Below are 288,358 nucleotides of genomic sequence, written 5' to 3'. Positions count from 1 at the left end.
TCTAGGAAACGATGTTTGTGAAGGTCCAGCTGATTGGACCAACCCTCCCCTAGTTAAAGAAAATTAACCAATAGGAGGCTTTCTTTGTTATAAGCTCCGCCCATATTTGTTTTCTCAAATCATAAGCATTTTTTTTCATCTCAAGTTCATCAAGTATAGAAACCCTACATAAGAAAATTATAAGAGAAACACAAATATGTATCAAAAAAAAAAGTATAAAATTAAATGAAAGAAAATATTTAATATTTATGTGGCCCTGATAAATAAATGTAAAATAAAGTTGTCCTTTAAGGAATATTTTATAATATATTTATTAACTATTAAGAAAATATTTAGAAAAGAAAAGTACTTTTCTACCAGTTTACTTCATAACCTAAGCTTTATAAATCAATAATTGACTATTTTAGCTTCATTTTATGTTGAAATTAACTTAATGAGTTTAACTCAATCACTTTTTTTTTGTAAAATCTGGCTTTTTTTGTGTCTGTTTGGTATTTTATTACATAAATATAAGTACATTTACAACTATATGGACACTACACGGTTCCAGAAAACAATGTTCGTGAAGGTCCAGCTGATTGGACCAACCCTCACCTTGTTAAAGAAGATTAACCAATGGGACGCTTTCTCTGTCATAAGCCCCGCCCACTGTGTTTGAATTTAAAACAGCTGATTTTGCTTTTGAAGGTTTTCCAGGATAATATAATGGAATGTTCTGGTCGTATGAATGCTATTGTGCTCCGACATATAATTACTCATGAAGTCTGAGGATCATATATATAATAAAGCCATTCCCTGCAGCGATATCTGACAAAAATCCCATCATGCACGTGGCTCGTGATGGAACCCACTTGACCTTCATCACAGTTAAACCTTCGCGCCGCCATCACCGTCGTCCATCAAATTCAGAAAAAAAAAAAATCGATTAAACTCACATTCGCTGGAGCGACTTTGTGTTTCCACAGAAACCACATTATGCAACACTTATGGCTTTGGGTTTCGGTGGACGGTTCTTCACCCTCACGAAAGATCAGCCTCGTCTCCTGCTGCAAGACTTCCCATCGTTTCCTCTCTGGACCGACGTGCTCCTGACCTTCCTTTCGCACACAGAGCTTGTTTTGTTTCGTCTGTTTTTCCTTGATCTTTGTGCGTTTGCTCTGGCAGCCTCACCTCACGCCCACGCACTAATGCTCCGTGTGTGTGTCATGCCAGCGCTTTTTTCTGCAACAACTTCACAACTTCAGCACAACAAAGCGTCCGCGAAACGGCGAGTCTGTAGCTCAAGGTATGTTTTACTGGAGAACAATTGATGCTCGGTTTATAATGAATACTTTAATAAAAGCAAGTTTTCTTGGAGATGGAAAGCGTGTCCTTGCAGGAACCTGTGGGTTAATGTGACTCATGTGAACATTACTATCAAGAAAAGACCTTCTTATGATTCACGAGACTCCCTCCGTTCCTGCTAATGAACGACGCGAGCGAAGGAATGAAAGACAAACTGAATCATGAGCCGAGTATTGATCGCAGATGAATACTTCACAAGCATAAACACAAAAGACATGATGATGACGGTTCTGGAGACTATTTTATCATCGGGAATAAGCTACACTAGATTTGTTTTCGTCAATGCAGCAGAAATGCATCGAATCTCACTTCATATGATCACAAACTAAACTTCTACAATATAGAAATAATGATCTACGTCACTTTTATCATGGTCTCATTGTGTTATTGTGTTGTTTCACCACTAGGGGGCCCTGAAGTAAGGTAAGGTAAGGAAGAACTTTATTGATCCTAAGGAGGTCTCCTTCGGGAAATAGTTTTTTGTTATTATGGACAAACTCTGGCCAGTGCGACTCCCTTATAAACTAAATCAAATATATATATATATATATATATATATATATATATATATATATATATATATATTTAGCAGACTCCCCCCCCCCCCAAGAGACTTAAAACAACAATTCCAACACTGATGGGAGTAGGCTGCTACGCAGGTGTCTTGCTTAAGGACAGAACGGCACAATATTATTGCTGGGATTGAACACGCAACTTTTTAAGCCACGATCCGACCACTTTACCCACTTTATCGTCTATGAATGTTATTGTGTCCTTTCACCACTAGGGGGCCCCACGAGTTGGGACAGAATCTGGCGTCAAACGCTGAATGAAAAACTGAAGCAGCATCTGTGATGTCACTCGTCTGCTACTAAACAAAAATTTCAAAGTCATCTCGAAAATGCAGTATTCAGGTTAAGAGGCAAAGCTCGGGAAGTCTGAACAATGATTGGCTGATATAAGACATTTATTCAAGGCTACGGTTGGTGAGTAGGTAAGTTAGGTTACTATGCGGATTCACAGAAACTGACGACCGGGAATATGATCTAAAAGAAAAGATTCTTCACTGTACAGAATGAAATTAATGTTTAGTTCCCAAGACTTGATTTAAAACCAGGATGGATACATGTTATTAAGACCATCAATCTAAGGTTTATTCGCTCTGTGTTAGCAACTTTCCATCTTTCTGCCACCAGCCTCAAGTGGACACTTGATGAACTGCAGCTTTTTGCACTTCCCCATTAGCTTCCCTTTTAAATACCCATGTTGCACTTTGATTTACCTGCATAAATCATTCAGTCTGTGTGGGTCTATAATCAAGTGTGTATTGTTGGTTGCGTCAATAAATTTGATGTGTTTGTTTCAAATTTCTAAAATTGTTTCAATTACAATCAATTCATTATGCAATTTCCCGCCACTTATTTTATGAGCCGTCAAAATATTTCCCAAGTAGCCTTAGCTTTCAGCAAGATCCTTCTTTTTTTTTACGTAAAAATTTACTCCAGTTTCATTTTTTCTTTTATACCCTATATTACATAAAAGTCTTGGTCTATATATGTATTCCAGTCGTTCTGCCACCAGCCTCAAGTGGACACTTTATGAACTGCAGATTTTGCACATAAGTTTTATTTTTTAAACGCTGGATGTTGCACGTTGGTATACTGTTGCTTGTGTGTTTTGTTTTTATACGTTTTTTTCAGAATGTGTACATTTGTTTTAAGTTTCTAAATTTGTTTCAATAATTTCAAATAATGTGGTCAATATCTCAAAGATTGCTTGATCCAAAATAAAAATGATAATATTATTATTTTGTAATTAACTAACATTTCGGTTTCATTTTTCTCAAACTTTTGATACTTTATACGTCATTAAAGTCTGTTTTTAGTTGTTTTTTTTTCTTGGTTTGTACGTGACTTCCTGTCTTTTTGCCACCAGCCTCAAGTGGACACTTGATGAACTGCAGCTTTTTGCAATTCCCCATTAGTTACCCTTTTAAATACCCATGTTGCACTTTGATTTACCTGCATATATCATTCAGTCTGTGTGGGTCTATAATCAAGTGTGTATTGTTGGTTGTGTCAATAAATTTGATGAGTTTGTTTCAAATTTGTAAAATTGTTTCAATCATTTCAAATAATGTGGTCCATATCCCAAAGAGCTTTATGATCCAAAATAAAAAAAATATAATATTATTATTTTATAATTTACTTTAAAATTTCAGTTTAATTTTTTCTCAAACTTTTGATACTATATATGTCATTAAAGTCTGTTTTTAGTTGTTTTTTTAGTTTGTACCCGACTTCCAGGCTTTTTGCCACCAGCCTCAAGTGGACACTAGATGAACTGCAGCTTTTTGCAATTCCCCATTATCTTCCAATTTAAATACCCTCGAACTACCTGCATTCATCCTTCAGTTATAATATATATTTTCAGTTTGTACAGAACAATATTCTATTCCATCACAACATAAAATGCATCTCCTGACGTTATCCATCAATGATAACATGGAGATAACGAAAGCAACACGATTTATTGAGTGTATTAACGTGGGATTTAGTGAACAAGAACTCGAGAAATTGAGTTAACTAACCAAGTCTTGTGACAAAAAAGTCAATTTAATTTCAAAACCCCTCACCCACGTCGCCATTAAACATGAAGAGACAAACTATTTCCAGGCTGAACAGTCAATAAGAAGCTTCAGAGGACGCGCTCAGCATGTGACACTTCACAGGTTCTTGTGCGATAATCAAGCATGTTTGTTTGTGCGTCGGCAACACAATCTCTCCTCCAATGACTCACTACTTTGCATGATTCTTCTTGATCGCGCCGCCGTCTGTCGGAGAACAGGCCCGCGATAATGACGCCGGCGCTGAAGGCTGAAGGGAAGATGTGGAAATGAAATCAGACGTCTATTCTTGAGCAACAATGCCCTGATGGGGAAAGACAGAGGGAAGAGGAGGGCGAGAGTTGAAGACTGAAGGAGGAGAAAGTACAGGGAAATTAGATTTAAAGAGGGGAGAGAGAGAGAGAGAGATAGAGAGAGAGAGGGAGGGCGAGAGAAAGAGAGGATGAGGAAGAACTGGAAATAAATCAAAAGCCTGAAAAAAGAGATGATATAGTGGGGAGTGATGGAGAATAAGAGGGGGAGGCAGGGGGAGAAAGGAGAGAGAGCTCTGGGGAGGAAATCAGCTGCTTTCTAATGGGTGCTGATTACATCTCCTACTAAATGTCAAGTATATTTCCATTTAAAGTGCCTCTGTGCTTAAAACAGGATGAAGACAGACACACCCGGACCGTACACACACACACACAACACACACACACACACACTCACAACACACACTTGTGACCCACAAAAACACACATGTACGAACACGTGCGTCATGCATGTGAAGCAACATCTCTGGTGATTCTGATCCACTGGAAAAATCTAAAAGTTCAGAAGAAATTCTACATCATGTTTACATTTTTATTAAAAGGTGAAAAACGTGTTAAAAACCGGTTGAAGAGTGTGTTTCGTTACACTAGTTAGACTCGGAGTTAACCAACAAAAGATGAGATGAAATTGTTCACCAAAAAAAGGGGAATTAAATGCATTTTTTAAATAAAAAACGTTGACTAATTTACTCAAAAGTATATCTGGGTCGTCTGTGAAAACCAGGCCTTTTGTTTCGACCATTTTATACAGCAGCTGTTTGTAAAGACAAACTTTTGAAACACAATTACAAGTTTTGAAGATTTTTTTAGAATGTTTTCATGATTTTCTGTTTTTTCTTTTTTTTGGGGGGGGGGTTGTACATTCATTTCAAGTTTGTACATGTGTTTCTTAGTTTCTGAATAGGTTTCAAAGATTTGGTGAATTTTTAAAAAGTTTTTTAAAGATTTGTTTCAATAGTTTGTAAATTTGTTTCAATGTTTTGAGAAAAAAATGTTTTTAAGTTTCTACATGTGTTTAAATATTTTCTATATTTGATTCAAGATTTTGTACATTTGTTTTGAGTTTGTAAATGTGCTTAAACAGCTTAAAACTTAGTTTCAAGGTTGTAAATTAGTTTGAAGTTTGTCGATTCAAAACTATTCATTCGTTTTGCTTTTTACCGTCAGCGTCGTTTTCATTTTAAAATCACAATATCCCAACAAAAATTCTATTTCAATTCAATTTTTTTTTACCAAAGTTTTATTTAATACAACATAAAGACATTTAATACTATGCGTTTTATGAAATGTACATAAAGTAAGATATAAATCATAGGGTTTTTTTTAAATGGCTTAAATTACTTTTAGAGACTAAGATTAAAGACTTTCTTTAAGTGACATCTCAGGCAGGAGCCAAGGTCTCAAGCAGGCAAGTTCCAAAAAATCTAGGTCACCGTACTCGCTTGATAACCATGGTAGCTAGATAACCGTGCTCGCTGGATAACAATGCTAGCTAAATAACCTTGCTAGCTAAATAACCGTGCTCGCTAGATAACCGTGCTAGAAAGATAACCTTGCTGGCTAGATAGCCGTGCTAGCTAGATAACCGTGCTAGCTAGATAACCGTGCTAGCTAGATAACCGTGTTAGCTAGATAATCATGCTCGCTAGATAACCGTGCTAGAAAGATAACCTTGTTGGCTAGATAGCCGTGCTAGCTAGATAACCGTGCTAGCTAGATAACCGTGCTAGCTAGATAACCGTGTTAGCTAGATAATCGTGCTCGCTAGATAACCGTGCTAGCAAGATAACCTTGCTGGTTAGATAGCCGTGCTAGCTAGATAACCGTGCTAGCTAGATAACCGTGCTAGCTAGATAATCGTGCTCGCTAGATAACAGTAAACTGCACTGGTCCTGCAACACAGACCATGTATATAAGAAGGTTCAGAGTAGACTGTACTTTCTGAGGAGGCTTGGATCATTTAACATCTGCAAGAAGCTCCTCTGCATGTTCTACCAGTCTGTGGTGGCCAGTGTCCTGTTCTATGCTGTGGTGTGTTGGGGTGGAAATGTGTCCAAGAGGAGTGTCAACAGGTTGGACAGGTTGATCAGGAGGGCTGGCTCTGTGGTTGGAATGAAGCTGGACTCACTGGTGACAGTTGCTGAGAGGAGATCATTGAACAAACTACTGTCCATCATGGATGATGACAGTCATCCTCTCAACACTGTCATCAGTGAGTAGAGAAGCAGAATGAGTGCACGAATGCTCCTCCCATGATGCAACACTAATAGACTCAAGGACTCATTCATTCCTCGGGCTATTAAATTGTGAAGTGAAAGTATCTGGATGTTCTGTTCTATGTTAGTCTTTGTATCCTTTGTCTTTGTTGTTTTTCTTTCATCTGTTGTTCTTTGTCTTTATCTTTAGACTTAGATTGTGTAATTGTGTTCTTTCTCTTTATTTCTCTTGTTCTTATTTTATTTTTGATTTATTTTTTATAAAAAAAATGCTGTATTTTCTGTGGCTATTGGAAACAACAATTTCAATCAATAAAGTTTTACCTTACCTTACCTTACCTTAACCTTGCTGGTAAGATAGCCGTGCTAGCTAGATAGCCATGCTAGTTGGATAACCGTGCCCGCTGCTGTCATTCTGAGTTGACTTTGATGGATAGTGAAAAGAATGAATGACAATGAAGTTTTCTATTTAAGCCAAATGGCAGCTGGATACTCGTTTGTCTTCTGTTGTTTTGCTTCACATACGTGGATAATACAGACGTGCTCGAAGGCTTTTGGGACAAAAAAAATGTGTTTGTTTCTCAAGTCTTGTGCACTTGTGTGGGTGTGTGTTTGTGTGTGTGTGTGTGAACGGTCACATCTGTTTTTCCGCTACGAGTTTTTCTCCATCCATTCTTTGTTGTATGTCCATGAATCAAGCACAAATGACACAAAGCCCACCTCGGGCCCATCAATAACACACACACACACACACACAAACACACATTTATGCTTTATCTCAACCCTCCCTCAAATCTGCTCGGAACCAATGAGGCATGTCCTCCCATCGGGCCCCGGTAATGACTGCCAATCACAATCAGCGAGCCTGTGCCCAGAAGCAAAGTGCAGGAAGATGGATGAGTGGCCCCCGGGGGCCCCGGCTGCAGCCGAACCAACAGAGCTTTGAGAAACATTTTATATGTCACCATAACAGACACACACATATGCTGCGACACAGCCACGCGTACGACTCTCGCTCCTGACTCAGCCAACCACAGCGTCCGAATACGCGTGTGTGTATAGACATGTATGTGTGTAGTGTGTGGTGTATTGTTGACTTGTAGTGTTGTGTGTTTGATGAACATAAGCCATTGTTTTGAACACAAGTGGACTCTGAGCTGTTGAGGACTGGCTGGGAAATGAACTTGTGTTGGCATCTGTGTTTCTGCGATCACCGTCTCACTGCAATCTTTCTTTTATTTGCATATAGTTTGGCCCCGAGACAGGTCGGCCGAAAAGAGTATGTTTTATGAATTTTATTTGGATATTCCGTTGAGATCAAAAACAACCATTTCACAAAAAAAAAAAAAGTCAATATTTCTTAGATAGCAAAAAAAACAACCTATTCAACTACAAGGAACAAACACTATCACTCTAATGCCCTAAAACAAATGTATTTGTGGTATCCCTTATCATCTCTGGGTCAAGGTGACCCAAAGATTTGAAAACGAATGTGTTTGTGGTATCCCTTGTGTAGTCTCTGGGTCAAGTTGACCCGAATGCCCTAAAACAAATGTTTTTGTGGTATCCCTCATGTTGTCTCTGGGTCAAGGTGAGCCGAAGACCCTAAAACAAATTTATTTCTGGTATCCCTTGTTGTCTCTGGCTCAAGGTGACCCGAATGCCCTAAAACAAATGATTGTTTGTGGTATCCCTTATGTTGTCTCAGGGGTCAAGGTGAGCAAGATAACACAGAGATAACACAAGGGATACCACAAACCGATTTGTTTTCAGGACAAGGTGACCCAGACAAAACAAGGGTTAAATGGAAAATCAAATCGTTATTCGTCTGTTCTTTGTCCGACTCAGCATTTCCTGATCAATTTATTGAAAAAAACTTTCATTAATGTGTGTTTTTCTCCCGAAAATCAGACAAGCATAAATAAAACAACATAATAATGAGAGTAATAAACAAATACGGGTAATATTTTATGGTAGAGCTTTTTCAAAAGCCTACCTACAGAAGATTGAATATATAGTTCTGGTTCCCTCTACTGTTCGGAGTGCGCCGTTGCACTGTTGTCGTGAAAAACGTTTCAGCGCTTCTTTTTTTTTCCAAAACATGAGAAAAATGTCAAAATCTTAAAGCAGCTACAGGTAGTTTGAGTACCTTTATATTTTTGTACTAAAATATTTGCATAAAACTTGTGATGAGACATCGACTAAAAACTAGTTGAATGACTCGTATATCGTGACTTGAGGTATTTTATGTGACTTTTATCTTCACTGTAAAAGTTCTTGGGGGATGGTGTGAACATGCTACATATCTACTGGTTGTGGTGGGCGGGGGTGGGGGGGGTGAATTACGGTACAAAAACAAAGTTAAAGTTATGTTATTTACAAAGCCGTCATAACACATATCATATTTCATTATCTACAAGTCTGGAAACAGAAAATTTGTCCCACTGCTACACACTGGGACATGGCAACTTTTGAGACGTTTAGTGAGTGCTCATGGGAAATGTAGTTTCTAAACTAAACACTACCACTTTAGTCCACTGGCGTCGCTCGACTTCAAATCGCATAGAGCTGCTTTAAGTCGTGCTAACCCTTATACCGTAAGTCAACAAAGCAAGCTAGACCAATGCAATGCTAACATGCTAACCGAACACCCGTGCTAATGAGAGCAAACTCGTTTTCATTCTATTATAATGAAAAAATAGAGAAAAAATAAATTCCCTGGCTGATGTTGACAAGCGTTCTCTGGAGTGTTCTTTGCCCAGCATGAACCTAAGGTTGCACGGTCAACTACCACTCTGTGTTCAAGGAACAAAAGAAAAATAATAAAAAAAAGGTCACAGCCAGCAAAAAGGCTTGTTGCTCGAGCTCAAGAAAAGGCGTCCAGATGTGCCAAAGACTAAACTCTGACAAAGAAACTTCCTGCTGAGACGCCGAGGAACCAAGCTTTGAAGAAAAAAACGCACTCAACTTTCTCAATAACATGGTCCGAGCTCAAATGGATGAAAAGAAAAAAAAAAACGCTCGCGTGTCCTGAATCTTTTTTTATTTTTTTTTTATTATTTTGGCTGCGGCGTCTCCGCCGTGGATCGGCGCCAGAGCAAACCTCGGGAGAGCGAGATAATGCAGGGAATGAGAACAGAAAGAACTGAAGCTCTGAACTAGATGGATAAGCTGCGAGAGCATTGGGGAACTAATGAGAGCGACTTTCTTCTTTAGGCTCGGCTTGTTAAGAAATACTTTGGATTCTTTGTGCTGCGATACTTTCAGCCGGTGCTGCCGTTGTCGTCTGTGACATTTGTTATCTTTTCTTAAAGAAACAATGATGAGGTTCGAGGTTCAAAAAACACCACCTCATGTCACCCCCTGGTGTTAATGAGCAGCGTTTTTTTTTTAACTGATCGAATCCGTGATTATTCTCGTCGGGATTTTAAAGGACGTCGGATCCGATTTTTCTCGTCCTCGACGTCAGAACGTGTAACACTGGCCTCCAGTCAGACGCACACCGAGGACCATTTCATCAGGTAACAAACACAATCTTCATAAATATTTAAGTTCACAGCCGCCGGCACTAAAAAAGTTCCTTGAACAACAGAAGCTCTAAAATTGTTAACATCGCTCGGTGAATATTTTCCTTTGTGCTGCTCTTAGAAAAACAGTTGAGATGTGACTTTTTTTTTGTTTGACCAGAAGATCTTCTATCATCTTGATTTGATTGATTTGAGATCTGGTTCTGGTATCGAGGAGGGAGGATGAGTCCAGCATGGGTTGCAGGTAGGCGGGCGAGCGCTGCAGTCGGCGCTGCGGAGGTGTTGTGTAGAAGATTCTGTGGCAGGTTGTGGATCAGCTGAGCGTCTGCATTCATGATGAGCTGATGACAGGAGGGAGTCAGGAGGGAGTCGCAGGAGAGGCAGAGATGACAAGATCATGCATCAGAACCTGAGGTTCCTTTTGGGGGGTTTGGGAATAGACAAGAAGGTCCAATAGTACCAAGTGAAGTGACTTCACCAGTTGTCTAATGAACCTTCACAATCCCCTGGTTTTACCAAAAAACATCGTTTTTTTTTGGTTTGTTTGTTTGTTTGTCCAACCATTCTGACAATGAAAGGTGGTCCGTGAAGGTTCTCATTCATCCTGGTCATGGTTCTTCAAGAAGTTCAGAAGTGAGTCAACTATAGACGTTATGTTCCTCATCCAAGGGACTACTTCTGTTCCAAATGAGCCTTTTTTTTGTTCTTATCTCCTTGTAGTTGATCCATCAAAGTCCACTTAAAACTATTATTTCCACTTTTGCTTTGCTTTCAGTTTTTGACAAAATATTTTAAATTATAAAGTTATCTATCGTAATGTTAGATTAAAATGATTATACACTATACGTATACGCCATACTTAAGTTAATGCTAAAAGATAATCAAAATATAAAGTATAAATTACTCGCTTGATCTAAGAACGGGAACGTTTGACTACACAAAAATCTCAAAATCAACATTCCACTCAGACTGATTCACACTGGTTCAAGGCAAGCTTGGATCAGAATCAGAGATACGACATCGGTCATTTAAAACATCCGTTTATCTGCAAATCACGCGTTAAATTGTAGATCAAAGAACGAAGCAAGACACACCCGGGAAAGGGGGGCTAAAAGAAGGAAGAGAAGATAACCCCTGTCCAAGAACATTTGAATGATTAGATTACAAGAAAACAAATTAGGATGTCTCTCAATGGGGGATCAGGACACGGGGAACTTGAAAGGACCATTTGGCCGGAAAGAGAAGACGGGAAATATAGCGATGTTTCTACAGATCGGGAAATTTTCTCCCGGGACTATTGAGCTGTACAGTCGACGGGACAAAGCGACAGAAGCGACTCTGTGTTTTGATCGTTTTAGTAACAAGGGCAAACTTCACCACGCCAAGGTCATCCGAACCCCCTATGCTTCAAAACATAGACTTTTTGTTGTATTCATATATGTGAATTATTTTAAAACACGTTTCAGTTTCAATTCTTTTTGTATTTTTAATATTTCAGATGGTTGTGAGATCTTTTAGCAGCAGGATCATGGTGTTCTGCTCTCTTTGTACGAGCTAGCTACTGAGTAAACAGCCATCTTGACACACGATATGACATCTTCACAGGTGCCTAAATCGGAAACTTGACAATCCGAAAAAATAAAAATCACGGTAGTTTGCGAGTGTTCAATGAAAATGGTTTAGAAATCTAGATCATAGTTACTTCCTTTCTTCTCTTTTCGACAAAAATCTCATAGGCCCCTCTAGCGCCACCTGGCGTCCCCACTTTAAAAAATCCATCCACTATCGAACCTTATAAATATGTCTTCTTGTACTCAGTATAACACCTTCACCTTTTCCCTCCTCTGTGACTTCTTCTTCTTCAAGGGGAACCTTGTGTTCCATCACATCCCAAAAGTTCTGTGCAGATCATTAGACTGTTCAGAGCTGTCAGTGCTCAAGTAAATAAGTAGGTTGGGGTCACACGTGTCAAACTTAAAACCAGGGGTTAAATCGGGGTCCACAGAGAAGAGATTTGAAGTTGGTGAAATAATCACTGTGTTGATATTGTAAGCCACAGAGATCACGGTGTTCAAGGATATTTTACAGCAAACATCTTAACGACCAAAATCCATCTGAAAACTAAACTAAAAATAAAAACTAAATGGAAGGTAAGTCGGGGATAAAAACGTCAGACTCGCTCGGATCATCTTCGTGAAACAGGTTGTCAGATTTCTACTGAGCCAACATCTCACGTCATGAAAACAAACAGCAGCTACAGCAGCATGTTGTCACCAGACTAGACAAAGTAACAAGAATTCCTCCTAAAATCATTGAAACTAGTTGGTTGATGACGATAGAAAAAAAACTTTAGTCTTTTAATAATGATTGATGTATGATTCACTTATTATATTAGACTATTTTAACAGTTTGTTTTCATGTCTAAATAACAAGGATCTGTCTCTCCTGGATTTAATACAAAACTCTGCAGCGAGAATTTTGACCCACTCTAGTAGAAGAACTCACATTTCTCCGATCCTTAAAACTCTTCACTGCCAGTTTCTTTCAGGATCAACTTTAAAATTCTGGTTCTTGCTTTCAGATCTATTCATGGTCTCCTTCAAGAAACATCTTAAGACATTCTTATTTGTGCTTTTCCCTGATTTACTGGGACTCTTGTTTGTATTATGTGTCTTGGCATTTAATAGTAAATAGTTTTAACTTTGTATTGCTTTTGATTGTTTAAGCGCTTTGTGACCCTGGTCTAGAAATGTGCTTTACAAATAAAAATGTATTACTCACTTACTTACATATTTGATTTAAATAATTCTAAAATATATTCCACAATACCACAAAAACACAGAAATAATCTGTGTTACAATACTGTCAATACACAATCATATCCTGATCTGAAGTTGAAATCTGACGCATTATTTTAACGTTAAAACATATAAAATAAATGCTGGTTATTTATGGTTATACATGGTCTAAACAAGATTTGTGAAAAGGTTGATGAGGATGGAAAAAAATCTTACATTTTCTTTCATGAACACTTCAGTGATTACATTTTTATACGCCCACTTTAATGTACAAGTCACTTATTGTATCGTTTTTTTAATCATCATTAAATTGTTATTTAAACTCGTTTCATTCATTAGCTTGTAGCAACATAGCTCCAAAAATGAACTATTTCATAGTTCCTTTTTTCTATATGAACTTTTTGAAAGTAATGAAGTATGAAATATATGTGTCAATAATTATATATCTTAAGTATAATTCAGATAACATGCTACACATCAGTTAGAGCAGACCTGGGGGCCACTTGCGGCCCATTGACTGTATTCATGTGGCCCTCAAGAAGGTCAAAGATCATGTATAAATAATTGTATTAATTTCTATGATTCATTACTAGTCTCTAAGTTTGAATATACAGTTTTTGTTGTAATCATTAAGTGAGTTTTTATTGCCCATTACAAAATGTACGTAAACATTTAGGATTAGGATTTAGGATATATATTATAATATTCACATATTTAGCTTCATTTTATGATTGGATTTTATACTTTTCACTTGTTTATTTTTGCTTGATGGCCCCTTATGGAGAAACATTTCTTTCTTTATTATTCAATAAAAAATGAAAGTGACTATAACTAAAAAAGTAAAGACTTCAAATCCAAAAAACTAAAATACTTAAAATAAAAATAAATAAAAAATACACACACATAATGTGGCCGTGCAACAAAAAAGAAAACTTTCTATTAAAGAAAACAGTTGTTTTAATTAAAGAAACTTTTTTTTATAGACCTTTTTTTTATTGAATAATAAATAAACAAATCTACTTCCATGGCCCCTCACTACAGCCACTGTATCAAATGTGGCCCTTGAGGCAAATGAATGGTCCACCACTGCGTCAGAAAAGAGACTCTTCAATTAAATGTACTGTTGCTTGTTTACAAGTTTCGAGGACAAACAAAGGGTCACCTTTTCTCAAGACCCCTGAGAACTACATCAAGACCAACAATGGTCCGCACCGCTTCCACAACTCGATAAAGAGTTCAGCCTTGACTCTGATTCTAACCCCGTCTGGTTCTTCACGCCGTCTGTAAATGAAAAGCCGGCGTCAGGTCTGCCCTTGTCAGCACCGGCCGACCCCTCGCATCGATCGCTCTCCTCTACTGTACATCTCTTTTAATTAAAGACACGCCGTAATCTGGCTTTCCATCAGAGCGCATTAACCAACGCGCCGCTGTCACTTCCACCCCGCGAGTCCGGCCCCAGATAGAGCCTCGCATTTGCATGTATCGACGAGAGGTCCATTGATTTGAAGACTTTGATCTGTGATGGGTTTTTTGTCAACAATCAAAAATTGACAAGGTGCATTTTTTGAAGGTTTTATTGATGATGGAGTTTTACAATCACAAGGACACTCGTTTTCGTTAATGAACTGATGTCAATAAAGATTTAACTTTTTAGAAACTTATGTTTGGCTAAAGGGCCGACATCTTATCAACCTCGATAATCTGGTTAACAATTTGATTTAAACCTGGATTTTTCTGATTTTTCTGGTTGGTTTACATCTGCAGCAGCTTCTGGTACATGTTGATAAACATTCAATTATGTTTTTGAAACATTATGTTTCATTATCGGGGAATGTAAATCAATTATACTTTTGCTATAGGCGGCGCTTGAAAACATCAATTAAACAGCACTGAAACAGTGCATACCTCTGCCAATGGCTTCAATATCACCTGGGCAAAGTATATATAAATATATATATATATTTATAAAGCTTTTTTTCACACACACACACACACAACCCATGTTTAAACGGGGTGCACATGTATTAGGAATTATTTTGAACATATAATTTATTTGCAAATGTTCCATTTCCAATCTGCAAAAACTTGAATTCTTGTTGGATTTAAGCATTTCAGTTTACATCTGCAGCAACTTCTGGTACATGTTGATAAACATTCAATGTTGTGTTTGAAATATTATGTTTTATTATCAGGGAATGTAAATCAATTATACAATTGCTATAGGCGGGGCTTGAAAACATTAATTAAACGGCAGGGAAACAGTGCATACCTCTGCCAAGGGCTTCAATTTCACTTGGGCAAAGTATATATATATATATATACAGTATATATATATATATATATATATATATATATATATATATATATATATACTGTATATTTATAAAACTTTTTTTCCAGAATCACAATTGGCAACCCATGTTTAAACAGGGTGCACATTAATTAGGGATTATTTTGAACATATCATTTATTTGCAAAATTTCCATTTACAATCTGCAAAAACTTGAATTCTTGTTGGATTTTAAGCATTTCAGTTTACATCTGCAGCAACTTCTGGTACATGTTGATAAACATTCAATGTTGTGTTTGAAATATTATCTTTTATTATCGGGGAATGTAAATCAATTATACAATTGCTATAGGCGGGGCTTGAAAACATTAATTAAACGGCACAGAAACAGTGCATACCTCTGCCAAGGGCTTCATTTTCACTTGGGCAAAGTATAAATATATATATATATACTGTATATTTATAAAGCTTTTTTTCCAGAATCACAATTGGCAACCCATGTTTAAACGGTGAGCACATTTATTAGGGATTATTTTGAACATATAATTTATTTGCAAAATTTCCATTTACAATCTGCAAAAACTTGAATTCTTGTCGGATTTTAAGCATTTCAGGCCAAGAATAGACGAGTTTGTGGCCTAAGAAGACCAACACACTATTAAGCAGCTTCTTTAACAATTAAGAAAATGGATCAAAAACAGAGATAAAGCATAATCTGAATTTAATTATTATTAGTTTTTCACATTTGCAGCAGTCCACACGACCTTGTGTATTCACATGTTGTTGTTCAGCTCCTGGACTCGAGGGAGGCGAGTTGAAGGAGGGTAGGCGTGACACACATCAGCTTCTGGCAGATTTTCGAAAGCCTACGAAAATAAGTTTTGGACATACTCGATAAAACTTTTTTTTTATTATTATTATTTTTTTGTGAACTTTCTGCCATCGACCACCATCAGGAACGCTAACAAACTTGGTTGTGGCTTCGGTCCGACTAGGATGGAGCTCATGAAATACATGCGTCAACTTGTCGGGAAGAAGTTAATATGATCGACACGTAGAGACGTCGTACATCATAAGATGATGCTTCAGCGTTTGTTGGTCGTCCTTGTTGAAAACACACGTCTGTTTTTAACCGTGTAAAGCGATAATGCTAATCTGCTTATGTAAGTAAGTAATTAGTATTTATATAGAGCTTTTCCAGACCAGGTAGTTTTGGAACTCCTTCACAAATGACCCTTTAGGTCATAAGTTCTGATTATTAGGTGATTATTAGTAAGTAATTCGACTGAAATCTTTGACATTTAGACTTTCTTTTATTGTCATTGCACAGAAAACACAGCCGTGAAACTGGCAACAAAGTTTCGTTGCTTGGCAACCGTTAAACACAGCAGACTGAATGTATATATAAAAATTATAAATATTAATATTAATAAGTTAAAAATAGTGCAATGTAGTATAATCAGTAATAAATAAATAACGTTTTAAATATTGCATATCATAATTAATGGATATAAAAGTATAAATATAAATAAGTTAAAAAATAGTGCAATATGTTATAAAACAGAATAAATACATAATATTTTAAATAGTGTATAGCTCAAGTCATAGTTCATTCAGTCTGATGGCCAGAGGAAAGAAGCTGTTTTTGTTTTTATTCGTGCAGGCTTTTCCATGATTCTCTGAGACTCCTGTGTTGTTCTCAGTGTTATCTTGACCTTTAAAGTATATATTTTATTGAGTATTGTTTTGATTGTTTAAGCGCTTTGTGACCCTGGTCTGGAAAAGCGCTATATAAATACAAACATTACTTACTTTGTATCCTTTTCTTTGCGTCATTTCCTTTGATAAATGTTCTTTATAGTTGCACTTCGTCATCCCTTGCACTTTGTTCTTTTATTTGCACTTTGTTCTTGTTCTTATGAAACTATCGTCTTCTGGAAACCTAATTTCTCCAGAGGTATCAATAAAGTCCATCTAATCTAATATAATTTATAGGTTTGGGAATTAAATAAACACCAAAGTAGCTCAACGGTGTTAGCCACGTTGCTCTCCAGCTAAACCTCAACTCCAACAGAACTAAATTGAGGTTTACTTTCCATGTTAATGGTTGATTATCGCGGAAACAAAAAAGGGCGTAGAGCAAGTTAGCCGACAGTGAGCGATGAGTTCAATGAGCTAATGCGCGGACAGTGAATCTTCTGCCTAAGATTTGCAGAGCTAATAAGCAAAGTAGCTAAAATGTACTTTTAAATGTCTGCTCGGCGAGACTCCAGGGGACAGTAAATTAGGACAGACCACTATCCTTCTTTAACACAAGGCAACAGTCAGTGACGACACCGAACAGACCAGACCAGGGAGGGGTGGGTGGGTGGGGGGGCGGCGAGGACCTATCGGGGCGTAGATCACTTTTATGTCCCCGAGTCTGTTTGCATATTTTTAGGCCTATAAACAACACAAAAGATGTGTCGTGTAATGCACCATAATCAAGATTTACTCAGGGGGAGGGGGGTGATGGGGGGGAGTAGGGGGTCCGGGGCGATCCCGGGACCAGGATGTGTGCGACGTGATTTATTTGATTTAATTAGATCGCCGATGTAAAACAGCTCGCAGGGAGGAGAAAAAGGTAGACGAGTGCCAGGGGGAGCATAAATAACGCAGGATTTTCACCTCTTTTTCTTTTAGAGGTTTTTTTTTGGGGGGCTCATTGTCCATTTTCTCCTCAACGTTATTCTTCTTCACCTTAAATTGTCAGCAGATCCTTCATGGCAATTAGGTAGCAAATTATTTATGATACCATTCTCCCCTTTTGCTTGTTCCTGGCCCGACCGTCTGCCCCCCTGAACAGCCCCCCAGCTGAATAATGACGGGGGGTAAACACCTCATTAGGCTAAAAGGCCTGAAGGAACATCAGAGCGACATGGACGTCTGTCCGGGCGGTAACTCTCTGTGTGTGTGTGTGTGTGTGTGTGTGTGTGTGTGTGTGTGTGTGTGTGTGTGTGTGTGTGTGTGTGTGTGTGTGTGTGTGTGTGTGTGTGTGTGTGTGTGTGTGTGTGTGTGTGTGTGTGTGTGTGTGTGTGTGTGTGTGTGTGTGTGTGTGTGTGTGTGTGTGTGTGTGTGTGTGTGTGTGTGTGTGTGTGTGTGTGTGTGTGTGTGTGTGTGTGTGTGTGTGTGTGTGTGTAAAGAGCATTTACAGTAAAGAGGGAAAATCTTTGGCGTAAATTAATTAAGAGTCGCTAGCTCTGACGGCTGACACACACACACACACACACACACACACACACAAGACCAATCCTCTGATCAATACGTCCATTTATCTTCATTTAAATGCTTCGCTCAAAAACAAACCTTCGAATGCAAAACGAGCATTTTGAACAGGCACGTCCAAAGTCATCGATAATTCTTAACCACCAAATACACACAGTTCCTTCATCGGGGAAATTCAAATTTAACTTCTACAAAGTTGTGCGAAACTTTTTTTGTACAATTTTGTTGTACGATCTTTCAATTCTATCAGTCCTTGTATATTCCTTGTATATTGTCAAATTATACTTGGTTAATACACTTGTTAACTATTCTGAAAATGACGTCATAATCCAAAAGTTAAATTTGAATAAGAGTTAAAAGTATCGTTTTTTAATATATATGTACATTTAATATCCACTTCCCTTTGAGAGTTTTCCGTAGAAATTCCTAAAAGAAAAACTTGTCAAACTCAATCACACAATGGGCCAAAAACAATACGTATGTTCACCAAAACTGTCTACACAACTTTTCGATGTAACACAAAGTTATCTCTGGTGAAATTTCAAGTAAACAGAAAGTTTGTTTAAAGGAGAAATAAGATTATATTATATTATATATATATTATATAGCGATGATAGAAGGTTTGATGGAAACACAAAGCAGGTACTATGAACACACTAGTATACATGTTTCATTTATTTAAAACTATTTTATTGGTTGGTCTCGCAGAGAAAGTTATGAAGGACAACATTATGTTCTGGTCTCCACTGGTTCAAATGTTGCTACTGACCTTGAGACTCAACGTCCATTTTCTTCATGTCAGAAAAGCAGTTTAAATGATCATTTCAAGAGAATGTTTTATAGGAATACAAGTATTAATCAGTCAAATGTGAGATTGTTACGCTGTTCAAAACTGGTCAAGGAACCTTGAAAGAATGTAAAGAAGTCGCTGCGAATATGTTTTGTTTGCAGTTGTTGTGATATTTTTTTCTTTCAGCTTTAGAAAGTGTCGGCTCTCGTCTAGAGTTTTTCAATGAAAGCAACATTTATTCTGAACATAACTATAGAAAGTGAGTGTATTTGATGAAGAAGAATTTATCCTTTAAATAAGAAGAAAACACATTTGTTCCATAGGTTTAAATACTGTTAACAACCAGACTTAAACTCTTTAAAAACAATTCAAAGTCATTTTTTCTTAAATGCTACATAAAATACAGGAGAAGATTTTTTTCTATTGTCGTTCCATTGTTGCATTTTTGTCACGAGCCAACGAAATAAAAACAATTGAACTTTCAAAATGTCTTTGTAAATATAAATCCACACTTTCAAGTATTTATTTTTTACAAAGTAACTGGACTCGCACAAAATTCACATTCAAAATTATAATATTAAACATTTTCTTACATTCGTTTCATTATCCAAATGAACGCTTTAATTTAATAAAAGTAAAAGAAAACATGAGTCACGACCAAACCTCTGTTTTACGCATCACCCCGTAACACTTACATGTGGGTACAACAAAGAGTGTGTATAACAGAAAGCAGATTATCTTATCTAACTAAAGGTGGGGTTTTGCAGGAGCCAAGGTCTCCAGCAGGACGTTTCAGCACATTTTCCGAAGTTTTTTTTGAGGTGGGAAGATTAGTAGAGATGAAACTTTCCACCACGTAACACACAAGAAAGGGAAACTTAAACATGCGTTGTTTTATTGTTGTTGTTTTTTTAATTGCAATGTAAAGTAAATTTTGAACAGCAATTGAATGGTGTACTTGCTAGCTTAGCTAGTCTGTAACTGTGCTAGCTGCCTTCTTGAATTCAACACCCCATAACATATGAGATCAGGAAACTTTAAAGTGTGTTGTCGCGATCCGTTTTTTAAATAAATAAAACTTTACGTAAAATAAAAGGAAATTATTAATCAAAACTGAATACGATACTTGCTAGCTTAGCTAGTTCGTTACAGTACTAACTTAGCTATTTCGTTACTGTGGTTAACTTTACCACCCCGTAACACACAAGATCGTGAAAAGTAAAAATGCGTTGTTGCATTGTTATTTTAATTTCTTCAAATGGAAAGTAAATTTGGACAGAAATTGTGCTAGCTTAGCTATTCGATAACAGTGTTAGCTGCATTTAATCTGAAGTAAATGTTTAACGCCCCTTTACAATAAAGATAAGGAAACCTAAAAAAAGGGAACTAAAAGGAAATTGGTGACCAGGAATTAAATGCTATAACTGTTAGCTTAGCTAGTTCGCTACAGAGCTAACACTTTATACAACTGTAATTTGTGGAAATAAATAGATAATATCAGTATATACGTATAAGAAATATTGATAGAAAAGGTTTATTTTATTATTCTTAGCAGGAATTAAGTCATTTTAGAATTTAAACAACAACTAGTACAACAAGCTTGCAGGACAGACAAATTAAATGAGCCATTTTAAGTAGTTTGAGTCCAGCTTTGACTGCGACACGAACACTTTATTCATTTGGTTAATGCACATAATCCAATGCAGTTATTCAATCATCTATAATACATTCATCATAAACGTCCGTCACCATCAATATTCATGAAAATGATTCCTTCCGCTCCATTAGAATCGAAAACGTGACGACCTTCAACGTCGACCTCTCAACTCACCTCTAATCCCCGACCGCCTCTAGGAGGCGCTGCCGGCGGCGTCGGGATCGCCGGGAGCGACGGGGAAAATCACCCCGTGTCCCGTCCGCGAGCGAGGCGGACGCAGGGGGTCGTGGAAGGTCACGTTGAAGGTGCCCTTGAGCACGGTGTTCATCATCCCGGGACTCAACTGTGGGGAACAAAAACACAGAGACGTGGGATTCAGTGACGACGTTTGAGTAAAAGATCTAATAATGTGAATTATTTCTTCAATTAAAAAAACCTTCTTCTGGCTCCACCATAAATGGGTTTTTAACCGACCAACCCCGTGTTCTCATTTACTTTAGCTTTCTCACCTACAGCCTGAGGAATTCACCTTTTTTTCTTTTTCAAAGGGCACTTTTTTTCTTTCAACACACTCGCCCGTGCACGAGGCAGTAGACACACCCGCCTCCCCTCTCCCTGCATGAGCCGTTTTTTTATTCTTTATTTTATTCCCTCACTAACCCGCGGCGCCGCAGACGCCGCATCAGTATGCCGAGGATGCCGGTGCGAGGATTTAGCCACACTGGCAGGGGTCGCTTAGATCTCACCACTGATCCTGAAGGGAGAGAGGTTGCGGGTTCAACTCCGGGTCACCCTCAGGGTTGCCCGGAGGAAGGCGGGGCGAGAACGAGGGGAAGAGCCCTTGGAAGTGACAGCATCAGCGGCATGGCAATGATGAGAGGGGGGGGGGGATTATGGGATGTTCAGTGGGTCAAAGAGGAGGGAGAAAGGGAACGATGGAGGGTTGAAGCGGTGATTACCGTACTCGCTCGGTACACACAAGACAGGATGCTACGTCTTTTCCCACGACGCACATACATGTGCAGAACAAGCAGCATGAAAGGAAGACGGGTTCACTCACGGGGTTCAAACCTCAGTGCAATCGTCGGGATGCGAGGATGTCGGAGTTATTTTACGTTTCCCCGCCAGAAAGTAGATTAATGTTGACATCCTGACCTACGAATGTGCTGCAGTGTTTAAGATAAGATAAGATATTATGGATGATGGATGGAGTTTCATTAACAGTAAAACTAATGTTGAAGAAAAGGAGTTTAATGGGAATGTGATTATTCTTGAAAGACAGTTTGGTTAAAAAAAAAAAAAAAGAAAGTTTGGCTCGAGACCAAAAGTGCTAAAAGATTTTCACCCCTTGTGTGATTGAGTTTTACGGGCAATTTCCAAAGGGGTCTCATTATATTACTTTCTTGTAAGGGACCGTCAAACTAGTGATGAGCTGATGAAGCTTCGATAAAACAGTGTCATGTAGTTAAGAGGTCCGTAGGTGGCGCCATCAGTTTAAAAAACGACGTCATTTTGGAGTAGAACAGTTGTTCGAAACAAAGGAAAATAGTGCAGAAGCCGCCATCTAGTGGACTTTTAAAATAATGACACTGCTTCATGAAGCTTCATCAGACCTTCAGTACAACAACCTTTTTTTTAAATACTATAGAGTTTTTTACTTTAAAATTATTTTTAGGAAAGTTAAATAAACACAAAAAGGAAAAATAAAGAGGAAAAATGGTGTAACACAAAAAAAGAGTCGTTTTCCTAATTCATTTTTAAACGAAGAATAAAATATTAATCAAAAACCTTAATTGTTCTTTAACATTCAGATGAGTTTCTACAGAATCATACTTCATTAGGGGCTCCAGGGCCACACTTTGCCAGCTCAGGTATAAAGTCATTGATGAGCATTTTTTTTAAAAAGAACATGTATTAAAAAAACAACGTTTGAATCCATTAGAGAGAAAAGCTGCTGCCACAAGCAAACCTCTTCCTCTATGTCTGAAGGTTTTTTTTCAACATATTAAAAATTTAAAAAGACAATATTTACATAAGAGCATCTCAAAAGGTTTTCTTTTATTAATATTTATAAAGATATTTTGAATAAATGTAAAACTGGTTGAGGTTGAAGGATATGAATTTTAATGGGAATGTGATCGTACTTCATAATCGTAGATCGTAAGGGACCGTCAAACCCATAATGAAAAGAAAATAAACAAAGGGGACATTTTTTTTTTTTACATTTTACAACAAAATTTTTTTTTTTTAAAACATGAATTATTTTCTAAATATTTCTTCAATTTACTTCAAAATTATTTTGAGGAAAATGAAATAACCAGTAAAATGACAAATAAATAACAAGAAAAAAAACTATATAACACAAAAAAAAACATCTATGAATTTAAAATTAATTAATTGACAAAATAAAATTGTTAAGTTTTTTCTACATGATCACAATCTGAGCTCATTAATGGCCCCAGGGCCACACTTTGATCAGCATATCAAGAAATTAAAGTCATTTTTAAAGTAAGTAAAAGTTTGAATCCATCAGACAGAAAATCTGCACAAACAAAGAAAACCTCTCCCTGTATGTCTGACAGCGTTTAACCTATTAAAAGTGAAAAAAGAATAGAAAACATTTATAAAAGATCATCTGAAAATGTTTTTTTTCTTCAGGGAGCTTTTAGAAGAATAAGTCAGAACCTTTTCTGAAGCATTAACTCGGCGAATAGATGGTGAATTACAGAAAATAAAGTTAATTTCAATCAAGACTTTGAGTTGATTCACGGATTCTTACATGAGTTCGCCGAAGGTCAACTCATGGGAGACGATTCGCCGACTCGGCTGTCGTCCCCATTTCTATATGAGAGCAAAGTCTCAACTCCAACTGAAGCGATCAAAACATCAGAGGTCAAAGGGCGGGAAGCGAAGAAGAAATCCAAAATTTTGTTTTGTCAGAAAAACAGCAAAAGGAGCCGTGAACCGAGTGGGAGTGCCGGGTTCAAAAACAGCACAGGGATATTCTAAACCGACATCAGGAATTTAACCTCGTCCGTCAACAAGAAGAAGAAGAAGAAGAAGAAAAAAAAGAAGAAGGATAGCAAGGCCACGATCAGAATGGTTCCGACTGTGGCTGCTTTTCTCATTATGAGAAGCCGAGCGAGAGAAAAACGCCGTCAGGAACACGTTCGGAGACAGAAACAGCCCACGGGCTCCATGAAATGTCAGCGGTGTTAAGGACACCTTCTGTTCCGACTCATCGTGGAAATCTGATCTTTTAAAGTTTGGCACAAGTTTCTCTGAGGAGTGTTTGTTTTTGTTACACAACTTTTACTTTCATCTGCCGAATGTTTAATTACCAGAGCCATCGAGAGCGAGGATGGAAGAGCAGCTAACGAGGAAAATATCTTCGCTGGAAAAAATAATGACCGTTGGACGAGCGCGGCTCAAGTGCCGAGCATTACTGTATCTCACACTCGTGCACGGACGGATGAACATGCACTCGGATAATAATGCTGTTGAAGGTGCTGTTCACGTGCGCTACCATCTGCCGAACACTTCAGCTGTTGAATTGAACCATCCTCTAATGCGTCTACTTTTCTCGCTCTCCTGCACGTTCTGCCTTTTTTTTTTTAAAACCACATTAGCCGAACGTACTTTTCTACCTCTCTTATTGCCGTCATTTGTCTCTCGGCATGTTCTCTTTCTCGACTCCTTCGCGTCTGCAACACTTCTCGCTGTGTTACGCTATTTATAACTATAGATTTGTAGCCGACGATCAGGTGAGGAAGCAGAAAAAGGGAAAATTTGGGAAAAGCTGCGAAGCTAAAGCCGACTTTGAGGAGCGACTAACGCGGCTCGACGGGCGACGAGGCGTCATTCAGGAAATTATTCTTGTTAAAAAATGTAGTCGTAGATTTATATTGAGAATGACGTTGAAACATTTAGCATTTTTGATTTAACACTTGTGCTGTGTCTAAAATCGCATACTAGCGTACTAAAAGTTAGTATTTTTAGTACGTTAGTGTGTCTCAATTCTTAGTATGCGAAATTTAGTGCGCCATGCATACTAAATTGGCGTACTAACACGCCCACAAAACTGAGCATGGTTCGATGGACACTAACCACACTTAACAGCCGCCATTTTAGTGACGTTTTAAACGGAAGTTACGTCATATATAAATGCATATATATTCATATACTTAAATGTGTATTTTCAGCAGCAGTAGGAGGATAAACACGTCTTCGCTGCTGATACCAGCTTAAATATCTCGCGATTATTTAGATTCTCATATTTTTTCTTTATTTCTTTTTCCAAAGTTGCAAGACGTGCTGCCAGCAGGTGGCGATAGCGTTCAAACAGCTTCTTGAAACATCGTTAAATAGAAGTAGAAGAAGAAGCTGTCATGTGATTTCCGGTTAATGTGTAGCTTCAGGGTTTGATTTGAGACATACTATCTGTGGAGAATTTGCGTACTAGTTAGTATGTACACTAAACTGATGCATACTAACTTCTAGCATACTAAGATTAGTATGCGATTTGAGACATAGCACTGGAGTTTTGACACATCGGGAAATTTATGAAGGTACATTTCAGTCGGTTGCTTCCATTAAAGAAAATATTTCAGATCCAAAAAAGAGGCTGCTTTAGTAAGAGAAGAAATGTGTTCAATCAGAAAAAAAAACCTTCACTTCAATCAAAAGGACTTTAAAACGTTTAATTCATTATGAAAAAAAAAAAAGTAAATCAATTAAAATCAATTATATTATTCAAGCATTGGCCTAAATACAACCAAATAAACAGTTTAAACAAAATAAAAAGATAGAAAACCTTTAATAAAAAAATCACTAAAAAATTAAAATAAATCATGTATATTTTAAAATAAATAACATTTAATCTGATTAAAAAAGGGCTTGAATAAATATATATTTATCCCGAGTCTCAATCTTTTTGCATAAAAAAACGTTATTCTTTGAATGAAAAGCGTTTTGGATGGAAAATGTATCTTTATTGAAGAAAGTTTTTTTTATTGAATAAAGACTCAAATCCACCTCCACAGAAATGGACCTGAAACCAAAGTCCCAGGTTGTTGCTGGATTTGCATCATTTCATCTTTTTTTTTTTTATATTGTCTCTGGGTCAAGGTGACCCGAAGGCCCGGAAGCAATAGTGTTTGACCAGAGACAACACAAGGGATATCACAAAAACATTTGTTTCCTGGCCTTCGGGTCACCTGGACCCAGAGACAACACAAGGGATACTACAAACACATTTGCTTCCGGGCCTCTGGGTCACCTTGACCCAGAGACAACACAAGGAATACAAAAAAGATGAAATGGTGCAAATCCTGTAACAACCTGGGACTTTTGTTTCAGCTCCATGTTTTCGGGACTCCGGGTCACCTTGACCCAGAGACAACACAGGGGATTCCACAACCACAATTGTTTTCGGGCCACCTTGACCCTGAGACAACAAAGGGGATACCATAAACACATTTATGTTCAGGCATCCGGGTCACCTGGACCCAGAGACAACACAAGGGATACTACAAACACATTTGTTTCCGGGCCTCCGGGTCCTCTTGACCCAGCGACAACACAAGGGATACCACAAACCGAATTGTTTTCGGGCCTTCGGGTCACCTTGACCCAGAGACAACACAAGGGATACCACAAACACATTTGTTTTCAGGCATCCGGGTCACTTTGACCCAGAGACAACACAAGGGATACCACAAACGCTTTGGTTTTCAGGTCTCCGGGTCCTCTTGACCCAGAGACAACAAAGGGGATACCACAAACACATTTGTTTTCAGGCATCCGGGTCACTTTGACCCAGAGACAACACAAGGGATACCACAAACGCTTTGGTTTTCAGGCCTCCGGGTCCTCTTGACCCAGAGACAACACAAGGGATACATCGAACACCTTTGTTTCCGGGCCTCCGGGTCCTCTTGACCCAGAGACAACACAAGGGATAACACAAACACATTTGTTTCCGGGCCTCCGGGTCCTCTTGACCCAGCGACAACACAAGGGATACCACAAACCCAATTGTTTTCGGGCCTTCGGGTCACATTGACCCAGAGACAACACAAGGGATACCACAAACACATTTGTTTTCAGGCATCCGGGTCACTTTGACCCAGAGACAACACAAGGGAAACCACAAACGCTTTGGTTTTCAGGTCTCCGGGTCCTCTTGACCCAGAGACAACAAAGGGGATACCACAAACACATTTGTTTTCAGGCATCCGGGTCACTTTGACCCAGAGACAACACAAGGGATACCACAAACGCTTTGGTTTTCAGGCCTCCGGGTCCTCTTGACCCAGAGACAACACAAGGGATACATCGAACACATTTGTTTCCGGGCCTCCGGGTCCTCTTGACCCAGAGACAACACAAGGGATACCACAAACCCATTTGTTTCCGGGCCTTCGGGTCACCATGACCCAGAGACAACACAAGGGATACTACGATGTTCCTCTCTCTTTGCGCTTGATGGATCTACTGACTCCTTTAAGAAACACCTTAAGACGTTTCTATTTGTTCAGGCTTTTCCTTGAATTTCTGGAACTCCTGTGTTGTTCTCAGTATTATCTTGATCTTTAAAGTATGTACTTTATTGAGTATTGTTTTGATTGTCTAAGCGCATTGTGACCCTGGTCTCGAAAAGCGCTATATAAATAAATATTACTTACTTACCTACTTACTTACTTACAAACACATTTGTTTTCAGGCCTCCGGGTCACCTTGACCCAGAGACAACACAAGGGATACTACAAACACATTTGTTTTCAGGCCTCCGGGTCACCTTGACCCAGAGACAACACAAGGGATACCACAAACACATTTGTTTCCGGGCCTAGGCTAGCTAGGAGGAGGTCATAGGGCAAGAGAGCCAAACTAGTTTGACAAAGAGAGACTTGTCACAGAAATAAACGACATATAAATCCAACGGTGGAGCTGAACTCTGAGAGCTGAGAGCAGATGGAGGAGCAGCTCCTCGGTCACAGTCCAGCGAGAGCGTGACCTCCTGCTGAAAACAGCTCCTCACCTCCCGGACGAGATGGAAAGATCCATGAAAGTGTTTCGGCTTCATCAGCAACATTTGTCCTCCGTCACGACGAGACACCTGCACCGTCAGAGTGATATTGACCACAAGAGATCTTTTTTTTCTTCTACCGTCTGACGGTGGAAAGATATATTTATATTCTTCTGCTCCGTTCTAACTTCTTTTTCAGAAACAGATGCCGGACAAACCCTGGCATTGTTCATTGTGATGAAAACGGTCACCATGGGAATTTAACTCGTCAATTTGTTGGTCCAGCAGCTCGAGGAAAACATGTTTTTATTTCACATCAACAATAGTCCAGCCTTGACTGCCCTCATAACTCTCAGAAACTTTTGTATCCACGCCGACCATGATTCTCTCATAAATGGCGAGACCTGCGTCAGCCTATTTATGTATATGAGCAAAACATGGCAGCAGCGTTTATGAGGCTGACATCTTGTTCTCCATCACTAGCAGGAATCCCCCGAGTCGTCTCCTCTCACCTCGACACTTCCTCCAGTCCAGTATGTTCACTTCATCCTCTCTTGCCATCCCTGAATAAAACAACCACCAACACAGCCTGAGGGAGAGAAAGGTTTCTGTGTGTGTGTCACTGCCTGTGACCATCGACAGCTGTTGTCGGAGTTAAATGTATGAACATTTTTATTCGTTTCAAGGTGAATAAATGTCACTTAAACGGCCAGAGTCTAGCAAATATATTGTAGCTAATGTTCTCATTTACATCTGATCGTTCAGAGCACGATTGAGTCATGTTTCTAAAGATTCTTGGTGTAAAGAGGCGCCCCCTAGTGGCCAAATTCTGAGAGATTTTCAAAATGTCTGATTGTTTTTTTGGGGTGACTCAAATGTGTTTGTGGTATCCCTTGTGTTTCCTCAGTTCACTTTGACCCAGAGAAAACATAAGGGATTCCACAAACACATTTGTTTTTGGGCCTTCTGGTCACCTTGACCCAGAGACAACAAAAGGGATACCACAAACACATTTGTTTTTGGGCCTTCTGGTTACCTTGACCCAGAGACAACACAAGGGATACCACAAACTAATTTGTTTTCGAGCCACCGGATCACCTTGAGCCAGAGACAACACAAGGGATACCACAAACTCATTTGTTTGAGCCAACGGATCACCTTGACCGAGAGACAACACAAGGGATACCACAAACTCTTTTTTTTTTTTTCGAGCCACCGGATCACCTTGACCCAAAGACAACACAAGGGATACCACAAACTCATTTGTTTTCGAGCCACCGGATCACCTTGACCGAGAGACAACACAAGGGATACCACAAACTCATTTGTTCTCGAGCCACCGGATCACCTTGACCCAGAGACAACACAAGGGATACCAGAAACTCATTTGTTTTCGAGCCACCGGATCACCTTGAGCCAGAGACAACACAAGGGATACCACAAACACATTTGTTTTTGGGCCTTCTGGTCACCTTGACCCAGAGACAACACAAGGGATACCACAAACACGTTTGTTTTTGGGCCTTCTGGTCACCTTGACCCAGAGACAACACAAGGGATACCACAAACACATTTGTTTTTGGGCCTTCTGGTCACCTTGACCCAGAGACAACACAAGGGATACCACAAACACATTTGTTTTTGGGCCTTCTGGTCACCTTGAACCAGAGACAACACAAGGGATACCACAAACTCATTTGTTTTCAAGCCACCGGATCACCTTGACCCAGAGACAACACAAGGGATACCACAAACACATTTTTAAACAACCAGTTTTTAAAATTCAGTATAAACTCAAACCAAACTTATCTTGAAAACTGAAACGTCCCCACTACTAATTTGAATCCACCTCTTGACGAGCAGGGTTTTAAAAACAACAGAACACAGACCAGGAGCGTCAGTGTCGTCACCCAAGTGTTGACATTATTTTATTGTGTTGCTTCTCTCTCTGCACTAGACCTCGCCGTGTAGACGAACAATCCTCACCTGCACAGGTGATCCAGCGAGCAGCTCTTCCTCTACCTGCATGTAAAGAAACCGAACCCCTCTGCTGCCCCCTAGTGGTACCTACAATAAACTAATCCATCGATCTGAGCAACAATCCCATGAAAATGTATCCGAATGAAAAGATAAATCACCTCAATTTTTTGTTAGATGTCACCAATGGTGCGTTCAGGAACATCGTAAATGCTTGGGGAATGTTCAAATAAATAAAAGTGGATTTAAAGTTTGAAATTAGGAGGTTTTCAAAAGTCACAAATTATTATTGATAAGAATTATAACCTAGTTTATAAGGGCCATGATTAAAAAAAAGTATTGACAGAGCAAATTACATTAAATATATTAAAAATAAAAGGCAATTTTTATGTGTTTCATATACAGGAAGTGTAGAAAATGTTATAAGAAATCGATAATATCTTTAAATATATTGCTTTATGTATCCTTTGTTTCCATGGTAATTAAAATGACATTAAATGAGATTAAAATAATGATATTTAATCGTGATTAATCACAATAAATCCACAGTAAAGACTGATTTTTTGATTCTCTATCCAAGTTTAAAATCCATCATTTGAAATACTTTTTTTTTTTTTTTTAGTTATTCCGGAAATGAAAATGAATTAAAAAATAATGGGAATTCTCTCGTGCACGAGGAAGTACGGGATCAGAACGCGCTCTTCTTGGAAGTGAGCAAGACTTGGCAACAGAACTATATATAAACTGTGCGGTGAAGCTGGAGTGGACTCCTGCTGAGTCGAGCTTTGTGTTTCCTCAGTGTTCAGCACTGAAAACTGCTCAATTTTTTCTAGTTGCTCCCGAGACTTTTTCTCAACCACATTTTTTTCCTGGATGGTCCTGCAAGAACCAACAACTGCTGAGATTCAACCGCAGACAGAAGCTTCTTTTGTCACGTTGTTCAAATGATCTGCTCCAAGAAAAGTGTTAAAAAAAAAGAGCAGAGATGATGAATCCTCACTTAAACAGACAGAAGAATAATAAGTTCACTCTCATGGTATTACACAACGATGAAGTTTTGTCTTTGATGTTCGCGACTGAAAGTCAGCAGAGGCTGCGAGGAACATAAGCTCTCTCAATAATCTCACTCACACACACACACACACACACACACACACACACACACACACACACACACACTCCAGCAACAGTAACCCAAAGCTGCAATTTCTATTAAAACATTGTGAAGTGGAGCAGAGACAGATTAAAGTCCTGGTTTGGATTCTTTGCGAGCGTTTTGACAAGAAGGTTCATTTGTCAAGACGTGTCGATCACGGTCGTCAAACACACACCGGTTCAGTGAGATTTTAAAATCAGCGGACGGATCGAGCTGAATACAACTTTATTTTTCTACGCTCATCTGCTGAGGTCTTGACACTTTTTCGTACCTTTTCAACCGGTTCTTCTGAAAGGTTCTCCCACTGATAGATGGATAGTAATAAAAAATACTTGGTATTTTTTCAATCAAAGTATGTGATTGACATTTATAGCATTGATCAAAATGTTAGTCATGCCTTCAATTTGTTACAATTTAAACTGATCATCATTTCACGTGTAACACATGGAAGAATACACGAGAGATATTTGGAACATTTATTCAGGTTTTATCTCCAATAGAGAGGGACTTAAAACAGAAACCAAGCATCGGTTTGCTCATGTAGATGAAGTGCAGTCAGTAAAAAAACATAAATAGGCTCTGGAGCTTATAATCCATGCGTTTGTTTCTTCTTGTTTAGACTATTGTAACAGTTTATTTTCTCAACAAGAAGGATCTGTCTCGCCTGTAGTTTATACAAAACTCTGCAGCGAGAATTCTGACCTGCTCTAGTAGAAGAACTCACATTTCTCCGATCCTTAAAACTCTTTCAGGATCAACTTTAAAATGTTGGTTCTTACTCTCAGATCTATTCATGGTCAGACTCCTCCTTACATCAGTGATCTGATCCAGCCTCACACCCCAGCTCGGGCTCTGAGGTCTGTGGATCAGAATCTACTGATGGTTCCTGAACACGGTTCAGGACCAGAGGAGAGAAATCCTTCCAGACTGTTGCTCCTAAGCTTTGGAACGATCTTCCTCTGTGTTTGATGATCTACTGACTCCTTCAAGAAACATCTTAAGACACTTTTATTCGTGCTTTTCGCTGGTTTTCTGAGATTATTGTGTTTGTCTTATGTTTCTTGACCTTTTAGAGTTTTTAGATTTGTAGGTATTTTTTAACATGTATTGCATTTGATTGTTGAAGCGCTTTGTGACCCTGGTCTAGAAAGACACTTTACAAATAACTGTTACTTACTTACTTACTTACTTACTTACATCTTACCTGATAAGAACCAGGTCCAGGGTTGGGGTTCCCAGAACTCTTGAAGCGATCTTCTCTGGAGCACATCAGAGACAGTTGAGGAACAAACTTCACCAGAGGGTTGTACTTTCCAGGCCCTGGATCACAGACGCAACACAAAAATAGTTGATAAATATGAGTCATTAATGATGTATATTCCATAAATTCTAGAGTTAACAGACGTGTTCACTGAGGAGGACATCGTGACAATCGTGGTCTCAAGTAGGAGTGTTAAATAATCGTGATTAATTGTAATTAATTAATTCTTTATAAGTCAATATAAGTGATTTAATCCCATTGATCTCCTTTTTAATTTCTAACTTTATTGTCTATGTTTTAAGTTTTGGTAATTAATATTCTTGTGCTTGGGTTGTCGGTGTAAAAACGATAATCAGTGGACATTGATGGATCCTGTGAACCTTTAAAACCTTTTTTTATGTGTTCATTTACAGCACTTTATGTAAACCTGATGTTGTCTAATGACTTAGACAGCAAGGTTTTCCCCTGCTGGTGATACTAAAGATTGCACGCAACACATGGAAATGACGTGTTCGAAACAATTATGTATTTTATGAAGACACTTTTTTCTTATATCTCAATCTATTGTTCTGCCAAAAATATCCATTTAAATAAAGAAAAACAGTCACAGCTAAGCAGAGGTGAGATTAAAACATATATTAATTAATCATAGATCATAATTAATTAATCTCATAATGTTTTGACTCATTTAAAGTTCTAAAGTTAAAGATATTGAACTTGTTTTTTATTGCAGTTTTCATACACAAACCTTTACAAATGTTATTCGACATTCATTATTTTGGAGGGCTGTGATCGATCCCAGCTACTTAGGGTGAGAGGCAGAGTGGAAAGGCTCTCTAAAAAATAGTAGTATAAAATTTATAAAAAGGAACAATGATGTCGAATCATTCATTTGACTGTGCAAACATTCGGGGTCCCCAACATTAATTGTTTCAATTGAGTTTAAAAAATGTTTTTTGGTTGTTTTGTTTTTTTTATAGGAGTGAAAAATGATTCTCAATATTCCTTACAATTTGCTTTTAAACATCAAAATATACATTTGTTTTAAATAAATACATAGAGGTTTATCCTTGTGTTGACTATAAAAAAGATTTTGAATTATTATTGAATCATGAAAATATGGTACAATGCGTGAGAGTGTGTGTGTGTGTGTGTGTGTTGAGGTGGGGGGGGGGTCCAAAGTAGAAACACTCCTGCAAACAGTCCAAATCTATTTATATGCAAATGAGGTGTTGGTGAAATGGTTGGAGGGCCCTCCCGGGAGTCACCGATGAAACAGGGAACGTCATAAATTATCCAAGTAAGTCATGAATCCATCAATTGGAAACAACATTCCTCAATGGAAGTGTAATTGAGGTAAATATTAGGAGAGAAGCCCAGAGAGATGGAACTAATTGAACCGAAAGGTGGAGCAGAGACTTTTTCTCTGTCGCCGGAGATTCCTCTTCAAACAATGATACGGGATACTTGGTGTGTGTGTAGGTGTGTGTGTGTGTGTGTGTGTGTGTGTGTGTGTAGGGGTGTGTGTGTGTCAGGATGTGATACCTGGGGAGCCGGAGTCACGCGGCAGGAAGAAATTATCTCTGGCCGCAGCCGACAGGAAGCAGCTCTGCCTGATCCTGGCTTCGTCATTCTTGGGTTCGGCGAACGAGCGACTCTTTGTGTCGTCGAGAGCTCGGCCGACGTCGTAACTGTTGGGCGGAGGAGAATCCTGGAGATGGAGGAGAAACACAAGACGGAGGAGAATATTTCATCAAGATAACACTCTTGTCCAGACACTGGCAACAGAACTATAGGCAGAAACCTTGAAAGAACTGGACTGAGAATGAAGAAGCTTTTCAATATCTAGCAGTTACTCAACATTACTGCAGTATAAATGAAAAAAAAATGTTTTAAACTTAATAGCATCAGAAGAACTATTAATAACAGGTGTGTATTGACAATTATCTGGCGATACGAACAAGTATATATGTGTAGTATTGTCGAGTACTTGACTCTGGTGTTGCAGGATTTACAGACCACATGACGCTTAATAAAGTCGTAACCGCTTTAATTTGTTTTCAAACCAAAATATATGCAAACATCAGCTTTAAAAGCTGCTGGAGTCGACTGTATCCTCTTGTCCTCAGTCATTGCCACATTTCATTGTTCCTTGAGCTGCGGAGGACGTAAAGACAGTTGCCACCTAGTGGCCGAAAGAAAAACATGAACAAACGACGTGAACATTTGCATTATTATTGCTCATAAAGAAAATAGATACAATGCTGTTGAATATCAATACAGTATCGTGAAAATAATATTACGATATTTAAATGTTACGATAAGTCTAATGTTACGATGTTCTCCCTTTGCTTGAAGAAAACCTGAAACCAATACTGGGACCTTTTCATACATGGTTTTGAGTAAAGAAAAAAAAAAATCACTGACCAAGTAAAAGCAAAAACAAGTCTCGCATTTCTTTATCTCATCCCCTCTCAGTAAACTCATCACTGTAGCTGCGTGAACAAGTCATCAGTGAATGCTTTTAAATGACAGAGAAGTAACTGTTGATATTCGTTCAGGTGACTCTGGTCTGTGTTTATGTGTTTGTTCTGCAGAACCAGGGTCAACGAGACCCGATTGTAAGCTTTCACACGGCGTCCGACTTTCTCTTAACAGGACAAACCTTCAGCGAGTGTGAAGCGTTGAATCCTCGGCCGTAGAAAAATAAGCCAGTGAGTCGTAAAAACATTTCCAAAAGTCAAGGATGAATATGCTGATCACAGGCGGTGTAGCTGTCGTGTCGACACACAACTCTTCACACATGCAGGACACACACCGTCGTGCCCAAAGATAAACAGGGGGAGGGAAGAAAAAAAAGTAGCTCGCGGCCATTTCTGACAACTTGAACCTTTTGTGGGCAGATTTAACCTTGAAGCTCTGCGTTCACTGGAGAGTGTACCGCCCCCTCTGGTCATTTGTGTGAAGTGCAGGCATGTGTGGCAACAGAGCAGTTTGTGGGGTTTGTTTGGTAAAATGTTAAAATCTGGATTCACAAGCTTTCTCCACGATGCGTGTTGGTTCGAGGACGTTGATGAAGGGAAATCAAGCTTCAAAATAAAAGCCTTTATATCATCCAGATATCAGAGAAACTACTTCCCAAACAAAAACAATTTTTAGTATTTAGGAATTAGCATCGACACTTACCAGTTTCCCTTTTTCATCTTTTTTAATTAATAATATTAATATTAATTTTTGTGTAGCATTTAAAATGTTTGAATTTTACAAATAGAAATGTTGTGTAGTTATATAGTTTTATAACAGAAATGGCAAAAAGTAAAAGAACATTAAATAAAAAATGTTAGAAATAAAAGCAACTGAAAAAAACAACTAAATATACTATCAAATAAAATCTTAAAATAAAAATAAAGAGAGATTATTAAGAAGTGTTTGATTAAATTATTATCTATTTATTAATTAAAGGCCTGATCCAAAGTATTTAAAATAGTGTTTCTGGTGCCCCCTCTTGACCAAATAGTGTATCTGCAATGTAGTAAATCCACAGTTGATGCCAATTTTGTTTTTCTTTATTTTCTTTAAAAGCAAAATAAAGGCTCTTCTTTTGTCAGTTTCTCATTTTATCTTCCTGGCGACTTCAAAAAGTCTCTCAGTACTTCCTCCTTCTTCCTTTCAGTGTAGAGCATCGTTGAAATGATCAAATGAAGAAGTAACAATGTAGCGTTAGCATGAATTTCTAGAAATAATTGAATCTTTTTCATCGTCCTCATCCAGACAACTATCATGAAAGTGACATCGCTTAAGTAAATCACCGCTCGGTCGTTTGTTGCACGGTTTTCAAGTCTTTTTTTCCAAAACACAACGTGCACAAATTGTCACACATCTGCCGTGTATCAGTAAAAAGCAATTATCGTCACAGCAGCGCAACACAAACACCGGCGGAGAGTCACGACAAAGTGTAATTATATCCGATTGTGGAGCATAGCATCGGTTGTTACCTGCTGGCAGCGACAAGGATCAGAGTTATTACATCAACACACACCGACTCTCACACACACTTGCTAAATATCTACAATATGTTCAAACAAATGTATAAAGCGAGGAGAAATCTAACTACAACAATTAAACACATGGTGAGGTCAGAACAAAACAATTTATTTATAAGTTGAAAAAAAAGTTTTTCACTTATCACTTATGTCGTCAAAAGTTTAGAGATGGTTTAGAAGAACTCCTAACAGGGGCAACAATACTATATATTGCAACATATTGCAATACTGTAAGAACAAGGATATATTTTTAATATTGTCGAGTACTTGACTCTGGAGTACTTGACTCAGAATTTTCAGACCACATGACTCTTTACGAAGTTGTAACGGATTTCATTTGTTTTGAAACAAAAAAAATGTCCAAACATCAGCTTTAGAAGCTGCTGGAGTCGATTGTATCCTCTTGTCCTCAGTCATCGCCGGAATCCTGCAGGATTTCATTGTTCTTTTAGCTGCAAAGGACGTGAAGACTGCTACCATCTAGTGGCCGAAAGTTACATTTCAACACAAACATGAGCAAACGCTGTGAATATTTGCATTATTATTGCCAATTTAAAAAAAACAGATACAATGCTGTTAATCGATACAGTATTCTTCAAATAATACTACGATAAAAAAAATTGTGTAAAGCAAAAAAAAGTTTATAACAGCAAACAAATGACTATTTTAACTGCTATATTTTTATTTTTATTTAATTCAATCCCTCAATACATTTTATATTTTTTTAACATTAGTTTTATTTTGTCTTTTTTATTTGAGCATTTCATGGATGTAATAATTATATTAAAAAAAATGAAATTTTAAATTATATGTCACAATGTTCATACTTATTATGTTTATATATATATATATATATATATATATATATATATTTAATCATCATTATTTCGTTTATTTAGCTTGACGGTCCTTCCAACAACAGTCCTAACACACAATATGATTTTTTAGGAATTTGAATGACCCGACCCTGACCTTTAACCTGGTCCTTTAACACTTGTGTCATCTAAGGGTCACGTTGACGCAAAGGCCTGAAAACAAATGCGTTTGTAGTATCCCTTGTGCTGTCTCTGGGTCAAGATGAACGACCTCCGCCACTGCATATGTATTTATTTAAGCCAGGGAGGTCGTTGACCTTGACCCAGAAACCGAAAAAATGTCCTCTTCTTCACGCATCAGTTCTGATGACGATTGTGTGGAAAAATCCGTCCAAACAGCAGTAATTTGCTTGTTTTCCTCCAAGGATAAACTGCTTAGTCATTTTGTGGGAGCAGCACAGCTGGTGTCTCATCATGGAGGTTGATAACCATCTGCCGGCTCTTGCTGAAGGAGGTACGGCTGGTCTCATAAGGCCCTAATGAGGTTTTATGCAGGTCTTCACTATAGATGGGACGACAAAGAAAAACCATATGGAGCCATTTGTTCCTCGTTTTATAGTTTTATTGGCAACACTTAGTCGTACGATTTGCTGACGACTGAAACACAGTGTTCCTCCCTATATTTACTTCTCGTTCGTGTTCCTTTTCGTGTTTTTCGTGTTGCATTTTGGGAAGTTCTGAAGCATTTTTGTTTTAGATGTTTTTGTAACGCAGGCTTTTGTTCAAGGGTTACATAAGACGTCACATATATAGGTTATGAGTGAGAATCGACCCCAAGAACATCGAGACCAAGTTTAATGATCACAAGAGACATTCATTTCTAATTCTACTTGGAAAAAAACAAAACAATAATTGACATTTTCAAATTGTTAATTCTTCTTACAATATTTTGCATCCTTTCATTTTTTGTATTTTATTTTGTCTACAGATCTTAACGGCTTAATTTAAATGTTTTTTCTCCACCAAAAATGAATTTTAAAAATCTCCAGTAACTCTTTCCATAAAGGTCTACCGTGTATGGCTTTTTAAAAAAACATTTATAAGACATAATAATGCATGTGTTATAGAAGAAGTTATGATGGTTTATAATCACGTTTAATAACTTATAACAATCTTAATAGTAGTACAAGTGGTGGAATTAATGCATTGTAAATTGTGCGTGTTATTGAAACATCAGTTCAGAATTAAATCTTATGTTATTTGTAATTGCATTGCTGACACTTAAAGCTCTTAAATACTATCACTTTTAATACTTTATTAAACTTGTAATACGCGTCATTACGTCTTCTTTAAAGCCTTACAAATGCATTATAATGTCCCATAATGCATTATTTCCAAGACCTTCAGAGAAAGTGTTACCGAGTCTGAAATGATTCTGTCTTTTGGTTTGATGGCAGTTACAGTGAGTAGTGTTGCTTCTACAGAAATGGATCTTCCCTCGTCGATAAAGAAAGCTTGAACAACTCAATGTGTGTTTGGATTCCATTTAGAATTCATTGAGTGAAGGAAAATATTCAATATATGCCAGTGAACAGATCGTTGCTCAAAAACTACTACTTTGAAAGTGGAAAATTCAAGCAGGAGTCTAAAAACATGTTTTTTATTTAATGTTATACTGTCGATTTATTTGAAGAACTATCAGCACAAAAAAATGTTATTCCAAAGAAATAAAAATCTTCTTTTTGTGGTCAATTCCACTTGATTGTAGCTTCGTGTTAAAGTGATAGTTCACCAAAAATTCAAACTTCACTCATTTTCTTCTCACCCTCATGTCGACTAAGAATCCAGTCCTTTTATAGCTAAAGGCAAAAATCCATATTGACAGTTGTGAATGGGCGCCATTTTCTTTGTCCCAAAAAAAGACAAGAAGAACCAGTAAAGTAGTCTGTGTAGCATGTTAGCCTTTTAGCTCCTGCTACAAACAAGCTTAAAATATAGACTTGTTGAATGTTTCTCTCGTCGAGATATCAAGAGACGAGCAGTACGGAGGTATTTGCATGTATGGATTTTGGGTTTACTATTTGTTTTAGGTTGATGGCACGTCATTATCAATGTCATCATCATTCAATACAAGTTTATTTAAAGAAGAGGAAAAGGGTCCCAGAAAATCCTGATGAGTGATGCTATTACCAGGCAGAAACCTCAAACAGAACCAGACACACTCTGCTGTGACCCCCTGGGATTATCAGGAAAGATACTGAACTAGTTACTAGGAAAAAGGCAAGTGTTGGATTCAGGTTCAGAAGTTTTTTTAGCTCAACACACAAGTGTCAATCTCATGGATGGTTGCATAAAACCAAAGTATGTTAATGTTCAAGTTGATATACTGACCTATACAGATGTCAGAGTTTAAGATAAGATAAGGGCAGAGATGATGGATGTCAAAAATAAGAGTAAAACCGTCGAAGGAAAGGAATTTGTTTGGTAAAGAAGGACAAACTCGATAGAGATATTGAAGATAATTTGAGCCTCAAAGAGTTAAAATAGAATATCAGACTCTTAACTCCTGTTTTCGTTCAGCCCGCGACTTAAACTGCGAGAAGATCTTTACTCCTTGCGGGATTGAGTTTGATTCCCTCGTCTTGGAGCAGCCGATACCAGCCGAGAACCCGTGAAACTCACTTCCATTAGAGAGAGACGGGGGTCTGGATGTAACTAAAAAAAAAAAGAGAGCGAGATAATTCCATGTGTTCAAAAACCAAACCCCCCTCGTGGCGACAGCGGGTACATGGACACAAGCTGCTACGATATCAAAAGTATTCCTGCGATCATGTCCAGTAATTAGGAAATCACGCCAGTTGCCAGGGTTTGATGCCCCACAGCTGGGCCCCTCATGAACCAGAAGCCCCCCCCCCCCCCCACCACCACCACCACCATGGTGTCGCTAAGCAAACACACACCAGCCTGGCTTCGCTTACGTCTTATTAGGACTCGGCGCTCCCTGCTTAGCTTCGCTAAAATCCTCACCTGCCACAGAACATCTGCGTGCGACAAAACACCCCACATCTGCTGTATATCGTGGAGCCGTGAGTGTTCTCGCGTGCACGGGAACAAACAAGTCGTGCATCTGCCGTACCCCAGCTGGCGCCCCCTGCTGTGAGCGTGTGGTGGCGAGAGTGCCGGACGCCGCAGGTGACCACGAGAGCCCATTACACACAAGAGGCGGCCGGCTGGAGTTTCATAAAAAGGCTTGATTGGAAAAACAAACGTGGACAAAAGTGTGTGACGTTAAAGGGGGATAATGGGAAGAAAACGATTTTATGATTCATTGATTGAACAACGGTCGAGTTATAGGCCACGTCCGGCGTTAAAATCATCTTTGATTGACTTCAGCTGGAGTCAAACACGGGCTCGAGGACGGCATGAGAAAATTATGAAACACGAACCAGACCTGAAGCTGTTTATCTACATTTATGGATCAAATCCTGTTCAATGAATCTCAAACTAGCCGTTGACCTGAGAGGTAAGTACATCATATTGAAATTGGCCAAGTAGGAAAAAGCACTTTAGAGGAACATATCTATGCCAAACAGCTCTCGTCACATATATGTAAAAATGCAGAAGGAAAATAATAACATTTCCATGATTTAAGAGTAATGTTTGCTCATGGCAAGATTAGTTTTGTCATGTTTTGATTCAAACCGACAATACATTGGGTGGTTATAGAGATAGAAAAGATAGCATCAAAGTATGTTTATGATGTCGAACTAAAGCGATATTATCTTGAAGCCCTGAAAAATCAACACAACTACATGAAAGTCGATTTATTTCAGGGATTCTGTCGAAGGCTGTCAAGTTTTCAATTTTTTTGGACAGTTTCTTTTCCTTAAAAATGTCTTTCAACCACTTTTTTTTCTGTTATTTTATTTACCGACAGAATGAAAGATAAAGGTAGACATACTTGATTTTAAAAACTTGTGCAACCCTTTCATGGATCGGTCTGGTGACTTAATAACTACATAAAAGCAAAGAAAATGTGAGCCTAAAATGTGATGGGAAACAAAAACAACAGTCCCTACTTATTAATATTTAAATCAGCTTTAAAACAGGATCCTTAAAACAGGTTTTCTTGACTTCTTTCTGGGATGTGACCCCATTTGTTTCACCTGCTGCTAGGGGGAAAAGGAAAGTAGTGACAAAAAAAAAGGATTGGCCTGTAAGAGAACAGGTTCTATATACCACAATGACACCAGTAACAGTAACTGTTACATTATGTCCCATTTTAAGTTTTGTTTTTCCAATTTTATTTCTCTAAAAAACAGACATAAAATAAAATATAGCTGTGACAATGATCAGCAGCCCAGACTCTCTCCCTCCATTTAGCCACAAAATTATACTGACAGAACAAAGCTCAGGCAAAGTGGGTTAATATGGTAAAACAAGTTATTTGTATCATTCCAGAGCTTTATTGAAATTTGAATTCTAAATGACATACAATAATACATTTCAATACATCTCCCCAATTTAAAGCACTATATTATGCTATTACACTATACTTGTGAAAAAGAATACTAACCACGGACACCAATTTGTGATGATGGTCTCTGTCACACCAAATAAGCTGTTTTGATTGACAGATAGCAGATCCAATAAACTCTTTAAGCCCTCCAACTCAACTGCCGGTCCTTTTGACAAAGAAAACAACAATGTTTCAGTGACCAAGTAGTGTCAATAGGGTTGTAAATGTACTAGTATAACACAATAAAAAATTAAACAGACAAGAAATGCGATATTTCTGCTACAAAATAGAACCTCAACTAATACAACCTTTGAGCTACAATTATCTTTGCATGTTTTAAGGTAAGGTAAGGTAAGGTAAAAGGTAAGGTAAAACTTTATTGAAATTGTTTTTTTTCCAATAGCCAGCAATTTTTTATAAACAATAAAAAATAATACATAAAAAATAATAAAATTAAAAATTAAAAATTAAAAATTAAAAATTAAAAATTAAAAATTAAAAATTAAAAATTAAAAATTAAAATTAAAATTAAAATTAAAAAAATAAAAATAAATAAAAAACGGTTTTGTTGCCAGAGTGCCAGGGAGTTCCCAGGTAGAACTGATCATGAGCCGACACTAGTCTGCAGAAAATCCAGCGTAAAAGTAGTGGTGTGTCCATTTGTTGTTATGAATTGAAGAAATAATAATTCAAGAAAAAAAAATTAAAAACCCTTGTATATTTTTATCTCTTTTGGGGTTCTTATGCACTGTTTCGACCTTGAGAAACGACCTCACACCACGTTCACAATCATCCCGACAGGAGAAAAAAAAATCACATCTCCGACCCCTATATTTTTGTCCCTTTTGATTCCCTCTCATTCCTCGACCTCTCAGTATCTGCAGCGTGACACGTCATTAACTGGCGGCAGATAAACATCACGAGAATCATCGTGACAACCAGACAAGTCGTCAATATCTGACAAACGTTACATTTCTGTGTACTCTCCAAATACTCGGCAATGCCACGACACATTCTCCGACTGACTTTTATTGAATTACTTTGATCTTTTTCTCTCTTAGGGGTAAAACGTCTGTATATAAATTAATTCTGGCTTATTTATAAACACCGCAAACCCATCAGTCTGCATCACAATTACTTCCACCAGTAAATATCACTCTTTCCATGGCTCCGAAGACGAGGAAAAGACATGCGATGGCGTTCCGTTCTTGAATTTGATAAATGCATGTTTAGCAAACACTAATTAGCTCAAGCGCAGCTAATAGGACGGATAATTACACATTATGCAAGAGACGCTCTCTTTTGCATTCTGTCACTTCTTATTCCTCCTCTTCATCCACCTTTTCAAAAAACATGCGGTTCTGACCATTTTTCTCCCAGTTTAACGTGTCCTTCCAACTCGTCATCGAATAGACGTTAAAAAAAATCTGCATGTTCGTCGAAGGTCGAGCTGAGGAGGTTTGTTTGTGACTCGCAGCAACTATAGTGTCCTTGAAGGACAATATCACGGCGGTGATGGACAGATGGACAGTTGATGAGGTCGCGATGAAGAGAGAGAGGTAGAAAAAAATGTTTGAATAATAAGAAGAATCCAGGAAAGAAAAACAAGGAACGGATGAGTTCAAAATGGGCTATGAATCATTAGGAGGTGAAGAGGAGAAGGCAGTCGTGCTGGAGTGCGTGGAATTAATGAAGAAGAGTAGAAGCTGGTGGAGGAGTGGAAAAATACATATTATAAAAGTAAATTAGAAAAAGAAGTGATTACACAATAAGATTTTCTGGGGGGAAAAAAAGTATGAAAGGAAAAAATATAAACAAATATAGTTAATACATTGTTTAAAATGGTTTATTATTTCATTTTATATAGTTTTTATTCAGAGTTGGAGTTTCATATGTCGTTGTTTCATTATAAATTTAACAGATTTTTTTTCAATGTTTTTGAAGGAAAAAGTAAACAAAATTAAGCGATCACTGAAACAAAATTGTCTTTTTTTTATTTCATCATTAAAAAAAAAAAAATTTTTTTCCTCCATAACTACTGAAGTTCCAGATAAAAACGAAGGGGTAATGAGGAATAAAAAAAATAATTAAAAGCAGCGAGGTACAAGTATAATAATATTTAATTTCTTAAAAAAGGAAATAGAATCACGGAAAGAAAAATTAGTTAATCTATTATTATATACAAAATATCGTCAAAGTCTTATTTTATTTAAAGAGACTCAGTAAAAGGGTGACGATGTTCAAATTGTTTATATATTTGACAGAATAAAAGGAAAATTCAAAATGTAAAGGCATAAACGCATTGACAAATTTTATTTGTTGAAAAAGAGGCTCTTTTTTTTAAAAACTTTTGAATAATAAGTTGTGAAAAAATGTCAATATGTCTATAAATGTTCAATGTAAAGGAAAATAAATCTCCCATGAATGTAGACGAGTCACAGTCTCTCTCCGAACTAATGAGGGCCACATGACTCCAGGCAAAGGTCCACAAGTGGCCCCCAGGCCACACTTGACTCAGGCCTTGGTTACAGTGAAAAGTGAGTTTCACAGGCCAGCGATGACGACTGCCACCATGAAGGTTTCACTGCCGGCTTTTAAATCACCCCACAAAATTGATTTCTCTACAAAACGGATCGAGAGCGTCGTAGGAATCAGAAGGTGAATTTACAAGAACGTGATAAAAGTCGTCCCTCCACTTAATCCCAGCACTCCGGGGACCACGGGCCGGTCGGCGGTGATGAGAATGAAAAACGTTTAAGAGCTATAAAACACAACTGAACACCTCGCGGTGCCTTGTTGTCATGGCACCTGCAAAAGCGAAAAGGAAGAAATGTGAGTCACTCTCTTCCATTTCTTTTCATTATTGCTTATGCTGCGTGAGGCTGTATCATCCCTTCCCTCTCACTGCCGGGGCTGAAGTAATAAAATCAATGTTTCAATATTGTCTCTTCCATTCCATTTATCTCTGCAGCAGACAGGGGTCACGCCAACTGAGACTTTTATCTCTGCAGCAGATACAAGTGCATTTTTAAAAGTTTTTCATTCAACATTTGACTAGAATATGTTTTTATATTTGGGACATCAACCTAAGGATGTATTTATTTTACAAACGTGTCTCAGTTTATCTACAAAAATGAAGTTTAAATTATACTCACTTTGACCTTAACTTATCTTATCTTCTACCTCTGAGTAAGAATAAAACTGATGATGATGTAGAAAAGATTAATTCTGACACCTATTTGCAGTTTGTAACATTAACTTTTAACAATTTTAATCCATTTCAAATCAAAATATGATTTTGTTCTTTCCTTCCCTTATTGTGCATTTTTTGTCCCTCTCCATTTCAAGTTGAATTAGACTTTCCACAAGTTTTTTATGTTGATATTTTTGTGATTTTTTTTCTTCTCAAAATGCTATAAAAAACAACAACTAATACACTCATTTGTGCATTATATTATTTTCAAATGCTTTGCCAGTATTCTTCTTTTTTCAAGTTGATAATCATGCGACAAAACATAAAATAAGATAAAGCCAAACCACAAATTTTGGTTGCATGTTGTAGAAATTGTGATATGATTTTCTCATTTCTTTAGTACTTTTCAAAGTTTTTTACCATAATTATGAGAGTTTTTGTCTTTCTTTCAAGAAACATCTTTAGACGTTTTTATTTGTTCAGGCTTTTCCTTGATTCTCTGGAACTTCTGTTGTGTTCTCAGTTTTATCTTGATCTTTAAAGTATATACTTTATTGAATATTGTTTTGATTGTTTAAGCGCTTTGTGACCCTGGTCTGGAAAAGCGCTATACAAATAAAAATTACTTATTTACTTACTTTTGACTTGACAACACAACCGTATTGTTTTATGTTGATATTTTTGTGAATTTTTTTTTCTCAAAATGCTATAAAAAAAACAAGTAATAAATTAATTTGTGCATTATGTTATTTTCAAATGCTGTATTCTTCTTTTTTCAAGTTGATAATAATGCGAAAAAACATAAAATAAGATAAAGCAAAACGACAAATTGTGCTTGAATGTTGTAGAAATTGTGATATTTTGTGTATATTTTCTAATTTCTTGACTACTTTTCAAAATATTTACTATCATTATGATAGTTTTTTTCTTTCTTTCCAACTGCCTTTTGACCTGACAACACAACTGTATATAATGTGGCCCCTGATGAAATTAAATTGCACAAAATTGCCCTCATTTTCGTGGCTCTCAAACACCTTTGATGGTTGTGGTTATGCTTCTTGTGTGAACCCTTGTCTTCGACAGAAAAAACTTTTGTTATTTGGACGATTCAATAAAAAGTAAACGGATAAAAAAAAGTCAGTGAAAAAGACAGTTTGGTTTTGAGCTTTAACAGACTCTACATTTGACCATTGAAGACTCTTCTAAATTGAACTGAGCTCAACACTATTAGGTCAAAATCTATCGAAGCAGATCAGATGACAGTTCAGTCAAACCTCCTCCTGTAGCTCGCAGAGACTCGCCAGTGTTCTATAATCTATAGACGAGGATAACTCCACTGGCCAGAGTGTAACACGGGTCCAAATCAAATTACTGCTGTTTTCTCCCCCAGCTTTGCCTCGGGCTAGCCTTAGAAAGGCTATTATCGGGAGGGCTTGAACGGCAGAAAAGATGAGAAGCAGAAGTGTAAGAAAAGCAAATGTTGAAAATTGCTAAGGAGTAAAGAGGGCAGGAACAACCTTGTGGAGAGAAGCAAGCGATCGATGGAAGACTTCAATAACAAGTTAGTGGCTCAAGACGGAGCTGAAAGTGTTAGCGTTGAGGGGGACAGTAAGGACTCTTGAGTTTTGAGATTTTAACCCTTGTGAAATATTTAGTTATTCAGTTAAATTCCATTGAAATCACTTTTCTTTCTTGTCGGCCTGTTTGCAAAATAAAACTCCAAAACAGATGAGCACAGCCAAACTCATACGCTAGGTTTTCTGAGTACAAGCGTCGGCTCCAGATCAGTTCTACCTGGTAACTCCAAGACACTTTCTTGTCCCGCCTGTTTGTTGCTGTACCTTTTTAGTTGTTTAGTATTTTTTAGACCTTTTTCTTGCCCTTTAAAGTATATACTTTATTGAGAATTGTTTTGATATTTTAAGCGCTTTGTGACCCTGGTCTGGAAAAGCGCTATACAAATAAAAATTACTTACTTACTTACTTTTACATTAATTCTATTGTATGTTTTTTGAAAAAAGACACGTGTTATTAGCTCATTGGCATCGGTACACAATGTTTCAGTGCTTTTCAAGATTTAAATTATGAGAAGTATTTGCCACGATGTATAATTATCAAATACACAAATCTTAAGTCTGACATCCTGACATTGAAGATTTGTTTCCGTTTGTTATTCTATATTCTGAGAGAATATTCTGCGATTAATCTCTATTAAATCTGACCATTAAAAAGTATCAAACAAGGTACAAAAGTACGAAAGAGCTATAATGTTCTAAGTAAATCCTGACATTTATCGGGAAGGTGTGCCTACAAACTAGAGTGGGAAACAGATTAAATGCGTTTTGCCTTTTTTTGCTTTCGCAATTATCAAGACTAGTTTGTTGATTATGAAACTTTTCACATTCCATGAAGTCAAAGCTGTTGTCAAGGAAACAGCTTTGACTGCAGTGCAGCATATGGCTAAACACGACAGCAAAGATGCCCGAAAGCAATCTTTTTTTATTGAACTGTCCTCGCAGAACTTCTTGCTCTAAGATAATTGTTATTGTTTATTGACTGTGGAGTGATCAGAATATGTTCAAACATCTGCGTGTTACAGCCAAACTACATGTTTAACTTGTTTTTCAAAACCATTTGTAGAAAGAAAAAAAAAATCTATCAAAACAAGCTATTAACCATACGATTATAAATGTATAACTTTGTCACCGTGTTTTTCAGGTGACAACAATCTCAATCACAATATTATTTATTCGGAGGATGTTTGGGAAATGAATCAGGACAGATATGAATGGGCCGCACCATCAATCAGAAACGTATCAACTTCACAAAACCATTGACTTGAATTATGTCTCACGGCGACGGAGACATCTGGGCGACTATTACAGAGAGTATCGTGTCAGAAGCTTCTCACTCTCCGGCTCGTCAGAGTCGAGACGGTTGATTTGTGCAGAGCGGTAAATTATCCGGAAAATTAGTGTTTCCAAAACTTCACTGACATGACAAGTTTAGGCTGTGAAAGCACTCTTGTTTTCATCTTGCTACATTAATCACAGACACAACTGTGTTTGCATCTTGAGTGTATGTACTTGACCCTCACATAGAAATACTTATGTTCAAGCCCAACTTAAAATAGAAAAGGTTTCCTTCAATTTCCCTTCACACGCAAATGCGTATGATGTCGATTTTTACTCAACATGGCCGTCAAAGAAAGAGAATAGAGGCTGTTGTATGAACCTGACATCAATGTATTGATGGTGAGACGTTGGATACGGCAGCGTAAAGAACTGACTCGGTACAAGAAGTATTGTAAGTGGGTGGCCTGAACTTGACTTTGACCAGGTTTTTCAGAATGATCGTTCTTAAGGACTTAAGAAGGTGTTAAGAAAAGGGTGTTTCCCAGTTGCGTTCTTAACTGCCTCCTAGGACAACCAAAGAAGCTGAAACTGAATAATCTATGCTGTTGTTTTTTAATGTGTAGTGAAGAGAAATTGATGAGATAATTTCGTTTGAGTTTGCCGCCCAATCAGAGCCCGGAAAAGTTAATATACATTCTGTTATTCTCAGAATCAGAATCAGAAAACCTTTATTAGTCCCGCGAGGGGAAATTCGGTTTAACAACAGCAAGAGAAATAAAAACACCCAGAAATAAAAACGAGAAAGAAAATCTAAATGGAATAAAAGATAAATCTGAGCACTTGGACACTATCTTGCATTTCCTTCTTTCAAACACATTCTTCTAAATAGTACTTCAAAGAAGATCATAGCACTAAAGGTCCATTTGCCAATCTGTTCTAAAAAACATCTAGTTGTTTTACTGCTGTGTTACAAACAATATTCAGAGTAAAAAAGGTTTTATTTATTCTCTTTTTTTGTTTCTCTGTACTGTACTTGTCTGTAAATGTGTTACAATATATTAACTCCTGCTGCTTATACACAACTGTGGCATTTTTATATATACTTTTCTTTTTATATTTTTAATTAAAGTTGGTTTGGGTTATGTTAAGGCAAGTTCTATAGACGGGAAATAACAGAGGTCACATAAAAATTGGTAAGAAAAACCTAGTTTGAAAAAATAGTGAAATCAAGTGTGTATATCGTGTGACGGACAGAAAAGAAAAGATGAAATATCTAAAAGCATTGTATTTGTCAGAACAATGTCAGAGATACTGATGTAAGAACTTAATTGGTTTTGGGAAACCATCGGAAATACCAAGATAGTAGTTATTTTTAATTAAACTCTTGTGATTCATTTTGTTATTCTTATCTTATTTGCATTTTCCTGTGATGAAATTTCACCAAAACTCCATATGAATGCAGTTAAACTACAAGGGAAAAAAAGATGGCATCATCGCGTCTAGATTGTCTGCTGACTCTTCTGACTACTAGTATTTCTCTCCGACCCTCTCTGAGCTATATGTATCTGAATCCTTTCATTTCCTAAAATGTTTTTCTTTATTTTGACAACTAAAGACTTATTTAGAATCAAGAATTAACCATGGGTGGTCTATACTATTGTAATAAACTATCCACCTGGTCATTTAGCCAAAAGAACTGAATGGATGTTTAAGATAAATCCCTGAAAATCCATCATTAGAAAGGAAACAGACACGTGATTAAATAAAAAAAAGATAAATAGTTTCAATGGTGTGGCTTCGCTATGATAAAATATTCTCCCAAAAATATCTGTCGAAAGTTTTCCTTCATCAGAAAAGCGTTCTTCCACTGCCAGCCCTCCACCATGCACTTGCCAATTGGACTTGGAATATTCAGGGCAGTGAAAAATGTGCTACTTTTGTGTGGAATAAGGAACTGACTTAATAACATGTTCGACCTTTCAGGCACGTTTTTACCTAATGAAAGCAAACAACAAGGTCTGCCAGAAGGACACTTGGAAATGAATGTGTTCCTTGAATATTAAACTATTGCTGCACCTGACTTGTCGGCGCTGGAATAATTATCAGAAGTCAATCATCCCGCAGGTGTAATCTGGAGGAAGTTTTTCTTTTTAAGCCGGTGTTATGTTGTGTGTCACATAAACTTTAGGCTTTAATGACTTTATTATGGTCGAGGACGTCATTGATATTCTAGGTGGTACTTGCACTTTCTGACCGGAGAGAAAAGTAGGGATTTCGTGTAACGTTGTTTACACTTGTAGAATGGCCATTAAATAGTTCTTAATCTATTGACTTTATTACCTAAAATATGTTTTAAACATCTATTGGAATTATTCCATGTAAAAACATTAAATAAAACCTGTGGTATGAACAGTTCTTTAAAAATAAAATGTAAAAAAGGCTCCAATCAATCATCAATCAAACTAAACTGTTGTCTATCTCCACCTTTTTATTGTGTGGAAAATATTCAGTTTCATTACAACCTTATGAAGATTATCTACCCCACATTGAAGAAGGTCAAACGAAAAGTTGATTTAAAAATGTATGTTTCAACGTTTCTGTTGTTTGTGTTTAGCCACTTTTTTATGGTAATTACATTTTTATGAATCAAACGTTTCCTGTAAAATCTTAAACAAACAGTCAACAACATTGATGGGAAAATACTCAGCTAGTGTGTCGAGTGTCATCACATTTGATGAACCAAAGGTATAAGTTATAAGTTAATCGTTTTGTGTGTCAAAGCATTGCTTTGTTTTTATCTTGCTTCGGAATGTCCGAGGAAGTTGCATAAGGACACGTTACAGGTTTAATCAGTGAAGAAGACTGGAAGAATACTAATCTTTTTTTCTTTTAACTTTAATCTCGTCTCTCGAATAATAAATCACTTACACTTGAGTATAAAGATGCAACTGAAACAGCTCTCACTTCAGACATTCTATGAGAAGGTTCTGTATTAAACTCTCCTTGCAAGTAAATTGTCGTGACTTCTGACATTTCTTCTTTGTCACAAGTTCACAGCCAGAAGTCAGATTCCTAACCTGACAAACATTCACCTACTTAAGGAACTCTTTCATTTAGATAATTTTTGGCCAATTTTACACTGGCACCGTAGCTCAACACTGCTAAATCATGAGCCAACCATCTTCATACCTGGTTATTTTTCAAGTTACCGTCAATCATCAAATCCTACTGACAAACTTCTCGTCTTATACTTCTGAACACTACACTTCATCTCAGACACTTTTTTAATTAACAGATCATTTACGAGACTTAAATTTAGCCCGTCTATCACTTCCTTGACAAGCATGACAAGCACGTGAAAATTACAGTCTCAACACCTCAAATAACACAACATAGAGAGAGAGTAAAGGAACAGAAGTAGTTGCTGAGATTTGTGACCCGTTTTGAAAACAAGGCGCTCACTAAAAGAGTGGCTAACTCTGCAGTGTCCCATTTATGCTCACAAGAATCTTGGCATTTCCCAGTGCATCGTATGCTCTTTTATTAAGTAGGTTTACACAGATTCTCAGCCAAAGACTCGAGACATTCCAACACGTGGCGAGGAAGATGAAAGGGAACTTACTTTAGCCACGAGAGCTAACGAAAGACATGCCGTCGTCGATTTGAACGGGGATGTGTTCGTCTCCTTGTAGCTCTCCTCCGTCCTCTTCTCGATCTGGAACACAAATCATTTATCGTCACATTTCAAGATGAAAAGGTTTATTTGTGGCCGAAGAGAGCGAGATGTGAGAATATGTGTCACCTGGTACTGTCCCGGACCTGGACCCTCCACGGATTCCTTGCTGAAGAATCTGCAGCTTCGCCGTGCGCTCGAGCCAAATCCTCCCTTTTGATTCCTCTCCAGAAACGCCTTCTTCAAACTCTCTCGAGCCAGACCATCGTGGAAGATGTTATAGGAGCCGGGGCCTACAGCGGGGAGAGGCCGTTTTTTCGAAAATGTGCTCTTCTCATGTGTTTGTCTAAAACATTTAGCTGCTTATGAAAAGAGAACAGAAGTGAATCATGGGAACAATCAACAGATTGAGAATATTAGCAGCGTGGGTGTGACGTTGGCAGAGCTTGCTTTTACACAATAGTGCTATTCATGGGTAATGTCAGCGCTTTCAAATAACAAGAGCCCGAAAATATCTGTTGTTATTTTCAGTATGTTCGCTTGGATCGAGTACATCGATGTAATGCCCAGGCTCTACACCTCGTACAAGAAGATACTAAACAACTCTATGTGTTTAACTACCAGGACATAATAATAATTCTATTTATAAAGCACCTTTCACACTTCCTTTAGTCGAGGTGCTTTACATAAAAGCAGAAAGAAGGTTCATTTAAAAAACGACACGGGCCATTGAGTAGAAAGTAAACATGGATATGAAAGAAGACAAGATAAATTGAGTTAGTTAAACACATTTATATATAACACAGTTAAGATTTAAAATAGATAAAAGACGACAACACAAACAAGCTAGTTTATAAAAAAGTGTTTTTGTAAAATATATATTTTTTAAGTATTTGAAACTTTAGTTTTTTAATCCTTTGAGATACACAATAAAGAATTGAACACAACTATCAATATTACCACAAATACACTATTAAACTTAGGAAAAGAGCATTAGACGCAAATCTTTTGAAGATCTTTTGCAGATTGTAGCTAAAAAAAAAGCACTGACAAGGCACATACCACTGCCAAGGGGGTCTTTATTTTATCCAGCAACCCTAAAACAATGTTTAATAAATAACACTCTGTTAAGACGGTAAAATACAGTAGAAGTTAATTCATTTTGGTGATGTGTTTTAATTCTGTGATTTAAAGTTTATTTTCTAAATGAAACGGCAGTAGCAGCAGTTAGAGGCCATACAAGTGGAAAATGATTTTTTTTAATACCTTGATAAATCTGAAAAATCAAAACAACTGCAAAATGTGGGCATTTTGTTTCTTTTCCCAACTATCATAATAATTAAATATGTTTAGGACAATGTGACCTCCTTGGCAGATGTAAATATGAAGTAATTGTAGGACACAGTGGTGAATAGTTTTGCCTTTTAATGATTTCTCAAGAACTTCCATGCGTCTTGCTCAAGGACACATCCTGAGCTAAAATAAGATAAGATTTTCCTTTGTTTGTCCCACAGTTGGGAGATTGTATGTCGCCGTAGAAAAAGTAAAGATGAATGAAAAAATGGATTAAACATAGATACAAATTTGATTAAACATGCAGTGCAGGTATTAAGGAATAACCAAAAAATATGATTATATTAATAATAAACTTTTACAACAATGTATAGTACTATTGATAACCTGAGTTATATTTTTACACCAGGAGAATCTTTTTTTTATAGTTTTTTCATTTGCTTTCACAATATTTGATCTTAAGTGAGTCTAGCACGAGTCCATCTGGAGCTAAAGCTATAAAACAGACAGAAGGATTGACCATAAAAATATGATGTTCAGTCAGAACGAGTCGCCAACATTCCACGATTGTTCCACGCGTTCATCCGAAGCAGAAACATGCGCTGACCTGGTGTGGCGCCGTGTTTGCGCTCGTGAACGAAGCGCGCCGCGGTGATGCCAAATGGGCTCCTCTTGGCTCCTGTGGGCCGCGGTACCTGCTCCGGGCCCCGACGCGGGTCATTATACCAGCCAACAGGAGGCGCCACCTCCTTCACAGGGTGAAACCTCTAATGGATTGAGAGCAAAAGAAAGCACAGCGGATAAAAGCTGTGAGTGGGATGTTAAAAGACAAGAGTGAAAACATCTCAGACATAAAAGGATGTTGAAAAAAATAGACGTTTGAGGGAGGAATCAGGAAATAATAGTCGTTTTATTTCAGAAAATCGCAAGAAAAACTGATGGTGTCAAGATGATTTTAATGTTTCACTCAAGATTCTTTCAAAACACACTTTGATTTCAGCTTCATATTGTCGCCACACTTACTTACTTACTTACACTCGCATGGTGTCGGATTGTATGTCTTTGTAAATGTAAATCCCATAAACTAAAGGTTAATCTTAACTCCTGGAGACACAGTGCAGTCAGGAAATAGACTCACGAACAAAGACTGGCAGCATTCCCGCTCCTGTCAATCAAGACTTCCTCCAAATATCAACCAGTGCCTTTGGCCGGATGAAAAGCAGATGAACGCTCATGTTGATATTTTGACCTATAACAACATCCGTTTGAAGACGAGACAAGCAACTGAAATGATCTAAATGTAGCCGATGTTGAAGGAAAAGAGGTTTGATGGAGAAACAACAAGATAATTAAATTAAAAATGAGGTTCTTCCTGTTTAGAATCTCATTTTAAAGACGAAACACTGGAGGAACTTCTTCGACTTTGCCAAATTTTCTGGCAAAAAAAAAAAAAGAAGAAATGAAACATTGTGGCGAGAAGTAAAAAAATATGTCACAGTAGAAGAGCGAGAAGTGAAGGTTAAGTTCAGCTTTTGATTCTTCCTCATCTTTGTAGTGTTTAAAACACAAATGTCGAGCCCATTGTACTTCCACATGGCCGACCAGATGGTTGGCTAAAGAATAGAATAGAATAATGTTCATGTTGAAACTATTAAGATGTTGTTGTTTTTTTTGTATGAAATACACATAGACTTCCTAAGATAGTTAAACTAATATTGGAAAAAACTTGAATTTGATGGGAATGTTTAGTTAAATAGAACAAAAAAAGAGATAATACTTCGTTCTGCCTGTGGACTTGACTTCTAATAAACTGTGGCTCCTTGGTGGACCTACTGTATAAACGTGATTGACAAAATGTGAATTGTAAAAAGTCACTGTCAGTGAAATATTCTTCTCACAAACAATCCTTTTTCTGTGCAAAATGGATGGAAAAAATACGACTTTATACGTACGAGTGTTTACTAAAAGCAGCTTAAATATGCCTACAATCATGAAAGGAACTTTATTCAAGCGGCCCCTGCAGGATATACATCATTAGTACGAGGCGACGCAGAATTGTTGTTCTCAACATGAAAAACGCCAGAGTTGTGTTCGTGTGAAACGTTTCGGAAGCAACCGCAACACAAGTTTGTCTCCAGTGGTGAGAGAACAAATGAGACCAGAGTGTCGCTCTCTTAAAAAGAAACTTAAGAAGAAGAAGTGGAACATTGTGCTACTTGAAGTGAACAGAAGGTTAGAGGCTTATTTTTCTGTTCTGAAAAAGAAAAATACATTAAAACAAAAATCACCGCTAATGGGCGAGCTCTGGAGAGACAACAAGAGTGAAGAAAAGTGTTTTCTCTTTGCGAAGTTATGCACCGATGCTTTTGATATGGCAACATTAGGAGGGAGGCGTAGCTGAAGACATTTCCAGCTAACTCCTTCTTATCATTCCCTCCCGCCATCCTTCGACTCCCTCGCTCCTTCATTTTCCCGCCATCCCGCCACGGGATAACGGTGTCAGACGGTGCCGGAGTCGCAGAGGAGACAAAGATCTGAGGCGAGTGTCGTCCTCAGTTCTGCTTTAGGAAGGAAATTGACACATGCGCACACACTTTCGGAGACTTTCCCTGTGGGTGTCGGTGACGACATCACAGGCTCCGCCGTTCAGACACAGCATGCGGCGAAAAAAAAAGCACGTTTGGAAATTGGGTCACGGCGAAGTGCAACAAGCGCACTCGCATATGCTCGCGGTAAATGGAAAAATAGCTTCCCCCAAAATCTCACGTGAGAAACTTTAAGATGAAAAGTATCTCAGGAAAGGTCTCCAGGTATGTCTGAGGATGGACTGCTTTTATTATAGGGGGTGTAGTTGCAGTGCTCAGCCACTACAACACAGGTAATGTATTAGAACAACTAGAAAGAGTGCATTTCCGGAAGAAAATGCAGTGTGAATGCTGAGCTGTGGAAGTAGTAGCTGAAGTACAGTAGAAGCAGTAGAACAGTAACAGTAAGTTATTAGAAAAAGTAATAGTAGTAGTAACAAAGGTAGTAGTGGAAGTATTAGTGGAATAAGTAGTTAAATTAGAAGAAGTAGAAAATTAAAAGTAGTAGTAGAATTAGTTGTAAAATTAGAAGTAGTAGTAGTATTAGTAGTAGTGGAAGTAGCAGCAGTAGAACCGTAACAGTAGTAGTAGAATCATTAGTAGAATTAATAGTAGTAGTAGCATAAGTAGTAGAAGTAGTAGTGGAATAAGTAGTTAAAGTAGAAGAAGTAGAAAATTAAAATTAGTAGTATAATTATTTGAAAAAATAGAAGTATTAGTAGTAGAAGTAGTAGTTGAAGTAGTAGTGGAAGTAGTAGTAAAAGTAGAAGTAGTAGTAGTATTAGTAGTAGAAGTAGTATTGGAAATCGAAGTAAAAGTAGAAGTAGTAGGTCAAAGTGGAAGGAGTCGAAACATATATTGAAGATTTTCCCCATTGAAATAAATGGGGTAGAAAAAGAGGAATAAAAGAAAGAGTGGAAGAGATAAAAGAAAGATAGAACTTAGCCCGCATTTCAGAAACGGGCTGAATTGATAAAAGTTTGAACGGTTCAAATCCGATAAAATTTGTGGGAGTAGAAGCGGAACAAAGTTTAGGTCAGAAGAAAACAGGATCTCAATTGTGTGAATGCTTCCCAGCATTCACACAATAACAAAAGTAGCTTAGATGCTATTAGCATTGCAACAAAATTGATATTGTATTTGTGTTCTGACTTTTTTTTCACTGTTCAACCCAATAAAAATGTACTTTTAAGGCCTTTATTTAACAGATAAAAATGATAAGATGATGATGAACATTTAGTTGAAAAAAGACTGGTCCAAGAAAAACTTCTTTACTTTTTACGTCAGTACCTTCGTTTTAGAGAGGAAGGAAGATCCACCGCTGGGATTTGTTGGCATTTCAAATTGACTCTGGATATGATAGTGTCCAGGTCCAGGGACCCCCTGTGGAGAAAGATAAACACACTTAGATTTTGAACGCAAGACTATGCATTTCAGTTTTAAAGAACTTTAACACCCAGTGCTTTTTCTGGCAAACAACATGATTTTAATAATGTTTCAATATAAATGTCAAAATTAGGGATACAATTGAATTTGACTCTTTCTTATATGCTTGTTTGTTTCAGGGGAGGTGAAGAGGAAAGTGCAGCGGGGGTGGAAGAAGACAACAGAGTGAAATTGTAGCGTCATATATTTAATGAACGCTTTTAATGGATGGGATTTAAGTGAAGTTTCAAACTACAATTAATAAATGTGAAAATATAAATGTAAAAACATCAGATAAATATACAGATAAATACAGTACATGAACTTTCATTTTTAGTTTAATTTTTCCACATTTATTTCTATAATGTCTGGGATTCAATAGTCATGATTTATTAGTTATCCCGGAATGACAGTAAGGACTAGAAGTAGAATTTGAAGGCGGAGTTGAAGATGCTCATGTGTTCATCGTTACTAGATCAATAGACCAGGAACGACTGTATCAGAGGGAAAAAAGGAGACACAGAGGGCGACTAAGAAGGATTTCCTACGGTGGAGGACGATTACTTTTTGCAGCATTTATGCTGGAAAAGCCAAAATATAAACATGCAAAATATGTTTACTAAAAAGAATGAAGTAGAAGTTTGTTATTATAAGAGTTCAACTCAAGTCATACCTATTCAAACTGGCTTATTCTGTGTAATATTTTTAATGTATTTTTATTATGCTGCTTTTATCCTCTTTGAGGCGTCCTTGGGTGTCTTGATAATAAATTAAATTATTATTATCATTATTATTATGAATAAAGTATGGTAGACATTTAGAGAAGATACATAACTACAAGATGAATAAGCTTCTTCAATTTTCAAATTACAGCAGCACTAAGTAAGATTGACTGTTTCCTGGATCCACCCTGGTGTCGGAAAAGTGTAACTACAATATCATGAACCTCTGTTAAGGTAAGGTAAGGTAAGGTAAAACTTTATTGATCCCTCAGGAGGTCGTTTCAACAGTATCGACAAAACATTCTTGCAGGCTCCGTTATCCTAACGGTAAGTTGATCACAGTTCTGAAAGTAATACTTTACATCACTAATCTGATCCAGCCTTACACCCCAGCTCGGGCTCTGAGGTCTGTGGATCAGAATCTACTTATGGTTCCAGACACACGGCTCAGGACCAGAGGAGAGAAATCTTTTCAGACTGTTGCTCCTAAGCTTTGGAACGATCTTCCTCTCTTTTTGCGCTTGATGGATCTACTGACTCCTTTAAGAAACATCTTAAGACGTTTCTATTTGTTCAGGCTTTTCCTTAAATTTCTCGAACTCCTGTGTTGTTCTCAGTATTATCTTGATCTTTAAAGTATGTACTTTTTTGAGTATTGTTTTGATTGTTTAAGCGCTTTGTGACCCTGGTCTCGAAAAGCGCTATATAAATAAATATTACTTACTTACTTACTTACTTTCCCTGATCCACGGCTGTCACACGGCAAACATGTATTCAGTTAGGAGGTCACACGTGTGTCATGAGCTCTACAGGTGTTGGACAGTTGTGCAACCCAGTGACAACGTAACTGGAGTTATGAGGATGTAACCAAGACTGACATAACCTTAATGACGACGCTTTCTCAGGGAAAAGCTACTCTTATCACAGTGGAGGAGGTTCCTGTGGCCAGAGCCAGAGATAATGAATCACGCGGGTGAGATTAACTCCCACCAGAGCAGTACAAGGCCTTCAAAAAAGAGACTTACGACAGCTTTTTCTGCACTTTCCTATGGGAAGGTAAACTCCCCTCATCATGGAGCCAAATAATCCATCATTAGGAAGGGAAAGAAATTATCTCTGCGACCAGACTTTATCCTTAACATAGATGATGCATATTGTAATAGTAGCATCATTTATGATTGACATATGCCAAATGTATAATCCATTCAAAGCATCACCAGCAGGTTTGCTGTTGTTATTATGGCATAAATCATGTCACAGTGCGAGACTTGAAAAAAAAAAAAAAAAAGGAAATTAAATCGCTATGGTGTAGATAATCATATATTTGAAATTAAAGACTTGTTTAAAGGTTAAGAAGGGCCCAGGGTGGGTTTAAATCTCCAAGAAATGTAATTGAAAGACAGTCAATCTAACGTCTGAAGCAACACGGTTGATGAGGATTAGCGTTAGAAGGGAGCAGGGGTTATAGAAAATGCTCTTCTGCCCTCTAGTGGCGAATAGAATAACAGTCGTCGTGGAAGAGCAAGTGTGAAGTTAAGATGTCAGCAAACCTTCTTCTCCTCGTCTCTGGGCACCTGCTCATGATAGCGAGGGATGAACAGCTCCGCTCTCTTCTGCTGACCGTCCATATAATGTGCTTCTGGACTCCTGAGATGAAGCAGTGAGACTCTTCATTGACGTCAGTGAAGACAAAGAAACAAATGTGAGAGGCAGCACGAGGACTGGAATCTTACGAAAGGTATTGATTAACTTTTAAAATGATAGGGAGGAAACGGATAAAATCAGCAGGTGAAGTTATTTCATGACAATAAAATATGAGTTTATTTGATGAACTCACATCTCAGGGTGATATTGTCCTGGACCGGGACCATCCTCTCCTACAGGACCACGATCTCTTCGCCCGGTCATGTTTCCAAAATGGACGCCTTTGTACCTGTTTTCAAACAGACTCTCCAACTGAAACGAGAACAGATAGAAAAACCTTCACTTCGAGGAGGGATGGCACTAGTCGGATTATAAACTTTCCAATTACATTTATATTTTCAAAATATTACTACAAAAAATAAACACCGAAAGAATTATCCCAAAACTTACAATCAAATTACTCAGATAAAAAGAGAATGTTATTGATATATACAGTGTGTATATATATATATATAGAATATATATATATTATATACTTAAAGCACCGCAAACTAAAAAGTGAAGAAAAAAAAACACTATAAGGGTTGAAAACACAACGCCTCACATATGAACTTGTCCGTTGGCTCTTTTTAAAAAGTGTCACTTAATAATGTATAAAGGTACATTGATAAAAAAACAATACCAAGCCATTATTTAACATTTTTAAAAGAGTAAACAGTGAAAAATAAAATAGCCATTTACTTGAATGAACAAGTTTTATGTTTAATCTACTGACTGATTCACATCCTAATCTTTGTTATTGTGCTTTGTTCTTGTTATTATGAATCTATTGCTGTGTTGCTGTGTGCTGGAAAAACTATTTCCCGAAGGAGACCTCCAGAGGGATCAATAAAGTCGGTCTATCCATCCATCCAATCTAATCTAATCTAATCTAATCTAATCTAATCTAATCTAGGTGCCACACAGCCTGAGGATTAACTTGATGATCAAAAATAAGCATGAGTGGAATATCACAATCATACATTTACACAGTTTTTAGACGTAGTCAACTTTACTTCCTTACGGGCTGAAGGTCGTAGAAGGCTGGCCCAAGGGTGGCGTCCCTGGGTGGAGGGCTCTGCTTGTGGAGAAAACCACTTCTGTCCAGCTCATAGCCGAAGGCCTGGCCCGGGGAGGGAATGGACGGAGGATCTTCGCGGCGAGCCAGACGGAGTCTTTTGGCCTGCGGCAACAGAACCCTTTAAATGAAATAGCCACGAGCACAATGGAGCAGAGGGGACTGAGCGGTGTGATGGGGAGGATCACACCGGAGCAGAAAATATATCAGGATTCAGATGAAAATACAACTTAACATATTAAAAAAATTGTTTACACAGAGTAGTTTTTAAACGCACCGACTTGAGCATTGCAAGTTCCGCAGCTCTGTCCATCTTCAGGACTTCCCGAGCGTTTGTTGGTGATTCCAGAAGATCTTCTGGAGCAGGAACATCAGGGACGACCTCCTTGAAACGCTTGGCAGTGTTTTGAAGACTGCGTCCACCATGGATGTTCCTCTGTAGACAAAGGAATTTGAATCAAGTAAATGAATAAATCATTTGAATAAAAGCTAGAAAATGACAGCCTGACGAGTGAGAATATGACCAACAATGTGTTCAATTCATTTTCTATTCAGGAGGAATCTTAAGAGTCTATTTACCTGCACAGGTGAGGGGTCATAATCTCCAGGACCCGGGGTGTCGTCATTGGACTCGGTCAGTCTCTTGGCCAGGGACAAGAATGGTGCATAACCACCTGAAAGACAACATAACCCATTTTTACCTCTAATATTTACTATAATATTGAAACCTTTAGAATGTCATTTTGAATAAATAAAACCGTTTAAGTAATTTATAATTAAGTCTAATAAAATAGACCAGCAGATGGCGCTCTAACTTAACACAAAACACGCAAAATGCTTCATTTTTAAAAGTATTATCATTTCTTCTCACCTAATAATTTGGAATCATCTCGTAGAATCTCATAAGAACCGGGTCCGACCGCGGGAGGAGTTCCACCTGTCGCCAGGTGAGTGACCCTTGGAGCTCGTCCGTACATTTGCCGTCAACTTGTTAACTATTATTAACCTATAGTTGACACCGATCTACGTAATAATGTAAACGGTTAGAAAGAGATTTTTTTTTAACTAAATAAAGACTCGTTTATCTGTTGCCTTCGTCTGGATGTCACCTCGTTGTTTTATCGTCGTTGCCATGGATACTCAACGCCTTCATTTCCCGTTTGTTAAGAAGAAGATTTTTATTTATTTATTTGACTCAACAATTAAAAAAATGTATATTAAAAAAAGATTGTTGTATTTATCGTTCAGTGTGTTTTTTAGTGTATTTTGCTGAGGACTTGGGTACACAATACAATTATTTGTATGTTTTTTTTAATTATTAATTAAAATGCTTGCCAACAAATACCAATGCAGATAAATTATATTTATAAAAAAACATTAAAAATTAATTGTAATACCTTAACTCGTAGGTAAAAATGTAAATTCAAATGAAGGAATTTCCGAGGCGACCTGAACGTCTCACCGGAAGTCTCGTCACCAGCAAAGCTACTTCCTGTTGTGAGCACTGACGTGTGTAGCGCTGACAGCTAAACCTTCTCGTTCCGCTTTCAACGTTTCTAACCTTTTTATAAACTCTGAAGACTTCCAGCCATGAAGGGACTGCGGTGCTTGGTTCTGGTCGTGGTGCTCGGCGCCTGCTTGCTCTCCTCGAGCGAGGCGGCCAGGAGCCGAACCAGCAACCAGAACAGCTTCCGGCGAGCGGCTAACGGTGTTTACCAGACCCTGAGCAACGTTTTCGGGGAAGACAACATCCGGGGCATGTACAAGGTTCGTGCGTGTGTTCAAACACGACAGCTGTTATCATTTGTGTTTGGTTTGCATGTTACCGTGAGTCATTTGGAGTCAGGTGTAGCGTGCATGGTTGTTTTTGTTTCTTTAGCTCCAGGTTCGGGCCTGCGCACTGGACGGATGCCATCATATGGAGTCACATGACACCTGAATCGATACGACGATATATCTCGAAATTATCTCACGATACTGCGTCGATATTCATCAGCAATGCATGGATTATTCTTCCTTCCATCATGAATAAATTTGTATTTTAATTTTCAAATGATATTTTAGCTATTTATCATACTATTATTTATATTTCGAATTATTTTTAATTAACATGCAAATATTCATCACATATTTGTGTTGCAATTCCAATTCCAGTCAGGCAGTATCTCGACTGCAGCTAAAGAAATATGTAAATCCTGCTAGATCCCAACAATGACTGGGGACGAGAGGATACAGTCGACTACAGCAGCCTTTTAAAGCTGATGTTTTGGACATATTTTGGTTTCAGAACAAATAGGAGCAGGTACGACTTTGAACAGTCATGTGGTCTGTGAATTCTGCAACACCGGCGCAATCTTTGTATCCTTTGTCATTGATCTTTAGACTTAGATTGTAAATAAGTAAGCAAGTAATTTTTATTTTTATAGCGCTTTTTCCAGACCAGGGTCATAAAGCGCTTAAAAAATCAAAACAATACTCAATAAAGTATATACTTTAAAGGTCAAGATAAAACCGATAACAAAACAGGAGTTCAAGGAAATCAAGGAAAAGCCTGAACAAATAAAAACGTCTTAAGATGTTTCTTACTTTGTTCTTTATGGAGTCAAATGGTGGAATAGTTCTCAGCATTGTGACGATTGTCGCGTAACAAAGTTGCCTTTGATTTACTTTTGTTGACGTCTTTGGTGACAAATTGAAGTTCCTCCTACTGTTCCTTCAGTTCTTCTCCAAAACGACAGAGCGCTTCGTTCACGGCGTGGACTCGTTCGTGGACACCATCTGGAAGGTCTGGTCCGATCTCCTGGACGTGATGGGCATTGACTGTAAGTCAAGAGATTGATTTCAAGTTATGGACTCGTTTCTACAAATCCGTGTTTTTCTCTCGTCTACAGCCTCGAACCTGACCCACTACTTCAGCCCCACCTCCCTCACCAACTCGCCGTCCCGCGCCCTGCTCCTGGTCGGCGCCGTGCTCCTGGCGTACTGGTTCCTCTCCCTGTTCCTGGGCGGGTTCTTCTACCTGCTCCACGCCGTCTTCGGGCGGTTCTTCTGGCTGGCCCGCGTCATCCTCTTCGCCCTCTCCTGCCTGTACATCCTGCAGAAGTTCGAGGGCGACCCGGAGCGAGCGGTGCTGCCCCTCTGCTTCATCATGGCCGTGTACTTCATGACGGGGCCCGTGGGGGCCTACTGGCGGAGGGGGGGCGGCGCAGGCTCCCTGGAGGAGAAGATCGACCACCTGGACACTCAGATCCGACTGCTCAACATCAGGCTCAGTCGGGTCATCGACGGTCTCGAACGTAACGGGGAGTAGAAGATCCTTAATTCCTCTGATCTGTGAATGCACTTACTTACTGGAAATGTCACTGGTTACCTGTCGGAACAAGTTTTACTGCTTGAATACATCGTTTTGAAGTCAATTAAACAAACAAGAGGGTTTTTTTTTAATGGGAACTGTTTTCTGTGTGAACCTCGAAGGAGACACTCAAGTACGTGCAAACATAACCGCTTGTGCTTCAAGAATATGCATATTTAATGTGAATAACCCTCGCAGAGAAACCCTTTTTTTCAAGTCTTAATATTCCAAAAATACTAATTTAAGTGAAGATTAAAAGTGAATCCTCCACACATTGAAAACCTTCCATCCAAACAGGAAGCACTCCCATTCCTTTCTTATACAAACTTGAAAAATTGCTACTGTCTTCTTAAAAAAAAAGTCAACTTTTTCACGCTGGAGACATTAGAAAAAGGGTTTTTGATGTCAAGGACCAACTTTAAAAAAAAAAAAAAGATATTTGTACATTATAAAAACATATTTAATCCAGCTTTGCATCCAAGCTGGTAGATGTAGTTCACGTCATTTAATCATCTCCTAGTTACTGTAGTTGGATCATGAACCCGTGTGTGCGTGTGTGTGTGTGTGTGTGTGTGTGTAGTTTTGGCCGCATGATTTACTTGAATAGTGAAGGAGGGGAAAAAAACGTCGGCGACATATTTAAACACGAGTCGTCATTTAAACCGAAGGTTCTTGTGTCGGGTAGTTAGAAACTCAGGGACCTCAAGTGTGTTTGTGATTGAAGGGAGGATTTTCCACTGGCTCGTAACTGATAACACAATTGGAAGTTAATGGATTAAATTATGTCATCAAATATAACATTTAAGACAGATTTTTAGCAACAAACATTATTAAATAGAAATGTAAACCGAATCTATCGATAATGTTTTTTTTCTTTTTTTGAAAACGATGTGTCTTTAATTTCTGTTATACAAGTTGCAATCAAAGTGGTTTTATGTTGGTGACATGATGTGTCTTTACTTGAGAATCGCAATTCAAAATCTCAGACGCCAAAGAGCCGCTGTTGTTTTTAAACACCGTGTCTGACACACTGCCGTTTTCTTTCTCCATTTCCTTTTTTTATCTTTACCACTGTGCAACATACGGAGACATAGAGCAGCTGTTGACTGTTTAGAAACGCTTCCCTCGTTACAAATGACTTCCTCGTTCAGCAGAGAATAAACCCAACGCTTTGCACGTCTGCCAACAATGATTGTCGGGATATGAATGTTAGTTGTTCCACCTTCCCATCCATCCAACCGTTTGGAGCATTTTAAACACATCTTGAATATGCAGAGATCTTAAATATTGGTCAAAGAAGACAAACTGATGAGCTTCATTTTGGAGCCCAGTAGAACGTTCCCCTCCTTATCTTAGATCACAACTTGTGGATATTTACTAATAACAGCATGTTTTATATATGAAAGTGTAAAGTTAAGTCATTATTTCCAATGATAAATATTGATGAAGGGTTAAATATTACTGGATCACGTTTATAAAATAGAAAAAGAAATTTAAATCCTTTGCTATTTTTAGAACGCTCGCACTGATGATTCCTCTCAACCCTGAACTATGATTTGCCATTTAGACTCTTAGGATGTAATGTGTCGTCACTGTATTTAATGTTATCTGCTTATTTATGTGCCAATGATTCTTTTGTACTCGATCATCCGGAGCTTCGACCGTCCACTCCACGATGTTTTTAAATTTGTTTCTAGTGATGTGAGAAATGATAAAACAAGCTGTACTTTCTTGTGTTTTGACTTATGTTTGGTTTTGTTCTTTTGTAAGCGTGCGTGTGGGTCCAAGTGAAAAATGAGGGTAGAACTTTACTTATTTTTTTCAGGTCATTATCCTTGTGTAACTCTTGAACAGTTATGTTAAATGTGTAAAACTAAATAAACTTTTGGAAATTGAACCCTTTGCACGTCTGTGAATATTCAATCGTTTCGAGATGACGTGCGTGAAGATAAATTCCAATAGAAAACACAGTATTCTTGAACTTCATCAAAAATGTTTTATATAATTTGTTTTTGCATCATTAGTTGTTTTGTTTCACAAACAATCATTGGCTGATTTTGCTTGGAAAAATAGATGCAGTTAGAAAGTATATTTACCTTCATCTTAGAGAAAAAAACATCCATCATCTTGTTATTTCATTAGTTTTGACAAGTAAGTTTTTCCAACTAATGCACTTTTTACTCCAGCGATCCACAGACCAGGTTTATGTCAATCATTTCACAGGGCCGGCTTTTAAGATGCGGCAGATACATACAAAATGTATAGAATTTAAAACGAAACACAAAAAAGTTGTGGTATTTTGTAAATATAATAATAAAAATGATTCAACTGTATATTAAAGACAGATTTAACAGAGCAAATTCAGGCATTTACCAAAATAAAAAAAAATCAAAGATATTAAATAAAACTAAAATAATGTTAGTTATTTATTCTGTGCGGCCCAGTGCCAAACAACTCATTGGTCGAGGATCGCTGTTAAACTACCTTTTAAAACAATCCAGAACTACTTTCACCACCTTTAAAAGCACAAAAAACACTCTAGTGATCTTGTTTGAAAGTGAATATGAATAAGACTAAATAAAAAAATGTGCATTTTGCTGCTCACATCAAAGAAGGGAAGAGTTTTCCTGATCATAGGACATGAGACCCTCATCAATCCATGTTAAAAAAAACAGATTCAGTGTCTAGAAGATAGAGGAGCATTAGAAACCTGGTTATTTGAAAAAGATTTTGGTGTAAAAGTGCATAGAAATGATCTTAGATGTGATATCGAGTCACAAAACTCTGAAAAGAATACATTCAAATGTGCCAAAATTGCTGATACAATCTCCCACGAGACAATAGGACATCCAAGTGGCCCAACAAGAGAAAGGGTTCCATGAACGCAGCGTTCAAGAAGTCTCCAGCTCTTAACGCTCCACATCATCAGCACCATTAGCCAGGCTTGACGTTCAAAGAACATCTTCCATTTCAATCTCCATCAGAGCCGACGTAGATTTTCAGAAACGTGAAACAACCCTCATGTCCAAGCCTTCAGATCCATCCGGACCCGCCCCAACACTTTGGTTCGGACCCAGCTGTACATGATGGATCCCCGTGTTAAAGCTGGCACACAGTAGATTAGAGGAATCACTGGGAGCCAAAGAAACCAGAGGACCCGCCCCGTCCAGAGGTAAAGTCCCCAGACAGACTGAAAAGAGATCGAAGGAAGTGTGAAGAGAAGCCGAGGAGATGGCGACGTTTTAAATGGTGTACCTGCCGTGTTCTGGTCCCAGACTTTGACGGAACTGTCGTGTGAAGACGTTACTACCCGAGGAGATCCACCTGGAGATGTCGGCAGGAACACACAACAAGCTGTGGTCTGGAGATGACCCCTGTATTCCACCAGCTTGCAGCCAGGCTGACGCAGGTCCCACAGCTAAAGGAAAATAATTGTGTAAGTTTATTTTAGCTTTGATTTATGAAATTAATAAAAGTATATATTCTTACTGTGGCCTCACAGCCTTGGCCTCCAAATCCATTGCTACTTGACAACAAGTAGTTCCCATTTGCCGAGACATCGCAGTATGTCTGGATGTACTGCTTAGCTGGGAAGGTGTTGGTGACCTGCCACACCCGGCTGTCCCACACTCTGAAAACACACATTATTATTATTCATGAGAAAATTACACAACGAAATAAAAGATTATTTTGAATCTTTCTCCACCATCTATACCTGATGGTCTTATCTTCAGAGGTCTGTACCAAGGAAGAGCTGCAGGGAACCCAACAGACGTGAGTCACCTGTTAAAGAAAATATAGTTTTTCATTTAGATTCCTCACATACGAACCAAATAGTATTTAAAAAAAATTTTTTTTTTTAAATGGAGGGTTTCAATTATTCTTACCAGGTTTCTGGAAATATTGTGTCTCTGCTCACATTTTGAAGACTCAATATCCCACAGACACATCCAGTTGTCTCTGGACCCGGTGCAAAGTTTTCTGCCGTCTGAAGAGAAATGGAAGTTTATTGAAGAGATCTTTAGTCAACAACTTAAGCGGGAGCTGTAGTCAACAACTTAAAATTCAATTCTACCGTTTGAGACCATATAAAGAAAATTATTCAACATTTGGATGAAAAAAAGAGGATTCAAAATGTTTATATAACAACAAATAAAATCAAAATTTATTTACCTGGACTAACGGCGATTCCATTGACCACCAACTCGTGCCCACAGAAGTCCTGTATGGGTTCATCCCCCTGGTTAATGTCCCACATCAAGACAGTCTTGTCCCGTGAGGCACTGAAAATCCATGCACTGCCTGGATAACACAACACCTAGGAGGTGGAAATAAGCAGTGATTGATACAATAGTGGCGGCTGAAGGTAGCAGGTCAGCATCCGGTCAGTTACCTTGGTAACTTCTCGGTTGTGACTCTGGAAGTACTGACACAGTCGACCCTGTTTCCAGTCGTACACGACCACCGCCTGAGAAAAACACATTTCAACAGATGTGAACACGGGTCGAAATGTAAAGGATAACATTTTTATGAGTGTATTTTAAACATCTAGAGATTGATTTACCTGATCAGAACCTCCGGACACACACAGATCTGGGCTGAGAATGGTGACAGAGTTGACTGATCCCTGATGGGCGGGTTCATACTGAATGACCTGGCTGTCGAAGGTATTGTCGCCCTTACTTCCCTGAGAAGCCCTGATGATAAAAATAAAAATTGTATTACAGGAAAAATAAATATCCATTTCAGTTACAAGAAATAAATACATTTTTAAAAATTTCAGCTACATTGAATGTCCTTGTCTGTCACTTTTTAATCAGATGAGATTTTAAAACATACAAATTAAAAATATTATATTTAGAATAATATTAGAATAATTCTAAATTCACACAAATAACTTGGTAATAATGAGAATTTTGATCAATTTCTATGTTGATGAAAATAAACAATAATTATGAACAAATAAACATGTTTTTAATGCTGACACCATTAAAAAAAATAGGTTGTTTGTTAAGTGCTTTCTTACACTTAAGTTCATCACAAGTTCAAAACAGATTTACTGCTGTAACAGTCAAATGCACAGAGTCTGGTTCTGCTTGAGGTTTCTGCCTGTGAAAATTAAGTGTTTCCTCATCGCTCTAGTTCATTGAGATTTGGTGGGACCTTTTTCTTCTCTTATATAGAGTTATTCTAATTTACTCGACAAACTTTGTAGTATTTTTACATTTTAAATCCTATTGACTTGGAATATTAACAGTAACCGTCTCACCTGTAGAGCTCAGACCTCTTGCGAAACTTGCTCTGGAGTTTCCCCATGACTTCCTACCTGGACAAACTGAAATGGTCAATAAAGTTATTTTTCCATCCGTTACCAAAGTTCGACCACATGCAAACCATAGAACATTTTTAAACAAGCTGTAAAATGATAAAGCAATTGTACTTAAAATGTATAAAATGCAAAGGAAATATCAAATATTTATTTAATTTTTGCTTCATGTCTGTGGAGGCACTTAAATACAAAAGCATAAGTTGTAAATATTGAAGTTTAAAAAGAGAAAAACATCTCAAATCCATTTAAAATCCAACTCTTGACGTCATGAACTTGCATAAGAGGAGGAGATTAAAACAAGTTACTTTCTCATCTCAAACAAGTGGCAGGAAGTGAGACTTGAAATCCTATTAGCGGCGCATCGTTAGTGTCGCCAGGTATTAGCGTGAAACACCTGCTGTAGATTCTTACACAACAACTCAAAAAACACACACTTCACAGAACGACATGAAATAAAAGATAAACAGCTTCTTCTTCCAGGGGATGGACTCACATGTCACTGGCAGGTTGTTGCTCAGCAGGTTAGCTTGTTGCTAGCATGCTAATTAATCTTTTCGCCGTCACGCCATGAGGGGCCAAAGGCACAGAAAAGTGCAATAACACACTAAACAAGTGGCCATGTTGTCGCTCGAAACGACCCCGGAGATTGTTTTGCTAAATGCCATCGCGAAAATGCTGGTTTTAAAAGAAGAGAGAAACAAAGTCTTCCAGAGATGAATCGCAGCGGATCTTCTCCGCCTCTTAGCGACGCACGAGACGCTGTCCGTATCCAGGCTGGTCACGTGACCAGCGGGAGGGAAAACGCGTCGAATTATTTCAAAATAAGAGCACGTAGTTTTTCTCGACTGTTTCAAAATAATGAAGGGATGATTAAACAATGTTGTATGAAGAGGAAACTTTTACATTAGATAAGGAAAATATATATTTGATTGTACGTTATTTCATCGTAGAAGATTAGAAATATTGAACGATTCAGTTTAAAGTAAAAAAAAAAAAGAAAAAGAAAACGGTATATTTCATACATTTTACGATTTCAAATAAAGTACATAAATGCGAAAAATAGTGTTATGACAGAAAATGAATTGAAAAATACTTTTCATTAACAGAATTAAAAAGGAAATTAACACAATACAAAAAAAAAAGGAAAAATAAAAACGGTAGAAAAGAAGAGAGGAAAAGGTCTTGTAGTAATGTATTAATAAAATTGTCGGATAGCCATCAGAAGCATTTCTATTTATTATATACTATATATATATATATACAGTATAAATATATATATATATATATATATATATATATATATATATATATATATATATATATATATATAGTATTATTATTATTATTATTACTATTATTATTATTATTATTATTATTATTGAGCAGATGGAGTGCACGAATGCTCCTCCCATGATGCAACACTAATAGACTCAGGGACTCATTCATTCCTCGTGCTATTAGATTGTTTAATTCTGAGTTTGGGGGCAGGAGTGGAAGGAAAAGATGATATTCCGTGTTAATCTTTGTATCCTTTGTCTTTGTTATTTTTAGCCTTAGATTGTGTCATCTTGCGCTTTCTTTTTATAGAAACTTTGTTCTTGTTCTTGTTTTTTATGAATCTACCGTCTGTGTTGCTGTGTGCTGACTGGAAAAACAATTTCCCGAAGGAGACCTTCAGAGGGATCAATAAAGTTTTATCTATCTATCTATTTATCTATAGATGATCAATGATGGAGTTACAGATTTGCTACGGGGAAAATAAATATAATAAATAAATAAGGTAAGGTAAGGTAAAACTTTATTGATTGATTGATTGAAATTGTTCTTTTCCAATAGCCAGCAATTTTTCATAAACAATAAAAAATAATAAATAAAAAATAAAATAAGAAGAAGAACATAAAGAGAAAGAACAAGATGACACAATCTAAGTCTAAAGATAAAGAACATAGATCAAAGAAAAACAACAAAGACAAAGGATACAAAGACTAACATAGAACAGAACATCCAGATACTTTCACTCCACTCCTGCCCCCGAACTCAGAATTGTACAATTTATTAGCCCGAGGAATGAATGAGTCCTTGAGTCTATTAGTGTTGCACCTGGGTAGGAGCATTAAATAGGGATCTTGCTTAAAACTGAATCATCTCAATGTATTAATAATAATAATGTTTGTATTCTAACAAAAATGTATTATAATCTTCCATGAGTTGGAGATGGAGATTGTACTTTAGAAAAAAATGATCTTGAGAAACTTGTGACCTGTTAAAAATCTCACTGACCTGTAGGCAGCTGCAGCTCTGGAGGCCTTCATTACAAGATAGTGCTGCTCCCTGAGCTACAGATCTGGTACCAGACGGATCCCATTTAGCTAGAAAATTAATTCTCCTCGATCCTGTTAACAGATTTTTTTGTGTGTTGTTCCACTGACACAGTCAGAAAGAGCACATGGGGATCAGCTTTAAGTACATTAAATGCAATTACGTTTGGCGTGACCCGATTTAAACCCTCTAATTTAAATCCAACAACAAAGTCATTTATGTGGTCCGCCGGATGGTTTGCTAAAAATTAAAGTAGATGGAAAAAAGGAATTTGATGTCAAGTTGATATCCACTGTTTAAAGTTAGTTCAATGTAAACTGAGTTAAATGGAAAGTTAGTGAGTGCTAAAATATTTGCTCCACTTGTGTAATTGAGTTTGACACCTCTGGTCTAAATCTAATTTATCAGTTGGTATATTTCAATTCAAGACAATATTGTTTTAAAATTGTATTGTACTTTATAAACGATGTCTTAGTTGGTGGTAAAAGCTTTAAAGGAGCACATGCTAAAGTAAATGCACGAATCTAGTTTGTAAACCTAACCCTTGTAACGGATAACACAACCTTCTCGAATTATTCACCTTTTAAAACAAATTCCACTTATTTTCTGATCATAACAACCAAGCATTCTATAATATTTAGAACAAATAACCCAATAAGTGCAAGCATGAACATTGTAAGTGGAAGTATTTTCAATACATGGAACGCAAAGTACTTTATAAACATTTGCAGTTATATTTTGATTTAACTTTGAGGCATCTATTCTGCCTGAAGTGACCCTCTGTGAACAGGGCGGAACCATAAACAAGCAGCTGTTTAAGGGTGGTCACTTGTCAGGGGGGACCACCACTCTCATTACGATGCATTCTGCTTCAAGATGAATGTTGAAACTTACAGTTGGAAACCATTATACACCAATTTATACCCATTCCAGGCTTCATACTAGTTGGTCAAGTCTGAAATAAATAAATAGAAAGCAGAAGTATGGAATGAACAGATGCTCTTATAATTTGCATGTAGTAAATCAATGGAACACACAGTAAAACTATAGAATACAGTATATCATTACTTAAGATAAAACAGATGTATTTAAAAGTCAACTTGTGGTCTTCAAACAGTATTAGTTGAACGCTAAATTGTAAGTAAAGTTGTGTAACGACAAAACAACTTTCTGATCTACAAGAAGAAGAGGAATAATACTCTGTTCATCTGCTGACAGGACAGTGCAGCTGTTTAGGGACCAGCTGTTGTTTTTTACAACAAAGAGACAAGATGCAGAAGGCTGGAGAATTCACCTCTTGGTTCATGTGTGTGTCGAGCTCAAGGTTCCGTGGTTCAAATCCATCCCATCGAGTCAATGAACGTGGCTTGTAAGATCCTAAAATGTGTACAATGTGCTCAAAAATCACAATCAATGCTAATTTAAAAACTGAATAAGATCGAGTGAATATGAAGACATATAGTATTTCCAGGACAAAGCCACGTCCAGTGTTTATCAGAGGCGACGAGGTGGAGATAGTTGACAACTATAAGTAACTCGGTGTGTGGCGGGACAGTAAACTGGGCCTACAACACAGACCATGTATATAAGAAGGTTCAGAGTAGACTGTACTTTCTGAGGAGGCTTCGATCATTTAACATCTGCAGGAAACTCCTCTGCATGTTCTGAGTGTCAACAGGTTGATCAGGAGGACTGGCTCTGTGGTTGGAATGAAGCTGGACTCACTGGTGACAGTTGCTGAGAGGAGATCACTGGACAAACTACTGTCCATCATGGATGATGACAGTCATCCCCTCAACACTGTCATCAGTGAGCAGAGAAGCAGATAGAGCATGAATGCTCCTCCCATGATGCAACACTAATAGACTCAGGGACTAATGCATTCCTTGTGCTATCAATAAAGTTATCTATCTATCTATCTATCTATCTATTAGACTGTTTAATTCTGAGTTTCTTAACAATGTTAATCTTTGTATTCTTTGTCTTTGTTATCTTTTCTCTGATCTTTAACTTTAGACTTAGATTGTGTCATCTTGTTCTTTCTTTTTATAGAAACTTTGATCTTGTTCTTGTTCTGTATTTCTGTGTGCTGGCTGGAAAAACAATTTCAAGGAGGAGACCTCCTCCATTTTTATATAGGCGACACAGAATGGCTGCCTTGATGCTTGGTTCTGTTCTTATACTGCCTGTTATCTTATTTCATTCTTTTATTACTGTTTCCGATCCTGATTCTAAATGCATTACATCTTAAAGTTCAACTTCAACATGTTGATTCAAGTGTACCTTAAATAGATGTTGGACTCTATTGTATCATCAGTGTTTGTTTGTTTGTACAAAAGTCTCTTTTCATTAAAATATTCACAATAGAAAATGTTTAGACTTTAGACTTTCTTTTATTGTCATTGCACAGAAAACACAGCAGTGAAACTGGCAACGAAATCTCGTTGCTTGGCAACCGTTAAAAAACACAGAAGAGTGAATGTATATATAAAAAGTACAAATATAAATATTAATAAGTTAAAAATAGTGCAATATAGTATTAACAGAATAAATAAATAACATTATAAATATGGCATATCATAATTAATGTATACAAAGTATAAATACAAATAAATAGAGATTATTATTATTATTATTATTATTAAATAAGTAAACAATAGTGCTAATATGTTATAAATCTTATAACATAATATCTTTATCTTTAGACTTAGATTGCATCACCTTGTTCTTTCTCTTTATTTCTCTTTGTTCTTGTTCTTATTTTTATTTTTTACTTTTACTTTTATGAATAATTGTATTGCTGTGTTTTTCCCGAAGGAGACCTTCTGAGGGATCATTAAAGTTCTACCTAAACTAACCTAATATGTTATAAATAGAATAAATACGTTATATTTTTATTTTATATTTTTCAAGGGACACCAAAAAGACGTTTGTTTTCGACCCAGAGATAACACAAGGGTTACAGCAAAAATGATGCTAAAGAATGAAAGATAATTGTTGCATTCTATTTGAAATAAAGTGCCTCTATTGTCAGTTTGCTTTATGAAAAGTTACATCCGGGTCACAATATTAATTGATAACATCTACATGAGCTTTTTTAGTTGTGTTTTTAAAAGTGGTTCCACAACAAGGGACCAGTGAGTAACACCCGTGGGTTCGATCTTTCTTGCGTGCGTCTATCTTGAAAATAAACTAAAAAAAAAATCATCTCTTGACTATGACGTCATCGCCCCATTCATGTTTCTGTGTTCCACGGGCTGTGACGTGACACTCCCCCCCCCCACCCACCCACCCACCCACCCCGGGTGTGACGTCATCGCAGCCCGCGGAGGAGTGGATGTTTCCTCGCTCATAAAAACACGGGAGGACAAGACTTCGGCGCGACGACACCATTCACGCGCACACACCCTCTCCCTCTCTTCCTCGTGGACGCACACGCGGGATGTTCTTCTCTCGTGGCTCCGGCGTGGACGCCTCGCCCCCCCAGCGCGCAACCGTGTGAAAGTCCGCCATATTCCGCCTCCACCACGCCCGGGGATCCAGAGGAAAACACGCGCCTCGTGAGATCCAGGATGTCTTAGAAGGATCTGCTGGGATTTAAACGTTTTTTTTAAAGGGTCGTGGGTTCGAATTTTTTCCCATTTTTTTCCTGCGGGTTGGAATGAGGTTGTTTAGCATCCACGGGCCTCCGCGGCGGTGAGGGTCCACAGGGGGGTGAAGAAAGTGTGAGGGATTCTAAGAGGACATGACCCTGGAGTCCATCATGGCGTGTTGCCTCAGCGAGGAGGCGAAGGAAGCGAGGAGGATCAACGACGAGATCGAGAGGCAGCTGCGCCGAGACAAGAGGGACTCGCGCCGGGAGCTCAAGCTGCTGCTGCTCGGTGAGCCTGGAGGGGGGAGAGAGGGGAGATAAAGGGGGTGTCGTCCCACCTTTTTTGGGGGGGGGGCGGGGGGGTTCTATCGGGGAGTCCAAGGCAGAGATTTTTGTTTTCTTTCCGCACCTGGTTTAGTGTCCAGGAAACATGGATCACATACACACATGTCATGAAGGCCCTGGAGGGGCCAAAGTCCAGCAGGACCAGGAACAGAATTGTCTCTCTTGACTCTAATGTTGTTTCTAGTTTTTAAATAATGTAGTATATCAGTGGTTATTACCTCTGACTTGAAGTGTTTTTAGTGGATCACAATCCAACTGATACACTTAGATATTGGCAGATGAATCCAAAGACTGATCCAGATTCAAGGCTCGACGACAAACAACAGTAACGCTTGTTAAGTTACAAAGATTTATGATTCAATGACTGAGATCTGTAGAAGGTTCTGGTCATTGTACTAAAATACTCTATTATTTTACTTTTACTTGTATGATCAACTTTCAAAAATCACCAAAACATACGTCCTCATAATGTTATTTTATGTAATGACACGTACAATTTTAAACTATATAATTGGGAATTGTTTAATAATCAGGTTATTTAAACTAGAATTTTTGGATGTGTTTTTGTAAGTTTAAAGTCAGAATCACATTTTTTTTCAATACTCTAAACACAACACATGTTTTTTTTGTGGTGTTGACAGTATAGATAACAATGAAAGAGTAAAATAAATATAAATAAATGCATAAAAATAAATTAATAAAATGAGGGGCCTTTTAAAAGAAATAAGAAGGGAGTCGTCTCAGTGCTACTGTTTAGACATAAGGAAAATTATTCCAATAAAAATGGCTAAAAAGTGTAGATTTAATTTATTGAAACAAGCATTTGGTCATTTCCAAAACTTGGATCAATAGCTTTGATCCTAAGAAATACTTATTTACTTTCACCGAGAGCTCACGAAATGACTGCGACATTGACTGTTTCATCGAATGAACCATAAAGATTGATCACAAATACTAGTTTAGAATCACTGACTTCATCAGATCAGTAACACAACCTTATCTTCTTTGTTGCGTCGTTATCTTGTTGCTGCTCAATCGGATGTTGTTTACCTTGAATTGGAAGTTTTTTTTACAAATGTTGCAGCTTTACATGCAGCTCAAAAGTTTCACTTGTTGAAGGAGTATTTTATCATTTACTTGTGAAGCGATAAACGCAAAAGTTGAAAGAAGATTTTAACCAAAAAATACTTGCTTCAATGTAGCGAAATACATTTTCTCTATCCTTGCTACTTTTAAAAGATTAAGAACATCAATATGTCTTTGGACCGTGGGAGGAAATCGGTGTGAATGCGTGGAACCGAACGTTGGTTATCGTGAGGAAAATGATCTAAAATTTACATTTTTGCGGTCATACTTTGAATAAATGTACATTTTTATTCAAAGTATGACCGCAGTAGACTCTAAGCCACAATGACATTATTGACAAAAGTCTCTCCAGTAGTAAGTCATTAAGAAACTATTTTTATTTTATTTGTATAGCGCTTTTCCAGACCAGGGTCACAAAGCACTTAAACAATCAAAACAATATTCAATAAAATATATACTTTAACGATCAAGAAAACACTGAGAACAACACAGGAGTTCCAGAAAATCAAGGTAAAGCCCGCAAGTATAAAAAGTGTCTTAAGATGTTTCTTGAAGGAGTGAGTAGATCATCAAACACATAGAGAGGGGAAGATCGTTCCATAGTATTTCTTTTGAGTATTGTATAGTCCAGGTAGTACTCCCCCAAGTACTACCGCAAACATGTCTGTATTTTCCCTGGTTCTGTTCCCACTGGCTGACAAAAACCCCATGAAGAGTTTTGGTCAAACGTCAACTCGAAATGCAAACAGTCCTACATAAAGAAACTTGACACTTTTTTTTTTAAACTGCAATTAGAGGCCAACGAAATGATATAATTCAGGCGCCCGACTTGGGGTTTGCGGCTTCTGAGGCAGATGAATCAGCAGAAGTTTCATACGCTCACAACTCGGTCGAGGCGTGCTTCGGTCTGTAGTTCAACTGTTCAAACTGTAGACGTTTGATTCTTGGGCCACTTGAGGATCCACTGGTTGTGACTCATGTTTGGCACCTGAAGATGTTGATTCATTTAAGCCGCAGATGGTGAGAATTTCTAATGATTTCTGCCTCTGGAAGGATGCAGCTGTCACTTTTTTTTTTAAATTTAAATGAATGGCATGGATGTGCGTACTTGTGACTTTGTTCGGCGGCGAACTGTGAAAGTGGCTCGCACATCTGTGGAGAAGCATTAGTCAGAAGACGGGTTGAATATTCTGCTAAAAGCCTGTGATATGATGAGAGGGAGGATGTGACTCGAGGAGTTGATGGATCAGAGGAAATGCATGTCCGCAGATATGAGTCCGAAAACTACTGCGGTCTAGTTAAACGCATCCGGATGAGAACTTTCATGACACGATTAGATGGATTTTTAACAACCAGAAACAATTGATATCGCTTTTATTATTTCCACATTTGGGTTTAAACCTTTCAAATATCACTTAAAAGTTCTAACTATTTGTTTTTTAGTCATATTGGGAAGATTTAAGGATGTTTTACCCGATTATTAAATGATTTACTATTTACTTTGAAGAATGTCACGATAAGTGAACTCCACAAATATTAAGTAGAATTGTTAAGAATAATCTTAATAACTTATGTTCTAAACCCGGCCCGCACAGGTGTCAAACTGGTCCAGAAAAGGGCCGAGACGGTGCAGGTTTTAGATCCAACCCGTCAAGTACATATAGTTAAACCAATCAAGTGTCTGGATACAGTAATCAATTGATTGTCAGCCCGTGTTGCTTGTTTAAGCCGACACCTGATTGGTTAACTCATGTGGGCTTGACTGGTTGGAACAAAAACCTGCACCATCTCGGCCCTTTTCTGGACCAGTTTGACGCCCCGGTTTGTCATTTAAGATGCCGTTTGACAAGACTAGCACTAGGTTTTCTCGTCAGTTTTTTTTTTTATAATGTGGAATCAAATAGAAAGATCCTCATCTGTTTTTATTTTTAAATCCTTCTCGGCTTTTCCTGTGATCCCGGCTTGTAAACCGGCAAAAAACCCTCTAGTGATGTTCGACTGCTTCTCCTGAGGTCTTATCTTCCTCTGGTTAATGGGAGTGTCAGTGTATGATGTGGTGTTTGGTCGAGGAGAACAAAGTCCACACTAACTTTTAACAAGCTGTTAACGAAAACACAGCTTTATTAAAGACAGGAAGCAAATGAAAAAGTTTTATTTTTTTCCAATTCCTGATGAAAGGCAAACTTGGTCTCACAAGTGAAGAGTTTTCGTTAAAGAAAAACTGCTTCGTTTCCTCACAAGTGGAACTAAAAACTCTGCAAGGAGGCGAAATCTGCTTTCGGAAAAGTGCTGACTGCGCAATCTCGTGGGTTCACGTCTCTGGTCTGGGTTCTCCCTGACGGGTTGCTGGCTCGGGGCCTCGGCTCCTGCCAGGGAGTCGAACCAAAGCCAAGAAAGTATTTTTCTAAAGGCTTACGCTGTTTAGTTTTTAAGCAGCGAAAACAATGGAGCTCGTCTGCTCTGCCCTGAAGTCGATCCCCTCGTTTGAAGGAAGTTTAAAATCTCTCGCTTCATTAAATGTCGGGGGGCTGCAGTTTTTCTTTCTTTGATTCCTCAGAATGTTCAGTGTTCGGTTTCAGCCGTTGCCGGTGGCAACTGTCGGCGGCTGCCGTCTGAATGAATTTAGGAGGAATTGGCATCGTTTGCTTTGGAAACAGGACATTATTACCAGACTCAATATTTTAGAAATAAAATTAGGCTTATTAAAGCAAAATTGATCAGTCTGTGTCTTTTTCCACAAAATATACCAAAACTATATCTCAGCCTCATTTTAAACGTGACTACATTGTGATAGTTACTTTTGGAATTGACCTCATAGTATGTCAACATACCTTGTCACATACAAATACTCAGATTGACTGGGTCAGAATATATCTATCTATCTATCTATCTATCTATCTATCTCCCAATAATGAATCTTGTGGAAAAGACTTGTCCATATTTAATCTGATAAAGGGCCCAAAGCCAGACTTTGGACATACCTGTGTTACACAATAACAATATAAATGTTCCGATGGCCTTTGGACTTGGATAGTGCGGCTATATTAGGTGTGTGTAGTGGCAAGAATCTTGTGATACAATGCGTATCACGATAGATAGGCAAAGTTGGGAGTATTTTCATACTGTGGTAACCAGGATGTATTTGTAGTATTGTCGAGTACTTGACTCTGGTGTTGCAGAATTTACAGACCACATGACTCTTGACGAAGTTGTAACTGCTTTCATTTGTTGCGAAACCAAAATATATCCAAACCTCAGCTGTATCCTCTCATCCTCAGTCATCGCTGTGATCTCATTCGTCACTGTTTCTTAAGCTTCCATCAAGCGGTTGGAATTGGAATGGCAACAAAAATGAAAACGGCCTGAATATTAGTATGTTAATTGATAGAGAAAACAAAAAACGAGTACTACCATATCGATGTTTTCTAGTTACCACCCTTGTGTGTATTATATATTGCCTTCATAAAATATCAATATTGTTCCACTGTTACTTTGAAAATAACTCCAAATTAAATTTTCAGATTAAAAAAAAAAACTCCCCAATGCTGGATTAAAAAACTATAAATGATAGCAAAATCCAAACAACACAAAAGGGAATACGATGGTTGGTAATGTTGGAAGAGGCCGACCTGTCGTGGGAAATGCCAAAAGACAAAAGATGTAACAACAACAACAAGCTCATTGAATGTGTTTACTACGAGTACTAATTACAGAACGCAACCGTGCTTTATTTAAGTTAGTTGTTTACGTCTTTAACTCCGGCCCTATTCCGGGAAACTAAACCAACCAACTTCAAACACAAACAATTCTCCTCTTGGAAGAAAGTTTGGACGGTATTTTCCCGAACTCTAATTTGCCTTGAAACTCCGCCGTCTATTATGGAGGCAGGCGTTTCTTATCCAGACGGCTGGACTGCATGTCAGACAGGAAGTTTCCACGCTCGCCTGAGCTGCTGACATGTTAAAAGATACGCACCCACACAGTAATAGCGTTAGTTTGGAGATGAAGCCTTCAGTCGCTGCCAAGAGCCTCCATGACTCAGAGGAACTTCACCCTCGACTCAGCAGAGAAACTTTAAACGCCGTCTATTTCCATGCATCTCGTCCACATCCATTGGTGGACTTGCATTACACTGTCATCATGGTGTGACCGTGGACATGGAGACTAACTACTCATTAACTACTCGTCTAAGTTTCTGTTCTCAAGAATTGCAAAGATCGGGAAAGTGCTACCAGAGCATTTACCTGTGCCAAGGTCGTCTCTTGTCGTTACTAGTGATCATCAAACTGTTGAAACCAACTTCATGAAACTTTTGTATTCGTGCTCAGATACGTCAGTTTACTCCAGGGGCAAAAGAGTTTTATGTATCATGATATTTTTCAACGATACTGTATCGATACTCTATAGCACTGCATAGGGCTGTGTCTCAAATCGCGCACTTCTCCAAGTGCACTGTAGTGTTAGTGTACGTACTTGCCAACATTTTCGACACTGTAGTACTGTCTCAAATCAAGCCTCGCCGCTACATACTTACTGGAAATGACTCGACAGCTTCTTCTACTACTTTTTAACGCTGTTTGCAACCGGCTGTTGGAACACTAAGGCCAAAACTTGACACGTCATCCGTGACATAGCTACCGTTTAGCATCATCTACGTCACTAAGATGGCAGCCGTGGTAGGTGGAAAGTGTCCATCTCTCCACACTGGCCGTTTGAGTGCTCACAACGCACTACATTTTCACACGCTGCTCATTGGGACGCACAGTATTATCTTGATCTTTAAAGTATGTACTTTTTTGAGTATTGTTTTGATTGTTTAAGCGCTTTGTGACCCTGGTCTCGAAAAGCGCTATATAAATAAATATTACTTACTTACTTACTTGTGAACTCAGAATATTAAAAAAAAATAGCAAGTGCGTGATTTGGGACACACCCCATATTTCTTTTTCACTTTTTGTTAGCTTAAAGTTGTATTACATTTTTGTAGTTTCATAGTTCTCTACAGATTAATATTTCAATAAATTGTGTATGAATAACTAAATGTATTTTTCTTCCAAAATTTACAATAAACGTGAAAATATTTGCTTATTTTATTTATTTTTGTGTGAAATAATGTGGCAAAATGAAAACCCTTTGATGACTGAGGACGAGAGGATACAGTGATGTTTGGGCACATTTTGGTTTCAAAACCAACAATAGCAGTTACGACTTCATCAAGAGGCATGCAGTCTATACATTCTGCAACACCAGAGTCAAGTACTCGCCAATACTACTAATGTATCACCCTTGTATCGTGATGTGTATCGTATCGCCATATCTTGCCAATACAAACCCCTCCTGGGCAACAACAACAACATTAACCAAAAAGTCGGACATGCTTCAAACCTGCTTATAATCTAATTTGACTCTGAAAACAAAGTTGACGACAAAATATGGAAACCAATCATACGGTCGTTGTTTTATTATTATTTATTATATTTGGTTTTATGAAGTCGTGCTTGACATTTTTATTTGCTGTAAAAGGGGGAGGGGGGGGTGATCCATGAACAGAAATCTTTAAGTCTGTGACACAATCTTTCTCATTAAGCCTAGTAAACTTAACATTCATGAAAGTTTAATTTATATACTATATATGTATTTGAATGGATACATTTCCAATATCGTAAAAACTATAATGACGGTACAAAGAAAAGGGGGTGTAAGAAAATGTTGATACACTCAAATATTGCAGTGTTCATGATATAGTATCGATGTTTAACAGCACTGTATAATTTTTTAAATCATCAATATACAAATCTTCATGGTGGTCAAAAACCTTGACTTATTTTTAATTTATATTATAAAAAAAAAATCCTGCAAATGCTTGTATTTCTCCTCCTATGTAATACTTAAAGATCTGTTGTTTTCTTCATTGTGTGTTGACTATGATAATTAAATTCTTTCTCGTCCTCCAGTATCACAATATATTGTATTGTATGTCTACAAAGTAACACATTTGTTTCACCACCACACTAAAGCCTTTGTTCCAAAATAAGAGCAACACTATGTTGACTGATGTCGATGTACGGACGACGTCATGAAGCTTTCTACTGTGTCGCGGCAGGAACTGGCGAGAGCGGGAAAAGCACCTTCATCAAACAGATGAGGATCATCCACGGCACCGGTTACTCCGACGAGGACAAGCGAGGCTTCACCAAGCTGGTCTACCAGAACATCTACACTTCCATGCAGTCCATGATCCGAGCCATGGAGACGCTGAGGATCCCCTACAAGTACGAACACAACAAGGTAACGCGGCGTTCTCTCTCCTCCCTCGTCCACATCGAGTCAAATAAGGTCACGATCCGAGTGCTTTTGTGTGTTTGAAGAAAGCTGCTTATCTAACACGGAGCAGCTTCTTCACTATCATTTCCTGTCTTTTTGTTCCTTTCCTGCACATCCTAGCCTCCTCTCATGCTGGGGTGGATATTTTAACTCGCATATACACAGTAGATCAGAGGCAGAAAAACTTAATGAGCACAAGGGGCAGAAGTCTTTTAGTCGTGCTAGTCGTGCGCCAATAAAATGTATATTTACTAAACAGGAAGTGTGATTACGAAGTTGTCTTTCTTGGGGTCTCACTTTATCCTGATTTTATCTTTGTTTGTCTTCCATTAAAAATACATCTAATTTATTTATTGCAGCCTCAGTTTTACTCTCATTCACAATCTCGTTCTTGAGCCAAAAATCACTGTCATTTTTGTAGGTAACCATATCAAAATAGACATTAATCTACTGTGAATTTAAACCAACCGTCTTGTGACCTTGGCTCTGTCCAGGTTTGGTTAAGTTTGAAAAACATGTGCAGTAGAGCATCAAAACAAACAAAGAGCACACGCTCAAAGAACAGACGCTCAATAATAAAGAAAGTAATTGAAGTAAAAATCGTTGATGAATCCGTCATGGACTCAAACGATGTCTTTAATAAGAATGTAAGATCTTGAGGAAAAGTCTGGATGGTAGAGAAACTTACTGGAGCGAATACATTAAAAAGTATCTTTAGCTCAACTCTGCGACTCAAAGAAGATTACCGCTATCTACGCCTCAAACCTCGGGCTCAGTTCTGAAAAAGGCTTTCAAAGGGATTGTGGGAGTTCATATGATGCCATTCATGCATTGACCACATCCATTTCCTCGCGTTGATCAGACATGGATTTTATGTGCCATTTCTACTGGACTCATTTCCTGTTTCCTCTCCAAACAAACAACCATAACAAGTATTTTTTTCAACATTAAAGTAGAAATAAAAGTTTTCAAAGACCACTTAACCCGAACCGACAGGAAGATTCAGTCATCAGCGGATGTTTAGAAGACATTTGTGGACCAGAATAATGCAATTAATCCAACACTATTACTTCCAGCAAGTCGCCACAGCAGGGTAATGTACTTCTTGAGAAACTAGATGATGGTTTCCAATTAAAACGCGTAGGTCTTTGGTCTAAGAGGAGCCACAGGCTATTAAAAAGCTGGTTTTCAGGTCAATCTTTCAATTTATCCAAACCAATATCTCCTGTTTTCCATTATTTGTTATATTTTGAAAAATCAATACGACTCCAGCATCTGTCCAAGAGTCTAACACTTGTCGTCCTCCTCCAGGGAAACGCCAATATTGTGCGAGAAGTGGACGTGGAGAAGGTCTACATGCTGGAGAATCCATACGTCGACGCGATCAAGAGCTTATGGAACGACCCGGGCATCCAGGAGTCGTACGACCGGAGGAGAGAGTACCAGCTCTCCGACTCCACCAAATAGTGAGTCAAAGCTTTTTCTTATTGAAGACGAAGGTTCTGTTTCTATAACTGGATGTTTGATCCACAAGGAACAAGTTTACATCGTTTGGAATTACTTAAGATGGGCTGAGGGTGTGCACTACCTCCCCCTGCTGGCCAATATCGAGAATTGTTTTTATGACAAATTAACAATGAGGGGAAACAAAACCTTACTTGGTTATTTGGTACGTTTGTCTACTGTGTTACAAAGCAAATACTAATGAATCTCCTATTTGCTACCGAGATAGTTTTGTTTGATGATTTATAAAGTTAAAGATGCATTAAAAAAAATCCTTGACATTTTAAAAAAGGAGAAAAAAAATGTTATAGGAAAACTCTGAATGAAATATTTGTATTAATGATTGTGTCTAATAAAAAAATGTTTTTTATTTATTTTCCATTTAATTTCAGGGTCAAGCTATACTGATTTAAAAAATTAACATTTCAAAACAAAGACGTGCAAAAATACCACTTCGACGACAAGGAACTGAGGACCGAGTTACACTAAGTTATAAAATACTTGTAATACATTTTTTTCAAAGGACAAAATCAATGTATAAGTTGTACCTTAACCCCACAGTGGCTGCTTCAGTACAGTCAAGGGGCAGATGTCATGGCTGACCATATAACACCATGTTAACCAAACGAACTTTGTCTCCACAGTTATCTGAATGCATTGGATAGGATTTCCCAAACATCGTATCTTCCCACGCAGCAGGACGTGTTAAGGGTTCGAGTCCCAACCACCGGCATCATTGAATATCCATTTGACCTTCAGAGTGTCATTTTCAGGTAAATAAACCTGCCATTAAATGATTTGTTTTCTCGGTATAGAAGTCATTATTGTCAATAACGGGTTGATATTTAGTTAATTTCTGTCTGTAAGTGTCAAATTCTGACTCTCTCTTCAGAATGGTGGATGTTGGAGGTCAGAGGTCAGAGAGGAGGAAGTGGATCCACTGCTTCGAGAACGTCACATCTATCATGTTCCTGGTGGCTCTGAGCGAGTACGACCAAGTGTTGGTGGAGTCTGACAATGAGGTAAAGGACTGACGTTTATCCGAGTTTGTTGGATATTAAAAAACTTTGCCGGACGCGTCACAAGCTAAATATCTTGCGTCTGGAAACGACTTGCCTCGGAAGACGACCCGGTGTAGATCCCGGTGTAGGTCGAGGAAGAAGAGCAGCAATTATAAAAGGAAATCTGGTAACGAGTCACTTCATATATTGGCCTGTAAAATATCTAGAAGAATACAGTAATTGTGTTAATTAAAGCAGAAAGTGTTGAAAATCTAAGACTTGTACTTATTCTTGTCCCTGCAGAACCGGATGGAAGAGAGTAAAGCTCTGTTCAGGACCATAATCACTTATCCCTGGTTCCAAAACTCTTCGGTCATTTTGTTCCTCAACAAGAAGGACCTGCTGGAGGAGAAGATCATGTATTCTCATCTGGTCGATTACTTTCCCGAGTATGATGGTGAGTTGAAGATGCAAAAAGTATTGATGCACTTAAATATCACTGTATATATTTTTCCATGATACTGTATTATTACTGTTATTCAACTGCACTATATAGATTAAAACACTTTATTAATCATTTTCTTTATTTTATTTTGCCTTCAAAATCAAATTTGATTTTTTTATCATAGTTGCTTCATGGTTTATATTTCAATTAAGTGTGTATAAGATAATTCGATTTTACAATTGAAATTCAAATATTCAAAGTATTTGTTCATTTTTGTATTTCAATTAAACTTCCGCCACTAGATGGCAGCACTTAGTCCACTGCAGATAAAGAAGGAATAAAATCTTGCAAGATTTCTTCTATGACTGAGGACGAGAGGATACAGTTGACTCCAGCAGATGTTTGGACACATTTTGGTTTCAAAACAGATTAAAGCTATTATGACTTCTTCAAGAGTCAAGTGGTCTGTTAATTAAGTTAAACACCAAAGTCAAGTACTCGAAAATACTAAAATTATGTTTTTTTCCCAAAGTATCGCAATATATTGTATCATTACTCATGTATCGTGATGCGTATCGTATCAACAGATTCTTGCGAACACACAGCTCTAGTACAGTGTTCAAAGCTAACCACCTAGACATTTTAGAAATGTTGCTTTGATCTGAAAAGAAAAAAATAATACTTAAAATAATACTAGCAGGAAGTAGCTAATGCTCTCCTACGATAGTCTACATGTTGTCTCAAGAGCTTTGCCATCGCTGAGCTCTGCTCACCAACCGTGTCGTCCTCCGGTCCGCAGGTCCTCAGCGGGACGCTCAGGCCGGCCGAGAGTTCATCCTCAAGATGTTCGTGGACCTGAACCCGGACAGCGACAAGATCATCTACTCTCACTTCACCTGTGCCACCGACACGGAGAACATCCGCTTCGTCTTCGCCGCCGTCAAGGACACCATCCTGCAGCTCAACCTGAAGGAGTACAACCTGGTGTGACTGTTCGCAGCCGGTTCTGGGAAAAGAAAATCCATATAAAAAAAAAAAGAATGGTTATATGATATTAATTTATTTGCCATTTGTCCGACCTCTTGCTCCCCCAAGAGGTGAGTAAATGTGTTCTTGCTATTTAAGAAGATGTCGAGGGGTCGGAGGTGAAGGGGGGCGGGCAGGGGGCGCTCTCTCCTGGACGTGTACAGCGGCGATCCTCATTTTTAAGACTTTGCCAATTGTGAATTTCTGTTCTTCTTTCGGAGCGAAAAGATGGAAAAGACTTTGTGTTTTTGGGGTTCAGGACCTTGTTTGACATCGGACTGATGAAGGTTTTTATTCCTCCGCGTTTCCAACTTCATGTGGTTGAAGCTTCCGAGTGCCACGCCTCCCTGTCCGACAGGAAATGACATCACAATTGAACGATGCCTTCATTAGCAGGTTTACTTGATTCTTTTTTCTTTTTTCTTCCCCCAATCATTTCAATCAGCATCTTGTCGATGAAAAACAAACAAGGAAACGGTCAAGTTATAAAATTGCCATCAGAGATACTAGACCTTTAGACACTGAAGGTATTGATGTATGTCGACTGCGCCACTTTAGCATCTTCACTATGGTAATCTGTATATTTTGCCAAACGCGTAAAAAAAAATGTCGTGCTGTTTTGACGCTTGAATGAAACTTGGTAAGAACAGAGCGAAGTATTCGATGTGTATTCGCCTCCCTATGCACCAGAGAGAGACCAGGACCGAGACGCTCCGTCCATCGCGTCACCAGAATCGTCCAATCACAGCCCGGCTGCCTCGACTGTTGTTCTTCAAGAATCTAATCTGGCTCCAAGTCATGCCAGAGGTTGAGGAGAAAAAAACAACGTGTCGATGTTGAGTCGTACCAAAGTGAAGCTCTTCTTCTCCACCAGATTCTCAGAGTAATGTTTAAGTATTAAGCCTGTACTTTTACATTTATCGAGGCATCGTGCAATTTACGAATATAATCATTGTACATACGTCTCTCACTCTATGTACGGCAGCATCTTTGTTAACTTTGTAATCATGACTCTTTTTTTTTGGGCAGATTGAATGTGCAGAATCAACAATATGTATCTATGTCATTGTATTGTATGTCTAATGGCTAATTCATTTTCAAAGAAAAAAATGTTATTTACAAATTTGTTTCTTTCTTTTTTTCATAAAGACAATATTGACTTCAATTGAACTCACCGAATCAGTTAACCATTACTAGAATTGATCACTCACACTATATTATTTATTGTTATTTATCAAACTATACGGACTAATACATTTAATCAATTTACCTTTTCAATAAATGGTTTTATTTCCAAGTTAATTTTCATTTTCAAGTTTCATTAGACTAGTAGCTCTATGTTTTCTCTTCATCCCTGGGCGAGAAACACTGGTGTGACATTAAAAATAAGAATTTAAATCTGTGTGGTGAAGTGTTATCTTACATGATAGAAGAGGAAATGTAGCCTTAACTGTTTGTTTTTTTTATAAGGCTAAGTACTTGCTAACTTGTTGTTTAACTTTGTTTATCTATTGATTTTGTGGAACCTGTCCCAGCTACTTAGGGTAAGAGCATACAGTACATAAATGTAGATTTTGAGTCAAACCAGAAGTTTTTCTTTAAAGAACCAATACTAGTAGCTAAAGTATGGAAGTAAATGTGTGCCTTTGGACTTAGAATATTTGTTTCTAACATTCAATTATAGCAGCATCAAAACCAACCTTTCAACTTGAAAAAACATACAATTTCAAGCTCAAATCTTGTTTCTTTTTTTTTTCAATGCATGGATAAATTCAGTGTAAAATTCACTGCGTAAAAAAAATCCCTTGTGATAAAATATTCAGTGTAAATATTTAAATTAAAAAAAAATGTATAAAGATTAAATAAAAAATTAAATGAATACAATTTTATTGATGAATAAAAATTGAACGAGAATTGAGATTGAATCTTAAACAATTCAGTGTCAGAAATTTGATGTGAAAAAAAAAATGCAGTGTTAACATCCGGGTCTGATTTTGACGCTGAGAAAATTCAGTGTTAAAAATTCATATTCTGATGGCACACATACTAAAAGAGTTTTTTTTAATAATAAATCTCTTCACTAAAAAACACCCAAGCTGAGTTCTTCTTTCAAATAACCTTTAATTCTCCTTTAAATCGAATAAATCGATTTCTTATCACCACTGATGCTCCTTCATCACATTCTCGCAGCAGGTTTCCTGTGATTTACTTAGAGTTTGCAAACGAGCTCCTCCCGTCCGACCCGACGCTTCAACAACTTCCAAATGTTTCTCCTCCACTTACGTTGTCTAGAAGTCGTCTGGACTCGACCTTTAGACGAGCGCGACCGGTCAGAGTGACAGCTGGATCCAGGTGGACGATGGCGGGATGCTGCCTGTCCGGGGACGACCGAGAGAACCAGAGGATCAACGAGGAGATCGAGAAGCAGCTCCGGAAAGATAAGAAGGATTCTCGGCGGGAGCTCAAGCTGCTGCTGCTGGGTGAGAGTTGAAAAAAAATAAAAATGTCTAAAAGTTACTTTAATCAGAACACTGAGTTTAAATAGTTTAGTATTAGCATGTTTGAATAGTAATTTTTAAAGTTGTCATTAATGTATTTTATTTTTGGTGTCATCAGTTTAAAGTATATTAAGTGTATTTTAAGTTAGTGATCAAGTCAAACAATTTATTTGATGAAAATATTTCTCAAGTTAGTCAAAAATACTAAAGATTTAAGTTGAAATATTGCGATAAAAATATAGATGTATTTTTAGAAAACAAAATAACTAAAACCCATTAATAATTTTTCAATTGTTATCCCATTAAATATAAGGAACGTTATGCATCATCTCGTTTATGAAAAGCTTTGCGAGATAAATAACCATGTATTTTAAAAAGAATTAAGTTAATATATATTTTAATTATACAGTAGATATGATACAGACGATATATTCAGTCTCAACTTCAATACATCGGTTTACGGTATAAATATTTATGCTTTAAACCATCTTACACTTCATTCACAATTGTGAAAGTTTATTTTTTTGGTCAGGAATAAAGGAGCAGAGAAAGAACCTTTATTATTATTATTATTATTTCTTCCTTTTTATTCATGTATTTCGCTGAACAGAATATTTACTTACATTCATGTAATATTTTCCTTATTATTGATGTTACAGGATGATAACTTTGTCCATCGCCTTTGTTTTGTTTTTATTTAAACTTTATATTACTTAAGTTTATTGTACTAATTTGATGTTTCAGCTCATAGTAAATTCCCTTTAGACCAATCTTAAAATGCATTTTATCTTTTGACTTTTACAAACTCATGGTCTTTGAAGTAAATAATTCTTCATCCATCAATCACTGGAAAGTCTTTAACACTTTATTTTTATTATTTATTTGAATGATTGAGATGATTTACCTGCGTATCACTCTGTGGAGTCCATTAGGTCATAGTTGGAGTCTTTAGCTGAAAGATAAAGATCAACAAAACATTAGGAAAAACATCACAAAAGTATGAACATGTTTATTTATTTAAATGGATGTTTAGACTTGCCTGTGGTTTCTTTGACCATTGACTGTAACACAGCTTCTTGATTTGTTAACTCCATTTGTTATTAGAATTCTATAAAATGAACATCATCATTTATAATAAAAAGAAAGTTATGATGGATTAACTGACAATGGAAGTGAACACGAAGGAGAAATGATTCACAACAGGTAGCAGAGCTAATGCTAGCTTAGCTACATGCTTTAATCCTAAAAAAAAAAGAAGGTAAATTATACCTAAATTCAAATAATTATATAATAAGTAAATCGAGTCTCAGCAATCATTCATACAAACTTTATTCTCATAACATTTATTTTTCTTTCACTTTGTTTATTTAAGTGTTACAAAGTTAGCTAACTAGCTTTTAAAAAAACAACTAGCTAGCAGAAGAAGCTAGCTATCTTCTCAGCGCCATCATAGATTGTTTTATTTAAAATACAAGACATTTAACTACAAATACAGGTTTAGTGTATGTAGAGCTTTGATACACGATTAAAACTCGACATAAATGTTGGGTAAATAGTAATATATGAAACATACTTAAGTTTGACAGAGCAGACATGCAGATGTTTCATTTGCATTAACTCTCAACTCTTCTCGTGTGACTTGAAGAAACTTGACTTGTAAACGCAGATCATTCAAATTCACAAGATTTGTCTGAACTCGTGTTTTAAAGACGTACTTGAAGTTCTCATGATGCAAAACACCTGCGAAAACATTTGTTAAACAAATACACGCAGCATCAGGTCGAAGGTTGTTTTTCTACTACTTTTGTGACACTTTAACCTCCGATGACGTCACTGCTCGTGTTAAATACATGAATATATTTTAGTTATTATAGTGTTAAATACATTTATATATTGAGTTATTATAGTGTTAAATACATGAATATATTTAAGTTATTATAGTGTTAAATACATTTATATATTTGAGTTATTATAGTGTTAAATACATGCATATATTTGAGTTATTATAGTGTTAAATACATTTATATATTGAGTTATTATAGTGTTAAATACATGAATATATTTAAGTTATTATAGTGTTAAATACATTTATATATTTGAGTTATTATAGTGTTAAATACATGCATATATTTGAGTTATTATAGTGTTAAATACATTTATATATTGAGTTATTATAGTGTTAAATACATGAATATATTTAAGTTATTATAGTGTTAAATACATTTATATATTTGAGTTATTATAGTGTTAAATACATGCATATATTTGAGTTATTATAGTGTTAAATACATTTATATATTGAGTTATTATAGTGTTAAATACATGAATATATTTAAGTTATTATAGTGTTAAATACATTTATATATTTGAGTTATTATAGTGTTAAATACATGAATATATTTGAGTTATTATAGTGTTAAATACATTTATATATTGAGTTATTATAGTGTTAAATACATGTATATATTTAAGTTATTATAGTGTTAAATACATTTATATATTTGAGTTATTATAGTGTTAAATACATGTATATATTTGAGTTATTATAGTGTTAAATACATTTATATATTTGAGTTATTATAGTGTTAAATACATTTATATTTATATTTGAGTTATTATAGTGTTAAATACATGTATATATTGAGTTATTATAGTGTTAAATTCATTTATATTTATATTTGAGTTATTATTGTGTTAAATACATGTATATATTTGAGTTATTATAGTGTTAAATACATTTATATATTTGAGTTATTATAGTGTTAAATACATTTATATTTATATTTGAGTTATTATAGTGTTAAATACATTTATATATTTGAGTTATTATAGTGTTAAATACATGTACAGTATATATTTGAGTTATTATAGTGTTAAATACATGTATATATTTGAGTTATTATAGTGTTAAATACATGTATATATTTGAGTTATTATAGTGTTAAATACATTTATATATTTGAGTTATTATAGTGTTAAATACATTTATATTTATATTTGAGTTATTATAGTGTTAAATACATGTATATATTGAGTTATTATAGTGTTAAATTCATTTATATTTATATTTGAGTTATTATTGTGTTAAATACATGTATATATTTGAGTTATTATAGTGTTAAATACATTTATATATTTGAGTTATTATAGTGTTAAATACATTTATATTTATATTTGAGTTATTATAGTGTTAAATACATTTATATATTTGAGTTATTATAGTGTTAAATACATGTACAGTATATATTTGAGTTATTATAGTGTTAAATACATGTATATATTTGAGTTATTATAGTGTTAAATACATTTATATTTATATTCGAGTTATCATAGTGTTAAATACATGTATGTATTTGAGTTATTATAGTGTTAAATACATGTATGTATTTGAGTTATTATAGTGTTAAATACATTTATATATGTGAGTTATTATAGTGTTAAATACATTTATATTTATATTTGAGTTATTATAGTGTTAAATACATTTATATTTATATTTGAGTTATTATAGTGTTAAATACATGTATATATTGAGTTATTATAGTGTTAAATACATTTATATTTATATTTGAGTTATCATAGTGTTAAATACATGTATATATTGAGTTAGTATAGTGTTAAATACATGTATGTATTTGAGTTATTATAGTGTTAAATACATTTATATATTTGAGTTATTATAGTGTTAAATACATGTATATATTGAGTTAGTATAGTGTTAAATACATGTATGTATTTGAGTTATTATAGTGTTAAATACATGTATATATTTGAGTTATTATAGTGTTAAATACATGTATATATTTGAGTTATTATAACATGTGTCCAGGTACCGGAGAAAGCGGGAAAAGCACGTTCATCAAACAGATGAGGATCATCCATGGAGGAGGCTACAGTGACGAGGAGAAGAGAAGTTACGCCAAACTGGTCTTCCAGAACATCTACACGTCCATGCAGACCATGATCCGAGCCATGGAAACCCTCGGCGTCTACTTCTCCGATCCTCAGAACCAGGTTCGTCTCTGACTCCTGCTGGATTTGTTTTTAATGGTCATTAACGTTAGTGTATTATTATTAGTATTATTTATCGCCTATAAATGAAATGGCGGAGAATGTCGCCACCTGCCGGTGATGTAGTGTCAGATCAATAACGGAACTATAAACCAAAAAGGCAATTACTTTAAAAACCCAACTCTCCTGACTCACTCACATGTTTCAAATGTTCAAGTCTTCCTCTCCAAGATGCAGTAAGTCCTTCATCATGACCATGTTTTGAACTTTATAAAGTTCTCCCCCGTCTGAAATCTCAGCGAACGAGAGGTTACAAGAGCAAAGTCCATTGTGACGTAATAATGGCTTCACTCATCCTCCAGCCAGCTGTAATCACGCCCCGCTTTGTATATACAACGAGTCCGATGGAGTTGGAGACTTCCAGGTTTGATGACGCGTGGTGACAAACCTCAATGTTTCACTAATCACAGCAAAGTGGGCTTGGTTATGGTGAAAAGGATTTCTATATCATGATTTCTATGTCTATGAGAAGGTTTTTTTTTTTAAATAATTGATTGACACCCCTGTGTTTTATCTCTGGGTCAAGGTGACCCGAAGGCCTGGAAAAAAAGTTTTTGGGGGAGTTTGACCCAGAGATAACATAAGGGTTAAAAAATGTATTTAAATATTTTTTACAATATTGTTGTGTGACATTCTAATGTCTAATAATTGAAAAATACATTTTCAAAATCCAATATTTCTATTTTTAACCTTTTAAATATTGTCTGGTGGCACTTTTACAACAATCGTATATGAATGGAAATACAATTTGAATTTAGAAAGATGTTTATTAATTAATGTTATTATTTAATTACATTATGAAACTCTATGTGGAAAATAACAATTGTTTATTTGAAAATATCCTTAAAATACTAAATATTTTAAATTAAAATAATAATAATAATAAACAATGAAATTTAATTATTACAATAATTAAATACTTAAAAACAGAAAAATTCAAAGTTACAAAAATTGAAATGAAACAATACAATACTGATAAAACTGCGACACAAAAACGTATCAAAACTATAAAAAATGTTGTTATACTTTGAAACATTTGTTTAAACTGCATCTTCTCAGGCTCCTGCGAACTCACTCCTGGAAGTGGAGGTTGATAAGATCGAGGAGTTGAACCCAGATCACGCCGTTTCCATTGGAAACCTATGGCAGGACGCCGGGATCCAAGAATGTTACGACCGTCGTCGCGAGTATCAACTCTCTGACTCCACTAAATAGTGAGTTGGAAACACCCCGTGGACCAACATCTTCTCCTCTCACCTTCTCCTCGCTCTCCTCAGCTACCTGAGCGAGCTGGACCGGATCTCTCTGCCCACTTACCTTCCCGACCTCCAGGACATCCTGAGAGTCCGGGTGCCCACCACCGGGATCATCGAGTACCCCTTCGACATGGAGAACGTCATCTTCAGGTAACTTTTGAGCTCGGGTCGAGACGTTTACCTGCAACGACGTCGGTCTCCTTGACGACAGGATGGTGGACGTGGGAGGTCAGAGGTCGGAGCGGAGGAAGTGGATCCACTGCTTCGAGAACGTCACGTCCATCATCTTCCTGGTGGCCCTGAGCGAGTACGACCAGGTCCTGGCCGAGTGCGACAACGAGGTGAGACTCCAGAGTTGAAAAAAAAAATGTTCTGGGGTTTCATGGAGTCTGCTTTGGTGGTCTCAGAACCGGATGGAGGAGAGCATGGCCTTGTTCAAGACCATCATCACCTACTCCTGGTTCCAGCGCTCCTCTGTCATCCTGTTCCTCAACAAGACCGACATCCTGCAGGAGAAGATCATGTTCTCGCACGTCGCCGACTACTTCCCCGAGTTCACAGGTGAGCTTCAGGAGCGCGGCTGTATGGCCGCGCCTCGCTGCCGTGTATATGTTCACATATCTCACGTCTCTGGACGCAGGTCCTCGTCAGGATACCAACGCCGCTCAGGAGTTCATCCTCAAGATGTACCAGGACCAGAACCCGGACAAGGAGAAGACCATGTACCCGCACTTCACCTGCGCCACCGACACGGAGAACATCCGCTTCGTCTTCGTGGCGGTGAAGGACACCATCCTGAAACAGAACCTGAAGGAGTTCAACCTGGTGTGAAGGACGTCTGATCCGTCCTCGTTCCTCCTGATGATTTCTGACCACAGAGCTTGTCTAATAAATCCAATAAATATTATTCTCTTCTCTCCGACGATGTCATTGAACTCTTTCTCTATTGACTTTTTAAGTAAATTATAATGTACTGACAAAGTTTGATGAATTTCAATTTATAGCAAAAGTTTCCAAACTTCTTTTTAAAAGACAAACTAGTTTCTCACACATTCCCACTTAAAAAATCGGATATTTTTTCACCCTTAAAATGAGCAATTTAATAAAGATATAATAAGTGACTTCCAGCATATGTTTTTTCTACAAAAAGGTAAAATGAATTATTTATTATTTTATTTTATAAGAATATTTATATAAAAACAGGCACAAAGTTACAAACACTTGACCCACAGAAGAAGGTTTTAGTATTTAGCCGTTTGTGTCAACATTATTGTAGCATTTCCACTCTAGAACTACTTCTACTTCCATTATAGATTATTATACATTATTATTGACCATCAATTATCGAATATGTCCTTATTTACTGGTGATAATCAGATATAAATGTGATGTGCAGTGAGTATTGGGAGGTTGGAAATAGTCGTGTTAAACAAGATGATGTTATTAACTACTTTATATAATTATTACATTGATAATATGCTGCTAATAAACATGTGTATGATTCGGTTATTCATGGTTTAATGCGTGACCTGATATCTTCACAAAAGTAAGAGATGCACATTCACAGTCCTGACTCAAGACATGTGTAATGAACCTTCTCTAGATGAAAGTGCAGGTGAGACTCAGAGACAACATCTACAAAGAGATGATGGTCCACCTGGAAGTCCATGAAAGGCCACAATTGGTCCGACTTTGGATTTGCCACAATATTTTTTCTTTAACTTCTTTTGTGCTCGTCCTGAACGTGATTCTAATCACAGATGTTGTCAAAAACAATCCTGTTCACACGTTGGCATAGGAGCACTAGATGAGGATCAGCACCTCTAATTCAGACTTGAGGTTGAAGAGGTTTGACAATAACAAGAAGGAAAGTTATATAATATGTCAGACTTTGGCTTGAAGATAATGGAGGAAGAGGAAGAAAAGGAGGAGAAGGATCATGAGGTTGATGAAAAAGAGGGTGACGATAAAGGGAAGGATCAGATGAGAAAGAGGAGTATGATGAAAATAAGCATGAGGAAAAAAAAGGAGAATGAGGATAAGATAAACGGGAGGATGAGGATAAGAGAAGGAGAAGAAGGATGAAAATGAGGATGAATAGAAGGAAAGAAAGATAAGAGAAAGAGGATGAGGATAAGAATAAACTAAATAAAAACTATTTCCCGAATGAGACCTCCTGAGGGATCAATAAAGTTCTACCCTAAGAGCAGAAGGATGATGAAAATGAGGATGAAGAAGAAGAGAAGGATAAGAATAGGATGATGAGAATAAGAGCAGGAAAAGAAGGATGATGAAAATGAGGATGAATAGAAGGATGATGATAAGAGCAGGAGAAGGATGATGAAAATGAGGATGAGGAAGAAGAGAAGGGTAAGAAGAGAAAATGGAGGAGGAGGGGCTGATAAGAAGGATGAAGAGGAGGATGATGATGAGGATAAGAAGAAGAACAGGATGAGGATTAAATCCAGAATGAAGATAAAGATGATGATGGAGGGGAGGATGTGAATAAAAAGGAGGACAAGGATAAGAGGAGGAAGAGCATAAAGATGAAGGGAAGATACATACTGTAAAAAAGGAGGAGGAAGATAAAGAATAAAAATGATGGAGAAGAAAAGCTTCACATTAGAAAGATTTTATTTTCTTACACAGCGTGAAAACAACATTTCTCAGCATCTCTTAGTAACTTTTCCCTCAGAAGTAAGAATTCATATATTATTATCGTAGCGTAAACATTATTCAGCTTGTTTTCTTCTTCTCTTGCATAAACGTGGTATAAAAACATGACGCCATGACGGTTCTTCTTCTACAGGAAATATAAAAATAGCATGCGTCTCTGAGCTCAAGCGTCTCTGAGCTCAAGCGTCTCTGAGCTCAAGCGTCTCTGAGCTCAAGCGTCTCTGAGCTCAAGCGTCTTCTGGCACCAACGTCTCCGAAGAGAAAGTAAAAAAAAAAAAAAAAAAAAGGCACGTGAAGACTTGGACATTCACGACTCAACGTTCTCGGCGTCAGTGTCGTTAAAAAAAACAACTTAAAATCCAGTGTGTGTGTGTTTGTGTGTGTGTGTTGTAAACATGTTAGCATGCAGACGTACAAACCTCCGACACACACACACACAAGGCACTGATGCACACGAGGGTGTGTAGCTTGGGTCAGTATTTGGGTAACGTGTCCCTGGCGTCCTGCAGCTTGGACAGAACCCACTGCAAGAAAACACCCGTGAGCTGGAGACTCTGTCAGCAGGAGGTCCTTCACTCACCTTCGCGATCTCTGGACTCCTGAAGTTGATGATCTTCCCGAACTCTTTGGCATGAAAGACCGACTTCACTCGTTCCTGTTCGTCGCACACGGAGCCGTTACATTATGACCACCAGCGAGGAGATCAGTATCATCAGAACGTTTTAATGTAAGAATTAAAATCTTTATTTTACACACGTATATGTGTTTATTATATACTGAATATTTTCTTTAATGATTGAATGCAAGGGTTGAATTTGTTTTTATTGAATACAAAAATGTAATCATTTACATATTGAAAGTAAGCAAAATAAGGTTGTATTTGTGTTCATAGAATACTTTTATTCAATAATTTCCATATTATAAAGGTTGAATTTGTGTTTTTATTGAATATTTAAATCTAAAAATTTCTATATTAAAAGATTGAATTTGTGTTTATTGAACACTTAAATATAACTATTTCTATTTTGAAAGGTTGAATGTGTGTTTATTGCATATTTAAATCTAATAATTTCAATATTAAAAGGTTGAATTTGCGTTTTTATTTCATATTTAAATCTAATAATTTATATATTAAAATATTGAATTTGTGTTTTTATTGAATATTTAAATCTAATAATTTCTATATTAAAAGGTTGAATTTATGTTTATTGAACACTTAAATATAATTGTTTCTATTTTGAAAGGTTGAATATCTTTTTAACTTTTATATTGAATAAAAGTTAAAAAGATTTTCATATAAAAAAGTTGAATTTCCGTTTATTGAATACTTAAATCTTATCATTTCTAAAAAATATATATATATTTATTTTTTACTTTTATTAAAACATTTCCACATTAAAAATATTGGATTTTTATTTATTGAATATTTAAATCTAATGATTTAAATTTTGAAAGGTTGAATTTGTGTTTATTGAATGTTCTTTTAATATAGAAATGATTTAATTTAATTAAATCATTTGAATTCGTTTTTGTAATTATTTAAAGGAAATATTTGTTACGAAATGTTTCTTCCTTTTTAACACATACAGTTTGATGTTCTAATTCGAATTATCTAAAAAAAATATTTTAAAATTATATTTTATATATTTTATATTTTTTTCGTAGTCTTTTAAATTCAATATAAAAAGTTGGTATAATAGTGACAACAGTCAATACCCAAAGAGTAAAGAGTTAGTAGATCAAACTTTCAGCCAATCAAGTGGCTCACAGATGATCATGTGACTCTTCGCCCGGGTTGATGTTTGCTGTCAATATTACACTGACTTTTTTATTTTGCGTTTAAAAGGCTCTGGATAAAAATATATTGAAATTAAAACATTAATTTTTCAAGTATTGGAATAAAAATATAAAAACCGTGTCTTTTTGTATATATTTGTTTTTTATCAATTAAACTATGGAAACTTTTTTTTATTTTAAAAAACAACCTTTCAAAAAGAAAAATTGAATAAAATTATATATATTTTTAAATGCAATAAACATTTGAATAAGAAAGTTTTAACATTTGAATAAAAAAGTTTTAACATTTGAAATGTAGAAATCAACCATACAACATTCTGATGGCACTGAAATACTGTGTACATAATACTGAATACAACACAAAACGTCTACAGAATACTTTTTTTTTTAAAGCTTATAACATTTAATTGTATCTTCTCTGGGAAACTCCTGGAAGTGGATCAAATTCAAAGAATAACAAATGAATAGTGGGATATAATAATAAATAAGTATATTACCATGTATATATACAGGTAGATATATGTATATATATATATATATGCACACAGGTAACCTTAACGTTTATACTGGACTAGGGAGTCGTACCTTGGCTTCGATGCGCAGGCGTCTGTCCTCCACGATGGTCGGATCCTTGGTGAACTCTTCAAACAAATACTGCCACTCGCAGGTCAGCTGACCAAACGTCCCTTTTGTCACAAAGAATATTCCTCTAGAGACAGAAAATATGACATAGAATTTGTTGGTTTTCGTTGAATCGAGACGGGCTCTGTGAGAAACACTGACCTCTTGGTAATCATTAGGAAGTCCGACTCGTTGACTTTAGCGTGAGCGAAATAGCGGTACTTAGCAAAGCGTCCGTTCTCAATCTTCTGCAAGGAGAAGCACGCAACATTTTAAACAGACCGGCGTTAGCTCGGACTTCAAAACAACAGATTGATGACCAGCTGTGATTCTTCCTGTGTTGACTCACTGAGATCATCTACAAACAAAACTTTTGCTCCGGAAACACAAAGACGATGACAAACAAAACTATTGCTCCGGAAACACAAAGACGATGACAAACAAAACTATTGCTCCGGAAACACAAAGACGATGACAAACAAAACTATTGCTCCGGAAACACAAAGACGATGACAAACAAAACTATTGCTCCGGAAACACAAAGACGATGACAAACAAAACTATTGCTCCGGAAACACAAAGACGATGACAAACAAAACTATTGCTCCGGAAACACAAAGACGATGAGGGGATGAAGAAACAAATGACTTCAAACAAAGATGAACATGGGATGGTTTTATTGAAATGAGACAAAACAAAAATGACGAAAATAAAAAAGGAGCAGTTAGCATGATGACGTAGCCACGAAGCTAACTCTCTGCCTCTGCTTCTACTTCTACACTGGTGAGTACTAGAGTACTAGCTGCTCTCCTCATCCTCTGAGTCCCTTCTACTCCTCTGACTGAGGGCCAAACACCTCTGTGGACATGATGAGAGAGAAAGTCCGGGTCAGATGCAGACAAACGTTCTAGCTGACGGTGAAGACAAGCACGGAATCTGCTGTTGACTGACTGGAGGTATTACTATAACTACGACAGACATACTTTCTATTATAAATCTGGCAGGAACAAAAGAAAAAGTAGGTTTTGCATACCTGAAGCATTTGACTGCCGAGGCCCTCCCTCTCCTTGTACGGTCGTATGACTCCGTCCTCGTGGATGAAGCGAGGTGGACGCAAAGATCTAATATCCTGGGAAGTTTCCGCTGCCCTGGAAACCCATTTTAACAGACGTTTTATTCAGTCTTCCAACAAACGTTTTTGATTCTTCGAGGGGAAACCACTCAAGGTACTCACCTCTTGATGCCTTGGAAGGTGCTGCTGGCCATGTCTATGATTCCTCCCGTGGGTCTGGCGACCGCACCGACCAGACCTTTTCCAACACCTTTGAAAAATCCCGCTGCTCCCTCCTTTTGTGCTCCTGCAACACAGATGTTTAAAATGACTGAACCGTGTTGCTAGCATGGAACGTAATCCATGAGACACATTTTTTTTCTGTCAATTGTTCATAGATTAGTTTAAATAAAGTTGGTGAAGGATTCAGATTTCTCGCAGGCGAGCAAAAGATACCTTTTATGGGTTTGGTGACGATCCCTGTAATTCCACTGAGGAACCCCTGAAGAATAAAAAAAGCCCATCAGTTCCAGACTCGTGATTCAAAGAGTTCTCGACACGTACAGAGACGAGTCCTTTCCCTCCTCGGGCGAGGCCTTCCTTCAGGCCGCTGGGCTGTTTGTTCATGGTTTCTCGCCGCTTCTGCTGGTACTCCTCGTCCATGGTGATGGCGGCCACGCCCTTCGCCATGGCGCCGGTGATCCTGGAGGCCGCTCCCGCTATACCACCTGGAAGATAAAGGCAAGACTTTTTACCTGCCGAGACCAGCTGTGGAATGAACCTTTCATCACTAGCTTGACTCTTCAGCGAGAAGAAATGATTCCTTAATCTGCTCCGAGATTAAATAAAATAAATCATATTTTAATAATGAATTAAAGAGAGATACTGTCGCTCCTTCATGTCCACTAGTGTAAGGGTATATAATAAAATAAACAATATTTTAATCAGTGTTTATACTTCACAACTGTTTATTGTTGTATTTGTACTGTTGTGTTTTTTTGTACTCCTACTAATGATTGTCATATTCAAATTGTTAATTATGTTTAATATTTATTATAAGATTTCCTTTTATTGTTTTTTGGTAATTTTTTTTAATTATTACTTATAATTTATTTGAACATATGAACTGTATGTTTATTCTAATATTTTTCAACTGTGAATTTTCTGTGACGACGATCCTTGTATACATAGTGGGGGGAATTGAACTTAGCGTTAGCATTAGCAGTAGCGGTAGCACTAGCATACATATTTAAATAATATCATCTAGATTGGGATTTTTTAATGTTTTACTCCTACTTCAGATGATTTTCAGGCTGATTTATTTACTTGTTCTTAAGTAAAATGCCATCAGAGTAACAGTACAACAACAAATATATTTTAGTTTATTCATACCAAGTTATCCTCTTATACATTTGATCATTTTGGGAGGAAACCAGAGGGCCTAACTAGTGAGTAACTAGTGCCTAACTAGTACACAACCATGCTTCATAAACTCACCAACGGCTCCACCAACCAAGGCCTTCACGCCGAGAGCCATACCCTCGACAAACTCTTCTGGTCCCTGGATCGCTCCCTAGACAAACACAAATAAACCCTTAAATCAACATTTAAAAATTAAACAGATCGGTAATCTCAGATTAGACAGTTCATGAAGTTTTTATTCAAGCCAGAAGATTGTTTTAACCATAACTTTACGTTAAACTGGCTAAAAATGGAAACAGGAAATCATTATTAACTCATCAGGGACTATTTACAGGAGACTATGAGGAAAACTGAACATTTTTATTTGCAGCCATAATGCAAAAAAACATGGTTTAGGGACATATTTATCAGAATTAAATTGCATTTTACCACGTTTTATTTCTGCAATACCTGGTACGGCTCATAGAAAAAAGCCTCCACTCCCTCAGAAAGTCCTCGGATGAGTCCGAAGGGGTTTCCAAGTACGTCCAGGCCCAACACCAGCACGTACATCTGTTTAATGGCCTACAAAATAAAAGGTTCAACTATGAGAAAAACAGAATAAGTTACACATATTGTTGTGATCATAAAATACTGCACCTGTTTGGAGTAATGTCCGATGACTTCCCACTGCAGCTGCTGCGTGGTACAAAACTGGAAGGTCATCTCGAAAAAGGCGAGCCTACAAAACAACAGCTACTTTGAAGGACAGATTTCAAATGACAGGCTTTTATTTTGCAGGGATACGTACTTGAAGACCACGTCCTGCACGTCGGTGAGCGTCGCGCCGATGCTCTTCAGCAGCAGATTCAAGGACTGGACTGGAATGAGCTCCGTATCCCGTTTCTTCTTCATGCCGTCTTCACCCCCGGAGCTCAGAGAGAAACTGAGGTGAAGCTGCAAATACATCCAAGACGATTGTTTAGATTCCTCAGATCAACTGACTTAACACACCTTTTTGACAAAACTTTGAATTTTAATCATGTAATAAATGTAAATAATGTTGTTGTATATATAATATACACAATTATTATCTTGTAATAAAATAAAAAATTATCTGTAATGTAATATATATGACTTTAATCTCATAATAAATGTACATATTACATTTACATTTAATTACTTAACTTAAATCTCATAGTAAATGTAAATAATCTTTTATAAATGTAATATATATATAACTTTATCTCGTAATAAATGTAAATAAATGTGTTGTAAATATAATATATACAATAATTATCTTGTAATAAAATAAAACAAATCTTGTTGTAAATGTAATATGTACAACTCTTATCTTGTAATAAATGTAATAGTCTTTTGATTTATTAAATGTATGCGAGTTTAATATTCTAATGAATGTAAATAACCTTGAAAAATAATTACAAAAAGAATCTTGTAGTCAACATATCAACTTTAATATCGTAATAAACAGAAATATATACAACATCTCAAAATAAATGTAAATATTATCATAATTAACGTAATACATCTTAATAATCTATTTCATTTATCTTAGAAAAAATACTAACAATGTTGCATTAAGTGATTTAATTAAGGCTTTATCTCGCAATGTATGTAAAATATACGACTATAATATTGTAATAAATGTATTATATACAACTTTAATCACGTAATGTTAAAAAAAAAAGAAGCCTTTGAGAAGCCCTTTTAATATGTGTATTTCCAATTGATGTAACATAAAATCTTAATTTACACTCTTTTAATCCTAGCTCTATGAAAGAATATTCTTCTGGTTTTAATGGAGACATATTTTTCATTAAAGTGAGGCAATATTTCATCGTAAAAAAACATTTAAAAAAGTAGTGAAATACCTTGATGGGGGAAATGTGGAAGTATTCATAAAGGCTTATTGGAGAAGTGTCAGCAGCAGAGAACTGGTTAATCTCTGTCTTTATATACTCAATGTCCTTTTCAAACAGTTCCACCTGAAACAAGAAGGATCAATGTTTAAAGACATGAGTGAAATATAAAAATCCACAAATAGAGTCAAGAGTCGACCTCTTGCTCCGAGGTGACGATGCTGCCGTTCTCTTGAGCGATCAGGTCCAAGAGGGCGTAGAGGAAACCCAGGTCAAGCTTAAGATCCATTTCTTGAATCAGAACTTTGAAGTACCTGTCAGAAGAAAGTCATTTGTATCAGCAAACGTTAAGATTTAACCTCAAACATTCTTAAAATAATGGAGAATGTGTACTTGATGCGGGAGATGTCCGAGTGTCCGGCTGTCCTCGTCACGATGCAGATATCCGTCAGAGGCTTCGGTTCTGCAAGGAAAACATAAATAGAGGTTAAATAAAAGAAACACTATAAAGGCGGATACTGCTATGGTTTGGGAAGATACCAGAGTCCATGGCGATCGACTTTGGCAGCTTCACAGGGTAGAAAACGTAGGGAAAGATGGCGCCTGGCAGCTGGTTCTGGATCTGAACGAGGGACCGAGAGTTTAGAGAAAGCACTTTGGCGACTGAGGGTGTGTTCTCACCTGTATGCGATGGATCTGGACACGATAGGAGTGTTGCCGTGGCGACACACTGTACTCCACCTTCACACCGGGGATGAAATGTCGTCGTAGAGGAGCGTCCACCGGCTGGAACATCCGCATGTCACAACCGTTTGGCGTGAAGGACACCTGAAGAAGGGAAGGAATAAGATCACAATCCAGACAGAAAACACTAGAAAGGACTCACGGAGCGAAGACCCCTGTTAAGCAGCTCATTTACACTCACATTACCAAAGTAGATTAATGTTAATGTTAATCAAGATGTCAGTGTTTAAGATAAGATAAGGAAAAGAGTATGGACGTCAACAAGTATCAAAAGTAAAAGTGATGATGAAGGAGTTAGATTGTAAAGTTTGAAGAAGATTGACACAACACAGAGTAAATTAAGAAAAATCAAAAAATTGAAAGACAATATTGCGATCGGACTCTTACTTCATGTTTGAGACAGTTTTGTAAATAAAGACTTTGTTTGACCTCAACTGAAACTCTGGTTATTGCGCCTGATGATGAAATCCAGGGTTGAGTTAGAACTAAATTGACTTAAATTAGATTAGATGGACCTTATTAATCCCTCTGGAGATCTCCTTCAGCAGTCTGTCAAACTGAGCCTGAGAAACCTGGGTGTTGTATTTGATAAAGACATGTCTCTAGTTCAACACTGCAGGAAACTGACCAAAGTCTATTTCCTTCAACTGAGGAAAATCTCTAAACTCAGGAAAATGGTGTCACACGATTTATGCGTTTGTGTTTTCTTGTGACAGATTATTTTGGTGTCTTAACAAGAAGGAGCTGTCTCGCCTGCAGTAAGAATTATGACCCGCTCTAGTAGAAGAACTCACATTTCTCCGATACTTAAATCTCTTCACTGGCTGCCAATTTCTTTCAGGATCAACTTTAAAATTCTGGTTCTTATCTATTCATGGTCAGACTCCTCCTTACATCACTGATCTGATCCAGCCTTACACCCCAGCTCGGGCTCTGAGGTCTGTGGATCAGAATCTACTGATGGTTCCTGAACACGGTTCAGGACCAGAGGAGAGAAATCCTTCCAGACTGTTGCTCCTAAGCTTTGGAACAATCTCTGTGTTTGATGATCTACTGACTCCTTCAAGAAACATCTTAAGAGCTTTTTATTTGAGCAGGCTTTTTCTTAATTATCTTGGGGCAGTTGTGTTTGTTACTCTGTTGTCTTGGCATTTTAAATTTGTTTTAAATTTGTATGTATTTTTGTGTATTGTTTTGTTTTGTTTTTTAAGAGCTTTGTGACCATGGCCTGAGAAAAGGCACATTACAAATATAAATGTCTTACTTACACTCCTGGTCTACATGTTAAAGTATATTTTAATTTTAAACCAGTTTTTAGGACTTTAATAACAAAGAGCCTCCTTGGTTGAAGTGTAACAGAGAGGATTCATTCTGACCTGGAAGTGGTTTTCCAGGTTTTTAACCTCATTATCGGCAGGTCCGGTGCTGATGTAGTCTTGGTAGCTGTTTTCCAGCATTTCAGCCTCACTGATCGTGACAGCTTTCCAGCGGTTCTTCTTCTTCGGCTTATACTCCCAGACCACGTCAGAGCTGTGACACGACAACCACAGGGAAGAGCAAAATAACACGTTTCTATCGGTGTCTTTGAGAGACTTTAGAGCTGGAATGACAATTTATAATTACAAACCTTGTGATCCCAATGAAGGAGACCTCCTGCCCGGTGGAGTTGTTGACCAGTGACACGCCGACGTTCTGCAGCGACACGATATATTCCTGGTCGGCCAGCTGAGCCTTCTCACTCTCACACAACACCTTATACATGTCCAGCTGCTCGGTGAACAACACAACACGCTGCAGACCTGAACACAGACAAGACCGCTTGAAATGTTGGGAGACAAACATGTGATTTCTTAAATATGATTTTGTCTCAACAATACTTATTGAAACAGATGCACTGATGGATGTGACAAAGTTATTCACGTTTGAAAATATGTTGTATTACCTTCAAAAAAGGAGATTACAAACAATTTCCCCTCATTGCTTATATCTTGTCGTTGGTCCTAGAAGTGTAAAAAGAGAAACATTAATTATACTTATTATACGAGTAATACATGGAGCCACATTGAGAACACAGGCCTCAATATGGGGGGAAAACTGCAAAAGATCATCTAAAACAATAAGATATACAAGAGAATATTTGATAACACATAACTCTAAATAAATGTTTATAAATACACTTATATTAAGATTATATGGTACAGGTTATTTTTTAGATAAGAAAATAAATAAATAAAAACTACAATTAAAAATGTAAAAAGAAAATGTAAGGGGTAAGAAATGTTTCTGTTTAATTAAGCGTATATTATAACAATGTGTGTAAGATAGAAAACAGGCATAAAATGTGAAAGAAAATTGTAAACAGTTAGAATAAGTTGTATACACAATTTAAACAGCTTTAAAGAATCTCTAAAAAGGAACAAAATAAAACAGGAAACTCGAAAATAAGTTTGTTTTTGGTTTAAAGAAGAAGGTGTTGTTACACTATGACCAGATAAACACAAGCAAAAGGCCATTGGTTTAGATTAAATATTATTGTCCTTTATTTATTGAATGGATTTCTCTCAATAAAATCTTAATTAAATCACCTCCCTGAAATGTCAATGAGTCTCTGATTATAAACATGATGAAGCTTAAATTCAATTGTCACAACTCAAGAGTCTGGCAGATGACAGGACTACTCATAATCTAAGACACTCCTTGACCTTAAAGCAGAGAAAGGGTTTTGATCCAGTACCTCTTCACAGGTCAGCTTCCCGCTGTATTTTCCCCATTTCCAGTAAAGTTCTCGTGACCCGGTCGGTTCAGCCCAGGTGTAGTAAACAGCTTTTCCAGCCTCCAGCTCTTCGTGCTCCACCTCCTTCTGAGAGCTACAGCAGAATTAAACAAAACATGTTTAGAAACACTGAACAAAAAGGGTTAAAAAAAAGGAAGGGGTCCCAACCACCATCTTCTACCATAGAAACCTCAAAACACGGACGGAAATAGAAAAGGAACGAGCAGCGCCAAAGCACCTGGACGGCCGAGAACACGCTTGGACGAATAAAGTTAGACATTGTTCTTGTAAGGTTAAAAAAAACAACAGAAAGCGGACAAAGACAGCGAAGGATGCGACTCGGAGGAGAAGCTTTCGGCTACAGACGGATGAGGATGGAGAAATAGAAACACAGGTCAATGAAGAACAGGAAGCAGCAGCAGGTGTGACTCTTGTCGGGAGATTTCCCAACCAGCCAACCGAGAACCAGCACATCTACGAGGAGAGACGATTCCACACTTGACAGGAAACCACAGGATCAGGGAAACAGTGTCATAGTTGGAAATGTCTAATCTGCTCCTTTCTTTTTATTTATATTATCTTCTACCCATCGTGTTTTATATGACCCTCCCTTCATATTGACCTGTATACATGGACCGTCTGCCCTGAAGTAAGTAAGTAAGTAAGGGTTATTTGTAAAGCACCTTTCCATACCAGGGTCACAAAGCGCTTTAACAATCAAAAAAACAATACACAGTTAATATATATATAATTTTCTCTCACTAAATCCTCCCCTACCGTTTTCTCCATCCATCTGTCTACCTTCTATCCACCCTCCCAGCCTGTCACAGCAGGAGGCTGTCAACACTGAACTTAATGATATGAAACTTGAAATAAAATTGAATATATACTGTATATCTGTATCTATATATGTATATATAGAGAGATATATCTCTCTATATATATATATATTCATGTGTGTGTGTGTATACGGTGGTTACAGGAGCAGATTACACAAAGACAAAAAAGAACAAAATGTGAAGCGATCACTTACTAACTTTAAAAACCTGAACTATTTTTCCGATCACACTCTGAAATCTGGTGTTAGTCCTTTAATTGCCAATTAAGACGAAAATGTTAAGGTGGCAAAACAAAACAAAAAATCTTCCACTAGATGGCAGTAGATCAATTTTCAAGAATCGTTTTTTTTGTTAATTGTATATAATTAATTAATAATAATTTTCTCTAGGAGTTCAGGGTGCGTCGGAAGAGTTCCCCCTCATTTGTACGTTTCTACCTGTCCTCCTCCTCTGAGAAGGAGAGGTCGAGCAGCTCGTCGGGAACCCAATTGGACTCTGTCCGTGCGCTGCATGAGCCACAACACAAAGACACAAGGGCTGTCATCAGCAAAACAAAAACAAAAACAAAAACAAGGCTCACATCCTGGCAGCTGCTTGATCTTGGAAACAAAGACATGTTAATACATCTCATGCACACACACACACATAATGTTAAAAGTTAACATTGCATTGACATTTTCAGATTAATCTTAAAGGACTTAAAATAATTCTAATGAAACTTATAATTTAAAAAAAATCTATATGATAAACTAGTAACTATGTGTTCAGATTAACCAGATCAACCAGCGTGACCTGCAAATTGTTTGACGATCGTCCGAAAAAACAGTTTTTTACCCATAATTCTCGGATTAAAAACATGTTATTGTGATTATGTGAGGTCCTGTTTCTGCTTCAGACCATCTTAGATCCTGAGATCTTTCCTCACCTCTGATGGAACAGCAAGGTCTGGCTCTCGGTGTGGTTGATGAGAAGGAAAGGAGCGGCGCCGTCGATGTACTCGGAGAAGCGTATGGTGGCGGAATGTTCCGACAGGTTGACGTGCACGTTGATGCCGACGAGCTACCATGGAGAAAGAGACGCAGGTGAGATGTTACCGACTCTCTAATCACTTGAATGATAAGAACTTACCGAGTTGTCCAAGTGCAACAACAAGCAGTTCTCCGGACGAGTGAAGTCAATAGTGCGAGGTGGAGACAAACATCCTTCCACTTTGATTTGTACGAGCTTGGTGTCGTTTTCCGGCCAGAAAGGAATGGCCAGCTGAAGACATGAACAAAAATCCAAACTTTAATCAAAGATTCTTTTCTTTCTTGAAACAAAAACTAACAAACGTTCAGACATGTGACCTGTTCTGGTTGAGCCTCGGTCCAGTTCTCTTGTCCTTTCTCGCAGACGAAGACGGTGTGTTTGGTTTTGTTGACCAGCATGTAGAACGGCACGAAGGTGACGATGCGGGTCAAACTGAAGCTGCTGGCGTCGATCTTCACGCCGACCTTGACAAGAGAACAGAGACGGTCAGCGATTGACGACAGCAACGAGGACTCGTGCTCACCTTGTAGTCTTTGTATCGGCCTTTACATTTCACATCCCCGTGACTGCCCACCGTGTCCAGAGAGAAGTCGTCCGAGAGTTCACTGTCCGAGATCATGAGTCGGACCTGGGGAAGGAGACGGATTGTTATTAACCATGAAACAAATCAAAGCTTTCAAGAAAACCAGTACAAAATTAATTCTTTTTTTATTATTAGGGCTGGGAAAGTTAACAATTCTTGGGGGAGTTAACGCATTAAACATTAGAAATTTATTTAATGGCGAAATAAAACTAGTAGCTCAAATGCGAAATTGTATCTTCCAAGAGAAAAATGCCCAATTTTATTTAGATACTAAATCATAAAAGGATTTTTTTTTTTACAATTACACTAAATATGTAGTATTGACCAGTGCGGATGTTAAATGTGTTTATTGCCAATGTTGTAAACACATCATAGGATTGTTTTAACGTCAGTACAGAATAATAGAATGACATAAAATAACACACAGAATAAACAATAGAAAAACAGAACCAAGCACCAAGGCAGCCAACATTTTCCCAAAAGTGCACTTTAAGCTAATTTTGAAATAATTTTACTTGGCTTATACAATGCCATTAATTGTGATTAATCAAGGAAATTATGTGATTAATCACAATTAAAAGATATACGAATATGAAAACAATATAAATATATATATATATATATATATATATATATATATATATATATATATTTACACATTTGTTTTTTTCATCCTTTCCTGAGAAGTCTAAATACAGTATGTTACATGACATATATTTTGTTATTAGTTTCTTATTTAAAGAATCATATTTAAGTATTGTGACAACAGGCTATGTTATATGACATTACATTACATGCATCATATAACATGACACAAAATAAGACGCATGTTTTGCTCCTCCTTGTGGTTGTACATTACATTTTTAATTGTTCACAATGACTATGAATATATACTAGTTTTGTCTTTTTTTTATCAATTATTTAAAAGTTTAAGTTTGAGCCAGGGGTGTAAATCTAGCAGTCTAAGTCGCAGACGAACAAGATGTTTATTTACCTGACACAACGTAGAATTTTGATATTTTCTTTTAATTTTTTAAGACTCAATTTACCCTAATATCTTTAATAATTTTTTTCTTCTTTCACCAAACAAATTCCAGTTTTACCTGTATTGTTTGCATCTATAATCTCAGTGCCTTATCTAATCTTTAAAGATCGCCATAGCAACATGAATATTCATTTACGTTACGTACATAAAATGACCTGGCCGGCCTTATTTGGGCCTTGGGTCATTGATGCATTCAATATACGTGCCACTGAAATATTTCACGATTTCACTAATACAGATAAAGTTGATGATCTTCAGGTCCTATTGTTGCATGTACTGTAGAGTAAATTAAAATAAAATCAAAGTTGTTTAAAAAAAAAAACAGTAGTCCGATCATTAAAAACGGGAATCAATAAATGCTATGAAAGAGACCACTATTTTTTTTTTTTTTTTTTAAGTCTATAGGCTAATTACAACCACCCTTTAAAGAATTTGATCTTCTATTCAATAATAATAATATCAATAAATTGCATTTAAAGGCAGCTTTCTAAAACACTCGGGTCTTGTCGTACCTTGTTGTTCCTGAAGAAGTAGCGAGGTTTGAAGGAGAAGAGCAGAGGCATGTCGTAGTCTGGAGGATGCTTGCGATGGATGTCGTCTGCCTTGTACTGGAGCAGACGGTTGGTCTTGTTCACCATCCAGTACGGCGAGTGAAAGGCAACAACGGTTTGTCCCTGGTCGTATTTCACGTGCACCGCGATGTCCAGCTCTGCCTTTTTCCTTTCCGTCCCTTCCATGTCCTCCTCTTCTGCCTCCCGGAGCGACTGGAAGACGATGAAGGTGATCTCCTCCTGGTCGCTGCGGAGACTGATATGGAAAGGATGCGTTTATTTCATGGGAAATATCTTCATCACATCCGGAAAATAAAAATCTAGCAACACATTTTAAAAAAAAATAAAGCTCAAAAGGTAAGAGACCTGTAGTTAGAAGACCAATCCTGGGCCAGGTAGTTAAGTAGGAGCAGGTTGAGACTTGACTGGTTGATGACGGCTGTGTGGAACTGAGCCGAGTGTCCCGGATCTAAAGTGGCCTCGGGCACCGCCGCCCCGCTGTCCTGTTGATCAGGGGAGCAAGAAACAGCTGATTCATCACTTTTTTAAGAACTTCTTGTATTACTGTGGAGAGAAATCTTTGTCCACACGATCACAAACCCATCGTAAATGCAATACAATGCAACCACAAAAAGGTTCATTAATCATAGATTAGATTAATTAATATTAAATTGAGATTAATGTTAAAAAATCACTCATACCTTTATCTCGCAGACGATTGGATAAGGCAGCAGGTTGCGCAGCAGGATAGAAGGCCACAAGTGCAACACGAATGGAACGTCAAAGTTCTCGCCGACACCTCCCGTGTCTTTGAACGTGACGGCGTCCTTCACGGGCACCATGTTGATGGTCATGACGCCACCCGCCTCCTCGCCGTGGTAGCGACACTTCTGCTGGAGACGCGTCTCTGACGGCAGGCTGTTGATGTCTTCGTAACTGAAGCCCTCGGAGCAGTCGTACAGCGGCTCGTCGGCGCCGTCACCGAATACAGGCTGGAGGCTGAGCTCCGACCTGGTGGACAAGAAGAGAGACGTTAGAGTGGATGAGGAGTTGCAGGATTGTTTCTGGTTTGTTTTAAGAATAATAAATCAAATAATAAATTAACTCAAACTAACATTTTGTCTTGATTTCTCTGAGAGAAAACCTGAGCAGTAAACCCCAAACTAATTCGAAACTCAAATGTTAATTTGATTTTCTGGAACTCCTGTGTTGTTCTCAGTATTATCTTGATCTTTAAAGTATATACTTTTTTGAGTATTGTTTTGATTGTTTAAGCGCTTTGTGACCCTGGTCTCGAAAAGCGCTATATAAATAAATATTACTTACTTACTTACTTACTTTGAGCACATGTATGTGATATTACATGGTGATAGAATTACATTTTAAAAAGTAGAAAAACATACATCAACTCTACAGTAGGTGGCAGCAGAAACAAAAGTGTACAGAGACAGAACCTTTCATTGTGTTTTTTTTTGCTGCTTTACTTGTGTTAAATGTGCATAAATCTGGTTACATACTGCATTAGTGTAGCCATTCTTATTCAGATTTTTGCAGTAATTTGTGTGATATTCATTATACAGTTCAAAAACATAGGAAAGGTTGATTGGGGTACGAGTGTTTTTTTGAATTGTTGTGGGTCTTTGTGTGTCCTGCGACAGACTGGCATCCTGTTCAGGGTGTCCCCCGCCTCTTGCCCAAAGAAACTTGGATAGAATGCAGCCCCCTCCAACCCCCATGAGAGATAAAGCGTCACAGAATGAATGAGTGCTGTATTTTCTAAGTCTGTTGTTCATTGATGTTTTAATAAAGTTTTTTTTTTTTTAATTTAGATGTTTTTTATCTATTGACAACTGACAAACAGCAATATTCACAGTGTGTACATTTTTGTGTTGCAATTTCAATTGTATACAATTTGATTTTTAAATTAACAATTAACATAATTGATGGGGTTTGTTCATTTTTGTGTTGCAATTAAACTTCCGGCCACTAGATGGCAGCCGTTATTACGTCCTCCACAGCTAAAGAAACAATCAAATCCATCGAGATCCTAAAAATGACTGAGGACGAGAGGATACAGTTGGCTCCAGCAGCTTTTAAAGCTGATGTTTGGACATATTTTGGTTTCAAAACAAATTGAAGTAGTTACGACTTCATCAAAAGTCATGTGTTCTGTAAATTACACAACGCCAGAGTCAAGTATTCGACAATACTACATATATACGTTTCTATAGTATGACAACATAACATATTGTTGATCCTTTATCATGATTTAGTATGGTATCACCAGATTCTTACCAATACACAACTCTTCTATACAATGACTTACCACAACTGTTACCAACAAAATTTCAACTGAATCGCAATATAGGTAAAAGAGTTTTCTCTCCAGAGAGAAGTTATATTTGTTGACTCCCTCACATTGCCAGTGAAATTAAGTTAAGAATTGAAACATTAGTCATTATTCAAAAGACAAAGGCAACAAACTCATACCACAAGACAGACAGTCCACTCAAAATAAAAGTATATTATTGTCCATCTATATAGATGTCAGTTTAAGATAAGAGTAAAACTGCATTTGTTCCAGAGATAGACTCCTATATTCCTTAAGGTAAACTTTGTTTGGCCCGTGACTTTGAATTATATAAAAGATTTTGGCCCCTTGTGTGATTGAGTTTTACATAGTTAGTAAGAAAGACTAAATGAATGCTGAGAAAGTGTTGTTATAAAGGTGGTCTCACCTGTAGGAGTCCAGAGGAACACAAAACTCCTCTGTGGGAAGAGCTGTCCCCAAACACGTTGAGCCTTCAAAGACTTTGAATGGGATTGTGAAATGATTGATGATCTATATATAAAAAAAATCAGAAGAAAACATATACAATCAAACTCTTTATTGGGAGTAAAGTTGACATGATTGAAGCCTGTGACGTACCTGGAACGGAGAGCGAATCTTGACGTACTTGCTTCCCTCCACAGAGTAAATTTGACAGACAAGGAAGCGAGTGACGCCGGAGTCCTTGTGCGTAACGCTGTACATGCCTCGGCCCACTTTGATCAGCGGTATGATGCTGGTTGAGGTGTGGCCGGCCGGAGCTGAAGCAACAAACAAATCAGCAACTACAACTAAAATCACTTTTAAATATTTGTGGAAGTTCTAGAGATGTCGTGAGAGTCTCGCCTGGTTGGATGTAGTAGTCTTTCCCACTCAAGGAGATCATAGCTGAGAACTGATCGGCGTCTGTCGCGGTGAAATAATCCATGCCGAGGGTTTGGCCGTCCTGCAATTCCACCGTGTGGTCGTTGCTCTGCCGCACCATGGGTCGAAACAGCTCGCTGTGGCGGACGAACACAGGCAGACCCAGACGGTTCTTCACCACGAAGGGAGCTTCATCCGTCTGAAAGTCTTCTGATGTTTGTTTGGCAGCTTCAGCAAACGCCTAGAGAGAGGATGAGTTTGTCTTCACGGATGATGTCGCCTCCAGTAGGACATCTTTTTTTCTTACCGTTCCTAAATTACTCAGCATGGCCAGCCCACATTTGGAGAGCGTGATGTTCAGCTGGTCTTTACTGCTGATGACCATGACCGTCTTGTAGTCCGGGACGTGATAGTCGATCTCATCTGTGCCGCCGGTGTACTTCACTGGCTTCTTCTTCATCTGGTTGCAAGTAATGAGAACTTTAAATACAAGTTGAAAAAATGATGACTGAGCATTTGTTTTTACGTTTAACGCCAAACTCCAGGGTCTAAATCCATCTCGCGTCTCGTCTTCCAACGGCTCCAGCAGCGGCTCCCAAACTCCCATCACCTCATTGTAATAGTGGACCTGAACCAGACGGACTTATTAAGATGAAAAGAGCAAACAGATGCGACACGACGGCGATGGTTTTCCACACTATATACCTCCAAGCTAAGCTCGCTGTGCAAGTTAATGAGAGTGGACCAGTCTTTGACGTTCCCTTGGAAGCAAGACTTTGCCAGGAGCATGGGAACTGTACGGTGTCCGACTCCAGCCTCCAGAGTCACGCAGATGGACTTGATACTCAGCTGTTAAACAGAAGGACACCTTTATTACACAGGGTTTCAGCAGGTATCAACACACATTTTTAAAATTTTACTTTTTAAAAATATTTTGACAAAAAACATCTGACAAAAACCTGCCTTAATTTACAACTTGTGACTCATGTGATTTCACCGCATTGACGCATATTGTTACATGTTTCAAGCTCTTTCTGCAGATGCTGCAAAATGCCTCTGTGTGTTTGCCGTCTACAGACTTTTACCAGGTCCTGAATCACTCATCCTTCAACCACTTCTGCTGAAACTTGTGTTTCCCCAATTTTCTGGGCCACAGGGTCACAACACGTTACATTTAAAACATCCAGTGACGTGACTTTGTGCACCGACTGTTAAATAAAAAGACAGTTTGGTTCATCCTTTCTAACTTTACTATTTAATTCTGATTCAAATTTGATTTAGATGTTTGTATAATCAAAATCTATCATGAAAAAAAAGGTTTTTGTTCCATCAAGCTTACATAGTTAATCCACGTTTTTCTTTTAAATCAATATAATTACTTTTTAATAACCTACAGAAACAAGGGTTTTGTTGCACAGATGCAAGACGACCAGAAGTCAAATACCTGTAACGACTCCCCTTGAGGGATCAGAGGGGTCAACGACCCCGTGTCTTCATCCCTGGCCTCTTCCAAGAACCACAATTTGAGATCCTTCCAGCTGCGTTTCTCCCACAGATTGACTGGAACGGGGCTGTCAGGCTCCTCCTGAGTTTCTGCTGTGGGGGTCAGCACCGACTGGATGGTGATGACTGTGTTGATGATGATCGGCGACACCTGGACGAAGATGATCGGATGAGACGCGGAAATATTTTACCCTTACATGCTTAAATTATGGAAAGAAAACGTTTTATTAATACGCGTTATAATCTTTAATATAAAGCACTGACAGGTGAAGCTTACCATTGGTCAGTAGACACACCAGTGTCCACTCTAATGCATGAAAGGGTTAAACCACACGTGTCAAACTCAAGGCAACGCTGACTACGGTTGACTTGAACTCAAAGTAGATTAATGTCTGTGTTGATATTGTGATCTATAAATAGTGTCAGTGTTTAAGATAAGATAAGGAACAAAGACTAAAGATGTCAACAATTATACCAGCGGTGTGCAAACCTGTTTGGAGGAGGGAACACATTTGATAAAGAGAAATAAAGTGGGGACCAAATGTGAACAGGGACGAGAGTTGTCTCAGTGAATAATTCTAATTAAAAGCTTCAATATCATCAACCTTGTCAACACAATATTGTCAAATAATTCATAAGATTATTATATTTGACTCATGGTAGCTTCTGTGGAGTTTGAAAGTTTCGTTTTTTCACAAACATGTGTTTGAAAAATACAGTTTATAACAGACCTTGCGAAACAAAATCTGCTTAAGGGCGCAAATGATCCCTGTGGCCCTAATTGGATATGAACCTGAACTATGGGGAGACTTGCAATTAAAGTAAAACTGATCTTGGAGAGAAGGAATTTGGTGAAGAAGTAAAAAACAAAGAGATGATTAAGAAAGATTGAGACCCAAGAATGAGCAGACAAAATGGTAAATATAAATTTTGAAAAAAAAAAACTGCTCAAATATTTCACCCCCTTTATTGATTGAGTTAGACAACCCTGGGTTAACAAAAATCATTGGACTGGAAGTCATTAAGCATTTTTAACCCATGTCACAGCTGATACTAGATCATTTATATGGGAATAAATGCTTATATATACGGTGAATATACAATATAATAAATAATGTGTGTGATTCATGCGTGTACTTTGAACACCCACCTTCAGTGTCAGAGCATTGATGGACACCTCCATAGCCTGGGCAGAGGTGGGCGTCTGAGAGCTCTGGAAAAACACCTGGCACGGCTGAAGAATGGTGGTCAGGTTGTTCGCTCTCTTCTCTCTCAGGAAAGGACACGCGACGACCTGAAACACCAAAGACACACCGTTCCAATCGTTGTTTGGCGGAGTTGATGGTCCCGTTCATCTAGTATCAACCTTCAGGTCTTTGATGGCGGCCGTCATCTGTGAAGCCTCCGGGTCGGTCTTCATGACCAGCTCACACTGGGTGGTCATCACCAAGGCCGGGGCGTCGGCACGAGTCAGGTCGGCCACGAACACGATCTCGGGGTTCCGCACCACGACGTTGATTTCCGTTTTGGAAACAACAGCCGGAGCAGCTGGAGAGAAGATAGGAATAAACACAGGCGACATTAAATATTAAGCGTTCCCTCGCTAATCATGGTTTCACAGATTCCATTTTTTGCGCAGTTTTACACATTAAAATATATTGTATCAAGCTACAGTCAACACTCATTCTTTGATCAGACTTATACACGGATGATTTGCTTGAACAGCAGAAAAAACTTCAACACAACCACAGAATTTATGCACTCTAATCTAATTACCTCGACAATCTTAATTATGGTTCAACAAAAATGTTATGATGCCTTTTCTAGACATGCCTTATTTACTGAAGGCTGATTGGTCGCTACAATACAATATTTAAATTCTACATCCCTGTTGATATGTTAATAGTGATCGCCCTCCATGACTGGTTGGCTGGGCGGCAAAGCATTGTGTGAGCTGTTCACATCACTGTTACTGAGAGGGATGGATGCCTCATATGCAATGTTGGTGTTGCTAGTTCAAATAAATATAATCTATAAAGTAAAAAACTAAATTATTACTTTTCATTTAATGCAGGAGTTTTAAGACCATAACCCTCAACAATTGGACAATTGCATTTCAATAAAAGCCAAACGAATCCAGATTATATAAGAGATTATAAAAGAGTTCCACTGTGCAGTTTTTAAAACTTGCTTATTTAACTCACTCGTTTCTTTAGAAGCGGTCGAGGAGTTGAGGTTCTTCTTCTCTCCTGAGCCACTGTTGCTCTTGGGCTGAGGGGAGAAGCCCTGCTGTAAGGCCTTCATGAAGATGTCAGCCACCGTCAGCAGGAACTCCATGCTGGCGCACAGATACACGTCCTGCACCACCATGTCCAGAGTTGTGCCATCGAACCCCTGTCGGTAGTTCACCTCCACCATCATGTTCTGCTCTGCACCCGGGCGCATCGCCATCATCCTGCAAAGCACAGCAACACAGTCTTTCATTGACCTTCTCTATCATCAAATCAAAAATATGGAGATTGCTTTTTTTAAGGATTTTATGCAGGAAATTATAGATTATATTTTAAAAATGATTAGTACCGTGGTGTGACCATCTTTATCTGGGGTCTCTGATCCTCTAGTAGACATTCCGCCAGTCGGACTGAGGCCTTCATGGAGCTGTCGGAATACATGTGGACGGAGGTGGAGATGGTGCCGAGTGTAAACTCTGCCAGCTTCAGTGTCTCATCGTGAGAATCCATGTGCTCCAACTGAAATACAAGTACAATGATTGTCCTCTTGACACGTTTCTTTTGATATTTGAGTAACTTGAGTAACTAAAAAATGTCGAAAATAAACAAACTTTGTTCACTTTTATCAAGGGGAGAAATTTATTTATTTTAAAACAAAAAAAACATTTTTTACTTCATAAATCATAAATATATTTTTATAGAAAACAACGGGGGAGTGGGTTTAATTAGATTTTTGCATTTGAGTGAAAACAGTGTTCAAAAGAAATATATTTTAATGTTGACCAGTTTTCTTTAATATATAAAGATGAAAAATATCCAAGGTTCAAACATAAAAACATATTTAAGATCTTAACTGCTGAGAATCTGGTTTAAATGAGAGAATATGTCAAAGATCTTCTTTTAACACGAAGGAGAACCGACTTAAACCGGACGATCCTCAAATATGTCTTTTCCAACTTAAAACTTAATATGATTGTCTTATACATAACATAACGGTTTACACAATTAAATGAAAACATTATTTATTACTTTTTAATTCACTTATTAACTCTAGGAAAAATATAAACTCAAAGACATGCCATTAATATTAATGAATAATGGTGTAAATCATTGAACTATTAGAGTATTAGTATTAGTTGTGATTGTTGCACTTTCCTCCCCAAACACTAGTCTCATATTTATTCTAATTTAATAAAAAGCGGGGGTCAAAGAATCCTTACCTCATGCCCAGGGGTAAACAAAACCACAGACATGGAGTCGAACTTGAATTCTAACTTCAGAGTGCTCTTCAACTTGATGTTCTTCTGGTTCTCCACAACCGCTGCTATCACCACAGTGTTGCCTACGATCAAGTTAAAAACTTTGGTGACTCAGGCCTCAAATACATGGAAGTCATTTGCTGGACTAGTCTTACTGCTGGAAGGTCCGGTGGTTCCAGAGCCCTGGGATCCCTTGTTGGACATAGAATCCGATGGGTCGACATCGGGTTTAGGCGACACTGGCACGAGATCGTCGGACTTCTCTGACAAGTTTTCGCTCAGAGTCCTCAGAACCACAGTCAGGTCAGCCTGGCTGAGGAGCAGCTGTTGAGAGACACAACATGTTGTTCGTCTCAACTTCAAGCATCAGTGAAGGAACCACTGGTTACTCACAGTCATGGGCTTCAGGTGAGCAGTGATCTCGATGTCGGGTATAGAATGATACCAGTTGGCCGAAAGGTTTCTTTGAACTTCCAAGTCCAGACTGACGGGTTTCAACAGCTGCGTTTCGCCCACGAACCTCCCATCAACGAACGTTGTTCTGGAGATGACAACATAGAATGCATCCGTTATTGATTCAGTGACGGGTTTTATTATGAAGGCAGATTTGCTATATTATTTATCTATATTATTCAATCAAGTGCAACACAAATAATAAAAATACAATGGCAGGTGTTGGATCCAAACTCCCTTCCTCGAGATAAAGTGGTGTGATTTAGCACCTTTTAGCACATTATCTGGGCTCTTTGTTTTTCTTGAGGGATTAAATAAATAAGACATAAATATCCTATAACATGGCATAGACACAAGTAAAAAACTTCACTAAAAACTGGTTGAATAGATAAATGAATAATAATCTTTTTTCACTGTTATCAACAAAAAAACAACATCAAAAAAGTTTTCACTTCAATCAATAACAAACTAATTTAAATTGTTTTTCAATTCAATTAAAACTTTTTTCACTTTAGTTAAAAAAAATGTTTTTTTTCCAAATCAACAATAATATTTTAAGAAAAAACAGATTTTTCTAGTTGGAAAAAAACATATCTACTTTCATAATGAATTTCGTGGCTGACCTGTACATCTTGAGGTCCGTCAGCCGCACGACCATGATGTCAACAACGGGTGGGATGGTTGAGTCACTCTTGGAAGGCTGCTTGGCAAAGTGGTTTTTCACAGACAGCAGCCCAAGATCGGCGACGATGACGTTGGTCGAGGATGACGACTGCGGGAGGAAGATGACGGGAGCATTGAAGTGGACGTTCAGAGCGATTCTTGTGCTTCTCTCGGCCAACTCCTTCACGCCTGACGCCGCCTTCTCTGCAGCCTGAACAGTTACTTCAGCCAGAGCTTCTTTGGCCTCCTGGAAGTTGTTCACAAATGCCTTTGACACAAAAGAGAAATAAGAGGTGAGCATTAGGAACAAAATTAGTATAAAAACATATACAATTCTTAAACTCAATTGGCCAGAGGTCACCAGAGGTCAGATTTTGAGGAGACTAGGAACAGGCTGGGGATGTTTCAGCAGTCTTCTTTTCATGAAAGTATTTTATGGAGTTTTGTGTAGAATCTGGGACATTTTTATCATTTTCTTTTCAGTTATCTTAAGGTTAGGTTAGGTATAACTTTATTGATCCCTCAGGAGGTCTCCTTCGGGAAACTGTTTTTTTCCAAATTATCCACAGCAAATACAGCATTTTTTCATAAAAAATAATCAAAATAAGAACAAGAACAAAGAGAGATAAAGAGAAAGAACAAGATGATACAATCTAAGTCTAAAGATAAAGATAAAGAACAAGTTAGAAATCTGTTCCATCTTAACTATATAATCAAAGCTATAGAAATTATAATATTTGTGATATTTGTTCCTTAACCATCTGATGTTGAACAGAACAAAAAGGCACAATTTTATGTCAAAGGCTGCTCTAAATAATTGGAAAAATTATACATGCAACAATTTTAAGAAATATCCAAGACATTTTCAACTCTAAATGACAAACAGAAATTGTCAAAAAGAAAATGTGCCAATTAATTTGTCTCAATAAAAAAACATTAGTTTGTCAATCAATGATTTCCTTTTAATATTCTTCTGAAATGTGTTATTTTAAAATAAAAATGGTAAAAGACAATGCATTTTAACCAGCATCATGATAATAACATGTAAAGCTTTAAGATAAATAATATATAGAATGACGTTAGAAAAATCATTTTAAAAAGTTCAATATCGAGTGAAAACTCTTACCAGAATGGAGGAGAGGAACTTGTTGAGGAAGATGACCTGAATACAGCCAACATTCAGTTTAACGAAGGTATCGACGTTGGACATGTCCAGATAAGCGTCTCCCTCTGTGGCGTCGGTATAGTTCACCATTTGGAAGGCGAATACTTCCCTGTCATCGATCGACACGGCCTAAACCCACGACAGACAAGGTTTGACATTTAGATGAACAAATCATTATTATAATAGTGTTTTTATAATGGGAGTGTTTGGCTGCACCTTCTTGTATAAGGCGTCTTTATCACAGTCGAAGATGACAATGTTCTTCAAGTTTGCCAGAACTTTCATTTCTTTCTTCCTGAATAGAACTTCGGACACGAGACCTGGATGGACAAAACATTAAATATTTGTCAAATCTTAATATTTAGAAAAAAAAGATGCATTTAATTGGTGATGATTAATAATCGACCAAATAGTCACCTTCAATTCTTGTCTCTGAGATCCTGGCCTTCTCTCCACGGATGAAGATCTTCAGGCAGCGGAGATCAGCTCTGATGTGCATGTTCACCACGTCTGTCGTCTTCGAACCCTTGGATGCTATGAGACAAGGAAACCAGAGACACCAAATCAAATAAACGCATCGACCCACACCACAAAATCTGCACCACAAGATCCTCTTACACTTTTTCTTTGCAACTGCGGTTTCCTCTTTCTTTCCTCCCTTCTCTGCCTCGGACTCATCCTCCTCTTGAATGGTGGGGAGCTCCTCTGGGGCAGAATCTTTCTTGTCGGATGGCGGCAGGAGGTTGTTCAGAAAGTTCATGGTGTTCAGAAGAGCCTCGGTGTGCAGATGCACGTCCAGAGAGGAGAAGGTCACCTGAAAGAAAATCAATGCATGTTATACTTAGATGTCATTGCATTTCATTTGGCTTGCCACTGACCGCTGCAAGAGGGGGCGGCACATATAACAGCTGACTTTGATAGACATGTCAACATCCAATCATTTGATGTGTTGGTTAAAAGTTTTTTTTACAATTCTGTTTTTTCCAGACTTTAATAGACAAATGATTAGAAGACGCATTAAATGGTATAGCTTCGTAGTTTTACTCTAGTTTGTATGACTACGTGGTGCAGCTTCAAAGATTACCAAGCGTTTTGACATTTTTTTTGGAACACAATGTACAACATAAAATCAGTTCAAGGACAGTAGGCACAACCTCAAATAATACACAAGGTGCACGGGTTATAAGACGTTGATTTATGAGAGAATATAAGGATTTTCAGCGTGCCTTATAGTCCAAAATATACGGTAAACAGGGCTCAAAGATCGGCATCAAATCTGGTTCTGTGTGAGGTTAAAATAACTATTTTTGTCTTGCCTTGTTTTGATTGTAAGGATTAAATGGGACCTAGTTTTATTTCTTTTATATAGAGTTCTTAAAACGGTTACCATTCTAAAGATAACTAAATAACCTTAACTTACTTACTTATGATTTGACACTTTCATATCATTTAATTTAATGGACTCCATCTTAAATGTTTCTCTTCCTCACCTTGATCAGCTGCTCTGTACTGTTGTGGACAGACTTGAACTCTGGACCCGTTTTGTCCGCCTGGAAACAATAATTACAATTTGTGACCCAAAAATAAAGGGAAATACAATAAAAAAAATTAAAAAATCATTACCTTGACGTACTCCAGGGTGAGAAGATCAACCTCTACGTTGTCTAAAGTGGTGATCAGCTGAACCTGCTGATCTTCAGAATCTACATTGGAAAAGGAATCAGAAAAGTGCGTCAATGATTTAGAAAAATGACGGCACATCAACCCTGACACTGACCCATGTACTCGGGACACTTGAGACAGATCTCTCTCAGGTACGTATTCGACGTCATGTCGAACGTGCACAGTTTCAGTTCGGTGCCCAAACCTTCGATGTCCAAGTGCAGCACTGGGATCTCAATATCCTCTGAGAGACGACAGAGCTGGACGGAAAACTGGTCGAAAAAGAAAAGGGACAATAAATGCAAAGATAAATGTTTATGATTGGAATATGGATATGAACTCCTTCACGTACCTCACTAATTTCAAATGTCAAGATCAGGTCAGTCATGTTCTTTTGAGCGTCTTCTTTCAAACTTTTACTTCTGTGCAAGTCGGCGTATCGAAGAGGCATGGGATTGTCTGGGAAAAATGGCCGGTCACCGACGGGAGAACTGGGAGCATCGAAGAACAGGTCCTCCTCAGAACCTGACGGGCACGAAACACAGCAACAGTTTTTGCATCATTGAACACCAACACGTTAGCTACACATATAGTTGCGTTTACTTACCCAGAGACGTGATGCTGAGGGTCTCACAGGATTCGAAAATCATAGACGAGCGCTGGTCAATGGCTGCTGGTCTCCTGGGCGTGAGTTGTGGGGTGAACGACTGCTTATGCTGCAGATCAAAAATATACAAGTCGAGTCACATCTATCAAGTCTCTGACTATCATCTCAGGTTTACCTTCAGACCCGAGGGGCGAGCTGCAGCTTGGCTCTCTGGGAGAGGGATGCTCTCGACCAGCTCAAGAACACTTCGCAGCTTCACGTCAGATATACGAAGGGAGAGCAGAGGCAGCTCTCCGGAAATCTTGTGCCTGGTGACATCCGGCAATAAGTGACTCAGAAATTATCCTTAAACATGTACAAGTGATGGGAACTGGAATTAGCTGAACTGAAAGAGAAACATTGTGGCTCATGTAAAGAGAAGTCGCTACCAGAAAAGACTATTCAAATAGAGAGAACTTCTTATAACGAAATGTTTGAACTACGCTGAGAGAGAAAAACAAAACAAAAACAACATCAATAGGTGAAACTCAGTCACTGTGTCATTAAGACATATGTCCTATCATATAAGGAACATAGCAAAGCATTGTCAACAAGTATAAAGAGGCTTCTAACAGCAAAAGTTACGTTGAAGGAATGAAGTCAAGTTAATAGTGTCATAGAGGAGGAAAAACACCAAGAAAATGAAGATATATTGAGCCTTCAAGAAAAATAAAATAAAATCAGACGCGTATTTAGTTTTCGGAAATTACATTTTTTGTTTGGCCTGTGACTTGACAGCTCGAGAATTTATTCCCATTGTGTGATTGAGTTTGAAACCCCTGAGCTATGATCTGCCATGAAAAACATGACTTCAGTTAAGTGAAGGATTGTTAAACATGTATCTGAACCTCAAATATACAAACCAAGTTAGGACTTTTAGGACCAGTTTAACAATCAACTGAGCAAATTCCACTAGAGAAACACACGTATATACTCTTATATGATATAATTAGGATGGAAAAGACGAATACATTTCCCGATGTGTATGTAGCAGATGCTTTAATCTAAAGTGACTTACATCAAATACTAAGTCTTTTATTAACGCATTCACATAGTCAATCACATGTTGATGGGAGTAGACTGCGAGGCCAGCTCACCATCAGCATCAATCAGGGTTAAGTAAGTAAGTAGGTAAGTAGCTAAGTAAGTAAAGGGTTACTTGTAAAGCGGAAAAGGTGGATTAAAGCGGATTTGTAGGTGTCAGGAACACAACAACTGAATTTTATCCGATGCTGGAATTAAACTCACAACTTCTTAGACCACTTTATATCCCCCAAAAATTATTTATTGAAATTAACTTGTAGTTTTATTTGAAATGCCCAAAACTCCTTTACTTTTTCAGTTAAGCGATTGTAAAAAACCTTGTTTCATTAACACAGAAATATTGTCTTACTTTGCCATGCGAGAGTCTTTGACGACCATAGCCCTCCTGAAGACAACTTTTAAATCCACGGGCTCCAAGATATGAAGAGGAGATTGTTTCTGTTTCCTCGCCATTTTCCAGTTGCCATCTGTTAACGGTTTGACAAAAATGTCAATATTAAGACCTCATTTCCAACATCAATGCATATGAATAATATATCAGTATCTATGATACTAGCTACACAAAAAAATGGAGATATTCTCTACCTGGTTTGCTGTAGAGGAACTGTAGGTTGGTCAGCTGAACATCGAAGCTGTCATACGCTCTGGACATGATGTCTTCGATGTTGCTGGAACATGCCGAGAGCTGTGGCAGATGCTTCCTGCTTTGACTGGACATCTAGGAAAGATCATTATTTCACCATGAATATTTGTAAAAGTAAACTGATTGTATTTCGATTTCAATAAAAACTATCTGACCTTGAAGTGTCCAAGATCTAGCAGCAGGATGTTTTGAGTGCAATCATAGTAGCCGGTCTGTGGAATGATGACGTACGAGGCCATCAAGTTCACCTTCACGTCCATAGTTTTCTGTGTCTCGATCACATACATCAGTCCTAAAAAAGAGGAAATACATTTTACTTCAACAAAAGTGGAGTCACTGCTAAAAGGTTAACTATTTTATTCTGATTCTGAATATTAAATATTACATCCCATTGGATTATTTTTTGTGGATTTATTTATTCATTTATCTAATAATTTTATCCCTGTAATTTTGTTAGATTATTGTGCATAAAATTAAAATAATAAAATGTACCAAACAAAACAGCAATTAACCCTTTCTTAATTAAAAATAATTATTTATTTCAAACGTACAATTTTATATCTTCCCTGAAATTGTATTATTAACAATGTGAATTATTATTAACAGCTGAAACTGCAATGTTGTAATATTTGCAGTATCTTGTTTCATATTTTGAGCTTTTCTATAGTAATTTATTATTATAATGTGACATATCTACATTATGCCAAGTGGGACAGCCTTATTTACGGGTCAGAAGGAGTTTTCTACATTAAACTTTTACAATACACCTCCTATGAGAAAGTAAATACAGAAAAATGTATCATCTCAATTGTACAGCAACAGTAGTTGGATTCAAGATAAATAGTCTTGATTATAAAAAAAAAAGAATTGAGGGAGGATTACAAGGGAGGAATCCAATACACAATCGATGTCCCTAAAAATAGATAAACTATCAAATATCTGGCCAAAGATGTCTTGGTCAGGAAAGCAAACAGTGAAACCAGAAGAAATATCCTCGTCAGCTTCTTTGACTCACCAGTGGACGTGCGATCTCGAAACTGCTCCAGTTTCATCAGTGTGGCGTTCGTGAGCTCATCCAGCTGCAGATCATTGGGAGGCATGAAGAACGCAGACAAGCTGTTCACTGTGACCTGAAGGAACATTAAAAAAAAAATGAATACATGAGTTTGAATTGACAGTGACGGACAACTCACAGCATCGTAGATGATCTCCAGTGGCTGCGACTCCACGTGAAGCCGCTGATTGGCACATTCATCCAAGGGGTTGGTCTCGAACAGAAAACTCAGAAGATGGGTTCCAACATTTGTCGCAGCTTTTCGTGACGACAGGAGTGTGGGAGCGGGATGCTGGTTGGCCTTACCGGTCACCTCGAACAAAGTGAGTTCAGCGGTGACTCTGAAATGATGAAAAAGAAAAATTTGTTTGTCAAAATCCTAATTGAACCATAAATATATAGTCTTAATACGAGACTTTTTATCTTCAAAATAAGTACTTGAGAGCTTGTGCTCCTGGTCTCTGTGTGAGGGTGGATGTCAGTTCTCCTACGATCAACTTTATGATCTCATTTATGTCCTTGCTGTCCTTGATGGACACGGTCAGTTTCTCCATGTGGAAGTTCACCTTCATGTCTTCAAACTTAAAATAAAAAAAAGCAACATTTCAATAATAACATTTTTCTGCAATGAGAAAAAAATACATTTTAAATATTTTAACGTCTGAAAATGGCTCACATCCTTAGGCAGGTTGGGGTTGACAGCCGTGTCACTGTATCCAATGGCAGTGTAGAGTTTGGCTTTTTCAGCGGGAGTTAAAAACTCGTCGAAACCTTAGTGAGACAGAAACAACAAATGACAAACTTGCTTGGATGCATATTAATACTATAATATTCATAGACAATATCAAATCATTGTAAACAATCTTTCTGTCCATCGATAAAAAAACAAAGAATATAATGACATCACTTTTAAAAAAGTTCATTAATATTTAATTATTTCAAGGGCTCGAGGGGGTTTCCTTTTACTATACTATGACAGTTTCCCTGCAATTAATCTTTTTAAAACCCAATATATCCTACAGTATCGCAATACATAGCAACACACACCCCTAACAATTACTACTTGGACACTACAACCAAGTTGGTATTATTACTTCATTTATTTAAATGGATTTCTCGTGAATTAATTCAACAGCCTCACTGAAGCAAAGACATGCAGATATTAAAACATGAATGTTTTTCAGAAATACAACCTCCTGATTTGACATCTGTTGTTTGTGCTTCAGCCTCTCCTCCCCAGTTCCACATCCAGTTTATCCAACCCTGAGACTTCTCTTCCTCCATCTTCAGTCCTGGGCGGTAAATACGCAGACCTGCTTTGCTTGCCTGGAAAATAAAATAAAATAGTTAGGACCTAAAATCTTAATCGAAACATAGTATAATTATACATACAATTTACAGTACATACATATAACAGTAGTTTAAAATAACTGAGAAGTAAACTCCTTTACCGACTGTACTCTAATCCACATAATAAACGGCAACAACGAGTGATGTGAAAATACATTTAAATAGAGCAATATTTCTTATCAAGATATTGTACCGATATTCAAAAACACTGTATCTTCTTTTCATTGGACTACAAATGTGTTGATTTAAGTGCGTCTCAAATTGGTCAAGGATCTCTATTGTATGATCAGTATGTGTCTGTTTGTACAAATCTCTCTTTTAACTGAAATGATGTTAAGCCTTCGCCCACAGAAGTCTCATCCTCCAAGGAACTCGTTGTATAAACAAAGCGAGGTGTGATTACAGCTGCAGGCTGGAGGAGGAGCGAAGCCATTATTACGTCATAATTGACTCTTCTCTCGTAACCTCTCTTTCGCCGAGATCTCAGACGGGAGAGGAGTTTATAAAGTACTAAGTTCAAAACATGGTCATGATGAGAGACTCTCTGCATCTTGGAGAGAAAGACTTAAACATTTGAAACATGTGAGTGAGTCAGAACAATTTAAAATCAAAAGAATATATTTAATTGGTTCCGCTTGCATTTCTTCTCTTGTGAAATACAAATATAGATCCCTATGTTTGAATTAAGTAAGATAATGTGAAGCATGTAACATAATTGTGTGTTTTCTATTCTAAAACAGGTTTTCCTGCAAAATTTCTCAAATATCCAGATATTAATGTCAACTTACCTCCACCTCTGACTGCTGTCTGGCCAGAGTGATGTTAAAAATGTCTAGGTTTCTCTCGGTTTCCTGGAAACACAACAAGGAAAATAAAAAAATGATTTATAATTTGTAGAAAAGAAGAAAGAAAAGATATTTCAAAACAATATTTCTCAAAAGGTACAGTTCTACAAGACGACAACAAGGATGGGAAACAACAAACATTTGTGTTAATAAGGACAAATATTTTAGTTTCAAATAAGAGTTCTGTCACGAAACAAACAGTTGCTCTTAACAAGCTGACACATCCACCGCTTAAAAGAAAACAAGAGAAAAAACAAACAATGACTCATTCAATCTTTCAACCAAATGATTCCACTTTCCCTTCTGCACTCATCCATCCTCATTTCCTGTCATCAGACTCACGTCATACCATTTAAATGCGCTTTATGAACATAGGTTTTACATAGAGAGGATTGCGTCATTGCAAATATGGCCTTGAAGATTGTGTAACATTAAACCAATCCTTAGAGCCATAGAGTTGTATATAATGTCATAGTAAGTGATTATTAATCTTAAATTAGATGAAAATAAGTCAAAACAAGTATTAGTAGATACTGTTTGTACCTATCAGCAAATACTATGCATCTTCAGTCTCACCTGTAGCTCCTTCAGAAGCTCCTCGGCGGGTTTTTTCGAGGTGATCTTGATCTTGTAGAGCTCCCTGTACAGTTTCACCATCTGCCTGTGACGACGGATGTGATGCCACGACCACATGTGAAGTCGAGGCTTCACGTCAACCTCCATTATGCCCGTGATGACGTACCTCCACCTGGACAACGATCACAGGACCAAAATGAGGACAAAAAACAAAACCATGTACACACAAATTTACATATCCTAAATATACTGGACCACACGCTGTCAAACATGCTTCAAACTTGTGGTCCGGGGGCCAAATCAAGTTTTTCTATGTGGCCCCCCCGGGATGGTTGCCTTAATATCAAAGTAGGTTAATATTAACGATAAGTAACTGATAATACTACAACCGAGAGGAACTGGAATTAAATTGTTTGCGGAAGAAGGACAAACATAAAGATAATTAAGATTAATTGAACTGAAAAGACAAATCTCAAAATCAGACTTCATGTTAAGTGAATACATTTTGTATTTTCCGAGACAGAGAATGCAAAAAAGATTTTGGCTCCTTGTGGGACCGAGTTTTACATCCTGTTATAGACAAACACATAATTTTTTCTGCTTTGTTGTTACTTTTATATTTTAATGTAATCATTAAATAAAGTGAACATAAATTCACATTTGTTATAAATGTAGAAAATCCAATATTTCACATAATTAAAGAGCAAATTGGAGAACATGTAAGAAGAGTAAAACTCATTAAACCTTGAAAAAACTTGACAATTTTAATAAATTGGATTTTTGTTCGGATGAGATGATTATATTTTTCAAAGCACTAATTAAATATTACCTCTGAAAACACTGTAGAAACTTTTCATAGCTGATAATCCCAAACAACTGTGCATATAAAATTTGGAAGGACATGCTCACCATATGAAGGCATTTCTGTGAACTTGAACCACGGGTCTGTACTTCCTGTACGGCAGGTTACGTGACATCATATCCACTGAACCCAGCAGCTCCAGGATGCTGATGTACTGAGGAGGCACATTTAATGGATGTTAAAAGGTCACATCAAATTCCTCTCGTACCAATCAAAACAAAAGATATCTTACCTGAGGCCTGTTGAGCTCTATGGCCACCTCGCTCAGATTGACCATGAGATCCACTTTCGGCGAGGAGAAGTCCACGTCAGACCTCGGGTTCATGCGCAGTTTGGCGTCGGCCGAGATGGGCCGAAGGACTGTGTGGAAAATATTAAAGTATTTTTAAATTTGGTTTACTATACTATATATACTACTATATACTGTAGCATCATTCATTTTTATACTCACTGAAATCGTGGCTGATGGGACCAAAGCTCTGAGGATCCATGCTTCCTTTGAGTAATTGCTATGAAATATAAACAGTGACAGGATTTTTAGGAGTGTAATTTCTCTTCGAGTATTATATATTTTCCACAATAGTAAATAGAAAGTCCCTGCATTATTCAAGTTATCCACCAGCCTTACATACAAAAGCACATAAAGGCCTCTGAGAGTAAATGAGTTCTAAAATGGATTCCTGGAGATGAGAGGAAACAACATGATGATAACAACTCACCAAGGCCTCGTCTGCGCTGTTATTGGAGAAGAGTACGGAGTTGACATTCCAGTAGGCGTACAAGTTGTCTAATTGAACCAACTGAGAGGAAGGAAACCACACAGCAATTAGGGCTTTGGATGCGCTCGCACAAAAAGCCTTTGCTAGACCGAGACACTCAACAACATACAGTAGATTGACACTACATTGGGGGGAAATGTATATTATGTTGAAATCAAAACCATTTGTAAATATTATGACCAGAGAACTATTTTGTATCACTTCAGAATTAAAAAAAAAATGTATCAAAATGTAATCTGAGACGAAGGCAAATTGAAGTACTACACAATTATCCCCAAATTAAATTAATTGGACAAAACCTGAGATCATTTTTTACTGTTATCTTGGATAAACAAATGGAAATGGTTCTACTGTTTACTTAAATTAAAATAAACTGAGTTAATAAAGATATTTTTCATAGCATGTAAAACAAAAAAAAGTTGTATTAAATATATATAGAAATAAAATAAAAGTTTTTTACCTTGAAAAACAACTTTGCATTCTCATCCAAGAGACTCGGGTTCCAGTTCTTATCCGACGTCTGAAAGAAAAAATCATCGATATTTAGATCCTCATTTCTGCACAATAGCTGACATCGTGTTTTACCTGAAGGCTGAGATTTTTAAGAGACACTCCGAATGACAAAGGGCAGTTTGGGTTTGTGACCTATGGCAGAGTAAAGTCAAACAATTGACAAATATAAAGACATATTTGCTGGATAAAAATCACTTTATTCAGGCATAATATACTTAGAAGCAAACGTTCGACTCACATCATCTTCATAGCGGACGTGAATGTCGGAGATCTTCACTTGGAGATTTTTGATGACCTGAGTGACAAGTTTTTCCACGAAAGTGTCCTGTTTTTCAATCTTCGGGTTTTCTATCAAATTAAAAACATTAAGTTGAATTAGACTTCAAACTATTGCTTCACCGAATCATGCAAACAAAATAAAAAATATATATATATCTTGCCTTGAAATACATTTCATTGTGATCTTGACACATTTATCAATATTTTTTAACTGGTAGATGTTTGAAAAAGTCTGTAAACGGTTTGTTGAATCTACAAAGGCGAGACCAGTGTGAATGTTTATGAGTGTAAATAATTCAATATTCTTAGAAACAGAGCATCAGGTTTTTTCATCAACTTGTTTGTTCCAGAAATTCACTTCCTTCAATATTTACCCTGCACTCAAATCATGCAGGATATAAAAAAAAAGAGAAATGAGAATGACTTTTATAGCACAAATGTTGCAATAGAAGCAAATGCATCAAAAACAAATACTTGTGATTGAACACACAGCTACTGTAAGAATCCAACCTTGCTCATAGGCCTTCAGCTTCGTGTCCTCTATCCGCTGAAGTTCTCTCTGTCGAGCCTCCTGAAACTGCCTCTCTTCCTTGTCCGCATCGTACTTGATACCTGGAAAGAACAATGTTTGAAGTTATTATTTATAATTACAGTTTAAAGCACATTAATACATTTGAAATGCGTGTTTGTTTGACCGACATGCACTTAGGCATCATGAATAAGTGAAGAGACGTCCATTACCAGAAGTAGAAATTCTCATGGATGCTGCCAAAATCCATTTACATGTTACTCAAAACAATTATTCATGAGTGAAGATATGAGAATAATTGTTTGGTGGTGGTGGAGGCAATAACTTGTTGCTGCTCAGTTCACAGCCATTGCATACAAGTAAATGATCTTTATATAAGAGATATGTAAGAGAATGGATTATGAAAATGTTTTTTTATTTTAATTAGAAGTTAAATAAGTGGTGGATATTTGTATTTATGTGTAAAAACAAATGGACTTCGCAAGAGTATTATCACAAGTTATTTTGTGTTTTTAACAGCAATACAGTAATAATTATAATCTTTTATTATTATACAGTTTCAGTAGTTAAAATACGAGTATTCGCTTTAGTTCATAATCATAATTACTGTGCAAGAGGTTGGATGAACCAATTTTGAGATTAATCTCTGCTAAATTTTAACAACGAAAGGTCTAGCTTTTACTTTAAAATCTTAAACATGATTTTCATTTACAAATCAGCAACATTATTCATAAACATAAATATATAAATTATTTAAAATGTTGTGACAGACTTTAATGATAACCCTTGAATCCCCATAACTTAAGGTGATAAACAATCCAAACAACTCTTCTTACTTGCTGTCGGGACGATGAGCAGATAGACGCCCTCTAGCGTCGCCTCCACTGATTGAGTGTAAAGATATTTCCATGGAATCTTTAACTCCAGTCGACCTGTTTCAACAAACACACATAGTTAAGAACAGTCTCTGCAAACAATCTTTGGTCAAATAAACTGGGAGCGTAGGCTTGTACCTATATGTCCAGCTTTGACTTTAAAAGGGATGTCAAGCTGACTCTGCAAAAAGAAAATATATAGATATAAAACATATAATAAAATCAATGCTTGTTGACATTATAGGTCATCAAAACTTACCAAAGCGTTCTCTTTTATTTCAAGGTTTCTCAGAATAGCATCACCTGTGGCGAGGTAAAAACACATTTTCATTATCATTTATTGCCCAAAACAGTCACATCTCTCCCTGATAAAGGTCAAATACCTCCTCACAGAGGACATGACCAATAATGATGATATTGTATCCATTTTTTTTCTCATTCTTATAGTTATGCGTTACCATATATATATTATAGTTTATAGATTAATAATGTGTGTGTAAAATGACAATGTAAAATTAACATGTATATATTCACAGCGTTTGTTTATTTTTGAGGCTCCAATGAACTTCTCTGCAGCTGAATTTACATTTAAATCCTGCGGGTTCCCGGCGATGACTGGGGACGAGAGGATACAGTCGACTCCCAGCAGCTTTTAAAGCCGATATTTGGAACGTATGTTGGTTTCAAAACAAATGACAGCAGTTGTGTGGTCATGTGGTCTATAAATTCTGCAACACCAGAGTCAAGTACTCGACAATACTTCACATATATCCTTGTTACTACAGCATCAAAATATATCATGTCATTGCTTCTGCATCCTGCTTTCATATCATAACGCCATCTTTATGCCACTGCACACCCCTTTTTTATTCAGTTTGATCCACTTTAACTGTAGATCTTCCTCTCTCTTTGCGCTTAATGGATCTACTGACTCCTTCAAGAAACATCTTAAGACTTTTTTCTTTGTGCAGGCTTTTCCTTGATTTTCTGGAACTCCTGTGTTGTTCTCAGTATTATCTTGATCTTTTAAGTATATATTTTTATTAAGTATTGTTTCGATTGTTTAAGCGCTTTGTGACCCTGGTCTGGAAAAGCGCTGTATAAATACAAATTACTTACTTACTTACACTTGTCCAGTTGTATCTTTTTTTTTTTATAGTACTTTTTTATATCATTCTTAGTAGGTCTTTTAGCTAAGTTCTTTTACTGTAAGTGTTGTTGTGTCCCTGAGTCTAAACTAAAAATACATACGTCATATATGTGTGTATATAATCATCTCAAAACAGTAGCTCAAAACTAAACAACCACACATTTAAAGTAATACATTTTAAGTCAGTGTCAGATGTGTGTCAAAAACAATACACCCAAGTCAAGACGTGACACAAATCTGAGGATAATCCTGTGAATAAACACTAGAAGCGACATCTTTCTAGTCACCTGAACTCAGGTGAGTAACAGTGAACAGGGAGTGACGTGTAGCTGCAGGTACGTCCTCACAAAAACTCACAATGTAGGACAAGAAAAAGCTTTTGCAATGACTTTTGCGACAAATTCGTGCGGGTGACTTGAAAGGTCCTGCCACTGACCACATCCTCCCTGGTCCACGTCAAAGTGACACTGACAGCTGAGGGTCTCACGCTGCGGCTAAACCCGCCACTGACGCCGTGCGGCTAAGCTAACAAGCTAACACGTTACACACTCAAGTTCACCGACCTCCCCATATTCCGAGGTTCAGCTGCGAGCTGTCGAGGTTCACGACGTAGTCCCCCAGGAACCTGTTGAGGACGTCGACCACCACGCTCTCGAAGACCATTTTTTGACGTTTCCTCGTCTATCCGTTCATGTTTACATCTGAGGGGCGAGTTCTCTTCAGGCGAGAGATTAGGACGTCCTGGCGAAAGGGGCGGTGACGTGACGTCATCCGAAACGTTGTCACAGTCCGGAAGTTGTTGTTTTTATTATATTATTTATTAAATATATTTAAATATTTATTATAAGACTTAATGGTGTATTATAAACACCAATATAAAAATAATTAGTATTGTCTAAATATTTTAATGATCCGCCGCAAATTGTAGTTTTAAATTGATTAAAACTACAAAGGCATTTTATTTACGTGATTTACTTACGGAGTCGTGCGTAAACTTAAAATATTTGCTTTGCTTTTTTTTTCCTGTGGATTTGTTCAGCTGTTGTTGTTGGACAATTATTTTCAGTTTCAGTTCAGTTTGTTTTATTATTTATCTCCCTATTTTTATGTGTATTTACCTTTGATCACGTAGTTATTTTATGGATTTGGTGTGTGCACATTTGTATAGGACTGATGTATCCATGTCTGCAATCAATCTTGAATAAAATAAAGAAAATGCTTTATTATTATGTAATAAATATGATTTCAGTAAAACTTCTAATACATTATGGCTGAACTATTTACAAGGCAGGTTTTGTGGCTGTTATTTGTTTTGAGCTGGAGGAACAGGTAGAAAATTAACTCATTTGAGAACACATTCCTACAAAAATATGAAATATCTTATTATTTAAAATGTACTTTTATGTATGTGGTGCAAATAATACATCCAAACTATATACTTGTAGTTAATAACAAAGTAATCAGTGGTTTAAAAAAATGTAATAAAAGTTACCTGATCAAAACACTATTACGACAGATTAACAACAAATAATAATAGTACATGTAAAACCATTAGTTTAAAGTAAAATATACCTTTCAAACAGTGAACACCCAGAATACACTCAATTAGTGACATGATATACGAATATATTCCAAGTCATTACATCTAAAAGGTCCTGCTAGCAAGTATTGATTATTATAGAATCTAGTTTAGAATTTTTTATTTTTTTTAAACACAGATAATCTCCAATCCTTAGTGTTAATAAACCAAAGCAAGCTTCCAAAATTAGAAAATAAATTAAAACATTTTGTGGGAATTTGAATTCTTCCTCGGCTCTTATAAGGGTTTGAGAGATTGTATCTGCTGTCAGAGATCAGAGTCTTTTCTAATAACCAGAGCAACCAAAACATTAGGAGGAATTAATTGAGAGGAATTATAGTTTTATTTAAAATCAACAACAACAATCATGCCATTAATTTAAAAAAAAAGTTTAAAAAAAGTAGGTGCTGATTTTGCGTAGGAATTTCCAAAACAGGGGAACAGTGAAAAGGAGTAAAATATTTCAAATACTTTAACATTCTTTAAACAGCTTGTCAAATTAACAAGATACAAAAAGCACCCATTTAATATTGAGCAAGAGGATTCCTACGGGTTTCCCCAGCCAACACTCAACTAGGGGTGAGTATTCGCAAGAATCTGTCGACATGAAACGTATGACGATACAGAAGCAACGATACGTTATATTTTTATACTGTACAAACAAAGATATATTTGTAGTATTGTCCAGTACTTGACTCTGGTGTTGCAGTATTTACAGACCACATGACTCTTGATGAAGTCGTAACTGCTTTCATTTATTTTGAAACTAAAATATGTCCAAACATCAGCTTTAAAAGCTGCTGGAGTCAACTGTATCCTCTTGTCCTCAGTCATCTTCTTTTACCTGTGAAAGATACAATGCCATCAAGCGGCCAGATGTTTAATTGCTACAAAAAAATACCAAAAGAAATGTGAAAATGTGCATGTTAATTGTAAATAAAATAAAATAAAAATGGAATTATTTAAAAAATAAAATACTTTATTGAAATATAAACCATAAACAAACGATTATAAAAAGTAAAACATTATAAGAAAACGTCAGTACAATTTATTTTTTTATCGAGAAATGCTGTTGAATATCTACACAGTATAGTGGTAAAATAAAATCAAACAATAATTAAGTGTATTAATATTTTCTCACACTTCTACCCCTATTCTGGGAAGACAAGGTGAACATTAGGGTCCATAAGAACAAACACACAGCAGACTTTCATTTTTTTTCTATTCTTTTCTGAGGGTGAGCAGATGACAGAGCGGTTTGCTGACGACCCCGATCACCGTCGCCCTCCTGAGTGCCCCGGCCGGGGGCTTGTCCATCACCTTCACCCTCAGCTCCAGCTCCAGCAGGTCCTCCCGACTCAGCCCGGTGAAGAAGAAGTCCTCGTTGAAGACGGGACGACGGCAGTTCCTGACCACGGCGCTCCACTGCCGCTGCAGCTTCCCCGGCGTCAGACACACGCTCACGCTGCAGTCCAGAGGCCGAGGGCTGCCCTCGTCTCGCAGGTCCTCCAGGGACACCAGCCGGATCCTGACGGTGCAGCAGGACTCGGAGACCAATCGCTCCGCCGAGAGACAAACCTGACCACGGCCGTGTAGAGGAAGCACATGTTCCTTCTGCCATCTCTCCTGGCACTGGAGGACCAGAGGAGGAACTGGTGACCCATTCTGTCGTCCAACTTTACCTTCTATGAGAGAGGGACAAGATGTTTCCTCTTTCAGATGAGTGACAGATGTGTTGGAGGCAAACTTTTCTGATTTCCCTGATGGAAGCAACAGGTGATAAAAGCTCCTCTGGTGCCGAGTCGTCACGTCTCTCCTTGACGGCGTATCTTCATCCAAAATGTACTTCGTGCATCTGATGTGGAACAAAGACTCTTTCCTCCGAGTGTTGGGACTCTCCCGGATCCCGGCCAAGCCGTAGGCCTCGGCGGAAAATGGCAGAGGTTTCTTCGGGATGTTCTCCTTGTTCTCCATCATCTCCTGTGAGGAGAGATCGGTGGTCCAGATGTCTTCTTCTCTGCTCCTCTTGTGGAGCCTGGGCGGGAGCGAGAACTCTGGGATCCTCTCCGGGGTGATGATGTTGTCGTGTAGTTTGTCCCTCCTGAAGGTTTCTCCCGAGGTCCACCCCATGTAATGATTCAGCTCCAGAGGAACGCTCTCCATGCTGCTCCTTATCTTCTCCAGAACCCACATTGTCACACTGAAGTTACATAAAATAACATTTTAAATATAAACATCTGTTGAGAAGAGGAGATTTGAAACTCACCCGGGTGGAGATGTTGAGTCGAAACCAGGCTGTGCATGTGTGTGATGGATGCGACCGGGGCAGGGTTTTTGAAGAGGTCAGGCTGCATCACTGCTCTGCCCCCCCCCCCCCCCCACGTGCGTCAGAACAACAGGCTGTGCACGTACACACACACAGGTCTGCTGTGATGGGATGTGGGCTTCACAGAAAACACATCATCGCTGACATCTGTGATGACGTGAAAAGGTCTGCCCTTGATTTTGAATACGATATCATTTTTAAATTAAGACAAATTTGTTGTTAAAGTCTAATAAAAAAGACTGCTTTTATGGTTAAAAATACAACTCTACTGCTGTTGACCTCTGACTCAAAGAGGTCCCATGGGTCACTACCTCAAACGCTGACCTTTAAAACGCATGTTGTCCGAACCGTCGGCCACTGCAGGGTGAGTCATGTGCAGCTGAGATAAAAGCCTGGTGTGAAGTCGAGCGTCAATATTAAGTTGAGATAATACGGTTCATTGAGTGATACAACTTTTGATTCCTGCTTTTGGAGAAACTGGTTCATCGGTTTATTAAAACAAATCATAACATGGATTCACGTGGCCCTGATGATGTCAGAGTAAAACTACACAACTGGTTTTACACAAAATGCTTTTAATCTTATTGATAAGTTTAGGGTAGTTTTCTTATCATTTATACTGAGTCTATTTAATTAGAAATGCCATCTAGTTTGATCCTTTTGTAAGTTTTTATGTCATAATAATCTTTTAATTCGTCATTTTGTTAGTTTGACTCTTTCGAACTCCTGTGTTGTTCTCAGTATTATCTTGATCTTTAAAGTATGTACTTTTTTGAGTATTGTTTTGATTGTTTAAGCACTTTGTGACCCTGGTCTCGAAAAGCGCTATATAAATAAATATTACTTACTTACTTACTTACTTACTTTTTCATTATCAACTCTCTCTTTGTTGTTGATGTGTTTGTGGTTTGTGATTTATTGAGATTTGGACTTTGATTCTGGTCTCTAAGTAAAATAAATAGTTTATTTAATCATTTTACCATTGCAAGTAAATTGTATTTTGCTGTAAATGGTTATTCTTTGTTTACATTTCATACATTAAGTAAGTAAGTAAGTATTTGTATAGCGCTTTTCTAGACCAGGGGTCACGAAGCGGTTAAACAATCAAAACAATACTCAATAAAGTATATACTTCAAAGGTCAAGATAATACTGATAACAACACAGGAGTTCTAGAAAATCAAGGAAAAAGCTGCATTGGAAGCCAGTGAAGAGTTTTAAGGATCGGAGAAATGTGAGTTCTTCTACTTGAATAAGAACATATTAAATACATTTTATTATGGTAAACTTAAAGCAAACCTTTGCCAAACTTGTGATACGGAATTTGATACGAAGATTTAGACATATTTGTTGACAATATTTGAGAGAAAATGGAATTTTATATATATATATATATAGAGAGAGAGAGAGAGAGAGAGAGAGAGATGTTTTAGATCAGCTCATAAAAAAATCGATCAAAAACAAATACAAGTACTTTTGCTCATTATTGATCAAAACTTATTGTTGTGTATGTTTATAGCTTATTTTATTTGTGTGTCAAATTAAAAAGCATTTTTAGCTTCTAGCCGAAAACAGAAATAGTGACATGGCTCCCTCTAGAGGTGGATAAAGGAAGCAACTCTCCTAAACGTTTATTAAAACACAAAGAGCTTTGTTTTTTAACCATTAAAGGAGAAAAACGAGTTGAAAGTTGTCAGTCTGTAATTCATCTGTCTGTGATGTTCTGAGTGTTAATAGGTGGAGTAATAACTGTGAAAGTCAAGGTCCTGCTCCGCCTCTCACTCGTTCATCTCTCCATTACAGAAAGCACTCTGGGTTTTTATGAGGCAATAAAGTCGACACTCACTGCAGCAAAAAGCGTCCAGTGGTCAAAAGGCGAGTGAAGTAACACAAAACTAGATTAAAAACGTAACCTCACACGCAATAATGAAACTATTCAGCAGATGAGAAGTGAAACTGCAACTTTTCAAAGGCATTAAAAGTTTGGAAATAGAAATAGAAATGAAAAAAAAATAGCTTAATCTACAACTCGATCTCAATTGTTGCAGTAATTAATCATAAATATATATATTTATTTCTAGTAAAATCTTTGAATATAATCTGGAAAATCAGAACACTTTGGTAAACACAACAAGGGACTATAAAAACGAAATAATATAAATAATTAAAATGAATAAAAATATACAATGCATTACATTGAATTAAACAATATTCATGATAACAACAGCAGACAGATAAAAATAATCTATATAAAAGAATATTAGTCTTTCTCTATAATATTCTTTCAATAAGTTACTTTTTTTTACTTTATTTACTTTACTTTGTTATAATTTATTTGTTCAATCTTTGGCAGAGGAGTCAAACTCAAACTAAAAACAAAACAATGGCAGCCAAACAAAATGTATATTTACAAAACCTTCGGAAATCAGAAGTAGGATCCATCCGTCCGTCCGTCCGTCCATCCATCCATCCATCCATCCATCCATCCATCCATCCATCCATCCATCCATCCATCCATCCGTCTGTCCATCCGTCCATCCATCATCCATCCATCCATCCATCCATCCATCCATCCATCCATCCATCCACCATCCATCCGTCCGTCCGTCCGTCCGTCCGTCCGTCCGTCCATCCATCCATCCATCCATCCATCCATCCATCATCCATCCATCATCCATCATCCATCATCCATCATCCATCATCCATCATCCATCATCCATCATCCATCATCCATCATCCATCATCCATCATCCATCATCCATCATCCAACATCCATCATCCATCATCCATCCATCCACCCATCCATCCATCATCCATCATCCATCATCCATCATCCATCATCCATCATCCATCATCCATCATCCATCATCCATCATCCATCATCCATCATCCATCATCCATCATCCATCATCCATCATCCATCATCCATCATCCATCATCCATCATCCATCATCCATCATCCATCATCCATCATCCATCATCCATCATCCATCATCCAACATCCATCATCCATCATCCATCCATCCACCCATCCATCCATCATCCATCATCCATCATCCATCATCCATCATCCATCATCCATCATCCATCATCCATCATCCATCATCCATCATCCATCATCCATCATCCATCATCCATCCGTCCATCCGTCCATCCATCCATCATCCATCCATCCATCCATCCGTCCGTCCGTCCGTCCATCCATCCATCCATCCATCCATCCATCTATCATCCATCATCCATCATCCATCATCCATCATCCATCATCCATCATCCATCCATCATCCATCCATCATCCGTCCGTCCGTCCGTCCGTCCATCATCACATCATCCATCATCCATCATCCATCATCCATCATCCATCATCCATCATCCATCATCCATCATCCATCATCCATCATCCATCATCCATCATCCATCATCCATCATCCATCATCCATCATCCATCATCCATCATCCATCATCCATCATCCATCATCCATCATCCATCATCCATCATCCATCATCCATCATCCATCATCCATCATCCATCATCCATCATCCATCATCCATCCATCCGTGAGTTTGAAGCTGTGTTATGCATTTGTTTTTATCTTGGTTTTACATTTAAGGTTTCCTTTTTTTATTTTAATCTAAAGTCCAACATAATTTGCCGTGATATGGTCAGTTTAAAGAAACTAAATGTGAACTTTAAGCAGCAGCTGATGTAGCACAAGTTCAGACTCCATTTCACTTTAATCTCTATTATTGAGAGTCGAAGACACTTAATGGCTGCTTGAGCCAAAACACTTAACCTCTGAAAAAAATCCAAGAGTTTTGGCTGCAGACCTTTGTGTCTTCATTTCTTAAGGTAGGAGAGTCAGAGGAGAGACATCGGGACGGAGGCCAGAGTGGCTGAACCGCCGTGGATTGATGATTAAATTTAATAATGGTTAATACGGTGGAATAATGTGGCTCAATAAAGATGACAGACGAGAGAAGCTGCTGCTGGCGACCTTAGAGGGAGGAAATATGAGACAATACATTTCATTTAGAAGGTCAAAGGTCACGTCTGATACTCAATCAGTGAATCACTTTTTAATTGTCATGGAAAGTTTTTTTTTTTTTACGAGGATCTGATTGTGTGTGTGTGTGTGTGAGTGTGTGTGCAGGTGTGTTTGTGTGTATGTGTGTGTGTGTTCATCACTGCATACATGTTGTTGTTTTTCTAAATAAGGTTTTGATATTACTATTATTATTTATGTTTGACTATTACTATTTTAATAGATTTAATCACTTTTGTCAAAGTCACTTTGACTTAGCGACCACTAGGGGTCGACACTCAATTTGATGACTAAACAAAAGCCTGTGATGAAGAGAGGTTTTGTTCGTGTCAATTTTTAATTATAGAAAAAAGTATAGAAACAATTGGTTATATGGATTTGCTTATTTCTAAATACTCGGTGGACCCACGCACACTTTGCACTTTAAAACATATCGTAGTATTGTAGTAGCTACAGTGATGAACTTTAAAGCTCTTATCTTATTGTTGAAGCCGCTTAAAACAGGTACAGCATCCTAAACAAAATGGTCTAGCATCCTAAACAAAATGGTTTAGCATCCTAAACAAAATGGTTTAGGATGCTAAACCATTTTGAACTTTCTATCATTGTTTTATTTAGTGACGGCTGATCGGTCGCTACTATATTGAATTTAAAGTCTACGTCTGCGTTACCATGTCAAAAGCGATCTACAGCTGCGATTGGTTGGCTGGGCGGCAAAGCATTATCTGTTCAGGTCGATGTTACTGAGAGGCTTGTTGAAAGGGACGGAACCTCATGTGCAAGATGCAAGTTCGAACAAATGTTAAATAATGTCTTGCAAAATTTAATGGTCAGTATTTGGCAGATTTTGTTTTAGGCAAAACACCATTTCCCTTAAATATAAATCAGTTTAATCTTATTTTAAATGTCAAACCATAACAAAGTTTTGACGCTTTAAAGTGTAAATCCGAGAGAGAAAAGGAAAACAAGTCATAGCGAATCCTAAAGAGTAAGAGTGTCGAGATAAAACTTAAACTAGGATCCACTGTATTTACAAAATACTTCAACAAATGATTTGCTATAACTGCATGTGGCCTTGACTTAGACATTGTAGAAACTTAAAAGCAATTATTAATTGTGGTATATTGTTCCAGAATGGTATATTATATGGATTTTTTCAAACATTTATGTAACTTTAATTAAAAAAAAGTTAATATTTTATTGTCCTCTTCCGGCAGAATTCAGGTAGAAAGTTTAAAAATAATTTTTAAAACGCTTTAGGGATTTGAGGAAAATGAATGAAAGTCTCAACCGTCATGTCCAATAAGGAGTCAGGAAGAGTCTGGGCCTCTTTGCCTTCAGCTGCTGCCCCCACGACTCAACCATAGCAAGGCCATTACAGATGTAAACGCAATAATTTGTGTCAAAATAACGAAAGGACTCGTCAAAATGTCTGCTTTAATCATATTAAGAATGAAAAAGAAAACATGTTCTGTAATTACAAGTTCAATTCGTCAAACATTTATCCTACGAGCTTCCAAGAGTGTTGACCGTGAGCGAGTGTCAGCGTGTCGAGAGTGTGACCAACTAATCCGATCAATAAATTAAGCTGCTCATTATGATGGCCTGCTCCTGCTGGTCATTAAAAGAATGCATGTAGAATCTGCCACCCTGGCCTCTGTGAAGTGTGGCTAATCACCGCTAATGTATCATTGTGGAGTCAAGACGCCGCCGTCACTCGTCCGCCCGCCGACCGTAAAACACCTCTGACCCAGATGTTTTATTCATCCTCCAGGACTTCTATTACTCATTTAAAACTCGTATCTCACTCGACGAAAGGAGTTTAACGGCAAATTAGGGAATATTTCATGATCACGTTCGCCTCGTCTCCAGGAACCAAAACAAGCCGATGATCTTTTTGACCCAAACTAATGACTCCGTCCTCGTCGTTGATCATCAATATTTTCAATGTTTCTAATTACTGCCTTGTTTTTGTGCAGGTTCCAGGTTTTTAATGGTAATTGAAAGCTACTGAAGTCATCATAGAGTAGATTCAAATGTGTTAATATGTGAGGAAGTGAAGGGAAATCTTGGCAAGATTTATCTCATTTTCTGACACTGAACATGATAAATGAGAATATTGAAACTATTGACTAGTGACTTTAACTGCTGCAGTGCATTATGGGATTTGTAGTACGACTAGTGCTGTGCTATGAAACCCATTTTAGTCTAGTTTTTATATGAAATAATGTTTCAAATATGGCCTTCATTTTAATTCACCTGTTACTTAGACAATTCCTGATGTTGAAATCAACTCTTAAAGTAAAAAATGTTGATTTAATATTGCACTTAATTTAATTTTTCGATTTAAACTTAGCTTAATTATATTCATTTAGAATCAAAATTGGAAACAGAATCAGAACCGGAATCGGAATCGGAACCAGAACCGAAACATTTTCGTCATAACATCATAACACATGCTGTGCTTTAAAACAAAAACATAATAGATACATTTCTTACAATTAAATAATTTGTGGTAAATATAACATTTTAAAGTAGGATTAAAGAAACTAAAATGAGTTCTTAACCTTAAAAAACTATTTATGATATCGATCGACATATATTCTCTTAAATTAAATCAAATATGTATTCTACAAAAAAAAAGCGTTTAATTAATAATGTAGATTAAAATGTAATTTTGACTCTTAAACGACAAGAAAGAAGTACTTTCTAACACGTCACCTTTTTTTTCTTCTTCGCCTACTTTGCCTTTGAGTTGCAAGCGAAACACACTGTTTTCACACAACATTGACTTCTATGCACACACATTCACACGCACACACACACACAAACACTGGAAGCACAATTCCAGGACGTCATGTGACATTATGATTCCAGAAGCATCCGACTTGGGTGTTGTGATGATCACGAGGGTAATAATAGCCGCATTATTACTCCTCTTATTGTGTCTTAATTAGTGGCATTTAATTATGCACTAATGCAGTGAGGGCTATTAGAGACACAGGGGCCTGCTGATCAGGGAATTGAACCTGCGACACACACACACACACACACACAGAGACACACTGTTATTACAGTTTTATTGTGCCATAAAAAAAAATCTTTGCTGCCTTTAACTAGAAATTACAACTTCAAGTAATGTGTGTGTGTGTGCGTGTGTGTGTGTGTGTGTGTGTGTGTGTGTGTGTGTGTGTGTGTGTGTGTGTGTGTGTGTGTGTGTGTGTGTGTGTGTGTGTGTGTGTCACAGTCGATACATAAGCCTCGACGAGGCGTCTTCAACTCTCTCCATCTGTTGCAATGTCACCCAGCGATTGGATTAAACCGTCTAATAAATAAACACGATGGTTTTGAGGGAGGGAGGTCATCGCTTTAATGTTAAACCAACTCATTAGCAAAAAAAGAAGGCGCTCACATGTGTCTCTCCTCGACGCCTCCAAAGTGCATCTCAATTATTTGTTCAGAGGCTGGAGTGACAATGCCGTCGTCCGCCGGAGCCTTTGGGATGCTAAACAGACGGACTGGGAGGCTGGAGTGACTTCCAGGGGGAACGTCATGGAGAGGGTCCGTGAACACAGGCTTCAAAGGTGCCATGAAAGTGACTCACATGTGTTTCCCAAAAATATTGTTTGTTTAACTGCTTAGATCAAAATATGATTAATAAAAAAGGGTAGAAACAACAATATTAGTGTTAGAAGGATTATTTTCCTTTAGGTCAATAATTTATTTTATCTTTTTTGATATATTTATCTCATTATTTGTGTATATAAGAGCCATGTCATCCCTTTTTTCACAGCCTATATTAAGTCAATGTACTATATTTAAGCCAGTGTTAAAAGTGAAGTATACAAAACTATAGAAATATACTCATAAGATAGATTCATTTCTGCTTGTATTCCGGTCATGGTGGTGGAGATCATCCCATCATTGGAGAGCCACACACGGACAATTCAAAGTGAGAATCTGTGAGACGACAACCCATCGAACCTGGAATAATTTTTGTTAAGAGTCGGCAGCACCGACCACTATTTCCACCATGTTGTTTAAAATGTTAGAAGTGATTAAAAATCATACATTAACATGTGTGATGCTGAGAAAACTGATGTAGAAAATGAGTAAAATGGGTGAAATAAATAAAAATATAAGATAATGTAAGACATTAAAGTGAAATAAATATTATAATAGTGTAACATAAGAAGCATATTTTAAAAGAGAAACCGCAGGAAGGTTCTTAATATCTGTGCAACAGGTTGACTGCGAGATTTCCTCTGTGTGAGGAAAATCGAATTATCTTTGAGGACGGACGCGGCCTCAGATGCACGAATCAAGATATTGCTCCTTATTATTGTTACTTCATTCATTTTACTTAGATCATGTTTAAGGATTCATAGTTTTACTTTTTAGTTTGGTAAATACACACATAACTTTCTTTCTTTATTTTTCCACCTCAAGAAGATGTAGAAAATGTTTGGGTTTTTCAACCATCAGCATTTTGTGACAAACAACATCCGACTCCTTTTTCTTGATCTATAATAATATGTGACTTTTGTATTTAATAAATACATTGCATGTCTCTCATGAAGGTCCCATCTATTGTCACAAGTTTATTTGAATTTCACTTGGACTGTCAAAATGAATAAGATCCAACCATATTTCGGCACAGATTTAAAAAAATAAATGTTAACCAGAGACCGTATACTCAAATAAGAACATTTCTTTATTCTTGATACTTCTTTTTTTTCCCCTAATTTATTTTTATTTGACCTGTAAGCAACATCTACAGTGGTACCTACATCGACTTGTGTAATTACAAAATATTACACTTAGTTTAGTGAAAACTATTCTGATTTCAGGTAAAAAGAATCTCAAAAAATTATACAAAATAAAAGTATAGTAACAATAGTAATTGTAATAACACGCCTGAAACACTGCCATATATTTTTTTAAATATTGTTATATTCTTTTTAAAATCTACTTTCTGTGTCAATACAAACACCTTTATTACCCAGTTTAAAATAGAAGAAAACACACACTACAGGCAAAAGCTTGGATCTATAGAGGTTTATTATAACCATGTTCAATTTTCACTTTTAGCTCCTATTCAACCATGTATTATCAAAAAAATGTAAATAAAAACAATCAAATCAAAGCATTTTTTTCCCCAATATACATTTAATACATGTTTGCAAATACAAGTGTGAATAGACGGACAAAATAGAATTATCACACAGAGAGAGATGATTCTTAATAAATATCTTGAAATATATGGTTATAATACACGACATGACAGATACACTGGACGCTCGTCGACATATAAGTGCAAATGTTCTGATTAGAAAAAAAGGCCTGTGACTTCAATATTTAAAATACAATTATAGAGCAAAAGTTGTTTTTACAAGAGCTCTTCTATTAAAAGATTTCTTTGGGTTTTGTTTTGATTGTATATTTGTCAATTAAAAATAAGGAAAATAAACTCACAGCACTTTTATTTAACTTTTTTTTTTTTAATCCCGTCGCTACGGCTACTCTCGGGCCTTTCAGTGCAAATGTACTTTTTTTTTCTTTTTTTTTTTTAGGGGCTCAAGACAAGAGGAGAGCCGGGTGTAAGGGGTTACCTTTGCCCTCCAGGTCGCTCTTGTCCAGCAGGGCGGCGGCGGGGGCGCACAGCTGATGCGGGTTCAGGCCCAGGGACGGGGTGGGTTTGATGGGCACCGGGATGGCGGGGAGGGTCTGGACGCCGAACGGGGAGTACTCGGAGGAGCCGGCGGGTAGTGCCATGCCCTCCGACAGCATCCCGACGTGGGGCCACATGGAGCTGACCACGCTGCTGAGCTGATGGGGGGCCATCGGGTAACCCAGGTGGTGCATCACCGAGGACAGGGGGACCCCCCCGGCCATCACCCCTTTATAGTCCCGGCCTATGATGTTCTCGATGGCGAACGGGTGCTTGAACCCCGCGGGGGTCGGCGCGCAGGTGTAACTTTGGAATTGCGACAGACGCCCCGCCGCCGCGGGCGCGCCCCCGGGGTGCTCCGGGGGCCCCAGCTTCCCGCCGCCGCCCGGATGATGGTGCTGATGGTGATGGTGGTGGTGGAAGTAGTGCATCATCGGGGAGCTCTTGCAGGCCAGGTGCTCGGCGCGCAGCACCTTGAAGCGCTTGCGTCTCCGCAGGAAGGAGCCGTTCTCGAACATGTCCCCGCAGTCCGGGTGCAGGGCCCAGAAGCTGCCCTTGCCCGGCTGGTCGGGCCGCCGCGGGATCTTGATGAAGCAGTCGTTGAAGGACAGGTTGTGGCGCAGGGAGTTCTGCCAGCGCTGCGTGTTCTCGCGGTAGTACGGGAAGCGGTCCATGATGAACTTGTAGATGTCGCTCAGCGGCAGCATCTTCTCCGACGAGTTCTGGATGGCCATGGCCGTCAGAGAGATGTAGGAGTAAGGGGGCTTCTGGTCGCTGTACGAGTTCTTCCCGGGTCTCGGCATCACGACTTCAGATTCAGCAAAATGACAGCAAAAAATAAAAAAAAAATCAATCTTTAAGAGCCTTCACTTTTCTTTTGGGTCCAAAGTTGTGATCCATTTAACTTTTTTCTATCTCTTTTTTTTTCAGGTGGTCTCTGAAGGCCTCGGTGGAATCAGGTGAGATCCAGTCCAGGTCCCAGCATCCCATCTCAGGTATATATCAAATAAAAAAAGTCGTTCAGTTCAGGCCTCGAGGCGCTTTGGAAACGCGTGCGTAAAAAAGTTCTCTTGGAGCGTCTCCGTTCACGCAGCTGAAGTTGTGCGCGTGTGTTTGGTGGGAGCTCCTCTCTTTTATGCGCGAGCGTCGTTTTTTGTGAGACCCCCTCAGGTCGCTGGCTTCTGCCCATTATCTATTATCCAGACACAAGGGGACACGTCAGGCGCGATTTGTGCGCGCGTGTTTATGGAGAAAAGAGAAGGGAGGGAGGGAGATGAGAATTAAAATGAGGAGTGGGTGTTGCCTCAGATCTGCTTTTGCCAATCAGCATAAACTTAAAAACGTTCACATGTACATGGGATGGAATAAAATACGTTGACCTTTGACACTTGAGGGGGATTTGTAATGATATACCATTTTTTGTATATCTCGGAGCTTTAACTTGATAAGTGAGGGAAACAAAAACTGTATTTTCTTACACTGACAAAGCAAAATATGACTCATAAACCTGCTTTAATAATAATATTAATAAATACAGTTAGTTGTGTCCGTCTGGAAATCACATAAGGATGCATTTATAAGCTCTTGAGAATCTAGAAATGTGTCAAACTGTGATATTAATGTGATCAAAACTGTTGAGGGACCAGTTGAATTACAGAACACATGTGTCATTGGAAATGCTGTTTTCAATGACGTGTAAATTCTATTCTATTCTACTTTTTTTTCTTCATAATTTACATTGAATTGCATGATGTTTGGTGCATTATTTTTTGTTTAATATAGTATAAATAGGATCTGCATATACAGTAGTTTCACATACCACCCACTTTCAATGATTCAGCAACTCTGTTAGATGGATGGATGGATGGATGGATGGATGGATGGATGGATGGATGGATGGATGGATGGATGGATGGATGGATGGATGGATGGATGGATGGATGGATGGATGGATGGATGGATGGATGGATGGATGGATGGATGGATGGATGGATGGATGGATGGATGGATAAGTGGGTGGATGGATGGATGGATGGACAGTCGGAAGGATGGATGGATAGAGGAATGGGTGGGCGGGTGGGTTGGTGGATGGATGAATGAATGAATGTATTGATGGATGGATGAATGAATGAATGATCAAATGGATGAATGAACAAATGGATGGACGGATGGATAAATGTAAGTATAGGGTTGGTTGTACAGATGGAAGGGTGGAAGAATAAATGGATAGATGGATGGATGATGGATTGTAGAATGAATGGAACAATGGAAGAATGAATGGATTGATGAAAGAACAAATGAATGGATGGTATGATGAATAGAATGAAATAGTTTCCCCCAAACAATATAAAAGTTCATTTTAAATCATGCAGAGATTCACAACATACTCTTAATTCCCACTTGATGTGTAAAACACAACAGATAACAACAGATGTTTCTCGTACGATTGAACCGAAGGAAAACAACGTCTCTCTCTCTCTCTCTCTTTTGCTTGTTTGCACTTTTGCAGACAATAAATCATGTCTTCCTTTGCACACGGAACTCTCCGACGCTGTTGTTGATTAATTGCTGAGAGGAAGGTCCGGCGGCCGTCTGTCTGTTCAAACACTCTCCGGTGGATCCTGAAGGATGTAAACAAACTTCCCCGCTCGGAGTTTTTGCACACGGCACCGGAGCAGCTTCTTCTCTCTGGCCAGGTGTCATGACTGGGGTCCTTGACGGCGCCCGTCTTCCCCTGCTCTGCCCCCGGTGGGCCCCGGAATACATTACAATAATTAAGCCCGCCGTGATTTAGCCTCCTACGAGAGGAGTCCAACAATGTAATTAAGTGTGAGCTCGTTGTGTTCGCCATGAATATTCAAAAAACTGTGTCAATTAATTAGCCGGAGCGTCTTCCCCCCTTAATGTCCGGGCCCTTCACTTCCCCTCAAACCCCTTCCACATATTTCACCTCCTCCATTAATGACGTTTGAGTAAAAAAAACTGTTTTTTTTCCTTGTTTTGTTTTTCTTGGCACCTGAAGAATGAGTTGGGCCTCCGAGGTCTTTTCCAGCGTTTTCAAAAGCTCTTTAAGGCGCCCGGGAAAGATCAATATTAAATCTATTTCCGCAAAGGGGGCTGTTAAACAGACACGCTTGCCAATCTGCATAACAAAATTAATTAGGTGGTGGTCCGCCTTTGCTCGCTCGCACAACAACTCTTGGACAAATAACTAGTTGTGAAGCGCACCTTCTGGGCATGTTGAGCATATGCTGGAATTATCCTTAATTGACTAATTACATAAATTACTCATTAAGTTTACAGCACATCAATTATAAAAGATGGATCAATTAATTTCGCATAAATTACAAAAGAGGGGGGGGTGGTGGTGGTCGGGGGGGGGGGGGGGGGGGGTCTGCTCTGGGGTGGCACCGTGTTCGTGTCAATGACGGCTCATCTCCCGTCTCCGGTCGTTATTTGTTCAGCTTAAGGGCGAAAGTATTCTTCCCGGTATTGAGGGGGGGGGGGGGGTGATTATGAGAACGATAATCTTTAAGACCCCACTTCAAGTCACGGGGGACACGGCGTCGCAGGAAAGCCATTTGAATCAATTAGACCTCTTGAATGGAGAGTCAAACGTCTCCACTACGAGTGAGATTATTTTAGTGGTAATGAATGTGTAGTGAGTAAGTAAAGGGTATTTGGAAAGGGCCTTTATTAGACCAGGGTCACAAAGTGCTTTAACAATCAAAAACAATACACAAAATTAAAATATATACTTTAAAAGGCCAAGACACATAAAACAAACACAGGAGTCTCAGTAAATCAGACCATGAATAGATCTGAAAGTAAGAACCAGAATTTAAAAATGGATCCTTAAAGAAACTGGTAGTCAGTGTTTTAAATATCGGGGAAATGTGAGTTCTTCTACTAGAGCGGGTCAGAATTCTAGCTGCAGAGTTTTGTATCAACTGCAGACGAGACAGCTAATTCTTGTTTAGACGTGAAAACAAACTGTTACAATAGTCTAAACGAGACACAAACATGGATTATAAACTCAGGATCGTGTTGTGACGTCAAAAGGAAAGGTTTGGACCAGAGCTGGACGCAAGGGCTGATGCAAACAACCGAACAACAGACAAAAACGGTAAGATTCAAAACATTTAAATCACAATAGTTAATAAAAAAAATTTAAAAAAGTGCTTAACTGTCCATATCGCTGTCCGAAGGAATCTCAAAACGAACCACAAGTCGGGTGGAGAAAAAACACTAGGATACTAAAAAAAAACAAAGAGAGCGATGACTGGACACTAGAAGGACAAAACCACCAAAAAACAAGAAAGAACTGTAATCCACGAGGTGAATGTACGTTCATACCAGGGAGTAACTATATTATTATAATCTGGCGCCTGTTGCTGCAGGAGAGGTGTCTTTAAGATCTGCTGCTGAGGTGCTGATTGGTTGACGAGCTGCAACTGCTGTCAGAGCAACAGGCGCCGTGGAACTTAAGAAGGACATACAAAACAAGTTTCAAATAAAATTAGGGGACAAGACATGACATGTGTGACTCTGCTTTTGAATTATTTTACTTTTCACTGACATACCTTTCATACCAAGGGAGTGAAACTCAATCACTCATCGTCACGTCACTCCCATAGTCCTTGTACCGATGCACTCTGATGATTCAACTGTTATTCACCATGTGTTTCCATCACAGGCTTCTCTCAAAGTTGTATTACTTTTCCTTGTCCATTCTTCCAAGGTGTCCTTTGTTCTTCCTCAAGGTCTTTTTCCTCTCTCTTGACCATGAATGTTCTGAATCTCTTCAAGTGGTCCATATAATCCAGCTAGATCTTGAATTCCTCGTCCGACTCCATCATTGCTAATTGTAACTTTCCATGTTAATCCAAGAAGCCGTCTATAGCTTTGCCAGATGTCCAGTTGCCGTCGCTAACCGTCTCTTCATTTCGTGATCTGATGAGACATCATCTGAGATCATGGATCCAAGGTACTGTAAACTCCTCCTCTAAACTTTTATCATCAATTTAACCACTTGCTGTGTTGTACTGACATCACCAATGTGATAAGTTGTTATCACTTTGCTCTTTCCAAGACTGACTTCTGTGCCATAACTTCTTGCAAAATTGTAGGTTATTGATCTTTTGCCAGTTCACAACAACATAACCATTCAAGTTGTGGAGAGCATCCGTCATTATTTGCTCTGGAAAGATGGTAAAGTGCGGAGACAAAATCCATCCTTGATGGACACAGACTGTTGTTTTGAACCATTGAATCACTCAAGGGGGGGGAAATATGTTCATTAGTCTAATTCACAGGCGTGGTGCACAGTGGAGCAGTGGTTAGAGTAAAGTCGTAAGTAAGTAAGTAAGTAAAGGTTATTTGTAAAGCCCCCAGACCAGGGTCACAAAGCGCTTTAACAATCAAAAACAATACACAGTTCAAATGTATACTTTAAAAGGTCAAGACACATAAGACAAACACAGGAGTCCAAGAAAATCAAGGAAAAGCACAAATAATAATAATAATAATTAAGATGTTTCTTGAAGGAGTCAGTAGATCATCAAACACAGAGGAAGATCGTTCCAAAGCTTAGGAGCAACAGTCTGGAAGGATTTCTCTCCTCTGGTCCTGAAGCGTGTTCAGGAACCATCAGTAGATTCTGATCCACAGACCTCAGAGCCCGAGCTGCGGTGTAAGGCTGGATAAGATCACTGATGGAAGGTCTGACCATGAATAGATCTGAGAGTAAGAACAAAAATTTTAAAATTGATCCTGAAAGAAACTGGAAGCCAGTGAAGAGCTTTAAGGATCGGAGAAATGTGAGTTCTTCTACTAGAGCGAGTCAGAATTCTCGCTGCAATTTTTTTATTAATATAAACTGTAGCAAAAGTCTAAACGAGAAGACACAAACGCATGTTGCATGTTCACTTCCAGGTCAGGGGTGATCCTTCTGTGTGGAGTTTGTATGTTCTCCATGTGTTACGTGGGTTTACTCCGGGCACTCCGGTTTCCTCCCACAGTCGAAAAACATACAGGTTGAGTGGTAACTTTTGGAAATTCTCCATAGGTGTGTGTGAATGGTTGTCTGTCTTTTTGTCTCCTGCGACAGACTGCTAATGCATCATGTTCCTTTGAGTATTTTTTTAACAGAAAATATTTTGTCGATAACAAGAAGTAAATCTTTTGAATGTTGTATGAGGAAAAACAATCCAAAATTATTAGTAATTAACTTCACATTATATTATTATAAGGAAAGTTTTTCGAACTGAAACTAGCTCTAGCGAGTACGTAAACACAAAGGTCTTAAAATAGAGGAACACTTTAATTTTAAGATAATCAATTGCTGTTTGATTCTGCTGAATACAAATAAGTGTCTCATCGATTCTGTCTGGCTTCACAGAAACGCCTGAAAGACTTCTTTGCTCTCTCTGCCAGCAACCTCCATTATCTCCAGAGCATCGCTAAAGTTTGATAAGTGAATAGTCACTTCCGACAATAACATTCTTTAAAAAATGAATAATTAATTTGAGAAATATTGCAACATTTTCTAATATTCTTGTGAATTATTACAGATTTCAGAAAAAGTTTCAGACAGAAGTTCAGTCTTTGTATCTAAATAATAGTTTTGTTTATTGTTCTTTACACAGATCAACTCTCTCTCTATATATATGGTATAAACATCGATATGTCGCATTGGCTCAACATTTTTCTCTTGTGAAAAAGTAGGGTAGCTCAGAGGACACGCCCCCAGCGGTGAAGTACAAAAATGGTTGACTTCTCTTGTATTTTCTTGAGTCACAAATTTGACATAATATTCTGAGAACGTCCATTTATTGTCTAGGTTGTCTTAGTGCAGGCAAGAGACTCTTCAAAGTCAGATGGAAAGAGAAAAATATAATAGGACTGAATTACCTTAATCCACTGTGAAACCACACAAAAATCAATAAAGGATTAAATAACAAAATATAAATATATATATATATTTTTAAAGATGTTCAGAAAAAACAGCCACGACCCAGTCTCCACAAGAAATTACCTCTGGTGACCCCCAGGTGGAAAAGAAAGGGTTGCCTTAAGCGTTGAAACTGCATTGTGGTTAAACTCAGAGGACACGCCCCCAGCAGTGGAGCACAAAATAATGTTCTTATATTTGTATGATTAATAACCTGACATAACTTTGTTATTAATTTTATATTTTTAATGTTTGTGTTTTATATTTTTCTGACTGAGGTCAAAGTTGATTTGACGTCAATAATATTTTGATTTACTTCCTGTGTGGAGTTTGTATGTTTCTCCCCGTGTTGTGTGGGTTTACTCCGGGAGCTCCGGTTTCCTCCCACAATCTAAAAACATACAGATGTTGATTGGTAACTTTTGGAAATTCTCCATAGGTGTGTGTGTGTGAATGGGTGTGTTTCTTTGTGTGTCCTGCGAAAAACTGTTAATGCATCATGTTCCTTTGAGTATTTTTTTAACAGAAAATATTTTGTCGATAACAAGTAAGTAAATCTTTTGAATGTTATATGAGGAAAAACAGTCCAAATGAGTCCTAAATTATTAGTCATTTAATTCACATTATATTATTATAAGGAAAGTTTTGAGCGTGAATGGTCTCTCTGGGACAGACTGGCGTCCTGTCCAGGGTGTCCCCCTTCTTTCACCCTGAGTAGTTGGGGGTAGCCACTATAAGGGAATGAGAGGCAGAAAAGAAATGAATCAATGAATGAAAGAGTTTATGATAAAAGATAAACCATTCTTTAAATTGACATTCAACTTGACACAAAAAACATCTTAAGACATTTTTATTCGTGCAGGCGAATTGATTTTCTTGGAACTCCTGTGTTGTTCTCAGTATTATCTTGATCTATAAAGTATATATTTTATTGAATATTGTTTTGATTGTTTAAGCGCTTTGTGACCCTGGTCTGGAAAAGCACTATATAAATACAAATGACTTACTTACTTATGTTTCAAAAATACAATTCCACATTTTAAATTAAAAATACATGAATTATTTGTCATTAACCATAATTAATTTTGAATTAATATACATTTAATTGACATTTTTAGGTAGAATCATTCAATTATTTTTTTTAGGGGGAGGGGGGGGGGTGTCCAGCAGTGAAAGGGTGCTGGTGATGGAGTCTCTTCATTGGGCGAGCAGAGGTTGTGTGACGGGCAGGTTGTATTTGAATAAAGGGGGAGAGAGAAGAGGATATTACCGCAGGGAGAGGATCACAGATCGGTGTCGTCACACCCACCGCTCGGTGTTGTAGGTTCACGAGGAGGAGGAGGAGGAGGAGGAGGAGGAGGAGGAGGAGGAGGAGGAGGAGGAGGAGGAGGAACCCACGGAGCGCAGACTGCTGCAGTGTGAGCGCAGCGGGAGACGCGGCCGCTAAAGGGGGGAGAAAAAAAAAACACACAACCTCGCACACACGTAAACACACAACCATCGCCGGCTAAAACTTGGTCTATGGAGAGATCCGGCTCCGTGGACACGCCATGGACCAGTATCTGCGGACGGTGCAGAGGAGAGTGGGGGTGAGTGAAGCAGCGACGTGGGTGTGTGGATGGATGATGGATGAGACTGACGTGTGCGTTACAGGCTGCGGTCCTGTTGCTGGAATACAACAAAATAAATAAACAAAACGGTAGAGAATCTCACGTCCGTGCACACACCTGTAGATACACACCGGGGGGAAAAAAAAGATGTGCAGCCATGGAAACGTGTGCAGGAATATGAGCGTGTTTTAATAGAGGCAGCAACTGACAAGTTTAAGCAGAGGCCGCTTTTTTTTTTTTCTTCTGCAGATACAGACTTGAACCTGGACTACAGTTTAATGTGGGTTCAAAAGAGAGGTAACATCATGGTCACTGGTCAACCACGCCTACCTGTTTTTACATCATATGCTTCTTAACTGTCATTTTAAAATCAAAAGTTTAATATTGTCCAATTATATGAGCTGAAATTAAAAATAAATCAGTGTAAATAAAGACTAAACGCATGGACGTCTCGAGGTCTAAAGGCCACTTTTAGTCTAAATATATTAATATATTTCCTGTGTTATTTTACTTTATTTTAAGTAAAGCACTGCATTTGACAACTACCAACACACACAGAAAATTACTTGGGCAGAAAAGTATTTCCAATTAATCCCTGACTGTAGCATCTTGCAAACATTTTGCATCATATAAATATAATGTTGAAATATCTAAATTATTACATAGGACTTTGTACTACACTATTACAATCCAAAGAGAGTCCCATTACAACTGACTACCACTACCAGAGCATCACAAGAGGGAAGTACTTTTATTCAGCAAGTAATCTGAGTTGCTGTTCTGTGTTTTTATTCTGTTTTGACCAGATTAAATTCAACTATATTTTGTAAACGATTTCATGATGTGGACCAGGGGCGTCAAACTAAATCACACAAGCGGCCAAACTGTCTCAGCACCCTTTGGTTGAAGGCCGAACACATTTTACTATTTACAAAGAGGTTTCAACTTCCCATCATTTTCCTGTTACTGAAAGTCTCTGTATAATCATTGACATCCATCATATCTGTTCATTATTTTATCTCAATCCCTGACATCCTTATAATCTACCATATCAACACACAGGATGTAAACAGGTGACGACTACAGTGTAGAGGAGAAATTGAGCCATATCAATTGGATTTTTTTAATAGTATTTAAGAAAGAGAGTTGATACTGTTGAAGTTCTGTGCCACTATTTATTTGAGCCAGAACCTCAAGGAAGTTATGATGAGTCTGACAGGGTCCGACAGTGATGGACACCAAACAGTATCAATCTAAGCTTTCCTTAAGGAACTTTGGCACCAAAATGAATACAGTATTTGGTTTAATAGGTAAAGAAATAGTGACATTAGTTACAAAAAGAATTACAGAAATATGTATTTATTCATATATAGATACACACACATATATAAATATACATGTTTACGTTGACATGATTCAGCAGAAAGAAGTTCTGGTCATGACGTCATGAGTGTCTGAAAACATTATGAAGTACGACACGGAAGTAGATTCGAATTCACTTAGTTTAAACTCACCAGAAACTAATATGTGATGTACATACGATACATATATGCTAAATGTGTTTGTATGGCTCCAACATTGTGTTAAAGAACACTTTAAGATACATCAAACTCATGGCCCGGGGAGCCAATTCTGGACCGTCAAGTCATTTTATGTGGCCCGCTGGATGGTTGGCTTATCATCAAAGAAGACTAATGTTTATATAGTGACCTATAAATATGCTTATATTTAAGATTACATAAAAAAACAGAGATTATTGATGTCAACAATGATACAGAGGCTTCTAATAAAAGTACAACGGATGTTCCAGGAAAATAATTTGATGCGTTTGATGTGAGACAATCAATAGATAAGTATAGTTTGAGCCCCCGAGTAGAAAAGTAGAATTATCAGACTCATACTTCCTGTTGGTTCATTTACATATTGGTTGGCCCACTGCGACTCTGCTTAAAGATTCGATCCCTTGTGTCTCTGAGTCTGACACTCCATGAGGTTGAGAGTCAGGAATCGAAGTCTTCGATCCCAGAGTCTCAATATGTCACTAGAGCGAGACAGAGCGACTGATTAGACTCGAACCCAATCGACAATCTCTACAAGTTTCTTCAGCACCGCTTTCTCTTTATGGCTCGTATCCAAGTCTACTGTGTATTTCTGACTATCAGGATGAACTTTAACTCGTCTCAGAACGAGTCTGATTCAGCATCACGTGTCTCTGAGGGAGGTTCAGGTTGCAGCTTTACAAATAATTGACATCAGTTCACCTGCATCTTAAAAGCTTCTCCTGCAATCCATGCAATTGAAATAACCATTTAGGTTTAACAACTTTACTCGTGGCGCTTCAGTGCCGTAAATAACAGAACATAAATGTGTCTCTTTCTTATTTTAAGTGGTTGATAATCATCGACACACTCTGGATTCCAAGAGTATGTTCTGTTCTCCTCCAATCATTTGCAAACCAGGTGATTTTTTTTATAACTTCTCAGTCGTATTTGCTTTATAACGGTGCAAAGGTAGAGCCAAGAATGACGGTCATTGGCTCACAATTATTAATGAATTTTATGGTAATGTAATGTGTTCCGGTTCCAAAGTCAAAGAACACAAGCTTGTTAAGTTTAACTAAAGTCGTTTGTGTTAAACTTGTATAGAAAATCTGGCCCAGTCAGTCATTTAATGTGGCCTGTAGGAGCTTTTAAGGAATATTTCATTCTATTTATCTCTAAACTATAGAAATTAGACGACCTTCTGAACAATGTTCATTTCAGGACCGATCAGTTCAACAAGATAAATTTTTGATACATAGTTTCTTGTTTTGTAGCCTCACACAGTAAGAGTTTGATGTTTGGACAGAAATGCTACATGCTAAAATTAGCCATTGATTGTTAAAATTGAGACCAACAGTAGAACTGTGTTAAAACTCCTCGACCCCTGACACGGTTTGAGTTTACAAATTATATTAATTAACACAATTTATGTTAATTTTATTCAAAGTTTGCTTGATGGAGTTTGACACCCCAGAAGCTAGTCATGCCTACTTTTAATTTGTAAATGATATTACAATAACATTCCAGATTATATTGTGTTTTATTTCAAACTCAGTGTTTGTCAGTTTTATATTAAAGTGATAAAAGAGAATGTTTTCTTTTTACTGCTTAACGTTATGATTTTTTCATTACTGAAAAAAACCAAACGTTTATATAAAAGCACATCTCACCATAACCATAAATCAGCCGAATTAACAACAAATGGATGATATCTTATGGATACAGATGAATCAATTATTTTATACAAATAATAATTAAGCATATGCAACTAATCTAAGCCCCGCCCACTAATGTCATGGGTAATTTTGACAAATGACAAATTCCTGAAGCGCACGGTCCTTGAAAAATAAAAATAAAAAAATATATTTTTTAAAAACACTTTAACACCACATTTAATTACACTTATTTATTTATTATTCAATGATGCATGTATCTATTTCATTGTATACTTTTTTTGGACGTTGATACAGATTGTCAACATGATTCTTGCTTTTTTTTCTCTACTGTTTTTTGAGTAAACTTGGTCGTAATAGTATCTCGAGATGTATGACTTTGGAAATTGAAGTGGGTTTTCTTTTTTTTAGAGAGTGAAAAGTGAACAACAGAAGATGAATATTTAATCATTTCAAATGGCTCGTGGACAAGTACCTGTCACCGACCCTGTAGTCGGGGACCACTGCGATCAAAAAGATTTATCTCACCACCGAACTATGAATGCAATAATGTGTGTTCTGCAGTGTCGTTCAGTGTGTGCGACGCCGTGAACAAACACATTTGTAACTCGGTTTTTAAGCTTCTGCACAGAAACATGCCAGCCTGGCAATTTTTCGACGTTTATCTATTGGTTTGATCTGCAGCAGCTGTGAAACAGAACTCTTATGAGATCTGTTGTCAGGCAATCTGTGCGAGAAATGTTCTTTACTGGTGAATAATTCTTCCTAAAGGGCTCACGATAGAAGATGATGTGAGAGGGTTCACTATCATTTGTATTTGGAAAATAGTCTCAGACAAGAGGCTTTAGAAAAATGTGGTTTGATAGGAAGAAAGATAAGATAAGAGCCATATTCCAGGCAGACAATGGCTCGAATGAATAAATTGAACAAGACAAAATTGGAAATAAAAACAAGGAATTATATCAGTATTTTCTGCAAAGGATAAATTAATCATGGGTTGCCATAGCAATAGAGCCTCCACCTTCCTAACCAATCACATACGTTCTCTCGACGCACACCTTTATGTTCTCATTGAACACATCCATGAGCTTTAAAGTACCTCATTTTAGAGTGTTAAATTTAAATATATTTGTAGAAGAAGAGATCACATAATGACCACCAAAAATAATTGCGATAAAATGTAACTTGAAATCTGATTAAGATGCCTTTTTTATGACCATTATTGTGTGTGTGTGGCAAATAAAAGCAACAAAACAAAGTCAAAAAGGATTTGCTTTTGATCCAATTTGTGGAGGACAAGTATCACTTCAGATAGCCATGATGGCTCAGGCAGGATAACACTCTTCCCGAATGAATCTTGTTAAATCTAACAGTATCGAGGTCAAGTCGAGATCAAGCAAGTAATATCGGAGCCAAAAAAAAAAAGAAAAAAAAAGAAAGAGTCATTGTGTGATAAGTAGAATAGCAGCTGATGGGATCGGCGGTGGTCGCAGATAAGGTGACACGAGGAATGATTATCAAGCATCTCTCGTCCTCTCTTTTCTCCTCCCAGACACATTCTTTATCACGGGCTTTCAACTGGCTAATACATCTGCTTTGATGAGTCACATCTTCGCTCTCCGCAGATGGCTACTGTCCAGAGCATCCATACTCCTAATTACCTGGCACTTGTGTATAGTGCTTACGCAACCAGTATTCTTCTGCTCTCATATGCTTTGGTACTATTTGATAGCTCCGTGTGCTGATGTTCTTTTCAGTCCACAGACAGACACATAAAACCTTTGAAAGATTAATGTCTTTGACTTTGAGCGAAGCTGTCTTCTTTACTTCTTGGACTTTCTAGATGATTATACAACAAAAATAATAAAATAGAATCTTGGAATTTACAGTCAATGTTTTGATCCGTTTGTGCATGTCTTGGTACTCAAGGCCTCGGGCCAGATATTCCCGTCGGATTAGGACTGGGTATTGATCGCAAAATGTTACTTATACTGATACAATCACTTCACTTCGATACAGTTCCTGGACGATACTTTTTTTCGTTACCAATTTTAAAAGATCAATTCTAACAGTAATAAAATCACATTACATATAGTACAAACATTGAGTTTTTAAGGGCAACTAAAGTGTTGATTTAAGTGTGTCTTAAATATAACATTGACCTCTATTGTATCATCAGTATGTGTCTGTTTGTAAAAAAAACCCCTACTTTAATAAAGATGTAAATTAGAAAATGTGCTTAACTGACAATGCACTTTTTTCTGGAAATGAAATCTTGTTGATCATAACCACACCTACTCTGACACCGCGTGTCATCAATCCAGGAAGTCTCTACCTATTAGTGTTTTTTTTTTCCGAAAAAATCCATATATTATCAAGTTTTGATTTCCGTGGGTATCGAAACTTGAAACTGGAAGACAGAGCATATTTCGAAACTCTTTCAGTCAGTGTCACAGAAGAACTGAAGTTTGATACCCAGCCCCTTATTCAACTTCTGGCCACTAGATGGTAGTAGTCCATCCAGCTAAAGGAACATTGAGATCCCGGAGATGACTGAGGACGAGAGGATACAGTCATCTTTAGCAGATTTTCAAAAGCTGATGTTTGGACGTATTTTCAAATAGGATTCAATACTTCAATTAAATATATTATATTGTTGTCCCTGTATCGTGATAGATTCACAATTTAAGCAGAACCAGGTTATAGATTAACACATTTAAAAAAAAAAAAAAGCAAGAATACAAAGTTGTGCAAACTTTGGGAATGTGCAGAATAAATAAATAAATAAATAGAACAACATATAACAATAAACAATAAGGCAGGATAAAGACCTGAAAAATACCAATATTATTGATGTGTAGAATAAACTATTAACAAAAACAAAATTACAGAAGTCAAAAATAAAATAAAATCTGAGGTATAACATCACTACGATAAGCAAGGAAAGAGATTATGAATAACAAACAAAGAATGAAAGTATCAAAGTGAGACCATCATGTCTACTTAGGTAAATATTTTTCGAGGGACTGCTAAAAAAAGATTTTGGCCCCTTGTTTGAACGAGTTTGAAACTCCTGCTCCGAGTGTTGTTCTCACAAACGTCTTTAATGATGTGAAAAAAAAGAGTCATTAAGAGAGTATAATTACTAACAGTGATTTGTCCATCTGTCATGTAAGGGCAGTCGCTTACAAACACAACCAAAGGAGAGGAAAAGAGCCTCCGATAGAAACACATTAGATTGACACGCACTCATGCACACACTGCAGTAGGACACTTAGTGGCCTTTTCCCTTTCGCTAATGCCTCACTTCCCATCTCTATCTCGTATCGATTTTTCTCCTCCATCAGTGTCTCCAGTGAAGGAACTGCCCCTTCTTTTTCTCCTCGCTCCGACACAATCCTCTTACAGTAGCTTTCATTCCCTCACTCTTTAAGTTCTCTGGACGTCTTCACGCTGCCTTATCGAGTTTCTCTCTTCTTTTTCTGCCCCTCGCTTTTTCCCACCTCCGTAAAAGGTCAATATAATGTTCGTTTTCTGAATCCATTCCTGTCATTTCGCTTCTACTTTCTGGATTTTTTATATTAAAAGGCCATCTTGAATGTTTTTTAATGTATTAAGAAACACGTTTACATTTTTTAGAGATTTATTTTAAAGTTGTAATTTGACTTGTATTTGTAGTTATTTTGTAAATGAAGATGCCAGTGATTCTTCTATTTATCAGTTCAGATAAAAAAAACATTTAATTAAAATACACTTTTCCACAACCAACAAAATGAAAAAATATATCGAAATATCTAAGTTTGAATAGTTTGTCTGAATGTCATTTAACAGGCACATTTGCTTTATTTGAATAACAAACAAAAAATCCTATTTCACGTCAAATAAATAAAGAATCTTTAAAAAAAAAAGAAAAAAAAAGACGATTAAACTATTAATGTATTAACATTCCTATATTTTCGATGGTTAGCAAAAATCTGTTGCCATAAAATGTGCTTCTAAAATGAGATTACATTTTTTGGGAGGATACGCACTAGATAATGAAAGTTATGTTTGTTATTTTTCACTTTAAAAGCTCTTGTAAAACTTTCAAGAGTTAAAGACGCAATATGCACTTTTGAAAACATTTTTTCTCGCTCCCCCTAGAGTCCGAACGGTATAGCTCCTTAACTGAATAAAATGTACATTCACTTGCAAAAGATGAAGATAAATGCTCTTGTTGGGTCAGTTTCTAGTTTTATCTTCCAGGTAACTTTAAAAAGATATTAGTTTGGAATCACTGTCTCTGAGTCACTGCTGGAGAAAAATGTACTAATACCTTCACTTAGATACAAGTTTCTAAATGACTCTAGACTTGGTGATTCACTATAACTGATGGGGCTGAAATGTCGCAGAGTCACTTTTGGGCCAAAAATTGTGAATAACGTTTAAGTCTGTAGTGAATATCACAAAATTGAGAAAATCACACTTTAAACACTGAAGAAAAAAAACGTTGGTAATGGATCTGTCGTTAATGTCCACTTAACCTTAATGAGTTTGTATCTGCATTGTTAACTAAAACAAATGACACTTTGATAATCATGTGACTTGAAAATGACAATAGTGTAAGCAGTTCTATTATTAAGATTAATGTGCAGTCATTAGTCTTGTTATTAGCCTTTTTTTTAAACTAAAAATATTGTTTTATTTTTTTTAAAGCTGCGATAATCCATCAAGGTCATAGTGCGAGGAGGGATGGATTTTAAGTTAAGATGGACTAATGTTGCTGTGTTTGTGTATCTGCAGGCAGATGAGTTTGAGGACGTCCATGCTGTTTTAGGAGGACCAGACACCGACGTGGACACTGTGGCAGCAACATTGTGCTTAGCACTGCACCTCAGTCAGGTAACGTGGTTTTCACACTCTGAATTAATTTCTAATTACTATACGACTCATTATTGTATATTGTATAGAATCCATTAACTGTTAAGAGTATAAGCCTCCACTCAGATCCGACTGCGCATGTTTGCTAACAGTCACAAACATAATGCTAACGGGAAAGATTTGGATGCTAACTGTAGTAGATGCTAACTGTGTTGAATGGAAAAAAAGGTGGGCTAATGCAAAGTAAATTGTAGAGTAGACGACACTATTCAACATTATGAAAAAGATAAGTTGCAAAAATGTGTATATATTGAACTATTACTAATTATGTTATAAATGTTGTGAGCAGAAGTCGAGGCTAAAGTTATATGTCATGCTAATGTTAGCTTCCATGCTAAAGTTATCTGTTATGCTTAAGTTATATGTTATGCTAAAGTTATCTGTTATGCTAAAGTTATCTGTTATGCTAAAGTTATATGTTATGCTTAAATTATCTGTTATGCTAAAGTTATCTGTTATGCTAAAGATATATATCATGCTAAAGTTATCTGTTATGCTAAAGTTATATGTCATGCTTAAGTTATATGTTATGCTAAAGTTATCTGTTATGCTAAAGTTATATGTTATGCTTAAATTATCTGTTATGCTAAAGTTATCTGTTATGCTAAAGATATATATCATGCTAAAGTTATCTGTTATGCTAAAGTTATATGTCATGCTAAAGTTATCTGTTATGCAAAAGTTATGTTATGCTAAAGTTATCTGTTATGCTAAAGTTATATGTCATGCTAAAGTTATCTGTTATGCTAAAGTTATATGTTATGCAAAAGTAATGTTATGCTAAAGTTATCTGTTATGCTTAAGTTATATGTCATGCTAAAGTTATCCGTCCTGCTAAAGTTATATGTTATGCAAAAGTTATGTTATGCTAAAGTTATCTGTTATGCTAAATTTATCTGTCATACTAAAGTTATCTGTAATGCTAAAGTTATATTTTACGCTAAACATACATGTTAGGCAAAAGTTATCCGTCATGCTAAAGTTATCTGTTATGCTAAAGTTATATTTTACGCTAAACATATATGTTAGGCAAAAGTTATCCGTCATGCTAAAGTTATCTGTTATGCTAAAGTTAGCTGTTGTGCTTAAGTTAGGATAACATTATCTGTTATGCATAAAAGTATCTATTATACTTAAGTTATCTATCATGCTAGAGTTATCTGTTATGCTAGAGTTAGCTGTTATGCTAAAGTTATTTTTCATGCTAAAGTTTTCTGTTATGCTTAAGTTAAATGTTACGCTAAGGTTATCTGTTATGCTAAAGTCATCTGTCATGCTAAAGTCATCTGTTATGCTAAACTTGTTGGGTTAAATCCAGTCCAGGTTCAAGTTCTTCAGCTCTTAGGGGACATTTTGGAAACATGAGTCCAGGCAGGATTTGATCTATTGACCCAAATATACTTGTTCATAAACTCCGTGTTGACCTCACTTGTTGTTTTTGCGTTGCTCCCACAGGGGGAGGAAACAAATGTACTGTCAGTGCCGGTGCTGAGCTGTCAACGAGGTGTTCTGCCCGAGGAGACGCTGAGGTTTCTGCAGCGGCTCGACACTCACGAGCGCTCGCTGCTGTGGAGGTCTGACATCGATCTGATCAAGATTCATCGACTTGGAAAACTGTCCCTCACACTGCTGAGGGATGATCTGCTGGACACGTGAGTTACGGTGTTTTATTCAGTTTTATTCAAACTGTCTCTTGTTTATTGATGTTTTTTTAGGTGCAAATGCTAAGATATCAGTCAGTGTGTGTTGAAAATGTTCAGTTAATAAATGGACATCTAATCACAAACGTTTTGATGTGAACAAAATGGCCGATTTATGGAAGTATATCAGTGCGATCAGAGTATTAATTGGCAGAATTTAACCTATTAAATCTTTAAACTTTGAATTTCTATATGGAATTGTTTTATTTTTTTAATCATTACATTTTATTTTTTGACTAATTGATTTCATAAATTGCTATATTGAAACGGTCTTTTTAAAAAATATATAAATTGATATTTGATCATTTAATTAAGTAATGCGTTTACTTAAATGTTAAATTTGTTTTGTTGTTAATAATTAATTTAATAAATCTGAATATAAAATGAATGTTTTCTTGAAATATGGTTCGTATGAGAGTATATTTTTTAAATGATTTATTAACAACAAAACAAATTTAACATATTAGTAAACACATTATTTAATTAAATGATCAAATATCAATTTATATATTAAAAAAAACAACGTTTCAATATAGAATTTATTGAAATCAATTAGTTAAAAAATAAAATGTAATGATTAAAGAAAGAAAACAATTCCATATAGAAATTCAAAGTTTAAATATTTAAAAAAAATAATAATTTGTTAAATTCTATAAATTAAAGTATCCAATAATATTTCTAAATTAAATATAAAAATGTTGGTATAACAGTGCCATCACGCCAGACCAATCTAATCGAGCACTGAGCCACTTGTCTATAACTTTTGGATCCACCAACAACAAGCTGCAAAACCACAATTAGTTGACAATATCAGTTGCTTTTGAATCCGCTTTGAGTGGTTTAAAGATTAAATAAATCTTTATGATATTGTCTGGTGGCACTATTTTATTGATTTAATGCTTTAAACAACATTTAAATCCAAGAACATTAACATTTGAACTGTTCAATTTTACCATTCAACATTCTATTGGCACTGATGACCTTATAAAATAAAATGTGAATTCTTAAAATAAACTATTGACAGGAGGTTGTGGCTTCACAATTCATATTTAACATTTAATTTGAGTAACGTTTAAAACATTTTTCCACTCCTTCTGCAGTCCTTGATCAGGGACTTTTCAGGTGATTTAGCTGCATGTTCGTTGAATCCATAGATGTCAAGTAAGCACACAGAAAAGATGTCATCCTCGATGCACAGACTCTCGCCGTCTGCTGTCAGCAAGTCTGTATTTGCAGAAGCAAAAATTGCGAGTGTGTATTTCCGGCCCGAGTGTGTGTTTGTTGTTCATCGCTCATGGCCTTAAGGGAAGATGTATATCTATGCAAATGCCTCACAATCATTGCTGCGTCTCCTGAAGCCATCCATACATCCTCTCGCCCCCAACCAGCTCCGAGTACCGCGCTCTGGAGTCCAGCATCCTCCGAGTGGTCCATGACGACGGGCGGCTGGACGCGGCACATGACGGGGCGGCGTCGGCGCTGGCGACGGTTGCCAGAGAGATTCTTCAAGACGCACCCGAGCGCGTCCCGGCGACGCTGGGGAAGACTCTCGGAGGTGAGAGAAGAGCAAGATGCCCCCCCAGGGGGAGTAATGGGGCGATGAAGGAGGACACACGCAAATCCCCTGACATGACTCGCTTAACACCCACCGGGAGAGAGGAAGATGTAGAGAGACGAGGGGTTCGCAAATGTGAGGAAGCAGAAAAGACGGATCGCGCTTCTGTAATGGGACTTTGTTGATTTGTTTGTTGCTTTGACTGAAGTTTTTTTTTAAAGTAATATATGGGTAGGATAGTGAAGAAACTCTCAGAACATCTGAAATGTATCTTGAAAGCATTTAAAAGACGACTCTGAGACGGGCTGACGTTGATGATCTCTCGTCAGATGTTTCTCTGTGTGATTTACCAGGACAGACGGTGAATCCAGGGGTTTGGAGGAAGTGAATTCAAGTGTAAAAAAGAAGAGGTTCAGTCGCACACATGGCTGCAGAACAAACATCTTGCTAATTACAAGTTGATAGTTTATTCTAAATGTACTTCAAATGTCTTTTATTCGGAGTCAAAGAGGAAAAGCTCAAACTTATGGAAGCCTAAACCTCAGTTTATCCTTAAAATCAAGTTTACAGTTAACCTTTTATTCAATATACTAAAAATATTGAAAGATTAATTTAATTGGTTTCTTTTGCAAATGTAGCCAAATATTTATTTATTTTTTATGAAGTATCTATGCTTTGAATTAAAAACTCATACATTTTGAAACTTCAAAGTTCGTAAGAAGAAAATAAGATGATAACAAACATAAATTATAATTAAAACACACCACAACACAAATAATGGAAATTATATATAAATATATATATATATATATATATATATATATATATATATATATATATATATATATATATATATAATTTTTTTGTCATGTTGCCTTCAGAATGAAGATACAAAGAAAGAAATAAGACAAAGTTTTTAGTAATTGACTATTGGATTGATTAAGGTATTATTCTGAATATCTTAAGTAGCCTAAAAATATTTGATATGTTTCTTCTTATATTTAAAAAAATAAATATATTTTAATCATTTTAAAATACAATATAAAAATATATGATAGTATTATTCATTCATATTTTGTTTTAAATAAAGTCCATCAAAATGCTTTATAGTTATTGTGTTGTGTTGTGTTGTGAAAGCAACTAATTATCTTCTTAAATAAGATCCAGTTTAAAGAAATAAAACAAAGAACTGTGTATTAATACAAACAAATTTCTTTCATGTTTTTAATTCACAAGTAATGTAAGTTTTAATCGTGTATTTAATGTGTTTGAAGCTGCCCTGCAACTCCAAAGTGAAGCAGAATCAGTGAGACTCGGTCGTCCGTCAGCTGACACGGAGGAACTCATGAGATCCTTGAAACAATTCCGTGAAGATTCCACAAGTGACCAGGATAAAGTCCCAGGTACATATTTAACCGTCTTTACATCTTGTTCAGTGTCCACAGCAGCTCTAGCAACAACGTAGCTTCTCACTGTGGCAGTGATTCACGTGTCTCTTCTTGTCTTGTCGGGAAACTCTTGTGTATTTTCTCCTCGTGTGTCTTCATATAACTGTTAGTCCTCTCGTGTGTGTGTGTGCGTGTGTGTGTGTGTTGACGGGGTTAGACGTGGAGCACCTGTTGTCATGTGACCTGAAGGAGTTCTCGGATCGAGACATCACTCTGGCCCTGGCTTCAGTGAGCGCCGACCAGGAGGTGAGTCTCCGTCGCTCACGGGAACAAACCACTGAACAAACATCGTACGATTGTTCCTTTCATTTAACAGGAATACTAACGATTGTTTCAGAACCATTAGGGCCACGCTTATAACCCTTATCTTGAATTAACTGGTTAATATTTCTCAGGTATTATTTAACATGTTGTTAAGGCTTTGAAAGTTATTGTCATTACTAATGATGTACTTAAGATCCAGTATCGTTCTTAACCGTTGTGTTATCTCAGGGTCAAGGTTACCTGAAAGTCAGGAACACAAGGGTTAACACAAACTCTTTTTTTTCGGGTAAAAAAAACTATAAACACAAACAGTAAAGAAATAAAATATCCTTACTGCATTATTATACCGTATTATGATCACATACAGCCACAGTCTCCGACTTATATCTGGTTCTCCGTCAACTTTGTTACACATTTATATTTTGGGAAGAATTCTTATTGACTTATTTTCTTTTGAAAGAGACAAAAACCTTTAGAGATCGAGTATGTGAGAGAACATATGTAACCAATAGTGGACAAAACAGAAAAAAAAAATGTAAATCCAGTTATACTAAAAAAAAGGAAAATAGGTCCTAAAAGATTTTTTTTATAATTGATTAAATTGTCTTTTTGTATATTTATGTTTAGATAATCTACAGCATTTTAGACTTTAAATAGATTTAATGTAAAAAAAAAAATCACTTTATGTTTAAGGTACACCATGGAGGACAAAAATATGTATCCGATCATTTAAAATAATAAGGTATAAATAAAATGATAATAAGTAGACATTTTTGTGTCATCTTAGAAAACAAATGCGTTTGTGGTATCCCTTGTGTTGTTTCTGGGTCAAGGTGAACGACCTCCCTGGCTTCCAGAAATAGATATGCAGTGGTGGAGGTCGTGGTGGAGGTCGCCTTCGATCGTGAAGGGATACCACAAACACATTTGTTTTCTTGCCTCCGGGTCAGCTTGACCCTGAGATGACACAAGGGATACAACAAACCCGTTTGTTTTCTGATCTTCTGGTACACTCGGGTACCGTGAGATGGAAAAGGGGTTAACTAACTAATGAGGTTCATCATTGAGGACAAAAATATTCAATCATTTGAAAAAATGGGGTAAAAATGTAATTAGTAGAAATGTTTAAAAAGTAAGTTGGAAAAAGTTTGTTTGATGCATTTGACTATATTCAAATACTTTGAAAACAAATACAACTGACATAAACGTATATGAATATTAAAAACATCCCTCACTGTCCGCACGCAGCGAAGATGTAAATGAAAGCGTCACAACCAGGAAACTCTCCCCATGAGCTTCTAGATAAAACTAAAAAAAAAAAAAATCACCTGTAAATTCACTTCAGCACGAGCCTCCCTGTCGCCTTCTTTAAAATTCACATCCGCAGTTTTTATTACACTTAAACCCACCGGGGTCGACCCCTTCGTCTTCTCGCCACCGCAACTTCTAATGTGCTCGACGGCGACTCCTCCCAAACATCGCTCTTTTTTCTCCTTCATATCTTCTCCTCGCTTCCCCATTTTTCTCGGCGACTGCCTAGCGCGCGGTATTAAGCTATGTGTAAAATAAATGATGTCTGTAGCCGTAGGGGTACGGCTCTCGCCTCCCCCGGAAAACTACCTAACGTCCAAGGAACATTAAACACCCAAGATCCTAGTTTAGTGAATAAATAAGCGTTCATTCCAGCGACTCCAGTGCTGGACTCTTATGTGCATATTTTAGCAGTGCCGCGCCGACACGCTGCGTGTCAGGAGTGAGGCGGCGAGAAGCATTAGTGACTTAATATAGAATAAATGGCCAGGGGCCTGTGTGTCGCCAGCGGACCCTTCAGATCCAGAGCGTCATAGTGGGTTACTAATGACCTGAGATCGGGGCTCCGAAAATGAACTCCTCATATGCACGTCGTTTGCAGTGTGTATATATTTATATATTATTTTTTAATTGTGTTTGAAAAGAGGGTAAATCGTGTGGGAGTCATTTATAGACGGGGCTCTCGGGGAACTTGTGCCTTAAATGATTCTTTTTCCCAGAAAACTAAATAAATTAGATTCAATTAGTCTGTAATGGTTTATGTGTTTCTCAAAGTTGGATGCGAGCGTGTGGGTGGATTTAGCAGCTCTTCGTGCAGGACAGTGTTGGATTGATGGAAACGTTCTTCTGGGATTGCCTTGTTAGCTCCGACGACGTTAACGTTAGATTCATTACGTCAGGCCTGTCAATCACACTATAAAATGTGTATTTAAACGAAAAAGTCTTAATTTTTCACACTGTCTTTTCATTCTGTGAGGCTCAATTCATCGTAATCGTCTTTAAATTATGTTTATTATTCGTCACCAGACAAATAGAAAAATAAATAAATACAGTGTACTAATAGAAAATATTCACATATTTATTTTATATATTTTTATTTGTAATTAATGTAGATGGTCCATGTTCCTTAACTTATCTTAAACACAGACATCTTTATAGGTCAACATATAAAAATGACTATTATTCAACGAGTTTGAGCAAATCATTTGGAGGGCCACATAAAACGATTTGGAGGGCCCAATTTGGCACACGGGCCATGAGTACAACTAAAATTGTTGCATTTATTCAAATCATGAGATTTTTAAATAATCAATATTCTTTAATATAAAAGTGAGCCATATTTTATATTATTTATTATCACTCTCATGTAAGCATTAAGAAAATAAATTCTAACGCACTATTCATGATTTCATGTGAATAAAAACTTAATTATCTTAAGGTAACAAAACGTAAAGGAAAAGGTCAATAAATAATTCAATTTCTTACGGATTCAAAAAAAACTCTACTTTATTTAAACATAATATGTCGGATAAAAACACACATATATTGTTATTGTATTTTAAAATGAATAAAAAAAAACTGCTAAAAGTGATATAACCTTGAATACAATTAATCATCGCAAGAGTTCTATGGTTTTATGTAACACAAAATTATATACAGTTGGTTCATCATAGAGAGACATGAAAACGCTGACAGTCATTTTGGATCAGCACCATAACTTATATGTGATTTGACCGTTACTGCTAACAGAGGCTGTGGGGCCATGAGGAATCTAATCAAGGGCCTCAAACGGCCCCTCAGCCAAGACTTTAGAAACAACCGGCCGAGAGGCTGGACTTTGGACTTTGGTTAAAGATTTAGTGTTTTATTAATCTTTTCTAATCACAGAGTCTACACGTGTTGTTGATTCAGTGACGTGTTGCTCGGTAACACCATGTGTTTATAGAGTTTATAGAGTTTACCGTCGAGACACACGTGTCCTGAGTGTTGACATTGTGACGCAAGTATTAAAGCTAAGGAGCAGAAATGATGTGAAAGAACATGAAGAGAAGAAGAAACAAAAATATCATTAAGATTGAGCCACGAAGACTGAAACAGGAAAAACATTTGGTAAATACTTGTTTTCCTTGACTAGTGACTTAACCTCTGTGTTATCTCAGGGTCAAGGTGACCCAGAGGAACCGAAAACAAACGTGTTTGTGGTATCCCTTGTGTTGTCAAGGTGAACGACCTCCCTGGCTTCCATAAATACATATGAAGTGATGGAGGTCGTTCACCTTGACCCAGAGACAACACAAGGGATACCACAAACACATTTGTTTCCGGGCCTCTGGGTCACATTGACCCTAAGATAAGACAAGGGTTCAACTGTTTAAAAGGTTTTGGATAGTTCATATTGGACTGTGAAGAATTTCAAGACTTTAATGTACATTGTTCTCAGAGATACCTGAAGGTAGTATAACAGTTTTAATGCATCTGTACTCTAGCTCAGGAACATCTCAAAGCCCTGAATCACTTTCTAAATCAGGGGTGGGCAGTTAAAATTCTTCAAGGGCCACATTCAATTCTGTGAATGTTGTTAGGGGCCGTCGAGCAAAAAGAAAGACGAGGAAATCCCTAAAAAAGGAAAAAAAAAGGACATTCGTCATTAGGCCATTGAGTGACTTTTATTAAGCTATATAAGCTGCAATTTTATTCTTGTATATATATATGAGGTTTTTTTTCAAAACATTTCTTCAACTTACTTTAAAAATGTATGCATGTTTTGAGGGATTATTATATCTTGGAAAAAGTACACACAAAAGGAAGGAAAAAGTAAATTAGTGTTGTAATGTGAAAATGTGAATGAATAATAAATACAAAACACAGTTTTTTAAGGATTAGAACCATTTATACATAATCATACTTTACATTACGAGAGCCGCATAAATACAGTCTGTCTCTCATACTGTTCTAAAGCTTATTTTATTTAATAAATACAATTCAAATAAATTCTAATAAACTTTGAGGATAACTTTGGTTCAATTTTTAGCATGGATTTTATTGTAGAAAAAAAGAGAATACATACAGGTATAGGTTAAATTATATCATAACTAGTTTAGATATTATCAGAACTAATTAGAAGTTGAAAAGTTTGAGAAATGTTTCCTACAATGATGTACCTCTTACTCGACACTCAATAGATCATTTATAAAAATAAAAAATCCAGGCAAAGAAACCCGTTAAAGAATAAAAAAACAAGATTGATAAATCACAAAAGCCCTTAAGTGTGACCAGCAGTCATTTTTCTAACATTAAGGCAAAAAACTTAGGGACGAGTCACTCGTCTGTCAAACTCTGTGTGATCTAATAAATAAAACAACAAGCATCACGGCGCCCCCTTGGTGGCATCTCTGCGCGACAAAAACCTTTTTTAAAAAGGTAGTTGATCACATGAAGCAAAAGAGTAAAAAGTTTGGCTCGTATGCTAATGTCACTGAGCGTTTTTCTGTTAAAGTTGTTGTTTTTTTTTGTCTCAAAAATTAGCGCTGGCAGATGAAGCATTGGTCGGATGAGGATCTGTCACGCTGTGGGGTTGATGAACTGTAGGAAGGACAGAAGCCTGCAGCCTGTCACACACCGACACACACATTCACACACACACACAAGCCAGTGTATTTGTGTTGTCGATGTTTAAATGTAGCGAGATTATCTCCAGAGAAAAAAAGGGCAGCTGTGATTTCCATTGAGCAAGTTTTCTGGTCCGTGTGGATTATTCATCTCCGATATGTTGTGTCCACATATTTATCAGCGGTTTTGTTTTGTCAACGTTGATTGTCTTCTAATGCGTTGTTTGTTCGCGGTCCTCCGGCCCCTCTGTTTGTTTATGCGGGGCCCGGTCTTCCCTTTTTTCTTTTTTTTTCGCACAAATAATTATGCTCATTAATGAAGGGGGGCCCCGGAGCCACGAGCCCTCTGTAAACGCTTTCTGATGAGAGTCGCTCCCGAGACGGCAGGTGCGAGGACGGGGCCTCCCAGGGACCCCGAAGATTGACGAGCAGAGACGCGGGGTGCCCCCTCGACGCCCATCCAACACCCCTACTTAAATTTTTTTTTAAAAAAGGCAAAATAAGCAGCCTTTTTATAGTTTGATACATTAAAAAACGCCTCAAATATTGCACAGCGACACCATTATATACACACTCTCTCTCCTCCATAGCATGTTTAAAACGACATATTTCCCTACATCTTCTTCCTTCCCCCGCGGCGTTCCTCGAGCTTCGAGGGCAAACAAATAAACAAAGAACAAAACATTTGTAGACTCAACGCCTGCATCTCGGGCCCTGCACATAAGAGTCGAGCGAACGAAGCTTGTAGAAAAACAACATATTAGACAGACATTCGGGAGTCTGTTGTAACAAACTTTTCCGACCCCCCCCTCCTCCTCCCCGTCTTCCCAAAGACCTCATGAGCAACAATGCTGTTGTTGTTTTGTGTGTGTGTGTGTGTGTGTGATGTGTGTGTGTGTTTGAGCAGGGTGGTGTCAGCTCGCTCTTTGCCACCCCATTTGCTGTAGCTGTACCGCTGTGATCACAGACAGATGTATAAATCAAACCTCGCCTGATGGATTCATCAGGGTGGCGAAACCATCGCCCGAGAAGAGCTCACAAGTCTCTTAGCGTTGTGACGGAAAGGGTATGCAAAGATCCTAAATGGATGAACGCTTGATTAATTCTTTGCCGGAGATGTTGGCGACAGCAGGAAATGTGTTTTTTGCTTTGACTGTGTTTGCATGGGAATTTACCCGCACAGGGCGTGAGTTATGAGGCCCGAGTTTTTTCGTACCTAAGGCTATTGTGCATAATGACGGCAGGTTGGGGGAACCACGAGACGCCGCTAAAGACTTGCTACCTGTGGAGCCCAGACAACCACAGATGAGTCTTGGAAAGTTGAGGCAGAGAGTGTGTGGAAGAACAGAGGGTTGGAAGCTGGTGTGTACACCTTGTTGTGAGGTCATGTGATTAAGGCAAGCAAAACAAAAAATCATTATTTTGATTCATGTTTAATCATTATTATTAATCATGATTATAAAAATAATTAATTATTAATTGAATATTTGCTTTTATTTTGTTTCCAAATTATGATCATGTAAGTAAGTAATTTGTATTTATAGAGCACTTTTCCAGACCAGGGTCACAAAGCGCTTAAACAATCGAAACAACACTCAATAAAAAATATACTGTAAGGTCAAGATAAGACTGAGAAACACACACTAAAAAACAAAAGAACAATTGAAATGACATTAAAATTGTTTATAACTTCCAAAATATTAAATGTCACCTTCGGTCATTTCTTCAGTGAACTTCTATTAACCAGGTCAGTTCCTTTTGAGCTCGAGAGGGGGCGGTATGAGTGACATTTCCTCAGGGGCCCCATTATATATGGTAACAGAAGAAAGGAGCGAAGGGCCAAAATATGTTGGAAAACTTTTTTTTTTTTTTTTTTTAAAGGAAGTAGGAGAGGAAAAGATTCATAAAAATAAACCAAAATTACTTTTTCTAAACATGATCTCAATATTTCCTCCATTTATTATTATTATTATTAGAAATATTCGGGAAAAGAAGAAAATAATGAAGGAAAAAACATCCTTAACAATTTAATTGATGTTGTTTTTGAAGTAAATACAAAATAGTAGAGTCAGTATTATAATCCATAATGCAAAATAGAACAGATGATGACAAATGAAACCATTAAACCAACTGTCAGGGGGGAAAATCATCCAATTTATTGAGTATCCAGTGTTGATAAAGAAAGGTTTATTTAATATTTTTAAATTATATCATAGAAAATTCATGGCAGGTAAAAAGTTAATCAGAAAAGCTGTTAGAAAATAATAAAAAATGATGAATCATTAATAACAATTTAAAATGTAGATAGATTTGTTGAATTGTTCTTAATTTTCCCCTTCAAGCGAAATATTTACTGTAGATGTTCTTTAGAAGAAAATCTGAAGTTTTTAACTTAAGTGTCAATCTGACAAGACAAGTGTTAAACATTTAAAAATGTAAACTAATTTCATCAACTTCAAAAATGTTCTGTCACTTAAATTTAAATATGATAAATTAAGATGTTTTAAAGTAGTTAAAAATACAAACTAATATTATCACCTTAAAAATGTTCTGTAGTTTAAATGTTAATCTGACAAGTTAAACCGTTTTTAATGGTTAAAAATGAAAACTAATATCATAAACTTCAAACAAAGTTTGTAACGTAAATGTTGATCTGACAAGTTAAGATGTTTTTAATAGTTAAAAATGCAATCTTATATCATCAACTTCAAAAATGTTTTGTAATTTAATTGTTAATCTGACAAGTTAAGCAGTTTTAAATGGTTAAAAACTAATATCATAAAAAATATTTTGTAACTCAAGTGTCAATCGGACAAGTTAAAAAAGGTCAAATAGTTAAAAAACAACAATCAACTTCAAACATTTTCTGTGACAAATTCATCAGTAAAAATGACTTCTTGTGTCAAAATATTAAATTAAAAATCTTTAACAAGAAATTGGAGAAAAAAAAACTACAACAACCTGAAAAGAAAACGTGAGGAAAAGTTGTAATCAGCAGGTAAATAACAACACATTATGAAATATAGATTTAGTCACGAGGTGACTCGACTCGGTTCACAAAGTAGGGCACGTTCATTAGCCAACATGTTGGCAATTTATTAAAAAAAAGGCAATCTGTGAATCTCAGGGTGGCAGGGAAGGGGGGCGAGGAGGAGGGGCTGTCAATATGAGTAGTAATTTACTCAGTTAAGAGCCAAATGGCAGACAGACTGTCGCCCTGCGTGTTATCTCCGAGATTTGCACTTTACTCATTTTCTCAATGCATCTCGCTGCCGGTGTGTGTTAGTGTGTGGGTGCGCGCTCACGAGTGCAGATGCACACAGTCGGCTCGTAACGTCAGAGTATTAACATTGTTGCGGCATTTGTACTGTAAATCTGTCAAAATAGATAAATAAAATACTTTTTTTCCCTCAGCTATCGCTCACATATTTACTCCGGCGGGCACGTTTGTGTTGTGTTTTCATTTTGTGTTTGCACTTATTTGAGTGAATGTGTGTGTTTTAATGAATCCGAGTGGCTTCATTGCACTCATCAGGGTACCGGTGTTGAGAAATGAGAGTGTCAGGGAAGGAAGTGTGTGTGTGCGTGTGTTTTGAGCGTGCACGCCTGAGGATTAATGGGCTGGAGTGTGACAGCAACCATATTGTGGTGAAGCAGAAGGATAGAGGGGTATGTGTGTGTGGGGGGCGGGGGGGATAAGAGGGTGTGTTGTAGTGTGGTGTGTTCATCCTCACAGGTTAATATTGACACAGCCTGGGCAGACACGGTGTGTGTGTGGCTCTCATCCATCACTCTCAGTGGACGACAACAAACATGTGGAGGGCCACACACACACCGATACTTTCAATCCCCTCCGACGAGCTTCCTAATTACTTTGACACATGTACACATCTAAAAAGAATCGACTTATTCCGCAGTATTTTGACAAAAAGCAACAATTGTTCCGTCATCTTTTATAATTAAGAGTTTATGTTTGGTTGTCTTTCCACAGTTAATCCTCGCTTGCAAACGAGTGTTGACGAAAAACAACAAAAAAAAAAGTAGTTGTTAATCATATCAGAAAAACGATTTCCATTGACAAACAGAACCATCAATTAATGCAACACGGCCTCCATCAATCTTCGTGTGTGTCGCCGAATTATCATAATCTGTGCATGGTGGCTGTTTTAAGAGCAAACATTAATTTCTGAATCATAAATCATGGAGTGTCTCCATACCCCTCTGTGCTCTCTGACAGCTTTGTCGTTGCCTTTGATGGAGCTGTACTTGAGTTTTTGACAAAAAAAGATGAATGGAGTGAAGCGCACGATGAAAGGCAGGGGTCTGACAAAAGTTTTCCTACGCGACCGCAGCCGGGATATTAGTGATCTTTGTTCATCATAATCAGTCGGAGACAATTAATTTTTGATAATTATTTTGTTTACAACTTTCTCGTGAATTAATCAACGACTTGTCCTGACAAGCGGGAAATAAAAGTTCACGTCTCAGTCGCGGGGCACCGATTGAGCGTGACAAAACTAGACTGGGAACTAGAAATGTGGATAAAAGTTTGCGACACAAAAAAAAAAAGGAAAATGATTATCGTCTTGTTTAATCTCTTCCAGTATCTCGTCGGTCGTGTGGCTCAGATGAAACATTTCACTGATCAACGCGGCTACCATGGGCTGGTGGTCCTCCTGACCTCAAGTGAGCCTGTGGACCTCCCTCACCAGCAGGTGGCGGTCTATTCTGACAACTCTGAAATCTTGAATCAGGTAACATAAATACAAATACCAGTACACAGTCATGAAATCCATGACCGTCATGACTTTCATTTCAGTTATGCTGCGAGTTGGAAAAGTCCATGAGCTGGTCCCTGTCCAGAGGTGTAGGGCCGGGGGAATGCCTCCAGATGTATCACCTGGCTGAAGACGCTTCTCTACTCTGTGGTGCTTCTCTGGAAGAGGAGATTCAGAGCCTTCTCAAGGAGTTCATCAGTCGCCAGAGCCTCGTGCTCCCCGTTCATCCCAGCTCTAGAACCTCTTCCACCGAGGGAGTGGCCGGCAGTGTCGAGTTTTCCCAGGGATCCTCGGGAATAAATGACATGGACGGATCGGACTTGGAGCGAATTGAGGAAAACGATGGCGATGTTACACCGATTACAAGGTAAGGTTACATAGAACATTCATGACCACAAAGTACTTTTAAATGTCTTCCGAGGGAACTACAGTTTGACGGTGTTCCATAGGGGGGCGGCCGATGGTGAAGAAGAACGAAGAGGGACAGGCGCCGGCACAAGTGGGGAGCTCGTCAGCCCTGATAGTGGAATGACCACGATACGCAGCAGCCGCTCCTCAAAAGAGAGTTCGATATTCCTCAGCGACGACAGTCCTATCGGAGAAGCTTCGGGAGGCGGGTCCATGGGAGGGGCTTTCCTGAGGAATCCATCACCCTTAGGTTTGTCCTCCCTCTCTCCCCCCGTGCCCCCCGAACGAAGAAGACATCGTTCAGGAAAAGGCAAGAATGACTTCAATGACTTGTTTAGCTTTGACCCTCTTCACTCTCTGCCGGCCAGCAGAGACTGTGCGAGACCAGATGGTACTTTGGATAAAAGGGATAGTTTAGCAGGAAGCTCAAGCCTTTCCGAATATGAAGAGCTGAGTACCGTGGATTTTTCCGGCACCAATTCAGCGAGTGGAATTGATATAAGAACTTTATCTGCTGGCTACCACGGGCACGGCAATGAAGTAATAGCTCCTCCAAATGGTTGTTATGAAGTCTTTGTAGAGGATGTAGCCGAAAGAATGAACAAGCTACAGTACAAGGACAGTGTGTCGTCTTCGTTGTCTGAAACATGGGAGGAACTTGGTTTCGATGCCCTAGGAGCACCAACCACACATGAGTGTAATACTCTGGGAAGAGTTGGGGGTGAGAGCCCCCAGAACATACTGGAGAAGATCAGTGACACTTCAGAGAGGGAGAGTAAGCAAAGAGAGAGCGTAAACCAAAGAGGAAGTGGCCTTGTACCGCAGTTCAGTTTGATCACAGAGCAAATTGAATCCCTTGAAAACTGGAACTGCACTTATATACTGAAAGATCAATGGGGCCCTGCGACAATGTCAGATTTACAGCTTACCCCACCTGATGAGGAAGTTGGTGAAAAGAATATACCTGGGATCGCTGGAATGAATAACAAACCATTACCCCCAAAAAAGAAAACCCTGCCTGACACTTTAACACCGGACACATCCAAAGAAGAAGACGAGTCGTCACAGAGAGATAAGGAAAGCCAAAAGTTGGAGCCGCTGGACTTTTGGACATACTCGGCTCAGAAAGGATTTATCAAATCAGACAGTGGGACCGCCACCTCTTACCCGGAATCGCTAGACATGTGGAATATGACGATCCGTGATGATCTATCTCCACTCACCACACCTGATCATTTCTCCGAAACCTCAGGTTCATTCTGTGCCGGGACACCAGTTGCTGCTAGTGGTGCGTCTGTAGAGAGCCCGGGATATTGCGGTGCCATGCAGATGTGGAATACAACAATTCAAGAAGACAGTTCTTCAACTCAAAGCCCAGACACTCCCGAAAACATGAAGGACTCCCAGAGTGAATTATTAAACACCACTGGGGTGCATGAACAACAGGAAGTGTTGTGTGATAACAACATTAAAATCATCATAAATGGTCCTGAATGTAAGGAAAATGAGGAAGACATTCAAAACACCCAAGATAGTATCAGAGACTATGTGGAATCTGAAATTGTTTCTTACCAATCTGGAGACATGGGTGACTTTTCTGTTCCTACTATGGTTACCTCAACTTCCGAATACGACAATGTAGGAAATGGATGCTCGAGTAGAGCATCGTCGTCAAGTCCTGTCATTGATATGATTCAACTAGAAGACCAGTCCAGCCCTTTCATAGCTGTGAATATACCACTTGGTGTGAGAGAAGATTGTGAAGAATACCAGGAGACTGGTCCTATCATTCAAGACAGTGAGGACATGCTAGACAGAGACCAGCAAACAAGCCAAGTCTTTCTGTTTTCTACAGACGAGGAACTGGGGGACATGGAGAGGATGGATGAGGACAGAAATTATGATGGGCAAAACTTAGACCATTCCCCTTTCATTGAGGTTTACAATTCTGACACCAAGACAAATCAAAGTGATCCACAGACGAGCACCAAGATCGAAATCAAGATTGAACACGAGCCGATCGGCGACTCTCAAGAGCATCTAAACTTTGATAGTGGGGGAACCCTGGAGATGAAAGCACCAGGGACTATGTCACAGAGTTCCAGCTCGGAGGGGGACAGAGACACACTTAAGCAGAGTCTTGATAGCCTTCATCCAGGTAGTCATGAAGAACTCAGGTCAAATTCAGATGGAGACTCTTCTTCCACCTTGGAAATGGATTACATCATTGTGTCAGGAACTGTCAAAGAAGCTGACAGTGAAGTGACCCAAGGTACTAAAGTGGTGGAGAGGCATGTGAATGGGACGAGGAAGCCAATGGAAACATTCAGCATGCTCTCCTGTGCTGCCACAGTACTCAAAGCCCATGTCCAGGCAGCCCATGAAGAACAAAACCAAGCAGAACAAATGTCCATTGATGATGATAAAAGCCAAGCTAGTGAAACTAATGGAACTTTGGATCAGACACATTCAAACAAAATTGTTGTATCTCCACCTGTCGAAGACGGAAGCTGTGAAGAGAAGTCGAGTGTCTTGCCCAGAAGTTCCTCCCCGTCATTAAGGTATTCATCAGACTACTTCCTGAAAACCAGAGAGGAGATTTATGTCCATTCACGTATCTCAATGGAAGATTCAGACGAGGGTGGACAGACGCCTTCACCGAGCCCACCATGCCCCGCATCATTGGGAACTTCTAAAGACTGGGATACTGAGATGCCTCAATTGCCATCAGAAATCCAATCCCCTGTGCTAACAAACAGTTCGGTCTCTCCAAGTAGCTCCCTGCTCGGGTCCCCCTTAAGTGAAACACATTTGAATACAGAAAAAGACCTTGGATTACCTTTCTCTGGAGACCTCATGGAGGAGGAAGATGATGGGGAGGACCAAGAAGATGATCCTGAGCCCAGTGGGTATAAGGTGGAAGAACCACAGTTTCATTCCGATGATCTTTTAAGTTTCAACGAAGAGCTGGTTCAGGATCGTACACTTGGCCAAGGACAACAATGGCAGGTTCAACAGAGAGAGCTCACCGAGACACTGAGCTCTATTGACTGTGAGAAGTGGTCATTTGAGCATCTTACGAGGCGCTGTGCTCCCTCTCCCATGAGCGACTTAAGGTAAGAAAACATGTTTAATTTTAAACCAATATGTCTAAAGTAAACACTAACTAAATAAGAAATTACCTTTTTCAATACCTGAGTAAATGATAGCATCTGCTGATAAACTTGTAGTCAAAAAGACATTAGCCAAAAAAGGCACTGCAATTTCCAGAGAGTGTCAAGACCAAAACATGACCCAGTCCAGGACAGACAGGCTATTGAGGCACATGCAAGACCTTGATCCATCTATAATGAAAAAGTGTGGACATGAGAACCATTTGTCTATTTACTTAAAAATAAATTAATACCAATGCTTTTATTTGGTTCACAAAGATTCAAAGAACATTGATTCGATGTTTCTACTGCTCAGAAGAGTCTCTCGGGTACATCTAAAGATTTTTTTTTCCCATTACATTTCGGAAACACTTATCCATCCATCAATTAATTGAGGTTTCATGGAAATAGAAACCTGATAAAAGCATAACAGGGCAGCAAATAATCTAGTTGTGGTTTATAGCGAAGGTTGCTAAATTTTCCTTCCGCCAATTGATTCTTTCCCACATGAGTCTTATCATGAGATGTTTTTTAAAGCCCTCGTGTCAGGAGCTCATTCACAGATGTACGATCTCCTGTGTGTTATGTCAGTGAGAGGTATATCAGTTTTACCAAACATTTGTTAAAAGTAAGAAAAATTACCCTCCTGAGAACAAAATTACAATTTTTGAACTACGTTCAGGAGACTTTGGGATTTGTGATCAGTGCTTATGAGTGATGAGTCCGGGCTGGAAAAGCGATTTGAATTTGTTTAAACGTGGCAGAGAAACAAAACTCTGTGTGTGTTTGCACATGTGGGATTATTAATCTGTTCGCGGCTCATTAAATATGCATTACCTGCCTCATTACTGCCGCAGCCCGACCACTGCTAATGAAAACAGCTCCCCTAGTCTCACAAGGTGTTTGTGTGTTTGTGTCTTCATGTTTGCGTGTCATGTTTGTGTGTTTACCATAGGCGTGACACCGAAAGTGTCTCTTTTGTAATTAACAATTTATATAGAAACATTTTCGTGTTTTTGTGACAATATTGCATATTTTAAGCAGCTTTTATGGATTCGACACAAATGTATCATTAACTTGTCTTTCTTATTTCTTGACTAAGTTTCAAAGATGAGACTTCAAAACTTTCCCATCCGTCAGCCAGTGACAGCCCAGCCTATCAGTGGGAAGATTGTCCCAACGTTCCTCAGAGTCACACACAACACGGATACAATTATCACCACATCGACCAAAGAACTGAAACACAAACTGCCTGCACGGACATAAAGTGTACCGGCCTGCCAGAACCATCGGACGTCTACGCTCAGTTCAACATGGACGCCGCCCCTCAGCGGTACGAAGGTGCCCAGGCCGAGGGGTACTACGACCGCCAGGATGCCGGGTGCAGCTTTCCTGAAGGACCACACCCTACATTTTTACACAGGGGTGACCCGGACTCGGCTTCTGAACTCCAGTGTCCACAGCCTTATAGATGTGACCAGCGCCAGGAGTCACAACACAACAAGTCTGAAGTGGATCAACTTAACCAAATACATGTTCACACGGAGAACGAAGATCATGCCCAATATGTGCCAGGAGGTTACATCCACCTCCTAAATCCAAGGTAGGTAGACTAGCGTTTGTTTTTAATGGGAAAAAGAATGGAAGATCAGTTGTGCAGATTGAGTTCAATTTAGTTTTAGAAGTTGAGTTAACACGTGTGTTATCTCAGGGTCCCATAGGCCTGAAAACAAATGAGTCTAAAGAATCCCTTGTGTTGTCTCTGGGTCAAGGTGAACAACCTCCTGAGCTTCCAGAAATACAAATGCAGTGTTAGAGGTCTTGACCCTGAGATAACACAAGGGTTAAACAACGCATTTGTCTTTTTTAGCCAATTTCATTTTGAGGTTTACGGGCCTTAAAATTGTCTGAAGGAGCTGAAATTTTTGCAAATCGTCCTTATTAAAGCTGTATTAAATATATAACTTGCACTGCAATTGGACCTTATTTCTTTCATGGGGTATTCTTCCTCTCTTATGCCCCCTTTCCCCTCACCTGGTCAGGTTGTCCTCCAGGTCATGGCAATTGGATCGTGATCAACATTTTCATGGTGGTCTTTCACTCCCATTTCCGCCCATTGAATTTTTTTTTAAAAGTAGCTGGAATTCTGGAAATCTCCCTTAATCAGTATTTTACACAGAGTGCCTCAATTAAATAATTCCAAGTAGCATCAGTCCCCTTGTATTTCACCTGATTGAGTTTTCTCCCCCGCTAGTATTATACAAAAACCCAATTTCCAAAAAGTACTGTTTCAATCGCATGAATTGAAACAGTACAGCAGATGGAGTCGAAAAACCCGCCCACTCTGGGGATGCGTGACCCTCCTCTTCCTTCATTACTTGTGGATGAACGTCTGTGTGTGGATACGTAGCTGCCCCCCCCACCTCCCATAAACAGTCATATCTGGGAGGTTGGAAACATAGCCTGGAAAGGTAAGTGCGGCGAGCAAAACGCTATAAAGGAAAAACTTTGCTTTCAGGATGAAGTAAAGCGACAATTTGTTTTATTCAAACTCCCCCTATTGTTCGCAAGCGTTATGCTAATCAGAATCTGTCAGAGGGGCTTTGGTTGGGGGGAGGTCGGGACACTGCTCAGCATTGTTTCCGAGCCCACATACGGAGCCTGGGAAGCAGCAGATTTTTTTTGCTTTGTTGCTCCTGTAACTGTTTGTCACTGTCTAGAAGCAGATGAAACGTTCCCCTCGCTCAACGTCCTGGGAAAAGTTTGACTCCGTTGATGAGTGTCTTTGGAGTGTTAGGGGCCGGTGCTGTGTGTCGCTGTACCCGTGTTGATCGCTGTGATCGTTTACGTGACGGATTATTATGGCATGTCTTCACCTTTGAGCAGAACTCAAGGGGACGGCACAGAAGGAGTGATGGCGTCTTATGAGGGTTTAGAGAACAGAGAAGGTATTAAAGAACAGTTAAATTCACCCTAATCTGTTTCAAATATTGATCCCTAAATATATATATTTTTAATGTCTTTGCTTTAGACCCTTTGTCCTCTGCGGAGCCATCAGCCGGGTCAAGTCAAAGGAAAAAGTTACTCGCTCCAAAAATGAACGTTTCCTTGGACCAGAGTGACGAGTCCCTCCTCTCAGAGGATGCCTTGGATACGGAGGACGAGGCTTTGGATACTGGGGATGACTTGGACGTCAACATAGATGAACTGGATTCGTCCGACGACGACTCACTCGACTTAAACACGGGTAAGAATAAGTTGTCTTATTTGTAAGAAATACAAATACTGTTTGTGTGTTTTATACTGTTTAAGGAACAGGCGTCCAACATAAATGAGTGTTGATTACAATCAGCATATTAAAAAGTTAATTAAAATTTGATATAATACATCATTTTACAGATGTTCTACATAAAAAAACAATAGAATTAAGCAGAAAAACTAAAATGTGGGGCACGTATTTGAATTCCATTTTCTGGGTTGACTAGAAAAGGAAATCGAAAGTGATTCAGTTTGAAAATTTTAAAGGTTTCTTAATTCACTTGTATGGCCTCTGTGCTCTGTTTCCCAAGTTGCATTCCAGAAAGAAAAGAAAAAACAGAAAAAAAAACCTGTCTATGATCATTTTGATATTCCTTCGACTCAATAGACATGAAATCTCTGGAATGCAGTAGCAGACCCAACAGTTGCTGGTTCAACAGTTGCGTTAAACCGTGATTTGCCAGTTTGAGTTTCACTAAAAGTATAACTTTGATCGTTTTTTTTCATGAGGCTGAAACCAAAACAATTCATTCTTATGAAGTCAGAAAGGTCTTTGGAAAAGTTATGCCATTTCTGAGGGATTTTCTTGATAAACTTACTCAAAATAGGACATTTCAGGAAAAGGTTTACAAACGAGTACTCGAGTAAACTGTGGAACTTTTGGAAATAGAGCTTGATCCTGCAGGTGAATTAAACAAACAATCTCTCAACATACCAAGTTTTCAGTCATTTCACTGACCATAAGTATGTTGATTTAGTCCTAAAAATCTGTCTTCTCACCAACAGGACCTGCACATGAGCAAAGTTTCGATGCTTCAGACGGAGCAGCGGCGGGACACAGATCCACCGAGAGCAGCGAGGACAGCAGGATGTGGAGGAGCGTGGTCATCGGCGAGCAGGAACATCGCATCGACATGGCCTGCATCGAGCCTTACAAACGAGTCATCTCCCACGGAGGTATCTGTGAACAAGAAGCATGAAGCTGTTGATACATGTCTTAGTATTTAGCAATGATACACAGTAGCACATATTATTCAATATGTAGCACCAGTGTTTTAGTTATCTTGCTGTGGGACAATAAAATGCCTTGAATTCTTGAGTTGCAAATTAATTATCCAAACTGGTTACAGTTTTTCACTTAAATTACAGAACTTTGTTCATGCATGCTCACTAGGCTCAGCCATCTAGCAGAGCTTCGCTATTGGTTTAGCCCTCGGGATCAATGCCCTTGACACCCAGTAGGTGGCAGGCTCCCTTCACCTATAAAAGAGTCCTCCAATATCGTGACCTCATCTTATGCATTCATAGAACCAAGGTTATGTAAAGGCAATCCGGGTTACAACTTCATACATGCTAAGCCCTCGCAGGGCTTCACAATTGGCAGGGCTACAGGGCAGGGGTGGGCAATACTTCAATCGAGCTGTTGCGAGTAGATCGCATGACATAATAAAATATGATATACGGAAATAGTGAATAGAGCTCAGATTGGCTGCTGTGCATGTCAATCAATTTGTTATTGCACTGATTGGTTGATGATTCGATTGACATGCACAGCAGCCAATCTGAGCTCCCCCTCCTTCCAGTGTACACACGGCAAAGTTCAAATGAATCAAGACGGAGAGAGCAAAAGGTGTGGATTCCCCGACAGGCTTTTCATGCAATTCAGAAAAACGAGAAGGAATTATTAGCTTTTTTTTTCTTTTTTTATAATATAACGAAAAAAATCATGTGCATTTGTTCGCATCAAGTCTTCTCTGCGGGAGTCACAGAAACATCACATCAGTTCTGTCATAGTGAAGCTGCAGGTTCAAATGAAAGTGCAACAAAAGCCAGTTTTCCTCATGTGGTCACGTGATCAGAGATACATCCTTAAAACACACTTAAGATATGCGTGTGTTGTGCAGGTGAGCCACACATTCTAATGACGCTCAGAGACGATCAGACAAAGTAGTGATGATGATGATGATGTGAAGTTACTGATGAACAGTTTTATTATCGTTTAACATCTGAGGACGTTTTAAATAAGCCACTGGTCGCCTCAGTAAATACAGTATTCTTATGAATTTGTGTGATTTTTTCATGATCACGCAAAGGAGAATCTCGGGTTCATTTAAATATGATTGACACATTTAAAATGAAGCATGGAAAGGCGTGAACCAGTCCGAGTCCTACATTGATTTGGATAAACAAAGGAAAAGTGCTTAAATTCATGTTACGCACAGATTCAAGCATCTGACTATTCTTTTGCATAATGTTTTGGGGTTTGATTGTACGTCCGTTTTTAGTAGGAAATCAATGCAATTCTTAGTACGTATGAGGCTAAAATAAAAACTAAAGCCTGACTTTGAGCTTAAGGCCAGGTCTCTTGGACATTTTTGGAAGTTACTCTGAGTAAAAGTATCCAAATATGAGGAAATATGCTCCTCACCGACTGCCCTATTTGACTCTACGAAAATCAGCATTTTTATGAAGATGGTTAAATCCACACATCCTTCCATCACGACTGATAATCAGTCCAGTCAGTCCATGTCATCTGAGTAAAGTATGTACTTGGTTATGTTGAGCAAATTTGATGAAGGTAGATCTTATGTACTTCATTATAATAATAAGTATCTTGCGAAGCGAAAAAGTGTTGGTGGTAATCGTAGAACCAAGGTCACGTAAAAATAACCTGGGTTTCCCTTTTGTGTTTTCAGGCTATTATGCTGAACACAACGCCATCATCGTGTTTGCAGCATGTTTTTTACCCGATAGCGACTGTGACAACTACAACTATGTGATGGAACAACTCTTTCTGTAAGTATGTCTTTGTCAGCGAGTGAATACGGAATGTACGTGTGATTTTGTTGATCATAATTGTAGATTAATTAAATACTTTCATGGTCTCTGTGTCCAGGTATGTGATCAGCACTCTGGAGCTGATGGTGGCGGATGATTATATGATCGTTTATCTGAACGGCGCCACACCTCGGCGAAGGATGCCAGGATTCTCCTGGATGAAGAGATGTTATCAGATGATTGACAGAAGGTGCGTGTTGTTGTGGGGGTTTGAACCTTTTGAAATGTGTCACTTGAGTGACAAATATGAAAGTAATTTCTAATATACATTTTCTCCCACAGACTTAAGAAAAACCTGAAGCTGTTTTTCATCGTTCATCCTTCCTGGTTCATCCGGACCTTGTTGGGACTCACCAGACCCTTCATAAGGTTCTCTACTGTCACTACATTAAGAGCTGCTCACAGTCAAGCGTCTCAAGTCTGCTCTAGAAAGATTTTTCACAACGTTTTATGAAAGGTTTATCAAGCAAAGTAGAATTTGTCTGAAGCCATTTTAGAAGAAATAAGTAATTTTCTTAAAAGTCAACTAATGTGTTGATTTAAGTGTGTCTTAAATATGTTGGACTCTATTGCAGACCTGGGCAAAGTGCGGCCCGGGGGCCACATGCAGCCCTTTTACTGTATTAGTGCAGGCCTCGTAATTGCAAAGTATGATCATGTATAAATAGTTCTAATGCATTTATTATTAATTTGCATTTTCACATAACACTTCCCTCCTTTTTGAGTGTATTTTTTTCGAGTATATATATTAATCCTCCCTGTTTTTTTTATAAGTTAAAGAAATGAATAAAATACAAGATACAAGAATAAAATTGAAGGTTATTTAGCTTATAAATGTCACAGCCTAATGACATTTTTTTTAGGGATTTTTTCATCTTTCTTTTTGCTTGACGGCCCTTAACAACATTAACAGAATTTAATGTTGCCCTTGAAAATGTTTAATTGCCCACCCCTGCTCTATTGTATCAACAGTGTCTGTTTGTACAAAACTCTCTTTTCATAGAAATGTGTACATTAGAAAAAGATCTTAAGCCCCGCCCAGTGAAAACAAAGTTTTTCTGGAAATTAAATCTTGTTTACCATAACCACACCCACTTTGCTGTGATTGGTCAGGCATCAAGGTTTGTCATCGTGCATCATCTATCCTGGAAGTCTCCACCTCCAAGGGACTCATTGTATTAACAAAGCGGGTTATAATTACAGCTGGCATGAGGAGAAGTCAAGCCATTATTACATCATAATGGACTTTTCTCTTGTAACCTCTTGTTCGCCGTGATTTTAGAAGGGGGAGACATTTATTAAGTAATAAGCTCAAAACATGGTCATGATGAGAGAGCTGGGTTTTTACATTAGTCGCCATAAAACATGTGTGTATTAAGAGCTATTTAGTCACTTAAAGTCAGATAACTTGAAGAATAAATGAATAAACAAAATCTGTTTTTCTGTTTCTGTCTCAGCTCAAAGTTCAGCAGCAAGATCAAGTACGTCAACAGCCTGCGGGAGCTCGGAGAAATAATCCCGATGGAGTACATTCACATTCCTGCCAGTATCGTCAGGTGAGTCTCTCTGGCGCCCCCTATGTCTGACATCTTCAACCCAGGCAGGTTTAGAAACAGTCTTGCTCAAGCTGGTTCAAGTTTGAAAATATTGAAATTAATAAAAAGTGGAATAAATTGAGGTGAAACTTCTTGGGATTTTCTTATTATGAAGCTTCATATTTTAAAATGTATTTTCTATAAATAACATATAAAAAAAAGGCAACACAAAGGTTGAGATAAACATCTTATCAGTCCTTCAGCTGTTGATGTTGTCGACTAACTGGATCTGTACGAGTCCACTTACTTGTCTCACTCTGCTCTAAGGTATGACAAGGAGAGTGCTTTACACAAATTTGCGTGCATGAGGTAAATCCATCAACTTGTCAGTAACAACACTGTCGCTCACATCACTAACAGCAAGCTTCTCACCAGACTTTCTGTATTAACCTTTGAGATTATCTTTTAGGGGGAAAATATGGGTTTATTTACATTTAAACTTCCTCCGATACTTTTCCCAAAGGGGTTTACATTTAGGAAGTGAAACATTTTAAAGTCAAACTCACGCCCAGATGGTTTAGAAGAAGACTCGTGTTAATTTTGGGATGTGTTTAAGATAAGGAACAGAATATTAACATCAACAATTATACAGAGACAGTCAGTGACGGTAGAACAAACATTGAATGAACGGCATTTGTTTGGGAAAAGAATAACAAACAAGACAATTCCATTTTCTGAGAACGAAAAGAAAACATTAGAATCCAACTTCCTGGTTCGGCTGCGACTTACATTGTTGAAATACTTTGGCCACATTCTGTCATTTATTTGAAGCTGTTTTAAATGTGTTGGTATGTCACCAAAAAAACTGTTTTACTTACAGGTTCATCAAGTATTGATTGAGTGTCACTAGGAAAATAGAACATTATGTTGTTACATAATTACAGTTTGTGTTGAAAAATGAGGCAGGTACCAGTTGGAAAGTGGTATTCTATAGGAAACTGACTAACTTGCTCGACCCGACTGATCACCGCGGCTTAGTGTCGGTTTCGTCCCGTTTAGCTTCCGTTTGTAACCCTTGACATCAGACTTCTCTAATGTTTCCATTTGAATTAAACCCAACTTTTTAGTTTGGCTGTTATCTCGCTTCATACACTTGCTTTCTCCACTTCCTCTCAGCCTCACGTGGCAGTTTGTTCTTCTAATCTAACGATCGTTTATATCCAGCGAGTGTTTCTGACCCGCTTCTCTTCCCTCCATCATGCGCCGACACAGGCTGGACTCGGAACTGCAGGACACCGCCGCCAAGTAAATGGTACGTACCATTGTCGTCATGGCGATACATCTGTCTTCATGAAAAGATCTCGCGTTTTTCTTCGCTTTCAATAACTTGAGCAGATTATGATGTTGAACAGTTTATATATAATTATCCCTCCGTTTTAAAATAACTCAAAGAAACAAATGAAAAGAAGACAAATATGAAGAGTCAATGAGTTGGGTTTTGTTTTTAAATTACCATCTGGATCCACCAATCGTTTGAAGATTTGAACAGAATCACCCTTTATCCCATCCAGCACTGAATCAGTTAAAAAAAAAAATGTAAGTAAGCAGTAAGTACGTCATTTTTATTAATACAGCGCTTATGTATCCTTTTAAATTTTCTTTTCTTATCATATTTCATTTGTATCATAGTTGTGCTATGGTAGAGTTATATTTTACATTTCATTAAATGTTTTTTTATTTACAATTAATATGCAAATACCAATGCTGTTTGTTAATTTTTGTGTTGAAATTTAACTTCCGGCAGCTAAATGGCAGCAGTCCTTATGTGTATTACTAAATGAACAATGAAAACCATGCGAGATCCTGGTGATGACTGAGGACTAGAGGATACAGTCGACCAGTCCAGCAGCTTTTATAGCTGATGTTTGAATATATATATTAAAACCGTGGTTTTATGTGGTCTGTAAATTCTGCAACACCAGACTCAAGTACTCGACAATACTACAAATATATACTTGTTAATACAGTATCACAATGTATTGTGTTGTTGCCACTGTATCATATTGACAGATACTTGTGACAATTTATTACCATCATTGCATGATTATGTTCATGGTAATATGGGTACAACATGGCAGCTGGGTCTACATATAGAAATAATAAGTAACACAAAATAACAAACTGAAGCTCTCAGACACACAGAAAAACAAAGGAAGTTTAACAAGTATAATCTAAGGAACAAGAAAAACTACAAAGCAGCTCAGAGAAATACTCTGGCTCTCAGGTGTTTGAACCAGATTACTGATGAGGACCAACCGTGTGCCATTAGTGGACTCACAGGAAATGGATAAAGACAGAACAGGAAGTGAGGGTAAAAAATAAAACCAAAATAAAAGTGAAAACAAAACATCACACTAAAGGAAAGAAGGGATGGATTAAATAAGATTTGATATGAGGGGAACAATAAATACAAAAAAGAGAGGGAAAAAAAGAACAAAATAATCTATAAAATAAAAAATAAAACCTTTTTATTTATTTATATTAACTCAAATGCAAACATACAAATATTTTATTGTGTAATATTTAATTTTAAATACATTTAATTAGCGAAATATGATATAAAAATAGTCCTTAAACAAAGATTTTTAATGACTTATATATAATATATTTTTTATAGTTTTACTCTGACATCATGAGGGCCGCATTAATAGAGTCGAAGGGCCTGATGTGGCCCCCGGTCCTCGGATCCAAGCGAACCATGTGACTCACCTGAGACAGTGAACCATGTGACTCACCTGAGACAGTGAACCATGTGACTCACCTGAGACAGTGAACCATGTGACTCACCTGAGACATTGAACCATGTCACTCACCTGAGACAGTACTTTGTTCGTCCCAGTGTCAGTTCAACCAAACATGTCTCTACTGTTTCCCCTCAGAGCTGAAGCGAGAGGACGTTCGACTCCTTCCTCCAGACTCAGATCATCTCCGTGGCATCAGGTGACTGTCGACAGGTGAGAACCTTGATCGCGGTCACATGATGCAAACACTTCGTTCCGAGGCGTTGATCCTGGAACCTTCCGACCACCGTAACACTCCTGCCTTCATCGACGAGTCACAAGCTGCCGTCGCTGGACGGGAACTGAGACCAAACGTCTGACCGACACACTGTAGTTCGTCCTCCAGTGAAAGTATCTCAAGGAAGGTTTGACGTGAGCATGACGGTTCAACGTGACGAGTTTCCACGTAGATTCATCCGAGTCGTGTTGATGTTCGACATGTGAAGTAGCTGCGAGGCGGTGACTCTGTCCTCAGTAACGTGACGCATGACAACGTTCATCAGAGCCTTGGCTGACCCTTGACCCTGTGTTTTCTATTGGACTGTGGCTCATGACTCGTGTATTTGGTGCAAATAAACACAAACTATATCAGTTCTTCTGGGTTTTTAATCAAAATATTACAAAGATTTATGTTGGTCTTCTTCACCATGGTGTGTGTAACGTGTGTATATATGTTTGGCTTTATGTGTTTAAATAGCACGTGTGTTTGAATGTGTGTGAGTGTATGTATGTGTGCATGTGCTTGAGTCTATGTATGTGTTTAAATATGTGTGTTTGTGTATGTGTTTATATGTTTATTTGTTTAAATATGCACGTGTGTTTGAATGTGTGTGAGTGCATGTATGTGTGCATGTGTTTGAGTGTATGTATGTGTTTAAATATGTGTGTTTGTGTTTAAATATGTGAGTTTGTGTATGTGTTTATATGTTTATGTGTTTAAATATGCATGTGTGTTTGAATGTGTGTGAGTGTATGTATGTGTTTAAATATGTGTGTTTGTGTTTAAATATGTGTGTTGTGTTTATATGTGTATGTGTTTAAATGTGTGTATGTGTGTATATGTGTATGTGTTTAAATGTGTGTATGTGTTTGTGTATATGTGATTAAATTTGTGTGTATATGTGTGCGTGTGTATGTGTTTAAATATGTGTTTGTGTGTATGTGTTTAAATATGTGTGTATATGTGTGTTGCCTTTATTTGCGTATGTGTTTAAATGTGTGTGTATGTGTTTAAATATGTGTGTATATGTGTGGGTGTTTAAATATGTGTTTGTGTGTGTGTTTAAATATGTGTGTGTTTGTGTATGTGTTTATGTGTGTGTGTCTTTATGTATATGTGTTTATGTGTATGTGTTTAAATATGTGTGTATATGTGTACGTGTATAATTATGTGTGTATATGGGTGTTTGTGTTTAAATATGTGTATGCGTGTGTTTAATTATGTGTGTGTATAAATATGTGTGTATGTGTGTCTTTATTTGTGTGTGCTTAATTATGTGTGTGTGTCTCTTCACGTGTGTCTCTTTATGTGTGTGTGTATATACAGTATATATACCTATATGTTTAAATCTAATATATATACACACACACATATTCTACCTGTGTGTAGATGTGTGTGTGTTCTAAAAGAAAGTCTACTTTTCAGCCCAGTGTATAAAAAGATTTCATGAAAAAGATATAAATATATTTGTAAAAGCCTTTCATAGATCTGGATTTTTGTAAATAGACACAAAGTTGCTGATCTTTGCACCACACACACACACACACACACACACGCACACACACACACACACACACACACACACACACTCACGCACACACACACGCACACACAAAAGCTGCACCTGAGTCCAAACACCACCAGGACGTCACGGAAACAGAGCTTTCTTCCTGAGATACTTCTCCAGACAAAAGACGGCGACGGCGTCGACCTCCAGGTCGAACTTGTTGGCGAAGCAGTGATGCTGGCGCAGCAGCCAGTGCACGTCTCCGGCTCCGTACACGCAGATGTCCCTCACGTGTCGGCCCTCGCACGCCGGGTACACCGCCGCCCTGGAGTCGGGCGGGCCCTCGTGCGCCTGCCACTTCACCATCCGGGCGATGGCGTTCAGATCCGACATGTCGTGTTTGACGCTCAGCCACGTGGAGCCCGGCACGCCGCGCATGCGTTGCACGGTGGCCCAGATGAACTCGTCCGGGCTGAAGGTGTCCTGGGCCCAGTCCATCAGAACCTTGACCCGGCCGTCCTGCAGCACGCTGCGGACGAAGCCTCGACACACCACGATGTAGGCGTTGCCGGAGAAGATGGTCAAGTTCAACGGCGGCGCCTGCTTGATTCTTCTGGTGACCTTAGGGTTGGAATATAAAGTAGGTATTTTTGTTACTTTTCTTGTTTTCATCATCGTCTGGATCGAACCATTTTATTCATACGATCACACATGACGGAAAAAAAAACACTTTTGACTAGCATTAGCATTAGCACTGTTGTTGACTAGCTAAGCTAGCAAGTGTAGCATTCAGTTTAAACACTTTAAATACATTTTGAAAGAAATCTCAACTGTCTCTTGGTGTTCAAGTTGTTAAGCTTCGCTTTCTGATGCCTGCTTGAGACCTTGGCCCCCTTCACGGGTTTGATTGATCAGTTATTTAAAGAAACAGTGTCTTTGTAATTGCCAAAGCATTAAAGCCAGTGTGTTCCGTCCTTTTTTTGGAACACAAGAGAAATGTGGACAAGGACATCATAGCAAGAGAACCTTGGCTTCACGTTGTGGTGTTTTCATTTGACTCTTGTGGATTTTAGGTCATTGTCAGGTCAATTGTGTTTTACTATTAAAACATACATTTTCTGGTTATTTAACAAACCAGGGGCCGCATGAAATCTGCCAAGGGCCCAAAAATGGCCCTCGGGCGACATGAAATCCAAAAAAATGTGTTGCAGGGATGACTGTAAATCTTTTTTTAATTTAAAATATATTTATATGTCACAGTACATTCTGGAATCCTACTACAGATTGTAATCCTGCTACTGAACTGGGATCTTAATATTGATATGGGTTATGGTTAGGGTTCGAATTTCTCCTATTAGAATTGGAGATTGTCCTGGTAGAATTCCCATTCGTCCTAGGTCAGATTGGAATGCCAATATTCAGATCCCAATACAGTAGTAGGATTCCTGTACTAGTACAGACTCTATACTAGTAGGATCTGGAATCCTACCAGTACAGATCGGAATTCCAATCTCTACTAGAATCTGTACTAGAATTCCAATCTGTACTTGTAACTAAATGACTAGTAGGATCTGGATTCCTACTAGTACAGATTTAAATTCCAATCTCTACTAGTAGGAATCCAGATCATACTAGTGCAGATTGGATTCCAGATCCTAATGGATTCCAATCTGTACTAGTCATTTATTTACTAGTAGAGATTGGATTCCAATCTGTACATTGACCTGTACAAGGACTTTAAAAAAAAAAAAGATTAGGTTTAAGTTAAGATTCTGTTAGACTTTCTAGACAAAAAGGTTCTTGATCTTGTTATAAACGTATAAAAGGTTTGGATAAATATAAACTACGACATTAAAACACGCCTCATTATTCCTAACACTTGATGATGCAACAGTTTTTAAAAGTGTTCTCTCACGTTCTCCTTCATCTTCTGGAATAAAAGTCCACCTACCTTGACTTTCCCGTCGGTCACGGTGTGGACGTGGCTGATCCTCCACAGCTTTTCTCGCCGCATCATCTCCGACTCCAGGCTGTTGCGTCCGTCCAGAGCGCGTAAGGCTCGCACCATCTCCAGGTTGGTCTTCAGGGGGAAGTCCTGCCCGCAGAGGTTGACCAAGTACTTCCAGCCGGCGCTGACCTGGTAGAGGTCCTGCATGCAGTTGATGTCGGCCTGCACGCGCGACCACGAGGCGTAGACCACCTCCTCGGTCCGACTGGCCAGGAAGACGTTGGGGAAGCACGAGGCGACCGCCGTCACCGCCGCCCGGAAGGACGGAGGCGACTTCCTGTCCACATGGACGCAGTAGAAGTTCTGAGGCGCGTAGATCGCCCGGAGCAGGTGCTCGAAGTTCTGCATCTGATCGGAGAAGAATTCATTCCAGAGACGAACGAACCAAACACTTGACAGTCGTTCAACATCATGTGTTATTGAATCATTAAATAACTTCTTTTTATATATATATATATATATATATATATATATATATATTGTAAAACTTATAAATAGCAAAAAAAACCTTTTTCAAATTATTATATTCTACATAGATTTATATTAGAACTTTTTTTTTTTTAATAATAAATTGTTTTATAACGTAACAGGTAATACTGTTTTATTTAGTTATTCTCTCTTCCTTTATTTTGTCTTTTTCATATTTTCATATTCTATTGTTAAGATTTAAATAAAATGTATTTAAAAAAAAAAAACACAAACCTACTTCGGATTTAAAGAACAATCAAATAAATGAATGATACTTTTCTTTTTCCTTTTCCTTTTTTATATTCTATTACAAATATTTTAATTATATAAAAGGTGAGGTAAAACACATTATTTACTTACGTATAATGTAGTGTCTTTGTATAAATCTTACAACAAACCAAAGCACTACAAATATAATTTACTTAAATTACTTACAGCAGTTTGAAAAATGATAAAATGTAAAAATGTTTCTTTCTAAATAAAATTAATATTAAAAAAGGGAGAAAAAAAGTCATTAATTTTTATTTATATAATGAAATAGTGTTTTTTAAATTTTTTAAATTTTTCGACAAACTTGCATCACATTTGATTAATTATTAAATCTATGATATCTTTCTTTTTCATTTATTATTACAAATATTTTTTTTCACATTTTTCTTTATATAAAAAGTAAGTAAAAACACATATATTATTAATTTGTATAATGTTCTTTACTTATTTTCTCTTTGTAGAAAAAAACAAACCGATATCGGTTTGAAAACGTGTAAATGTTTTTTTCGAAACAAAATGTATATAAGAAACTTTTTTATTTTTTAATTTATTAATTTTGATTAACATAATGAAAAAGTCTTTTATCTTTTTACGTCTTTTGACAAACTTACATCGGATTTGAAGAATTATTAAACGTATGATATTTTCTTTTTTTTGTTCACCTCAAATCAAATTCTATGACAAATATTGTTGACTTTTTTAACTTATCTTCTCTTTGTGAAAACATCAAAACAAACTTATTTGTTTTCATCTTCTATTGTAAAAGATTGACGACCAAACATTCCATCAGGTATTAAGGCGTGTAATGTTTGTTCAAACGCCCTCGCGCTCCATCGACGTACCTTATGATGAACAACTATGGAGAACGCGATCGGAAAGTCTTTTTCCTCTTTACTCAGAGGAAACGTGAAATACTTCCTCGTCGACTTGAACTTCCTGTGGTGAAAAAAAAGGATTGATTTCAAGTGGTTTGAATGAAAAAGGAACAACGTCACGTACCGACAGTCCTGGGCGGCCTCGATGTAAAACTCATCTTGGACGAGGATCTTCTCCCGGAACTCCTCTTTGATGTTTAGTATTCTGGCGTTCAGCGCCGCCTTCCTGTCTCCGTGCAGGACGCCGGGACAGTCGCAGTCCTGGCAGGCGTCGGTGAAGTTCAAGGACCTGTAGGACCTCCTGAAGATCAGGTTCTTCCCGGCGTTCATGAGGAGCAGCAGAGAAGATAAGGCCATCAGCAGCCCACAGGACCTCAGGAACAGATCTAGAAACCTCATCCTGAACTGAAGTTAAACTTCATCGTCCGCCCGAGTCGTCCTTTGTCCTGCGGAGGTCGAACCGGTTTAGACCACAAGTGTTTAGTTCACAGAATTGTACGTCATTCTTGAAGAGTAACATCGAAAACAGTCAAATAAAAACATTAGAAACAAGGAAATAAATGATTCTTGGATTGTTTCACCTTCTTTCGCCAACGATCTCTTCAACACTTCACACATTAAAAGGAAGGATAAGAAAACAAAGAGAGAGAAAAACTCTGACCTTAAGTCTTAGAAACACAGAAGGTTTAAAATGGTTTAAAGGACAATACAGGACTTTTGAGGCATCGCTGCAGTTCTAGCTCGTCCTGATTCACCAGTTTGATGTTAGTGATAAAATGGATAGATCTGAGGGTAAGACGGGGCCAAACTGTACACACATATATTCACCAAACTGTACACACATATATTTACCAAATTGTACACACATATATTTACCAAACTGTACACACATATATTTACCAAACTGTACACACATATATTCACCAAACTGTACACACATATATTTACCAAACTGTACACACATATATTTACCAAACTGTACACACATATATTCACCAAACTGTACACACGTATATTTACCAAACTGTACACACGTATATTTACCAAACTGTACACACATATATTTACCAAACTGTACACACATATATTTACCAAACTGTGCACACATATATTAACCAAACTGTACACACATATATTTACCAAACTGTACACACATATAATTTCCAAACTGTACAACATATATTTACCAAACTGTACACACATATATCTACCGAACTGTACACACACATAGATACCGAACTGTACACACAAATATCTACCAAACTGTACACACATATATTTACCAAACTGTACACACATAAATCTACCAAACTGTACACACATATATTTACCAAACTGTACACACATATATCTACCAAACTGTACACACATATATTTACCAAACTGTACACACATATATCTACCAAACTGTACACACATATATTTACCAAACTGTACACACATATATCTACCAAACTGTACACACATATATTTACCAAACTGTACACACATATATCTACCAAACTGTACACACATATATTTACCAAACTGTACACAAATATATCTACCAAACTGTACACACATATATTTACCAAACTGTACACACATATATCTACCAAACTGTACACACATATATTCACCAAACTGTACACACATATATTCACCAAACTGTACACACATATATTTAGCAAACTGTAAGTAAGTAAATAAGTAATTTTTATTTGTATAGCGCTTTTCCAGACCAGGGTCACAAAGCGCTTAAACAATCAAAACAATATTCAATAAAGTATATACTTTAAAGATCAAGATAACACTGATAACACAACAGGAGTTCCAGAAAATTAAAGGAAAAGCCTGAACAAATAATAACGTCTTAAGATGTTTCTTGAAGGAGTGTTACAATAGTCCAGACGAGTAGAAACAAACGCATGGATTACAAGCTCCAGATCATGTTCCGACAACATTTTCCTAAGTTTAGAGATTTTTCTCAGTTGAAGGAAACAGTTTCTGGTCAGTTTCCTGCAGTGTTGAACAAGAGACATGTCTTTATCAAATACAACACCCAGGTTTCTCAGGCTCAGTTTGACAGACTGACCTAAGTCACCCAAGTACTGACTCAACCCTGGAACCTTATCATCAGGAGTAATCACCAGAGTTTCAGTTTTGTCCACATTTAGCTGCAAAGTGTTTTCACTCATTGTTTGATTTCTAGCAAACAATTAACTAAGATGTTCAGCCTCTGGGGCTCAGTTGGATCAACAGAGCAGTAGAGCTGGATGTCATCAGCAAAAATGTGATTAATAACATCAGGAAATCTCTTGATTTTACCGAGGGGAATCAAGTACAGCAAAAGCAATACAGGACCCAGATCAGAACCTTGAGGGACTCCCAAAACTGTACACACATATATTTAGCAAACTATACACACATATTCACCAAACTGTACACACATATATTTAGCAAACTCTACAAACATATATTTACCAAACTGTACTTACATATATTTACCAAACTGTTCACACATATATTTACCAAACTGTACACACATATATTTAGCAAACTGTGCACACATATAATTAACAAATTGTACACACATGTATTTACCAAATTGTACACACATATATCTACCGAACTGTACACACACATAGATACCGAACTGTACACACATATATCTACCAAACTGTACACACATATATTTACCAAACTGTACACACATACCTACCGAACTGTACACACATATAGATACCGAACTGTACACACATATAGATACCAAACTGTACACACATATAATTACCAAACTGTACACGGATATATAATTACCAAACTGTACAAATATATATATTTACCAAACTGTACGAATATATATTTACCAAACTGTACAGACATATAATTACCAAACTGTACACACATATAGATACCAAACTGTACACACATATAATTACCAAACTGTACAAATATATATTTACCAAACTGTACACACATATACTTTCCAAACTGTACAACATATATTAACCAAACTTTACACACATATATCTACCGAACTGTACACACATATTATTACCAAACTGTACAAATATATATTTACCAAACTGTACACACATATATTTAGCAAACTGTACAAATATATATTTAACAAACTGTACACACATATACTTTCCAAACTGTACAACATGAATCTACCAAACTGTACACACATATACTTTCCAAACTGTACAACATATATCTACCAAACTGAACAGTACACACATTTATTCACCAAAACTTCAGCAATTAAACTCGTACAAAACGCATTTAATCCAAGATCAAAGTGTTACAAATGCATTTATAAGGAGATTAAAGTTTTATTTAACATATTCCAAAATTAAACTTGTGCATAAATGATTTATTACGAGATTAAAGTCGTACAAATGCATTTATAACAAGTTAAAGGCGCAGTAGAAACTACTGAACCTAGAGATGTGTATCATCTCGTGCTCAGCGTCCTCAAAATATATTATATTTATATACAAAGTAAATATTCGTAAAGAAAGTAGAGATTAGTCTTGACTCACCGACTATTGTCTCCTCAGTCTCACCTGAACCTTGTTCAACCTGCTTCGTTTTTCTAAAGCCTCTTGCGCATGCGCGTCATGTGTGCGCACTTCAAACCTGTTTAAAGTGGAACACACGCCGTTCACTATCAATTAACATTATACATATATAATTGACTGGCGTTATATATTTGTCTACGGTCAAACTATAAAATAACTTTTTTTATTTAATAACAGTTTGTGAAAGTTAATATATTTAAAAAATAAATTCAATTCAATTAAAAATATTTCCGATATTTAAAACTACTTTGTGAAACAATAGTCACCGTTTTTTTAAAGCAATAGTTTGGCGTTATGAAGTATCGATAAATTACAATAAAGTTGTTTTATTTTAATTATTAATCATTATTTTTAATTATTATTATTATTGGGACGTTTCCGTGACACCTGTAGCTCCGCCCTCTTCAGGCTCCGGAACGACCATTGGAAATTGTTGTGCGGCCGCTGAATTCTGCTGCTCACATTCACACTTTTAATATATTAACCGGCTTATCTTCTCTGTAAAGCAGGTTTTAGATAAATTAACTCAATATACAGCGAAATTGTAAGATATTAATTTTAATGGAAGCGGTTCGCCACGTGAGGGCGCTATTTTACTTTTGTATTTGTTATTAAACGATGTAAGCGTTAGAAGTTTGTTTTATTTTTATTTTAAGGCAAGTAAATGCATTGTATATGTATATATGTATTTTTGAAGTGAAGTGGGGGGAATGAGGGGGAAGATCGTGGTTTCTTTTCTCTGAACGACTCACTGCGACATATTTCCTATATCACCTGAAGGTTACACCGATCACGTGGTGCGTGACGTCACGGGAAGTGGGCATCGGCCCCGGATGTAAATGTGTACTACGCTCGTAATAAAGTCGGTGGCGTCACTTGTCACCGCTGAAGCTGGACCTTCTTGACATCTCGTCTCTAGTCTCGACCAAATAAAAGACCCCGAATCCAAGCGATAATCCCCGGATAGTCTGGATCCTGGTTCCGCTCGTTCGCCAGTAGCTGTTGTGTAAGAGTCGCAGCCGCTCGTATGAACTCGATCTTAACCTTGCAAAGAGTGACTTGGAGGTTTTCCAGACTTCAGCATCGTGGACCGAACCTTTCAAATCCGGGCGAACTTCTAGAGCGGGTTCGAGGACATCTGACTCCAGAACCAGCTGTGAACCTGACAATGAAAAGTCTTCCGTACTTCTGTCGCGGGGAGGTCATCCGAGGGTTCGGACGAGGAAGCAAAGAGCTGGGAATACCTACAGGTTTGTTTTGTACATGTTTAATCCTTAAAACATTTAATTTATATGTTTTATATATAACCTACAAACTCATACTGTTATAAACAAACGTACACTCAGTTTGGTCACGAAAGTTCGGAAGTATATATATATATATATATATATTTTAAGTGTAATATTACTAGGTTTGTGTATTGGTAAGAAATCCGGCAGCACGATTCGTATCGCGATACAGGGGTCAACAAATACAATATGTTGTGAAACTTCGGAACAAGGATATATTTTGTAGTATTGGCTTGTTTGTATTTACAGACCACGTGACTCTTGACAAAGTCGTCACTGCTTTCATTTTTTTTGAAGCCAGGATATGTCGAAAACATTTAAGCTTTAAAAGCTGCTGGAAGTCGACTGTATCCTCTCGTCCTCAGTCACTACTTTGGATGCGGAGGATGTGATTACTGCTCTCGTTTAGTGATGATTTTAATTACCACACAAAAATGAACAAACACTGTGAGTACTTATTTTTACACACAATTTATTAAAATATAAACCATAGGAGAATTATGGTAAAATAAATGTGATTTAAAAGCCAAAACAAAGTGTCGTTGAACATCAAAACAGTATCGTGGTTTAGAAGATATTTTCTGAAACCCCCAAAATATTATAGTCTCTCAATACTATGTTTTTTAAATGTATATTCTTCCTTCATAATGATGTTCGAATCTTCCACTCGCAGATTCAAAGACGTTCCTCGAGGTCGGATCCTTAAAGGAGTCGATTGACCGTGAAATTCCTGACAGGATTTTTGGCAACATCTGAGGCGCGAGTCAAGAAACGTTAACCATTAGTCTCCCCTTTATATAACGTCGCCGGACTGGTTAGATAACCACGAGTAAAGGTCGTTCGTCAAGAGTTTGTTTGTCAATCCACTTGTTTGTAGAGAAGATGTTCGTTATCTTCATCTGGATTTTCAGTAAACAAGGGTTCACTGACCTGCTGTTGTCGCCGGCTGGGAAGAAGATTTGAAGACCGGATCATCTAGTAGAGGAGACAAATGAGAAGGATCTGTCTCTCCTACAGTTAATCGAAACTCTGCAGCGAGAATTCTGACCCGCTCTAGTAGAAGAACTCACATTTCCCCAATCCTTAAAACTCTTCAATGGCTCCCAGTTTCTTTCAGGATCAACTTCAAAATTCTGATTCTTACTTTCAGATCTATTCATGGTCAGGCTTCTCCTTACATCAGTGATCTGATCCAGACTTCTTAAACTTAATTTAGGTCTTTTTATACAGTTGATTATCAATAAAACTGTGTTTAAATCGTGTTGTTGTACAATTAAAACCATATTTACAATTGAAATGTCTTTATTTTCATGCTCAGCTAACTTCCCTGACTCGGTGGTGGACCACCTCCCCGCTGACATCAGCACCGGCATCTACTACGGCTGGGCCTGCGTGGGTCACGGGGACGTCTACAAGATGGTGATGAGCATCGGCTGGAACCCCTACTACAAAAACACCAAGAAGTCCATGGTCAGTTAATGTTAAAAAAAAAATGATAATACTGCAGCCTTCAAAGAACAGTAAACGTTTTTTTTTAAAAGTGATATTTTAGGGCGAAAATGATTGAAGAACTATAGTTTTTTTCTGATTCTCACTTCAGATACATGTAAGTTGAATTAAATTCGAGACAACTGGGGTAAAGGTCAAATGAAACTGACGACAAGTTGCTGCTCGCTCGGTTATTCGGTTATTAGTCTTCGAGGATCAGATGCTGAAACATCCAGATCAATGAATCGCACTGTCAGGAGGAGACCCGCCTGAAGGTTCGTCTCAAGTCTGTTCTGGATTATCATCTTTAATCGAAAGCTCCTTCAACTCCAACCACAGAGTTTCCACTCACAAGGGAGATTTACTACGAGTGACGTGTTATATGTGAACGGACTTTTTCGAGTTCACGCTGAATTAAACAAAGGTCACCGGTGGCTCCACGATCTCACATGATGTTCTCAAGTGGATCCTGTCGAAGATATGTTGAGATCCATGTGTGGCTGTGAGTTTGTTTCATTTCTACAGTGAAAGTTCAGGTTATAAAATTAAAGGCGAAGAAGAGAGTGCAGACAGGCTGGAAACAGGTGCACAGAAAAAAGTGAAGGGGAAGAGTTGTAGTACAATAGTGATGTACTTTTTAAAAAAGTTTGAAAAAGGGTTATAGTGGAGGGTGATTTAAAGTTTATTCGTACAACAGGAAATATAAGTTGATAACAGAATGTGATATTATTGAACCAGAGGTAACATTTAAAAAAAACATGTTTGAAATTACTTCAACTCAAGTTTTTCACCTTAAACTAGTATTTATTTTAATCTACTTTAATCTTTTGTTTCAAAGCTCTTATGGATTGGTGTTTTTTTTGGAAAGAATCTGGTGATACAGTATGTATCACGATACAGAGACAAAGATACGATCTATCGTGATACTGTGGGATACTGTAGTATATTTGTAGTATTGTCGAGTACTTGAATGTGTTGCAGTATTTACAGACCAAGTGACTCTTGTCTAAGTCGTACCTACTTTCATTTGTTCCCGGGGAACAAAAATGTGTCCAAAAAAAGCTACTGGAGTCGACTGTATCCTCTCGTCCCCAGTCATTTCTGGGATCTCGCAGGATTTTATCGTCGCTTTAGCTGCGTAGGACGTAATGACTGCTGCCACCTAGCGTTCAGAAGTTTAATTACGACACAAAACATGAACAGACGACCAGAATATTACAAGGTCATTTTTAATTAAAAAATGTTTGATTTGTTTCGACAGGAGACTCACGTGATCCACACGTTCAAGGAGGACTTCTACGGCGAGGTCCTCAGCGTGGTGTTGGTGGGATACATCCGTCCAGAGACCAGCTTCCACTCCCTCGGTCAGAAACGTTCCTTTGAATCGTTTTCATTTTCTCCATTCGTCTCATCGCCTATTTTTTTCCATCTCCCGCCGCAGAAGCTCTGATCGCCGCCATCAACAACGACATCGAGGAGGCCAAGGTCCAGCTGGAGCAGCCCGAGCACCTCAAGCTGCGGTCGGACAACTTCTTCACCAGCGCCTCCAGCCCCGTCCCGGCCCTCAACGGCACCTCCGAGTCCACGTCGCACACAATCCTCAACGGACACTGAGACACACACACACACACACACACACACACCAGAGCAGAGGGAGTCTTTGATGAGCTGTCGTCGTAGCAACCATCATGAACCACTATAGTTCCTTCTCGTATAAACAAGCTTCTCTATAATTGTGCACTTACAGAAAATGTTGATTATTGCTTTTATAAATGACGACGGATCAAAGCGGCTTCATGAAGAATCATTTAGTTTTGTTTTTTTTGTTGTAAAATATATCAAACAGAATTCTAGCGCCACACGTGGACGCTCCCCGTCACTGCAGTGGTGGCATTTATTTATTTATTTAAAGTCGTTTTTTCGAGTAAACGAGTGAATTAAAGCACAAAACTGCTTGATTTAAAGTAAAAAGAAAAAGTCACCACTTTATGCAACAGGTAGCTAAAAGCAAAACGCCGACTTTAACGTGACGTTTTGTCGACTTCGTGCTCCAGGACTGACCTCACGCGCTTTTTATGGAGTCTGAGGCGGAGGAAGTGGATCCGGCCTCGAACCAGAGACTCGCCACTGGAAAAAGCAAAAGCTGGACTCGAAGAGAATTTATTTCCAGCCGTCAAACAATCCTGTACATGAACATGTGTGCGTCTGTGTCGCGTGTAGGACCGATTGTGTCATTGCTGCTGTTGTGTATCCAACCTTTGTGTAGCACAAAGGTCAAAGTTCATCGTTCGTGCTTCAGTTCTTGTCAACCCGGGACCATAAGTGTTGATCTTATGTTTCCTCTCATGTATTGCAAACCCAATAAACCATGTGACCCGATCCGGCGTCGTTTGTTCCGCGACGACTTTGTGTTGACTTTTTGGATTTGTCGTTTCCGTGAGTGTTTGACAAACGTTTGCCTACGAATTAAGTTTGTTTAATGATTAATATTTGCCGTCTCGCATCTTTGAGCAGGGGTGTCCAAACGTGTGTGTTAAGTTTAAAAGAAATACGATATATACAGACATTATGATGGAGATAATTAATAAATAAGTCATTAATATTAAATAAAAAGCACTGATGACACTTGAAATATTCACAGGTTATACAGGAAGTAAATATTTGCACACGTTTCTTCCAAAGCTAATTGCTAAATACAATTAGCATCATTAAAATTGTATTCAACTTCTTTTATTTAGTTCAATTTAAAGGAGGGGTAGATGTTCTTCAAAATGTCGTGAATAAGTGCATTGGGGCAGAGATCGGAATGGGAGGGACAAATTGCCACTTAGTTTGATTGACGTATTAATATCCAATCATTCGGAACAGGTTTTTTCGTTAGATGCATATTCATGATGAGGATTTCATAAAATCATTAGACAGTTTTCCATTAGTACTGTAGGTAAGTAAGTAATATTTGTAGAGTGCTTTTCCAGACCAGGGTCACAAAGCGCTTAAACAATCAAAACAATATTCAATAAAATATATACTTAAAAGGTCAAGAAAACACTGAGAACAACACAGGAGTTCCAGAAAATCAAGGAAAAGCCTGAACAAATAAAAATGTCTTGAGATGTTTCTTGAAGGACAGATGAATAGTTCTGAAAGTAAGAACCAGAATTTTTAAAGTTGATCCTTCTTGTTAAGACATGAAAACAAACTGTTCCACCATTTTTAGGTGTTTAAGTTCATAAATTATACGAGATGTAACATTTTCCTTCCTTCAGCTAAAGTTTTGATGCATTTGAAAACTTTAAAAGTGTTTACTGATCTATTGTTTTATCAAATATTGACATCATAAATTGATTCATCTCCATAGAAGATTTGACCCAAGTTAGTAAACCCTTCAAACTCTCGGATGTCGAGCACCTGCTGCTCCTCCAGAGATCAGTGTTTTCACGAGCGTCTGGACCTGAAGGACTGTTGCTTCTGCTGACGTCGTTTGTTTCTCTAAACATCTTCTTTCTCTCGTGAGAACCGAAGACGCTCACGATTCCCAGTGTTTTTTCATCGCTTCACTGGAGTTACATGAACAAAAAAAGTGTTTGAAAAATATTGAAAGTGTAATTGAAGTCAAAAAAAGTAATTCAGTGAATAAATGCAATGAACGACAGTTTTAGTTAAGATGTTTAATGTTTTATTTGTTTAGATTTCAACCTACATTATTCAGTTATACTATCGCATATAAGCCACGTCTTTATGGTTTATGTTAAACAAATGTCTCTTTTATCAGCAAAAAAAAAAGTATTTGAGGATTGAATCATAAACGGGTCATGACTTCACGAGGCTCGATTATATACGGATGTTTGTTTAACCACTTTTCCTCGAGGGTGAGTCGTCTTAATCTCCAGATTTTTAGTGAGTTGTGTTAAGAGGCAGAAATCCAAAGAGACACTGTAACGAAGTAATGCAAGGCATTAACAGAAAGTAACAAGATAAGATATTACTCGGTGGAACAACGTACATTTCATTTTAAATAAAGTTTTATTTCATTCAAATTCGCCATGTGAGAATAGAAAAGGAGGAAAAAAAGCTGCCTTTAAACTATTCAAGTGTCTTTATACGTATCATGAAATACTGCTGAGATTGAGGGAATTCTTTCGGAATACGACCCATAACTAAGTAACTAATAGTAAAAGCTCAGGCTGAACAGGATTAAAAGAAGTGACTTGTTTTTTTACTTTAAGAAGTTTCAGTTTATTTAGTCTGAAGAAGTTTTAGCAACACTGTTCGATATTATAGTTAATCCTCTTACTTGATCAATTCACTTTGATTTGATTTAAAACACTTTATGTCCATTTTGCATCATTTAAATATGACTGATGAGTCAGTTTTACTTTTCGTCTGAATCTAAGGACTAAGCTTGAATTTTTGATCTCTCATTTTCCCTGGAGTTCTCAAGAAAGAAGTGATGGATTGATGAGGCTTCATGATACAGTTGCGTAGTAAAGACACTGTATCAGGATACAGATGTGTAGTGAAGACACTGTATCATGATACAGTTGTTTAGTGAAGACACTGTATCATGATACAGCTGCATAGTGAAGACACTGTATCATGATACAACTGCGTAGTAAAGACACTGTATCATGATACAGCTGTGTAGTGAAGACACTGTATCATGATACAGTTGTGTAGTAAAGACACTGTATCATGATACATCTGTGTAGTGAAGACACTGTATCATGATACAGTTGTGTAGTAAAGACACTGTATCATGATACAGCTGTGTAGTAAAGACACTGTATCATGATACAGCTGTGTAGTGAAGACACTGTGTCATGATACATCTGTGTAGTGATGACACTGTATCACGATAAAGCTGTGTAGTAAAGACACTGTGTCATGATACATCTGTGTAGTGAAGACACTGTGTCATGATACAGCCGTGTAGTAAAGACACTGTATCATGATACAGCTGTGTAGTGAAGACACTGTATAATGATACAGCTGTGTAGTAAAGACACTGTATTATGATACATCTGTGTAGTAAAGACACTGTATCATGATACAGCCGTGTAGTGAAGACACGGAATCATGATACAGCTGTGTAGTGAAGACACTGTATCATGATACAGCTTTGTAGTGAAGACACTGTATCATGATACAGCTGCGTAGTGAAGACACACACAAGGATTTTTGTAAATTTATTACGATGTTAAAAGACATAATAAAAATGTCATAAAAGAGGAGTGAACAACAATGATGGCAGGAATGAGCAAAATAAAAGTGAAAACATATTTAAAAAGAAGAAAATTATCTTTACAAAAAGTGCAGATTTCCTGACAACATTTTATCAAAACCTATTCCTACGATCACGTGACCTCCTTGGAGGGTGTAAATATACAAACCGTTCCAATAATATACACTATTTAATAAATATCCTGTTCATTAAAAGTATAAATCTTGAGTCAATGATCATTTTTAAAACATCATTTCTGATTCAAATGATAAAAAAAACATTCATTGATACGAGAAACTCTCGTCGTCGTCGTCGTACTCCGGCTCGTCGTCCGCCACCATCCCGTACTTGTTCTTGTGGTACACGGTCCCGTCCTGAGCCATGTACACGATCTCGTCCTCCTCCTCCTCCTCCTCGCGCTCCACCACCAGGGGGTCGCTGTACTCGCCGTAGGCGTTGGAGGGCATCTGGGCGGCGGCGGGGGGTCCGTTGGACATCAGCCTCTTGTAGGCGCCCGTCAGAGGGATGAGTGACAGGTACTTGGATCGCACGTGCAGGACGACGAAGATGGCGGCGCCGACCAGCACGATCGCCAGGACGAAGACGGTGGCGTAGACTTTGGGTTTCCCGCTTCCCGGCTCCAGTTCCTCTCTGCTCATGATGCCGAAGTTGGTGCCGAGGACACACTCCACTGTGTAACACACACACACGCGCACACACACACACACACACACAGGTGACGACAACAGCTCACCATGAGTGACAGCATCACTCCCTCCTCCTCTCACCTGCCGAGGCCTGACAGTCGCAGCACTCTCTGGGTACGGGTTTATCGAGGCGCAGCTCGTCGCCGCAGCAGCTCAGACAGCAGGCGTCGTCGGTCAGGACTCTGGACGCGCGACACTGCGTGCAGTTCCTGCCGCCCGGACCCCGACAGTCCAGGCACGAGGGGTCGCAGGCGTGACAGTCGGGGTCGCCGGACTCGCTCTTCTAAAGGGGGAGGTTATCGTGCGGTTAGTCACGTGATCGTAGGCGGGTGAGGTGGTCACGTGACACACCTGAGCAGTGGCGTAGAAGCCCACGAAACACCGGGATTCACAAATGTTGTCTCCGATCTTCTCGAATCCCGGATAGCAGCTCAGGCAGGAGAGGGCGCCCTCATCTGGACAGAGGGGAAAAAAAGTTTTCATATTGAAATAAATAAGTAAGTAAGTCATTTGTATTTATATAGCGATTTTCCAGACCAGGGTCACAAAGAACTTAAACAATCAAAACAATACTCAATAAAATATATAGTTTAAAGATCAAGATAAAACTGATAACACAACAGGAGTTCCAGAAAATCAAGGAAAAGCCTGAACAAATAAAGACGTATTATGTTATGTAAGATGTTTCTTAAAGGAGTCAGTAGATCATCAAACACAGAGGAAGAAGAAGATCGTTCCAAAGTTTAGGAGCAACAGTCTGGAAGGATTTCTCTCCTCTGGTCCTGAACCGTGTTCAGGAACCATCAGTAGATTCTGATCCACAGACCTCAGAGCCCGAGCTGGGGTGTAAGTCTGGATCAGATCAGTGATGTAAGGAGGAGTCTGACCATGAATAGATCTGAAAGTAAGAACCAGAATTTTAAAGTTGATCCTGAAAGATACTGGAAGCCAGTGAAGAGATTTAAGGATCGGAGAAATGTGAGTTCTTCTACTAGAGCGAGTCATAATTCTTGCTGCATAGTTCTGAATCAACTGCAAAATTTCATTGAAAAAAACCCTTAAATTATTCCACACATTAAGAGGTAGAATTCTAAAAAATCTTTGCATCACGTGATGAAAGTTCGATCAAGTAGCTCGGTACTCTATTGGTAATGTCTGGGGCACTATCATGACATCATTCTTTTATTGAATTTAAAAGGATACGACTTAATAACATTGAACTAAGATGTATTTATTTTTAATCATTGGACTTATAATATCAAAATCTATGTGTGAAACTAAATTAATTCATTTTAAAGGCATTTTTTCAACTTAACTAAAAAAAAAAATCAACCTTTCAATATAGAAATAATTGATTTCAATTTCAAAATAAAGCTGGAAAAAAATAGTTTTTTAAATGTTCAACATCTGAAATGTTAAATGTCAATTATTAAATATTCTGATATATACTTGCATAGATATACAGTGTTTAAGATAAGATAAGGAGGAGCGATGATGAAAGTCAACAACTATACATATATATAAAAGCAGAATGATAAGAGAAAGACATCAAAGTACCGGAGCAGGTCTGGCAGGTCGGGTGACACCTGTCGCAGGTTCTGTGGCTCCTGTGATGATAGTAACCCTGAGGACAGTCCTTCAGGCAGCGCCCCTGCTGACGGAAGTAGATGAATCCTTCCCGACAGCTCAGGCACTTCCTGTTGCCTCGACCCTGACACCTGGTGCAGGAGGGGTCGCAGCTCTCGCACACCATCGTGCTGATGTTCCCGAAGTGGCTGCAGGAGAACGTTGGTTTTTTTCAAAGGTGTAGAGAAGAGCAGGTGTTTATCTCCTCACCTCTTGGAGCAGACCTCCACACAAGCGCTTCCCTGCCGGAAGAATCCGGATCTGCACTTCAGACACTGGACGCTGTGACGGCCGGAGCACGACTGACAGCTGGAGTGACATCGTTCACACACTCGCTCCTCCTTGTCCTCGGCGTAGAAGCTCAGCGGACACTGACGCACACATGTGGAGTCTGACGGACATGACACACACATGAACTGTTTTCTATGCTTAGCTCTATCAGTATTATCATTATTATTAATATTATCATTATCATTATTATCAGTATTATCATTATTATCATTATCAGTATTATCATTATTATTAATATTATCATTATCATTATTATCAGTATTATCATTATTATCATTATCAGTATTATCATTATTACCATTATCATTATCATTATTATCATTATCAATATAATCAGTATAATCAGTATAATAAGTATTATTATTACAATTATCATTATCATTATTATCATTATTATTATCATTATCATTATTATCATTATTGTTCTTATTATCATTATCAGTATTATCAGTATTATCATTATTATTATTATCATTATCAGTATTATCATTATTATCATTATTATCATTATCAGTATTATCATTATTATCATTATTATTATTATCATTATTATCAGTATTATCATTATCATTATTATCAGTATTATCATTATCAGTATTATCATTATCAGTATTATCATTATCATCATTATTATCATCATCATTATTATCATCATTATTATAATCATTATCAATATTATCAGTATTATTACCATTATCATTATCATTATTATAATTATTATCATTATTATCATTATTATCATTATTATCATTATTATCATTATTATCATTATTATCATTATCAATATTATTACCATTATATTATCATTATTATTATTATTATCATCATTATTATTATTATTATCATTATTGAGGATGATGATAATAATAATCATTATGATAATAATGATTTATTATCATCATTATTATTATAATCATCATTATTATTATTATTATCATTATTGAGGATGATGATTATAATAATAATGATGATAATAATGATTTATTATCATCATTATTATTATAATCATCATTATTATGATCATCATCCTCTTCATAATTATTATTATCTGCAGCTTTGTAGAAAATAATCTATACGTCAAACATTTCGTGTCTTTGTCTCTGGTCAATGCTTGTAACAAAACACTGCCCTCTAGTGGCTACAATCACTAGAGTATCTTTGAATCAATTGCATTTGTCGATTTTGCGAGAACGTCTGAAAAATACGTTGTTGTAAGTAGTTTGAAATCGAAACTAAAACTAAATCAATCAATAAACCAGAGCGACTCACTGAGCAGGAAGCGAGGCGCGCTGCAGCTGAGGCAGTGGTCAGCACCAGGTCCGGTGCAGCGGTGGCACGAGCCGTGGCAGCTCCGGCACTTCCCGGTCTGGTCCAGGTAGGAGGTCAAGGCGCAGTCGCTCAACCACACGCAGTGTCCGCTGCTGTCCCGCCTCCTGTCGGGGTCACAGGTGAGGCAGGACGAGGGCTCGTGTCCGGAGCAGGTGAGGCAGGTCCTGGCACACTCTGAGGAGACACCGTGACATCACCCCGACATGAACCTTCTTCTCGTCAGGACCTCGCACCTCGACACTCTCTGGACGGACCGTCGTAGTAGGTGTGAGGAGGACACCGAGCCAGACAGTCTCCGTTGTACCGGACGGCTCTGGGGTTGATGCAGGTCAGGCAGTCGTCGCCCTCGGGTCCGTCACAGGAGCCACAGTTGACGTGACACCTCACACACTCCTGCTCCGTGGGGAAGAAGCCTGGAGGACACTGGTCCACACACTGGTCCTCGTGCAGGAAGAAGAAGTCGCTGCACTCTGTGGACACAGAACATAAATGCATCACTAATGTACGAGGACTGAGGACCAGTGTGAGTCGTAAGGAGGAAAATCATAGCAACACGAGATTGAATTGTTGATTTAAACATGTTTTGACGTCGACACTTTATTATTATTAACAAAGAGCAAGAGGAACAAGAATAACAAGACAAAGGACAAGAAGAACAAGAAAAAGAATAACAAGAACAAGAAAAAGAACAGCAAGAACAAGAAGAACAAGAAGAAAACAACAAGGACAAGACAAAGAACAAGAACAAGACAAAGAACAAGAACAAGAAAAATAAAAGAAGAACAAGAAGAAAAAGGACAAGTAAAATAAGTAGAAAAAGAAGAACAAGAGGAACAAGAAGAAAAAGAGCAAGAAGAACAAGAAGGACAAGGACAAGAAGAAGAATAAGAACTAGGACAAGAAGAAGAAAAAGAACAAGAAGAACAAGGACAAGGAGAAGTAAAATAATAAGAAAAAGAAGAACAAGAACAAGAAGAACAAGAGCAAGAGGAACAAGAAGAACAAGACAAAGGACAAGAAGAACAAGAACAAGAATAACAAGGACAAGAAAAAGAACAGCAAGAACAAAAAGAACAAGAAGAAAACAACAAGGACAAGAAGAAGAACGAGGACAAGAGAACAAAACAAGAACTAGACAAAGAACAAGAACAAGAAGAACAAGACAAACAAGAATAACAAGAACAAGAAGAACAAGAACAAGAGCAAGAGGAACAAGAAGAACAAGAGCATGAGGAACAAGAAGAACAAGACAAAGGACAAGAAGAACAAGAACAAGAATAACAAGGACAAGAAAAAGAACAGCAAGAACAAAAAGAACAAGAAGAAAACAACAAGGACAAGAAGAAGAACGAGGACAAGAGAACAAAAACAAGAACTAGACAAAGAACAAGAACAAGAAGAACAAGACAAACAAGAATAACAAGAACAAGAAGAACAAGAACAAGAGCAAGAGGAACAAGAAGAACAAGAGCATGAGGAACAAGAGGAACAAGAGGAACAAGAAGAACAAGACAAAGAAGAACAAGAATGATTTTTGATATTCTAACTTCAATAGATCAGAAATATATTTTCTAAATGTAATATTTGTATTATTTCTGGCCTTTTTAATTCAAAATAAACATTTGTAATATTGAATCCAACCGTTCAATGTTCTGATGGAACTGATGTTACACTGAAGGAACCATTGTGTTGTTGCTGTGAATGAACACCATCTTTGAATCACTGAACAATCTTAACATCACATATGAAACCTTGACCATATTTTGTTTTGCATCACAAAACATCATAGACGTAGAATTTAAATACAGTATAGTAGCGACCAATCACTAAATATAATGAAGTGTGTAGGAAGACACTGTTTTGTCGGCACCATGAGTGAGGCGAGCTGTAATTGTGTTTATATGTCGTTCAAACGTAACAGTGAGAACAAAGACATGTCATTAAACAATAATAACAATCAACGTGTCGTTAAGTCACTAAAGCTCCAGACGTACTTCCACAGAGTCCCTCCTCGTTGCACTCCTGACAGTTGGGGCGACACTTCACACACTCCTGCTCTCGCACGAAGTGACCTCGAGGACACTTGGCGCCGCAGGTGAACTCCAGCAGGAAGTGTTTCTTGTCGCAGCTCAGACAGCGGGTGGCGCTGTCCTGACAGGAGGAACATCCCGGGGCGCAGGACCGGCACACCCCGGCCTGAGAGAACCCTCTGGAGACCAGGAAGAAAGATCTTCAGAGGGTTTTTCATTCCTGAAGAACCCTCAGAACCATCACCTGTCGCACTGCAGCACACACTGGCCGTCCTGCAGGTGCAGCCCGGCCCGACAGCGCCGGCACTTCTTCCCGTCCTGACACGTGACGCAGCCCTCGGAGCAGTCGCCGCAGTGACCCCACACCTGGTCGGCGAAGGTGCCGGGAGGACACTGAGCCGTGCACTGCTGACGGGGCGTCAGGAAGAGACCTGCAGCGAGACGAAAACCACTTCAACTCCAAGAACCAAGATGGCCGACGAAAGAGGTCACCTTGAGGACAGAGGATGCAGTCCGACTTCCCGGCGGCAGAGCAGGTTCTACACGAGGAGTGACACGACTCGCAGTCGCCCTCACCTGAAGACAGAAGAAGAAGAACGTGAACATCTACTCTCAGCACACGTGGAGTCCAGACCGACCGTTCCTGAAGTGTTTCTCGGGACAAGGGTCCGTCCCGGCGCCGACCAGACACTCGCCGTCCTTGAGCGTGAAGGTGTCCTCGCAGGAGTCGCAGTCGTCGTGTCCTGGTCCTCCACAGCCACGGCAGCTCCGGTGGCACGGCTCACACTCCTGGTTGGACACGTCGGCGTAGAATCCTTCTGGACAGTGATCCACACACTCTCCGTCTGGACACACACACACACACACACACACACACACACACACACACACACACACACACACACACACACACACACACACACACACACACACACACACACACACACACACACACACACACACACACACACACACACACGCACGCACACACACACACACACACACACACACACACACAAAACACAAGTTTTTAAAACTTTTAACCCACATAACTGCTTTATCACATCTAAGTGTTTAAAATACATTTGTAAAGGATAACACAGTAATATTAACAACAGAAATACATAGGTTGACTGTTAGGTAAGGTAAGGTAAGGTAAGGTAAAACTTTATTGATCCCTCAGGAGGTCTCCTTTGGGAAATTGTTTTTACCAATAGCCAGCAATTTTTCATAAACAATAAAAAATAATACATAAAAAATAAAATAAGAAGAACATAAAGAGGAAGAACAAGATGACACAATCTAAGTCTAAAGACAAAGACAAAGGACATAGGTCAAGGAAAGAAAAACAACAAAGACAAAGATACAGAGACTAACATGGAACAGAACATCCAGATACTTTCACTCCACTCCTGCCCCCGAACTCAGAATGTTATGACATTAATAAAAACAGAATAATTCAGACACAAAGTTCCAAACTTATTATTATTATCATTACTATTATCATTATTATTAACATTGTTAGTGAAGCATTTTAAAGCCTTAGAAATGAATTAAATATGGATTAAAATGTATTTTAAACTTTGTTTAAAAATGAAAAGTAGCTGATAACAGACAAAAATAATGAGGTTTAGATCATGAATAAAGTAAAATCATTTGTAGATTATATTTTGTTCTTCATTTGATTTATCATTCATTTGATTAATTATTATTTTATTAATGAACTTTCAAACGTTGAATCATTTTGAGATCTGGTTAAGATATGTTTTTTATTTATTAAATGACACTTTATTTGTTTTTAATTCCCGTTTTGCCTCTATTTATCTAGATTTATCAATCAATATTATTCCTTTAAAACATATAATAATACTGTAACAATCGTAAAACCAGTATATGCAAACATTTTAAAAAAAAGTGATTATATTCTGCCTTTCAATTCATTAATAAATATATATTTATATATATAAATATTGGTTGAGAAATAGTATTTAGATAATATTCAAGATTTTTAATTGACAATTTTAAATAAAACTATTTTGTTTACGCTCTGTATAATCCTTATTTGACAATTGTATTATAAATTATTATTATTTCCATTTGTTTCTAAGAATAAAAACAACATTTTTATTTTATTTACCAGAGACGTAGAATCCCTTCTCACACCAGGAGCACTGCGACTGGTCGCACACTTCGCAGCGTTTGTCTTCACACGGTGAACAAACCATTTGCTTCTTGTCGTCGAAGGTTCTGTCCGGACAGTAGCGATGACACTCGCTGCCCAACCTGCCGGGTCGGACCAGAGGGTGAGGAGGAGGAGAGGAGGAGAGAAGGAGAGGAGGAGAGGAGGAGAGGAGGAGAGGAGGAGTGGAGGAGAGGAGGAGAGGAGGAGAGAAGGAGAGAAGGAGAGGAGGAGAGGAGGAGAGGAGGAGAGGAGGAGAGGAGGAGAGGAGGAGAGAAGGAGAGGAGGAGAGGAGGAGAGGAGGAGAGAAGGAGAGGAGGAGAGGAGGAGAGGAGGAGACGGTGATGGATGAACGTGACAATCAGACTCACTGGTAGAAGTCGGCTTCACACTTGAGGCAGCGAGTCACTTGATCGCCGTCCTCTGAAAGAAAAGATAGAATTGAATCATAATGAAATTGAAATTCAGAGGTGAGAGCGATGACCTTGTTTCCATTTTCTGCTGGTACTGATCACTGCAGATCCATAATAAAGCTAATATAGTATTATTTTTTACTTGGCGCTACCCCATCCAGCCAGCAGGTGGAGCCCTCACAACACTAAAGTATTTCACATGAGTCTCACTGAAACACTTTGACCAACATTTCTTTAAACCTCATTATTAAACTTTAGAATCTGGCTGCATAATAACATAATGATTGACAGGAGGATATGAATACAAGCTTTATCAACTAATAAATCCCTCATTTCTCCAAGTAATTTTCCCAAGTGATCAATAAAGTTCTATATTTTTCTGCCTCATCGATCCAAACAACAACCAGAACAACCGACAACTGAGGAATGTCTCGGCATCAAAGACGGAGGGGAGGATGGGAACTGGGGGGGATAAAAGAAAGCAGGAAAAGAAATAAGCAGTGTTGGCCATCAGGACAATAACGTCCCCCACAGCTCATTCCTCCATCCGTCTCCTCGCAGCAGCAGCAGAGGAGGACAAGTCTCTACCTGTGGAAGCCATTACTCAGAGACGAGGGAACAACACAAGCCGGAAATGGTGCCTGCAGGCCGTGTCTGAACCAGAGCCTGCATTAATACATGTGAGCCGGGGGAGGAGGGGAGTCCGCCGGATTAAACCCTCGTCCTCAGGTATGCACTTGTGGATTGTTTGGACACAAGTACACTCCACTGAAGGCGGAAAAAGAGACGGTGAAATGTATCGTCTGATGTTGACAACTTCCAGGTTCAGTTGGATGAGCAGTTGTTCCGGACTGTTGGCGTCCTGACGTGACAGGATTGAGACGCTGGCTCTTCTCCAGCTGTGTCTTTATTTACCAAAAACAAAAACAAAAAACAATTTTCATGCATGAAAGCAACATCAGGTGGAGAAGACATCAGCCGTCATAGAGGCTCAAAGAAAGAACAAGAAAATGAAAACCAGTTGCTAACTTGAACTGGCAAGAGAGCACATGTCAATCATAAAAGGCGGCAAAATCTTACAGTAAACATGATAATGGAACGAACAAAATGTTTATTTACGAAAACTGTATATAATCGGAAATACAAATGTGATGTTTTCTTTTCATTCATGGAGTCTAAATATGTCTTAATTTTGTTTTTGTCGTCACCAAACACTCAAATTCCTTTCCTTCAACATCAGTTTAACTTTTAAGTCTGAGTCAAATGGTTGACGATGATTATCTTATAGTAAACACTGGGTCACTACAGTATATCAACACTAGTATAACTTTCATTTGCGCCCAGCATCCATCACGCCACAGAACATTTGGCCACCGGGCCTGGAGCTTGGAACATTTGAAACGATCGGTTTGCAGTTGTTTTTTTTTCCATTTTTTAAATAAAAGGTCTGATTGGGTTAACTATCCCTAGAGTGAGCTAGCATGTCCGCTAATAGAACACAAATCCAGATCGATTTGTTCTTGTTTTTATGAATCTGTGTTGCTGTAAGTTGGGAAAACAATTTCCTTAAGGAAACCTCCGGAGGGATCAATAAAGTGTATCTATCTATCAATCTATATGGAGTAAACTGTAACGACTACTTTTTGTTTTTATTGTTAATATATTGCACTTCTTCAACACCAAACATCGATTTCTAATGGGTTTTTTTATGAACATTTTCCTTTCATTCGCTCCTTTTGTGATTGTTTCTTGTCTCTCGGTCATGTATTGAAGGAACATTTTCATTATTTTAAAGCAGTTTTTTCCTTCTCATCCCTTCCGTCTGTCGGCTTGATGATGCCGTGATTTTTAGATCTTTTAAGACTTGACGTCAGCGTCTAACAAACTCAAGGCCGTGGACCGCCAACGGTATTTGGTTCAAAATCAAAGTAGATTACTATGTAATTAATGCTAATATCTTGACCTATGAAGACGCCAGTGTTCAATAGAAGATAAGGAACAGATATGGATGTCAGATGTCTTTTGTGATGAAGTTTATACGCTTATAATTAGGTTTTTGTATAATAATCAACCATGTATATACATTTTTGATGTATAAATGTGAAGACTGTTGCAGTGCATTATGGGACTAGTACTAGGAGTGCCAGAGTGTTTTATTCATGGACAGGCTATCTTGAAAGTTGGACATGAATGAGCAGGAAGTTTGACACAAGTTGGACATTGTGTGTAGTTGTGCGCTTTAGAATAAGAAATGAACACACTCTCGCACATATTTTTGATCCACTGCTAGACGTGATGATGACTAGAAGAGCCGGTGGGTGGCATTGAGGGAGAGTGTGACGGGGGAGACGTCGCTCCCACCCAGAGGTGCATAATGACATAATAGCAGTTCGTCTTCCCCTCAGAACTCACCACGACATCACTTCCTGTCCCTGCATCCGCGATCGATGGCGACCGAGATCCAGACTTTTCAATCGGTCACAACCCGGAATTAATCAAAATTAAACATGTTTTGAATCGTTTTAAATTGATTTTCAAGTGAATAATTTCAACCCAAAAGGTACATTTTCCATCTCGGATTCACTTAATTGCAGACGAAGCAGAAAATGCTTCGGGGCAACTCTTCAACCGACCCGAGGTTCCAGGTTTAATTCTCACTTACTTCGCTCACACCGCGAGCAGCCTTCGTCACAGGGGACGCATTCCTGGTCTTCCATGTTGGCCACCTCCCCTGATGAGCAGAGAAACAAATATCAAGACACGAAGTTCCTCCTCCCCAAGGTCAGACACGGCGTGATTTACGTCTTGGATGACGCTAAAATATTCTTCTTAAACAAGCGAGAGAGAAATGACAAAAGACTGTTATCAAGCGAGTCAAGTCACATCAAATGACGGCGTCATAATGTGTTGTTGATAGAGTGATTGATAAGATACACACACTGGTTATTTTGTGGTCTACAGAAGAGATCTGGCACAAGTCGACGTGCCGGAGTGGAACATATTTGTGGTTTTCGGCTCAAACAGAGTTTTGTTATTTAAAAGAAACAAGCGCGACAGACTGAAGCGTTTATAAGACGAGAATGTGTTGGAACTGATAACAGATTTTTAAACCTCAATTAACATTCATAGTAGACGTGTCGTCGTCGGCCCAGAGGAAGACTTCATCAGGACTGGAGCGGGTCGACACCAACAACAAGACTCGTCCAGATCAAGACCACGACGAGGTTAACACCAAGACACACCAATTCAAGACGTGGACTTTTTTAGATCAAGACCAAGACAAACCAAGTCAAGGCCGAGACAGATTCATTTAAGCCCAAGACTTGTCAAGATGTAGACCAAGACAAGATTATTAACCAAGCCCAAGACTTGTTCAGATAAAGACTAAGACACAGCTAACACCAAGATAGACCAAGTCCAGAATTGGACTTTTTTATATCAAGGCAAGAAAGACAAGACAAAACAACTAAAAACTTAGACTTTTCCAAATGAAGACAGAGACAAGATCAAGTCAAGACCAAGTTTTGTACAGATCAAGTTCAAGACTTGGACTTTTCTAAATCAAGGCTAACACAAGACCAAGACCATGGCTTGTCCAGATTGAGATCAAGACAAGACCATTTCAAGACCAAGAGTTGTCCAGATCAAGATCAAGAAAATGCCAAGACAAAGACGTGTCCAAGATGGAGACCAAGTCAAGATAAAGACTAGTCCAGATCGAGACCAAGTCAAGATAAAGACTAGTCCAGATCGAGACCAAGTCAAGATAAAGACTAGTCTAGGTCAAAAAGATTCACATCAGCAAAGACTAGTCCAGATCGAGACCAAGTCAAGATAAAGACTAGTCTAGGTCAAAAAGATTCACATCAGCAAAGACTAGTCCAGATCAAGACCAAGTCAAGATAAAGACTAGTCCAGATCAAGAACAATTCAAGATAAAGACTAGTCCAGATCGAGACCAAGTCAAGATAAAGACTAGTCAAGGTCAAGACCATGTCAAGACAAAGACTTGTCCAGATCAAGACTAAAACAAGGTAAAGACTTGTCCAGATCTAGACGAAGAGTACTACAGAACTCATTAATCCTAATAACTTCACAGGTCCAGGTTCTAATGAAGGTCAACATCAGGAGCGGCTCAGTCTAAGTGAAGCCGGTCAATGACGTCACACTGACCTCCAGATTAAGATGAAGACACTTAAATAAATTAAATGTTAAGATGTTAAAGAATTGACTTGTTGTAACTAGTCTATGTGAAAAAAAGGAATCGCAAAGTGACCCTTGACCTTTCCCCCCAATGTGAAAGTAATATTTATATTTAAGACCTGGGACACCAAGAGGGGCTGACATGATCATAAAATTAAATTGAAAATAATTTGTGATTTAATCTGGTTTCCTGCCAGAAGACTTTTAATAAGGTGTCCTTCCATGTGGCTGTCCAGAGTGTCCCACACCTCTTGCCCCCGTGTGGCTGGGACGGGCTTCAATGAAAGACGCAAGGATGTATGAAACAGAAACAAACATCCAAGCGGGTCTGTTGACGCTCACCTGAGGTGCAGACCAGAGCCGAACAGCTTCCATCTCTCAGCCTGAACCCGGCGCCGCAGTGAAGACACACGGACGCCGACAGGCAGACGCGGCAGTCGGACGAGCAGGACTCGCACGAGTGTTGCTGGGAGTGGAAGTATCCCTCAGGACAGGCGTCCCGACACTGACTCTGGAACAGATACCTGGACACGCCGAACTTGTCTGCGAGGGAGAAGCACAAAGATGGCGGAGGTGTGAACGGACTGAAGCGTGTGGACGGGCCTCCATAAGACGGTGTTACGAGCGAGAAAAGGCCTGCGTGGAGACAGATGGAGGGTCTCACGGTGCTATTATTGTTATGTCTCGAAGCCGCCTCAGACAGTCCTGCAATTAAAGCCGACCACATTTGCAAACAGTCTGACAAACTCGGCGGCCACAAGTGAGAGTCGAGCCCGAGTGTTTGTGAGTGTAAGTGTGGAGGAAATCTGCAGTTAATTTAAAGACCTGCCTGGTGTCTCCCAGTGTGTGTGTGTGTGTGTTTAGGCAGGTGTGTGCGGACCGTGGTGTAAATACGAGGCTCTGACAGCCATAATACAGTCTGTGGTGCGGCGATAAACACGGTTATTACAGTCTACCTTCAGGTGGATATTTGCTCAGCTTGAACACTCTAATAACGTCTGGCTTTCTTCGTCACCACGGTGGATTGCAGACATAACAAAATGGCTTCTGTTCAAGAGTTTAAAGCAGCACTACGTAACATTTTCACCTCATGTTCTCCACAACGCAACTATAGTCCTCAGTGGGTCGGTGACGACAGTTGCGTTCATTTCCATTATGGCTAAAGCACCTATAGCAGGGATTTCAACAAATACAATTCTTAAAGGATGTTCAGCCCATGACAATTTGCTGTTAAATGTTGGCAAATAGTTGAATTGTTTTAATTTATTTTAGCACTTATGTATTGAAATAGCAGCAGAGTCTCCTCTCATTTTACTCCAACTATAACTATACTTAAATAAATAACTATACTTGTTAGTGACATCGTGATACAAAAAGAACACGAGAATGTCTTTTGCATCTGGTTTGAGAAGTAATTTTTCAGACCATTTGTCATTAAAAAATCTTTCTGAGATAAACTGGGCCACGGTTAAAAAAGCAGCCTTTTTTGAAAAGTGTCGCAAAGTGAAACTAAAGTTTTATAAGTAGAAAATAGAAAATAAATACTCTTGAAATACATTTAAAAATGACACAAATTTACAATTTCTTGATCCTAACTTACAAAGTCTTAAAAACCTTTTTTTTCATTTACAATTTCTTAAAACACATTTACAACTTCAATAAAAATGATTTACAAACTGTGATAATAATTTAGAGTTTGTTAATACTCATTTACAAACTTTTCAAAAATAACTTACAATTTTCTGAAACAAATTAATAATTTCTTGAAACACATTTACAATTTCAATAAACTTATTTACAAACTGTGATACTAATTTAGAAATTCTTAATACTAATTTACAAACTCTTGACAACTAATTTCCAGTTTCCTGAAAATAAGATTACAAACTATTGAAAGAAAACGACAAAATATAGAAACTTATTTACAAACCCTTGAAATAATTTACAAATTTCTGAAATTAATTTACGATTTACAGAAAACTAATTTACAAACTCTTGAAAATAATTTACAAATAGTCTGAACCAGATTTACAATTTCTTGAAACACATTTACAATGTCAATAAACGTATTTACAAACTGTGATACTAATTTACATTTTCTTGAAACTTATTTACAAACTATTGGAAAAAAAAGAAAATTTCTTGAAGCTGACTTTCAAAATGTTCACAAAAGTACATTTTCTTGAAACACATTTACAGATTCTGATATTAATTTACAATTTCTTGAAACTTGTAGTACATTAGTTTTGCACTTCTGGGCCACCGTACAAAAAGATACAAGTGGGTTAACTGAAAAGATCTAAACTAGGAGTTGAGTTTTAACCTTTTTTCCAGGGGCCACATAAACACAGCCAGTGATTCGTACCCTGGGCTGCACTTCACCCATGTCTACTCTGAAGGTGAGACGTGAGACAGAAGACTAAACAAGTGGTTTAAACTTCCAGGTCAAATAGATTCACATCAGCTCGTCGCTGAAACTTTTCCTCCTGCTAAAGTGAACTCCTGGAAAAGTTTGCTGTGACTGATGCGCGACGACCTCTCGGCGAGGACGCGGCCAATAAGTGAGTGATTTCCACTTTAAGGCAGATCTATCTGCGGGCGCCGCCTCGCCGCTTTAATTTGATTCATTTACCTTCCCGGGGATTGATTGGTGGAGTCGAGCTTAAATGAGCCTCGAACCTGATCCGTGTGAATTTATGAAAAAGCACGATTCCGCTTCCATTCCAGTCACGCTTTTGATCAATGGCCTAAGAAACCACTCGGATACCTGCGTCAGATCATGGCCTATGATGTGCAGGTCTGGACGAGACGGATGGTGAACGATCAGTTGATAGAATATATATTTCCTCCCGCGACACCGTGAAAGTCTTTCCTGTCAGAGAATGAAGAGATGGCAGGACAAGCGTGGCCGCGCGGTTGAACATGCAGAACGTTGACAAATGATAAGACGCGAAGAGATAAATCTTTTTTTTTAAACATTGATTCGACATGAATGAGGAGGTGGAGGTCGTCGCTCACCCGTGTCACAGCCGGTGCAGTGGTCCGGGCCCTGGTCGCTGCACTGGCTGCAGGTGTGGTGACACCGGTGACACTGGCGGTCCATCGCGTACCAGCCTCGGTGACAGCTGATCTCACAGCTGCCGTCTGAGAAGAACCTGCAACCAGTTCAACCAGGTGTTTGTGCTTTAACAGCAATAGTCAGAACTTATTCTCTCTACACAAAACAATGTTTTATGGATTTATTTACGGCTGATAACATATTTAAATCATCATTGTGAAGGCAAAACAGTGTAATATGACCTTTTTTTTCTCCAATATTTAAATAAAGAACTGAAAAATATTTTAATTTAAACCTTAAATTTGTATTTTTTCCTCGGAAATGTGCACTTTTTGGGGGAAATTTATAAAAAAAAAAGGTTTACAGTTTGTCTTCGCATCACAGACCTTTTTAATTACTGTTAATTCACTTATACATCTTTAATTTATCTCTTCTTACAAGCATCGTTTGTCACTAGTCAGGACAGATCCACTAGTCAATCCAACCACACTTGAGCTGAAGGACAGGGGTTCGAACCCCACACTCAGCACTGTCATATTTTGGCTTTATTAAGGCTTTATTGTGTTGCTGTTGCTGCAATACTGTGATAATGTGAAGGAAAATATTTTGTATTTATTCTATTTATAACATATTAGCACTATTGTTAACTTATTTGTATTTATACTTTTATAAACATTATTTTATGCAATATTTATAATGTAATTAATTTATTCTGTTTATATTATATTGCACTATTTTTAACTTATAAATATTAATATTTATACTTTTTATATATACATCTCTGCTATGTTTTTTAACGGTTTCCAAGCAATGAAATTTCGTCGCCAGTTTCACTGCTGTGTTTTCTGTGCAATGACAATAAAAGAAAGTTTAAAGTCTAAACGATACTAAACCTTTCTTTTATTGTTGAGAATTATCAGAATTGAGAAATTATTCATATCCTTGTTACGACCCGGGGCTTAATGAAGCCCTTTGACTGTATTTATGCGGCCCTCGTAAGGTCGACGTACCACGTTGTCATGTACAAATGGTTCTACTTGCTCACTAACAAATGTGTATTTATTTTTAACGAAGCTTTAACAAAACACTTTTTACTTTCTTCCTTCATCTTTTTTCTTTGAATTTTTGGCAAGAACATATTAAAACCTCCAAATATTTTTAAAGTAAATGAATTCAATGATTTTAAAAGAAACCCTCATATTTGATTTTATATTTTTAAAAGCATCTTATTTAGCCTTTTTTTTTTTTTTTTTCCGTCTTTCTCTTTGCTTGACGGCCCCTTACAACATTCCCAGAATTTAACTTGGCCCTTGAGAAATTTTAATTGCCCACCCCTGGGCGAACTAAACTTTAAAAAACAATTCCACCAGTAATATAAGTTATTTATATTCTTACATTATTGACACGAAAGAGGTTTAACTGATGATATTACTACCTTATTATATTATTATTATTTTAAACTAGAAGAGAGACAAAAGATTGTATTTTTTTTAATTCTGAATATACTGAACTATTGCAGACCATAATTTAAAAAAAGGTAGAGAGGCTGAACCTTTTTTTGTAAAATGATTAAGATGAATTAATGAATTGTTTATAAACACAACTTTTCCAAGAGTAGTTTATAAGAGGCTTGATCAAGTGTATTTTTCGTGAATTTAGAATACGTGTTTAACATTAGTTTAAGAAGTTATAAGCGTGTAAAAAACACTAGAATCAAACCCAAAAATATATATTTTTCAGTTTGTGACAACACATGATAGCATCCTCAGAGTATGGTCCCTGTACCATGAAGATTGAATAATATATACATTTTGTTAAACTGACCATGTTTCATCAACATTTTTTTGCTCTTAACAGCGTCAACTGTTGCAGTGCATTTTGGGTCTCATAGTGTAAGTGGTGTGATTGAGTTTGAGCAGAATAGATGGAACATGTGCAAAGATGTCTGACCGTGTGGGGGGGCAGCTGGTGCAGTCCTCCCTCTCTGGACCGGAACACTCCTGACAGGTCAGGTAACACAAGCGACACTCGCCGTGTCGACTGGCGTACTCGCCTGAGGGAGGAAAATAGATGTGAAAAGTTTAGCAGGATCAGTCTGGAGCTGAAGTTAGTTTTAAAGCATCATCATTTAATAACATAATCTATAACAACTAGCAATTATTACTATTTTTTATTCTTTACTTCTTTCATTTACTCTCAGCTTCTTCTTTTTCATGATGTGTAGAAGACAAGATGTTCAACTGGAAAGACTGGGATCCACGTGACGCTCTTCACTGAAGAATGACTGATGTCTGACAGCTGGCTGCACTTGGATATGAAGCAGCTGTGAGTCGACGATTCACTTTCGGAAATAACGTTAGCAACTGGAGCGTTAGCCGCTGGAGCGTTAGCCACTGGAGCGAAGCGTCTTTGACGTCAACCACCTCACGCATCATCCTTTCAAAACACGATGCGTTTGAGTTTTCTGACTAAAAGACTGTTTCGGTTTACAAAAAATATAAAAATTATAGATGGAAAATCGGAAATGTTCGTCTTGGATAGATAAGCTAAATTGCTAACTAGAGTATGCTAAAATGCTAAGGCTAAGAAGAAAGTAAGTTATTAGTTATTAAAGGTGTTACAAAAAATATGGTGTCAATTGCGATATTTTTTCCATGAAACTAGCGCTATACAACAGTACTGTAACAATTGTGTTTTTTTTTTTCATTTATGGCTTGCAAATCCTATAGTGCTACCATATTTATTTACGGTTAATACCTCAATAATGAGTGTGTAAAATAAAACAATTTAATTTTTTACAATTAATATACAGATTTTCCAGTTGTTTGTTCATTTTTCTGTCGCAATCAAACATCCAGCCACTAGACGGCAGCAGTCATTATGTGCTATGCAGAGAAATGAACGTTGAAATCCCGCGATCTTGACAATGACTGAGGACAAGAGTATGCAGTTGACTCAAGCAGATTTTAAAGCGGATGTTTTGACATATTTAGGTTTCCAAACAAATAAAAAGCAGTTATGACTTCGTCAATATTCATGTGGTCTGTAAATTCTTTAACAGCAGACTCAAGTACTCGACGATACTTCAAATGTAACTACACTATCGTAATATATTGTATTGTTGCCCCTATATCGTGATATGTATTGTACCGCAAGATTCTTGCCAATACACACCATACTTTTTATTATTATTTTAATTCCGCATTATCTAGATTAAGGAACTTTATAGAATATCTGAAAATGCTTTTATTTTGAAATTTAGGCTCAAGATAAGTTTGACAACACACATTTAGCAGCAACAGTAACATTTCCACATGAAAACTTCTTTAACTTACCTGCTGGAGTTTTTGGAGACAAATGCATGGACAGAAATACTCATATTTGAAGAATATATTTGTGATAAAAGTGGTGAAAACCTTCCACTTCTTGAACAGAGAGTGTCTGTTGTGCCCGGTGGCTTCTTCAATTGTTCCTCTAAACAAAAAGCGTCTGTGTGGAAACAAAAACAAGCAGCTGCTCTCAAGACAACAACGTTCAACTTTGAGCTGCTCGTCCCTCATGCACGCCAGAGACGGAGGCAGACAGAGTTCACTCTGAGATCCAGAGTCGGGCGCTCAGAGGACCTGAGTCCTCGGTCGACCCTCGTAAGGTGAGTCCACACGTCACACCGATGCCAACCTCAACCTCCAGGAATCCCTTATTTTCCAAACCTTCCACCTCTGTCACCCTGCGCACACTGAAGATCACACTCTTTCATTATTCATTCATTCATTATCAGCCGCTCGTCCCCTCTGCAGGGGGCGCCGGAGTCTATCCCAGCTACCCGGAGACAGGGGTAGAGGACAAAGGTCACATTAGCATCTATGGGTGAGTAGGTTGTCGAGGAAGGAGTCGAGACCTTCAAGAAACCAACACAGCCACGAACATGTCTTTAAAGAAAGAGATGGAAAATAACTAATTATTTTTAACCTAAATTAAGCTTATTTTTGAAGTGACTTTTGTTTGGTTGCGTTTTAAGTTTCAAAAAGGCTTCACATATAAATCAGTGCAAATGTTAATGGATTTAAATTGATATTTTATAACTGTTTCGTAATCTATACTGAGGGAGTAAAGATGAGCTTTAGGGTCACTTTCTAAATAACCAAAGAAGGCGAATAACTTACTTAAATTGTGTCTGATGTTATTACAAGTTTTTAATTTGATTGATTATTACTGCCAAAAAGGTGTTTTATTTTGAAAAAAGGACAGACATTCTCCAAAGTAACAATAGCCTGTGATTATAGACATATAAAAGATGCTTCCTTGTGTCAAATCTACTCATAAAATAAACCTAAACAAGCAAGAATTTAGTAAAAGACGGACTATATGCGACCATCTTGTTGCACCGAACATTCTTTGTTTGTTTGTTTCTGACATTTTAGTTTTGCTTTTCTTATCTAAAGGTCAGTACGTGAAAGTAGTCAGTCTGTGGCGAAAAAAAAAAGGATGAGGACCACTTCCATATGGGATGTAAATTATGGGATGGATATAAATCATGACTTTTATACAAGAAAATATAATTTTATTTAAAAATAAAAATATATTATTAAAGGCTTTATCTTAAATGGCAACTAATGTCAAAATCCTTCTCTCCAAGATACAGTAAGTCTCTCATCATGACCACGTTTTAAACTTATTACTGTATAAAGTTCTCCCCCGTCTGAAATCTGGGCGAACGAGAGGTTACAAGAGCAGAGTCCATTATGATGTAATAATGGCTTCACTCCTCCTCCGGTGAACTGTAATCACACCCTGCTGTGTTTAAACGCGTTTCTTGGAGGTGGAGACTTCCAGGATTGATGATGAGCGGTGACAAACATTTATGTTTGACCAATCAGAGCAGAGTGGGCGAGGTTATGGTAAACATTTCCATTTCAAGAAAACTAAGAGTTTTTAGTGGGCGGGGCTTAAACACATTTTCTAATGTAAATATTTCAATGAAAAGAGAGTTTTGTACAAACACACACATACTGATGATACAATAGAGGTTTAAATGATTATCTCAGGTGATGATTCTCTTTCCAGACATGGATCAATTGTTCATATTCTTCTGTACAAATATATATGTTAAGCATCAACAGAAAAATTTTAAGGAGCTAATAAATCGGACCGGACACAAAACGCACCAAAACGAAACCTATTCATATTTAATTTAATGTTATGTTTTAATGTAAAACAAGACTTTTCTGCTGAAGTTAAGTGGAAAAGACAATTTTACATTGAGGTTAAAAATAAAAGAGTTAAGTCTACCAACAGGAATCTTCAAAGGAAAAAGCGACGGCTCATTTAAGCTCATTTCAGAGCCGCTAGCATGTTCCTCAAACTCCCGGGAGACCAAACCAATTATCCCGGAGTCAATATTATTTAAAGAGCGTCCCCAGGAGCTCCTCCACATTAATCACAGCTCCATGTTCAAGCTGAGAAAACGCTCAAGTGAGTAAATGCGCTTCAGACTTTGTGATGAATTCCGAGCGGCGGCCGCTGCACTCGTGTGATTAAAGCCTCACGTCTTCGAGATCGGCGACCTTTTCTCACTTCACCTCCACGAACTGTCAGCACGTCTCACTCGCTTCTAATCAACGTGATGAACTGCTCAGGTGTGACTCTGTGATCGGAATGATAATGATGTCATCGTCTCGCATCTCTGATGTGACGAATGAAAACAAAAACATGAACAGATTAAACATTTTAATATGAACATTTAAGTAAAAAAAAAAAAAAAAAACTAGGACTCTGAGTAACATTAATAATGCATCATCACAAATATGTCACAGGTACACAATTAGAAACAGCTTTTATATGAGGTGTGTGTGTGTGTGTGCATGTGTGTGTAATCTAGCACGCGACCTAAAATCCAGTCATCTTAAACAATGACCAAGAATTTGTTGTAGTTGTTGTTGTTTGTTAACCAGAACAGGGGATTCATCGACCTTTATTACAAATCATCAGTTGACAGAACAACAATCTAATACTGAAGCAGGTTCCAGTAGAACCTGCTCTTAAATAGAAGCCAGCACCATCCCAAAGTAAAGAACGTTGATTTACACACAGACGGGAGCAACCTGGTGGTTTTTCCTTTTCCACGCCTTCGACTTCCTCTGACGATTTAACGCGAAAAAAAAAAGATCATTTCGGGTCAAGACTGCGACTTGCTCAGAGGGAATGTAGGCGTTGAACCGACATCCTTTAAAGGCTTTAAAAAACAGCAATTCAACGTTCTGTAAACCATCAAGTGAAGCGACAATACTGGGAATCAAAGGCTATAAAAACGGTTTTCAAGCAAATTCACTGATTCACGGAGGAATGTCGAGGGGGAGGAAGAGGATCCGGAATGATTGAAAAGGGGGGATGAAATAAAGCGGAAGAGGCGTCCTCCCTCCCTCGCCAGACCGTCGGGGAAGGGAAGCACACATTAAATAACGTGGGTCGGTAACATGCATTGGTGGTTTTTGGATTGGGGTGACCCTGTAACTTCAAGTGAGCGTCCATCTTTAAGAAGAGTTTCCCGACTGTAGTGAGCGACGGGGCTGATGTGTATTTACAGGCGTCCAATCAGTTTCAAGCATCATTAACGGAGGGAGGAGCCACGAGCATTTTTTTGTTTTTTTTTCTCAAGAGAATCACAGGATCCAGTTCGCTCCCTACACTGGCGACGAGAAAGAAATTATTTTGGCATTGATGCTTTGGTCACAAAATACTGACATTTTTTATTATTGGTTTGTTCTTGTCATGTTCTTGAAGAGAGTCCCAGTCATTCTACACCCTGACCACACGTACAGAAAAAAAGGTAGGTTTGTTGTCGTCCTGTCATCGCACCTCCGATGCAGTCCCTTTAAGAGGCACAGATTCTCTTATAAATTATGTGACTGTGAACGAGTGGGTGGAGGGGTGAGGGGTGGTGGGGGGGGGGAGAGGTTGAGAAAGAGGGGGTGCTTCCTGTGCCCCTTCGTGCACCCCCCACCCCCTCACCTCGGACTCCCTCGGTGACGGGCGGGCTCGTACCGTCAGCCCTTTTGCGAGCACGTTCTGCAGCAGAGTTGCTGCAGCACTTTCCTCTGGCAGAGATTGTTCTTTTTAACGAGCACACAGAAGCTGCCTTCTGCCCAAGATTCTTCATTTGCTTTCCACAGACCCGGAAGAAGAAGAGACACAGTTTGAAAACGGGGGGCGGGGAGGGGGGACGACGACCGGCAATCAGACGCGCAGGAGGGCGAGGACCCGACGTGAGGAAGATCACGTGATTGTAGAGGGTTTTATTTTATTTTTTTCATCCAATCAGGTGACGATGATGGAGGCGAAGAAACAATCGTGGTCCAGGTGAGTGATTTGGATCCAAGCCAGGAGCGAGGGAGACAGATTCGGGGAGAGTGGGGGGGGCGGAGAGAGAGAAAGAAGGAGAAAGAAAAAGTCACACAATTAGAAAATTGAAGGTTTGAAATTCACACACAAAAAAAAAAACGTTTTAATTGTCATAAAATATAATATTGAATTTATAGTTGTACTGACAAAAACACTGAAAACATTTTTTTTAAATAAAGAGTTAAACCAGAATATTTCAATGATATATTCTTATTATTTTAATTGTGGAAATTGGCTGTTTAAACACGGCACCTGATTGTGAAAAATAGGAAAATGGTCAAGATTAAATAATTAATGAACTGTCATAGTGGAAACTGAAATGAGTCATTGCCCTTTGTGGCGTTAAAAATTAATTTACTAGTTCACAACTGTTGATTAAAGTGTTCACACTATGTTTCAAATGTATTTTAAATATACATCTACATATAAAAGTAATTTCAACCACAACATGGACAATTCCTCATTTCTTTGGACGTTTATTATTCCAGAATCACGATTTATGCTGATATTTCTCTGAAACAATCATTTCTTTAACTGATTTATTTCCCCTCTCAGGTATTTAGAAAATGGGTTTAGATTTACCTAAAAACCCTGGGACATAAATGGATTTAGAAAGTTTTATAAATAAGTTTATATGTACCACAGTGTACTTGCTTTCCTATCTTGTTGATAACAGTGCTAGCTTCAGTGACGCAGAGGGGAAACCTTTGATCTTTGTCTACTGTAAAGATTAAAACTTAAGTTAAAAAAAAAAAACTTTTCAATTTAATTCAATTGTTCAATTGAGGACAGTTTTGAGCAAATCTCTGTTCGTACGTGGTACGACTGTTATATTTATCATATATAATACTAGAATGTATATTAATACAATATAATATTTGTAATATTCTTAGGGATTCATGCATGAGGTGAATCTCTCATGATTCTTTTCACACAAAGTGGAAATGCCACTGGTTTGATATAATTAACCAAATGGGGTTTAATAATCAATATAAGAGATTTAGTTTTTTATATAAAACCGATGTCAATCAAGAAGCAAATGTTTAGAGAGATGAAGATCTTAATGGTTGATTATAAAAAAAAAAGAAGTAAAAAAAGTAAATAATATTTGTTGTTAATTTTATAAAAATCAATTTACTTATTTATCATATAATTCATTTGATAGACTTTTAATGTTTTATTAAACCATTCAATTTAGATTTTTCTTAATTAAATTATGATTCTTTCATTTAAAAAAAAAAAAAGGGGTTTTTTCTAAAATCAATAAATCTTCAAACTTTAGGTCCAGTCATTTCTTAAATCAAGGATTGCAGAGGAAACAGTGGATTGTTAGGAAATGATCATGAAATACTTTTGTTTTACCGAAGCCTTAAAGTCCAAACATGCACAAAGAGTCTCATGCAAAGAGAGAGAAAAGAAGTGGTGAAGCAGAGAAGAGAGAAGTTGTGAACACAGAGATCTACTGTATCTCATGTTACTTCTGACACTAAAACAGCGTCACCAGGCGTGTGAGTTCATGTTAGTGAGCAGCTCAGTCGGTGAAATGTTACTTCAACACCCGCCGGTTCTTCACTAATCAGCCACGAGCGAGAAGTTAGCGCGAGTTAGCATCTCTTCATTCGTTCCTTCTATTGTCACACCATGCAAGGAGCCACGACAGAGTCTAGAAGGTAAGAACGCTGACAACTCACCATCTTTGCAGATGGTGCTGACCATACAGGCTCCCGCCTCCAGGTTGTAACCGCTGGCGCAGCTGCTGCAGTTTCTCTCTCCGGGTCCCGAACACTCGTAGCAACTGTGATCGCACCTGACAGACGTGAGGACAGAGTTAGAGACGACGTGAAGACACTCCTGACATCTCTAGACGACCAGATGAGGAGTTGATGACGCTCAGAGAAGTGAAGGAAACCTTAGATCGGAATGTTTACATTATATTTTGATACATTTTTTTTTTAATACTCTTTATTTTCAAGAGAATCACAGGGCAAACACAAAGTACAAGCATATGAAAAAAAAGAAAGCAATAAAAACAAAAAAACAAAACAAGGGGTGTTACTTATTACACATTATGCTGAGACATTTTTTATTTCATAGTCATTAGACTTTGTCCAGTGTTTTTTGTGGCTTCATGCCTTAATTCTTAGATGAAATGTACATTTTTCCATGAGAAACATGTGTCCTCCACTATGTCCAGACACTGATCCAGTCTCGGAGATTCACTTTTGATACATTTTTAAGTGTCAATTGGGTCAAAACCAAAAACGTCACGAGAGTTTGAGAACCATTTGTGTTTGAACAACCTAGTTTTATTAAACTAGAACAAAAGTAAAAGATCTTTTAACATTTTAAAAGGGATGAAAACATACTTTTATGGACCAAGAATCAGGATCTTAAGCAATTTGTTTATTTTCAGATCTTATCTGTTGTCAGGTCGTAACTATGTAGGAAACAACCGTACTTGTAAATGAAACGAGCATAAATTATGCAGAGCCATTATTTTGGCTCTGTAGCATTATGGGAGTCGTTTTTTCATATTTCTTGCTACTTAAGGTAAGATTCATAGATAAACGTAAGACTTTTGAAGACGTTTTTTTATACCATTCGAAATTCAATTTAAAACTGAATGGGAAAAAAAGAACTCCATTAAATAAAGATGTAAGCATGAAATTTCCTGCACAAAGTACATTTTGTCTGGTCTCAGCCATGAAGAAAGAAAGATGTGGGTTGGACAGTTCACAGTTCAATTCACACTCACAGTGTTAGCTTCTGCTATTGTGATTGAAGTTCAATCTGTAAATTATTATCTTCAAATTCATTTTTGGAGATTTTAAACCAACTTAAATTTTCTTACCATGTGTTGACGTTTTTAAGACTTTTCAAAATGATTTGATTTATGAAATTTTAATGTGAATCAAGCCATATTTTTAGCCATTAAACCATTTGAGTTCTTTGAAGGAACAACTTACTTCTTACAAGACCGCTGCATCTGTCCGCTGTCGGCCGTCTGCTCGGACGGGTAATATCCAAGGCTGCAGGTCGCCACGCATCTCCAGTCCTCCAGGAAGTAACCGTCTGCACACTTGGTGCAGGCCTCGATGCCCGTACCTGCAGCGACGTAGGAAACATGTCAGACAATTCCTAACGGCCGCCATCTTGGTGACGTAGATGACGCTAAAAGAAAGACACATCTTCGGAGTAAATACAGGTGTAAATGTCTTGAGAAAACACTAATTTTACCACAAAATAACACAAAGGAACAATAGGCATAATCAGTGTTAGAAAGTAGTAGAAGAAGAAGTCGATTAATTTCCGTTACTACCCTGTCGAAAGTTGTACACTGCACAAGTAGGCACGCAATTTGAGACACAGCATTAGCTTGGATGAAGCTAACACAGAAGCTAACTCCAAAGAAGCTTATGTCATTAAAAGTACTTAAATTAATTTTATTTTACAGTTTTGTTTTACTGCTCTGCAATGCTTCAGCTTCCAATAAATAAAATCCTTAACATAGGTTAAACCATTTTCTTTCCAGTAAGACTTTTCAGTAGAACCTCTTAGCATCTTGTGCTACAAGGCTAACAGCTAGCTAACTGAATTTCTACGATTACTCTGCAACATTTAAGCGAAAGAACGTTGGTGGAGTTTGTCATCTTTGAGAAACGCTGATATTTTTAAAGAAAAACTTACTTTTATATTATATATATTTATATATTTAAATAACTAGCACGGGGCTAGCTTACCAGCACAGGTGGCGCAGGCTCTGTGACACGGCTCACACGCCCGTCTGTGACCGTTGTAGTACGACCCTGCATCGCAGGTCATCAGGCACTTGTTCCCTTGAAGACTGAAAAACAAGGATTGGAAGGCGTTATAGACGAGCCTAAATGGCATTTAAACACAAAAAAAAAAGACTGTTTTTTTTTCATTCACATCTTTGTCAACACGTTCTAGATCTGAGCGCGGTCACGGTTCTGACGGACTTGAGTGCCGGACGTGGACGAGGGCCCGGCGAGGAAACGGGTTTTCCTGCGAAAAGTGTCAGCGGCGAGGAAACAGGTTGTGGAGCGTGCGGGGCTGAGAGCTGAAAAACAGCTGCTCTTTGTTAGCGTTTTTCCCAGAAACCATCTTCTCTGGTCCTTCTCTTCCCCCACCACTGCACGGAGAACTGAATGGACAAGGGGAGGGTGTGTGTGTGTGTGTGTGTGTGTGTGTGTGTGTGTGTGTGTGTGTGTGTGTGTGTGTGTGTGTGTGTGCGTGTGCGTGTGTCTTCATGTGGTCTCACTTCCATTTAGAGGAAATTATGCCTTACATTTGTCCCCACCTCCACCTCTGGCTACGCGGAGCACTTAAAAGTTGGACTGGAGACCGCAATGTTTTAAAGTCCTCACAAGTGTTTCCTTCATGAGCCATCATGAATTCCAGGGCCTTTGAAACGCCCTGAAGTCTACAGCCTCGATCTGATCCTCCGTCTGGCCGTGGAAGTGGCCTTTTAGATTTCACAGCCACAAGCTCTTCTTCTTCTCTCTCTTGGGGTCAAACACTAGATAGTTTACTTTTTATTTTTCTAATTAAGAGTCTTTAAAATATAGATTTTTTTTGTGGTGGAACGGTGAGAGCAAAGAAGAGACACTTATTATATTTTAAGCACTCTTGGCATGGAGAGAATTCAATAAGAGGAATATATCAAGGGGGGGAAGACGTTTATGGATTACAAGGCGAAAATAAAAACTCTTGTCTTCCTTTGATTAACTTCCAATAAGCTTGAATAAATAATGCATCACAGTAATATACGAGTGTGGGTGTGTTTTGTCTTGCCTGCAGTAAACAAAAGTGTTTTTTTTCTTACTTGAAATCTAAATTAATTATTGCGGTTAAATTATTCAGATTCTCGCGGGTGTTTTCTTTTTGTTTATTTTTTTTTAAATTCATGACAGACGTCGGGAAACTTACCTGCTGCCAGATTTACATTCGCTGCAGATGTTGAAGGTGGTGCACTTCTTACAGTTTTCAGGACACCTCCTGCAGATGTTGGCGTCTGGGAGACACAAATACACATGAGAACAGCCTGGACCATGTGACCGGGGGGGGGGGGGGTACACTGAAGGAAGTGAATGACAAGATAGTTTTTCCACCTTTCACGTGTATCTACCAAGTTTTTTTTTTATTTAAACTGTAAAAAGGAGACTTCTTTCTTTTTTAATTGTGAAAGTTTTGCCAAAAACACCGACATAAATCTTAAAGTGATGTAAATCTCTAAGCAAACGAGGTCACAAGCAACACAAAAGGTGTAATTACAAAGTTGCAAGAAGCTGTAATATTTTTTTCAGTCTTGGAGACTCTTTCCTATTCATCCCCGTGTTTGTCCTTCACACAAACATTTTCTTCCCTTTATCCTCCTGTTTTACAAGTATTTAAAGTCTCTGTATAATTGTTGGCCATTAATAACCTAATCATTTTAATCGTATTTACAAACCAGCATCTTTATAGGTCACTATATCAACATTAATCTACTATAAATCAATTTGCATGTTTCCATAGTAACTTATAGAAAAGTAAGTAAGTAAGTAAATCATGTTTATTTATATAGCGCTTTTCCAGACCAGGGTCACAAAGCGCTCAAACAATCAAAACAATATTCAATAAAGTATATATTTTAAAGGTCAAGATAAAACTGATAACACAACAGGATTGACGATACGACAAGAAAATAAATGATGAATTTGTTTGGTGAAGGAGGAGAAACACGGAGATAATCAAGTTAAATCAAGCCTCGAAGAATGAAAATAAAATATCAAAAACAGACGTCCTGTTAGTTTTGTAGAGTCTTAAAGCAACACCAAATGACCAATAACACATTTTGTCACATGAAAGTTTAGTTTAGTTATATCGTTTTTCTAGAAAGTCAAGTTTTCTGGATCCCACATTAAGCCTGTTCCTGACAAGTCCGGGAAAATTCCAATGAAACGTGTTCATCGGTTTGGACGAACGGATCCGATAACATTCATCCCTCCCTTTTTGGCAGAGAGACCACACCGTCTAGGAAAGTTAAAGCACCAGATAGTCGCTCGATGTTCTCGACTTAAGCCGTGAGCTCAGATCCGCTCGTTGAAAAAAAAACCCTGTGTATTACTTTCATAGTTTTCTCCACTCGATTTGAACGCGGCTTCAGAGAGAAATCTGCTCCTGATTACTGCAGCGAAGTTTGGCGAGACGTTACATCGAGGTCTCGCTGGCGGGTCTGAGAGCCGTTACGACAACCGTTTGGCGGAGATTTTCCAAAACCGTCAGAGAGCGTGCAGCACTTTTTCTTTTTTCTGTCGCTTCAGCTCTGAATCTCTCCCTGACATCTCTCCAGCAAGATTTGAAATACGGGCAGTCGAAGTCGCCTTCCAAGATAAATCCCGACCTTTGCCAGATTTGAGGTTTTATTGAAGTTGCGTCATTCCATAAATTAAGAACATGGACGCGGCGCAGAGGCCGTAAAGAATAATGACTGGTCGTCGGGGCTTTGAAGACGCACCGTGGTCGAGGTAGAAGCTTTCGGCACATGTGGCCACACACGTGTTGGCGCCCTCGTTGAGGTGGAAGCCGTTCCTGCAGGAAGTGCACTGGTCGCTGCGGCTGCCGACGCAGGTGTCGCACAGGGACGAGCACTTCTTGCAGCGCCGACGCTCGTCGCGGTAGAAGCCGCTCGGACACTCGGACACGCAGGTTCTGGAACGGAAAGATGGAAAAATGACAAACTGAGTCGCCGGTTTTTACTTTTTGAGATTGAAACAAAAGCTTGCATGTGTTCTTGGACCCGACGCTTAAACTTTAACACGCAAGTTTTTATTAAGGGTTTAAGATAATTTTTCTAAAATTGTCATCTTTAGAAGGGGTGAGCTGAAGCACTTTTTCGGGGGCCACATTACATTTTATTGCTCCAGTGGGTCCAGCAAGCCAAAAATAGTAGATAATATGATTGTTGAAAAAAATAAAATGAAAAAACGAAAAAAAATAACAAAGAATTTTATTTAATTTAATTAAAATGGCAAAATATAAAGTAAAATTATCCCATTTAATGAAGAATATAAGAAAAATGAAACTATATTAGATATTATTTAACTTATTTATATTATTTAAATCTAAATATATTCTCAATATACCTTTAAATTATATGGAGATACAAAAAAACTGACTAAAATACAATAAAACCAAGAAAAATATATGAAAAATAGTCTAGAAAAAATGTAAACAAAATAGTTTGTTCGCAGTCAAAACAACAGAAGCAACTTGACCTTAAGATCTGGAACGCTTGACCTTCAAACCCTTCTTAAAATCAGATGGGATTTTCAAATTAACCCACTGTAAGCGATCATTCATCGTCATTTAAAAACATGTTCACCAGCTCCAACAATCAAATTGACTTTAGTGTCGCAATATAAAACATATTTTTCTCTTTCACGAAAGATAGGACATGTTTCAGCGAAGACAAAATCATCTCTGGTCGCAGCATCAACAACATACTAAACGTGATGACTCATGTAGATGGACTTTAAATGTAATATGAATATTCAAGGACGAACTGCTGCTGAAAAAGGAAAGTACGTGTCGGCGCATCTACTCGATTCATTCCTGATCTGCATCACTTACCTGTCGAACTGAAGGTTTTTTTTAAAGGCGTAAAAAACGATTTTGAGGAGAAAAAAGAACATATTCTTGACACACGTGGAATGTGCAAACCTTGAGATTTCAAAAGCATATTTCTACGATTTCATTAATAAATTCTTAACCTCAATAAAGAATTCCAGACTTTGAAAACAATTTTTCATTTTACTGAATGAATAAATCATTTACAATGAATTTTTCCCTGTTGCACCGTATAAAAACATGAATTACTTTTATCACCTTTAAGCCATGATTACAAATTACATTTCTTCTACCGGATTTGGTTAAAATAAATAAAAATTCTCATTTATTTCAGTAACAACCTCATCTTTGAACTCAGTTACTTTGATTTATTTAAGAGAATTTTCTTAGATATTTTCCTACTGTAGTTCTAATGTTACAAAGCGTATATTCCTTTGTAATTCATTCAAGAAATCTATTAATTTTTTTAATAAAAAACTAATTTAATGCATAATTACTCTTGACTTTTCAAAATGAGATGCTGACCACAATAAGAAATAAATAAGTGTATATATATATAAATCCTCAAACCGAGGGGGCCAGAAGCAACTGTGGGCGGTTGACCTTAAAGAGCCGACTTGTGGAATTTAAAGCCCGAGTGTGAACAGCTCCGGGCACTGAAGGTAAATCCACACCTCTCTCACGTGTGGGGAAGTGATTAACTGGACTCCACCTTCTTCCTTCCTCTCGCATCCATCACTCGCTCCCCGTGGTGGCAGCAAAAGGGCGACGCATCTCTAAAGCACGCTAATGATAAGGCGGACCCCCCACTCATCCCCCACACCACCACCACCACCACCCCAATCGGGTGCACCTGCGCCGGCCCCGTCTTTTATTAGCGCAGAGACCAGCAGACACAAAGGCAATTAGGGGGAACTTTGATCCTAATGGGATCCTAAAGGCGCTCGCAAATCTGCACACGCCGGCAGACTTAGTCGCCGCTCAGATGCTCCGACACGGCAGACGAGCTGATTCTCATTTGGTGGTTCTGACATGTGACCTGAGGCGCCTGCGGGTGAATGATCGTGGATATGTTGGACTCATTTCATATTTATATCAGATTAAGACAGATTAAGCAAAAAATAAGCATCATAAAATGTCTATTAATGTTGAGAGAAAATTAGATCCCTGTGTACAATTTCTTCTTCCTTCTCCATTTTTATGCTCCATCAATTCATTTTCTTCTACTTATTTATTATTAACAGAAGATCCATTTGTCAAATAGTCTTGGGTCCGCCCCAGGACCCCCTCCTAGCGTGATAAAACCCGACCACAGGTGTGTCACAAATCATGAACTTCTGCACCAACACTTAATATTCTGAGTGCACAAGTGTGTCCCGATGAGCAGCGTGTGAAAATGCAGTGCATTATGAGCACTTAAAGAGCCAGAAAATTAAGTGTGGATCGATGGACACTTTCAAACCTCAACGGCCGCCATCTTAGTGACGTAGATGACGCTAAATGGAAAATACGTCACAGATGATGCGTCTTTGGAGCAGATACTGGTGTAAATGTCTCAAGAAAACACTAATTTTACCACAAAACAACAACAGTAATAACAGAATGAAACACAACTAAATAACTGGTTTCAACTGGTGAAAAGTGCTGCCAAGTGTCGACGATGGGGTTTCAACGGCTGGATGAACGAAACACCTCAACAGGTTTCTCCAAATGTGGAGGAACTGAAAGCGTACTTTGAGTTTACAGTGTGTACTTTCGACCTCCAGTCGACAAAGCTTCTCATCTTAAAGAGGAAAGTACAAACATATAGCTGGGAACTCAACTCTCAACCTCTGTTCATCGTTTTCCACAAGCTTTTTAAATGTCAAACGCAGAGTAGACACTTACAAACCATACAAAAGTAGGGCTTTGCCTTTTGGCTCAGCTCTTTAATTAGCACCAAAATTCCACATACAACAGGACTGGTCCCCACCAGAAAATAATACACAGGGACTTTCGTAAATATTCTAAATTTTGTATATACTGTATATTTGTGAATTAAAAAGTCTTTAAATGTAAAATTTAAATTGTATTGTATTCTTACAATCTTATTATCCCAACCTTTTTTTCAAACTGACCGCTTAAATGTGGGCATTATATTCAAGGACCGACCCTCGTATAAAAACATTTTTTCACTAGTTTACAGGTTTATTTTTAGGCGAACTTAACTAAAACAAGCATCTTGACTTGTCAAGACTCAAACGCTAATGTTACTCCAGAGAAAATACCATCAAAAAAACAAAGTTAAGACACTTATAATCAATAGAACAGAAATTGTAAAGAGGTTTTTTTTCTTTCGGTGTGGCCCGAAAACAAATGCCTTAAAAATATAGACGCCACTTTTAATTAGAAACTGTAATTAAACTACATAAAACATGCATGTTTATTCTACTGTTATATGCATAAATATATTTATTTTTAACTGGGTTGCTGGAGATAAACTACGGCAGATTCCTGACGACAGACTGAGGACGTGCTGACCTGGTGTTGTTCTTGAACTTGAGGAAGAAGTGCAGACAGTTGATGCACTGATGAGGTCCAGGACCTTCGCAGCCGTGCTCGTTACATTCAGGATCACAGGTTCCTGGACACAAAACAAGAGCGCTGGTCACAAGTCCACTCCCGGGCGTAAATAAGGTCCGTTACAGCGTTCGTATTTCTTCTTTACGGCGCTTATAAAAGGGCACGGGAGACACAAGGAGCGGCTAAAGAATTACGCCAGAGAAGCGAAGAGGCTGGATTTATCACTCACCGGCGTACTCCTCGGTGAACTCTTCGTCCACCGCCACCACTGGGTCCGTGGAGCGGATTTTATCGCTGCGCAGAGATGAGTAAGGATGCACAGATGTACCATAGAGCACCAGAGACCACTCCTTCAGTTTCCCTAGAACCACAGCAGACACGTTGAGCAGGATGGAAACTATACTACTTTGTTTTCGGGGCAAACTGTTACTTTTTAAGTGCAACAATTGAACGTTTGAAATAAGATTATTTCATGCAATATTCATGCCGCGTAATAAGGGAAAATAAAAGGGTCAATTAAGGGGGGAAATTACAGCGTTATTAGAGAAATATGAAGAGTAAAATAAAGTAGAACTCGTTTGTAAGTTCAGGATTTAATTAAATTTTACTCGTGGGGGCCGAGGCTCGCGCCGGAGAACTTTCTAACTCGTATATATTCTTCTCCTCTCCCAGCGTAATGAGTTTCCACTCTCCTGAAAACAAAAGCTGCAGAGTTTTACAAACTGTAGGTCTTCATTTATGACTTCATCGTGCCGTTAAATCAACGACCCCAGCGAGTCGTTAAGTTCATCACCTCTGGAATTAACGGGCCCCCCTCCGGCCCCCCGTCAACGTATGCAATTATTTCATTTGGAGACATTTAAGAGGTTTCAGTACCAGGCACTTTCTGGCTGCGCAGCTGAGACGGTGAGTCATAGATCTCCAGGACCCAGTCGCCAGCTGCCTTCTCCCCCCAGCAGTGGGTGGTCATAAACTCCCAGTTCTTAAAACCCTCCATGGAGTGATCGAACAACCTGAGGATCACAAACACCAGAGAGTAAATCAAAGGCAGCTTAAATATTCACTCTTGTTCAGGCCATAAACAGACCAGACATAGAGCTCCATTACTTTGATTGTGTTTTTTAGAAGTTTATGAATATAATTAAAACAAAGGAAAATATGAAGATCAATTCTGTTCAAAATTATCATTATGATATGAACATAAACAAAGTTGCTAATAATGCTATGAAAGGTTTAAGTGAACATAAACAAAGTTGCTAATAATGCTATGAAAGGTTTAAGTGAACATAAACAAAGTTGCTAATAATGCTATGAAAGGTTTAAGTGAACATAAATAAAGTTGCTAATAATGCATGAAAGGTTTAAGTGAACATAAATAAAGTTGCTAATAATGCTATGAACAGTTTAAGTGAACATAAATAAAGTTGCTAATAATGCTATGAACAGTTTAAGTGAACATAAACAAAGTTGCTAATAATGCTATGAACAGTTTAAGTGAACATGAATAAAGTTGCTTATAATGCTAGTTTAGTGAACAGTTTCAGTGAACAAAATAAAGTTGCAAATAGTGCTAGTTTGGTGAACAGTTTAAGTGAACACAAATATAGTTGCTAATAATGCTAGTTAAGTAAACAGTTTAAGTGAACACAAATATAGTTGCTAATAATGCTAGTTAAGTAAACAGTTTAAGTGAACACAAATATAGTTGCTAATAATGCTAGTTTAGTAAACAGTTTAAGTGAACACAAATATAGTTGCTAATAATGCTAGTTTAGTAAACAGTTTAAGTGAACACAAATATAGTTGCTAATAATGCTAGTTAAGTAAACAGTTTAAGTGAACACAAATATAGTTGCTAATAATGCTAGTTAAGTAAACAGTTTAAGTGAACATAAATAAAGTTGCTAATAATGCTAGTTAAGTAAACAGTTTAAGTGAACACAAATATAGTTGCTAATAATGCTAGTTTAGTAAACAGTTTAAGTGAACACAAATATAGTTGCTAATAATGCTAGTTAAGTAAACAGTTGAAGTGAACACAAATATAGTTGCTAATAATGCTAGTTTAGTAAACAGTTTAAGTGAACACAAATATAGTTGCTAATAATGCTAGTTTAGTAAACAGTTTAAGTGAACACAAATATAGTTGCTAATAATGCTAGTTAAGTAAACAGTTGAAGTGAACACAAATATAGTTGCTAATAATGCTAGTTTAGTAAACAGTTTAAGTGAACACAAATATAGTTGCTAATAATGCTAGTTTAGTAAACAGTTTAAGTGAACACAAATATAGTTGCTAATAATGCTAGTATAGTGAACAGTTTAAGTGAACACAAATAAAGTTGCTAATAATGCTAGTTTAGTAAACAGTTTAAGTGAACACAAATATAGTTGCTAATAATGCTATGAACAGTTTAAGTGAACATAAATAAAGTTGCTAATAATGCTATGAACAGTTTAAGTGAACATAAATAAAGTTGCTAATAATGCTATGAACAGTTTAAGTGAACATAAATAAAGTTGCTAATAATGCTATGAACAGTTTAAGTGAACATAAACAAAGTTGCTAATAATGCTATGAACAGTTTAAGTGAACATGAATAAAGTTGCTAATAATGCTAGTTTAGTAAACAGTTTCAGTGAACAAAATAAAGTTGCAAATAGTGCTAGTTTGGTGAACAGTTTAAGTGAACACAAATATAGTTGCTAATAATGCTAGTTAAGTAAACAGTTTAAGTGAACACAAATATAGTTGCTAATAATGCTAGTTAAGTAAACAGTTTAAGTGAACACAAATATAGTTGCTAATAATGCTAGTTTAGTAAACAGTTTAAGTGAACACAAATATAGTTGCTAATAATGCTAGTTTAGTAAACAGTTTAAGTGAACACAAATATAGTTGCTAATAATGCTAGTTAAGTAAACAGTTTAAGTGAACACAAATATAGTTGCTAATAATGCTAGTTAAGTAAACAGTTTAAGTGAACATAAATAAAGTTGCTAATAATGCTAGTTAAGTAAACAGTTTAAGTGAACACAAATGTAGTTGCTAATAATGCTAGTTTAGTAAACAGTTTAAGTGAACACAAATATAGTTGCTAATAATGCTAGTTAAGTAAACAGTTGAAGTGAACACAAATATAGTTGCTAATAATGCTAGTTTAGTAAACAGTTTAAGTGAACACAAATATAGTTGCTAATAATGCTAGTTTAGTAAACAGTTTAAGTGAACACAAATAAAGTTGCTAATAATGCTAGTATAGTGAACAGTTTAAGTGAACACAAATAAAGTTGCTAATAATGCTAGTTTAGTAAACAGTTTAAGTGAACACAAATATAGTTGCTAATAATGCTAGTTTAGTAAACAGTTTAAGTGAACACAAATAAAGTTGCTAATAATGCTAGTATAGTGAACAGTTTAAGTGAACACAAATAAAGTTGCTAATAATGCTAGTTTAGTAAACAGTTTAAGTGAACACAAATATAGTTGCTAATAATGCTAGTTTAGTAAACAGTTTAAGTGAACATAAATAAAGTTGCTAATAATGCTAGTTTAGTAAACAGTTTAAGTGAACACAAATATAGTTGCTAATAATGCTAGTTTAGTAAACAGTTTAAGTGAACACAAATATAGTTGCTAATAATGCTAGTTTAGTAAACAGTTTAAGTGAACACAAATAAAGTTGCTAATAATGCTAGTTTAGTAAACAGTTTAAGTGAACACAAATATAGTTGCTAATAATGCTAGTTTAGTAAACAGTTTAAGTGAACACAAATATAGTTGCTAATAATGCTACTTAAGTAAACAGTTGAAGTGAACACAAATATAGTTGCTAATAATGCTAGTTTAGTAAACAGTTTAAGTGAACACAAATATAGTTGCTAATAATGCTAGTTTAGTAAACAGTTTAAGTGAACACAAATAAAGTTGCTAATAATGCTAGTATAGTGAACAGTTTAAGTGAACACAAATAAAGTTGCTAATAATGCTAGTTTAGTAAACAGTTTAAGTGAACACAAATATAGTTGCTAATAATGCTATGAACAGTTTAAGTGAACATAAATAAAGTTGCTAATAATGCTATGAACAGTTTAAGTGAACATAAATAAAGTTGCTAATAATGCTATGAACAGTTTAAGTGAACATAAATAAAGTTGCTAATAATGCTATGAACAGTTTAAGTGAACATAAACAAAGTTGCTAATAATGCTATGAACAGTTTAAGTGAACATGAATAAAGTTGCTAATAATGCTAGTTTAGTAAACAGTTTCAGTGAACAAAATAAAGTTGCAAATAGTGCTAGTTTGGTGAACAGTTTAAGTGAACACAAATATAGTTGCTAATAATGCTAGTTAAGTAAACAGTTTAAGTGAACACAAATATAGTTGCTAATAATGCTAGTTAAGTAAACAGTTTAAGTGAACACAAATATAGTTGCTAATAATGCTAGTTTAGTAAACAGTTTAAGTGAACACAAATATAGTTGCTAATAATGCTAGTTTAGTAAACAGTTTAAGTGAACACAAATATAGTTGCTAATAATGCTAGTTAAGTAAACAGTTTAAGTGAACACAAATATAGTTGCTAATAATGCTAGTTAAGTAAACAGTTTAAGTGAACATAAATAAAGTTGCTAATAATGCTAGTTAAGTAAACAGTTTAAGTGAACACAAATGTAGTTGCTAATAATGCTAGTTTAGTAAACAGTTTAAGTGAACACAAATATAGTTGCTAATAATGCTAGTTAAGTAAACAGTTGAAGTGAACACAAATATAGTTGCTAATAATGCTAGTTTAGTAAACAGTTTAAGTGAACACAAATATAGTTGCTAATAATGCTAGTTTAGTAAACAGTTTAAGTGAACACAAATAAAGTTGCTAATAATGCTAGTATAGTGAACAGTTTAAGTGAACACAAATAAAGTTGCTAATAATGCTAGTTTAGTAAACAGTTTAAGTGAACACAAATATAGTTGCTAATAATGCTAGTTTAGTAAACAGTTTAAGTGAACACAAATAAAGTTGCTAATAATGCTAGTATAGTGAACAGTTTAAGTGAACACAAATAAAGTTGCTAATAATGCTAGTTTAGTAAACAGTTTAAGTGAACACAAATATAGTTGCTAATAATGCTAGTTTAGTAAACAGTTTAAGTGAACATAAATAAAGTTGCTAATAATGCTAGTTTAGTAAACAGTTTAAGTGAACACAAATATAGTTGCTAATAATGCTAGTTTAGTAAACAGTTTAAGTGAACACAAATATAGTTGCTAATAATGCTAGTTTAGTAAACAGTTTAAGTGAACACAAATAAAGTTGCTAATAATGCTAGTTTAGTAAACAGTTTAAGTGAACACAAATATAGTTGCTAATAATGTTATGAAAAGTTTAAGTGAACATAAATAAAGTTGCTAATAATGTTGTGAAAAGTTTAAGTGAACATAAATAAAGTTGCTAATAATGCTATGTACAGTTTAAGTGAACATAAATAAAGTTGCTAATAATGCTATGAACAGTTTAAGTGAACATAAATAAAGTTGCTAATAATGCTATGTACAGTTTAAGTGAACATAAATAAAGTTGCTAATAATGCTATTAACAGTTTAAGTGAACATAAATAAAGTTGCTAATAATGCTATGAACAGTTTAAGTGAACATAAATAAAGTTGCTAATAATGCTATGTACAGTTTAAGTGAACATAAATAAAGTTGCTAATAATGCTATGAACAGTTTAAGTGAACATAAATAAAGTTGCTAATAATGCTATGTACAGTTTAAGTGAACATAAATAAAGTTGCTAATAATGCTATGAACAGTTTAAGTGAACATAAATAAAGTTGCTAATAATGCTATGAACAGTTTAAGTGAACATAAATAAAGTTGCTAATAATGCTATGAACAGTTTAAGTGAACATAAATAAAGTTGCTAATAATACTAGTTTAGTGAACATTTAAAGTGTAAATAAATGACACACGTTCACTATTTAACCACATGTAAACTAAAGATGTTACTACTAAAGTACAAAATCTATTTAACTATATCACAGAAGACAGAAATCTCTGTTCCGTACCTGTTGGCGAGCAGCTGAGACTTGGTCCCTGAGGGTGAGGTGAGGTTGATGGACAGGTCTCCTCGGCGAGGGTGGGTGATGGTGATGCGGACCACCACGTGCTCCAGGTAGATCACGTGGTTGTTGGGGCTGTCGGTGCAACCGGTCGCCTTGTACACGGATCTCACCACGTGCTCTGGACGGATCGTCCTGGAAGACAAAAGACTTTGTTTGCTTTCTATTCTTATGCAATTTAAAAATGTATATACGGTGAGACAAATAGTTAGCAGCCTTGTTTGGTTTAAGTGTTGAGAAAATGTGTTAATAATTGAAAGAAATATATTCATTTATTTAATATATTAAAAGTGGTGAAATCATTAAATTGTCTATGTAACCATAATTCACCACCATTACCCCATGATTCATCAAAAAGATATAAAATATTTGGCTAAAAATGTTAAAATTAAAGTAAAAAAAAAAAAAAGTTTCCATATTTCTTGTACCCACATGATTTATGACTAAACAAACCACTAAATAAGAAGAACTGCATGACTTTCCAGGCTAGGATGATAAACTGGACACAAATATGTGCTGATGATTTACTACTTATATGTGTTATGTTTTATCGTATTACATTTCATAGATCACTTTAAACAAACTTTAAATTCTAGTTTAATTATTTATAAATATTTATTATTTATACAAGTGTGGAGGCCTTTTGCATTTTCTCTTTTTTTGCTCTTGTTTTAAGTTTTATCGAACGTTTTATTTTTCTTTGCGCCTCATTCACGGATTTAACTGTGAATAATGTTCAGAATATTCATGATGATTACTACAGGGATACAAATATTTAAAAATTGAATTCTCTTTTTTTTAGATTTCTGACATATTTAATTGACTATATTGAGGTGAAACGTGAATCATGCAATACTATATTAACCTCAACTAAATCAGATTTTTCCAACAGTCGGGGCGACAAAAACAGCCGAGACACTTAAACAGCAAATGGGACTTAACTGGTGGAAACATAAACAAAAGCTGTTGAGTTCGAAGCCAAACATAGATTATTTTAAAATAAATGATTCTCAAATGAATCCCTCTGCGGTCAAGATGGCAGAAGAGTGAAACACTTGCCAGTGGATTTGCCCTTTCATCTGGATCGCTGGTGGGATTTTAGCACCGAGTGATAAAACACAGACGCCGATCATTAAATTGTCGCGGTCGATTACCAGCTGCTTCGAATCGACTGCGAGAGAGTTTGGATGACATTTATGTAGAAGGACTAGATTAAGACGGAGAAACATGTTGTGGGACGAGTCATCATTCAAACTCTTCATTAACGGATAACTAGGTGACGCTTCAAATAAATAATATCATAAAACAAATTCTAAAATCTCTTCTTCAGCTTCTTGAAAGGCTTTTGCTTGTTTGGCAGTTGATTATTGTAAACAACTGTCGGCCATGTTTGTAGTCCTTGTCACACTACGTCTTTTCCTGCTCCTTAAACGGTCATATTGGTCAACTTTAACTTGATAAAACCATTAAACAAGGCAGACTTTTTTATTCATTATTATTCTCACATTTTCATAAATTTTCAAAACTAAAAATGTTTTCATGCAACATTAAAAGAACAAGAAGTGGGAACAACTCAAATTACCATTTGGTGTGTAACGGAGTTGCTATCCAAGCAGGTATTTATTCATATATTAGAGTACATATTCTTCGAGACTTACAGTTAATACTTTTGGACCAGTCTGTCAAACTGAGCCTTTGAGTAATTTGGGTGTTTTAATTGACAAAGACATGCGTTTGTGTCCTTCTCGTTTAAACTATTGTAACAGTATATTTTCTAAACAAGAAGGAGCTGTATCGCCTGCAGTTTAAAAATAAATCTGCAGCGAGAATACTGAGCCGCTCTAGTAGAAGAACTCACATTTCCCCGATCCTTAAAACTCTTTCAGGATCAACTTTAAAATTCTGGTTCTTACTTTCAGATCTATTCATGGTCAGACTCCTCCTTACATCAGTGATCTGATCCAGCCTTACACCCCAGCTCGGGCTCTGAGGTCTGTGGATCAGGATCTACTGATGGTTCCTGAACACGGTTCAGGACCAGAGGAGAGAAATCCTTCCAGACTGTTGCTCCTAAGCTTTGGAACGATCTTCCTCTCCCTCTGTGTTTGATGATCTACCGACTCCTTCAAGAAACATTTTAAAACCTTTTAATTTGTGCAGACTTTTCCCTGATTTTGTGGGACTCCTGTGTTTGTCTTATGTCTTGGCCTTTTAGATTTTTTTTAATTTGTATGCATTTTTAAATGTGTATTGATTTTGATTGTTCAAGCACTTTGTGAACCTGGTCTAGAAAGAAGCTTTAAAAAAGAACTATTACTTACATTTAAAATCCGATCAAAGCCTAATTATTCTCACTTTTTCCTTTTAAATGAACTTCATTTTCTTGATCAAGGAGATCAACTTGAAGTATGAAAGTTAAAATCGACGACATATATTTTTCTTTCATTTTATCTCCTGCATAATTCAGCAGCAACGCTCTTCAAGCTGAAGCACAGCTGACTGAAGGCGGCCTGAGCGATCCCAGATCAGCAGGTTTGTCTCTCAAACTCAAAGTGGAATTTTTTTTTTTTTTTTCGCAGACAGACGTTACCCAATGGAGTCGGAGGGGCCAGGCAGAGGGTGTGTGGGAACAACAGCAAGGAGGTGATGGCTACACTTGTGCAATGACTCACACATGAACGCACTAACTTAGAACACATGAGGTTAATAAACTGACAACGAAACCTGTAGTTTTATGGTTAATTCATTTTAAAACTAGACGTTTATGAAGTTTTTCGGATCAGATTTCAGATGTCTTTGGAATCTGAAGGATTTCTGAAGGACGGGGGATCTTCATGAGGGCCGGAGCAGGACGGCCTCTTGAGCCGGACTTTACGTAAGCTTCACTCTGAGCGACCGGTGCGCTGGAGCGGAACAGACGGAGTGATACTGATAATGCCGAGGAAGCCGCAGAGCCTTGGACTGAAAAGAGAACCGGTTCACGGCCGGAGTTTAGCCAACACAGACCAGGACTCGGGGCTTCCAGCTGCATCAAGAATAACAAGCTGCGAAGCTCTGGCTCGCTTTGTGGTTTCCGTGTGTGTGTAAGTGTGTGCGTGTGTGTGTGTGTGTGTGTGTGTGTGTGTGTGAGAGAGAGTGGTAAAGGACTTATATGTGAACCAGTCTGCCAGAACTAATGCTTGGCCTCTACCAAGGTACAGCTTGCACAGTCACAGTCTCAGACACATGCCGATGCACAAAACTTGGAAGCGGTGATGAAAGTCATCACACGAGACCCACCAAAGCCTCCCCCTGTTTCCCTCCAGTCACCCCAAGAAATCGAGTTTTATCAAACCCCTACGAGAAACACCATGAAGTCAACTGTACTGAAGTCATCATCGAATAGAGCAACGTTATGTATCCAAACTGATCAATAACGACAATGTGGCGATAGAACAGTGGTGGATGATTAAATGTCCTCAAGGGCCACATTGTGACTTTTGTCAGGGGCCATTAATCCAGGACTAAAGAGGAGAACAACTTTAATATAAATTGAAAACTAAAAAAAAAAAGTTTACAAAAGTAAATCTTATAAAATCAAGCTATACATAATCTTGCAACTTTTTATTTTATATAAAATAACCGTAAAAAAAAGTCCTTAAACAAAAACCTATAGCCATATTTAGAGTTTAACTGATTATGAGTAATACAAATAAATGCTAAAAAAATATGTTAACATGAGGACCCCATAATTGCAGTCAAAGGGCCGAATATGGCCCCCGGGCCGCTCTCGCCCAGGTGGTTTTATTCGTGTTCGCATCTGTTTGACTTCATTGATAGAAAAAAAAACTTTTGTGTGACACAAGATGTAAACATATGCCTCAGCCATGTTTCAGATCCAGCAGTTGTTTGAGATGAAACTTGGTAGTTCCCAGATGCTCCCAGAACCGTACATCTGGTTCCCTTCACCAATTAAGAGTTGTTGGAGAAAGTAGGCAGACAGAGTTGAGGTGACGAACATCTTAATATGGTGTTAGTGACAACGATTTCAAGTAGAGTGTTTGAAGGGGATTATTAACTTTGTGTTTATAGATGCAAAGAAAAACAACAAATGTTGCCAATATACATTAAGTAAGAAGTTTCATCGATTGTACTTATAATTGAAATATTAGCTTCACTTTTATTAGTATGAAGGCCTGATTTGAATCATAAAATTAATTACGGGATTTTCAAAATAAAGTCGTGAAAAACTTGCACATAGACTTCAATGTAAATTGTGTGGAGTGTGTAACTATTTATCTTTGTTTTAATGTCACAACCACCTTGTTCTTCAGCAAACAATAACCCTCAGACCTGTGCTTTCATCAAGGTTACATGAGACCCCATTAGCTTTAACAACAAAAAAACAACAACAACTATTTACATTAGATAAACAATAGAATAGGCTAAGAAGTAGAAATTAACGAGAGAAATTCATTGCCGACTGACGTTTACATCCTACTTCCGACACCATTTGTCGAGGAGCACAAAGCTCTGGCAAGAATTACGCTGCCATCGCCACGAAACATGTGACTGGAAACATGTTTAATTGAGAATCAAAAGTAGTTTTTTTTTTACCTGATCTGTCGGTCTGCGCTCTCCACACACACGTGCTGCGACGGAACATGTTTCCAGCGTTCGGCCTGCATCACCATCGCCTCGGCATCCATCAGCCCGAAGCCATAAAGGTGGCTGACTGGAATAGAACACATTTCGCAATCCTTTTTTTTTTTTTTTATACAAAAGAAGAAACTATGAAACACACCATGTTGAAAAAACAGCTTACAGCAGCAGAACATGAGAGGAACAGCGTAGCGCTGCCCCCTCTGGCAAATTAAATATGAATTCCTTCCATACTTCTTCCTCCCACCTTCGCCGCTCTGTTTCTCTTTGGTTACTCTTTGTCAAAGCCGCTTGGAAACTCTCCAGACACACTGGGCCGGCAGTCTGGCTGACCCCCCCGAGCCTGCACTCTCCTCTTCGCTCCAACACAAACATTCACACTCGCAGACACACTTTAAGGATGCGTGCGCTCGCTGACACCGGATCACAGGTTACAAAACAACACGTGAGACGCACAGATGGTCTGGAAGAGCCTTTGTTTCACCATGAGAAAAGTTACTTTGTTTCGGGTTTTTTTTATCTTCTACAAAAAAATCGTTAATTACCGTTAAAATAAAACACATTTGTATTAATTATATGTGCATGTTTATGACATCATTCATAATTGACCCCATAATGCTTTGCACTTTGTTGCGTGTCATTAACTCCAGTATTAAACGATTAGGTATTTGGACAACAACACGATAGATTGTGATGTAAACTTTATCCAAGGATATATTTGTAGTATTGTCAAGTACTTGACTCTGGTGTTGCAGAATTTACAGACCACATGACTCTTGACGAAGTCGTAACTGCTTTCATTTGTTTTCAAACCTAAATGTGTCCAAACATCAGCTTTAAAAGCTGCTGGAGTCGACTGTATCCTCTCGTCCTCAGCGCCAGGATCTGGCGAAATTGACTTCATATATCTGCAGAGGTCGTAATGACCGCTGCCATCTAGCGGCTGGAGGTTAAAGTGCAAGACAAAAATGAACAAACGCAGTGGATAGTTTAATTGTACATTTTAAAATTATAACTATAAACCATAAAAGGACTATTGAAAAAAATGTAATATGATTTGAATAAAAAAATCTATTTAATTTTATTAAAAATTTTTGTAAAAAATTCAATAACAAAAATCAAAAGAGTGTAGTAATGTAGCAAAAAGCATTGAGATATTTTTAAACCAACACCCCTACAAGACATAAGAGTATGTTTTAAAAAAAATAAATGTAATTGTCTTGTTATTATCAACCAATGACACACAAGATCATTCGTTCTGATCGTTAACAAGCGCATCCGTCTTCTTACCATTGTAGCCAGCTGCGTTGGTCTTCCAGTCGGGGGCGCTCAGGTGTCCCGCTCTTGAGGTCTTCACGATGATGTGCTGGACGTCCCTCCAAGTCAGAAGATGACTAAAAAGAAGGAGAAAAGTCGAAAATTTAGAAAATCATTCTTTATTTTCCAGGATAACTTTGTCAACCACCTGCAGATTTACTTTTTGTGTCAGTGAGTAAAATAAAACCCGACAAAAGCATTGACGTAATTCAGGAAACCTTTGAGCAGCAACGAAATGTGTTTCTTCCAGTAAGTCTACCTGACATTAACCATATATAATAAATACACATTCAAATATAGGATGTGATCAAATGAAGCTCTAACGTCATTATATGAAGAGACAGTAAAGCAGGGAAGGTACAAACAATCAAAAACCATAAAGCAAATTGAAACCATTTCAATGATTCTAGGTTTGTTACTAATAAAATGTTCAACTCTATATCAATACTTGGGATAATATTCATTACTCAAAACCATTTTGACACCACAAAACGAAAATAAGATCCCCAGATTTAAAGTAAATATTTTATTTAATTTTCTTTTTTAAATAACCTGTAACATGTTACAATTAACAGAACCAAATGTTAAATATTTATAATTAAAAATAAATAAAATGAGTATCTGAGTATTTTATAATAGATAATGTTTTTTGCTCTTTTTCTATTTTACTTAATTTATATGTTATGTCATTATTTAATTAGTTACTGACCAAGAAAAAATCCCATGTTGTGTTTACAACACTGGAAATAAAATCTTCTGACTGCGATGTCTGTTTGGATACATTTGACATCTTTTCTTTATACGACAAGGTTATAGACCGAGCAGATATAAATAAATCCTTCAGAAAATAAATACAATTTGTATTAAAATCTCAAGAAAAGTTGCAATTTTAGAATTTTAGAGCTTTTTAATGATGAAAATGTCCTAATTTTACGTGCATTCTTCATTAAGACGTCATTTATGAAAAGACAAAATATGCAATTACACTTTCTGACTTTACCATTTCAACCTTCACGCCACTATTCTACTTGCAACATTAACACAGGACTTGAAAAGTTAGGAGCAGCTGGAGCAGATTGTAAATTCCACTGAAAGCCCTGATGTCTTTCTGAATCACATCAAACCGTCTGCGAGCAGAAAACTAGATGGCGGTCGTCCGACAACACGGTCTGTTTGTGTGCAAACACGCCAGTGACTCAACAAAACTGAACAGAAAAAGCAGTGACGATACGAGGAAATCTTCATCAAGAGGGGAAACACAAAGAGAGAAATTACAGAGAGGGATGATTAAGTGCAGAGTATCGACGCTTGCTCATCCGTCACTCAGCCTTCAGATCTCACGTGAGATCCAGACTGGGATGGCAGCCATGTGTCTCCACCGCTTTGATGTCCAAACGCTACATTAAAGAGGAAAACCAGGAAGAAGTGGGTCACCAAGTTTCCTGGGATTCCCTTCCATCTCATGTGTCGACCAGATGTCTCTTTTTCCTCTCCTCGTTTCGCTGCCTCGCCACGAGATAAGTGGAATCAGCTCGCTCCGCTCGAGCCAAGGACCCAATTGGGTTTTTTTTTTTTTTTCATTGACGTATAAGGACTTAATGTGGAAAACTAGCCCCGGTGACATGGCACGTACGAGAGGGACACATTACTGCAGGATGCCTTTTATCCGAGCGGAGCGGTACTTGTTACAGTGAATGATGTTGTTAAATAGCCATGATAAATCAGCTAAAATATTAATAAATAAAGAATCAACAAAGGGAGATCAAGTCTAAGAATGAAAAAACTTGTTTTTAGCTCTGATTTAAATATGAAAACAAAAAGTTATACTCCGTTTCTTCTTTTGATCGTCTGTATCCTCTCGTCCTCAGTCATCACTAGCTCTCATTGGATTTCCCTTTAGCTGCGGAGTGCTTAATGCTTATTGCTACCATATAGTGGACGGAAGTTTAATTTAAACACACAAAATAGAATACTAGAGACAATAGTCAGTGACTCAAACTATGTCCTCTCAAACTTAATGTCCTCTCCCCACAGTGGGATTAATATAGTTATCTTATCTTATACTTTGCACAATAAAAATAAAAAGACTCTTAAGGATAAATATGCAACAAGAAGTTATACTCTGTTTCCCCCTCAACAGGACTGGAGAGCCATATTTTTTTCCCTGTGAGAAGTTCTCGTTGACAACAAAAAAATACTGATGATATTCTACTCACACAAACAATAAATAAAAGCCAAGTTTGTATTTTAAATGCCACTTAGAGTGTTTGGGGCGAATATAAATCAGTGGCTATAAAACAAAACGGGGATTTAAAATATGGTGAATATTTACATCAGAGTCTAAAAGCATACAACAGCATTCAGCTTTTAGTGACCCATTGAAAACTTTTCATTATTCAGAGTCAAGTGTTTTTCCCTGTGCATTTGCATGTAAGCGTTTATGCCATTTTCCATTTGTATTCTGTAACTTTTATTTTTGCGTATTTCCCCGGAGAGCATCTGGCAGACTAAATATGAGATCAACAAAAACAAAGCAACAGACCGGTTAGGCGGAAAGTAGGGGTGATTAATTCTGTTTATCTGCGAGTTACGCCACTGCAGATGTCAGTCTATGTGTACATTTGGCAATCAGGCATTTCTGCAGAACCGAGGGGGGAAAAAAAAAACAGCAGAAGCGGGATTGCTTAAAAATATATTTACCAAGCCATTAAACATGTTTTTCCTAAACGCAGATTAAATACCGTTCAGATCAATATTCATAGGTTCTGCCGCCGCTGTGTAATTACGGCTGCATTAATGTTTAATGGTCATTAATTAGAAGTGACTTTGTAATCTAGGTCACATGAGTTTTTCACGTAAACAACCCGAGAAGAATTGATGCAGCAGATCCGACGCCGTGGATAAAACATTCGAAGAGATGCAACACTTGGTCACTTATCGACGGTTTTAATTTGAAGCTTCGCATGATGCGGAAATGATTGAAAATAAAAGCGGTTAGCGAGACTGACGATTAATTGAGAATTGAGATTCTGGTTGACGGTGTAAAGTTAGCGAGTTGGAAGACTTGATAAATTAAAAAATGTTCCATTTAACTGAGGTTTGTTTGTTTTTAATTATTTGCAAGTGCAAACAGTAACAATAAATCACATCATTCAACGCATGTGTTACTTAAAGCTCAACCAGGTATTTTCCCAAATAAAAAAAATGTTGATACAAACCATTTAAAGAGCGACTAATGTATTGATTTAAGTGCGTCTTAAATAGATGTTGGACTCTATTGTATTATCAGTATGTGTGTCTGTATAAAACTATCTTTTCATTGAAATATTTACATTAGCAAATGTGCTTAAGCCCTTTAAATCCTGGAATTTCCACCTCCCAGGGACTCGTTGTATAAACAAAGCGAACCGTGATTACATCTTGCTGGAGGAATGAAGACATTTTTACGTCATAATGGACTCGTAACGTCTCTTGTTTGCTGAGATTTCAGACGAGGAGGAGAACTTAATAAACTCAAATAAAGTTTTTACCTTACCTTAACTTTATATTAAGTAATAAGTTCAAAACATGGTCATGATGAGAGACTTACTTGGAGAGGAAGACTTTAACATTTGAAACATGCGAGTGAGTCAGGAGAGTTGGGTTTTAACATTAGTTGCTTTTTATAGTTTAAATACAGCAGAAGCTATGGCACTTTGTATTTAATAGTTCGCGGGGCTAATGTAGCATGCTGCTAATATACATGTAGCTATCTCGCTAAGATATTGCTAAATGCTACAAGCACCGTAACAATATTTTTAAGATAAGATAAATCTACACCTCAGTATGACTTAAATGTCTACAAGCCTTTAGAATTATTTTGCTTAGCATCATTTTATATTTCTACATAAACAAGGTCGTTCTTACAGTCCCGGTGTTTTCCTTGAACCATACATTCTTCCTGTGGCGGATCAAACAAGACTTCTATGCCGTAGCTATTCCTTCACGCTAATCTCTCGGGTTGCATTCTGTTGCATGTGGCATGAGCGAAAGTCTATTCATGTGCGAGAGGAATGAATGGATTACAGAAGAGTGTTTGCCTTGGAGGAGGAATAAACAATCCATTGAAGGAGTCCAGCACGCAAACGACAGAGTGGAAGCCAGAGACAGTTGTAGAGGAGGAACTGTGTGATAATCTCGTTGAGGAAACAGGCTTATGTGCCTAGCCCTACCCGGAACCCTTGAATATTTTCTCCAGGGTGGATTTATGTGGGATTACGCAGGTTAAATGAAGTGACCCGAGTTAACCGAGCCGCTCGACATGTGATGATGGGGTACAGCTCACCTCTGAGCGAGAGAGCGACACGTTATTTAAACCGTTTATTGGGAGAAGGTTCTGATATTTACACTGTAACAAGATTGATTTTTTTCTTGATCATTCCACTTTAGGGCAATTCAAATTACAAACAATGTGGGAAAAAACTTTCCATTTATACTGCAATACGTGTAATGTAGTCGTCATTTATTGACAATAAATGACGACTACATTACACATAAAATAAAGTATTAATTTACAGAATTAAAAATAAATAAATAAAATAACTATTAAATCTGTCGAATCACAAACGTGTAGGTGTTTGTATTAGCAAGAATACGATATATTGCAGTACGTTGCAATACTGTAAAAACAACTATATGTGTAGTATTGTCCGAGGATTTGACTAATAGAATTTAAAAACAGCCTTATTCTTGACAAAGTCGTAACTACTTTCAGTAATTTTGAAACCAAAATACCAGCTTAAAAAGCTACTTGAGTCGGCTGTATCCTCTCGTCCTCAGTCATCACTAGCTCTCATAGGATTTACCTTTAGCTGCGAAGTGCTTAATGACTGCTACCATAGTGGACAGAAGCTTAATTGAAACACACAAAATAGAACAAATGCCATGTATATTTTCATGTAAAAAAATAATAGTAATTTAAAAATAAAATCAATAGTCAGAACCCTGTGACTCAAACTACGTCCTCTCAAACTGAATGTCCTCTCCCCACAGTGGGATTAATAAAGTAATCTCATCTTATACTTTGCACAATAAAAATAACAAGACTCTTATGTGAGCTTTCATTATACGCAGGTTGTTTTCATTTTTTCATAATTCACGTAATGGGCTCCCTGGCCCTGTTAAAACTTTATTAATAACATCAATCCACCGGACCTCCTCGCTGATGAGCTAAATAGTCGATCCTAGACCTTCTGAATCAATCCACGGACATTTCCCAGCTTTCAAAGTAGATTTGCCGCAGGCTAAAGAGTCCATTAATTATGGCCAGATAAAGATTGGAATTAAAAAAACTAATTTTCTGCACCAAAAAGCAAAAGTAGTGTAAAAAGAGGATCATTTACCCGAAGGGGTCACTGGAAATAGCAGCGTCACGGATGAAGGACCACTTAGGAATAAAGTTTAATAATCCTGTAAACGAAATGTCGCGTTGTTGTGATTTGTAACTACTGGTTTCTAGGAACCAGCTCGTTCCTGTAAGGTCATGGCGGCTGTTTATTGATTTGTTCTTCTGTGTTTAATTTGTGTTAAGTAAACAGCAGCACTGCGACACTCACTTGTTTCTAAGCCGCATCTCGTCCCACGGCTTCGATTGCACAATTACCGTTCAATTGAATTTGTCGCAGCGTTTACGTAGGTTTTTCCACTGACATAAACCGTAGTAGCCTGACCTTGAAAGCAACAAAAATGTTGCTGCTTTATTTTGGTCAGATTTTATACTTTGAAAAACTTTTACTTTTTTAAAAAATGACACATTTGTTGCAACAGTATATTATATTAACGCCACATTTACACATAGTATTTATACTATGTCTTATACTATGTATCTCTACGTTTTTCTTCCTCTATCAAACACTCACCAAGCAAATTCCTTTAACGTCATGTTTACGTTATTGAAAGCCTTGTTATAATCATTTAAATCATATTCCTTATCTCATTTCAAACACTGTCTTAATTTAAAGTATATTCATATTCAGTTTGACAGGTGACTTACATTGACCTGCATATTGGACAGAAGCTACTTTTACCTTATCGTTTACCCTTTTGCACCATAGTTCTAATTAGGATTTATTTTTCCTGGTGGGTGAGTTCGATTAGATCTGGCAACCCTTGGTCTGAATGCAAACGTTTTTTGCTGCTACTCTATTCCGGGATATTTGAGAACCTTAAACGCAGTTTCTGAAATTTTACACAGAAGTACATATACTGAGGGTATTCTGTGATAATAGTGGCATCTTTGTATGAATGTGAGGCCAGTAAAATATGCGCTCATGTAAATGGAGCATTAGAGATTGCAGGACCCAAAATAAATCTTGCCAAAAATATAAACAAAACACTACCAACATACACAGTGTGGAACTGTTACTCAATTCTATAAAGATTGCGATGTTTTCAGGTGAAATAAAAGCAAAGTGTTCATGTATTGAAGCATATGGGAAGCGTTGAAGAACCGTGATGGTTTGGTACTAGTTCAAGTACTGGTCAGAAACATCTCATCAAACCCAATACATAAAAATCCAAAGTATTTAGTTGTATTTTTTTTTTTAATTTGTCCAAAAACACACTTTAAAACAGCCAAATACCTCCATACTGCTTGTCTGTAACGGCCATCTTGTATTGAAGCCTCGACATGAGAAATTGTTGAGAAAAAATATCAAATAAATCTGTTTTTTTGAAGTTTATCGTAGAGATAGTTCCAGGTTTCTCAGCTGCTGCATAAAGTATTCCTTATTCAAACAAACGAAAGTGAAAGTGCGCAAAATTTACGCTGTAGACCTTATAGCATCAGATAAAAACAAGCTTAAAATATAGACTTGTTTAAGTTTTTTCAGAACAATTTGACAAGATGGATGTTAAAGACGTGCAGTATGTGGATGTTTCTAAATGCATTTTGGACAAAGAGAAGACGCTACATTAAAATGAACAAACATTTTTGTCTATCACTCTAAAAAGAAACAGATTATTGTGAAAATAATTCCCAGTGCCAGTTCCCAGAAAATGAATTCAGGGTGAAGCAACCCTAGTGTTTCCCCATCCATCTGCAAACATATCCAAACAACCCTTAAATCTTCTCTAAAGTATTCCTCGACATAACATGTGGAATGTGTTTTATGGTCAAACGTTCTTCCTCCGGATCAGTGCGGTCACGACAGGCATTAAAAGGTGAGAAGAGGGGGGGAGGATGAAGCGAGGGATGAGGTTAAGTGGATCTTACTTTGCCTCCAGTGCTAGTGCAATTATGGCAGCAGCCATGGGAGCCGAGGCCGACGTCCCCGTGTGACTGTCTGTGCAGCGATGCCTCAGGTCTGTTGTGATCTGCACAGATGAGAGAGGCAGCGAAGAGATATTAAAAATGGGAGACAGTTGAAAAATTACTGGAATGAAAAAAAGAAGGGGGGAGAGAAATGCCAGGAGGAGGAGGAGGAGGAGGGGGGGGGGGGGGGTGGTCAGAGTGTCATTGAAAATATATAAAAAGAGAATCAAAACAATGAAACCGAGTCCGAGAGCAGTGAAGCAACAAAAGCATCACTTAAATTCCGGGCCATGCACACACACACACACACATCATCAGTTTCTACCAGGAATCCTAGGAATCGCTTCGGTGCCACAGGACAACAAAAGTCAAGCAGTATAAAGCATTAAACCATGTTAGATGACCACATGTTGAAACGTCTAGACGGAGCCAAGGAAAGCTTGGACCCCCTCCAGCCCCCGAGCCTCAATCAAAAGACCCGAGAAAACTTCCAGACAACCGGAGCGGTCGGGGAAGAGCGTCCAACAGCAATAGAGGCAGCGAGGACACCATTTATGATGGTAGATTAGAAAGGCGCTCGGCCAAAATGTGGTTCTACTGTAAATAGACGGAGCTGGGGGGAAAGTGTTAAGAGTGTGTGTGTTTGTGTAGCGGCTGTGCGAGGAATGCGGGACAGCGCCAGGCGGAGCGGCTCAAAGTCGTGCTGTGAATCATATTGGATAACGATTTGACACTCAAAAGCCGCAGCGGACTGTAATAACTACAAAGAAACCGCTGCACACTTCAGATCGGGAACTCATTGTCCGACTTCCCGAGTCGGTCTTAAATCTTCACCCGGTTGATGTCGTCTTTCTCAGACGTCATCTGCGTTAACGCGCGGCATCTACTAGAGCTCGGGATTATGTTACCCGGCGACCATCAAATGAGTATTTCCTGAGTAAACCTCAGCGATTACTCACGATACGATGACGACGAGCCCCGGTTCAATTGTGGTTAAGCCGAGCAGATTTAAATCAAGTATTTCCTCGCATCTCGTTTAAAGCTCATCGACAAAAGATCCGAGTGTTTTGGTTCTTACGATCTTTCGGTCGTAGTTCTCTCCGCTGCTGTAGGTGGTGGTCAGCGTGGACGAACACTCCTCCAGGTACCAGGGCTTGCGGCCGCTCTCGGCCGTGCTGGAGATGGAGATGGTGTAGATGGAGTTGGTGTAGCCGTCGCAAGAGCAGTGGTCTCGGCTGCGGCCGCCGTTCCCGGAGGCCCACACGAAGATGGAGCCGCGGCCCTTCCTGCCCTGGAAGACGCCAAAAAAACACCATATATTCAGAATTCATTTCTATTTCAAAAGCTAATAACTATAGAGATGAGACATGACGTGGTAAAAGAAATTATTAATTTAGGGCCACAAATTTCTTTAAATTCAGCTCATTTGGTCGAGTACAACACTTGATCCCATGGTATCGGTCCATGAGGCATTTGTTACCTGACCACAAAGAAAAATGATTTAAATAATTTCTGATCTATTGATTATTAGTGTCTTTACGAGGTTTTATTATGGTATTATCGCTGAAGTAACTTTGGCCTGCATGTGAAGATGCTTGTTTTAGTCAAGTTTACTCTAAAAATAAACCTGTAAACTAGTGGAAAAATGTTTTTGTATGAAGGTCTTTCAGTCAATAAAATGACTACATCAAACCGGTTTGTGTTGTCAAAAAGGTTAGAGACGTCTGATCTTAAAGATGCAGGTTCAATCTCCACACTTTCACAATTTTGACGTGGTTATTTGCAGACCTGCACTCACCGGGCTCCATTGTTTTATTTCAATGTTGAGGTATTATTCAAATATATTTTTGCATTAGCCATAATAAGACATTTTTTTCTAGGAATGGGCAAAACTAAACATTGGAAAATAGGTTTAATCTTGTTTAGACATTACTTATAGTTTATTCTTAAGAATTGACTTCCTTAAAATAGCCTAGTCAGTAAGCAAGTAAATAATGGTTATTTGTAAAAGCGCCTTTCTTAGACAAGTTCATAAAGCACTTGAACAATGAAAAGCAATACACAGTTAATAATACATACAAATTAAAAAACTCTAAAAGGTCATGACACATAAGACAAACACAGGAGTCCCAGTAAATTAGGAAAAAGCCTGCACAAATACAAGTTACTTAAGATGTTTCTTGAAGGAGTCAGTATACTCTATCGAACGCAAAGGCAGAGGAAGATCGTTGCAAAGCTTAGGAGGAACAGCCTGGAAGGATTTCTCTCCTTTGGTCCTGAACCGTGTGCGAGGAACCATCAGTAGATTCTGATCCACAGACCTCCGAGCCCGAGCTGGGGTGTAAGGCTGGATCAGATCACTGATGTAAGGAGGAGCCTGACCATCAATAGCTCTGAAAGTAAGAACTTTAAAAATTGATCCTGAAAGAAACTGGCAACCAATGCAGAGTTTTAAGGATCCCCGAAATGCGAGTTCTCCTACTAGAACAGGTCAGAATTCTCACTGCAGAGTTCTGTATTAACAGCAGGCGAGACAGTATTTCTAACATTGTTTAGATTAGAAGAGAGATAGAGTTTGCAAAAAAATCTGAATATTTATACAGCTATAACTATTACAGACCATATTGTTGTTGAGGAAGTTTAATTTTGTTCCGATACATTTTTGTGAAACGATTTGAATACATGAATGGGCTCAAATTAGTATTTCGTGGCAACATATTTTTTACCATGCCGTGTCTGGGGTTCCGGAAATTACTACAGGAATAAAAACAAAGAGAAAAGTTCCACGCGCTCCTATATTGAAAACTTTTCAATCCGTCGTCTATAATATCTACATTGTTTGGGTTTGATGGCGCGCCACAGTTCCGCGGGGGAGAATGAATTGTGATTGGCGAGCGCCTTGGCGAGGAGCAGAGGCGCACAAAGAAACCCAGCCTCTGTTGTCTCGCGATAAGCAACTGATGCGTCTCTGAGCTCCGGTGCATGAGTCAGGAGCAAACACTGACTGATGAGAGCCACGGAAATTGGTTTCATGGAGGTTAACACAGAAGACAAAACCTCAGGATGAGGTGAGACGGAGGATGAGGGTCAAACGTGCCAAACTAAAAGGATTGAAGGACAGCGAAGTCGACGTTCAACTAGTACATAATATTTGACAAAAATTTCCAAAATTGAATCGTCTCAAAACAATTTTTTTTTATATAAATACAGTGGACCCTCGCCATAAGCTCCTAGTCCAGGGGTGGGCAAACTCGGTCCTCAAGGACCGCAGTGGGTGCAGGTTTCTGTTCCAACCAATCAAGAAGACACATTTTGACCAATCAGGTGTCTTGGGAGTGTAATCAGTTGATTGTCAGTCTGGTGTTGCTTGTTTTAGCTGAAACCTCATTGGTTAAAATGTGCATGCTGGATCGGTTGGAACAAAAACCTGCACCCACTGCGGCCCTTGAGGACCGAGTTTGCCCACCCCTGGACTAGGAGCCTATGTTACAAACATGACATTTATTTGAACAGTAGATGAACTTAAACACAACGACAGAACTTAGTGGGAGACACTGACTAACGTGCCCACCTTACTTAAGGTTCCAACAAACCAGAGCACCGAGTAGAAAGGCATCATGGGAGTTTACTATTTAGTGACGACTGATCGGTCGCTACTATACTGCCTTTTAATTGTACGTCTATGTTCTATAGGCTCAACAGTGCCTGACAACTGTGATTGGTTGGCTGGGCGGCAAAGCATTAAGGAACCTGTTTGGGTAGCCAGTACTGAGAGGGATGGAACCTTGTACGCCATGTTAAATTAGCAAGTTTTTTGTTCATCTACAAAAAGTAAAATATTAAATATTGCGGATTTCCTGTAACGTGACCCCCGAGATAAACCCCAGTGCATGTATGTGTCACACCATCCGACAGTGTCCGTCACACTCACAGCTCTGATGTCCCCACTTAACATTTCAGGCAGCAGGAGTCCAGGAGAGAACACAACAGCTCCAGCGGGACAGACGTCTGCCTCACCTCTGCGGTGTCCGAAAGCCAAACCCTCAGGAGACAGAAAGGCTCTCCAACACTCCATCAAAGATCACCTTCTTTTTTTTTTTTCTAACACTCCGGCTTCTCACGGTGCCGGCTGATCCGTCTGTCGCCCCCTCAGACCTACTCAACCCTCACGTCTGCCCTGCCAAATAACAGCAGGCCAAGTGTAGCAAAGGTTGTTTGTCGTTTAAATAACTTCCATTCCACGCGTAGAATCAACAAGACGGAGATTAATGCGTGACATTTAAATGTCGGATGAACTTTGCACAGACATAAGGTGCAAACTTAATAAACAAGAATCATTTCAGAGATTTAGTTTGTACAAATATATTCTTAATGAAAAAGATTAATTCAAAGGCGAGTTTAAAATAAAGATGTTTCATAGGTGGGATCAAGTTATGACGCACACATATCACACAACACGATTTGATTAACTTGTAAAGTACATTTTTGGCGAAATGTACCTCTGTAGAAAAATGCCCGTTTATCAAATCCAAATATGGAAGAACTCGAATTAAGAGCTGGAGAATTGTCCGTTTATCCAGCTGAGGCGCACACAGGGTGAAATGGAAGTTGATTCATTCATTTACAGGAGCATTTGGAAAACCTAAATATTACACAACCTGAAGGTATTTTTTACCTATTTAGTGTTCAAATTATACAATATGAATACTTTGTGGAAGATAATTGGATCCACAACAGTGCGTCTTAAACCCTTGAAAATTACTGGACACTGTTTTTTCAGTACTTAACTCGAAAAAATGTTTTGTTTGAGATTTGAATAAATGGGTGGCGATCAAGGTTTGAAGAGGTTTTTTAGCAATAAAGTAAAACAGGAACAAAACCTGCACTCGTCTTTGTGGAAAAATCAATGAGGAAACAAAGTTGGTATGCGACTTGTGTCCTCCGCGCTAATATAAAACGATTGTCTTGGTGTGGTGCTCACCATACGAATGCCGTTCTCAAAGGCTTGCCTGGCCAAAGAAGCGGGTCCGTCCACCGTCTTCCCGTCGTCGTCTGGTCCCCAGCTGGCGCTGTAGATGTCGATGTGTTGAGGCTGCAGGCTCAGAGACTTGGCCTCCACCATGTCGGTCACGTCTCCGTCCAGCATTCGAACACCTGGAACAGAGGAGAGGCAAGATCTTTATCGTGCTCGTGACAAGGTTTACTCTTTAAAGATAAAAGAACGTCGACCCTTGTGGGCATTTCTGCACAATGAGTCTGTTTATACAAAAAAAAAAAATGTTTATGACGAAGTTATAAGACGTTCACAGAGTGTTCTGTTCCAACTTAATGTAGTTAATTTGTTGTAAGTTCTGCCCCATAAAAAGTAATGCCTGCTTGATGTTTTACCCACAAGGGGAAAGAGAGAAGAGGAAAAAAAAACCTTTGAACATTAAACAGAAATGTTCATGGAGCCCTGAGGGGGAATCTGCAATCGCTACGTAATAAATCTAAAATTCTAAATATAGTATGACTTCTGTGGCAATTATGAGGGACACCAATGTCACCCGCTTGTGTGTACGTGTGCCAGATCACTCACCGCCTATCCTGGCGTTGTAGGCAATACCCACAATGCAATGGGAGTTGTTGGCAGCAGCAGCTACTTCACCAGCACATCGCGTCCCATGCCTGAGAAAACATGATGATTTGAGACCAAATTGAGAAAATGAACGACCATTTCCACAATATATGTTGAACACATCAGGTGTGAAACGTGAGAGGAGGAGGATTTTGTCGGTGGAAGTGTTTTATGGAGCCAAGAATTGTATCCAAAAGTATAATAATGAAATGAATGCTGCAGAAAGAAGACAGTAATGTATAGAAATACAAATTTCTGTTGAAAGGAAAAAGGTATTTCACAAGTCACTGGTCATTTTAAATGGTCAACATTAGCTACAAACACAAAGAAAAATGTTCATGTGTGTTACGATAGAGTTGAGGACACACACAGGTTAACTTCCCCACAATCTTTTGGAAAGGAAAGTGTTAATATTGAATATGTACTGATGCCAACAATAACAAAACTGTGTACCCAGAGAAAACAAAAAAGTGCGCTTACACAAAGTACATAAAGATATAAAGATTTGGTTAGAATAACAAAAGTTGTGCAAGAAAGCCCAAATATGAAAATAACAAACGCGTAAACACAAACAACAAAGCCAACGACTCGCAACACAATAATCTCAGACATTCACGATGACAAAGTCACGCATGGAAACCCACAAACGTACGTATGCAAACAACAACAGGAACAGAAACGCACACGAAAAAAAAGATCTAGAGACAGAAAAACACATGTCTTTTTTTGGGATGTGGTGAAGACTGTAAACACGCACACAAACACACAAGGTCACATTCCAGCAGTAAACGTGGTGGTGACAATGGTCTGGGGTCAGTGACCAGCACAAACAAACACGAGCGGGTTTCAAAACCACCTCCTCCTTAAAAGCAGCATTTTTGGGATCTGAACTAGCGGGCTGACACGCATCTCCCACAGGGAACATCTGCATCCACCCCCCCCTACACACACACACAACCACACACACACACACACCCCTCCAGGAGACAGGTCCAACTGCCGCCATGGAAACGGGGCATCTAAATATTGAACTTCCAGAGAACAGACATGGAAGTTTCTAATCCAGTCAAGGGAAACACATTCTCAAAATAATCTCCAGGGAGCTGCGCCGGAGATCAAATCTATGCAGGTTGCAAATCCAATGACAGATAAGCAACAGTTCTATACACATCCCATAATGGTTCTTTTAAATCAAAAAAATATCTTTCCCATCTTTACCTTGAACTTTTGCAGCAAAAACTTTTTTTTATTGAGAAAGCAATTTCTGCCTTTGGACAAATATATTCACGAACATTTAAACTAATTAATGATTTTTTTTATTCAATCATTTTGTTTTGCATCATTATCACTTTATTTCATTTGCTAAAAAAGGTCTTGTTTTTTTTTATTCCATTATTTCTCAGTTATTAGATGAGAATATATTATTTTAAGTTATGTCAAATTTTAAAATATAACTTGATTATATTCTTTCTCTGAGCAAATCTTAATTAAGAAAAATAAAAAATAAAATGTTTGAAAACGAGGACACTAACAACCCCCTTGTACCTTGTACCTTCCAAGCGGTGTCGGATCCAAACATAAAATTTGTGGCTTTTAATCGATTCTCCAAGACTCTTACTTGTTCTCGTTGGTAGCGTCGTATCGTGGCATTGGATCCATGTCGTTGCCGTTGACGTCAAAACTGGCCATGGGGTCCTGGAGGGGCCGAAGAAAATTCATCATCAGACAAGTTCAGGGAAAACCGGTGTTTGTTTGTTTTTTTCCCACAAAAGGTTTTTTTGAAGAAAAAAAATGGGAGTTTAGTCGAGAAAATGTGCTTTTACTCGCTGAGAAAGCAAATGAAAAGATGACTATAGTTTCCTGTATGTCAAGATTACTTGGAAATTAAATGTTTCCCTCAGTCAAGCACAATCTTAAGACATCAGCAGACGGATTAAAACTTTACTAAAGTGAAAACATCGACACAATAATGGATTTAAAATGCATTGTATTATTATTTTAATTAGCTATTAACGATAAGGAATAAACAAGAAAAACGTATCAACAGAGCAGAATAAACTATCCTCTCGTGACTTAGACGCATGGAAAACAGACTTTAGTTCGAGTCCACAGCAGCTTTAAACGTCTATTAGGATGGATTTAAAATAAGGAAATATTTAACAATAAAACTGATGAGAATAAGTTAGGACATGTTAAAATAAGCACAACAAATGTATTGAGTACTCATCATTATACACGTCTAGAAAAGTGTCTCAATGCAGTGTCGCAAAGAGTCAAAAATCACAGACATACACACTCACGTAGTTCTGAGCAAGGTCCGGGTGGTTCCTCTCGATTCCGTCGTCCAATATCGTCACCACCACGTCTTTACCCGTGTAGCCCCTTTTCCACGCCCCCATGATGTTCATGTCCGACTGGCAGTTGTGCACGTCGTCGTTGCAGTGCTGAGAAGACAAACATACGTCACTACGAGGACGAACACATCCGTTTAGAGTGGTGGGTCGAGAAATAAGTTCCGTCTAGTCACCAAAAAACAACTCTTTGGATCCTCTTACGCAGTATCTGTGACCAAATCTAAAGTAAATACAGTTGCACTTTGTTTTCATGACTTAAAGAGTATGTTTTTCTTCTACTAAACTTTCTTTAAAGATTAAATCCACTCTTTAAAAGACTGCTTCATGGACATTTTAAAAAAGGAATCAATAATTTCCTCTTCATTCGAAGCGAGTTCTCCAGCGTCAGTCGTCATCCAGCTGGCCCTGCATCCGCTTCGAAGACGTCAACATTGGGTGGAATAACACCGGTGTTGCAGCAGAACTGATCTAGTCATCCATCACTACAACCGTTTTTCTCCCAGGCTTGGAGCGTGTCAACATGAGCATCGGCCAACCCAAATAAAACAATACACGATAGATTCTGGAAGCACAAACGCGTGTCAGAGCAGCCAGAGCGATGAGCTACGTGCCGGCGAGCCACGACTTCATTCCAGACTTGGACCATAAAAGAAAAAAAGGATTTTCAGGTTCAGGGGGTTCCGTAGTAGTGGAAAATGGATTTTTAGAACTACAGGTCAAAGTGTTTGTTCTTATCTGATCCGAGTTAAGAATTGACAGAGCTGTAAAAAATACGCGCACAGATAAGCGCGCTCATCGACACGTGACGTCTTCACGGGACATTCATTTTACTGCCGTCCTATTGATCTGGTGGTGACGTGTGACGAGAGGCATCTTCAGGGACTCACAATGTACCACATGCTGCTCCACTTTGCGTCGTTGTAGAATATGCTGCTCTGGGAAGGACTGCTGTGGACCAGGCTGGACTGATAAAGGGGCGGGGAGGGTTTGTAATCCCTCTTTATCCTCCTCTTGACCACCTGCTGTTGGATCCACTGCACCTGAAACACACACACGGTGGAGGGTTATGTGACTGTAACCATCTCGACGTTTCGTTGATTTGTCAAAAAAAAAAACATGCCCTCAAACCACGACAGATTGTATTTCTTAATCAAATCTTATTGGTTTCTAAATCACTGCATGACATTTAAAACTTCAGCTTGTTTTCTTCAGGACACAAATATTGATAGAGAACAAGCAATAATACGAACAATATTTTGAGGAGGACTTCATAGAAAACTTGTTTAATTCAACTGCATTCAAAACCGTAATATTAGCTGGACATTATATAAATCGATAATATCTTAAACTTTAACCCTAATTTGCTGCCAGGTTGAGAAGTCACCGGGAGAATGTGAGATACGACCAATGATGGTCCTTCATGTGTGTTGCCAAGTTTTTTTTTTAATAAATAAGAGTTTATGAAAGATGATATGATATGAAGAACTCATCATCTGACCTGGATCAAATGCCCTCCATAACCTCTCCATCCTCACCTTTATTGCCTTATTTTATTGTGTTGATTTTACACTATGGTTTCTTATTGTGTGTTTTTTATTTGTTCTCCTGTCAGTACTTTGAAACTGACCGTGAGTGTTTTTAAATAAAACGTCTTATTATTGTTATTTAATTTAAAAAGAAAAGCTCATAAAACATTCTACTGATACAACACATGTCAAACCTTCAAAAATATTCCTAACCTCAGGCAGAATTTTCCTTCTTTTATTATTTATGAAACCATCCATGGTTATCAACTAGTTAAATCAGCATGAAGTACATTTACTTTGAATATCTTTCACATAACATGAACAATGTGTTTCATGATGGTAGTGATAAATTAAACAAACAATAAAACAAAAAAAGATCAAAATAATAGAATTTGGCCTATTAATTTAAACCTTGGCTCCTTCAATGACTTGACCATCTGTGATTTCATTTAAAGAAAAGGTGTCCTTGTAATTGCCAGAACATACAATTGCTGAGGTTCAAATATCTGTATAGTGAGCACCGTTTTAACAGAAACTATAGTTTTTCTTCTGTACAAAACACATGTAGCTTGATGTCAAGGTCATATGTTCAATAAATACAAAAATTCCAATTATCAAGAAAATAAACTTCTCGTAAATTGTCCATATTGTTTGGAACAAATAAGATAAACTGTGTGAATTACACAATACATTTTTCCATGTCATAATAAATCTAGAACATTCTTTTGAAAAGATTTTTGACGGATCATAAACTGGACCTGGCCTAAACAATTATCAAAGCGCCTCCACCTGGTCCAGATGAAAGTGCTCAGAGTTGTCCACATTTGTGGTCCAATAAATCCTTGTCACGGCTGGAGACCTCGCTGTATAATCACAAGGCACCTGAAACTTAATGGATTATTTCCTAGAAGAAGTTTTATCTCAGTTTTTGACAGAGGTCGAGACCTCAGAGAGTTTTTGATTTAGTTTGACAGGTTCAAACGGTGCCGTACACTTCACGCTACGCTCGGGAAAATATTTGTTTACTTTAGGGAATCATCAGCACGACAGGTTTAGGTGAGAGGTGAAGATTCCCGTCAGGATTATTATCACAACTGAAAGTACATTATGATCAGATAAGAGTACTTTTTATCTTTTCCTTGGTGTCAAATCCAAGCATGTATTCTCATGAAGATCATGTTTTTTTGCCAGTGGGGTTTAAATAAAGCTTCACAAGATGAGATTCGTCGGTTCAATAATCCGGACAAAAGTACTTCAGCTCGCAGAGACTCCAGACTCGAGTGTCTCTCAGGTCACATCAATCTCTCAAATGTTATGAGCTCACGTCAAGCCTGAAGAAATTCCTCAGCAGGAATTTTGCTTCGGCACTGTTGGAACAAGGTGCCTGGATCTACTCGCCTGGCTTTGGTCTTCTTCTCGAAGCTCGTGTGTTTAGTCTAGCTGAGGGTTTTTGGCAGATTTGATTCTGAAGCTACCGTCCAACTTCTACACACATCACTACCAGGAATGCCACTAAATGAATTGTAACTTGGAATTCCCTGAAGCTCACGGAGAGAGTTGGAGGCAGAAACACGTTCAAGATGATCACATAAACACATTGAAATAGTATCCATGTCAACATTCCAGCAAAATTCCAAAATCATCGACAGTGAAAAATCTTGTACGACTGACCACAGCGGTTTCTCTTCAGCCGCACCATTTCCCATCGTATACTTAACAGAAACAATAAAAGATTAATGAGCCTGAATGTCCCAGTTCCTTCTGTATAATATGATACTTTTGTATCTGATTGAAAGATTATTTTTACTAGGAGTCAAATTGGCAGAAATGATTGGAAAGAAACCCATTAAAATAGAGTTTTTCTGAGCAAAAGATTGTAAAGCGACTCTACATTACACAAAGTTAGTTTGGATTTTTTTAATGTAGACATTATTTTGAAGGACCTTTACAACAAAAAACAATAATTAACATAAATAATATGCATGATATGACTCGCATTAACCCTGAAACAGTGGAATCGCTGGATCTTTTTTACTTATTTTTGCTAGTTTCTGGCTGAAACGCATCTTAATCTTCATAGATTGGAACTTGTTTGAACAACTTCTTAGACATAATGTTCTCTGCAGGCCTCTATTGGACAACGGTCCAGTACTGGGTGGCTAGTTACGGGTGCAAACTGGATTTAAAAACCATAATCTGAAACTTTTAAAATCCTCTAGAAACTCACTCATGTGAATCATTTAAGAAAAAAGGATCCGTATGTAGGAAGAACGTACAAGGAAGGTAAATTGAGCCGAATTAGAAGATCAATACATAAATGCTATAGATACATAATTGCGCAATCGATTATATTCGGGACAAGATTGATGATCGAGCAACAAAGAAAAAAGAGGCTCTTCTTCACCACATCGATACTGCTGCGCGAGCGAGAGAAAAGACTAGAGAGGGAGAGAAAAATAGAAATAGCTGACTTAATGACTGCGGAGCGATTATCTGATATCACGCGTTGAAACACTCGAGCCGCCTCTCCGGAGATTTAGAGAGTGAGGCAGCGAGACAAGATAAGACGAGGAGAGTCCCAGTCCCAGTCAATAACAAACAAAAGAGCCGGTCTGAGGAGCAGAGCTGGAAGAACAAAACAAGGAGCCCAGAGAAAGTTGCGGCTGAATAACTTCAATAAGTAGCTTTTTTCATCCACCGTTCTTTTCTCCAACCCTCTGAATATAAACGATCATTTCAGCCAGTTTTGGGGTTTTATTTGTGTTAACATTTATAAACTATCATCAGCATTTCTGCGTGTGTGCGTCTGAAACCAACCACCACATGTATCATCATCATCATCACTGCCTTTTTTTTTTTACACACTTTCCTATTTGATGTTTTAAACATCATTGCTTTTTATTTGCTCGACTCATTCTGTTCACCGTCCGACCAAACTGAGCAAAGTATTTACTAGTTCTCTGAAGTTAATGTTGGAGAAAAAAAAGCTCTTCGGTTCTTATTAGCAACTCAAATGAAGCGTGGTAGGCAATAAACACCAAATTACAAACATGATCACCTATTTAAAGAAAGAGTCCCTTGTTTGTTTTTTTTAACTCTTATTTGGGTGCAAAAGAAATTCAATTTGTATTTGGGATTAGTTTTCTTCAGCTGGTTAATGTAAAAATATGAAATGTTTCAAGCAGAGAGAAACCAGTCAAAGCAATATATGTGGTTCAGTTTCCATCCAATCCAAATTGCAAGTACTTTTGAGAACAAGAACAAATACGTTTACTTTTATAAAATGGAAGAAATGTTTCTTGAATAATGACAATATTTCAATCCCAGATTAAACACGGTTTCATTGTCTTCAAACTTGTGTGTATCCGAGACGACGGAAGTTGACTTGCTGAGATGACTTTTGTTTTAAATAGATAAACATTGACTTTACAGAAACCAATTCCAGATATTTGCACAACTTTCCAGATGAGTGCGAACACGGTGCCAAAGTAATGATCCCGACACAGCAATGGTAAATATTCACTCTAATATTTCTTTTCTAAGGAAAAGCAAAGGTTTTTTCTAAAGAAGAGAAAAGGTTTAGGATTAAGATGCAGTCATACAGCACTTAACCATATCCGTCTCATCTCTGTCACTGTCCTTTAAAATGGGATCATTAAATAGAAAACAAACTCAAATGTAATACTTTTATTTTGAATGCAACCTCTGTTTTAACAAGAGCAGCATTATGCAAGTTTAAGGATTATAACATAAAAAGCTGTTGTCAGAAAAACGCCAATACTGTCTTATTAAGGAGGATTTTCTCTTATTTTTCATCCCAACATCCATAATATGGATGAACCAGCAGTTGATGGCCTGGATGTAGGAACGGATGAAGTCATCAAATAATTTCTGTTCCATTTAACGGTCAATAGGGGGAGCCTTACATTAAAGTGGGTTTTTCATTTGCAACTTAGATCTCGAAAGTACAGACTGATCGAGCTGTTCTTGAATCTTCAGGGATGCAAGACAAGTGATCAAATATATTCTTAGAAATATTAAATTGTCTGTATCAAGTTCTGATGAAGAAATCGATGACGTGGTTGAAGATAAGGATTTAAGTTTGTATCTTGTGCATCAACCAGCTGACAACGAAAAAAAATTAAATTATTATTCAAGTCATTCAGAAACTAGTATCTTGCAGATCCCAAAAAACACAGAGGGAACTGGAGAGTCTGCATTTGATTTGCTCGAGTTCTCCCTCACACTTCTGTCAACAGACTGTGTTCAGGTGATCTCATGGTGAAGCTTCACTGCACAAGTCAGTGACCGACTGGTCCAACATCTCACAAAATATGAAATCATAGTCAGCCGCCGCTGCCAGGATCAACAGAACACGTACTGTAATGGTTCATTATCTTATCAAGACAGCCGCTCCAAACAATGACAGAACCATTTGAACACGATCCATCCAGCTTCTCGTTCCACAGTTTTAGACGCCGAGGTGACGTCGCGGCTACACGTCTTCCCAGTCACTTGTGCTCAAATGTTCGTATTCGTTTCCTAATGTTGAGATGGTGAGTGTAAGTGTGTGTTCCCTTGAGGTCCATTCATCACTCGCTCACATATCTGACTGGCTCGATGGCACGCGGGTAATAGGCAATCATGGCTTTACAAGCGACTGAGACAAAGCGGTTTCAGTCTGCAGAAGGACAAAAGGTCCACTTGAGACAGTTGAATAACTTCCAAAGATCTGCTGAATTAAATTGTCTTTTGTGTTCATGGTTGAAAAGTATACTTTAAGTAACAAAACAAATCTTCACATGTTGTACTTATGCCTCCAAAGTTCCTATTTGAGCCAATAAATGTTGTTAAAATGTCTTCGAAAATACAATGTACAGTAAATAAACCCATCAAAAATCAACAAGGAAAAATATCTTTCCAGCATCGTGTCCGAAAGTACTGAGTGATAAAGACCAGTCCATCTTCACCCGCTACTCAACCACAGCTACTACCTCTCCATCTCCTTCACCTCTCACAGCAGCCAACTTCCATCCCTTCTTTCCTACAATTCCCAATCCAGCTACCTCCCCCTCTTTCCCGCCCTCCGTCTCCAAACTGTCGGTCCAGATCTGCAGGTGGCTGCTGACCGGGTCACTAACCAGAGGGAACTGGGGAAGAGTTCAATCTATAGAACAAACAGGGACAAACTGATGCAATGTTGTGTCGTTTTGTGTCCCCGAATGGACCTCATACCGAGGTTTGTATTGGAGTGTACACAGCAGATATACAAGTATGGACGGAGAAGCAACATCTCACATCACACAGGAACCCTTTCTTAGAGTATTAATGTTAGGTTTTTACAATGAAAATTCAACTTCAAATTGAGCACTTACTTTATATTTAATGGTCAATTTAGAATGTGCTTAATGTGGAGAAAATCGTCTCTAATAAAATACAAAAAAATATGAAAAACAGTATGAAAAATGCTTTTTCTTTTGCGTCACCACCTCTTTTGGGATCAACTGTTGAGTTTTGATGGAAAAACATTGAACTGGAAATGTCACTTGTAACGGTAATTTGTTATTTCCGGCTCGTGTGAAGAAGATTTAGCAATACACAGTCTTTTTTTTTTTACACCTCGTATAATATAATAACAGTTTAATTCAAATTCAAAAGAAAAAGAAAAAATAGATAAAAGTAAATTAAATGGCAAAAGAGTCAAGGACACCACAACATGTACTGTGTACAGTATATGAAATAGTACATTTAACATCATTTCAGTTACTACCATCAGTGTGCATCGCAATATTAGCTATAGAAGCTACTGAAAACCGTATTTGTCAACATTTTTCACTATATATCGTTATATATACAAATACAAACCGTTTTTTCTCCATATAGTAAATGCTAATATGGAGATTTAGTGGGAAAAGACAACTTTCATTTCAATCTCACCTTCAGTATGAAGCTTTATCAGTAAAAAAAAAAAGAAATTAATAAATAATAAACTATTTAAAATATATGCTGAAAAGAGACACAGAACTATATATCATAGTCTATGGATCTAAAGACCCTCGTTCTTTTCAAACTTCTTCTATTCACAAGATAAATGGTTTTTAAAGAGACGAGAGTCTATTTATTATACTTTATAAGGAAAACGGAATAAAACTGCATGTTTGTGAAGGAAAAACATTCTCACAGCGACCTTGAAAATCTCATATTCAAACTTGTCCCCGGAGTTTCATCAATGTTTGTTTATCAAGGTGTCCTCCCGTCACGACACACAAAGTAAATACATATCTAGTGGTGAAAAAAACAAAACAAAAAAAGTTTTCTTAAGGTCACGATTCAGTTTAATCATCTTGTCAAACTGAAATAGAATGTTATTAAAATGACTCATAACGCTGCAGAAATTCATCCGTTTATTCCATCCAACAACTGAGAGTGAGAAGGAGGGATGGAGGTCCTGGAAAACCACACAGCAGACGACACCATCTTGACAAGTTCAAGCAAGAGGTTGAAGGTCAACATAATCCGATCACTGGACCAAAAATGGTACCAGGATCGTGACCATAACTTAAAGTTACAAAAGGAGCAGGAAAGCTGGTCATATTTCAAAGGAATATTTGGTCGAAAGGCTCCATGACCTCAGAGACGAGCGACAACGGAATCCAGAAGGTGGTTATCATCGCTACATCGCCATGGCAACATGTGTGCCAACGAGTACCGGGGTGGGCCTTTTTTCGTGGCACTGCTACACCCGTCTGACTCACACATAAACACACACACACACACACACACACACGGCTGTCATCATCACAAAATCTGATTGCAAAACATCATTAGTAGCACGCCAGTGTGCGCCGGTGCCAAAAGTCCCATTGTGTTGTGGGTCTGCAGACGACACGGAGTTGTAGGGGAAACACATGACAGCGTTCGCTCCTCGTTTCTCTTCCCCCCCTCTTCTCTTTTTAAACCCTGCTCCTTCTGTCGTAGTCGCTCCTTTTAGCTCCTTTTTCCCTGCCTTAGCCGCTCCTCTCTGATCTAACGCTCCAGAATCTGTGGGCCAGCTGGCATTGGAACGCAAACCTTTCCCCCCCCAAACTATGGCACAGTTTCAGGCCCAAAAAGTGCAAAGGGAGCCAAAGACCGAGGCAACCATGACGCACTGTGAGGAGAGCATGAGAGATTGTGTCAGTGGAGGATTTTCAACCAAAAAAAAAAAAGAAAAAAAAGTGGAAATCCTGTGTATTCACTTCTTTCAGCTCCTTATCCGCTGCTGGGTCAGGAGGGTCTCGGGGTCTTCCATCTACAACCAGGAATGTCACAGCGTGGGACTCCCGTGTCCACAGATCTACTTGTGCTTCATGATCCTTCATGTCTTCTCAATGTTTCAAGAGGGTAAGAAAAGACATCTTAACTGCAAACAAGCTCTGGGCGGCTTGACCTCCGCAACCATGACCCTCTTCTCTTTTTCAAATCCAGACTCACTTGTTCTAGATCACATGACCCGTGACTCCTCTTAATTGAAACCTTTTTTTTGCCTTATTTTATTGTGTTGATTTTATGTCATTTTATACTTCTCCTTAAAGAGCTTGTCAAGTGACCTTGAGGGTTTTGAAAGGCGCTTTGAAATCAAATGTTTTATTATTTATTTAAATCTCCAGTTTTCTTGAGGGACAAGAGCAAGAAGGACTACAGACTTGGTTTGTGTTATTACACTAGTGAATGTTTACAATTCCTCTACACATATAGAAAGAAAACAAGAAGCTTGTAATCACAGTGCAGTTGCGCTATATAACCTTTAGAGGGATTTGTGTCCATTCAAACACCTAATCTCATTACAACAAAGCCCTTCCTGTAGTCATCAGACACAACTTCATAATTCTTGAAGATCCACCTAAAGTGTACTACATTACAGCCAACATAAGAGTTGCTGGTTTCCTTCCATGTTGGAAGGGAGCCAACTAGGGACCCTTCTGTGTGGAGTTTGTATGTTGTGTGGGTTTACTCCAGGAACCCAAGTTTCCTCCAACAGTCCAAAAACATACAGAAGTTTATTGGGAACTTGGGGAAATTGTCCATAGGTTTGAGTGTGTGTGTGTGTGTGTGTGCATGGTTGTCTGTCTTTGTGTGTCCTGTGACAGACTGGCGTCCTGTCCAGGGTGTCCCCTGCCTTTTTGTCCAAAGAAACTGGAACAGGCTTCAGCCCCCCCACAACCTCCATAAGGGATTAAACGGAAAAAGAAGGAATGAATGAATAACAATAGCAGAATTTTTTAGACTAAACGGGTCATTTCAAATGGTTAAATTTTACACGTCGACAGTTATAAGTTTTATGAATTCATTCTTGTTTTACTGAACTCGAACTGACTTAATGTGGTACACGAAACCGAACCGCAAATCATCGTAGTAAAAGTAATTTTGTCATTGACGAACATTTTAAAATCTGTCCAAGTACAATAAACACTTATGTATCGTAAGCGATCGTTCTACTCGTTGTACCTGGTTGTACTTCATCTCTGTTAATAAAGTATTGAAGCTTTATCACAGTTTCCTGTCGAAGACCCAAGCAACATATATGTTGGTAAGAAATGAACACTGAGGAAAATGGAAAAAGCCTGTTAATGGTCATCAATTTTGGTTAGCATTTGAAGTAAGTAACCGTTGACGTGTCTTTTATACTGTAGATTGTTGACAGGAATACATTTTGGCAGCGACTTCAAAACATATTTGCATACCTGGAACTGCACGTGTCAAGTGGATTAAATAACCCTGATCACAAGAAGAATAGAATAGAATAGAAAAGCTTTATTCATCCCCAGAGGGGAAACACACTTTCACAACAGCGCAGTTTAAAAAATAAAGTGCAAGGAAAAAGAAATAATAAAAGAGATAATACAAAATAAAATAAGAACGATCTTAAGAATATACAATTATTTACAAAAATTAGAAATGTAACACTATTAACAAAATAAAATAGAATAAAATAAAATAAAATAGAAATAGTACAATTATACAAACAAAGAAGTTTGTATAATTGATTTCTTTAAGCGATTTATTGTCCACTTGATCCCAGTCAGATATAAACATAAAAAGTCTGTTCACTCTTTTGCGTTTGTAATGTTAACCACTCGCTCTCACTCACTTAGTGAAGTCGCATTAAAAAAAGTAAACATGGATATTTGTATTAACATGTCTACGTGTACAAATAAAAGGTTTTATTTACAGTATGCATGAACCTCAGATACACAAGATTGATTGACTGTGCCTTGCTAGCATGCTAAGGGGTGTTAGCTAGCATGTTGGCTAGGCTAATGTAGGCTAATGGCTAAATAGTGAAGCTAGAATAAATACTTTTACCCTGATTCTCTAACATTCTGATAAACGTGAATATGATTTAGCGCCATTTAATATATTTGAGGGAAGACTCTAATCCAAGAGAAGATAACACTTAAAGCAACCTTAAATGTTAACCTATAACATGCTTTTTGAATTAGCTTCCATGTTACACACCACCAGAAAAGAAACATAGAAAACTGCTTACACAAAAAAAATTACCGAAACTCCAAAACAATACAAAACTTGAAATGATCCGATTGTATTTTCGAGTGCGTTTGCTTCTGTGCTTTTACAAGACAAGCCAGCAGTTTGATGCTAACTCGCTTCCCTTTGATTTTAACACACAAAAAGTGATCAAAAGTCTTACTTTGGGCTCCATGGAGATGAAACTATGACGACCTCGGCTGGACAGAGTCGATCGCTTGATGGTCCGGCTATGGAAGAAATGGTAATGGTCCGTTAGATCCCCAATCTGTGGATCACATTAGAGAAGATCATTTAGAACATCATCCACGGGAAATTTGACCACAACTGAAAGAGGCTAATGTAATGTCAATCAAACAAACATATAGAATTTTATCAAACTAAATAATTATTTCTAATTATTTTTAGAAAACAGGCTTGTTTGTACATGAAAATGTGTTTCTTGTCACAAATAATGTGAGATAAAAAGAAGGCTGAAGGCAAACGCATGTAGAAACGACGCCCGAGGGTTAAACAAGGGAGTGAAACCGCAGCCACGCAGACAGAAGAAGATAATCCTCTGGAAGGTGATTAGTTTTAATAATTGATAAAGACCACACAATCCCTCAGATGATCATGGCCGCCCCGGGTCCTGTGGCGAGTCGCCGATCCGCCAACATCCAGCCGTTTAAATGAGCTTTGGACGCAGTGGAACTTACAACCGCTAATGAAGCAAAATGCGCGATAACACTTGTCCTTAGGGTGGAAATGATCAGTTAGCTTGTTTATTATTAAGAATTCATGTTCGCCGATTGGATGCATACAATGCAAACAATGATAGAAAACACATCCTGGTCACACTGGAATTAGAAAAATCTTAATTTACGAACAATATCTCATCTAATTTAATGCAAACAATGATAGAAAACACATCCTGGTCACACTGGAAGTAGAAAAATCTTAATTTATGAACAATATCTTATCTAATTTAATGCAAACAATGAAGTGTTTTGTTTTTTTCCCCCTTAAATCACCCGTCATAATGTCAGATATCTGAAGCCAAACAAACCCAGAGATGCATCAACCGGAGTGTCTGCTTGTATTTTATTAAGATGAAAGAGTTCCGGGAGCTTTCAACATGTCAGGAGATGGAGGCAGAGAATCTTCAAAGCTGTGTACAGCAATGATGGCACTCAAGTGAGCCGGATGTAATCAAGCAAGAGGCATTTTGAAGAACTCTTTTAAAAAAAGAAAAATGGGGGCTTGAAAACCCCTTCAGTTATGATGATGTCAGCATACATTTTTATCTCGCAGAGTTGCTAGGCTAGTCTCAAAAGAAAAAGAGGGAAATAGTAGGAAAAGGCTGCAGGGATTGGTGGGAAGTGTCCAGGGTGGGGAGAGTGCTCCAGCTGTCACAGGGATCACACGCCTCTTCAATATTACATGCAAGTCAGATGGAAACACACTAATATTGAATCAAAGAACCGTCTTGAAAACATCAAGTTGTTGCGAGGGTTCAGTAGCATTAGAGGTGCGAGAAAAACATCTGATACAGAGATTTATTGCCATTTTTTTCCACAGTACTACGTCGGTATTTAACGGCACTGTATCGACTTTCTTATGTTTTCAAATCTTATTTTAATCTTAGTCATTTTGTGGTTTAAATTTCAATAAAATAAAAATCACATTATTTTTTTTGCAAATAACATTTGTTAATTTGTAAAAGGGTCGACTCTGGAAGCGCTCGCAATATTTACCCATAGTACTTCAGGTTTGTATCGCTGTTATTCTTTAAACTTCCCCCAAAATATATTCTTTTTTCCCCCGGAACAATTCATGCGTCAATACAAGATATACGCTACAGACGAGCCTATAATTCGGAAAACTCTGAATATAATCTCAACCCATAGTAGACAAAAGGTAGAAAATTAGCAGAATTCGAATATTGGATGAAATATCACTTTAATTTTGGTTTTGCAATTAAACTTCCTGCAGCTAGATGGCAGCAGTCATTATGTCCCTCGCTGTTAAAGGAAGAATGAATGACGATGACTGAGGACGAGAGGATACAGTCGACTCTAGCCGCTTCTAAAGCTGATACTTGGGCGTATTTTGGTTTTAAATTAAATAAATTACAACTTCTTCAAGAGTCATGTGGTCTGTAAATTCTGCAACACCAAAGTCAAGTAATCGGACAATACTACAAACATATCCTTGTTAATACAGTACAGAATAATCATCTGGTGATTTGTATTGTATCGCCAGATTTTTGCCAATAGATACTCCAAAAAAACAGTAGAAAAACACTTGATAAAAACTCTCTTCTTGTGGTCCTGAGGAAGTAAAGGAAGATAAACATGCGACTAAATCTTGTGCTGTTCAATGACCAGATTAACCCACGACAAGCCTCGCATTCATGCTCCAGTTGCAGCGAAACAACATGGGCAACAGATGTGGACACGGCCATGATATGAGGAGGATGGATCTGTACGTATGTTCTCATTCTACTGTTGAATTATGTAACATTAAACAAACTACGTTGCATTGCTGACCAGGGAAAAAAACACATTAAAAGGGTAGAAATGCATGTTAAAGTGCTATAAATCTCAATGATGCGCCAACAAACGGACAACAACAGAATTGCGCTGAATACTTAACTACGATGATTCATCCACAACAACGTTTATTTATCGTTTTTCTCGCCACAGACCACCGTCTCAAACTCTTCCTGCGAGTAGACCCCTCTGTCTTTGGCCCTGTCAGCTGACTCAACTTGGGCCACTGTCTTAGTCCGGGAAGGGGGCTCCATGGTTAAGAGGATTACCCAGAATTCCCAAACGCAGTGCTCACCCGCTCTGTGCCAACTCTTTTCATCCGTCCATCCGTCCGTCTATCGTCGCTTCTTCTGCTTCTCTCCTCCTCCCAGCGAGAGCTTATTTCCTTCCACAATAACACTTTCATCTCGTGGCTCTTTAAATATACTTTCATTAAATCAGATAGAATTCTGCGTAGACTTCGTCCAGACAATTAAAATGTGACTTATTTGCACCACAAAGCTACGACAGGAAGTGTAATCAATCATATCCTGCGGTCGTTTGTCGCCGGGTTGGCGCGGGATGTCAAAGTTCAGATTAGGAAACCTCGGGAACGCCGTTATCTCCTGCCTGGGAGCGGCTCCCAGATGACCCCAAAACCAGGAAGTGAAGTAAAACTCTTGTCTGTGAGGTGTCAAAGTCCGATGAACGCTCCATATTCAGATGGAAATTAGGGCGGACGGAGGGGGGGTTGGGGGCGACACTCCACTCCACAGGGGAATTCCTATGGGGGGCTGGTATGGAAAGTGAAGGGTTGAGGGGTGGTGGTGGGTGAGGAGGGGTGAGGGGGGGTATCTACACATTAGTTCCCGTCAAAAAGAGTGGATAAACGAGGCCATTAAGGCCACTCTCTGGGGAGTATAGTGGGTGGGCGGGCTGGATAAGGTGGGGGGTTCAATAGCTGTTGACTAGGCTACCCCACAACAACCTGTCAGAATGCCCCCCTCTGTTCTCTGCCCTCTTCTGCTCGACCGCTGACAAGTGCAGGCTTGAACTTTCCTCGTATTTCCGTCAAGAGTAGGTGGGCGGGCGGGTTGGGGGCGGGGGGTACTTTTCACTTCAACACGTTTAAAAATGGCAAATGTTTCTCTACTGTGGTCTTTAAAACGCAGCCAATAAGCAGATGAATGAAGACCCCCCCCCCAAACCAAGAACACCTAGTGATGATCCTTCAAATTGAGAATCCTCGGAGAAGAACAAGATGACGCGGCGGCAACATTGAACGTGATTATATCTTAAAACTACTCAACGTTTTACGGCGACAATTAAAGCTATTGTCAGAGTTCAAACAAAGTCTCAGAGACAATTTGTTCAATTCTCATCATAAAACGCTGGTCTTCGGTACAACGGTCGAGTTTCACTTCTCCTGCGCCGTGAACTTTAACCAACATGGTCAAGTGCTCGTGCAGACGAGCGAGCTGCAGATTCTAGCAGGATAAAGGTTAAAGACCAGGGGTCGAGAGATATCGTCAGCGTGGATTTAATACGAGATTTTTTTTCGGAATTTAAAGCGAAAAAAATGTTTGCGATTCGACAAAAATAACTGGATTTGTCATCAAGAAAGTAGAAGTTACTATGTTTTATTAATGCCCGGCGGTTTTTGCTGTAGGCTAGCAAGGGTGAAAGGGTGACATGATAATCAAAGTACATAATGAAAAAGTGATATAATCGGGGTTTGGCGGTTTAAAATGGCATGTTAATTGTTATTATCTATTGCTTTTAGTAGCGTAGACACGATATTTGCCTAAAAAGCAACATTTTAAAATGAATGAAAACATCGAAAGGCAAGACATTTAAAAAGAAAATAATAGTAGAAACATGTTTGGAGGTGATGCAATGAAAAGAAAGGGGCTGCCTTTTGGTTTTTGGTTCCGTTTTTTCTGTTGCATATTTCGTGTGTTGTTTATTCTGTACTGGCACCCAACAAAAAAACTGTTGTAATAAAAGTTTCTGATTCTAATAAAAAACGTATTAAAGAAATGCCATCACTCCAAAGTAGTTTCCTAATGTATCTTTGTGAAAAGTGAAGCGAAAAGAACTCATACAAAAAGTTAATTTATTTGATGGCATTTATGGTGAAAAATCAAAATTAAATTTAAAAAAAGAAGGCACTGCTGGAGAATGAGTGACTAGAGAACGAGTGGAAAAGATAATGCTTAGAAGTTTAAACTCCACTAGAGAACGAGTGAAAATGATAATGTTTAGAAGTTGACTAGAGAACGAGCGGAAATGATAATGTTTAGAAGTTAAAACTCCACTAGAGAACGAGTGAAAACGATAATGTTTAGAAGTTTAAACTCCACTAGAGAACGAGTGGAAATGATAAGGTTTAGAAGTTAAAACTCCACTAGAGAACGAGTGGAAATGATAACGTTTAGAAGTTAAAACTCCACTATAGAACGAGCGGAAATGATCATGTTTAGAAGTGAAAAGTCCAGTTTAAATCCAGACCCCGGTTAAAGAGCCAAGCGTGTCCCCGCTGCGGTCGCAAGTTTGAATCCGTCAGAGCCAAACACGATGTTCTTTTTTCTTGTCAACAGGCCCCTGGACTTCATGACAGTCCAGAGTGACCTCTTGACACCTGTTGTTGTGTCACGCGTCTGAGATGCTGCAACAAACACGTCCACACGACAGAACCCCCTTACCTGTCCCATGTTCCTGTAGCCGTACTTGTCCGCTATCCGCTCGGCCACCGCGGGTCCTCCGGGGATCCGCACCGCCCAGTGGTTGGTGTAAATCCGGGCGCTGCTCGGCGGCGGGAGCGCGAACCCCAGGCTGAGCGCCAGGACGCACAGTCTCCAGGCGGCGCTGCGGACCATCTTAGAACCCGACTCCTCGAAACAAGCGAACTTCTCTTCTGGCCCAGCGAGGCTCTCATAGACGGACAACTTATCGGGGGGTTGGTGTGGGGGAGAGGGAGAGAGAAGGGGGGAGGCTAAAAAAGAGAGGGGGGAGAGAAAACAAATCTTATCCTCAGACCTCAGCGCGTCCACATGGAGAGTTGGAAGTTTGTGTGTCTCTCTGGCCGCGCGCGCGGAGGAAGTGTTTGGCGCGCGTGCACGCGGCGCGTGCGTCCGGGGAGCGGGTGTGTGCGCGCGCGTGTGTGTGTGAGAGTATGTGTGTGTGTGTGTGTAAATGTGTGTGTGTGTGTGTTCTCTCCGCGACCACTCGGATGTTGACGCTTCAGCTCATGAGGCTCTCGCGCACAAATGGCTGCAGCGCCTCCCGCTAATAAGCAGCGACACTCGGGAGCAGAAACAACTACAGCCGGGGGTTCCCTCCGCGGCCGCGCCGGGTCCTAACGCCTGTCGAGTCGTGCCGGGAAAAGGTGTAAGGGGGGGTCAGGAGCAGGAATTCTACGTCACACGATTAGAAACTGCATGTGCAAAATAATTTGTATTATTTATTTAGTGTACGTGTTGTAACTGCCTCCCGTGTGTGTATTGTTGTTGATCTATTTATAATTACTTTATTTATTCATGTGCTTAT

General features: G+C 37.9%; 12 protein-coding genes across 22 annotated transcripts in view; 5 read left to right on the top strand and 7 right to left on the bottom strand.

Annotated features, from left to right (window-relative positions):
* Window positions 1-61,108, bottom strand: part of stpg2 (sperm-tail PG-rich repeat containing 2) — an 81,086-nt gene extending 19,978 nt beyond the window's left edge. For 2 of the 5 annotated variants that reach the window (XM_087791818.1, XM_087791827.1), the window contains exons 1-13: window positions 61,003-61,108; window positions 60,711-60,805; window positions 60,409-60,567; window positions 60,078-60,236; window positions 59,208-59,326; window positions 58,921-59,038; window positions 56,514-56,606; window positions 53,246-53,405; window positions 51,475-51,638; window positions 51,295-51,387; window positions 33,793-33,958; window positions 32,184-32,306; window positions 20,998-21,166 (exon numbers count right to left, since the gene is read on the bottom strand). In XM_087791818.1, coding sequence (XP_087647944.1) covers window positions 21,000-21,166; window positions 32,184-32,306; window positions 33,793-33,958; window positions 51,295-51,387; window positions 51,475-51,638; window positions 53,246-53,405; window positions 56,514-56,606; window positions 58,921-59,038; window positions 59,208-59,326; window positions 60,078-60,236; window positions 60,409-60,567; window positions 60,711-60,805; window positions 61,003-61,108 — 1,722 coding nt within the window. In that variant the 3' untranslated portion in view covers window positions 20,998-20,999. Of the gene's footprint in view, window positions 1-19,831; window positions 21,167-32,183; window positions 32,307-33,792; window positions 33,959-51,294; window positions 51,388-51,474; window positions 51,639-53,245; window positions 53,406-56,513; window positions 56,607-58,920; window positions 59,039-59,207; window positions 59,327-60,077; window positions 60,237-60,408; window positions 60,568-60,710; window positions 60,806-61,002 lie in introns of those variants that run through there. The other 3 variants (XM_087791845.1, XM_087791854.1, XM_087791837.1) reach the window with 2 other exon arrangements.
* Window positions 61,109-61,621: 513 nt separating this feature from the next.
* On the top strand, window positions 61,622-65,380 carry bri3bp (bri3 binding protein). The gene is made up of 3 exons (XM_087791776.1): window positions 61,622-61,898; window positions 62,851-62,953; window positions 63,023-65,380. The coding sequence occupies exons 1-3, from the start codon at window positions 61,722-61,724 to the stop codon at window positions 63,439-63,441; spliced, it is 699 nt and encodes a 232-aa protein (XP_087647902.1). The 5' UTR covers window positions 61,622-61,721; the 3' UTR covers window positions 63,442-65,380.
* Window positions 65,381-65,530: 150 nt separating this feature from the next.
* On the bottom strand, window positions 65,531-72,497 carry wdr31 (WD repeat domain 31). 3 transcript variants are annotated; one of them, XM_087798320.1, is made up of 10 exons: window positions 72,426-72,497; window positions 68,753-68,818; window positions 68,048-68,180; window positions 67,877-67,951; window positions 67,657-67,801; window positions 67,371-67,471; window positions 67,199-67,266; window positions 66,973-67,114; window positions 66,739-66,901; window positions 65,531-66,673 (listed from the first exon to the last, which is right to left on the bottom strand). In XM_087798320.1, the coding sequence occupies exons 2-10, from the start codon at window positions 68,797-68,799 to the stop codon at window positions 66,483-66,485; spliced, it is 1,065 nt and encodes a 354-aa protein (XP_087654446.1). In that variant the 5' UTR covers window positions 68,800-68,818; window positions 72,426-72,497; the 3' UTR covers window positions 65,531-66,482. The 3 variants fall into 3 exon arrangements, with proteins under 3 accessions (XP_087654446.1, XP_087654408.1, XP_087654455.1); XM_087798282.1 differs by lacking the exon at window positions 72,426-72,497 and adding an exon at window positions 69,306-69,522; XM_087798329.1 differs by lacking the exon at window positions 72,426-72,497 and adding an exon at window positions 69,306-69,522 and having other exon boundaries at window positions 68,753-68,809.
* Window positions 72,498-74,459: 1,962 nt separating this feature from the next.
* Window positions 74,460-87,576, top strand: LOC148087843 (guanine nucleotide-binding protein G(q) subunit alpha). Its single transcript, XM_087791751.1, has 7 exons — window positions 74,460-75,012; window positions 82,258-82,442; window positions 83,790-83,944; window positions 84,626-84,754; window positions 84,874-85,003; window positions 85,286-85,439; window positions 86,227-87,576. The coding sequence occupies exons 1-7, from the start codon at window positions 74,877-74,879 to the stop codon at window positions 86,415-86,417; spliced, it is 1,080 nt and encodes a 359-aa protein (XP_087647877.1). The 5' UTR covers window positions 74,460-74,876; the 3' UTR covers window positions 86,418-87,576.
* A 1,226-nt stretch (window positions 87,577-88,802) lies between these two features.
* On the top strand, window positions 88,803-95,109 carry gna14a (guanine nucleotide binding protein (G protein), alpha 14a). Its single transcript, XM_087791764.1, has 7 exons — window positions 88,803-88,933; window positions 92,781-92,965; window positions 94,082-94,236; window positions 94,300-94,428; window positions 94,490-94,619; window positions 94,686-94,839; window positions 94,919-95,109. The coding sequence occupies exons 1-7, from the start codon at window positions 88,813-88,815 to the stop codon at window positions 95,107-95,109; spliced, it is 1,065 nt and encodes a 354-aa protein (XP_087647890.1). The 5' UTR covers window positions 88,803-88,812.
* A 1,785-nt stretch (window positions 95,110-96,894) lies between these two features.
* On the bottom strand, window positions 96,895-135,255 carry vps13a (vacuolar protein sorting 13 homolog A). Of its 3 annotated transcripts, XM_087791719.1 has the most exons (76): window positions 135,106-135,255; window positions 133,652-133,695; window positions 133,531-133,573; window positions 133,354-133,449; window positions 132,499-132,600; window positions 131,948-132,057; window positions 131,782-131,841; window positions 131,657-131,716; window positions 131,137-131,217; window positions 130,869-130,926; window positions 130,650-130,777; window positions 130,465-130,571; window positions 129,556-129,727; window positions 128,923-128,985; window positions 127,978-128,110; window positions 127,461-127,555; window positions 127,223-127,365; window positions 126,924-127,125; window positions 126,746-126,860; window positions 125,886-126,022; window positions 125,673-125,805; window positions 125,437-125,554; window positions 124,180-124,312; window positions 124,005-124,113; window positions 123,750-123,922; window positions 123,513-123,669; window positions 123,359-123,438; window positions 123,226-123,285; window positions 122,354-122,549; window positions 122,153-122,269; window positions 121,952-122,055; window positions 121,697-121,864; window positions 120,531-120,838; window positions 119,848-119,995; window positions 119,610-119,778; window positions 119,416-119,537; window positions 118,545-118,714; window positions 118,169-118,419; window positions 117,331-117,512; window positions 117,115-117,258; window positions 115,906-116,115; window positions 115,167-115,310; window positions 114,988-115,089; window positions 114,769-114,921; window positions 114,444-114,702; window positions 114,198-114,358; window positions 114,007-114,110; window positions 111,970-112,279; window positions 111,635-111,771; window positions 111,230-111,524; window positions 109,613-109,717; window positions 109,407-109,553; window positions 109,189-109,320; window positions 108,986-109,119; window positions 108,498-108,566; window positions 107,183-107,315; window positions 106,391-106,448; window positions 106,076-106,247; window positions 105,825-105,978; window positions 104,386-104,532; window positions 104,245-104,326; window positions 104,098-104,167; window positions 103,904-104,018; window positions 103,717-103,830; window positions 102,636-102,781; window positions 102,485-102,566; window positions 102,296-102,409; window positions 101,921-101,996; window positions 100,988-101,151; window positions 100,880-100,925; window positions 100,607-100,730; window positions 100,406-100,520; window positions 99,535-99,620; window positions 99,337-99,460; window positions 97,535-97,609; window positions 96,895-97,478 (listed from the first exon to the last, which is right to left on the bottom strand). In XM_087791719.1, the coding sequence occupies exons 1-76, from the start codon at window positions 135,203-135,205 to the stop codon at window positions 97,428-97,430; spliced, it is 9,801 nt and encodes a 3,266-aa protein (XP_087647845.1). In that variant the 5' UTR covers window positions 135,206-135,255; the 3' UTR covers window positions 96,895-97,427. The 3 variants fall into 3 exon arrangements, with proteins under 3 accessions (XP_087647845.1, XP_087647854.1, XP_087647863.1); XM_087791728.1 differs by lacking the exon at window positions 108,498-108,566; XM_087791737.1 differs by lacking the exons at window positions 96,895-97,478; window positions 97,535-97,609; window positions 99,337-99,460; window positions 99,535-99,620 and adding an exon at window positions 100,033-100,230.
* A 2,087-nt stretch (window positions 135,256-137,342) lies between these two features.
* Window positions 137,343-138,314, bottom strand: LOC148087840 (C2 calcium-dependent domain-containing protein 4C). The gene has a single exon (XM_087809881.1). It carries the CDS (start codon window positions 138,312-138,314, stop codon window positions 137,343-137,345), a length of 972 nt encoding a protein of 323 aa, XP_087666007.1.
* A 9,348-nt stretch (window positions 138,315-147,662) lies between these two features.
* foxb2 (forkhead box B2) lies at window positions 147,663-149,218 on the bottom strand. Its single transcript, XM_087798163.1, has one exon. It carries the CDS (start codon window positions 148,961-148,963, stop codon window positions 148,067-148,069), a length of 897 nt encoding a protein of 298 aa, XP_087654289.1. The 5' UTR covers window positions 148,964-149,218; the 3' UTR covers window positions 147,663-148,066.
* A 7,362-nt stretch (window positions 149,219-156,580) lies between these two features.
* LOC148087838 (uncharacterized) lies at window positions 156,581-194,006 on the top strand. The gene is made up of 19 exons (XM_087791692.1): window positions 156,581-156,701; window positions 164,719-164,817; window positions 166,312-166,508; window positions 167,945-168,111; window positions 169,386-169,514; window positions 169,717-169,805; window positions 179,347-179,496; window positions 179,562-179,887; window positions 179,970-183,044; window positions 184,183-184,683; window positions 185,967-186,028; window positions 186,112-186,327; window positions 187,125-187,295; window positions 189,035-189,134; window positions 189,235-189,366; window positions 189,459-189,545; window positions 190,634-190,732; window positions 191,984-192,023; window positions 193,651-194,006. The coding sequence occupies exons 1-18, from the start codon at window positions 156,663-156,665 to the stop codon at window positions 192,018-192,020; spliced, it is 5,676 nt and encodes a 1,891-aa protein (XP_087647818.1). The 5' UTR covers window positions 156,581-156,662; the 3' UTR covers window positions 192,021-192,023; window positions 193,651-194,006.
* Window positions 194,007-194,139: 133 nt separating this feature from the next.
* Window positions 194,140-202,481, bottom strand: gcnt3 (glucosaminyl (N-acetyl) transferase 3, mucin type). Its single transcript, XM_087791705.1, has 5 exons — window positions 202,430-202,481; window positions 199,024-199,345; window positions 198,867-198,960; window positions 197,230-197,634; window positions 194,140-195,899 (listed from the first exon to the last, which is right to left on the bottom strand). The coding sequence occupies exons 2-5, from the start codon at window positions 199,296-199,298 to the stop codon at window positions 195,420-195,422; spliced, it is 1,254 nt and encodes a 417-aa protein (XP_087647831.1). The 5' UTR covers window positions 199,299-199,345; window positions 202,430-202,481; the 3' UTR covers window positions 194,140-195,419.
* Window positions 202,482-203,296: 815 nt separating this feature from the next.
* Window positions 203,297-207,624, top strand: rfk (riboflavin kinase). 2 transcript variants are annotated; one of them, XM_087791678.1, is made up of 5 exons: window positions 203,297-203,474; window positions 203,543-203,718; window positions 205,076-205,227; window positions 206,507-206,609; window positions 206,687-207,624. In XM_087791678.1, exons 2-5 carry the CDS (start codon window positions 203,637-203,639, stop codon window positions 206,857-206,859), a joined length of 510 nt encoding a protein of 169 aa, XP_087647804.1. In that variant the 5' UTR covers window positions 203,297-203,474; window positions 203,543-203,636; the 3' UTR covers window positions 206,860-207,624. The 2 variants fall into 2 exon arrangements, with proteins under 2 accessions (XP_087647804.1, XP_087647795.1); XM_087791669.1 differs by having other exon boundaries at window positions 203,297-203,718.
* A 2,981-nt stretch (window positions 207,625-210,605) lies between these two features.
* pcsk5b (proprotein convertase subtilisin/kexin type 5b) lies at window positions 210,606-288,081 on the bottom strand. 2 transcript variants are annotated; one of them, XM_087791658.1, is made up of 37 exons: window positions 287,515-288,081; window positions 282,460-282,564; window positions 272,130-272,282; window positions 271,189-271,332; window positions 270,507-270,583; window positions 268,850-268,938; window positions 268,253-268,425; window positions 264,350-264,562; window positions 263,233-263,333; window positions 255,954-256,057; window positions 254,619-254,736; window positions 249,969-250,157; window positions 244,771-244,907; window positions 244,124-244,255; window positions 243,853-243,955; window positions 240,221-240,414; window positions 238,651-238,735; window positions 237,441-237,544; window positions 236,667-236,805; window positions 235,392-235,507; window positions 228,253-228,355; window positions 226,263-226,399; window positions 223,587-223,787; window positions 221,704-221,772; window positions 219,000-219,051; window positions 218,587-218,732; window positions 217,088-217,294; window positions 216,942-217,025; window positions 216,694-216,880; window positions 216,414-216,628; window positions 214,653-214,889; window positions 214,360-214,593; window positions 213,010-213,190; window positions 212,731-212,948; window positions 211,525-211,628; window positions 211,255-211,456; window positions 210,606-211,157 (listed from the first exon to the last, which is right to left on the bottom strand). In XM_087791658.1, exons 1-37 carry the CDS (start codon window positions 287,686-287,688, stop codon window positions 210,748-210,750), a joined length of 5,637 nt encoding a protein of 1,878 aa, XP_087647784.1. In that variant the 5' UTR covers window positions 287,689-288,081; the 3' UTR covers window positions 210,606-210,747. The 2 variants fall into 2 exon arrangements, with proteins under 2 accessions (XP_087647784.1, XP_087647774.1); XM_087791648.1 differs by lacking the exons at window positions 210,606-211,157; window positions 211,255-211,456; window positions 211,525-211,628; ... (12 more) ...; window positions 226,263-226,399; window positions 228,253-228,355 and adding an exon at window positions 233,024-233,461 and having other exon boundaries at window positions 287,515-288,070.
* Window positions 288,082-288,358: the final 277 nt, after the last annotated feature.

Source organism: Callionymus lyra, chromosome 1 (genome assembly GCF_982586985.1).
Source record: "Callionymus lyra chromosome 1, fCalLyr1.hap1.1, whole genome shotgun sequence".
Lineage (NCBI taxonomy): Eukaryota > Metazoa > Chordata > Actinopteri > Syngnathiformes > Callionymidae > Callionymus > Callionymus lyra.
This window is presented reverse-complemented; position numbering and strand designations above follow the sequence as displayed.

Excerpts from the sequence above, each read along its gene's own strand:
- vps13a (XM_087791719.1), bottom strand. The coding sequence starts at position 135,205 with ATGGTCTTCGAGAGCGTGGTGGTCGACGTCCTCAACAGGTTCCTGGGG. Across the intron at positions 123,923-124,004 it reads CCTCAGCATCACGTCTCTGG|GTTCTGAGGAGGACCTGTTC; the intron begins GTAAGTAAACGC and ends CGTGCCCGTCAG. Across the intron at positions 111,772-111,969 it reads CAATCGTCTGCGAGATAAAG|GACAGCGGGGCGGCGGTGCC; the intron begins GTATGAGTGATT and ends CCTGATCAACAG.
- bri3bp (XM_087791776.1), top strand. The coding sequence starts at position 61,722 with ATGAAGGGACTGCGGTGCTTGGTTCTGGTCGTGGTGCTCGGCGCCTGC. Across the intron at positions 61,899-62,850 it reads ACATCCGGGGCATGTACAAG|TTCTTCTCCAAAACGACAGA; the intron begins GTTCGTGCGTGT and ends CTGTTCCTTCAG. Across the intron at positions 62,954-63,022 it reads GGACGTGATGGGCATTGACT|CCTCGAACCTGACCCACTAC; the intron begins GTAAGTCAAGAG and ends TCTCGTCTACAG.
- rfk (XM_087791669.1), top strand. The coding sequence starts at position 203,496 with ATGAACTCGATCTTAACCTTGCAAAGAGTGACTTGGAGGTTTTCCAGA. Across the intron at positions 203,719-205,075 it reads AGAGCTGGGAATACCTACAG|CTAACTTCCCTGACTCGGTG; the intron begins GTTTGTTTTGTA and ends TTTCATGCTCAG. Across the intron at positions 206,610-206,686 it reads GACCAGCTTCCACTCCCTCG|AAGCTCTGATCGCCGCCATC; the intron begins GTCAGAAACGTT and ends CTCCCGCCGCAG.
- foxb2 (XM_087798163.1), bottom strand. The coding sequence starts at position 148,963 with ATGCCGAGACCCGGGAAGAACTCGTACAGCGACCAGAAGCCCCCTTAC.
- pcsk5b (XM_087791658.1), bottom strand. The coding sequence starts at position 287,688 with ATGGTCCGCAGCGCCGCCTGGAGACTGTGCGTCCTGGCGCTCAGCCTG. Across the intron at positions 268,939-270,506 it reads GACGCTACCAACGAGAACAA|GCATGGGACGCGATGTGCTG; the intron begins GTAAGAGTCTTG and ends ATGTTTTCTCAG. Across the intron at positions 214,594-214,652 it reads TCCGTCCAGAGAGTGTCGAG|AGTGTGCCAGGACCTGCCTC; the intron begins GTGCGAGGTCCT and ends GTGTCTCCTCAG.
- gcnt3 (XM_087791705.1), bottom strand. The coding sequence starts at position 199,298 with ATGAGGTTTCTAGATCTGTTCCTGAGGTCCTGTGGGCTGCTGATGGCC. Across the intron at positions 198,961-199,023 it reads GAGGCCGCCCAGGACTGTCG|GAAGTTCAAGTCGACGAGGA; the intron begins GTACGTGACGTT and ends TTTTCACCACAG. Across the intron at positions 195,900-197,229 it reads TGACCGACGGGAAAGTCAAG|GTCACCAGAAGAATCAAGCA; the intron begins GTAGGTGGACTT and ends TCCAACCCTAAG.
- wdr31 (XM_087798320.1), bottom strand. The coding sequence starts at position 68,799 with ATGGGGAAACTCCAGAGCAAGTTTCGCAAGAGGTCTGAGCTCTACAG. Across the intron at positions 67,952-68,047 it reads TGTCCGGAGGTTCTGATCAG|GCGGTGGTCGTGTACGACTG; the intron begins GTAAATCAATCT and ends TGTTTTTCTCAG. Across the intron at positions 67,115-67,198 it reads TCTGAAGATAAGACCATCAG|AGTGTGGGACAGCCGGGTGT; the intron begins GTATAGATGGTG and ends GTGTGTTTTCAG.
- gna14a (XM_087791764.1), top strand. The coding sequence starts at position 88,813 with ATGGCGGGATGCTGCCTGTCCGGGGACGACCGAGAGAACCAGAGGATC. Across the intron at positions 94,237-94,299 it reads CTCTCTGACTCCACTAAATA|CTACCTGAGCGAGCTGGACC; the intron begins GTGAGTTGGAAA and ends CGCTCTCCTCAG. Across the intron at positions 94,429-94,489 it reads ATGGAGAACGTCATCTTCAG|GATGGTGGACGTGGGAGGTC; the intron begins GTAACTTTTGAG and ends CCTTGACGACAG.
- LOC148087843 (XM_087791751.1), top strand. The coding sequence starts at position 74,877 with ATGACCCTGGAGTCCATCATGGCGTGTTGCCTCAGCGAGGAGGCGAAG. Across the intron at positions 75,013-82,257 it reads GCTCAAGCTGCTGCTGCTCG|GAACTGGCGAGAGCGGGAAA; the intron begins GTGAGCCTGGAG and ends GTGTCGCGGCAG. Across the intron at positions 85,004-85,285 it reads TGGTGGAGTCTGACAATGAG|AACCGGATGGAAGAGAGTAA; the intron begins GTAAAGGACTGA and ends TTGTCCCTGCAG.
- LOC148087840 (XM_087809881.1), bottom strand. The coding sequence starts at position 138,314 with ATGTGGGTTCTGGAGAAGATAAGGAGCAGCATGGAGAGCGTTCCTCTG.
- LOC148087838 (XM_087791692.1), top strand. The coding sequence starts at position 156,663 with ATGGACCAGTATCTGCGGACGGTGCAGAGGAGAGTGGGG. Across the intron at positions 179,497-179,561 it reads ACTCTGAAATCTTGAATCAG|TTATGCTGCGAGTTGGAAAA; the intron begins GTAACATAAATA and ends CTTTCATTTCAG. Across the intron at positions 187,296-189,034 it reads ACGAGTCATCTCCCACGGAG|GCTATTATGCTGAACACAAC; the intron begins GTATCTGTGAAC and ends TTGTGTTTTCAG.